General features: G+C 43.6%; 4 protein-coding genes, 1 long non-coding RNA gene and 1 pseudogene across 19 annotated transcripts in view; 4 read left to right on the top strand and 2 right to left on the bottom strand.

Moving 5' to 3' along the window:
- The first annotated feature begins 47,390 nt into the window (after positions 1–47,390).
- Positions 47,391–173,078, top strand: htr2cl1 (5-hydroxytryptamine (serotonin) receptor 2C, G protein-coupled-like 1). 10 transcript variants are annotated; one of them, XM_086197367.1, is made up of 12 exons: positions 54,416–54,533; positions 56,822–56,897; positions 105,915–106,027; positions 106,157–106,581; positions 107,980–108,100; positions 138,281–138,443; positions 144,221–145,252; positions 154,891–155,091; positions 164,517–164,680; positions 164,758–164,911; positions 166,212–166,447; positions 167,609–173,078. In XM_086197367.1, the coding sequence occupies exons 7-12, from the start codon at positions 144,841–144,843 to the stop codon at positions 168,179–168,181; spliced, it is 1,740 nt and encodes a 579-aa protein (XP_086053493.1). In that variant the 5' UTR covers positions 54,416–54,533; positions 56,822–56,897; positions 105,915–106,027; positions 106,157–106,581; positions 107,980–108,100; positions 138,281–138,443; positions 144,221–144,840; the 3' UTR covers positions 168,182–173,078. The 10 variants fall into 10 exon arrangements, with proteins under 10 accessions (XP_086053488.1, XP_086053489.1, XP_086053496.1 ...); XM_086197364.1 differs by lacking the exons at positions 106,157–106,581; positions 107,980–108,100 and adding an exon at positions 90,531–90,681; XM_086197365.1 differs by lacking the exons at positions 106,157–106,581; positions 107,980–108,100 and adding an exon at positions 100,029–100,116.
- Positions 173,079–177,088: 4,010 nt separating this feature from the next.
- Positions 177,089–215,214, top strand: LOC147238817 (actin-binding protein WASF3). Of its 4 annotated transcripts, none has more exons than XM_086197288.1 (11): positions 177,089–177,368; positions 194,438–194,582; positions 197,363–197,497; positions 205,792–205,945; positions 206,179–206,296; positions 208,048–208,116; positions 208,614–208,658; positions 209,643–209,776; positions 209,874–210,176; positions 210,297–210,709; positions 210,796–215,214. In XM_086197288.1, the coding sequence occupies exons 2-11, from the start codon at positions 194,450–194,452 to the stop codon at positions 210,951–210,953; spliced, it is 1,662 nt and encodes a 553-aa protein (XP_086053414.1). In that variant the 5' UTR covers positions 177,089–177,368; positions 194,438–194,449; the 3' UTR covers positions 210,954–215,214. The 4 variants fall into 4 exon arrangements, with proteins under 4 accessions (XP_086053414.1, XP_086053416.1, XP_086053417.1 ...); XM_086197290.1 differs by having other exon boundaries at positions 210,300–210,709; XM_086197289.1 differs by lacking the exon at positions 177,089–177,368 and adding an exon at positions 177,503–177,656.
- Positions 201,209–203,266, top strand: LOC147238818 (E3 ubiquitin/ISG15 ligase TRIM25-like; annotated as a pseudogene).
- A 10,084-nt stretch (positions 215,215–225,298) lies between the features above and the next one.
- On the bottom strand, positions 225,299–228,926 carry gpr185b (G protein-coupled receptor 185 b). 2 transcript variants are annotated; one of them, XM_086197161.1, is made up of 2 exons: positions 228,704–228,926; positions 225,299–227,286 (listed from the first exon to the last, which is right to left on the bottom strand). In XM_086197161.1, exon 2 carries the CDS (start codon positions 227,282–227,284, stop codon positions 226,214–226,216), a length of 1,071 nt encoding a protein of 356 aa, XP_086053287.1. In that variant the 5' UTR covers positions 227,285–227,286; positions 228,704–228,926; the 3' UTR covers positions 225,299–226,213. The 2 variants fall into 2 exon arrangements, with proteins under 2 accessions (XP_086053287.1, XP_086053286.1); XM_086197160.1 differs by lacking the exon at positions 228,704–228,926 and adding an exon at positions 227,945–228,067.
- Positions 228,927–249,757: 20,831 nt separating this feature from the next.
- LOC147238820 (uncharacterized) lies at positions 249,758–252,860 on the bottom strand. Its single transcript, XR_015111724.1, has 4 exons — positions 252,841–252,860; positions 252,651–252,709; positions 251,906–251,955; positions 249,758–249,777 (listed from the first exon to the last, which is right to left on the bottom strand). It is a non-coding gene; the product is annotated as an uncharacterized LOC147238820 (long non-coding RNA).
- The window catches only part of LOC147238821 (diacylglycerol kinase delta), a 67,660-nt gene continuing 42,880 nt past the window's right edge, over positions 250,664–275,443 (top strand). Inside the window, exons 1-3 of one of the 2 annotated variants that reach the window (XM_086196811.1) lie at positions 250,664–251,006; positions 251,646–251,849; positions 253,941–254,045. In XM_086196811.1, coding sequence (XP_086052937.1) covers positions 251,757–251,849; positions 253,941–254,045 — 198 coding nt within the window. In that variant the 5' untranslated portion in view covers positions 250,664–251,006; positions 251,646–251,756. Of the gene's footprint in view, positions 251,007–251,645; positions 251,850–253,940; positions 254,046–266,337; positions 266,359–275,443 lie in introns of those variants that run through there. The other variant, XM_086196813.1, reaches the window with a different exon arrangement.

Consider the following 275,443-nt stretch of genomic DNA (forward strand, 5'->3'; position numbering starts at 1 on the left):
AAATCTCCATCAGCTTGAGCTGTTGCATGCCCCTTGACTTATGTTTGTTGGAAATGGATGATTGTGGGAAGAGCTGTTCTGAGCGGACAGTTACGGCACCAAAAATTCACAGAAGCAGCACTTGGAAATATTTTGGGTTCAGCGTTTGTCAACTTTATTCCAGAAAACGGTTTTTACTTCACTCGTCATCGTGAAGAAGTTTGTGGGGCTCACCTCTGGGTGCAAACTTGATTATTTCCTTTTAAAGTGGCAGCCCTCGTAACGACTAGATGGCGCTGTGATTCTAACTGGATTTTTTTCAGGCCAGGATTCATAAAACGGTTTGCTGCTCACGTGGCCGCCTCGCCACAGAAGCACCATTTAACAAAAACTCCCTGTCTTCCCACTAACCCATCACCAAGACCTCAAGGTGGGTCTGACCACGTTTGATGTGAATCTGGTCGACTATGACGAATCTACCCTGATATTTTATATCTCCTCCTTTGGCATTTAGTGCACCCTCCACAGGGTTTGGTGTCATTTTTGTTTTGTAAACCTGCTGACAGGAAACAGCCACTGAAAAGCCTGACTGCCTTCGTGGAGTTAATAATATAGAAAAGGAAATGTATAACTGGACTTTGAAACTTGTGAGACATCACAAATGAGAGCACGTTGACTCAGGCAGCAATGGTGCAACAAACTGATGGTGCTGTCACCAGAGACGCCTCCCTGGAAATGTAAGCATCTGTAACCGAGGCCACACCACACGCCATCCCGAAACATTTCAGTCCTCTCAACACATTAGAAACTCAGTGAACCTCAAGTTTAGGATAATGAGTACAAAACCTGTCCCTTCTTTTGTCCATGAGACCCTAAATAATAAAGTGTGACACAAAAGATAGCCTTTTTTATTGCAAGAGGAGGAAAGGTTTAAGTGCTGAAAGAGATATTGGACTGCGTTGCTTTTCGATTACATCATTGGCCTCTGTTGTCTCATTTGTTAGTGAGTTGGTTGGTGACAAATAAGGTCAAGGTGAGTGAAGTCTGAGTGCAGCAGAGAATGGAAGCAGCAGTGAGGTAGTGGTGAGGCTTGGTAACTTCATAAAGGCAAATCCTCACAAAGTGCTGGAAAGCTTGCAGCGTTATTAAAGTTGATGTTCAAAACATTGTATCCTTGCCAAAATAGTAACAACAGAGGAAGAGCACGTGGCATAAGGATCTGTAGTCCGGCTTTAAGTGTATTGCGCATTCATTTTTTTTCCGGCGCTCAACACCCACCAAGCTACTTCTGACACCATCGAAAGCTCCTCAGCAGGTGAAAAAAATCTTGTTTCGTCTCCCAACATAAACCAACACAGTTCAGTCGGCACACATTTAAAATATTTATTGCAACCCAGTCAGACCTGCATGTGCTAAAATCATGATATTGTCAGTGGTAACGAGCAGATACCTTATATGCTCTGCTGGAGCTTGCAGGACGACGCTAGGCTGTTGGAAGGGCTGAATAATAAGGGGTGATACAAGACAGCAGAGGTACTGGAAGGCAAAGGGAGGTAGACTGGAATGCTTGGTGTGAACTGACACACTTAGAGGTGTCCACTTGCCACCAGATTATAGAAGACACGTGTTGCAGGGCTATAACGAGCTGTTCAACAAGTCTTACTAAAACCCTCTGGTACCGCACATGTTCAGCATGGTCTTGTTTGGTTTTGGCATGGCAATACTTGGTTATGATTAGGAAAAAGATCATGTTTTAGGTTCAGAAGATCTCTGTTATGAGGAAAATGGAAAGCCAAAACAACTGGTGACACAAAATCAACAGCTAATTTCCTGACAGTATCCAAATATCCAGGGGAACGAGCAGTGGAAGGGCGTCAAACAGCGTCATCATGAGTCTCTTGCACCAAAGCTTTCCCGTCTTTCCATCCACTGCTCCCTCCACCTCCGTATTTGGATTCCCCTCTCCTTTTATTCATTTCATGGCATTTTCTCCTGTCCTTTGGCCTCTGGATGGCTTTTATCATTTACACATGAAATAAGTCACAGGCACCACTAGCGTTACCGTTGTGAATGTTGCTGGATTCGTACATTTTTGTGTTTTTTGTTGTGGCTTTTGGTGAAATTGACCACACTGGACAAACTGAAATGCTTATGGATCAGTCTTAAAACTGAGACTATCTATAGACTTGTGGCTTGTTTTGCGTGGCGCATTGTCTTAAAAGAATGAAAAAAATAACTGTTGTTTTATATTGTGAAAGGATTTCTATATTGGACACGGTTAGCTGTTTCCAGATTGCGAGTATCAAGAGACCTCTAACATGGCAGCCAGAAGATGTTTTACATTGCATGAAACAAAAGAATTGAGTTCAACACTCTCTCGAGTAAGTTGCATGTCTCCCCTGAGGCTTCTTCATCTTTATTTATGATTCTTTGTCCTACATCATATGTTGCCACATGCATATTTCAAATCTCAAAGGGACGTGTGTGGGAAGTAATTCCCAGTGTTTGGAAGACAGAGTTTCGGAATTTCAACAAGAGAAGACTATGACAGAAGAGGAGCGCCGGCTCGTCTATAAAAAAGGATTCCAACATCCTGAGTAGTAGCACACTAGTGCTTCATTCATCCACTCATACACACATGGCTGCATTGTACATGTCACACTCCCAAACACATGCACGGTCGTTACACACATGCTGCCTCTGTGATAGACACACACGGCCAAGCGGAGATAGTAGGCTGAATATGCCTTCTCTAACACACACACACTCTGAGGCAGGAGTGAAAAGAGTGTGTGGGCAGTGACAGGCGTGTTGAAGCACACTGGGACATGGTGAAGGAAAAGGGAAGGGGTGTGTTCCAAAAGCCAATAAGAGCTGACAAGTCCCCCACAGGCTTTCAACAACCCAACCAACCCAACACAGCAGTCTGCTGCTTGAGTATATATTTATACAGCTCTGTGTGCGCGCGCACGCTTGTCTATGAAAGAGATTGTCAGAGAGAAAGGAAGGTGGCAGAAGAAATGAAGTGTAAGAGAACAAGGGAATCAAAAGTTTGTGGCATTTCTTAAGAAAATTGTAAATGTCTATGCTGCAAATAGTGAATAAACTGAAATTTTCCATGTCAGAGTTGGCTACAGAGTACTCTGAGACCAAGTAAGCTATGTGCGTAAGGAATATCAACACACTGCTATCAAAAATATTCGTATGTTTTCACCACAAATTAAGTAAAAATATCTCTTCAACCAATTTAATCAAAATTGGCTGAGAATCTTTTGAAAATAGTCGTCATTATTATGAAAAGGTCCAAATATGATCAAAAATAATTTCTGGAAGTTTTTTCCTTTCAACGATTCCACATGGAATCGATTTCATTGAATATTGTTTGTAGCTGTGTTCTCATAATGAGATTTTGATGCACATTTTTAAATTTTTGGAAAAAGCACAGGGTGAACGAACTACTCTCAAATTCACAACACTTTTGACTTTTTCAAAAACAGAATAAATGCGCAGAAAGGAGATATAAAACACCTCATGGAAAACTATACGAATCTTTGACCAGCGTTTTCCGCTGCCATCGTCTTCTGGAATCGTCCCAAACTTTCCCTTTGCCTCCTGAGAAACAGCAGCATGTCTGATATCAGCTGGTGTCGACGCGCAGTTACAAGTTGTCTGGTTTCAAGACTTCTTCCATTTACCACTGATGGAAGGCTCTTGCCCACAACAATGGGCCGGCCATCACAATGTTGCCTGTACCTCCATCTTCTTGCGGACACTAAATCTGGCTAATTAGCGCCAGACCACTTGATGAACCACCCAAACCCTAAACCGAAACATAAGCATAACAAAATGAAGAAGAGTCGATTAATAAGCCAGTAGGACCGGACGGAATGTGCAAAAACTGTAGCTAATATCTGACATACACTGTGGCAACGTGTGTTGTCGGCTGGATTGAGTTTGCTCCGTTTTTTTCTTACCTGCTCCACTGCCTCTGTTTGCTCTGCCAACCCTGCAGCACCAACGGCTTCGGTTCTATGGAATTTGTCATAATAAGTGCTTGGAAGACCACGCTAGCGTGCCAGGGGAGAGAGAAAGGAAGACCAGCTGCCAAAAAATTATCTATATCACCACATTTCATTGAATTTGGTCATTTGTTTTTTAGATATCCAGCTAACAGACACACGGCGGGCGACCACATTACCTCCCTGACTGAGACAATTTGCGGAGAACCAACGAGTATAAACTGTTAAAGCATCTATGCTTGATTTGATGGAAAACCACACAAATCTTTCAGGGTTGCGTGGCAGAGGTGCCAACCACATCAACTCTGAAAGAAAAGGAAACAAGCAAAATCAGGTAGCTGAAACAAGATCTACATTTGCTGCCATGCCGCACCATGTCAGGTGGATCCTTCCTCACCTGCATCCTAATGCGTTTTATCTCATCACCTGCTGGATCTGATTAATGCTATTTTTTGCTTTAGAAAATGGGTGCTCCTCAAACCAAGTCAAGCGACATGTGTGAAAATCCGCAGGGAGCACAATAAAAACCAGCCATGACATACGATTCTATAAATATACCAGTAGCAACAGATATAATTCAGAAGCTGCATGCTGGATCTGGTCTACATGCTACAGTATGTAATAACAAGAGGAGGCAGCTTGGGTGCCACCAGCAGCGCAGGTCAGTGGAGGAACAAGGATATCATAATATAGAGGCTCGAGGCCGTTTACTGTGTGCAGAACCTCCATGCGCCGGTGGAGAAAATGCAATATTCATAAATTTAACCAGATTATCTAAACAAATTACTGTCAGCGGAAGTTACAGCGAAATTGAACCCAAATACTTACCTGTCTTTAAAGAAAGATGCAAAACAACCCTCCACACTCAAAAGCCAGGGCCAGATCTGTGGAACTGTGTGAAGATAAAAACTAGACAAAGCAGGATAACTTTTACTATTCTCAAAATACCACTAGAACATGTGCAATATCGTCATAACGATTTACAGACACTGCTAATAAATTTATTAAACTAAATGGAGACTTGTATACATCATCTGCTCGAGATGTGGCAGCAAAAACAGGGGATGACCTAGTAGGCTAATGCTAATGTAAATTAGCTACATAGCTCAAAACAGTTTCTTAGATTGTTTTTTTGAGTTATCGGTATTGTATAATACCTCATAGAACCATTTTAGAAGTAATTCCTGCAGTAATCAAACTCAAATCAACAGATTCTGTTTCCTAGATTAGGTTAGCCTTCATGGATGAATGAAATAATCTTATCTGTCTATCCATCTATATATTAGCTATTTAGCTAGTTTCTGTTAATTTGTGAATGGCTTGATTGAGCTAAAAACAAAAAAAAGATTTACCATAACGCAACCCATCCAAAACGGCCATAAATGTGTTCTTTGGAGAAAAGCTAGGAGGGGTTAGACAATTCTTTTAGGGCTGCTTTGTGAATGCAGCTTTTCTTTAATTATATCTCAGGTATATATTATATTACATAGAAAGAGAAAAAGGCTCATGAATCTGGCTCCAGTATTCACATTTCCCAAGAAATTGTTTGATGTATCTTTCAATCTCATGGACCAGAGAATTTGTTTTTCGGCTCATGCGTCAACGGACATAGAATCTGAAAGTATGATTTGACGTGTTCGTTTCTCTGTCTTTCGGTTTGTTTTGTACCAGCATTGTTTTCTGCTTCTCACTCTCCTAATTACCATCCTCTCTGCCATGGAAAGGTGGTCCATTATTTATGAGGATACCCCCCCCCCCCCACCCCACCTCCTCTCTTTCTCGCGGAGACGCATCTGTCTAACCCTCGTTTGCTCCCTCCATCTGCCTGTGGCTCGGCGAAGGGCTAAGATTCACGTACCTATTTATTTATATCCACTTTATCTCAATTAAGACACTGAGCTCTGATGTTTCTTTGTCAGCTATAAGTACTAGCTCAGGTAAGGCTGGAGCCGCCTGGTCTGTTCAATGGTGGTTTTTCTTTTTTTCTTACCTAAAGTAACACCAAAGTACAAAAGGAGATAGTTAAAGGTACTAGCAATGCTATTAGCAAGCTAGTGCTAGCATATCTCACCTAACACTTGCTGTGACTAACTAATGCTACGACTAGGCTAGTTGCTGACATTTAGGTCGACAATCACGTGGACTGCAGGCTGAATTTCACCAGACTCTGTCTTTAGCTGAGGTAGAAACCGTAACATTTTTTTGGGGACTGAACATGAAATAACACAGCAAAGAAGTGCCTTTGTAACTATGGGTCTTGCTTTGTTATCTTGGAACCTTCTGGTTCTACATAAGACACGACTTGCATTAAGGTGTTTACATAAGTTACTGCTAGAATATTCCACTCATAACCACTTAAATGCTAGTGAGCATAACTTGGACTAAAGACTGAAAAAGCCAGCTACATTACATGTACATATGACATTATAATTCCTCTAGAATTTGACCGGAAACCATTACAGTCACGTTGCGAACACAGATTAATTTTGGTTGGGGTTTTTTCATCCTGGCTGAGTTTGTAGCACTTGTTTCTACTGCATTATAAAGCAGTTTGACTGATATATGAGCTGAAAAATACTTGAAAACTCCAGTAGAGGTTCACAGTACAATTTTAAGGCGCCTACATGTCAGCAACATGTGTGAATAATGCGACTAAGATCAGGAATACTCAGACTACCCATGTGAATGTTGTTATTTGGGTGGAAGCAGCTGGCTGCTGGTGACCTGGTGGACAAGAACGAATGAAGCAAAAGGTTTTGGTACATTCTGCTGCATCGGGTGACAGAATATTGAATAATGCAGCTGTAACCACGAGTAGTACTTGTAAAAAATGTATCGTCTTACAGTGTTGGAAGTCAATGGTCCACAGCAACATGTCATCTGAATACACGTTTGACTTAAGTGAATCTTTCCTAAGTCCATGTAGCCTTTGTACATGCAGCAAACATCCTCTGGCTCAAGTAAATGTCAGTCATGCAGCTGACATGATTGGGAGTAACTGTCAATCACACAGTCACGGATCTGAAAACTCTAACCATGTTGCTGCTAAATGGAAACCCTGCTGTGCTCCTGTAACTAATTTACTGTAGGTGATGACGTACATGAGATGTGACACGTGTGCGTACGTGTTCTGGCACTCTGAGTCAGAAAGTTAATTGTCATTTTGGTTCTCAGCCTGAAAGTAATGGTGGCCCCTGTCTGTGCTTTGCTCGGATAAGAGACGGGATTGCTGTTTTGCCAGGTGGGACTATGACACATCTGGTTCTAGAGGACTGGTTTGATTGACGATCGCCTCATTTCTATATTAATTACACTGACTGGTCATGAGATTTTGATTTTAGCAATATTTCCCAGTTTCACATCTCCCTTGGTATGGCTGCAGCTTCCCAGTCCCTGCCTGTCTGCCACATCAATGCCTGCGGTGTATCTTCTTCCTGTCAATCATCCGCACATCGCCAGATTGTTCAGCTTCTCTCTGTGGTTGTGTCACAGGGATGCTCGACTAGTTTTTCAGCTTGAGTTTGTGTGTTTTCCTCTTCTGTGTCCAGGAATCGCCGTCTCCCACGCCATGCCAGGCCCATTTGCCTGTCCTACTCTCCAGCTGCCAACCTCACAAGCTGGACTCACTAAGGCTTGTTAACCTCAAACACTACCATCTCCTGTTTCTGCATTTTTGCTCCTTTAATCAGAGAAATCCTCATATATTTTTTTTTCTATTTTTGACTACATACACAAGTTCCCTGAGTGTTCTCCAAAATCATCTGAAGTACCTGCCTGAAATGTTCCCAGGACTGGAAGTTGCACTGCAGTCGAAATTAACTGTGAAGGTTTAAGGGGGCCAACCCATTCTTCTGCCTCAAGCAATGTATCAGCCTCAGGCACTGAGTGCTCAGCCCATCCGCTGGCCTGCACAGCTGAAATGAAAGCTGTAACAACATTCAGATGTGCTCTTTATTGGGATTTGCAACTATTTGGGGGATTCAGGGGACGTGTTGTGCTAAACCTGCTATACTGCTGTTAGGGAGGCTCCTCATTTTTCCAGCTATGAAGGCCAATTTTTAGCATTGTTGTGTGTTCCATTGACCAAAAGCCCATCTGATATTCTGTTGCACTGAATAGCTGAACACTGCTAAAAATAAAATCTTGAGAATGAATGTTTGAGATTTGAAGTATGCTAAGCTAACGTTATGCTGTGAACGGCCTTGACCACTGACGCTTGACTTCATTGTCAACCCCAACTGAGCTTTGAGCTTCTTCTTTTTTTGGCTTGATGACTCTTCAATGTCAGCAACAACTATTCGGTCCTCTTTAGCCATTTGTTAGCGACCGCCATTTTAAGGACACAGATAAAGCTTCCAGATGTGTACTTTATACTATGGAACAAAACGCTAAGCTTGTGGAAACCACAGATCTTATTTCAGTTATTTAACTAAAACCCACTGACTTTAAGACAAAGGAACTGGACCCTCAACAATGCTGAGTGATACGAATCAAGCTAACAAAACCTAGCTAATAAAACTGCAGATGGTCCTGCAAAGGCCAGAATCTAACCTCCCTTGTTAAGAACAGGAAAAGCGAGCAGATTTGATGGGTATGTTGATTGTTTTGCTGTTTAAACAAAATGTATTAGTCTTGACACATAACTCCCAACTGGTAAAAGCTTGGAGAGCTTTTTCAATGATAGAAGTACCTTGTTCTTTGGGTTGGACATCTCAGATTTAATGCCCGCAGTGCGCCGTAGGGGTTTTAGTTATCGCTTGCTAAACATATTTGAGCCTTCACATATCTAAAAAGAGTGAGATGTTCTTGTCATCGTGTTTTCTTTAAATGGAGGAAAGTCTTGCTAACCTAAAAAGAACTCTCAAGAACATTCATTGGTACATGGGAGAGACTCAATAACTCAGACTGGGCCCCAGCATCAGTTTCACCTAGTTAATTTTGGCCCTCAGACAGACCACGCCTGAATTTCGCCAAATGCAACTGGGCGGACAGTGAACTCGGATCTTCTTATGGACCTTACTTTCTTCATCAGGCTCAACTTATTGGGCGTGAAAAGAAACCCAGTTAAGAAGAAAACCCAAGAGTACAAACCACTGTACAGTTTTGAGCTCATCCACAGATTCATGCTTCCACCCTAACACAATGACATTAAATCGATATCTTTTTGTAGTGCTCACGGGAATGAAAACGAATGTTTAAAATGACCACAGCAACATCTTTTATGTTCTTAACCACCTTGCCCACTGCTCTAAAAACCAGCAGAGTACCGTCAACAATGCTCAATGGGATTACTTTATTGATTTGTTTATTTTTATGTGAGTGTACTCTGTAAGTTAGGTGACTTTCCAGGCTGTGGAAGTGTGTCAGGATAATTGTATCACTGTGTCCTCATTGGTGCTGCAGCTATCAATCAAGCTTGTAGCGTCCAGCTATTGGAAACCAATGCTGCGAAGTGGCTGTTGACACCCCGAAAACAAAAGCTCTCAGAATGTTGTAGCGATTTACTGCAGTTTCAAAAGGTGTTCATCTCCATTAAATCGATCTATTGTGCAACACAGAGAGAGAGACAATAAAGGGAGTATTTGTTCATGCACTTTCAAGTACAAGTGTGTATTAGTACTAGGGTGTGCTTCACGGTATCAGCAGGTGCGCCTCTTGGCACACTTGGTCTTTAATATTCCTGCTGCCAACATAGTTCAAAGCTTCTGCTTCTACAAGGGTGGAAAAAAAAATCATTATTGCTTTAAAAGAGGGGATGAAACAAACAATTAGCTCAAGAATTCATTTGAAAATCAGCGACGGCTCTTTTATTGCCGAAAATTAGTTCAAGCGGTGTCCTTGAAAGAGTGCAGAAAGCAATTAATTGAACCATGGCACAAACTTTCAAGGAGAAAGGAAGATTGCAGATTGTAAATCTATTTAAGAAGAACAGGGACAGTGCATATTGATAATAACATTTACATGTAAATATTCCAGATTAGAGCCAGTGGCTAATTTACATCTTTTAGTCGCTTGGGGCAGAGTAGAGTAATACAATCATATTTGAGGTACAGGAGCCGAGTCAGAGAGATGAACAATAGGCATGAACCCACCCATCCATCCATCCATCCATCCATCCATCCATCCATCCATCCATCCATCCATCCATCCCTTTTCAACCTCTTCTCCTGTTAAGGGTGGTGGGGGTGGAGCCTATCCCAGCAGCCTTCCCCCTGGACAGGTCACCAGTCCATGGCAGGGCCAACACATAGAGACAGACAACCACTGGCTCTCCCAGCCACGCCTACGGTCAGTTTAGAGTCTGGATTAACCTGGTCCCTCTTGATGTCTTTGGACTGTGGAGGAAGCTGGAGTACCAGAGAGAACAGGGAGAACATGGAGACTCCACACAGAAAGACCCTGTGCTGCAGCCGGGGCTCCAACCTTGAACCTCCTTGCTGTGAGGCCACAGTGAGGACCACTGCACCACCGTGCTGCCTAGGCATAAACCCATTTGATAAAACCAGAGTTTGAAAGGCATAAATGGTTTAAATGCCCAGGTGTGTAGGTGTTAAAGTGCTTGAGTGCGTCTTTAGTCCTTAGAGGCAGGTTGATGTAAAATACAGTGAGACAATAACATTTGAGATAAGAATACAATAGTCAGACAGCTAAAAAAACAAAAGGCATTGGCATAAAGCCAAGTACATGTGACGCAACCAGAGTTTGGTAAGTCATGAAGTGCTTGAATGCTAGTGTATACATGTTAAAGTGCTTGAGTGCTAAAGTGCTACGTGCTATGTCAAAAACTTGCTGGTGTTATTGCACCTCTCGACGTATTTCTTGCACACAGATGAGTGAGCTGGTGATTTTTGCACTAGTTAAATGAACACAGAAGTATTTGCGTACGTACTCGTCACAGTATTCACCTACGTGATTTTATGTATGTATACAAGGTCACAAGGACTGGTTTGATGCCAGCAACATCCCCCAAGTTACAGCCCAACAAATACTCCCGTACTCTACAACAAACAGATACACTACATTCAGAGAATCAAGAGATGGGGGGCAGTGGAAAGAAAAAATTCCAAAGTAGAGAGTCGAGACTCCTCCAGCGCCGATCCAAAGACATCTTTTGCGCCCATTTCAAGTTCATCTATTAGTTCAGCTGTTTCATGGGCGGCAATGAAGAAGGCAACCAAAATCACATCATCAGCACAACACTGGGGCCAAGAAATAGTTCAGTCTGAATTTTGTTGCCTTTGGAGCGAGCCTGATTGGCTGTACCCTCCCTGTTAGCACTTTTGGCTCAAACGTCCACTGGAGACTTGAAAGATGACCTGAAAATATTTTAGTAGTCTAAAGTATAAGCTGACTGTTACCTCAAACATGTGTGGTGTAACACAACTATTGTACCCTAATGTTTACTGGTGTGTGTGTGTGTGTGTGTGTGTGTGCGCGCGCGCAAGAAATCCATCCATCGTCATCTTCCGCTTATTCCTACACATTAAGGGTCGCGGGGGGTTGGAGCCTATCCCAGCGTCAACGGGCGAGAGGCGGGGTTCACCCTGGATGGGTCGCCAGTCCATCGCAGGGCCAACACACAGAGACAAACAACCATTCACACTCACATTCATACCTACAGTCAATTTAGGGTATCAATCAGCCTCGGCGCAAGAAATCACACTGGACAAATTATCTTCCGAGTGAAAGTAAAGAATTGAATATTTCATGTGGGGAACCACCAAACAGTCTAATATGAGCTTGATTTAACTTAAGTGTCACACAAAACGTAGACTTAAGAATATCAGAACAAGCCTAGTGTGATGTGTCTGTGGTTGCAGAACATGAATTCATTGCTCCTGCTCTAAAAAGAACCATTAAAACTAACAAAACAGTAACTGCATAAGAGGCCAGTGGCATTTAAAAGCAATAAAAACAACAGTAAAAACAAGAGATGCATTAAAAGCATGATTAAATTGACAATGAAAACAGGCAGTGTTGAATGTGGGCAGACTTGTGCAACTTGTTCCTGACCACCTGAGGGCAAATGGTCTCTGACCTGGTATCTCCTGCTTTCCCAGTGCTTTTCAAGAAGGAAGAACTGGGAATAAATCATGCACTGGACAATTGGAGACTCAGCCCTGAAGCTCATTGAGGCATTTTTTTCTTAACCCGACGCTGACTTTCACTGTCGATAATACATGGAGCTTCTCCGGAATATCAAAACACTGTAGTATCTTCTCTGAGGATGTGGTTCAAAAGGTGAGTAAAAAAAAAAAAAGAACGTCCTAGAACTTATTGTCAGAACAGGCCATTGGTCCATGCTGGTTACGGGATTTGAGAGCCTGCAGGAGCTGATGGGAAGCTGGTATCAAACCACCAGTTTCCAAGCTGGAACCAATCAGCTACCTGGAGCAACCATCACATTCAATCACACGGTTCAGCTAATCAGAGAATCTCACCCATTACACACAGAGGCAACTATACAGTCGTCTGTATTTACTGCGATGGCGGCGCGCCAACGATGCTGCAGTATTGCTTCGGGCAACCCTGGCCTGTAAACAGACGGTAAATGAGATGAATACCAAAAAGATAAACATTTCTAATCTCCTGTTACATTCAAGGGTTTATGATCCAACTGGTGTAGAAGTGTTTTCTTTCTTTAGTTTCTTTGAAACTTGACTGCCTTGATGAGTAAGCACAGATATTTTGAAGGCCAAAGCAGAGTGATGAAGGCAAAAGGCGACGTGAAGGGGCGCTAACTGGACCGGCTATCGTACCTGATAGGATAGACAGCAAAATCTCTTTGGCAACAAGGAAATGTCTTGGAATGGTCAAGTCCAGGTACCCCAGGTTACTTAGTTTCCCCACCAATGAGTTTCCTTAAATAATGGACAATAATGGCCTTCTGGCCATGACTCAGACTCCCTGGTAAGTTCTCCCAAATATACTTTAGAAGTAGTCTCTGCAATAGTAGTATTACCTCTGCTTTTGGGACTAAAGTGGACATTTTAATGTTCACAAAATGGTAGCTTATATCTAAGTATACTTTTAAAGAGTTCCTCACTACATCAAATCCAAGTATTATTTTGTAGAGACTAAATGTGTAATATATGTATGGACGTATTCAACCGGCCTGATGTGATGACACAAAATGGAGGAAGCTTGATGATTTACGCACAAACATTTATATACTGGTGTTACGTCCCTGTGGTCTCCCCTTCTTGCTCCTCTCTTGCTCTCTTGAGCTCTGTCTCTCCTCCTGGCGGCTCTTTCTCTATCTCTCTCATGTTTCTCCTCAGTCTCCCCTGCCGCGCACCTGGAACCCATCTGCCCTCAGGAGGAGAGGAGGAGGAGGAGGGGTATTTGAAGGAGCTGAGAGAGGAGCAATTTTTTTTTGGGCACACACAGACTTGAGGAGCAGGAGGTCCATGCTGCTCCTCCTTTTGTTTGGGTCCTGGATTAGCAGGTGTTTTTCCTTTTGTGTCTTTTTATTTTTCCTCTCCTTTATGTCCTCAGCAGCACTAGGTTGCTGGGTTTTGTTGTTTTAGTTTGGGCTGGAGGTTGTCAGTATTTTCGGCTTTGATTGTTTTTTTTGTTTCAGTTAGTTTTTGTCAGGCAGTTAGGGAGGGGGGAGGGTTGCGACGGCCCTGATGGGTCGGACCTCTCATTCTCTCTCCTCTTTTGTTCATTTTGGCCGACAACCACAGCCCCTTTTGGTTTATTAAGTTTGTTTTTCCATTTGAACTTCCACCTTAAAATATTCTCAATAAAACGATCAAACTTGTCTTTTGTGTGGCATCCTTTTAATATGTTTTGGTCTCCTTTGTGGCCAAATTCGAGCCAATTATTTCAACAACTGTACCTGAATGAATGAATGGTTTATCTGGTCTTTTGGTGTAACAACATTGCAATTTTGAAAAGAATAGAGGAAAAAAGAGTAGAAATAAATAGACGGACCCAAGAGGTGTAGGCTGAACCCTGAGCTTATTGTGCCTACACTTTATAGTGGAAAAGAATACAACAAAAACCTACAAAGTAACACGGCAAGAGAAGAACTAACAAGACAACAAACGGGGGAAAAAAAACAAAGACCAAAGTGCATTTCCATCACACTGATGTTCTACATCTATATTATATCAGATCTATAAATCCTTTTGAATTTATTTACTGAACTGCAGTTTTTTGAATTCTTTATTTAGGCTGTTCCACAATCTAACCCCTATGGCTGATACACATTTATCTTTCATATTTATTCTTGCATTGTTTTTTTGGTACTGGCTCTCTCTGTGCTGGAACAGCTCCTGGATACAGTATGGAAGCAGATGGTTATGCACCCTGTACGTTAAAGTATGAGTGCAGTGTTCAATTCTACTAGATCTTGTATTTTTTAGGGTATTTAGTTCTATGAAAAGGGGATTTGTGGGTGCATAGTAGTCGAATTTACTAACAATATGTAGTTGCTCCCCCATACTTCAGCACAATGGCTGACGTGTGGGAGTACGAGGGAGCAATATAACAAGAGGAGTGACTTTGTGATCTGGACGATTTTCATTTTATACATTACAGCAATAGTTTGGGATATTTTTGTCCTTAAATTGTTTATATGTGGATTCCGGTTCAGTTTATTGTCAATGGTTCTACCTAAGAACTTATTCTCGAACACCTTCGCCGATGGAAGTGGAACGATCAGAAGAAAACAACCGAATTTCCAGAGTACAGGACGAACAAAGCTTATCTTATTGTAATTGTGCAGCTGAACAATGGAGGTCATTCCAGGATGGATTTACTTTAGCTTCAACCACAGTGACATTAATTTCACTCTGTTAAATTCCTTCTTCCTTTGTTCGGGAGCAAAAAAGACCAAAACAAGTGCCAGGTAGAGATGCGGCAGTGGATCGGTGATCAATAGCTGATTGTTGGGATTGATGGGAACTTGAGAGCGGTAAAACAGCACGGGCGAAGAAGAAGCAAACATACACCTGCGGGAGGATTGATTGGTGCACTGCAAGAGGCTCCCAGCATGTAATTGGTCCAGCTGTGCAAAGAGGTTTGGCCTTACCTTGACAATGGTGGATGTGGGTGCGCGAGTGTGTCTCCGTGTGTGGTTGCAAACACTCGCTGTTGTCAGGTCACGTTGTGTGTGCAGCCAAAGCTCGATAAGCACCCGGCAAAGGAGAGAGCTGCGGAGCAATTACTGTGAATGACTCAAAAGTGAGAGAGGTGGGGAGGAGGAACAGAGGGGAGACGGGTGGGTGAGGAAAGGAATGCGTAGAGAGGAGGGGGAGGGAGGTAAGACGGAGGGAAAATGAAGAAAGAACATACATTTCATGAAAAACTGAAATGACAAAATCAAATGGTTGATGAGGGGGAAGGAGGTGGGCGAGCGAGAGTTGAACTGAAAGAATCCACACCAGTGACCTTGACCTTTTTAATTCTGACCTCCAAATTTGTTTTCACCTCATCCTTGAATCCCAGCGGATTGCTGAGCGCCATTCATTTCTGGTTTTTTGGGCCGGTAAAGTCATGCAGCTTAATATTTGCCAGACCAACTGTTTCCATTTTATACATGAGTTGAAAGAGAGGAATGAGATGAACTATCTGCCCATCCCAGTGACATGACCTTTGACCAGCTGACCTCAAGTCCCAGTGGACATTGGAGGTAAATTTGAACCAGTTCCTTCCAAGTGTCTCTGGAGGTGTTTTGCCGATGAGAATGGGAAGGAGCTCATCAAAATTTAAGGAGTCACAGAACTTGACCTTTGACAACCAATATCTTTTTTAGTTCATCCACAAGTCCCAGTGGACATTGGAGCCAAATTTGAAGGAATTCTCTCAAGGTGTTCCAGAGACATGAACGGGATAAATATCGTATGAATGTAAAGTCAAACCAACGTTGACCCGTGTACCACCACAATCTTTCCAGCTCATCCATGAGTCCCAGTGGAATATTCCAGGGACATGGTGTTAATGGAATTATAGGAGACCTGAAGACATAACGTCTTTGGCCCGTGGATAACCGTCATACACCTTTCCCTCAAACTAATGAATTCTTTCTGCTTCACCGTGTTTTCTAGAGCTCTGCTATGCTTTGACCAAATGTGGCGGAGGTGGGCAGATCCAAAATATCAGCAGCAGGCATCAGAGAAACAACTGAGCACACAACGGCCTGGATACTGGGTATCGTTGGGGGGGCCGTCAGCAACTCGGAGAACAAGGAGACATCATAAATTGCGTTCCAGTAAAATGCAATCAAAGGAGAAGTGGGACGGCAACGGTGATGTATTGCAGCAAGCATCATGAGCTGCGTCTCTGGTATCTCATCTTGTCTTTTTCACTTCCTCTCTTTTCCTGATGTCCTGTGCAAACGTCTTCACTCCTCTTTCCAGCACCCTCTCTGTCTCCCTCCTCTCCTCTGTCACGCCCGATGATGGGAAGGTGAATCAGACCGTGAAGACGGCTGCCGCTGCCGCTGCCGCTGCACAAGAGCCCAGATCAAACCTTCGAGAGAAACTTGATGCTTTCTGTAATTTCCCCAAATTGAAACTGCCAGGATTGAAAGCGCTGGAGAATGTTTCATTAAACACATGATGCCTTCTGTCAGTTTCACGTTTGGATGGGAGGACGGCAGGAGTTCCTCCTAAAACTGCATTACCAGATGAAATTATTTTTTGTGTGTACTTAAGTTGTTCCTGTGACTGTGCAGTCCTAAGAAATTATGAACGATACCAAACTTCTCAACATTGCGTGCGAATATTTAAAGAAACCCCTCAAATGTCCACTGGGATGCAAGGATGGGCTGGAAAGTTCTTCTTGGTTGAAAGGTCGAGGTTCCTGTCACCTATAGTTGCTCGACATCTCTCCCGTTCTCTTAAACACGACGTCGCTTGAACACCTTGAGAGAATTTCTTCAAATTTGGCTTCCACTGGGACCGAAGGAAGGCATTTTGGTTGTCATGGGTTCAGTGTCACCTCACACGAGTGCCGTATCTCTGGAACGCCTTGATGAAGTTTGATACACGTTTGAGATGAAAAGGTAAAATAAGTGTGAGTTGGATGTTCGCTGCTGGGAGAAAAATTTGAAAAAATTTGGCTGTAGTTTCTGTTGTAGCTTTTAAGCAATCGCTAAGATCTTCATGTAGATAGAAGGTTTTGAAGAAACTACAAACACAACCACACACAAAACGCTGACCTTTTTAACGACAGACCAGGTGTCATTTTATGCATACCTCAAAAAAACAAAAAAAAAACGTTGCTTTAAGTGTTCCGTTCCCTCTGCTGCAAGTTGCCTTTTGATGAAAAGACCTCATAGGAAAATGTTTGTCAGTTAGCTTAGCACGATGCTATTGTTAGAGAAAACAGCAGTGAGAGGAGTGGGATCAGTGTCGAGGATCAAGATGGAGCGCGGAGCTGTGGGATGAAGTGCTGCAGGTGACGGGCTGCAATTTCAGCTTCTCAGCGAGGAAGCAGACTCCTTCCCGAGGCTTCTGACGGGTCGCTGCACGCGGCCCAAAATCAGGCTGTTCATGAGGTTTGTTTTTAAGGGAAAAGTGATACTTTCTTATGCTGTGCTTCAACAACTCTTCTTTATTTCATTTATTTATTCATAATTATGGCAGCTTCGGTCTTCCATACAGTTGTGGTTCCTATTTATTTATGGAGGAGGTGACGTGTGACTCGTTTTGACTCCCTTCATCAATATTTAGGACGATCTGCTCAGGAACGTGCCACCACCACGTCTACCAGGAATGTCAATGAATGGAGAAGGTTTGATGAGGTTTGCGCCGGTGTCTCTGAGATATAATCTGGACCTTCGACAGGTTCTAATCTGGTTTAAAGCCAAGGCATCGCCCGCAGACAGATTGCCTTGAGGAGACTTCCACATTTCACATCAGACACTGTTTTTTTCTTCTCTCCCCTCTTTGCCTCGCAGCTTCATCTTTGAAATGTGTTTTTTTTTTCAAAAAACTTCATTTACTTTCAGCGCGGACGGTCACATCTCTGCTCTGTTTGCTTTAGTTTAGCAGAATTCCTTCTCCCCGTCTTCATCTCGCTTCGTTTTCCCTTCCGTCTTTGTTGTCTTCCCCGTCTTCTCTCTTTCAAGTAGATGGCTAATCTGAGATTGCTAATCTCTTATTATCAACCAGGAGTTGAAAGCAATCCTGTCATATTCCCTTTGATATTGCCTAATTTAGTCATTTTCCAGGGCGTTTGCCTGCATTTCCTGAAGATTCACTGAAAAAACTTTCCAAACTGGAACTTCAGTTCCCCAAAAACCCCTCTTTGTGCCTCTCCTCCATCTCTGTTTTCAGGAACAACTCTCGCTTGTGCGCGCTCATGAACAATAGATGTGAAGCTCAGCTCGCTGGAACATTTTCTTGATTTTTGTTGTTGTTGTTGTTTTTAAGAAAATAATACATTTCTAAAAACAACTTTTTTATGCTTAGAAATATTGATTCCAGCATCTTGGTGTGTGTGTGTGTGTGTGTGTGTGTGTGTGTGTGTGTGTGTGGGAGGGGAGAAGTCTGCTTTTCTACTCTGAAAAAAAGAGAGATAAAAGCACTGCTCCCTGCTGCGCTCCTTTGGCCCTCAAAGGAATCGATCATGAGAAGGCTGGAGGACGGTGCCACTGCTCAACCACGCCTCAGACCTGTGAAACCAGGTGCTTTTTGTTCATATTTCATCACTTTCTCGAGGCTGGGAGCAGGATCGGTGTAAATTAATGAGACATCAGGGAAGCGCGAGCCAGAATTAATATATAATAATCCTGTCACACTTTAAGGCCGAGAAGCCTTTGATCACTTTGTCAAGTCTCAGAGGAGGGAAAAAAGAAAAAGAAAATGTGGACAAAAGACGGCTCCATCATCAAGCTTTCTCACTCGTGCTGCACGCATTTCGGTGGGTAAGGAGACGGGGATATGAGGCTAAAAGCTGCTTTCATCACTCGAGGTCGTATCAAATAACGAGCTAACAAATCCAGCGGTGTCCTGGAGTTGGAGCCACGGTGCTGCTTCGTCAGCCCCGTCTGTGTTTACGAGATAGCGCCAAGACGCCGTGAGGGAGTTTCAGCACATTCAGTGCAAACAACCACTGGGACGCCAGGATGGACCTCTCTGGTTTAGCAGAGACGTCCACCGGGACTCCAGGATGACCTCAAATGGCTTTGGTGCTCAAAGTGAGCGTCATCTCAAATAAACGGGACGTGTCAGGAAAGCCTCAAGCTAATTTGGGCAATTTTGGCACAGACTTCCACTTGGACAGGAGGATGAACTGAAGGATTTTGGTGGTCAAAGGTCAAGGTCACCTCACTTTACACGATGACCACAAGTCAGGAACACCTCCCGGAACTTTCTTAGAATATAGTGAAATATCCACTGGGACATAAGGATGAACTCAAAACAGTTTGTCCACGAGGAATTTGGTGGTCAGCCCCCCCAACATAAACGCAAAATCTCAGGAATTCCTTGAGGGAATTTCTCCAAATTTGGCACAAACGTCCACCAAATCCAAATCGAGGATGCACTGAGAATATCGTGGTGGTCAAAGATCAAGGTCAGTGTCAGGGAAATCTCAAAGGAATTTTGTTAAATCTGGCACAGACATACGCTGGGACTCGAGGATGAGCTGGAACGATTTTGGTGGTCTAGTTTTGGTGGGATTTCTCGTTTTTTTGTTTTCCCTCAGCTGAATTCTACCCTGCTGTCAGTTTCATCCGTGGCTTTTTATTACGTCAATTAATCAGCTTTTATCTTCAGTCTCTGGTTCGCGTACGGATATAAAACATGTTTTTGGAATAAATGTTCGATGGGATCCAGATTATCTGGATTACCTGCCGCTGTGTAGTCTTGTTGGAGACTAGCATAGTTATTTTACTGCGTCTTTGATTACTAATTGTATGATAATTGTATTTACTGAACCTGCTGCAGTAGTTGTACCTCGAATCGTGGTTCTCTAACGATGACTAGCAAAGCTCAGGAGTTGTTTGCTAGCTTCGTGTTGTAAACAAACATCCTCTCCTTTTATTGACCGTATTTGATGTGTAGTCACAAGGTGAAATCAGTTGAATCAATCCAACTTCGTCTTTGCGCTCTTGGACGGTGAAATGCATTTGGCTCATGAATTTTGATAACATTTCACCGACACGCGATCAATATTTGAACACACTGATGGATTAGAAGCAGCACGTTAGCATTTATGATCCAGGGAGGGAGGCGCTCTCATCCCTGCCCGCTAATCTGAGCGGCAGCAGAGGTCACGCTGAGTCTGAGAGCAGCACGGGATGGACGGAAGCATCCGGAAGAAATTTCAAATCTCACACTACAGGCTTCATGGGAGGTGATTCCCCATGTAATCCCAGTAATCTGTGGGTTGGTGAAGGTTCAGTGCTAACGCTTCCCACCAGCTGGAAGTAGAAACACTCCCTTTTATCAATCGCACCGGATTGATAAAATACTCTGAGCTTAAAGGGACTTTACTTACACTTTACTTTGAACTGATGTATTCCTCAGAAAACTATACTAAACTTTATAAATTACAGAGTATAAAAGTTTACTTTATAAAATAACAAGCTGGCAAGTTGTAAAGTGGCAGCGTCATCATAAGATCGCTGGTAGAATAATTCACAGTAGTTGCAGTACAAAACAAAACTATTTGTGTAATCATAGTTTTCTACTCTGATAGCTAAACAATATTTGTATACTCATAGTATTAGGTATATGTAGCTAGTATATCCTGGAAGGTGAAATATACTTGAATTTGAAGTTTTTGGTAGATAAAATGTACTTGGAACTTTATCTTATTAATAATAATAACAATAATAATAATATAATAAAGTATTTTGGTAGATAAACGTAGAGGTATGTGAACTTGAACATACTTACTAATATAACATTTTAGTAAATATTACATACTTGAACTCAAACATTTAGTAACATAGAAACTGTTGCACACAAATATTCTTCAACTTGAACATAAAGTTTTTTGGTCAGTAAAATATACTTGGACGTACTAACATAAAGGTTTTGGTCAGTAAAATATACTTGAACATACTAACATAAAGGTTTTGGTCAGGAAAATATTCCTCCGCTTTAGCGTACTTGGTGTTGGTGTAGATGTACGTTCATGGACGTGAAGATGCTGGTAGAAACTTTTTGTAGAGTAAAATGTCCTTGAACTTCCTCCAGTAACATTAAGGTGGATGAATATCCTTGAACTTGAAGATACGAATGTAAACATTTCGCTAGGCAAAATATACTTGAACTTGAACTTGGTGATGTACACTTTGGGTTGGTGATGTGTACTTGAACTCACCGCGGTAGCTCAGAATGGTTTATCAGCCTCATTGTTCGACAAACAAGCCTCCCTGATGAGGGAGGCTGTGAACTCTTCACCCTCCGCCGGCGGTTTTGTGGTAAAGCCGAACGACTTGGAAACAACCAAAAAGGACACAAGCGCGGCGGCAGCAGCGGCGGCGTCTGTGTTTGCCGCTCATCTGGAGGAGATTACTCGTGAGGAAACTAGGGCAGTCGCTCCTGGTCAAGGATTGCGTCTGGCGGGCTGACCCGAGCTGCAGGTTCATTCTTGTGTGACACATAAAAAAATACACATGGCGGCCTCGCTTACTTGCCGCCCACTGGATTAGCGGTTGTTACTTCATCGCTTGTGACAGAGGAAAAGATTTGGAGAGGTGGCGAGACATGGGGGAGGGGAGCAGTGTGAGGGTAACGGGACTCCAGGTTTATTTTCAATGTCAGACCGGGTTCTTGTTTAATCCACTCAGCGTTAAGATCAGGTAGACAACACACACAATCTGAGGGAACATAGAACCAGATGAAACACACACCTGGATATCCCACTCTCCCCTGACCTCTGTGTTGGATTAGAACAGGTCCACACACACACACACACACATGTGTAATCATATTTTTTCTTTTCCTGCCACGCGGTCTCGATGCATGGTACCAATTCCATTTGTCTCCTGTCCTTGAGAGAAGTATAGAGATGTGATTTCATTTTCCTGTGGCGCGGCGAGGAGATTCCTCCAGAGAGGATAACGTCTCGCCACTTGGATAATTGAAGTTCCCAATCTGGCGAGGTTCTTTAAGAGTGAGCGGTTTCACTCAAACTGACCCACATTTCAGATATTGATCAGGTCTCTGCTGCGCTGCGGGATAGTCATAATGAACACCGCTTTATTTCTCTCCACTCCGTTTTGAAATCGGAAAAATACATAAAGTATCTGTCAGACATGGATGACAAGAAATCTGCAATTTGAAGGTTGAGCTTTAATTTGCGGCTCCAGGGAAACCCCGTTGGACTTGAATAGAGAGAATAACAAAGCAATGCAGTACTTTTACTGCTAAATAGAAAGTCCAGGATCTGGTCGACCGGGTAGAATCGTCAACACGCTTCTCTCGTCATCACCAAGGATTCAGACACCGTCTGTAATAGAGGAGCTTTTTAAAAGACTCTTATGATATGTTTTTAAGAAATATATTATATATTACATCATTACTTATTATTATATTTTTATTCTATTAATATAAAAGATTATATCCGCTATATTATATATTTATGATCTTATTTTAGTTGTAATTCTATTTTTATTTCCATCTTCTGATATGCATACTATTTTTTGTTCTCTTTAAAAAAGATTTTCATGTTCTCCCTTATTAATATTGATTTTATTATGACACATTAAACCAACGACAGCGTTACAGTCTTGGTCACTGGTTGGTTTGCTGAGTGGTGGAGGTGAGCTGTGATACGCAGCAATGAAAGGCCAACGTGTCATATGATGACGGTGTTGGTACGTGGAGTGATCCCAGCAGTAGTAGTGAGAATATTCACACTACCACCAACAGCAGTGAGAATATTCACTCTACCACCAACAGTAGTAGTGAGAATATTCACACTACCACCAACAGTAGTAGTGAGAATATTCACACTACCACCAACAGTAGTAGTGAGAATATTCACACTACCACCAACAAAAGTAGTGAGAATATTCACACTACCACCAACAGTAGTTTTGAGAATATTCACAACTGTCATAAAGGTAGTAGTGATGAAAGTGATGCCAATAATAACAACAAAATAATAATAATAATAATAATAATAACTACCTGATAACGATGTCAAACAGATGAAAACAGTCTCTCTGTTTCTTTATAATTAAAAGCATTTTCAACACCATCAAATGACACAATAATAATAATAATAATGATAATAATAATAATAATAATAATAATAATCCTCATGATAAAGAGTAATATGAGAATATTTCAATTGTACAGGTGCAATTTTCAAATTAAAATCTGACGTAGCCAATACTACCACTAATACTATTACACTTCCCCGGGCGTCATTAGTGGAGCTCGTCTTGGGCGCGCGGCCAGGAGTCTCGGCAGACGCTGAGGGGAAGTTGTTGAGTCATGTGCTTGTGATCAATGACCCCAGCAGTTCCTGCACATAGATTTCAGGCCCCCTCTGCTGTAGCAGGAGATAAATCCTGCTTAGAACCGCTGTAAAAAATCTGAATTTAGATGGCAGCCCCCTAAGTGAATGATGCAGAGACGTCGGCGCAGCCTTCACCCAACGTTCAGGCTGGAGAGCGGCGATTCACCACTGGATGGATGCTCCACGGCCTACTGCACCGCTTAGGGGATTATATTATGACTGCACTATGTTATATACAAGTGATTTATATTCAGTGTCAGAGTACAAATTGGTGGTCAAAATATTCAGACTGTAAAGTTTCTTTGAAGTCAGTGAAACGTGTAATATGCCTCAACTAATAACCTCATTGGGACGCGTAAACAGTTTTTCCTCATGTGATTTATTTCTCCTACATAGCAGTTTCACTCCAACTAAATCAAAGTACGCATTCACTTTTTGTGGGTGAATATTTAAAAATCCTGATCCGGGATCTGACTGACCACCTCTCTGCCTCCGAGTCTGTCAGAGAAATATGACAACCTTATGAACGTAAGTTGCTGTCTTTCTGAAAAGTTCCAAAGAACTCATTAATACTCACAATTAGGAGAGAAAATACTGCAGTCGAAAAGGGTTGTATTTCCTCCTTCAAATTAGCTTTAAAATGAATTTGGCTTTACTTAATTAAAGGCTTGATAATCCAAAATTAGTTTCCATCTGAAGGTGTCACCAGAAATTATAAAGCCTCACGCCAATTACGTCTAGAAACAGAAATACAACACACCCAACACACAAGACCACAAAATACATAGTTTTTCAAAGGATTAAAGATACAAATCTGAATACGGAGGTGGAGGGAGCAACAGATGGATTGATGGGGAGCTAACTGTTTAAGGTTAGTGGGTTTGTGTTTTGATGGGATATTTAGAACAAGAGTTCTAGGAGTGTGGAGGTTGCTGTCTGACGGTCTGCCTCCTGGCGGGAAGAGTGGAAAGATGTACCTGTTCACCAGTGTTCCTAAACACAGGAGTACCTCAAGGTTCGGTCCTTGGCCCCTTTCCTGTATTCCCTCTGCAAAGCAAAAAATAAATGTTATGTAACATAATCAACGCAATCTTTTAAGTCATTATTTGTAGGATCTATACTACTTGATAAGAATGCTTCTTTTGGTGTTTTGAGCAGGTCAGCTCAAAAAGCAAAACCTGCTGCCCGATTCAAAAACAACGCCCGAGCCAAGTATTTACCAAATGGATGCAAATGTAAATAACTGACTTGCCCCCGACAAACCAGGACACTGTTAATGGTTCCGCCAGCAGAGCTCTGTCAGGAAAGAAGACAAATGGTCAGAAAAAAAACACCATGTTTGTCATGCCTCCATTTAAAATAAAAATAAAAAAACCTCGGAACACTGGACTGTTGTTCTAGAGGCTTTTTTTTAAATTTCCTGTCCCTTCCTGCCTTGAAAAGGTCAATCAAATCAAAAGTCTGGAGGTGACATGACACAATCCACAGAAGGATGTTTACCAGAACACAATAACACTGCGTGTTGTGTGAGTGCAGTCACGGGTGTGTGTGAGACAGTCATATTAATGTGGATTCATGTGAAACTACCTGAAGACAAGGTAAGTCCTTGGGATCCACCTGCTGCTCCTTATCTGTCCTATCCTTGCCCCCCCCCAACCCCACACCCAAAGCTATTCAGACGTATAAAGATTGTCCCCAGTCCTTTCATAGCTGACAGACGCTGTTGGATATTCAAGGCTCTATTTGCCCAGCTAAAGCTTTTGAATATTATTCATATTTCTCATCTGTTCATCCTCAGTCGTGTCCCTCAAAGTTGAGATTAGGTTAACTCGCCGTCGCCAGTGTTTATTTTGCCTGTCATTGCTGGAAGTTGTTTCTTTGACATTCCAAGGTCTCTTTGCTGCCAGTCTCTTCCTGTCTGTCTGTATCCCAACACTTGACTCCCTCTCTATCTCATGCTTTTGGCATTTTTACATCTCACCGCCAAATGTTTTCTCTTCATTTACCCTTAACCTTGTGACAAATTGCAGAAACCATAATAAAGTTCAGACAAAGGGCGAGCACATCCATAATTACACACAGGCGCAGGACACCAAGCTATTGACCAGAGAAACAAACAAAAAACAGCTCTGCGTGCTGCTGATGTCCCAAGAAAATGTTGTTCTTTGTTCTGCGGCAACATTTCGATCTACAAGATCTTCCTCAAGACCAGTGTTCCCACATATCCTCCCTAAAGTCACAACAGAACCACAGATGTTGTCTTCTCCCCTCAATTACTCCTCAGAAATGTTACCTTTGGCATAGTAGATGGAGAAACCCAAGAGTTTCCCTTTATTAGCAGCCATGGCAACACGGGGCTGGTATTGGTTTCTTCTTGGTATGACTTTAGACACTTTTTTGGGCACAAACCAGACTGAGGCCCTGTAATTTGGCATTTGATTTTTGGGTCAGTGGTTGAGGGTTAGGTTTAGGTGAGCAGTGGATGGAGTAAGGAACTAAAGTTTGTGGGAATACCCCAAAAACGCCAAACGGCACGACCTCAAATCTAGCTGAGTTTGAACAGGAGAGCTGTTGTCACAATTGCTTAACCCTCAGGGGTCGAAACCGACATCGGAATGTCGTCTCTGGTGTCTTTTCATAACTTTGAAATTACTGACCAATAAAACGTGCTGATATTATTACCATGAGATTCCTTTGAGGGAAACCTGCTTGTTCATTGCTCATGACCAATCAGTTTCAGCTAGTTTTTCTTCCATGACATCAACAACCCCAGAACCACAGAATACAGTGGTCCCTCGCTAGAACACGGTTCACCTATCGCGGCCTCACTGTTTCGCGGATTTTTTTTAGTGTAACTTTGCATGCTATTTTTTTTTACAGCGTACAGTATGAATGCGCATTGTGTTTGGCATCCTGATTGGCTAAGGGAGAACCGCACATGTGTTCTGCGTCCTGATTAGCTAAGGGAGTACAGAATGTGTTCGGCTTGCCAGATTTACATAAATGTTCAATCGCTAGCAGTGTGACTTTGAAGTGCTGTATGTTTGCAAGTTTTCTACTTAAAACTTAAAAGCTTAAAACTTGGTTTCGGGTAGGAAACTCGCACCAAGGCCTTCAGAGGAAAAAGACGTTACAGCGGAGCAGCGCCAGGACAAAGAGGCACCGTCAGAGGAACTGTGAAATACGTGTGAGTTACTGGTAATAATTTCTTGTGTGTCAAACCTCGTAGATTGATCATTAAAATTAACTTTGTTAAAAGTGTTTGGGCTTGAAAACAGGTTTTGATCTTTGGTTTCATTTACTAATATTGTACTTATTTTTTAAAATCTGCTAAAGTTTGAACTTTGAGAGTGTTTAAATAAGAGAGAACTGTGAGAAAATGTTAATGCCTGTCTGTGAAAAGTGTATAAAAGTGTGTGGTTAGGGCTTTTACGTCCTTAAAACATGTATAATAATTATAAAAAATAAAGCTGATTACTTCGTGGATTTCGTCTATTGCGGGTTATTTTTAGAACGTATCCCCCGCGATAAACGAGGGACCACTGAATACCAGTTTGGTTCACTTTGATCCAAAAGGTATAGATGTACAACTACTGCCACACTGTATTTTCAGGTATGCTGATTAAGTAATATCTCAGCTTATGTTTAATATCTTCAACCTTGACACTTCTTTTTGAAAATAGAATTTTAGGGTCCTGAAATATACCATATACCAAAGTACCATTACAGTTTTTTTTTTTTTTTTTCCATCCAACAGATTTGCAAAGGTATTATCTGCGGTATTGGCTATGTTCAAAATCTCTCATGTGTGTTATTATCATCTTATGCATCTAACTTCAAAATTGTCTCGGCTGAATCACTGCATGCGACCCTATTGTTCCAACATTCTCCACTTCCAGCGTTCCGTATGCCAGTCTTCATCCTCTGTCGGGAAATCTGTCCACAGATGGAAACAAGGAATGTACAGTAAGTCCGTCCCTTCCAGCAGGCAGAGTCGCTCGTCCAAGATTGCGTGAGTTCCACATGGTATGTCAGATCAAATGAAGCATAAGTTTAATGTCTGGACTTTCAAAGAACACAAAGATGGATCCTTTGAATAACTGGAAACGTCAGTTACAATCATCCAAAATCAACATTCCAAAGGAATGAATCTACTCTATATGGGTCTTATAATTGTAATGCTATTTTAGTTTCTGTATCATTGATCATCTGGGTGAAATGATTCGTCTTCTGGGGTTTTTTTCCTTACCAAACTAGCCTGTGTCCTGCTAAAAATATGTATGACACAGAGCGTTGGGGGATGGCCAGATGATGAGGGAGCTCAGAGACTGTGACAGAGGGTGGACAGCTCGGAGGAGTAGAGGACTGCACAGTGACTTGAAAGATTGAGGGTGGCTGCGAAAAACCAGCGGTCACGATTTTAGGGCAGAGATGAAGTTAAGGAACCTGACACATGCGGACACACGCGACTGGGACGTGAAAGGACGAGGCAACCTTTGATTTCTGTTTCAAAAGCAGATCGAGACAAAATAGAGGCATCAGCGCAAAAATGACCAATTGGAGGATTCCTAATCTTGGTCGCAGTTGGGATCCGGGTTGTAGACGTGTGCACAATCACACCATGAAGTCCTCTTACCGACGTTTTGCAGGGTTTTGCAACAGAGAAAATAATCCAGACCATTAATTTAATTCCAAATAAACCAATATTACAATGAACGCATTTGCATGTGGTTTCCTGTTGAATTTTCCATTGAAATTCTTTGGAAGAGCAAAGTCGGACCGATGACACATCCACCTAGCATTGCTACACTCTACGCCGGAGTTTCCGGACTTGGACTCATAACCATTCCTGTCATGTTGCGACCGTTGCGTTTGAGTCTTATTTTGCCAGAAATAAAGCGACTCACACTTGCTAAGTTATAGTTGCGTTGTGAAGCAGTTTTACCACAGTACACCGTGAAAAATGCCTGAAAAAATCTGGTACAACGTCATAGCACAAGCCTTCATGTGATTACTCCAACCATGACCTTACTGTGTTCCCAAAATGTTTTTCTGGCCTCTTTAAGACCAATAATGTACTTTTGAAGAGGCAAATATCTAGGAGCTCCATTCTGAGTGTGCGGGAGTGCCATCCTCATACAGTGGTGGCTTTGCTGCGGTCTGAAATGTGCATGGGAGCTTTTCTGTCATGTAATACTAATGAACCTTTTGATTGGCAGTGTTCCATTAACGCACGGAAACAACACGCATCTTACAGCTAAACAATTTCATTCATATCCACAAATTGATCTTCACAGTGCTGGTAGTTTTATTTCTCGGCAGATTTGCCACTTTGGTCTGAAATCTGACATCAGGTATCAAGGTCAGTCTTTGAGAGATGGAATAATAAATGTTTAACGAGCACTTTGAAAGGCCGAGCACATTTGACTAATGTGCAGGTCATAAAGCAGACTACAGTTACAACCAGCTGTAATAAAGTTTGTCATGAATCCACGGGTATGTATAAGTCACCCTGTGACGCTTAAAAATCATTTGGCGCACATCGGCGCGTGTCACCCATTAACCAGTATCCAAGTCTGTCGTCACTCCAGTTAAATTGCTGTCTGGCTTCATCCAACCTGACTGGCGCTTCCATAAAAGACCATCAAGCCCCTCCCCTGAATGTGTGTGTGTGGATGTCATATCTCTGATCCATGTGTGCTTGCATTTGCATCAGCGTTTGTTTAATTTTGCATGGCTTAGTGTGTGTTTGAGCCTTTAAAGTCAGATGAGATCAAGCAGGGGGGGCGGTCGGGGCCTCTGTAGTGTAAAGGTCCTCATCAGCATACAGAGCTGGAACCCCCTCACATGCCAGTTTGTGTAAGAGAAAGTGAAATACTGCAGGATAATAATGGTTTTCATCATTACCAGCAGACGCTCTCACTGGACTCCACTCCAGGTGCACTGGGAGGCTTCTGCCAAGCTCCACGAATGATTTCCTAAGAAATCAATGAAACTGTTAAGAAACATTTTTATAAAAATTAACCTATAATGACCCTCTGTTTGATTGGCATATCCTTGCTGTGAGTAGCCTGAAGCAAGGCCGTAATCCTCGGGGTGGACCGGTCCCTCCAACGTGAGAGGGAGCTCATTACTCAGAGTCACAGGTGGTGAAACCATGTGTGTCAGTTCACGTGGAAGTTAAAAGGACAGAAATGAAGTGTGAGGTATCAGAGAAGCCCGTTACAAACATGAGAGCCAGCTTCTGTGGCCTGGATCAGCCGCTACACATCATAGGACTTTCCCTTGGTGTTACCGAGTTAGCACTAGCATCCACTTTTCACAGATATAAAGCTGTACAGGTACACATAGCCAGGAGAGTGAAGCCTTTTTAGCCCTCGGTTCGGTCTGACAGACGTCCTTTAACGTTTTAGATCACAAGATAGATGTCTGGAGCAAGGTAACATCAGGCTTTCTCCCTGTCTGTAAGACTAAATGGAGGGTTAAATAAGTCCGTAACAATGTGATGAATGAAATACTTTCCCATGTTCTCGGAAAACCGGATACAAAGAGGAATAAAAATGGATGGAATCAAGGAATCTTACAAACAATTAGCCTCCCTCCTTAAGAAAGGCTATGAAATATTGATTTGAGTACATTTCCACAACAAATTCCTCTCAAGTTAACGAACTGTGGTCACCTGACTTTAACGGTTACACAATGCAGCTGGCTTATATAACTACCGTATGATGCTATGACACTGAGAGCAGATTAAAGTGTATAAAATCCCTGTAAATAGATTCCCACCGTGTAGTGGCGGCTTTTTTTCTCTCTCCCCCTGATGATCTCACATTTTCTCCCACTAACCTCTGCTATTAATAAACACAGCGTCTATTCCAAGTCACACTCACCGGCAGTGGAAGCTGGCAGCGAATTTTACGGGGACACAGTCAGGACCAAGGGGTAAACAAGAGGATCTGCCAAAAAATGACTTCCTTGTGTGAATGCCAATGATCCTTGTAGAGATTAAATGAATAAATCGAGTGGAAAATAAGTGTTAGTAGGTAATGCCTGAGTGAATTAGTGCCGGCGAAGGACTATTGTGTGAATACTTTCCACCGCGTTTATCAGAGAAATAACAAAAGGGGGAAAAGAAAATGAATTCCTCTGTCCTTGTCTGTCACAACTACCTTGCCCTCCTCGGCTGTCCGTGTTTCAGTAAACTGAAACTTCTGAGGGAAGGGTGTGTGTGTGTGTGTGTGTGTGTGTGTGTAAGCAGGTAATGATTATGCTAAGTCCACAGCAAAATACTTCACCTCTGTAAATACCCTGGAAGTGGTAAGAATGTCTGTGCGAGAGCGTTTGGATACCACTGAAGCCCAGAAAGGACACAAAGCCATTAGTAAAACTAGGAAGTTTGTATCAGGAGTTGGAGATGTTGGCAATACGGTAACTCTAAGTAACGGTGTGTGTATGTGTGTTTAGGTGTGGCCTAGGCCGCCTTCAAGGAAACAAATCAATTTATACCACACTGATTATTTTTGGCCAGCAGTTTTGGATGCGGCCAAGTAAAGATTTGCGGACGTATACAGGAAAATACTGTGATTCTTCAGTTACACCCAAAGTGAAAAAAGTAATCATGCCTAACAGTGTGTGTGTGTGTGTGTGTGTGTGCGCGCGCGCGCGCATTTGGTCATGACTTCAGCCACTTCCAAGGACACAAACTGATTCGTAAAACATGGATTTTTGCCCTTTTAGGCGAGTAAAGGTTTGGATACAGGAAATAACAGGGGACATTCTCTAAATACCCCGAAAAGTGGCTAAAGTGAGTGCATGTGTTATTTCAACAAATAAACACTGAGCAGCAGGCACCACACACACACACACACACACACACACACACACACACACACACACACACACACACGCTTGCGTCCATATTTCAAGGCCAACCAGACATTCCATTTTCCTTTTTAGCCCCAGGTGATAATTATCTTACTTTCAAAGCTGTAAAATATTAAGAACAGCTATCAAAGGGGAGGTTTCCAGTCAACTCTCCCTGTTCCAGGAATGAAGGAACGTCCTTGAACCTCTCGCACCGATGACGCGTGGAGGGAGCAGGGTTGCTGCTCCTGTACGGACGGATGGAACGGCAGATACACGCACTGATGGAGAATCATCCATCTCTTTCCATCGAGACATTAATTCAATAACTTCATGTTGGTTTATTGAAAATCTGTGTATAATGAAATTTTGTCTACAGAAATCGATTAAATACTGGAGAATGTGGAGCTGCTTTGACGGGAAGTTTCTTTATTTTTCATAATTACTTCAGACAAGAAGGTGTTATTGGTGCCGTTTGTTTGTCTGAATGTTAACGGGATTACGCAAAGTTATAAAGTAAACTTTATGTAACTTTAAGTAATTAAGTAGCCCATAAAGAAGTGAAACGCATTTAAAAAGAAAGAAACTTCAAGAAGCAGTAAATAGAGGGAGAAAAGCCAAATAAATGAAAGATTCCTTGATTGGGAGTTGAACTTCCAGTAAAACAGACTGGGTTTAATCCTCTTAATTATGATAATCATGAAACAAAAACTGTTTGGTGGCTTTTTATTCAACGGATTTGAGAGATCAATGAAAGCAGCGAAAGGTTGATTGAAAAACACCTCTAAACTGAGACAAGGACAGAGTTTCATTGTTTGTGATGCAAAATTGCAGCGGTTTGAATGAAAATCTTGACAAAAATTGTAATTTTGTGCAGGAAATTTCAGATTTTTGGGGGTCTAAATGTAAATTTGATGGCCTTTTTGTGCATCAGTTTCTTGTTGGGGAACTTGAGATTGGCCACGACTTTTTTTTTTTTTTTTTTTTTTACACCGGCCTGACGATGGCGCCCTGCTGATGCTACATGTTTAAGCCGGCTGCATTCTTACTCAAAATGTCCGTCAACGGCTGCGGAAGAACTGATGTGGATCCGAGGATGTGGCGTCACCTTGACGCAGCTGGTTTTTAAAAAAGAAACGGACACAAACAACACAGAGTAGACGCACTTTTCCTCCAACACGCGCTGACTTTAATGGCTTTAAGGGTTCAAATTGAAGCCGTGAACCACCACGAAACAGAAGTTCTTAGTGAGGATGATGAAAGGGACAAAGACGTCTCATCAATATAAAACAAACAAGTCCAACTCATGGATTAAGTTCGTTAACCAGTAGATCAAACGATCATCAAATCGTCAGTCGCCTGGATGAAGAAACCAGCAGGTGGAAATCTTCAGTTCATCGAGAGGTTTACCTCCTAATGAGGATAAATGCAGCGGCGCAGGTCTTGGCCGCTGAATGGGAGCCGGAGCTATAAAAACATGGTCGAGTGCCTCTTCACTTACACAGCTTTCCAATGTGCTCTCTACAGTTGTGGTCCAGGAATAGAACACGCCTGGAACTCCAGACTAGACGGAGAATCTAAACACAGCTTCCAGTTTCCACTTCTCGTACAAACATCGCTGACACTAACATTGCAGTTATTTCCTTTAACAACGAGAAAAAATATGAACTTACACGGTCTGCTTGGATCACAACGTCGGCCAGTTGCCATGTAGATCACACGTAGCCAGCCTCCACAGTTATTTCCAAAGAATTTGCGCATAAACTAAATATTTTTCACACGCACCCTTGCTGTCCTAATAATAAACCTCAAACTCAACAGATGTGTGCGGAGTGAGTGACTGAAGACAATTTTTGTTTTTGTCGTCTTGAAAAATTGGGGTTTAAAGGTTTAAAAGAAATAATGCAAAAAAAAAATTCATTTAAACAATTTTAGTCATTTTTTTGTGCATATTTTGGCATTCCAGTTCCCACGCTGGTGAAAGGCCGTCCACATACTAAGTCGATGTGCGGACGCTGGGACGTTTGCGCGACACAGGTTACGAATGGAGCAAAAAAAAAAAAAAAAAAAAAGGCAGATCAGGCTATTGTTTTTAATAAAGTTGAGATGTTTCTGACAATTATTATTTATTGTTGAGTTGATTTTATCATTTGCCGTCATCTGCTTGTTTGGCAGCCTCAGTTTGCTCGATAGAAATGTTGGGTTTTCATCAAACTGGATTCCCGGGACTTTGTGTGTGTTTTACTGCATTGCAACTGATGCCATCCCCTTGACATTATTTATTGTATCATCTATGGTGTTGTACCAGCCACTGCTGCAAACCAAACTTCCCCTCTGGGACAATAAAAGACTTTGTAATCTAATCACAAATAATAATTATAAATCAGCGTTGCAGCGTAGTTTTTCTCATTAGAAAAAGCAGCTTCACAGTTGCGGACCAAAGCACAAGGATGTTTAGTGTCAGAAGCCCAAGGTCCAATGAGGTGTTTTCAGCTATGGTTGGTTTATGGAGAGAAAAGATGGAAAGATACTGGATCAACATGGCTGCTCTTCGCCTTCTTTTTCCGGGCGAGAAAGGTGTGCCAATCGATTATTCAAAGGTATTCACCTTATAAATATAAAGACAAATACACAACTAAACCAAACCGACTTCATGTTTCGTCTGAACACAACGTTGCCATAATTCCAGTCGTTAATCTCCAGCAGGTATTTGTTAATGCCCCTAAAAGCACGCTAGTTTAAGACCATTTCTGACAGAATCTGGGTAAAATGTTCGCTCCAAACCGACTGACTCATCCACAGTGAGGTCTCAATGTGGGAGAAACCTGATCCAAATCTTCCATTAGAATCAATTAGGGTAAACACATTTTTTCATAAGCTTTATTTAATCACCCCAGCTGGTTAATTGTATCCACTGGGTGCAAATCAGCGAGCGATTAGTTCAACAGGATGAGAAAGCTGACACTGATCAGAGGAAGGAAATCCTACACGGTAAACCTCTTTATTTCAATACGGCCATTGCTAATCACGCTCAGCTGCCTCCTCTCTATCATCCAGCCTCTGCTTCCTCCACCTCCGTATACGGTTTTTCTTTCCGTGCAACTTTCACGTGGTCATAATTACCCTGACCGCTAGAGGGCATCTGTCACTTATTCATGAGTATAGAGCGCATTCACCTGTATAATGTAGAGGAGTAGAATGAAGTGTCGGTGGTTTTCTTCTCTTATCAAGGTCAGTCACTTCAGACACTTTCTTGACTTCCCCGTGTTGCTTCTGTGCTTCGGCTGAGTCACGCCCTTTCTGCATCTCTTCAATAGACGGAGCTCAGGGGGGGGGTATGAGTGCTGCTGAGACGGTTAATAGGATAGGTTACGCACTGTCTGAGATGACACAGGAGCAGAAACACTTTCCTGACAAAGTTTGATTCCCAAAAAAGAAAGACAATTCTTGCAAATAAAGAGATCTTTGGTCTGAGAGGAAGAGGAGTCTGGATATGTGGCAGCTCGGTACGGCGGTAGGAACGTCCAAATAAGTCTAGAAAATACAGAAAAAAGAAGCTTGCACTTTTTTAATTTACTTAGCAGTCCTTCTTGTTTCGTCAGGCTACTTTTGAATTCGCCTTACAGGAAAAAGATGGCACTGTTTTCAGGTATCCATAACCTTTATATCTTGGATCCTGCCATTATTCCATTCATCTACTGTTGTATGTTCTAGAAACGGGACATCAACTGACATTCGGTTTGTTCTCAAAAAGTACGCAACAATCCCAAAAGTCTCCGACACAATCTCTGCAAATGGCAGGGAGATTTGGTCCAGGCCTTCACGTTCCTCAGAGGAACTACTGACCTTTGTCCTCCTCTTTGATTCTGACTTCGTTCTCTCAGTAACTATTGGGTAGGGCTACAATTAAATTCGGTCCAGTGGGAACTTTGCCCCGGCGACAAATCCTCTTTAATGCAGTGAAACATCTCTACAAGTCAGAGCAGGATGGTGAATTTTAATATCCTTGGTGATACTCTGACTCCTCTGCTCTGGTTTAATCTGTCCAGTACTTTGGTTTATGACCAAATTCCTGCAAGGCTAATGACTTCTCCTATTGGCCTCAGTGGTACGCACGCTAACAATCATTGTATCAGCATGTTAAGGATTGCTAGCGTTAGCATCCGTACATGCTGATGTTGGCTCTGTTGCCGCTATCTCGCACAGCCATAATCTCCTCCCTGTATGGATTGCAGCTTCTTTAGAAAAAAAATGCCTGTATCGTTTTTGGAATACAGTTTAATTCATTTAATAAACTTGTAGAACACACTGAACAAAGATATTGAGCCCCAACAGAATCAATCCATGTTTCAGCGGTTATAGACTCCCTCCTAAGTGTCTCGCTTCTATCTCATAAAAATGAATGATTCGTACCCTTGAGCCACACTGGCTGAAGCAATAGATGGTGCAGTGACAGTTGGATAGGGGTGGGGTTTGTGTGTGTATGTGTGTGTGTGGGGGGGGGGTGATGCTCGTCTCCAGCCCAACCCCCTCCCATGAGAGCCACAGAACAGCTATTGCAATGGTTTCCCTTTACTCATCTTTTCAATTCCTTGGGATGCTCATCCCTCAGACACCTTAACAGACTGCTTCTGCCTGTAAGGCATTCCGATCTGTTAATATCACATTTTAGAACGTGTATAATCTTTTGCTGCATTGCATGAATGCAGTGGTTTTTAAATTCCTTAAGTGGTTTGACAGGAACATGCCCAAATACGGTTTTCATCTGAAAATTTAGGCTGTATATCCGAACGTATGTTCCATATACAGGGACAACTTCATGCCTATTATGACTGTTCATGAGGAAAACAAAGTCCTAAGCAGGATTCTATTGTTTCCACCTTTTTCTTATCTTTTTGTTGCCCATTTATATTTGCAACTTAAATCTTTTGGATAACAGCACCTCTTTAGAGTTCATATTTATGGAAAGGTCCCCCCCATACATGCTGCGAACAGATGGAAGTCAATAGCAGTCGCACGTCTCTGTTTATCTGGTGGGTAAGTTGGTCGGAGGAGAAGGTCAAAGAAACTTGACGATCCCAAGAGCAGGTTGTGTTTGGCTGTTACAAACAAGGGTATCGTGATGTGATGTCCTGTCGGAAGGTCAGACCTGGGATCTGAGGGGGTCGCCATCTCCTCTGACTGGAGAGGCAATGGAATATTGACAAGAAACCCAAGCAACCGATGCAGAACGGAGGTTGCTTATATTTGAGTCTTAAGACTTTGGTGCGTCATCATATTCTCTTTAGCTCAAAGAGTCTTGTACAGGTAGAGGGGGTCAGCCAGGAGGGCAAAGTCATGAAGGGATTTATAGGGATGAGGACTTTTCATTGTCATCGAGGCCCCTGTGGTGCAGATGTTCCAAACACGTTTGGGTTGTCAACCCAGAACCATCATTTCTACTTTACGGTGTGTTTTGGAGGGGATTTGATAGCCTGCCCTCCCCTTCCTGCTTATTGCCTTCCAGGTAATGGGTTGTGTACAAGCTATCTCAGCAAGTCAAGCCCAATCAGCTTGTGCAGCTGCTACAACTAGTGAATGTATTGCAAGTATTTCATAACAGGAGTACTTTGATATACTCTCAGCGTTAATTCTCATCAACCGGATGGAAAAAATAGTAAGAACACCTTTACAGGATGAGCCAGTACAGCTCAACAGCAGTGCAAATGCCTCCAAAAAAAAGTCACAGTGTATTAGTACTATCATGGTGTGCTGAATACACTTCTGTATTTGTACGAATGTTCACTGATGCCTCCTTATCCTTCAGTAACTGTGGCTCCCTGAACTGAACCTGCCGCGTGGCGTCACAGGCGATGATTGATGATCTGAGCTTGTGTTCTGACAAACATCGGCGTTGGGAGTTTCAATTTTTTTTTAGATTAAGTCAGTGATGCATGATGGAGCAGCTTGCAGTGGCACGCTTCTACTGACCTGAGCTACCTCATCTCCTGTGCACCTGAGCCATGCGCCATGTTAGTACCGGGGTTATCCATCTTGTAAGAGGATCCTTCCCTTTTCTCTGGAGCTGCGGCCGCTGTCTTCAACCCACAATGTTTTTTCATCCGCATGTGAAGACAGATAGCCGTCTCAGCTGTAGCAAACCTGACTGTGGCCAAAGTGCTCGGCTGGTCCGACAGCACGGGCCTGCAGGAGTCCGGACTGTGGTCTGATCAAAAAAGGTTGGAGTTTGGCATAAAAGGACATGGAAGTGTGAAATTGTTGGCCTAATTTTCACAATCAGCCACTTTGTTCACGTTGGCCACTTCAACTGAGCTGTAAAAACACATGTTCAGTATCCAGTCTGCAGTTTGATCAAATTTTGTATGCAAATTGTGCAGCCGAAACAGTAGAAACACCTCGACAAAAAATAGTTCAACGGTCTCGATAGACGCGGGACCTTATTATCAGAAAGGCGGAGCTGCTGTGATGGATCACCTCACAGCAGATAAAGCTGCCAGTGAGTTCGTGTTCGATGCAGCCAAACTTTACACGAGTTTGCAGAACTCTTTTTTTTTTTTTGGATGAGAAACAAGTTGGCTCTTGCAGTGTGCAACATTCTTCAAAGGCCTTTTTTCAGAGGCTCAGCGGAGCAGCAGCACTGCAGCGCTCCAAAGAGTCATCGAGGACAATTTGACTCAAATAGGCATTTGCTCTCACCAGTTTTGTGAAGTTAGGACTGTTTTTTTTCCCAGAATGTAAACTTCTGATGGCTTTGTGGATTTCTGGTTGCTCATAATTGAAATACTACAAGTGGTTTCCTTTTACTGCAAATAAATCTGGAAATGGAAATGACCTGCCCAACACTAAGTGGCCGTTTGTGTGAAATTTGATGAAATATCCTCGAGGCGCTCACGTGAGGGGACGGTGACCATCAGAAATCTTGTCATACATTTCCAGTCTTTATGTCCCAGTGAGACTTCGCACCAAATTTGAAGGAATTACTGAATTATTTCATTGATATTGGACAATAAAAAAGACCTCGACCACCAAATTTGTTTCAGTTAACCCTTGAACCCGAGTGTAACCGAAGAACTCCTGAGATAACACGTTAACGAGAACAGGACGGAGGGACGGGTCTACCAAAAACAAAGTGCCTCTGGCCTACAGTTTTTGCAGGTAAGGGGAATAAAAAAAAAAACAAAACTTGTCCACATTTGACAAACCAACATCTGAAATCCTTGTTAGCACTCATAGAGACGTCAAATCATTATTGCCTGAAGTGAATTGCAGTGTCACCAAATGATGTTGCATCAGATATCTTTAAAAGAAGAGCCGTTAACCCCACCCCTCCCACCCCCGCCTCAACAAAAATGAGCCATTTGGGATGATGTTCTCACGCTGTACCGTCACGGGACACGTGGTTCATCTCCTGCTTTAGAAAAGGACATTCTCATACTTTAAAGGAGTATAAAAAAACCATCTGGATACGGGGAACAGGAGGTGAGACTAAACTTATCAGTCAAAAGGAACTCCTTATTAATAGCATGTGTGTGAAGTGGCTGTGGGGGCGATTGAGCAGATATGTCATTCCTCTGTGTACGACAAAAGAAACAGCAAAACAAAGCAAAGCCAATATTCAGTAATGCGCTTATAGATCTCTAGTGCTGCTTTAGTGTGCTGATGCGGGGATATAAATATAATTATGGAGATTTATGGAAGAAAATACATCAAGAGAAAAGCTTCAAGTGATGCTGTAATGGATCTGAGAGAAAACAGTGCCTTAGTGAGTTGTGTAAGACCAAGAAATGAGACAGACTGGATGATGAAGCTTTGGTCAAATCAGGCTCTGAAATGGACCACATGGTGTGATCCCAGTAGATGGTCTAATTTATGAGGAGGCAGGCTTTGTGTTTGGACTCTACGGGCTCTGATATGAGTCACAGCTGGCCAAGTCATACCTCCGTGTCTCCATCAATCTTGTCCCTCTTTCCCATGGCAGATGAGCGCCTAATCGTGGAAGAGTGGGGGTTCTGCTTCCTGCCCACTCTCCTTATGAACCACAGAGGAAATAGCAAATGGGAGACTTAAAACGGACTGACAAACAATCTCTAAAGTTGTTGCACTGCCTGCGATCTGAACTGGATCTGTAATTAAATCAACAGATTAAAGGATGGAAAACTGTACTGCGACAAGTTCGTCCAGAACCTTCAAACCTTCGATCTCCCCGAAAACTTAAAAGCCAGAAATGCTGCATTGTGATTGTGTGCCGCTGCCAAGTGCGCCTGTCAGAGTGAGCTTGACCTTCGACCACTAAAACCATTTCAGTTCATCCTTTCAACCCAGTGGATGTTGGTGCCAAATTTGATAAGCGTTGGTCAAGGTGCTCCAGAGGTATCACTCTCACGTGAGGTGACATGAACCTTGACCTTTAACCACTAAAACCGGATATTTGTGCCAAATTTGAAGCGATACCATCAAGGAATCCCTGACATGTATGTGCCAACCTTCAAGAAATTCCCTAATGACGTTGGAGCCTCCCCGCGACCCTTAACAGGATAAGCGGGAGAAAATGGATGGATGGATGAGGTGATTTTTGACCTTGACCTTTGACAACCCAAATCTTTCAGTGCATCTTTGATGGCAAATTTGAAGAGGTTCCCCAAACATATTTGCTCCCCAAAGCAGTCACATTGCAGATGATGGGGCAGGCGTTGCGTAGGTGTGAGATGATCGTGTCTGTACCATCAAAATCTTTTAATTTCATCCGCGAGTCCCAGAGGACATTTGTGCCAAATCTGAAGAAATCCCATCAAGGCATTCACGAGATATTGCTTTTAGGAAAATGGGGCGCAGCAGGGGTGTGAAACATTATCCGGGTAGCGTCGTTCTAATCTTTGACTGGCTTCATTCAAGTGTGACCTCTTTTCTACTTTAATTTTGATGCAACAAGCCGAGCTGCTCTGTTCCTGCAGGGAAAACCTGCGTCTCTGCTGCTGCTGCTGCTGCTGCTGCTGCTGCTGCTGCTGTGACAATGCAAGGAGCGAAGATGGAAGTCCACTTCGCCAGCAAAACCATTTTGGATGAGCTGGGCAAAGGTAACAATATTTCCAACACACTGAATAATATAAAGAAGTTCTTCTTGGCTTGAAAATCCAATAAGTTATTCTCAGGAGGGCTCTAAACGCGTTATAAAATATGATTTGCGAGGTGACGTTAAGGTTTTCAGAAAGATCGTGCATCAGGTTAAAATAAGTACACCAGGGGTCTTTGTTGCCTCCACCAAGGCGATGGCAGTGTCTCCCCATTAGTTTTGAACAGTCCTCAGGGTCCAGAATCGCCAGTTTGGTGGGCATCATCTCCACAAGCGAACCACTTGTTCCTTGAAATATTACCTTTCTTTCCCCTGAATTTCATCATCATCCTTTGGTCTGTTTTTTTTTTTTTTTTTTAGATATTCTATAGGCTGGTCAAATCCCGCTTACGCTAGGAAAGAGGGAACAGCTCCAAATTATCCAGTTTTGTTGGGTATGATCTAATAAAAGTAACAAAAAAACGCATAACGGAGGTGCATATTCTCAGAATACTTCAGTTTCGTGGCCTTCAAACACAGTCTGAATCCAGTGGGGTACTCTAGGAACGCAAAACTCCCACGTGCCACCTTGGATTATTGGTCGTGACGTCCACGTTGCCACACATAATTTGACAAGAGGAAGTAATAAATTCATGCTACAAAAAAATTCAATGAGCATGGTCATCACATTGTGTCAAATGTATAATAAATAGTGCCAGTAAATATTGATTAGACCTCATTAAAGTGTAATTTTCTTTGCAGTTTTTAAAATATTGTCTGTTGGTTGGCCACCGTCATATAAAACATCTTTAAGATCGTGAGAGCTGTCAATCAGCATTAGCTGTTCGGGTTGGTGGTTCATCTTGCTTTTCGCTAGTATTTCAGAGCTTTACTCCAAAAATAAAACTCTGACTGGTTGTACTGCTGGGTTTTAAGTGTCGCACATTTCCAGGGTTCACAGGGACGTCTAAATTATACAAGGCACGAGGTCACACAGCTGATTTAGATGTACTTAATCAACTGGAGGAAGGTAAGGCACGGGTCACCAAGAAACTGGTTCCCAAGTTCTCGTATATTCATATACTTTGATTATTAGGACAGATTATTGGTGCAGATAGGATGCAGATGTCCAAAATACTTTGACCAAAATATCCTGTCACTTATTTGTATCAAGTACTCTGACTACTTCATTGAGTCTTGTACCCTGGGGACATTGAGATTAATTTTTTGTTTATCTTGGCAATATGCTAACTTTTTGTAGGGTGGAGCTGCTTTTGTGTCAAATGTTTACTTTAATGGGGAAACATGAATATGAAGAGATTTTACGGTTAAACAGTGTTTGCCCGAAGCTCAGTGATAAGGAAAATACAAAGCTAAAGAAAATGCAGTCTCATACTGGGTTGAGAAGTGAAACGTTTTTGTTGAAAGTTGTGATTTTAGCCTTTAGCTATGTAGCTTTCGTTTACAGACATAGCAGGAGCTACCATTGCTGTTACTGGATATTAAATCACAAAATATTTTGGCAGTACTGAAATGTTAAAACATTTTTTAATTGTGTATGATATGCCTCTAGTGGTGTGACAGGCGCCATCTACTGGCTGCAGTCATGATGACCAAATAGAACAAAAATAGCGACCAGTAAGAAAACATATATGCATTTACTTTGCTTACGTGGCTTTTGCTTGTTGAATTCACAGCATCCATATCATGCACCATGTATCAAGCTTCACTCATAATTTTCAAGATACGACTGCATTGCAGGTTCCGGGTGGAGCCCCGGCTGGAGCACGGGGTCTTTCTGGGTGAGTCTCCATGTTCTCCCTGTTCCTGCTGGGTTCTCTCTGGTACTCCAGCTTCCTCCACAGTCCAAAGACATCAAGAGTGGACCAGGTTAATCCAGACTCTAAATTGACCGTAGGTGTGGCTGGGAGAGCCAATGGTTGTCTGTCTCTATGTGTTGGCCCTGTGATGGACTGGTGACCTGTCCAGGGTGAAGGCTGCTGGGATAGGCTCCACCCCCACCACCCTTAGCAGCCACAGCTGATCATGGCTATTCTAAACATGCTTCCACCCCAACGGCCATGATGGAGCTCAGGCGTTTCCCGAGCAGCCGCCCAGCGCTCCACTCCACTGAGAGCAGGCAGCAGGACACGGCTGAGCGGGCAAAACTCAACGTATGGACTCGGTCTAGAGCAGCTACACTGCAAAGTCTTGTGTTTGGACTCATCCACCATCCTAACCTGCCTCATAACCTCTTGCCCTATATAAATAAACATATATGAATACACCTTTGTTCTCACCATTTTCCAACAATTACAAGTTTGCTCAAGCTTTCTTGCTATCGTCACTGTGTGGACATGCGCACACTGTTTCAGAAGCTCCAAAACCTGTCGTCTCTTTGAGCCTCTAAAACAGTGCACTGACATACTTCTTTCTCATTATCTTATTAGCGTTGATATCCTGTAACTAATCATTTTTTTTGTTCAGTTGGTCTTTTCATGGCTTTGTTCACGGTCGTGGTCAACTGTTATAGATGAGAGAGATATCAGAGAACACGGCACAATATGACTCTTACACCGTTGTCCTTGAGCTGGTTTTGATCAGTAACTAAACAACCTTGCTCTGTGTTCCTCTTCAGTCTGGCGTCCAGCTTTGTGAAACCTAGCATACCATGTCTGAAGCCTATTCAGCTCGGCTGAACACCTCCCACCCTCTGCGAATGCCCCGGGCGTTTCTCAGCCTCCGACTCTGATGCTTTCTCCTCATCCGCAACCATGAGCTGATTTACTCGGGCTACCGAGCAAGGTCCTGCGAGGCTTCTCTGCACTGGGCTCCTGTGACACCACGACCACGCTGACTGTATACCGCTGAAGTGGAGAGACAGTGGAGCTGACGGAACCCTGACGTCTCACCCCCACAGGGCATGTAACGGCCCGGCAGCTCTCAGCAGCGACAGCAGCAGGTAGATGCCACTAACTCAACGAGCAGTCAGGACATAAACCACCACTTGGATCAAATTCACGGTGACATAATATTTCATGTCCTTTATATTTAACACATTAATATGCAGTATGCACAGCCACATCCAAAGGCTTTGGCTGAAAAAAAGCGGATAGTAGAGTATGTGACAGGAGACATGGAAGCTTATCTTCGTCCCACATGAAACACGTGACGTGTAACAAATTATACAGCCAGGCTTTGACGTGCCATCGGAAAGAATTCAAGCAACTCTTGTGCCGCCTGAGAGGTTTTCCTTTCCAGTAAGATGTTGACATTTTGCCATTGTGCGTGCATGTGTGTGGTTACGACTAAAGATACGCTGGGAGACACCAACCAGACTTAAGACACGTAATCAAGGACAAACACTAACTTTTTGAGTGGGTACGTAGGGTTGCGGTAAGTCTCCTGCTCGTACCTGCTAACTCCACATTTTCATCCAGATTCATCCAAAATTTTGCACAATATAGGAACGAGGCCTGTGGGAAGTACATGCAGATGTTTAAAAACACCACCTAATTAGCCCGGGAGCTAAAGTTGCCCAAACAGTACAGAGGTAGCCTGTTAGCCAACTCGTAGCTCGCTAGCTTGTTTTTTGCTGTTGCTGCTCCAATGCTATGATGGCAAATTGTAATTCGTTTTCAAAGGAGAGAAGAAATATCGGGCAGAGTTGGCAAACACATCAGTGATTACAAGAGCTTCATCGTTCTGGAAATCCCTGAATTTATGTATTCTGGCAAAAACTGATGAAAAAAAAAAGTTCTTCAGATGGTTTACAGCTTTTACTGGAATCACACATCAGTGGAGCGTCACCCGATCGATGCCAGTGTTGGTGTGCGTCCAATCCTGGTGAGGAGCAATTCACGTCACCGTGTGTGTGTGCGCGTGCGTGTGTGTATGTGTGTGTGTGTGCGTGTGTGTGTGTACTCTGTAAATAGAGGAACTCATTTTTAAATTTGCTTAAGGATAATCATTTTAAGCTATCACTGATGAATTGACGGGAGGATATTCCGGTTCTCCAGTGTTACAGTTCATCCTTCAAGTGTGTGCGCATGCTTGTCGTCTTTTTTGAGGAAACATTAAAATTTACTGTCCATGTTTTTTGATTTCTTCTTTTTGGGATCGCGGACTTTACACCTGATTCTGAGGTTCTGATATGTAGTAAACACTAATTATTTATACACACTTTTTGGAGCAAACCCTGGCGCGACTCCTCTGTCTCCAGAGACGCGGGCCGCTCACCTCTCAGAAGAAGACCTGATATCTCCTGCGCTCGTGATTTGTTTTTAAAGCTGTATTTCCTTGGCTGGTTTTGTTTGTTGTTTTATGAACATTAAATATCTCCTGATCGTAGATTTTTCACTTCAACATAGCGGCAGTTATGTTTCCGCAAGTAAGAACTGTTTTGTATGCTAACACTTCCCATCCACTCCCATTCATTGTGCTAAGCTAACTAGCATGGGTTTATACCCCCCCCCCTTGTCATTTTGAATAGTTAGTCCAAAATGAATGTTGTACGAAACTGTAGTTCTAATAATGCAGGCAAGTACTGTTTTGAGGAAAAGTGTATTTCATGATTTTCTTGAATGAGGTATGCTAACACTTCCCATAGACCACCATTCATTATGCTAAGCTATCTAGCATTGGTCTCGACTGCCTAATAAACCTGCAGAGGAATGTCATTGTTTTAAGTTGTTATTCTAAAAGCAAACTAACAGAACTATAATTCCAATAATGCAGGTAAATAGTTTTTTTAATAATAGCATAGAATTAATGCAGCACAGAAGATCGTCAACATTTTACATAGTTTTTCGATATGAACTGGGCACACAAATGGCATTCTAGTAACAGAGGTGAATACTATTTTGTAGAAAGTGTACTTGATGGCATTTGACTGAGCTATGATAAAACTTTCCACCCACCATGACGGTGCTAAGCTAACAAACACGGGTGTCAACTCCCTAATCCACTCACAGATGCTTGTTATCATTCAAACTGTCATTTCATCAAATGCAGTTCTACAAATGCGAGTGGACCCCGGCCTGATTGCTTGGATCTCCAGTGACCTCACCGACAGGCCACAGTTCGTCAGGCTGAAGGACATCACGTCTGACACTGTGGTCAGCAGCATCAGTGCTCCACAGGGGACTGGACTGTCCCCTATCCTCTTCACCCTGTACACCGCGGACTTCTGTTACAACTCTGAACTGTGTCACATCCAGCAGTTTGCTGATGACACAGCCATCGTGGGGTGTATCAGGGACAATGAAGAGGAGGAGTACAGGTGCCTGGTGAGGAACTTTGTTGCCTGGTGCCACAACAACAGCCTGCAGCTCAACACCTCCAAAACTAAGGAGCTGGTCATTGACTTTGGGAGGGACAGACCCAGACAGTACTTCCTGAGGAGGCTGAGAGCCTTCAACATCTGCAGGAGGCTCCTGTGGATATTCTATCAGTCTGTGGTCTTCAGCGTCCTGTCCTACGCTGTGGTGTGCTTGGGGGGGGGGGGGGGGGGGGAGTGTGACGAAGGCAGACCTCTCCAGGCTGGAGAAGCTGATCAGAGGGCCAGCTCAGTGGTTGGGATGAAGTTGGACCCTCTGGCAACAGTAGCAGAGAGGAGAACTCTGGACAAACTGCTGGACATCCTGGACAATGTCAGCCACCCTCTGCACACTGTCACCACCAGCCAGAGAAGCCTGTTCAGCCAGAGGCTGCTCCTCCCCAAGTGCAGGACCAACAGACTGAAGAACTCTTTCATCCCCCGAGCCATTAAACTGTTAAACTCCTCACTGGAGGGGGGGAGGGCCAACAGACGGACTGTAGGAGAGCGCTGAGCACCAATAACCTGCTCCGATAACAACCGGACACGCATGCAATATAAGAGAATGTATATTATTATTATTATTATTATTATTATTATTATTATTATTGTTGTTGTTGTTGTTGTAAATACTGCTGCTACTATTATTATTATATTATATCATCATCATTATTGTTATTACTGCTATTATTATTACTATTGTTATATTATATTAGTATTATATTATCATTATTATTGTTATAAAAATAATAATTATTATTATTACTGTTGCTATGCACATATACAAAATCACATTCAGGTACACACGCACGTGTGTGTGTATATGCACATATATATATATGTATATATATATATATATATATTCTTTGTTTACTTCTCTTTTCTATTTTTCTAAACAGTTTTATTTATGTCTATTCTTCTTACCTTTATGGTAACAGTGCTGTGAATGTTTAGGAGATTGCAATTTCCCTGGCGGAACGTCCAAAAGGGATTAATAAAGTAATCTGTCTGTCTACTAATAATGCAACCTAGAGAACAGTGTATTTGATGACTTTTGACTAAAATATGCTAACACTTCCCATTAACTCCCATTCATTGCGCTAAGCTAAGTAGCATGGGTGTCGGCTCCCTGGTACACTGCCATCATTTTAAAATGTTACATTTAGCTGTTATAACGCAGGCAGGTACTATTTTAGAGTAAAAAGTGTATTTTATGAGTTTTGACAGGTGTATGCTAACACTTCCCATCCATTACCATTCATTATGCGAAGCTAACTAGCATCAGTCATTAACAGAGGAGGGAAGGATATCTTTCCTCTTGTCTGGTTCGTGAAAGGATGGAAAAGAAGCATATTCCCTCTCAATATTGCAGTGTTCCTTTTAAAAACAAGTCATTTTATAATAATAAATGAAGACCAGAGCCTCGGCGGCAGTTAAAGACGTTCACCGGCAGCGCGGAGGCTCAGAGGCGTCACTGTCCTTTACTCTGCTGGCTGCTGGCATTCCAACGCCACTGCTGCGCCGCATAAATCTGAATTTGCAAGAGCTTGTTTTAATTCCGAGTAGAGGTATCACAATGTGAGGGACCAGGAGTCAACTCGTGTTCGCTGAAGCGAGTCGGAGCCTGCAGTCCCTCTCCCTCCCCCCTCCCTCCCTCTCTCTCTCTGTCTCTCTCTCTCTCCACCATCCTCTCCCTCTCTCCCAGCGCCAGTCAGTAAAAGTCCTCTAGCCGTATCCTGCTCATCCTCTTCGCTCTCATCTAAAACTTTTAGTCAAATAAAGATTTTTGTAAATAAAAGAATAGAAAGAAAGAAAGAAAGAAAGAAGAGATGCGGCCATTTTAATATTCGGTCAAATTTCACACACAAACACACACACCGAGTGTTTGTGTTGCCTGGAACTCTCGTGTTTGGTGCAGGACGCGTCTCGGTGTATCCTGCTTCTTGTCCTCTGCTGCTGGACATTCTACGGGAGCGAACACACACTCACGCACGCACACGCACACGCACACGCACGCACGCACTCATAAAGGACACTCATCTTTCTTTGGTGGCATCAACTTTGAGGGAGAGGAGCTCATTCCTGGCGCCGAGGGGAGGACATGGAGGAATGGTAGCCACCGCTGAGTGACAGAGAGGATGTTGCAATAAAAGAAGAAGAAGAAGGAGAAGAAGAAGAAGCTGCGAGGACGCAGGGGAAACATGGGATGTCTGTAACGGTGAGGGAGTTTTCACGATGTAAAATGGAAGAGAACGCAGGTTATTTTGCGCGCTCTTGTGGTTTTGGAGTTGTCTGTCTGTCTGTCTGTCTTTCTATCTATCTATCTATCTCTGTATATATGTATGTAATTGTGTGAGCAACAACTGCAGCAGCGTTTGGTTCAGTTGAACTTCGAGGAAAGAAACTGCACACCATGATAGTCAGTGGAGTGACGACATGTGGAGTTCTTTTTTTTTAATCAGTTGTCTTTTCTGTGAATGAAATAAGTGATTAATCGCAGAGTTTTGATTCCATCCTGTTAAACTGGCTTCACTAAGTGAGTTTCTTAATTGTTTCTGGACCGGAATCTGACGAGCAAGAGAGTCCGGGATCGAATGGTCCTGCTGTCGAATAACCGCCGGTTAAATATTCGACCAAATGATGTAAGACTCGGTGGAGGCGGTGAGGTCCTCGGAGGGTGTGGCTGCTCCCGTCCTTCTGTGTTCATTCAATGAAGGTCCTGTTAATCCATCTGTCTCTGGGGAGGATTAGAGCGCATAGCGGGACATTTTTGGCCCCCCCCCCCCCTTTCCACCTTTCAACAACATAATCTGTGAGAGAATTCATTCATCGGAGCTCTAAGAGGTCCATGAATGCACCTTGAGGGGGAATATATTTAGTAGCTGCAGGCTGGTTGGTCCATCCGATGGGATTTTGGGAAGTATGTCATGTTGGAGGTGTTGTGGTAGAAAGATTGGTCCTCCAGGGGGGAGTTTAAGACAACTGTTGTGGGACTCAAAGTCAGTGTTCTGAAGCCTCGTTTAGAATTCATGATACGCCTTGTCGTTTATCACACGCCGAGTCTCTCTGCCTTTGTCTGTCTCAGTTAGTCAGTCCGTCTTTCCTCCTCCATCTTCCTCTCTCAGTCCAAATAAATTCAACGGTCTTTTAAGGGTATGAAAATGGAGAAGGGTACCAGATGGATCCAGGTGGACTGGCTTGTGCTCGCATCTCATTTTTTGCATTTTTTTTTTTGGCCTCCTTTTTGTTGGCTCCCGGTTCCTGAAGATGAAACGTTCTTAATTGCCTTCACTGCTACACGTCCAACAACATCCCTCAATAAAAGGGAATCACAATGACTGAAAAAAACCTGCTAATGCTCAGTTCCTGCAAGCAGTCAACACTTATCTCTAAGTCTGAAGGGAGAGGTATGGTATGGCGCTCGATCACGTGGCCTCGCTTCCATCATGCCTGAAGTGTGTGTTGGTTTCACTTTACACGCTTGCGTTGCTTGCACTGTTGCGGGGAAAGACAAATGCAGGCTAAAGGCTTGAAATGTATCATAACGGCTGTTTGTTTTCAGACAAATGGAAAACTCTGTGGCCCGGAGGACTGAGGATGTTGGATGGGACTTCTAACACACGCACACACACACACACACACACACACGCGTGCGCATGCATCACACATACATGGACTCTGTTTGGCCTAAGGATGCCCCTTTGAAAAGTCCGGGTCTATCCATCCCACCTTTCATTTGCTTCACCATCAGACTGCATCAGTACACTCGACATATTTCCGCCAACTGTTTTTCTCTCTACCCGTAAATGAAAGAACGATCTGTAGGGAAGGCTCGCTGTGTTCGGCTGCCCAGAAGAGAATAATAATAACTGCAGCGCATCAGATGGAAGTACTGGGATCCTGCAGGGAAATAGATTTTGAGGGAAGCCCAGTAATTCAGGGGATGAAAGGAGATGTGATTGTGAGGTGGGCCGGTGGGGGAGGTATGGGAGTGCATACATCATTGCAGACATGCTTATAGATTCAACCCAGGGGTGCCCATTTTGTGGGTCTTTTTTTCCGCGCAAAGAATGTTCGTTTCTGTTCTCTTCCTACGTATCAGTCAGAGAGATCGGTGTCAGACTTGGGCCTAGCATCTCATAACCTCCATGTGGCCAGTTGTTGCTGTCCCTCTGGTTCTGTTTTTGGACTACAAATACCGAGCTCGTCCCTCACTGGTGGGATGATTCTGGGTCGGATTCAGAGGCTGCCAGGAATCAAGTCCCGAATCAAACTGTAGGAAATGCTGAGGATCTCAGTCCCTGGACTGTCCTTAAAATTAATAATATAACAAAAAAATACGCATGTAGCTTCAATTCAACATGATAGCTTTTGTTTTACCGCACAAAGTTGAGCCCAAAGGACACCTTGCTGTACCTTGTCTTGTCACGAATTTTATTTCTCATTTGTTTCAAACATAAAAGTCAATATCAAGAAAAAAAAGCGACGACCGGTCGTCCAGGTCCTGGCGTCTCTTGAGTGCTGTTCTGTCTTCAGTTCCAGACTGAAGAAGTTCCTTGGATTAGAGGCGAAACTTGTTGAGGGAAACTGAGAAAGTCCAGTTGGCTACGACACAGCACCTGCAGTTAGCCTTGTTGAAATCAAGTCTTCAGTTATGAGAACCAAGTTGAACTCAAGTATCGGGTTTGCTTCCCGTAACCACTAGATGGCACCCTGACTTAAACTCAAGTGAGTCCATGTCTTCGGGGCAGGACTGTCAAGAAATGTGTGGAAGTTGGAATAAGAGGAATCAAGTTTCAACAGTTTCCCCTTCTGTGGCCAAATAAATATAAAAAAGAACCATGTTGCCACGGTAACGGCATTAAATGAGAACCCGCCTGGTTCTCATGGTGTTTCTGACCAAATTTGAGATGGATATGGTCAAGTTAAAAAACAAGTCATTTCCTTTTGCCACCAGGTGGCGCTACAACCAATCTGCCCCAAAATCAAAAAGGGTTTTCTGTAGATCATTCCACACCCCTCCAACTACTTTGGTGAAGATCACCTGGCTCGTTTTGTTGTCATCCTTCTGACAAACAATGACATTTACATTACAATTCATATCTATGTGTATAGAGCCACTGTATGTAGATGTGGCCATAACAAGTTTAGTGAAAACCAGCCTCACAGTTTTTGCATGCCACAACCTGCGCAACCTTCTTGGTGGATAAAATACTGATGGCAGCAGACCTGCAAAAGAAAAAAAGAACTGGCTGCTTTGATCTCTCATCAAGATCAAAGACAACGTCAAGTCCTTAGTTTTTTCACACTGGTGTGGTTTGTCCCTGCTAATTATCTCGAGAGGTGTTTCTGAAGTCAAAATGATCCGAACCTAAATATAAATGTATTAAAATATCAACTGCAGCAGCTTTGAATAGTTAAAGCCGGCTCAACATGAGAACTGTAGTACCAGAAGTACAGCCCTGCAGGCGGGTTTGACATCATTCATGATTGCATTGCCTGATTCAGTCACTCGGCGGAAGAGAATTTCATTTAGCTGAATTGCCTCACAAGATGGAAGTGACATCCAGTCATGTGAAACAACAACAGCAGCAGCTGCCACCTGTGACCTGTGGCGGGGGACGACGACGACGACGCGCTGATCACGGATCACGGCTTTAACCTCTGGTCCTCAGTTGACAGTAGACAAACCTCATCTATTGCAAATCAATCCCTCCGTAGCGGCGGCTGCTGCAGCTTTGTAGGAGTTCTCACTCCAAACGAGAAACAGAGATAAATACAGAGTCGGATTCTTGTAATGGTTTTTGTGTGCGTGTGTGCGTGCGTGCGTGTGTGTTAAACTGGGATTCCCAGCTGCTGCCAGCGCAATAACTGGAATCCAACAGCGTGAAGTCATTTCAATCCCGTCTCCAGCATTTGAAGTCAGTCCGTCGCGCTCTCCGCGACCTGTCACTGTGTCCTTCAGGTTATTGAAAATCATGACATGATATGATGATATAATATCTTGATGGAGCATCTTGATCACGCAAGTCCTCAAATATTAACGGCTGTGAAAGCACCAAGGAGACCGTGTTTTTCAAAGAGGCATCAACATCCTGAAAAATAAGAATTTTGCATTTTTATGGCATTGAAGACATTCCAGGGCCCTGAGCCATGGGGACAAGTTCTTTGAGCGTCTTTATTTTTAGACTTTTGGGGACGATACAAATGCGCGCAGCGCCGTGGAAGGAAAGCTGTTACTTGTAAAGTGAAGATGAGTTGTCGTGACCGCTAGATGGGCGTTCCTGCCGCGTGAAGCCATCAGACTTCAGGTTGTCGTAGATTTATAGCTTCCAGATGTTAATTTAAAACTCAGAAAGGTTTTTTTTCTGATTTATTGTCCCTCAGGGAGCAACAAGGCAGGACTAAGGAAGGTTGATGTTGGAGTTGAGGCTCTAAAGACCACATTATCCAGTTTGGACATCTTTATTATTTAATGCAGCTGAGTTGCTGTGTACAAAACAGTTTTTTTGTGTACAACGATTTTTTTTTTTTTACAATTTTTTGAGAAATTCTTGAAAAGCAACCCTGATAACAGGGACTGTTTGACCCCAAACGTGGCCCACGTCAGAGCCAGACACGGCCCAGATCTGGCCCAGACTCGCGTCAGTCAAACCACTGAAGTGAATTTGTTGATGCGCATTTCAAGGCTTCCTCCAACCCAAAGGTGCTTTCATGGCGTTGTTCTCTAAAACCTGCTGCTGTTTCAAGTCTTACTGTGTTGGGTTGACGTTGCCGGAGCCCTCAGGGATGTTGTTCTGTTGATGATGGTGAACTTTGACCTTCTTGGAAGGACGGTAGTCCTATAATAGACCTTCACTATTGGGACTGAAAGGATCCTCCTTGTGGTTCTGGAGAACAGATTTCCTAGCTGAAGAAACCCTTTCAAAAAGTCTTTTATAAAGAAATCTTGCCAGGCTGCCAAGATTTCCAAACCGTGTTTCTGTTCAAGGAATTTATTTTCTTGCTTTCTGTTTGTAACTTTGTTTTCCGAGAACTTGGCAGCTTTGTTTCCTCCGATGTTTTGTTTTTTCCACGTTTCTCCTTCCCAAGGTTGCTTTCTTGTTAAGAATTCTGCACAACCTCTTCAGCATCCTTGTTTTCCTACTTTTGTCCTGCAAAGCCCTTTGTACATTTTATACAATTCACGGCTTAAGATGATAAGAAGTTGAACATTTTCCTATCAAAGGAAATCAGAAGATTTTCCACAGGCTTCACGTGGAGAAAAAGAAAATCTTATTTGTCAAAACTTTATCCTCAAGTGAACCAATTTGTAGTTCTATTTCCCCTCTTTGCCTTCATCTTGATTCAGAAGAAGTTCCAAATGAATATTTAGCAAAAGAAAAGGTCCTTACAAAGCTGTGGAAACCTTCAGCTTGGTACCTACGGTACACAGAGGGAATTTTGTCACCGCAGAGACCTTGAGGGTCTTTGTACACCTTTCCGAGACCCAGGCAAACGCACATTTTGATTAAGGGTGTTAAAATCAGGCAGCAGAAAGTGAAAGAGAATTCGAGCGAGATTTAGAAGTGAATGAGACAATAATAAAAGCTGAATGGTTTATGAGTCAATGTGGCAGTACAGATCACAAGGTCAAACTACTATAATCCCTTTTTCCAACCTGGTGTTTTGATGCAAACATGTCAGAGATATGGGCACCTTTCAGCACATGCTCGTGTCATGGTGTCGCACTTTGTCGTACACTCTCAGCGTGTGCGCACAAACACCCTGAGGCGCTTGTGTGTATGAGATGCGGTCAATTTACTCCAAATTTACGGTCCTTGGCGCTGCCAGTGGACTGCATGAATAACATCAACGCAATCGACAAGGGTATGGAGGAATGCGTCTACCTCTACACAACCCAGGTGGGCATTTTTGAGACCCTAACAGGAAAAAAAATAAAATCTGAATTTATATTTATTTTATTTACGTACACGTGAAACTCAGGATAACACTTATACATGTGATTTAGCACGTGTAATTCCAGCAGGTTAAAAGAACACAGCAAATGTTTTGGAAAAGACGCATGCTTGCTGTCCTCCTTAGAGCCAGGCAAGAAGGTAGATACACTCCTCTATGCTACATGATGGAGCTGGTTGCTAATTAGCGCAGCACATTGAAGTGGAGTGGATGGGAAGTGTTAGCATACCTCAGGCAAATAGTTTCAAATCGTGAAACTGATAAAAAAAAATGACAAAGTTAGCCTTGATTCGTCTCAACAGTCGCCCTTCTGGTCATCTTCAGAATCAGTCGGTTAGTCAGGGAAGTCGTTCTGGCTAATTATTTTATTCTAAGGATAAAATATCTAATTTTAACTCATTATGTCACAAGGAACTTTGTACAAAACATGAGTTCTAACAATGAAGACAAAGTGTATTTGATGACTGAAGTATGATGCTCATACTTCCCCACCGCCACTCTTTATTTTGCTAAGCTAACTCGGGGCCGGTGGAAAAAGGTGTCTACCTCCATGAGTGGATTTCCCAAAAACTCAGTGTGTTCATTTAAAATCAAACGTGACGCACGAGGAGCTTTTCACACGTTAAACCTGGATGTTGTTGTTTTTTTGTGACGTCGTGTGAAATGATTCAGGGAGAAATGAGGGGAATAAACGAATAAAAAGTTATTTAGGAACTCTTACTTTTGATAACTCTCCCTCATGAGTCTTTACTTCCTGTCTTTGTTTGATTTTCCCACCTTTTTTCAACCCACCTGTGCCTTGTTGGTCGTTGGCATGTTGAGGCAGCTTGGTGCTGCCACTTGGTGGATGTCTGCCCTCCAAACTTTTACGTTTCAGGTGGAAGAACTCAGCAGTCCAGATGAGATCCAGGCAAGTTCTGACAGTGCAATGTTGAAAATGTTCCCTTTACGACTGCTGTGTTCCAGGGGTTATCCCTGGTCTTTGGAAGCATTTTCTTCTCAGTAGCCTTATCTTAGCCCAGTCCTGACCAAACAAGGTGCAGTAGCACTCCAACAAAGACCAACACAAACCTGTGTGCTGAGGTTCCTGCAGCAGAACTGTTTACTGTCAGGACTGCTTCTTTTTTACTGCGACTACGACCACCATTACAACTACCACTACTACTAGATGCTTGTAGTTTTCACATGACAACTTGACACCTTGGTGTCCTCCATGTTCAACTGCAGCTTTATGTTTTGCAGGAAACTCAAAATTTTTTTTTTTTTGTTGGGGGGGGGTTCTAGTGAGAAGATCAAAACTACCCAGATTAAAAAAAGAAGAAAAAATTCCAAAAAAAACTGTTTTACTTGTCCTGGCTTTTTGTCCCAGACAGCTCAATAAAGATTTGAAGCATTATCTCATACTTCTGAAGTCTGGTCCTAATTTCAGATCTTAAACTTCTAATTTCTCTTTCCATGTGAATGGATTTTTCTTTCTGAAATGATCAGCTTTTGAGATCCAAACCACTGAGTTGCACACCGGCCTGGACAATATCAGTTGACGTGTTTTATCCCTGAGAGGTCTTTGTCTCAGTATTTCTCCTAAACGTTATTTATTCCTGATCCAGATGAGATTAATATGAGTTGTTTCCTTCCTCCTGAAGCAAAACCAGCAGAACGTAATCAGGAATGAGTTCCCAGAACAAAGCGACATTTCAAATGAATCTGGACGTATTTGCAAATGCATAAACACTCATTAAATATATTGAAAATTCGAGTTTGTTAGGAAATGAAATACATTTGCTTTAATATTCTCAAACTAAGTGTTTAACAATCATGAAATCTGCTGAATTTCCATGATTACAACCTTTATTTAAATTGCGATTTGCATTTCTCCTACTTTTCCTCTTCAGGTACGACTCAGCGCTGAATGAACCTTAGATTTATTTGCGGAAATTAAACACTAATTATTTCCTGCCACACTGGCGCGAAAGCACCCCGGCTTCTATTCGGTAAGATCTGACGAGGGCGCTTCGATATCTGTTTGTAATGAGGATTATTTTACAGGTGTCATGTGACTAAGGACGGGATGCTGGCTCCTTCTCCGTACTGTAGCCTTCGTAGCTTCGTTCAGGTCTTTGTATTACAGCGTTTCTGCTCGCATGGCGGATTTTAACTGCATTCAAGCATTTGCCAACAGTGTGAAAGATCAAAACTGCTGCTGAATTTTCTTTCACTTAACAGTTTGCAGTTCTCCAACTAATTAGCAATCACCTCCACATGTCTGGAGATGAGAAACTCTAATTTAGAAAAAAAAAGTTCTAAGCGCAACACTGTTGGATGAATGTGGGCAAAATTTCATTTTCTTTTTGGCACTTTTTCAAAGATTTTGTTTAAACTTGTCAATAAATTCAGCTGGAAGCTGTGGACTTCACGGCTCCACGCACCAGAGAACGTGGCGGTGACGTCACGGGTCCCTGCGACCAAAACCTAACGAATTTTAACACTGAATGGATTTTTTGGGGGGATTATTGTGGAAAAAAAGCTGTCATGGACAAAATTGAATGAGACCTACTGGTTATGTTTCATTGGAAAATCTCATTATTCGCACCTATTTTCCGTTTTTATTTTAAACCTGAATTAAGTCGTGAGAAGGGCAAAGCTAATGTTATGCTACGCTAACTAGCTTAGCACTTTTTGGGGGGGGGGGGCCTACTGACATTTTGTGGCCTCAACAACCTCTGCTGTATTCAGCAACAACACAAAGACTGTGCTATGCTGTTGAAAAACGTTCACTCAGGTATGTAACTGTCTGACTTTGAGTTGAGGGAGAAAAAAAAATGCTAAAAGATGCTGTCTTATTTCAGGCTTTGGGACTCCAAAGTGTTTCAGTCAGATTAGAAAAGCCTGGAAAAGTGTTTGGGGAACCCAAAGTACCACTTTTGTGTTTCAAGGTGTGATAAAAGCCCGAACTCTCAATCCTTCCTCCCAGGATGTTTTCTAGAATGAAATCTGGAATGCTACTCTCCCATCGCCACGCGTTTGCGCTGCTCCCTGATGTATCCTTTTGAAATCAGCGAGAGCCTAAGTGTGAATTACATCCCATGCGGCTCCTTGTAGATCTCCCTCGCTCTGCCTCTGTCTGCTCTCATTCATATGCACCTCCGCCGCTGACAGCAGTCATTTCACAATTTCCGTCCTTTTTTGATCTGCTTTCAGTCCGGCGCTGGGACTGTCCCCCGAGGAGGACGTGGAAGAGAGGGAAGAGGAGACGGGTGGGAGAGAGATAGAAAAGGTGAGGAGTGGACTGGACCACACTGTATGTGCATGCTTAATAGTCTGGTTGGAGGCGAAACTCAGGGACGCCAGTTAATCACATGATGCGTTCCTGTGACTCTGCGTTGGGCTCTTAGGAGCTCTCAGGCTTACGGCGGTGGGTGGTGTTTCGAGGTTACCGCCGTCTGATTTAACAGCATTGTGACCTTTTTCCCGATCATACAGCCACGTCACCTTTGCCACCTTTACTCGCTAAAGTGTGTAGCGCCAAATACATCCAGCAGGTGACGCTGTAGTAAAGATACCCCGGTCGGAAACGTAGGCTTCAGCTGAAAGCAGAAAAGAAGCTGAAGATGTTCTCGCTGTGGAATGGAAGCGACGAACACCAAGACTGAAGCAGGCGCAAGTCCAAGCGTGGAGACTACACTTCAATACAAGCTGGTCGTTCTTATTCTGCCATAACTGGCACAGCTCAGCTTTACTGACGAAGAACTACAGTTGACTGGAGTTGTAGTATTTGTATGATGCAAAAAGCACTTTAAGTAGTTTACTTTTTTTATTGTATGAAATTTAATTGTACGGAAAACTCCTGAAACTGTAACGACCGCTGCACTTTTTCAAGTTATTATCAGAAAGTGTTTTTCAGTCGATGAGCAATGTTTTATGACGTTGAATTGACCTTGAGTTCACGCCAAATCCCTGTAACTTGGCGGTAGTGGCGGAAGAAGCGCGCAGTTCCTTCACTTCAAAGCAGAAATACTCAGATTAAATGGTACTCTTATGAAAATCTCCCTTCAGAAGTAAATAAAAGTAGAGAAGTATTTGATATGGCAAGTACCAAAAGTAAAAGTACACATGTATGTGTATTCTAGTACTCCAGGGCGTTCAAGAATACAGCCACTGACCTCTGAAGGTCCCGTGTATTCTCGTTGGGCCGGTCTGATCGTGTCCTCCTGCAGCTGGCTTAAACTTTTAAAAAATACTACTAAATACTTCTCTTCATGTTAACCCATGTTGGACTGAAAAGTGAGCGGCACGGTGGAGCAGTGGTCCTCACTGTGGCCCCCCACCAAGAAGGTTGTGGGTGGAACCCCCGCTGGAGCACGGGGTCTTTCTGTGTGAGTCTCCATGTTCTCCCTGTTCCTGCTGGGTTCTCTCTGGTACTCCAGCTTCCTCCACAGTCCAAAGACATCAAGAGGGGACCAGGTTAATCCAGACTCTAAATTGACCGTAGGCGTGGCTGGGAGAGCCAATGGTTGTCTGTCTCTATGTGTTGGCCCTGCCATGGACTGGTGACCTGTCCAGGGGGAAGGATGCTGGGATAGGCTCCACCCACCACCACCCTTAACAGGAGAAGTGGTAGAAAATGGATGGATGAATGGGACTAAAACGTACAAGATTATTCTTGAAACTTAGTGGAGTACAAGTACGCAAGTAAATCCCTTAAAATATAAGCACTTAAGTGAAGTACAGTCACCTTGCCGTCGTTCTCAGGTGCTTGTCACAACTACTGAAGCTCAACTTGCTGGAGTAAAACAAATGTTGAGTCAGTAATGCAGGTTTGACAAAAAATACTACGATTCTAAACGTTCTCCTGATCGATGACAAAGAACAGACTCAGTGAGGACGTGCAGTCACAACAGCAGCTCACATCCACAGCCTGGGATGAAAGTCCGACGATGCAGAAAGTTGTGTGACAGCGGGCTAATACACAGACGACCACGATGCCGGCAGCGGCGGCGCCTGCAATACAAAACACTTTCTGCGCTTCTTTGTTTATGCTCTCGAGGTTCGAAAACCTCCAGAGTCAAACATGCACCTGCAGCGCGTTTCATCTGGGAGCGCTGACACACCTGCATGTATGCAGAACAACACGCTCTTCTTGGTGTGACGAGCATCTCGCGAACATGCAGTGCTCTGACACGCATGTTTGCAACAGACCACATGACCCATCCTGTACGTCCTAAGGATTTCTGGGAGGTTTTCAACCACATGGAAAGCTTTGCCTCTCACCTGTCACTGCCTGTGTGTGTGTGTGTGTGTGTGTGTGTGTACACACACTGCGGCCAAGCACACGTCCTCCTATTCCCTGTTGTCATGTGTCAAAGGCTTGGAGGAGCTTGAAATATGGATTAACTAGCGTGCTGCCGTGCCGAGGCCATCACATGGACTCAATTAAGGGCTGGAAAAGTAAATCTTTCAGCTGATTTGCTGCTGTATGCCTTTTCTTCTGTCGGACTCGTCTGTTCTGGTTAGATGGGCCTGTGATTGTGTTCGCTCACCATTAGAAATGTGGAAAGAGTCGTGACCTTTTTTTTTTGGAGAGTTATTGAAAATTGCTCCGCGTACTTTTACTTTCAGCCAAAATAAACCAGTGGTTGTCAGCCCCTTTTTATTTAGGGCCAAAGCCGAGGCAGCCAATTTTGCCACTGAACCATAATCACTGGACTCCACATGGTCTGATCTTTTCCAGACTTCATAGCGAATGGTGTCCACTGTTAACTATCCTATATGTTTGTAGTATTCACTGCACAGTTTTGGAGTGTCTCTTAAATACAGGGGAGTAGTTTTTCCACTCAGGAGCCTGGGGGACAAGTCCCCTGTGCTGAAATTCACCTCTCCATATCGACCCACCGCCCTCCCTCCACCTCTGTATACGGATTCTTCTTGCTTTTTCTTAATGCTATGATTTCCCTGCTTTCATGTGGTCATATTTACTGTGGCCACTAGATGGCATCTGTTACCCAACCATGACTAAAGGTCACTTGTACCTCTTTATTTATGACCACTCTGCTGGTTCTTCTTTCCAGTTGCACCGTAAAGGCACATTTTGTCAAGATTCCTCCAGCCAGGATGTTCTCACCCTATGTAGATATTTTATTTTGCCCTCTTGCAATTCTGCCACCTCCTTTTATCCCTCCACCATAGAGGGTGTTCTCTCTTTATTTATGCTCCTTGCTGTATGCTGTTTTAGCTTTCCTCCTTTTTAATCATCTGCTTGTCCATTCTTATATCCAAATTCACTTTTTCTTGTTCTCTCCTCTGGATTTCCACTCCCTCTTTCCTCCGCCATCTCTTCCCGCCTGCTCAATCTCTTATGCCTCATAAAACCTGACTGAAGTTCACATTTAACACTCCCCTTTCCTCAGCCCACTTATGTTCTTAACTCCTAATGTATTCTAAATATCGCTAATGACGTTCATCTGTTCTCCGAAACTCCTTTTTTGCATCCTTGGCTGATTCCATCTTTATCTCCCAGCTGCTCCCAGCCGTCCTTTCCGTCTCTATTCATTCTTTCATTCATTCTTTCATTCATCCTTTTTGGTCACTTTCTTCCCCCTCTCTCATGCCCTTGTGTTTATGTGTTTGTCTTTTTCTTGTGAAGGAATGCAGTGTGGGAATTTCAAAATCCAAAATTGGCTAAAATGTCCACTGGGACTCATGGATGAACTGAGAAGATCTTGAGGGTCAAAGGTTGAAGGGTCGGCTACGTTGTAGGTCCCAGCTCTCAAGGCGATAATTCAGGAATGCCTTGAGGTTTGTTTTTTTTCTAATTTGTCTCAAATATCCACTGGGACTCATGGATGAGCTGAAAATATGCTGACAGAGACGATATTTCTGGATGGAATGGAATCTCTTCAAAATTTGCCACAAATGTCCACTGGGACTGGAGGACCATTGAGAGCCTCACATTGTTTAGGACACCTGATGGTACTATTTTCCAAATTTACCACAGACATCCACTGGGACTGGAGGATGACCTGTAAAGATTTTGGATGGAGGTCACGGTCACTGTGACATCCATCAGTTCTCTCACCCCCCCCCCTCGTTGGTTGCACCTCCTTTCGATCCTCTTCCTTTCTCATAGGACCTCGGTTGTCACTCTAGAGGGTCCACACTTCCTCTCCCCCCTCAACCCTTAGGAAATCCTCCAGTCTTTACAGTGTTACTGTGTCTGATAGCTTCTGCCACACACACTCACACACACACACACAAACACACGTCTCTGGGTGTTTTTTGTCTCGCAGGTTCTTCGGGGGTTTGTCTGTTCCGCGGCTGTTTGACACTTTGACACACCCACGGACTCTGGTCCTATCACAGGCGCTGCCAAGTGCTGTTTCCAGCTGAAAACTCCTTCGCTTGTCAGTTTTTGAACGTCACAACTCCTTTTAACTTCGTCTTTGCCTCCACACACAAATACCACACCGACACAGGACCTTGGATGCTACCCAGACGATACCTAGCAGTCCCTCCAGAAACATAAAACCATGATATACAAACTCCATTAAGCCCACTTACGTGAGTCCATTAATTGTAGGTACTTAACCTTTGATGATGTCACTCTCACGCTCATTCACAGATTTAATGGCAGAGGCCAGTTTCCTCTCGTTGCACAATACTGTGTCATTAGCCTTTACATAGATTTGCTCATCACAGTGCACAACAAATACGACGGTGACAGAAGAGGAGAGCCATGTTGCTGCTTGGTCCTTTTTTAGGGGTAGAAAGAATTGGTGGTTGGATGTTCTACATCATCGGTTCATGACATGAATTTACTGGTTTGTAGCAGTGGGATAAACCTGTGTGTGTTCTAAAGCTAACAGCTGAGAAATTAGCATGCCACAATGTTAAAAAAAGAGGGGAATACCATGACATCAGTGCGTGTGCTGTGTTTTGGTTGATTTTTGTTTTTCCCCAACAACTTCCAGGATTGACTGAAGGCTTGTTAATAATCCCAAAAGTTGAATCCCCCCCCCCCCCCCACATCTCACACAGAGCCAAGCTAAACCTCCCAGATCGCGTTCTGGATCTTTGGCAGTCCGCGCCGCTCCTTCATGTGTTCTGTTTGTGATGCGTGAAGACAAAAGCCAGCTCCTCTTGGCGCTGCCTGAATGCCTCAGTCTTGTGTTCGGAGTTTAACCTCTAAATGGCAAACAAAAGTTTGACATTCATTTTGCTGTTGAAGCTTTTGTTCCTGATTGATTATTGTTCAATTTCACGCAGACCATGAATGGAGTTAGGAGTGTATTGAGTGTGTGTTTCGTCTGTAAATGAGTCCACATTCAATGTGCACACCTCCATGCACATGTTCTAGTCGCAAGTATTCATGGTCCCATCAGTCAGTAAACACACAAACTATAAAGTATTTCGTGTCTCAAGTATGTTCACGATGGACTGCAAATTTATAAATTTTTTCAGTTAAGAGATTATTTTAATAAAGGGTAAACATCTCATTGTGATAATTAATAGCTTTTTCACCTTTGTTCTGAACCCATTTCCATCTAATTTGGGACAAATTTCTTCAAGGCTGCACAAGCGTGAGAAGAGGAAAACATGACGAGGCACAGAAAGAGGCAATGAAAGAAAATCGAAGAAATGTTTTTCTTTTTCTATTACATGTCATCGACTGTATTTGACTTAAAGAAAGACACGAGGGCAAGCAGTGAAAGAGTCGAGGGCCAACAGATGGTGAGAGAAAGTGGAATGACTAAGAGAATGCCAAGGGCAGTAAATAAAAGAACGGCATCATAAATAATGGAGGGGGGAAAAGGAATAGAGAAGAAACTAAACATCAGGGTCTCTCAAAAGAAACATCTCTCCGTGACAGGGAGTGAATTAAGTAAACCACCATGTCTATACTGCTACTGGACCTCATCACTTCAATTAAACCCAGAAGAATCGTATATAAATTCCTGCTAATGCCCATCTGCCACAAAGTAAACGTATGTCAGCCTGCTAATACAAACAAATCTCTCCTGGAATGCAGAAAGAGCCAGCCACTTACATTTAGCATCAAGCTAAACGCGACAGAATTACTGCCCAGAAACTTCAGTTTGCAAACTCTCGAGTGCAGTGTGTGGTATAATTGATGTATTTGGGCAGTTTGTGCTTTAGAAGCTGTGACTTTCTCAGTTAGCTTCATGCTAAATAACTGTGGCTGGCTCTCTCTGCATCCTAGCATCACAAAGAAATAAAACAGTGGGTACAAACAGAGCTCAAAAGACCTACAGTATTGTTGAATGGGCTGGGTGAAGCATTGCTTTAAGCTACCGAATATCTAGTGGAGTGGATATTGCATGTAGAAATTAGCCATCAGCTGCCATTAGCTTCTAGCAAGATCCATGGTTGGCTCCTTCTGCCAGAGTCCTAAGAAAGGAATTGAGAGAAATTTCGAAATTTGAATGGCAAAATACACTTTTTGGGTGAGGTATTGCTTTAATTCTACGATAGCGGATTTGAATTTGTCAAGGTCAAAGGAGGTCGTTGATTCATTTGGTCCATATTTACAATTTGGTTCAAAGTTTCAAGGGAAATTGTGCTGTGTCACCCAGATTTATATCAAGACTAAGGTGGTTAGTTCGTGCAAGTAAACAATTTAACATTTGCGTCTGTGTTGCCTACACCCAGAGCTCCCCGACAAAAACAAATCCAGAAGATTTCCTGTTGTTCAAACCATTAATTTCACTTCTGTGTGTTAATGCCCACTGCAGTGGACGGCATAACATCGTCAAGGCTTGCAGGGCATAGAGCAAGTCCAGTGTTTATGACGTGTTGCTACTTTCGCACCATCAGAGCGGGAATGCAAGGCAACAAGTCCAACACATTGGGGTTGTTCGTTTTTTTCTTTTTTGAGCGAAAGGAAATACCATAACCTTCTTCCTTTGATCACGTAGCGCAGATTTAAGAGATACTTGCTGTGGCTACTGCAGTTTTATGAAGTTGACTTCGTAACCTCTGCCAAGGAGTTAATCTTTTCACCCACGTTTCTTTGGTATTGACTTCAAGCAGGATGACCAAAAAACAAACAAACTACCTGCTAATTTCCCCTGAGCTTCTCAGAGGGGTTGGACCGTTGACTGTTGAAGAACCTTTTGAATTTCTGGTCAGATGTTGGGATAAACCCAATGTCTTACATCAGCCTTGGCAGCCATATGTGTTCCAGCAAGTGCCCTTGGAGTTTATTTATTCATTTATGTACTGCTAAAGTGTAATTCTGTTACTGGCACTGGAAGGCAGAACTCTCCATACTTCTCTACTTTTTGTTTTTGAACTTTCCCCAGACCTTCACTCAATGAGTTCAGTCAGGTTTTGGCAGTAGAGTGATGTCTTTGGCAGCTTTTCTTTGGGCACTTATGATGGCAGTCAATACTCAGCGACTGCACTTGGGTTTATTCAACCATCATAGCCACTGAAGGAAACTTCCTTGCTAAGCAGAAACAGCCCTGGGTGTTAAGCATGCAGAAAAGGTCAAGCTGTTGTCGGCTCAATTGCGATTATATCATTTGTTGTTCGAGGCCTACAAGAATAAAGATTTATTGATTAGGAATTACCATACACCAGCCTTTACTCGTCTTCTACCTTGTGTCTTTGGGTCATTGATTTTCCTCTCAACATCTCTTATCACCCAACTTCTTCTTTTAGACACTACAGAAGCTACACTTAGTACACTCTGACTATCTGACTCTCATACCTGCACAAACCTCGCCAGTCAATAAACCTCAAACTCGGAGTGTGTGAGAAAATGAGAGACCAGGTGTCTCACTCTTTTCATTCCTGTCACTCTGGGATTGTCTTCTTTAGCTCGCCTGCAGGCACTGGAAACTCGGGGAGAGAGAGAGAGAGAGGGAGAGGGAGACAGGAGGGAGGAGATAAGAAATTGGTTGTTTGTCTTCCTCTAACAAAATAATCTTTGTGATGCTATCAGTCACAATCGCTCAGCCCTTTGTGCTGCTGGTAGAGTCTGGATAAATAGGTCCAGCATCAATTTAATTAAAAAACTGTGGGTCTCTTTTATGAATTGACAGTTTGACGAAATATCAGCTAAAATGAATCAGTAAGGCAGCATTTCAGTTCATTATGAGGGGATCTAGTCAATTTAGCTAACCCTCAGCTGCAAGGCTCTCTCCTGGCGTTAACAGCTAAGGACTTGGGGAATAAAAGGCTGGTGTATGGCCTGCAATTCTACCTACTTTGGGCTTGAATGCACAGAGAAAGTTGGATTGCTTTTAGCCTCCAGGATAGAGAACTTTCATGTCGATTTCAAGAAAAGTTAAAGTGAGAGAACAGACTCTGATTTGTGGGGGCAAAACGAAACGGAGCAAGATGTCCTTCATAAACACAGGTTCAGGATCAATGAAGCAAATTTGCATCTCGCTCAAATATCTCAAATGCCCATTTTTTGTTAAATTCTTTTATCGATGCAAAAAACTAGTAACGTAATCAAGAGCAGGCTTTTCTTGGAGTACGAAGATTGGGAGGGTTGAATTAAGGGAAACGTGACTTGATTCAACAGTCACCAGTTGGTCCCACTTCCGTCATGTAGACACTAAGATGTTGAACAAGTCATTGTTGCCAAGTCAGGGTTGTGCAGCTGAGATGCACGCCAGAAACGTTTTCCCTCACAATTCCGCTATCAGAGGAGGAGAGAATAAATGCATCCGAATGTATTTTACCGTCAATCAGATAACAGATAGCAAATACAAAGAATGCATGACTTCAGGAAATCTTCAAGCTAAGGTAGGAGTTGGAAGAGTTTCAGTTTATTCGGGGGCTTCAGCCCAGTTGAAATATTCTCAAACTTGGGCACAGTGCGTACGGACAATCTGCCCCAGTGCGCCTGCTGGGCACCGCGTTGCTCGCCTTGTGTCCAAGGGCCTGAAGTCTTTTCACTCAAGTCCAAAGTAAGCGCCAGCTGTTTGAAACTTTGCACCTTGAATCCTAAATGAGTCCCCTTGCTAATTTTACAAATGTAATCCTATTCCCAATTGTGTAACAGTAATTGTCACATTTGTCTAAAAGAAAAATTACCATTGCAGTTATTTCAATTTTTGTGGAAAGGCTCAGTTTTGGATCCGCATGCGTACATGGAAAACTAAAGGCAGGGAGAGCAGCGGCAAAGACTTCCTTAGACTGGGGACAGAGCAGAGACAGCAACATAGGGAGGGACATTGATTAAGTCGGATAAGAGCATGTAAAGGAGGCGTTGGGTTGTAAGAAAGCTGCAGACAAAGCACGAAGACTCGGACGACTGAAGCAGATTAAATGAGGCACGTTGAATGACATTTACCATTAGAAGATAAGTGGGGCGGCGGATAGCTTTGACCTCAACCTGGGGCCTAACAAGTTTACATAGAGAATTACCTAAAGCGTCTAGGCAGGGAGAGACATGAAGAATAGCTTTTCAAGAGCAGACCTGAGACCTTCACATTTAATTTCCAAACGGTCCTTTATAGGTATGAAGTTTGGAGCAGCTAACTCGATAGCCTGCGAGTATTCAGGCATCAGCAGGGCCGGTGGGAGCTCTGTCACTGTGTAAATGTCAATGTACTAAGTATTGCCGTCTGGGCCAATGAGTAAGTTTGACTTGAAGTCAAAGACCCTCAGCTGCAGCCACCACCGCCCCCCTGTCTTGCTGTGGATCCAGTTGCCAAGTTCCCACAATGCCCTTGGGCACAGTTTGCTTGGCCTTCACTACAATTTTTTTTTAATGTTTGTGGGTTCTGATGATGATGCATCTGTCTCACAGGCTGTGTTGACACTTTTTGCCTGTGACATTAACTGACATTACCTGTCGAATACGTGTCTAGAATTTAGGTGTCTGCCTATCACGCGCACAGCAGATGCAGCTAATGCCAGAAGACTGGTGTAGATGACCATATGACCGATGCGGCGTAATTGTTTTGGACACCCTCCAGCAATGCCAGACTCTCTCTCTCGCTCTCTCTCTCTCTCACACACACACAGGCTCTAAAACTCAACACATGCAGTTGCACGGAAGGTCTTAGCCTGTCAGATTCACCCTGTCAACCAGGAGCAGGAGGTTCAGCTGGGGTTTCGGTGCGCGAGGCTGTGGTTTATGTCCGTATGAGCCAGATTTTGTGTGTCTCTCACCCAATCTGTGTGTGTGTGTGTGTGTGTGTGTGTGAGAGAGAGAGAGCAGATGCCTACCACCTGCCCTCTAGTAGCATTTTGAAGGTCCCACTGGTACATTCATATTTTGGAATAAAGCAAAAACACACTAGAGACACATTTTTACATGCGGAGAGAGAAAGTTGTCCTGAAGGTATGCATTTATTCGCCAGCATGACAAATATTCTGATCAGTTTGTTTCACTGCTGTTACACAACTGTGTATATGGAAGACTAAACAGAATTCCATTTACGTGAAGAAAAATGGCTACAAAAGAACCATCAAACTGTTTGTAGAACCAAAGTTTGACAGTTTTCTTACTTGTCGATTTACACCTTTCATTCTCTGCAACCAATTATCAATAGTGGTTGGTTCTGTCGGCGCTACCACAAGGGATCTGGGTTCTAGACTGATGGCTGCCTGGGTTCCTTCTGTTTGCATGTTCTTGAGATAGCTGTAGTTATCTTGGGGTACTCTGGCTTTCTTCTACAGACCCAAAACATGCAAGTTAGGTTAACATGAGGCTGTAAATTGCCCATATTTGAATGTAAATGGTTCTGAATATACAGGCTGTTCTCACCCCCCACCCCCATACAAATGAAAAACTCAGACTATTTTGTATTGAAACCATGTAAGTCAGAAGCAAGATATTTAGGATATGAGATTTCTACTGAGACAGAACGTGTCTTGAAGTCCTCCCTGTAGGTGTTCACTCGGACACCCTGATCACTTCCCTTTTTGGACATTTGTAGGATTACGCATGACAAATGCCACATGACCTTTTGTAAGGTAACGGTTTAAGTAAACGTGTGGTGATTGATTGCTGACCTTTACGTGGATGCAAACCGCCTCTCGCCTAACATCAGCTGAGACTGGCCCTGGTTCCCTGTGACCCTGTTAATGATGGATGATGGATGGATCTTCTGAATAAATGTTTAGAGGAGGAAGCAAACCACCAATTTCCCTGCTCCCAGTCTAGTGCACCCCCTTACCACCACCCCTCCAATGGCAGTATTTTAGGTGACAACTGAACCATCTGTACATCACTGCCAACTTGTAAAATCTTCAAGTATCAACTAAGACAGATCCAAATCATCAATCATCTTAGACAATGCACAATGTTCCCTCAAATAATGAGACATTATATTCCTGTAAACACAACATGGGGCTGAACCGGTCACATTTGTGTGTGCTCTTCTGTGTTTTTGTCCGTCCCTCCAGGTGAAACACTCCTTTTGCACATATCCGCCATTGACAAACACAGCCAAATTAACTTCCTCGCTCTTATCTGTGAGATTTAGTAATGTGTTTGCCCTGCGCTCTCTGTCAATAGGACATCAAATGTGCACACAAACATGGCTGCGTACTTGGTCACGGAAGAATGAAGACGTCACTGTGTTGTATGACAGTCCCTCCTGATATAAAACCTGACCTTTGACAAATTTACTGAGGGTGATGACCAACTGAACAAAGTGTGAGGGGCGAAAAAAAATCATGTTTCATGTGTGGAATGTTTGATATTAACACCTGGAACTTACTTTTAATATCACATGAGCAAGCAAAGGAAAGAAAGAAATGGCAGGCCATTTGAGTTTCATGAGCTGTGAGTTCTTATTAATCATGAGAGTTTACGCATGTAGAGGTTAAAAACAGGGGGATGGACATGGTAACAACAATACTCAGGATGGCAGCTAAAGCATTCCACTGATGCTTAATTGGTACTGAGGGTGCCAGGAAAACGTCCCCCAGGTGATAACACCATCAACTGCTTCAGTTGTTGTTGCAAGGAAGAATGGATCCAGGCTTTTCTGTTGTTTATATCCAACTCTGACTGAGGCAATTGAAACCAGGCAATATTTTTTCTGTCTTTCAATGGCGAGCTTCTGTGTCCTTCAAGAGGCATCCTTTAGTCTCCCTCCTCTAGCTCATCTACTTCAAGGTTCGACATGTTCTTTGGTCTTTCTTTCTTTCTGCTCTGACCAGTCTGGTTTATTCTTCTCAAACCTTTTGCCTCTGAAAGGCTTTTGTTTACCAGAGATCGTCTGCTGTTCGACAATACTCTCAACATCTCTGCTTGAAAATCCCAGAAGACCCGTTGGCATGGTAGAGCCATGCCACATTCTAAGGCACTTCTGTTATGCATTCTAGTGCTTGGTTGCAGTACATCCATTGTCTACATTCTTAAGCTTCTCCTAAGGAATTAGTTTATTATTTACTCAAAAATAGAAGTACAGGACAGGAACGGTTCAATCCAAACAGGTTTTGAAGAATGCAGAAGCCAGAATTGCTTTGTCTGCGGAAATGTTACAATATGTCACTTGTCCTTTAAAAAGGGTACCCCCAAGTACCAAGCGTTCGTACCCTTTCAAGTGCAAGCTAGTACCTCTAATTTTTTTGAGTGTATTTGTTTAAATGATTTGGCCTGGCACCTAATGTGGTTCGTGATTGTAAATTCCTCCCCATGCAAGCGCCCTTCGACCGTCTATCTTCATGTGAAAGAGGTCTAGTTCAGCCTGTGTGAAGAAGCTTATAAGCTTGCAAGTTTAAGTTTGTGGAAGAAAGACCCTCCCCCATTGTGTGCGCGTGTGGACTCTTGATGGGCTGTAATGATGTGAAGATGTTTGACCAGCTTTAGTGAGAAGAGCTCTCTTTTTTCAAGTTAACTTAATTCTCTTCTCCGATGATCATATATGGGTTCAACACATTTCACCACAGTAGAGGGAGGCCTTTGATACTCTCAAATTGTTGTCGAAAATTAAGATAAAAGTGGATATTGAGATAATAAAGGACTTTACATTAGGGTTTAAGGCAGGTTAGTTTCACTTTGAAGATGAATGATCCATTTCTTCAAAGAGAAACCTCATCACTGCTCACCACCATGTCTTCAACTGTCAAATTTTGCTACAAAGATGAATTTAATGTGCCTCAGGCAGTAGATGGTCCACATCTCCAGTCCTTCATGTGTCTGAAGGATGTCTTTGATTAATGTAAATTGTTTTTACATCAACATTACCGTGCCATAGCAGATTGAAAACCAGCCGATATTCAAATAAAATGTTTAATCAAACAGTGAGTAGACGATGCTGCCTCCATCCTACTTTTTGTGGATGCTCTGTTGTATTTGTGTGCTTGTGATTCTCCACCACCCACCTTAACACTTAAAGTGAGATCATTTAAATTTTTAATAATCAGACCTGAGCTTTTTCACATCTGCCTTCAACACAAACAAATCTCTTTCCTCTGGATGAGTCAAAGGGAGTTTCAGGACGGCATCCTGTAATCCATGATGGAGAGCTCGGTGTTCTGTTGAAGGGTACTTCAGTAACTCCACAGAGGACAAAATGACTGTTTAAAAAAGGAACTTTACTTTGAAAATGTCCGAAAACTATCATGAACCATTTTAGTTTTCATGCCATGTAGCAGCTTTTTCCATTTGTGAGAGCTATGAAAAAACATTAAAATCTACATTGAATACAATTAACATGAAAAAAATACAATATTGGTCTCTAATAAGCTGAAATCAAACATATCATTTTATCATAACAGTAATTAACACTGTAGAAATGAATTGGGAATTGCCTTGACTGGATGTCCAGAGGTTAGGCGATATAAGGCTGAACAAATTTCAAACTGCAGCCTCAAATACAAAGAAAATTGGAATGGAAACTAAAGTCAATAAAGGGAGTGATAACCTCTGGACGAGAAGATGTCAGAGTGACTGGATCGAGGGGAGGCAGAGAATGAAAATGAAACATTAAAGACTGAAGAAGAAATGTGAGAAGAAACCGGTAAAGATAGGGGAGTGATTGAATGATGCCGAAAAGAGACAGGAAGGAGGCTGGTAGATGAAAAATAATTGTGAAGAAGTCCTTTCCTTGTAGGCTTGCATTCGATGTATCATATTCTTCGATATACAGTATATATACTTTACTGTCAAGAAGATAATAGCATTTATTGTCTTCAGCAAACAAACTGATTTTAAATTCATTTTTGATTGAAAACATAATTACAGCAAGAGCAGAGGAAGAAGAGGCAACGTAAAGCTTATGAGTGAGTAATGGCAGCGAGGCTGAGAAACAACTGATCAGAGGGAAAAGGGTAAATGAGGGATGAGCATAAGAACGGAATTACAATGAAGCGAGGACTCAAAGACGAGTGAATCAATAAAGGAGCCAATGAACGTCTGAAGTGATGAAGGCATGAAGAGAGAGATAAATCGAGCGATGACGAGGTAGACGGAGAGGCTGATGAGGGGGAAGAAACAAGGAGGAGAGTGATGGGAAAGAGTTGAGGGAACAGAAGTGCATTAAATTTCCCAAAACAGAAACTTTTCAAGCCCCCTATGCATCATAATCCCTCCATCCATTTTCTGTTCCGCTTATATGTTAAGGGTCATGGGGGGGTGGAGCCTATCTCAGCTTACATTGGGCGAGAGGCGGGGTTCACCCTGGACGGGTCGCCAGTCCATCGCAGGGCCATCTGGGGGGCAATTAGGGGCTCAGTTTCTTGCTCAAGGATACTTGGACATGGTGACCGGGGGAAGTGGGGATCGAACCAGCGACCCTTTGGTTGCTAGACGGCCACTCTACCTCTGAGTCATGCTGCCTCTGCATCATATTCACTATTGGAATTCATGTTTACCATTTTACTGCGGCTACATTTCTTTAAAGGTTGGTTTTGTACAACCTTTTTAGGGTAGCATTCACCTGATTTGCAGATTCTGTTACATTAATCTTTTGCCATGTTTCACCAACATTAGCTAATGCTCTACCATGAGATATTTTGCTTTAAAAAGCTTTGCAATCATATTATGGTTAGAGTATTGCAGTAATGAGGTAGTGGAACCATCACCTCTTGGTTTGAAGTGCTCTTTATTCCCCCGAGCCTTGTTAAGCTTGATTCATACTTGTGTTTCTGGTGTATACAGACCCTACATGTAGCCTTTGAAGCATTTACAGACACAATTACACCAAATAGTGGTCGGCGATTAAGTTTGCTTGTGTGCTTTCAACAACGGTGGCTAAAATGAAGCAAACCCCATGAGGATTTAGCTGTTAGATGTTGCCCAATCACTTGATTAACCAAACTAACTGAATGAATAGACTCAGAGGGGAAATGGCATGTAACCAAGCACACTGACGATTGCTCTTCGTTGACGTGACATATAGTTACATTTCCTGGTGGGCCTCCCGTTCAACGAAGCCTTGAAGAGGGCGACCCCTCCTTGCAGTCTTCAGTTTTGTTTCTGGGTGCCTATATATTATTTGACCCATAGACAGTCAACCATTTGCATAAAATATCTGTTTTATACAACCCTAGGGTCACTAGATACATTAAAATAATTTGTTCTGAGTCATTGATTAGTTTCTGACTCTTGGAAAGTAGGAAAATATGTAAAAATACTGTGATTATACATATTTTAACCAACCATTTTGCCATATACAGGGGCACATCCTTCAGCATAGGATAGGATTTTTTTTAACCTCTTGCCTCTCCCGGTTCCTGCTGGAGAAGCGCACTTGGCTGAGGGTCACGATTCAAACGCACTGGAAAAACCATGGGAGTAACAGCACCTGAGAAGCCATAAACACTGACTGTCCTTCAAAATCTTCTTGTTATAACAAGGCTTTCCTGCTGAACTACAACTGTGTTGTCACTACTCTGTGTTTCAGACTCTGACCTGTTGTAGTGCCTGTTTGGGCCTATAAGCCATAGAAATGGAGAGCCGTCCATGTACCTGCACAGATGCACGACTTGCACAAGTGTTTCTGAGCACTGAAGCATTGAAAACAACTCACCGGATATGCTTTCATGCACTACACTTCACTTGTCTTGTGGCGATCGATGGCAGACATTGAGATGAGTGACTTGCGCAGCGATGTTGTGAAAGCCTTCCAACTGTGATGCATTAACAACAGGTTACAAGCCACTGTCCCCTGCAGATTGTCAACAGCTGCTGTCAGTCGCTGAGCCTGACATCGTGTTTGACCCTTGACATTTGACGATCATTTCTAATTGGGCCACAAGATCGTCTGAAGGCTTTATTGTACTTGAAGGAATTTGTGGTCTCTCCTCTTCTGTGGAATAAGTCACAATTTTGAGGCACTAAGTGTCCTCAAACTCCAAGTTTTGCGTGCAATTGTACAAACCGCAGCTATTTTCTGCACATATAGAAGAGTTTTGCCATGATACCTTACAGACGTTTTTAATATATTGTTAAATAATTTTGCTGCTGCAAATGAACATGTCTTACCACTAAACAGAGCATGCTTTGTAAAGATCAAATCATTCTGCAGGGAGTTACATCATTGGCGCAGGGAAGGGTTTTCAAGCAGCCACACTGGTTTATTTTGTTCCTTGGTGAGGGTGTAACCTCAGAAATTGAGTGGAATGAATTTTCACGGAGGGGAAAAGTGTCCACGGATTTACAAGCATGTCTAGCAAATGCTTTCAGTGTAGCCGCACCAATTAATTCCAATGATTTATTTTTTTGGTAAAATTTGCCCTGGACTCCAGTTTTGAGTACCGGGGTGAAGACATCTGTGTGCCAATATGGAATCATAACCGTAGCACCACCTACAAACCAAAGGCAATTGTGGTTTTGATATACTCCTCCCAGCAGTTTCACCAGATCCACCTCATATTGTGTCAGAAAAACCTTAAAACCTTGTTACTTTTTGGCCATTCCTTCTAAACCAAAGACCAAATGAGGATCAGTACCGCTTGCAGCCTCAATAACATTCTTTAAATTAGATCAAAGTATTTGACATGAAAAAATTTATAATTTTGCCAATTTCTGAAGAGAATTTTTGATACCTTCAGAGATTTAGATCGAAAGCTTTGGATTTAGTTCTTAGACATGCTTTTCCCTTTGATCTCCCTCGGGTATGGCCTTGAATCTTCAATCAAAATCTTTTAGTTATCCTAAAACAGATACTTCAGCTTCACTACAGCTGACCAACCATGCGAAGAATGAAGATTAATGGAGAAAAGACAGGGTTAGGGGGGAAATAATGAGGAGAAGGAATCAGGAGGCAATGAGGTACAAAATGATGGACAGCGGCAGAGAAGCAAGGCATGAACTGAATGTGTATGAGAGCCAAGATTTTACGGGCGATGACTCGGAGGTGGAGGGAGAGGAGAGAATTAAGTCCTTGGATGGAAATTTCATGGAAGTAAGACAAGAGTTGCGTGCATAGAGTATGTTTATATTAATCTAGCGTACTGAGATAATTTATTTGTAATAAATGATGCTCATATTTACTGCTTCTTCAGAAACCCCAAAATGGCATTAAAAAGGAGGACACAGCAACCTAATACCATAATTTTAGATGTCTAGGTCCTGCAAGCTGCTGAGACCCTAAAGGTATGTCCGACTCTGAATTTGCCTGCATTGCAAAAGTGTTCTATTGCGGAATTTGAAGTTATGTAATTTTTCTGATCTATTTAAATCCTGTTCAGAACTCCGTCCCACAACAGATCAAGTACTATAGAACATTATAAAAAAAAAAAAAATGGAAACCCTCATGAAAGCTTGTGCTGTGTGGAAGGGTGGTACAGACTAACAGATGAGGATTCGCGCAATCAAAAGCAAAAAACACAAGTTGAACTTCTGTCAGCAATAATGGTTTCAGGAACGGGTGGTAGAGCATTGAGAGTGGAACCAACTGTACTTTTTTTTTTTGACCGTGAACTCCAGAGAACCATTTGTTCTGGAATTTAAAAGGTTCCTTCACCTTGTTGTTTTGTGTATTTTGCCCTAAAGACCCGTGACGATTAAATTAGTATGTTCAGGTATGAAAAAGTGATGTTGCAGGTAACTGGAGGTCATCCACACAGCTAGCAAGGCCTCATCATTGGTTCCTTTGGTCAATGGCAAGGAACTGAACCTCTAACTGCTCCTGAGGAGTAGGCACCTCTTACGAAAGTGTCAACCATCACCGTTGCTATGACAAACAAAGTCATGTGACGATGCGGCCTTTGTCAAAAACTAAAAACCTAAAATAGCCAGAGAACTGGACGAGAGAACGAAAATATCTGAAGGCGAGGGAGCATCTTTACATACTGTAGAATAGACAGATAACCAAAAGGTCACTTGAAATCTAAATGGCGTCACACTTCTTTGATATTTAGATATTTCGGACTAATATTTCCTCGCTTCATCACTGTTATCGTTCATGCTGGCAGAGGGACAATGAGCTCCCAGAGAATCAGTGGAGAGGAAAAAGTTGGACCTTTCACCTCAATGTGTCACTGTGGAAATGGCTTCACCCCTCTGGGACTGTCAATCACCATTCCCCTAGATCCTGCTAGTGTGTGTGTGTGTGTGTGTGTGTGTTTAGCAGATAACAGCACTCTCTCTCCAACATATGGATGTCTCCACAATGTCTTTTTGCCTTTCATTCAAAGTCTAATGTGCTGTAGCGGACTAGCGGACCGCACTGGTGGCACGTGATGAAGAGAGAGGAGGTGTGACACTGTTTTTTTCCCCCTCTACTCCTCCTGGTTCCCGCTTTGCTTGAAAAGAGCTCTGCTCTTTATTGAATCCTCATTTTCTCCTTTTTCCTCTCTTACCTGCTGACCAGGGGAGGAATGAAATCAAAGGACTTAAAAGGGAAACTGCAAAACTCATAGCTGCACAATGTACCTTGTGTTTTACATCATTGCATTACTATATTCCACCTTTTCAATTCCTTTTTTTTAGATCTTTTTCTCTCTGGCTTGACTCTTGAACCTAGTAACACCTGGATACCATTTGAATCACTTTCTTTCAGTCAGTGAAATTGAGGAAAACCTACTGTGCCATCCCAATCTTTTGTAGAACATCTGCGTGAGTCATGTCAGTGCTACGTTCAGTTCCACAGGATTAATTAAAACGCAAATTATGATGATGTTCTTGGGTGGATTGCTTTTATGGGCAGCACGATCCTCTGTGGCTGAGGTAGTAAGACCTTCAGACACGCATGAGCAATTACATGCAGACACGTTCACATGGACGTACACAAGCACAGCAGGTCCCCCCCCCAAGCACACACACTCCCAGAGGTATTTTTAGTCATGAAAATCTCCCGTTTGTTTGGCCTGGTTATCACGCAACGTGTGCAGAGATGTTTGCACAAGGGAGTGTGTGACGTACACATTTGCATCCATGCATCAGAAAGAGGGAAGGTAGTTTGTTGGCCTCAGCATGTGGGTCTAACTTGGATGTCATTTGTGTACTTGCAGCAGGGCGCGAGTATAATATCTTACAAAGCATTACACAAATTATTTGTGAAGTGTCCCTACGCAAACCCCCACCGTGAGAACCTCAAGCTACGTCCCAGAGTCTGAGTTGTTTGGTTTGTAGTTGGCGTTCACATGCAAATGTCCTCATGTATTTCTCAGTACTTTGAGTTTTGTGTGCAGATAGTTTGCTGAGAATGTCCTGTTTCTTTCTGTACATTCCGCTTTACAAATCTCTGGACCTTTCGCGAAAGAGAACTCAGTTTACTGGCCCAAACAACGGCTTTCCATGTCAGGACCTCTCGCTCAAAACCCCCAGCTGTTCCATCAGGACAACGGCTGCAGATGTCATGATGTCTTACCCAAAGAAAAAAAACTCAACTCTGTCGCCAGGTTAATGGCTGCAAATGTTCTGACTACTTGATAGTTTTTATGCAAAATTTGTGTCAAACCTGTCTCGTTCATGTGTTATGAGGATGACATCATTATCTCTGAGTTAATGAGCCACATGCTAAGCAAATTATTATAGCTTATTAGCGATGGGTTGGTTCAGGTAATAAGACAAATTGGGAGAGCAGAGTGTGACTGTTGCGATGATGACCAGTTTAATTGCACTTTTACATCTTCTTTTTGAGTACCTATGGCGCATCAGTTGCTGGTCCACAGATCTACCAGCAATAACTTAGTCTAGTGCTGTTTCTGATTTGAATTCAGTTCCGTAGTTTCATTGACGTTTCAAGTTGGTGAAACAGCCTTCATTGATTGTAAACTGTCACTCGGGGAGTAACTGCAACATCACATTGATTAAAACTGTGATGATGAAGTGAAAGTGGGTTTGCAGACGTTTATTGCAGCCACACAAGGCGCAAGAGAGCGAAAGGTAATAAAGCAGCACTGCAAGTGAAATTTGACGCACATTTGGTTCCCACTGAGCCAGCAACTGTCAATAGTGCCCAGTATTTCACCTTTAATAGCCGCACACGCACAGGCTGTAATGGTTATTGGCATTTGGCATCTCTCACTATTGATGTTATTGCTGCTTTTTCCCTCCAAAAGGACACCGCTGCAACTTTGAGACCACGGTTCCTTTTGTGGCTTGAAAACATTTAATCGCCAGATTGATTCATGGGCTCTGCTCTCAGCAGGGTCTCGTGTATAAGGATATCAACCCTGGGAAACAAAAGCCAACCTGCTGAGCTTCAGTTGTTGAACAAGACCATAATTAGCAAGCATTAGACCAAACACATTTTGTAGACTATCGCTGGAACTTAGTTTAGCAACACAACTCTGAATTGTTACTCCTCTACTCACCTTGATGAAAAGAAGCCGTACTCACAAACCATAAAAACATCCAACCGCAGAAACATTACTCGTTTGATTGAGGAAGGAGAAGTACAATGATGAAAAAGCCAGGCACATGTATTTAGCTTGAAGCTAACATAACTGATGGCTAACAACAGCAAAACTGTCTAAAAACATCAATTTACAAACTCTCAATTGCATCATCTGGTACCATTTATATCATGTTTATCCATCCAGATGCTCAATAATCCACAAACACTCAGATCTGAGTTTGCAAACATACTTTTTCCTGCAGTTTTACTGGTGTAAGTAGCCGCCGTGTGTTGGTGGTACCTTGATCTATCAAAAAAGGCATTGACAATATTTTCTACTCTAACACCGTGTGTTATAAACCACAATAAAGTGTGTATATACTCCTAATTGTCCTAGAGCAGCTTCCAGTACCTTGTTATTGCCCTCTCTGACATATTTAACCTGCAGGTAACGAAATTTGTGTTAAAATATAGTTAAGGTGTGCCGTTTTCCAGATTAATCATCAATTAATCAAACATGAATAGAAACGATACTAGCGGCGATGAATTGAGACGGAATGAGTCATCCCAATCATCATAAGTAGCAAGAGGGTGGCCCTAAAGTTCCACTTGGTCCTCAACCTTAAAGTCACGTGTCTGTATTCCCCTGTAGCAGCCCGAGCTATGGTGAATGATGTCACTGTCAATGCTTCACACACGGGTCACATTCCGATCCTTTCATTTCCAACCCCAGCAGGAATCTAGCGTCTCTCTCGCTTCAGAAGTCCTGGTGAGAAGGTGTGAATGCTACTGCACCTCTTAATCAATGAAACTTCACACTTTTTAAAAGCTGTTTTTAGTCACAAAACAGCCAGGCTAACTCGTGACACTGCTACATGTTGTGCCAAAGTACCAATAAAAAAACAAAATGAAGTTATGACACTTGAAAAAAGCATCTGTCACCTTCATATGTGCGTACACTTCATATATTGGTGTCCTTATCTGTACAAATGTGTGAAACATCTGTGCGAGACATAATTTTGCAGGATGACGGGATGTCACACTGTGTTGGTAATATGCCAAGCTCTCAGTGACTGATTATAATAATGCAGAATACACACATGCACATTTATGCATACACTCAAAGGGTTTGTGTGCTTTCACGGCTAGAAACGATACTAGCGGCAATGAATTGAGATGGAATGAGTCATCCCAATCATCATAAGTAGCAAGAGGGTGGGTAATTACTCATTACCTAGAAATGTTCCTCCAAAGTCTAATCTCATGTAAATGACGACGCGCACAGATTTTAACAAATTCAGTTCCCTCACCATTTGGGAATTAGCTCAAGGGAACAGTTGCGAGTTCTGTGACTGATCTGAGAAAGCGGCTCCAGCGAAGAGTTATCTGAAGAACAGGAAGCCTAACAAGCCGTGGGTTTGAGGTTTATTGCGTGCTGTTGCATTAAAGTTAGGCTCCAGCATTTGGACATTTAGGCCATGCTTAGAGTTGGTACGTGTTGGAATCTGGTGAATTTAATTGGTGTTTCTTGAGGGTCTAACTGCTGAATCGAGACGTATGAATGTTGGAAGGAACTTGAATGGAATGTCAAAAACTGGCCGAATCCTGATTGTGTCATAACGGCAGAGTTCCTCCAGGAAAGAAATGAACATTCTCCATGTGACAAGGTGGCAGGTCCTCTATGAACGGTATTTCTGGAGGGAAAATGGAGTTTGAAGAAGGAAACTGTCAAACACACACCGATGTACACTTTTTGCTAACTAACTGGTGTCTTAGCATGTAGTTGTCCATATCCTACATGTCACTAAAAGTTAGAGATTGACAGGGAGATGGCATGCTATTTTTTTAAGCTGAAAATGGTGGATGCATGTGTTAAAAGAAGTTTGTAGTCTTGTTTCCACATGTCCTGGAGTTTGTACATCTGTTGATGCTCTATAACGCCGTCAGTGCACCATGGAGACCTTTTGTGTTTGTGAAGCTCCTCCTCTGTTTTTTTTTCAGTCAGGTACTCGCTTCAAGTACTTAAGGGAAAAAAACTGAACTTGCACCTTTAGATTTTAGATGAATGGAAATGTGCTTGGGGAAAAAACAAGCTAGCAGGCTACAAATGAGCTAACGGGCTATTGCTAACTCTTTTGCGTTCCATTCAGGTATTCTACATGTTTGGGTGTCAAAAAAATAGCCTCTCCCCATCTTGCTGGGAAATACTTTTTATATTATACAAAATTACATGTTGCAGACATACGAATGTGGAAATAAGGTGTTAATATTAATTTACACAGTAGCTACGTTTGTCCACCTTTAGCTACTTTGCTCAGGACTGTATGAAGTATTCAAGTGTTTTTAATGTTACGATTACTCTTGAAACTTTGTTTTATCATGGATAATGACTTTATTCTTGTTTAAATACCACAAACTAAACAGTGTGAGATCTACCAGTGTTGAAAGTGGATGAAGGTCCGTTAGCTTTAGTCAGTGACGAGTAAAATCGTAGTAGCATATTTTATTTTAATCAATCGATGAAACTCCCCTGCAGTCAAAGGCAGCACACGCATGTCTGTCTGGTTCATATATGTTAAATATTCTTCATGCTTAACCAGATGTGTTATTCCATCGTTGGCATGCGCGTGCTGAGGAACACATACAAAATATTCTGCACCGCACTAGAAAAGGGTCCTTTTTTTAAAAACTTTTTCTCCTTTGTGCACAGCAGGGGCATCTGTACAAACACACCGAGAACTCTCCACCTCACAACCTCCTCCCACACACACACTACACCTACACACAGCTCCCATCAGTCAAGGTGTTAAATTTGGCTGTCAGAGAAGCCCATAAGGCATGCAACTTCTTTCAGTGTGCCTCTTCAGTTTTGCACCAAATAATGACATCGGTTTACTGAAACCAACTTTGTCAGACGCAGAGTTTGGGTGTCAAGGAGCTGCCAGAAATTTCTAGACCTTTAGTTGTAAAGTCGGAGTAAATATACTTGAATGTTGTTGGAGGATCCGTGGAGAAGAGGGCAGTCTGCCAAGACTCACCTGACGGATGACTCGGAGGGTTAAAGTGTGGGCGGGGCTAAAGACAGAGCTGCTTCGTGATAGGGTTGGACGATATGTCAAAATGTGCCAAGAGGCCATCATCAGCCCAACATTCGGGGGCTGACATTTCCAGAAAATCAGCCAAAGGAAATGCAAATGTATGCGCATTTCCATCCACCGCTGTTATGTAAATATAACGAGTCGGTCCATGTGGATATCCGCCTCGCCGCCTCAATGAAAGCCAGACTCTGTTCCCCTCCCCTTGTTCATTCAGTTCATATCAAAGCTCATATGGAAGCGTATTAATTGGCAGAGGTTAACAAACTCTTGATGGGTATGAGTTTGTTACTCAAAGACCATCTAAAGCTGCAGCTTTGACGTGTTATTTATGTGAACCAGGTGCAGTCTTGCAGTACCAGCATGCTGTGCCTTCTTATAATTTTAGAACATTAAATATTTGCTACGTCTGAATGGGAAAGGTGTTTTCTCTGAAATTCATTTTGAAATGTTTCCGTCTGACTGCTCTCATGCGATACATTACAATCTGGATTAAAATGTCTTCATGGAAACATGAGAGAAATCAAGCAATACTGTTTTGTGTTAACAAGTCCAGTGACAAACCAACCCTCAGACTAATTTGACTCCATGATGCCGTGGCTCTGTTGAGATGAGGTCGGGGGAACAGACCTCAGGAACACCTTGTTCTGGTCTTGCCTTTGTTCCTTGTTTATCATTTCAGGTCACAAGTGCTGATGATTGTTTGTGTTGTTCTGGACTCAGTTGTCTGTGTGTTTTGTGTAACAGCCAGAATCTGTGATTGGCTCATGTGCATCCATAGGCGGGTCCTCGCGATTGGTCAGTTGAAAATGCTAATCTGACACACAATAAACTTTTACGATACTTTGCACCTTCCTGCATTTGGAAAATTTGAAAAAGGCCACACTGCAATAAATTGAGATTAATCATGCAGCCCTGGTGGTCAGTGCCATTTGTCGGTGGCGAGGGTTACATAAAACGAAGAGGTGGACCGACTTGGTGGAGATGTGCAGAAGGTACTGGGGAAGAACCCATTAAAGTTCTCTTTTTAAAACAGAGGAAAAAAATGCCTTTTTTAACATTGGTTTTGGTGTAGGCCTCAAAGCCCCTGGATGAAATGTGACTGCCTTCACGGATGTATGAGCTCTCCGAGTGCCTGCCAGTTGAGAAACTAGGATCCAACACTTTTCATCTCTGTTCTGGTTCAACTTGAACCTGCCGCGCTTGTTTCCCCAGCAGCATCTTAATAACGTGGGACTTTAACCCCCTCAAATGTGAGGGTTTTGGGTTTCACTTCAGGCGCGCTGTAATCTTGCTTCTCTGAGGGTTTGCTAACAACCTGATTATCTTGTGCGCACAGTGGTAACAATTTCGCCGCATCCCCAGATGTCAGGAACCGTCTTGGATAATTACGTTATCATAACTAATAGAAATAACCGCAAAAATGCCTTGTATAAAAACACCTCATTTCCTTTTACATCTGAGGTTGTATGTTCAGTTTTATGACCTCACGTCCGAAGGGGAAACGTTAGCAGGTTGTAATCGGAGGAGCGCATGAAAGAAGACACGAACTGTGTGCAGTGACGCAGCCTGGCCATTATAATTGCAAATGAGTGTAGAGACAGCGCCCGGGCCCGGCGGTGGAGAATGACTCACTCATGGCTTGCTGGCGTTTTTGCTATTAGCCTTCTGACCCCGACAGACACACACACACTCACCTGCATGTTCACATACTCTTACACCCTTTTTTGTTTTTTTGCAGGTCATTCCGTTGAACTTCTTCCACGCCACATATTGTGACAGCTTGTATAATCACTCAAAACTCCTTGTTTTCCATCATCCTATTGTGTTGCCTGAAGGTCAATACATGTAAAGCTTTTTAAACCTCAAGAGGAAAACTGACAAATGCCTTTATGTTAAAAATAAAAACCACTAGATGAGGCTGAATAATCAATATCTGTACTTGTGTCAGCTTCGGTCCTCGAGGGCGAAGACTTTTGTTCTGATTTCATCAGATAAGTTTAAAGTAATGTTGTATCGCTTCAAATAAGGATTATTTATATGCAGCATGAAGGACACATTTTTTTATGCTGTTGTAGCAGTTGCTGCCGCATAATTAAAGTCTAGCAGTGACAGAAACACCCACGACGCTGCTCCTCCAGCATCGCTGGATTCATCATCCACCTCCACTAAAGGTTAGAGCCGATCTGTATTCAAAGATGCACAGGTCTGACTGATGCAAACCCATATATATTCTCTCAGTGCTCCAGAGAGACTCTGGACGGTCCATTATGGGAGTTTGGGGATTCTGTGCAGTATCTTTCCACAGACAAAACTTTGTGGAAAACTCTTTATTTTATATTTTTGAGTCTGCTAGAGCCACTCTAAAGTTTAGCAGTACTTGTACTTCCACTGGGACAACATCAGATCTAATCAACCTCCACAGGTGAAGCGATCAAATGGGTCTACTTGTTCATAGAGTGTCTCTTTTGATTAAATTGAGTTGAAAGATTGCTAATATTACAAGGAATGAGCAGCAAACCTTTTGAGGGTGTCTGAATCAAACTGCAGATTCTGAGGGCTGGTCAAGGCCCCTTGCAGAAGAAGGCTGATGATCTCTGTAGGGTTGTAAGTTCTAGATTTGCCCAAAAATGTGTCTTGTGGTCTTGGCCCCTGGACTGATGAGACCGTAGGCAACAGGTGTTTGCTTACGTTCACCCCACTCTGTCCAGCCCAGTATTGTCTGACCCGATATCTCTGGAATGCCTTGAATTTCTTCAACTTTGGCTCAAGTGTCCCCTGGGTGACCAAACCGTTTGATGGCTAAAGGTCCACAAACATAACATGAATTTCCTAAAGTATTGTACAGACCTTCCCTCACGGATGACTTGAAACATTTTGGTGAAAGGTCAAGGTCTCTGACAAGCACAGTTTGTAGATGTGGAATTCCTAGTTTTCAAGGTAAAGACAGAATCGGAGAGAGGCTGATGTTTGGGGCCAACACTCACAGAGTGTAAAAATATATGTGTCTGTGTAGAAATACTGCCGGGTTAGCTTTTTAAAAACATGTTCCTTGAAAATATGTGCGTGTGGTGGTGATGCAACTGCGGCCCAGGGAATACGTCATGAGACTTAACGAAAGAAGAAGCAAAAACTTTGTCAAAAAGGTATCCCAATGTTAAATGGGATGTTTTTAAACATGCAGGAATCCTGAGCTTTTCACCGCTTCTGGGCGACTTAGACCAACATCGCTGAAATGAAATGAAGATGTGGAATGAAAGGAGGATGTTTGGGTTTGCATTCATCATCTTGATTGCATTCTGGACAGGTGATCCTATTTTCAGTAGATTGGACTACATCTCTGATAACAGGCTCCCAGAGATGTTACAGTGTTCTGGATCATTGATCCAGGAAACCTATTTTTGGCAATGAAACCGTGTGAGTGGAGATTGATTATCCTGTGTTCATCTTCTGTACCGCTTCTTTGGCTGAGTCACCTTCATTCCTCCATATAATAGCTCCCCATCCTCATTCATCCAGATACGGCCGTCCTCCAGGGACGACTTCCATCACGACCGCTCCGTTGCCTGTCGACCACCAACGTGCCAGGTCCCAGCTGCTCCTCTATCCAGACCTGAGCTCCCCTTTGACACTGGGGGTATTTTAACGTTGTTTATTGAGGGTGAGATCTATTAAAACATGAGGAAAGAAAAAGAGTCGGGAGTGTTGGTGGTGTTTGCAGTTCTGCTCTGAGGCACGTCGGGTATGAAGCCGTGCTGTCTGGACTCTTTTAGTGTTGTTGGTAATCCTGTGTGTTGGCAGTTGTTCTGGAAATCAAGTGAGCATCAAGAGCTTCTAAGAACCACTGGCCCGAGAGAGATTAACAGCTAGAACTCTCCAGCAGGAGAAGGCAGCACAATGCTATGTATAGGATGCACCATGATTATTTAATAGGGTTTTGACGCTGATTCAAACTCCTTCGCCCACACAATCTTTGTGTGGAGCAGAACCTTGGCGCTCGGCTCTGCTGGAAAGTGTCTGGGAGTTTTGAGTCATCGGGTGGAAGGAGACGCTGGGGTGGCAGAGGGCGTCTGAGAGATCAGCGGCGGAGGAAAGAAGAAAATGAGCAAGTTTATGAATGAGAGTGTGAGCGAAACCGATACTATTATTGAAGAGGTGATGGCTTTCTATTTGTAATTTTTTGATAGTTTAAATAGAATCAAAATCCCAGCATTATCCTCCTCAGCCCGCACTGACCTTTCCCTCGTCATTGCTTTTCCTGCACATTTACTCAAACTGACAATCTGACTCAGTTTTAGCCAATCCGGCCTTTCAGTTGCAGATATTGCCTCATGATCGCCTCGCTGGATATCTCCAGTGTCCAAGATCAGACAACATAATGAGGACGTCATTTCCACAGAAGGGGACCAGAAGACGTCCTTTTATCGCTGGGAAATGGCTGTTAGTTGTCCCGTTGAACGGAGATGAACACTTTGAGTGATTATGGCTCATTATCGTGTTTGTTTTTATTATCAAGATAATAACCTGTTACGAGACAATTCTCTTAAAGTTAGCTATTGACAACAAGTCAGTTCGTAGTTATCTCGTGACAATGACATTTGTTTATCTTAACATACCACAACCAAAGAAAGAGATCCCATTATATTGAAAAATGAGTCTTAACTGAATGAATTAGTTTTCCTCGTCTCATGAAAGTCAATATAAGTTAATGATTCACTTTGTCACACCCTTGGTTACCTCTCAAAATAACCAGATAAAATCCTGTCATCACGCAACAATGGCATAAAAAATATACTTGGAGGTAGAACCTCCCAGCAAAAGGGTTGTGGGTTCAAGTCCGCCAGCCAGCCAGGGCCTTTCTGTGCTTTTCTTCTGCTTGGGTACTCCGGGTTCCTCCCAGGTGCCATAAATATGCTTGTTAGGTTGAGTGGATTACCCCTCGGTGCGAATGTGAGTGCCTTGTCTGTCTAAGTGGCCCCGTGCTGGACTGTGACCTGTCTGTGTAAGCGGTTCATGATGGATGTACTCAACCTGTCTTGGCTTCTGCCATTTGGCCGTCTGACCCTGCGTGTGGATCCGGCGTTGTCCTTGTCCGTTTCCTTTTCTGACTGAGCCCATCCGACTGAGCTCCCCATTATCATGACAAATCTGTGAGGTCGCCGACACTGCAAGAGCGTCCGGACATTTCAGCTGCTGTCTCACTGCAAACCTGAACTTAGTACCTCAAGTAGCTGCATGCAAATGTCAGCTGGGCCGGACAGAAAACCGACTTGGCCGTGCAGCTGCGCTTAGACACAAACAAGTAAAGGCTCCCGAAGGTTCGGGAGAACAAAAAGTTGTCAAGCAGTTCACTCCATCCTTTCTCCCTCGCTGAAGGTGTGACATTAATTAGGCTGCTATGTCTCATTACCGAGACAAACACGCTTCCCATCCCCATTAGCTCTGATGTCTGTTGCCCAAGTTGTGGTGCAGTCTGTAAACTCTAATGATTAATCCAGGTGCTGATGATGTCAATAATCCACCAGTTTCATCCAGATAAAGACAGAATACTGAACTGTACGTCTGTGCTTGTTCATCACCTGCCTGTTACTCCCCTGACAAATGCTACTGACGGTTATTGCATCAATCTCTCATCCCTCCATCTCTGCGCATTAACGAGCTACCATGGTTTTCTTGCTGCATCAGTCAGGTCTTGATATCATCCACAAATCGTAAAATGAATTAAATTACCATCTTCAGAAGCATAATTGATTTTTCTGTCCTTATTTAATCTGAACAATGAGCTGGATTCAGAAGCAGGGAAAAGGGTTTCTGATGAACGGTGTTGAAACATTTGTCAGTGAAACAAACAAATTTGGACACGATTCTGTAACAACCACAACAATCTGCGCACCTGAGTACCTGCGTTGGTGTGTGGTTTGACTTTTGGGTGCAAGATACTTGGCATTTTTAAGCCAGGGCGTGTGAATTCACGGATCGCATTCCTAACGTTAGCAATGCTGGTTAGCATGCTAATAACCATGACATTAAAGAAACAAAACAAAACAGAACAAGAAATCAATATTCAGTCCGAAAATGTTTGATCTGCAACCAAAAACCCTCATGCCTCCACGCCTGTGACAGCGGCGGGCCACAGACTTTGATTTCAGGTTGTCTGCCCGCTGTCATGAAAGCAAAACCTCAGGAGCACCGTCAGAGGACATCTCCAGATTTAGCACAAATGTCCACTGAGACTCCAGGACGAAGTGAAAGGCTTTTGCTGGTCAAAGGTCAAGGTTGCTACATATGCACGCAAAGTCTGTCCCATTCTTTGTCATGTGATATTTATGCAGGAATGAAAAATTCCTTCAAATTCCCCGCAGATGGCCACTGGGGTTTTGATCATTAAAGGTCAAAGGTCACTGTAACTTCACATGAGGGCAAAATTTATCTCACTATTGTTTAGGCGACATCTCGAGGGATTTTTTTTTTTTCATTTCTGGCATAAATTCGCTAGGACGCAAGGATGAACTGAGAAGACTTTGGCTACGGTCACCCCTCATGAACGCAGACTCTGTGGAACGCCTTGAGGGAACTTCTTTCTGGAAAGGTGACCTGACAAGGTTTTGGTGGTCAAAGGTCACCATGATAGGCCTTGACTACAACTGCAATGCCATATTTGTAGTTTTTTTTCCATAAAAGTTTTGCCTCCCCTTCCCAAAAAATGAAAAATGTTGAATTACATATGTTATGAATTATGAAATAAGAACTTGCATAGCTAGAAAAATGACTGCAGTAAATCTGCACTGTTGAAGAGCAGTTCTGGACTTGTGTGTCCACACACCTTTTTTTTCCACATTCCTATTTTGTTGTTAGGTATAATTATCAAGATCTCCATCCTGACTGATCCCCCGCTGGAAGAAAATGAGAGGAACCCTTGGAAGTTTAGTTTTAACAAGGATGCCCTGCCCTTGACTGTCACAGCAAAGTGAACGTTCCACTTCTCCTCTCTCCAATTAGTCTGAAAGTGTTCCTCCGCTCAGGACATGGAGGGAGATTTATCTCTCTACCTGTCACAGCGGTGCTTCTGGTTATTGGGGAATGAGCAATCGCAGTAGCCGTGGGAGGATGGTGGTCATTTATATGTTTAATTTGCGTGTGCACGGGAAGGTATGCAGATGAACATGAAAGTGCTGCATCTGTAGATCAAGATGCCATTAGTTGGCAATCTTGTTCCCAAGGGTGCAACATTTCTGAGAGGGTCCTGCTCAAATTTCAGCCGTGAAATGAGTGTAGCCGTACACCCTGGGATGCGCAGCTCATTAAAAGGCCTATGATAAGTTCCTATCAAGGGATCTTGAGCACACGTGTCCCTTTTGTAGGCTCAAACTAGCGGAGGGAAAGCTGATTGGAATAAACAAGCTGATTTAGCTTGGAGGGCATTTGGTTTTACTCCCTTAGTAAAGGAACAAGAAGACGGTTACACTTAAGGAACTACACTAGTTAGCTTAGCATTAACATTAGATATGTCAGCGAAACCATGTAGCTTCCATATCAGCTTGACATTCATCCAAGAAGCAATGAGACCTTGATCGCCGATGTTGTTCCTCTTTTATTTTGCTGATCAGCGGCTCAGTTTAATTTGTCGGCCGGGCTGAAACGGTGTGTTGAGGCCTCCTCATTGTGCATGCTGTGTGTATCATTGTGTGTATCACACAGCGCCTGCAATGTGGAGGCTGAGACACACAAACCTCATCACATGCAGTAAAATATCCTCACATTACTATGCGTGCTTGCAGTGATGATAGGCTTTCGTCATATTTTCTGATTTGCACATTAACTGACTTTCCATCTGAGTCAAGTAGATTTCACTTTGTCTGCAGGTCCTCCCTCTGACCCTCTCCACCTGCAACCTCCAAACAAGTGGGTGGTCTCACGTCTGTTCCTCTGTGGCAACACAGAAAAACGGAAGCTATCTTTGGTGGTGCTTATTATCTACTGCAGCGCTTTTGCGCCGCAGTGACACCCGAGAGCTGGAGCAGCATAATGACCTGTGTAAGATCATTCTTTAGAGCTACACGGTTGACAAGCCATACAAGGCTGTTGTAGTTATTAGGGAGAGAGGAAAAAAAGTCATCTCATGTTGCGGAAAAGCCAAATTATGCTTCCTATTTGGAGTTGGAACCTACCGAGCTGTTAAGGTTGAGAGCTACCAAAGCGCTTGAAGTAATCAATAAAGTACTGATGCCACTTTTAGAGGGACAACTTTCACTTCAGCACAATGTGCCCAATTAGCTCAAAAGCTAATGTCCCTCTCCATCCAGCTGCCATGCATTCTCATTTCGATTTTATTTTTACCTCCCGAGTTCCACTTGCGAAGCCAACTCTGCCCATTCAATCAGTTGCAAGCTAATTAGCTTTGTGTGGAGCTAGCCAATTGTGCAGGGAACACGCCTTAGCTTGTGGCTAATAGGCGCACCAGTGGCACGAGGGAGTGTCGACCTGCAGTCAAGTTTGTGTGTGTTGGGTTGGTTTTGACTTAAGTGTTGAGATTAAAGGTGAAGGAGAGTGACTTTGGGTATGTGCTTGTAGATGGAGACAGCAAATCACATAAAACCTTTCCTAAGTTTGCAACCACTTAAGGCGTCTTTTACGCCTTTCATGAGAGAAGATGCTCAAGCAGTAGATGGAAAGGCTTCAGTTCCCCTAACCAGCTGTTCCCGCATCACTCGCCTTCCTGGATATTCCCACTATAACTTTGCCTGCGTCTCTGCAGAAGGAGAATCGTGTCCACTCCTTGCTGGCACCCGAGAACAATTGCGACTTATCCAACTGAAGGTAATTTGTCAAGACCTTATTTTCCGTTGGCAGACGGCCAGAACAACGGGCCAAGCTTTTGTGTTTCTGGGGTTTCTACCACTGCTCTGTCTGTTACAACTTTACTTCCTTTACCATGATCTTCAGACAGAAATACACACTTTATATCCCGGTTCACTCAACTCAACACCTTGATGGAAACAGCTCTAATTAGCATCTCCTCTTTTGCGGCATTTCTAGAATTGGTAACGTGTTAGAGAACCTGTGCAGGCAGAGATGGCTCATTCTTACAGGAGTGAAAGCGCAGATTGATTTCCATTTCTAACAATAATCCATCACAAATTCTTAACATTGGACCTTTAAGTACAGAGATGGAGGATGAAAGACAGATAAGTAGAGAAGAGGAAACAGATCGGAGCTTCACCTCGGCCATTTTAGATGGGGCAAATCCCAACCTGGCCTTGAGTAGGGAGGTCTCACACACACACACACACATACACACCTCTACTCACTCACTGCCTACAGGCATGCACATAAACATGTATTGAAAAAAATAGCGGCACACACATGCAAACATACATCAGTGCCCAAGACACACACACACACACACACACACACACACACACACACACTCGGAGGCAAATGATTCATTATTCAGTGAAGGTTGACTGGGGTTGTGGAAATTCTCTGGCACCGGTCCACCCCACGCTCCATTTAACACATCTGAATGAGTTATAAGCTGAGTAAATGGACAGAGCAGTCACCTTTCTAAGCAGGCGGTGGACAATATTCAAAAAGGAGGATGCGCTAGATTACGCACAGGTCCCAGGTCAGTAGACTTTATTAAAGCTACAGCCCCAAACAAGTCGCGTGTTGTCTTAGGTCTCCTATTTTTGAAATGTATGTTTCTGACCAATGCAGCAGTTCTCAAATCAGACATTTCAGATCAGAAAACTTGTATATGGCTGATTTAGGCCAAGTTTACAAAAGTCAGACCCACGGGGGGGTGGCCCGGTGGGAAATTATGTCAAGATCCCAGTTGGGTTTTTTTTTATCTGCTGTTTGCAGGGATGGAGTGAGACAATTCAGGGGCTTCACTCAAACCTACACCAGCTCCCGAGGGTTTATTTGTCCTACGGCGGCAGCAGTTGTAGCAAGCTGGCGAAGCATATTGCTAACAACAATCCTGTTGGACAACTGCTGAAAGCTTGTGTAATTGTATATACTTTATATCTTGAGCCCCTTTCCCACCAGCCAAAAAAACCACTCCTACTAGCATCTGGATTTTGTCGACAGCTTTCGTGAAGTAGACACAAGAATTCATCGGCTCCGGCTCCGACCAGCTTTGACAGAACACAAATCCAGGGGGACAATTTCGGTCCGGCTTTCTACCTCGGAACCACACACGACCAGCGGTCCGAGCTCGAGTATCAACGATACGCATGAGGTAAAGGAAGCTGCTGATAACCTTTGTCTCGTCACTGTGCTCCATACGACTGCTTTGAGTACAGCTACCAAAGAACATACGCTCCCTAAAGACGAAGATCCAGAGCTTGTAAAGGGACAATCGCAACCTTTTATGGTGAATAATGTAGAAATAACAAGTAGCCTTTAAGAATAACTTTTACAAAAGGAAAGTATTTCGGAATTACAACGCGACTCCAACTGCAAATGGGATCGATCGGTTTTTGAAAGCGGGTTTAAAGAAACCTGCATGTACACTGTTGTTTGCACCAGGGTATTTTCATGCCATTGTTAGGAAAGAGTAGAAAGGGCATTAATGGAAGAAAGTTTTTATTTTTTATTCAAACTTTTTGAAAAATGGATGTACTGCAGTGGAACCAGGCCAAGAGTTCAGCACCCAGAGAAAAAAAGGGTTCACAAAAATGTGTCGCTGGTCTCAAACATTTGTCTGAAAAATGGCTTTTTTGGCGTGAGAATGTTGGGAATATCTGGCTTATGGACATTGAGGGTGATAATTCTTTCTGTCAGTCAGTTAGTTGTGTCGGGACCAGATCCTAGTCTCCTAAAGGTATGGAACGCTTGTGAAAACATATGAAACATGTACAGGACCCAACTCTCTAGAGAACTCTTTTCTGAACCCTGTACTTGGGGGGAAATGTTCCTGGAGCACCTGGTTGATCCCTTTGGATCTTGTCTTCTTATTTGTCCCTACAGCTTTTGTCTCGGTTGGTTTTCCTTCTGTCTTCTTCTGGTCTCCCTCTCAAAATTTCATAAAATCTGTAATCACAAATGGGACCTGAACAGGGAACGCCTCCCACCTTCCTTTCCCCCCTCTTTCTTTCCTCACCTTCACCTCTTCTCATCTCCCTCCTTTGCCCCTTTCGCCTCTCCAAGGATTCTGATCCACCATTTGGGGAAGGGGGAAAAAAAGGAACACAAACGGAAAATCTGCAGCACCTGCTTTTACAAAATGGCTGCAGAGTGAGGAGTCATTTTTGGAAATGCAGGTGATATTTAACATCAGGATGTAAAATTACCGCACTGGAGGAGGAAGTCATAAGAGTGGAGACATCTGTTTTGACAGTTGAAGCGTGAATAAAAACCTTTTAGCATAAACACCACTCATAAATATTTTCTCTCCTCTTCTTTCTCACTGTCTTCTTTCTCTCTCTTTGCCTGGTTGTGCATCTCATCCCCTTTCCCATCCTTCCTCCCCTCCTCTTCATCTCTCTCCCCTCACTGTGGTAATGAATACTGAATCAGTCAGAGACAGACGGTGCGTGGGGTCTTCCCGGAGGAGGGATAAAAACACACACGCAGCGAACAAACACACACTCTCTCTCTCCCAGACATATGCCCGAGCGAGAAACCCTCTGTTACCATACGAACGCACACATGCACACGAGGACGCCCACTGAGATGATTGTTACGCCGATAAATTCTGACAGTGCAATTTTCCTTATCTGTAATCTGCAGTCACTGAGTCTCGAATAGCTTCTTTATACATGGCTGAAGCCGTGGGGGATGCTCTGAAAATACAGAACACACACACACACACACACGAAGGCTAGGGATGCATTCAGAAAAGAATATGTGATAGTGAAAGATTTTTATAACTCCCGTACTTATGCTTCATAAAAGGTCCAGCCCAAGCGTACCAGGAGTGACTGGAGATGAAATGCACTCATTGTCTGAGGGAAGTGAGGAGTTGTGAGGGTGCTGGGCTACGTGGCGACGTGGGCAGAGTTTGCAGTGTGACGGGAGGGGTTGAAAATTTCAAAAACCTTCACAGTTCTTGCTTCAATCAATCCATCCATTTTCTACCTCTTATCCTGTGAAGGGTGGTGGTGGTGGGGTGGAGCCTATCCCAGCAGCCTTCACCCTGGAGGAGTCACCAGTCCATGGCAGGGCCAACACATATAGACAGACAACCATTGGCTCTCCCAGCCACACCTACGGTCAATTTAGAGTCTGGATTAACCTGGTCCCCTCTTGATGTCTTTGGACTGTGGAGGAAGCTGGAGTACCAGAGAGAACCCACACAGGAACAGGGAGAACATGGAGACTCACACAGAAAGACCCTGTGCTCCAGCCGGGGCTTGAACCTAGAACCACTGACCACTGTGCCGCCCTCAATCAATAGCAAATCAAGCTAAAGCAGTTTTGAACTCTGGGCTGCTGGTTCAGTTCTTGTCTGGTTTGGCATCCGTACTGGTTGCCTCGGAACCTGGCTGAGGGTACGCATCCTGGTTGCTGCATGAGCACCTCCTCCTGGTGGGAATAGCATGATCCTACCAAATGCTAGGCCCCACTGGTTGCACTTCTCCTGGCCAGGTGAGAAATGCGCCCAAAGACTCCGCATGTGACAGAGGAGGCACATTGGCGTCAACTTACTCAGCTTTACAAGTTGTTTGTTGTGACCCCCGGTTTAGGCGGAGTTAGGATTAAGAAAAGAATGATTTGGGTTTGAATGACTGTTTTGATAAAAACACACGTCCCGTCAAAACCGCCTCTTTGCTTGGTAGCCTCGGACATGAGTCTTCCACAGCATCCACTGCTCCCTCCACCTCCGTGTATGGGTTTTCTTACCTTTTACCTTATGCAACTTCCTACTTTCCTGGGGTCATAATTAGTACAGCCACTAGATGGCATCTGTCTTTTATGATTGTCATTTGTGACCTCTGGCGGTTCCTCCCGGTAGGACAGTCTTGAACCGCAGTGCACAACTAGGATAAAGGAAAGTAAACTCGATATAGTATTAAATAACCTATCCATGCCTGATAGAGGTTCATCAGCTCCTTGGCATTGTTGAATGTTCTGTTTGAGGTCACACTACAATAGCAGCAGTGGTGCGTGATTGTTGCGGAGACCGTTTTAAATGAGAGAGGACAGGATGGAAGATCTTTTTGTCAAGCCAATTATCATTTCAATGCAGAATTCTCTTTGAATTTTGTCATAAAATGTAAGCCTTATTGGTTTTTATGGAAATTAGTTCTCAAGCCGCATCATTATCTAACATTATCAAACTAATATTGATGTAATTGTGTCACCCGAGAGGCAAACAGGAAGGATCAGTCAGGTCAAAGGAAATCTGCAAAGACGTTTCTGACAATTTCCACTCATAAAGTCCTTATTAACTCAAACACAATTAGCTCCTCAGTGCAAAGTTTGAACCCGTCTCTTTCTCTGCCATATTTGGCAAGCGGCTGACTTTTGCATTTCTCATACTTCCAAAACTGTTTTGACATGTTTTGATTTGATTGTCAGCCCTTCAGGCAAGATGGAGTTCTGATAGGCATGATATTTGTGAGAGGAGAGAAAGTGGTTTCAGCTTGATCCCACTCAGTCCGCCTGAGTCACGCTACGGCGGAGATGTAGCCACTGGACCCGATCGCGGCTACACTTGACAATTATTTTGATCCCAGCAGAAGCTTCTCTCCCTGCTCTGCTCTTCTAAAAATATGTGTCCAGTCTATTTTTTTTTTTTTTTTTTGACAGAGGCTGCGTCAAAGCTGCACATTGAGTGAGTCAGACATACAAACGGCATCGCCTGTCACACTCTGGATTTTGTAACTCATGACATCACCAGGTGAGCTGGTCCTGGTCCCTCCACTGTGTGGTTGTTCCATAGAGGGGGAGGGAGGCCAAACCTGGTAGTATTTAGATTTTGGATGAAGTAGCAGACTAATGAAGTACTTTGGCGAAAATGGAATTTCCTTCGTCCACTAAGTGGTGCTAGAATACACTCATTTCCAAAAGATTGTTGCTCCATATCGCATCACCACGGTGACATTGCATGATTGTTCCATCAGGGTTACTTCCTGTAACCACTAGGTGGCACTGTGACTCAGCTTTTATATCTCTACATGCCTGGACTGCCATCAGAGACTTGTAGCTTGGTAAAAGAGTGTGACGCTGTTGGCAGAGTGGAGTTGATGTGGGGAAATACGATAAACGCTGTTTCAGGAAAAGTCTTCACGGTGACGCATCATTAGGTTGTTGAGGTGTTTCTGGCCGCATCAGAGATGGATCTGGTCGACCCACTAGGAGGAGAATATCAGAGTAAAAAAAAACATTTAACTTACTGACACCACCAGGTGGCGGTATGACTCATCTGGCCCTTACGATGGTGGGTTCTTCATTGGCTCATGGCACACCCCTCCAGCAAATTTAGTGAAAATAGTCAGATAGTTTGTGATTAAACCTGCTGGCAAACGGCAGCACGTTAAACTGAATTCCAAAATCACCACATCACATAAAACGTTCTGAAGTGACTCTGGTGGTGTTTGAAAGATGGAACAAAACATGTCCCAGCTGTAGCTCGATGAAGACGTTCTACGAAATGTGGAACGCAACTGGGTCGTCTGAACGTTGGGGCAACTTTGGTGTCAATTTTCACTCCAGGTAGCTGTTGGTCGTTCCAGTTCTGTTCTGACTCGATCCTCCCCAGTTCCATGGGAACACATGCAGTATTTCCCTGGTCTGGTCCTCCTCTAAACTTACCCTAAAATTGGTCCTGTAGTTTTGCATAATCCCTACGGACCAAAACCTTCACCTGCTTGGCGGAGGTAAAACTCGCTGTGGAGGTCACATTGAAAGGTAGACTGTGATTGTTGCTGAGGTGATAATAGAAGACGGGATGAATCGGCTCGTAAAGCCCATTTCACACTTTCTTTGACATAAACAATGAATGACTTACGTGGATTATTTGCTGTTATGAATTCTTATCCGGCCCCACGCAGGGACACAGAAGATGCAGAGATAAACAGAAAGGACAAGCAGATGAAGAAACGTCAGGGTAATTTTTAGGGTGAAGTGAAGGAAGATGGAGTGGAAGAGGAAACAAAGCGAGGGCGGACCAGAGGAAGATAGAAAGACGGGGAGATTAATGGCAGTGAAGAGGCAGAAATCAAAAAGGGGGAGGATGACGAGGAAGGAGTGCTGAGATTTAGAGCTGTCAAGTGAAAGCGGCATGCGAATAATAAAATGATTTGCAGATGACGGACCGATAGGTATGAAAGAAGAGGAATGCATGAAAAATGTGAGAGCAAACTATCCGTCCCCAAAAAACCCAGAAGAGGGGTATTTTATTCCACATTTCCTTGAATTAATGTTGCTGTACTGGGACTGGAAAGATAGAGCAGAGATATGATCTAGTTGCCTGGAAACTACCACCTTGATCACTAAACCTGCGTGTTTCTTTCAATTTTTCAAAATTTGTATCTTTATTTCCTGTATGACCTCTCTTTTAAAATCTTTTTCCCTGCGACTTTCATTTGCTGTTGTTCTGTAACCCAGCCCCTCTGTTCCTTTTTATTATGTCCTATTGTGCATTGATGTGTCCATAGTTTCCCCCACAAGTATCTCAAAGTTTTAATTGGACGGCTGCTCTTTTCGCTCCAATACTCCTTCGTCTTTATTTACTGCTAACACATAGAAGTTTCACCCTCCTCATCCTCCTCTTCCTCATCTGAGTTTATACCCACTTTTCTCCCGAAGAGACGAGTTGGAAGCTCACGTCGTGTAAACATTAGCAGAATCATTTTTGAAATTCCATTTTGAAGAACTTGAATGGCACGTTGTCATGCAGGTTATTGTCAAGCGCTAAAGAACAAGACGCGCTGTTCTTGACTCCTTTTTTGCAGCTCAGAACGCCCGACGTTCTCCGAGCAGAGCCGTCCCCTTCAAATGGAACAAGTGCGTGTTTGCTGGGTGGAGAGCTCTGCTGTGCTCCGATTGCTTTTTCTCTGCAACATTGATTGCTTCAAGTCTTCTCTCGGTCGCACACACCTGCGCGCCATTCAAGGGTTCGGATCGGCCCAAAGCAATGTAAGAGTGCCGCAGCACATCCCCACAGCGCAAGTAAAACATCCTGATTCTGACAGCTTGAACAGGAAGGCAGGGTTCCTCTAAGTTGCTCAGGCTGCACATTTTGAAGAGTACATCCAGGTCGGCCATCAAGGTGTAGTGGTTGGCTGCAGACCTGACATCTTTGCCCATCACTCCTTCGCGTGAAGAGCGCAACAAACCCCGAACGCTTGTTCTGTGCCCCATAATTCATAACTCATTCAAACAACTGAATCTGCACTGCTTAGCTCATTGTCATAAATACTGTCCACATTGTGTTGTTTTTCTGACGCCAGAAACACGCCCTCGAAAAAGTGGTATCAACATCTCGCTGAAAAAAAAGGGCCAAGAATGTCCCGACATCTCGCTACAAAAACGGTCTGTTCATGTCACCAGAAACGACAACACGCTAGGTTTTGTCGGCAGGAAACTGGCTGCGGACGCGCCGACATCTTACTAAACACCACTGGGTTTTGTTGCTGAATCCATGGCGACAAATATCCCGATGTCTCTCCTGGTTCACGGTTACGTGGTCATGATTTGACGTTTGTACCGCAACCCCACCTCACCCTTTTACACCACATATTTACCTTCGGGCTGTAGGAAATCAGACGGACGGATTATCATCAAGAATTAACATGCGTGTGTTTGTGTGCCTGCATTTGAGCCATTGAGTCAATACATGAATCTTCATCTATTAGCACTGAGGCCGGCCTGTCGGTTTAACAAATGTCTCTCATTCTGCATTTAAAATCTGTTCGTTTGTACTTCTTCAATCCCTCACTCTTTCATTTTCTCTCTCTCTCAAGCGCACTCTCACTCTGTCACACACACGCACACACACACACACACCCACGGGCACATGCTTGAATGCCCTCTCCGCTGTCATCGACTGACTCATGTGGGCTGTTTGGACTTGGACTCATGCATGTTTATGAATGCAATTTGAGTCACACACACTCACACGCACGCTCTCACTCACACTTAAACACACACACACACACACAGGACCAGGATAATACATTCAGGCGGGTTAAAAAGGTGAGAGAAGAGGCTGTGAGAGAATATTATCATCCATGGTCAAGGCTCAAGTAGGTTGTCACACACAAACACACACACTGTCTCACACACATACACCGTCGCACACAGATGCTGGTTTAAAAGGGTGTAACTGGCAAGTCTGACAGAATATTATCTGCTATGGTCAAGGCCCAGCAGCTTAACATGCACAATCGCGCTCACACTTGCGCGCACACACAGACACACACACACACACACACACACACACACACACACACACACTTGTACATAAGGCGCCTCTGTCCTTAATGCAGTGTTTTTTTCATTAGGAGTCAGTCAGTGGAGGCAATTACACGGGTCATCCTGGATTTTAATGGAGAAATAATGGAAAGCAGAGACAGAGCAGAGGAACTGTAGAGATCGAGGGAGGAGACGATGACAACGAGAACATGGAGGAGGCAATGAGATCGAGAGGAATAATAAACAGAATGTGTCTGTCGCAGTCGAGCACAACAAGGGTGTGTGTGTGTGTGTGTGTGTGTGTGTGTGTGTGTGTGTGTGTGTGTGTGTGAAGTCCTGCAGATTCAAATGTGTGTGTTGTATTGCTTAAATACAGAAGCAAGCGACCTATAATGCACTGATTCGTTGTGTCAAATAAGAAGAGTTCCTCAGTCATTTGACATGGTGGCCAAAACCATTCAATCATCTTGACGTGCTCTACTTTTTCCGGCGGATTTAAATTGTGAATGAAGCGGTGAAATGTTTGATCTTGTGTTTTGTTTTCATCACCACATCCCTCAAGTAATTACTTTGGTTGAAGTATCTTTTCATATATTTGGTCTGAATACTAAAAAAATAAACAGCCACAAGAGTGAGGCATTTAAACGAGAGTTTCACGTTAGCCAAGTGCTAAACCAGAAATTAGCCTGCTCTTGTGCCATACGTGGAGGTCCCGCTTTATGTAGAGCTCCATCGCAGTATTCAGTTCTATATACCATTCTTTTAATTTTATAAAAACTTCAAAATTATTTGTTTTATCATTTGTCTTTTTTTTTTTTGTCTGAATTCAGACATTTGAAAACATTTCAGAAGATTAAGTCATTTAAAGCCCATTCAAGTCAGCCAATGCCTAAGCCTGATGTTAGCCAGGTCTCATGCGCTGTCAGCTTTTCAATAGCAAAGACTTCCACGGGCATAAAACTGTTTTTCAAGGCTGTGTGCAGTTTTTTAAACATTCAATTAGGAAATGAATCAGTCAGAAATCTTGTACTTTGTACGAGTTTGTCTTTTTTCACATTAGATCTTGTTTTGTTAGCCTCACTAGCTGATGCTATGTATCCAACCCGGTAAACACAGTCATGAAACAACTCCACAAAGAAGGTAATTATTTTTTTAGTAAATCTTGTTGGTTATGTACAGCACAAACATGGTATTTGAACCACAAGTGTTGACAAAAATGGCCACATAATACAAATATACATATAGCATTTAGCATACTTAGAACATGTAGCATACTAAGTTGTGTCCACTTTACATATTAGATAGCAGTAGCTAGCTTCACACACCAGTCAAACATGTATGACAAGCAAATCTTAGCCACATAGCACTGTAGCTTAGCATTCTAACCAATTAAAAAAACGTTTCAGATCTTTGCACATTAGCGCTCAGTTTTATTTTATCATTCCTGTAATTTTATTTGTAATGAGATAGCGTCAAGTAATGCTAATTTCCCAACTTACCATGAGAGGAGTCCAACCCACGCAGCCTCCAGCTAACGTTTTGGGATGAACTTGTCATAGGGTTCTGTTAGCACTGAGTATGGAAGCCCAGCTTATCCTACCATTTGAAGTGTATGTTTGTGACATAAGATACTGAGGTTTCAAAGCCGCTCAGCAGTGAGCAGAGTGATGAGGTCACCAGAACCTTTAAACGGCACCAATACATTCCTTTTAGCGGCACGGGAAGTTGCAATGAGGCCAAGCTGGGTCGCTAATGAAACCCTCTGTGTAGATTCGCTCAAGTGATTCATATTTATGTGGCTATAAAACCAAAGGGGTTTTGCTTCGTCACAATTTCTTTGAAGCCACTTCAATCATGACACAGCATTTGTGGCTCAACAATGATTAATTGATGTGCCAAGAATATTTTAATATCTTAGGGAAACTTAAACGAGGAGCAAGTATTGAAGACATCAGGAAGCTCGGGAAAGACTCGTTGAAATGAAAGAAGTTGCAGTTTTCATTTTCGACATTTAAGGTTTTAGGCTAACAGGGATGTAAATACTGATTCCAAATAAGGGTGTTTGTGCGTGTTATCCTTATGCTTGGAAATGGGATCAATTGCATATTCATGTGTATAAGGAGAAGCTCCACCAGCAGACATGGAATGACAGTTGTGTTCAGTTGTGTGTAATTCACTAAAACTACAAAGTTATGTTTTATTTGCTTCCTCCGGTCTACGTAGGGAGTGAGTCCTCCTCCATGGAGCCCCTGATGTTGGTGGTAGTTGCAGAGGAAGCTGGGGTGAAGTGAAGCAACGCTCCCACTTCAAGGTGCTGACGACTCCATTGCATCTTCCGATGTCATTTGGGAGACTTGTAGTTTTGTATTTCCCGGCAGTCTTGCAGTGATGTCTGCCATAATTCCTGCAGAACCCAAAATTACTTTGCACGTCGGTGCATGACGACCTCAGAATTGGAGGAAGTTGGCCACCGCCTCATCCAGCCACCGTCAACTGCTTGTCCTGTGTCAGGGTCACGGTGGGCTGGAGCCGATCCCAGCTGGTAAGATGCAGGGTCACCCTGGACAGGCTGCAGTCCATCGCAGGGCCACATGTAGACACAAACCACTCCCACCTACTTGCAATTAAGGGTCTCTGATTAACCTGACAGGCAGACAGAAACCAGGCAGACACAGCGAGAACATGTGAACTCCACACAAACAAGCCCCAGCCGGCTGGTGGATTCAAACCAACAACCTTCTTGCTGTGAGCCAACAGTGCTGAGATGCCTGCCCAATCCTGTCAGTCCATGGCTCCAGCTTCCCTCACACCAACCAACCTGTGTCAGATTTGACGTAGCAGTGCCTTAATTTACTATTCTCAAAGGATTTTTGGGTTAGAACCTGCATTTTTTGAGTAATTTGTCACTGGTCAACAAGGTGGGGGCTCGTCCAGCACCTTTTGGCAATCAGAATCGTACCCCTAGTCTCGCTATTGACGCGCAAGTGTTAGATCTTTGTCGGCTTAGCATCAGTTTATCGAAGTGTCTTTTAAGAACGGATGATGAGAGATGGGAAAGGGTGACGACGAGGGAGCGTTTGGTTTGTTTGAGCGGGGCATCCCGTCAATCTGTGTTGGGTGTGATAAAGAAGTAACCACAGTAGGTCCATGTATTATAAGTACTGCCGATGTTTTTCAAGATTCGCTGCCAACTTTTTATTAATGTAATGTTGCCACATCTTGCATTTTCAGCCTCGGACATTTGTATTCCATTTGTACACCATTACTGCTGGTCCAGAAATAGACAGATGTGGATGTGCCAATCAAAGATCCTTGTCTCTGGATGCAGAAGTACCTCTTCTCCTCTGAGTTTACCCCCCCCCCCCCCCAATCTCGACAATTGCAGCCTCTGACTCTCTCCTGAAGTCTGTCAGCTCTTGGCTTCTGTCTGTCTTCCTTCCTTCCATGCATTGCTGCAGCAAATCCCCTCAAAATCGATCCTCCTCCTCCCGTATACAATCGTCCTCTCTTCCTCTACAAGTCTTCACTCTGTCGACTTCCATTCCGTCTGTCTTTTTCTTCCCTGTCAGTCACATTAATGCATGTTTGTTTGTGTCTAATGGAATGTCCCAGAAGACCTTAGAGAGAGAGGGTTTAGTCCAAGACGAGGCCTGTGTTTTGACATCCCCTGTACCTGATGGCAGGTCCTGGCTTGTAGACTGGTGTTACTGATATCTGGCAGCTTTTAAGAATCCGCGCTGATAAATGCCGTTACAGCTGGCAGGCTGACAGAGACGCATTTAGTCGTTATCATGTTAAATGAAGCATTTATCGCCTTATCGTCCTTCGTGTTTGCAGGAGGACGCGGGAATCAGACTTAAATGACTTCTTGTTTCACTTTGTTTCAATCCGTCAATGCATGTGAGCGACGCAATTTCAGGACATTCCTTGAACTTCAGCAATCGCATACGTCTCAACTTTTTGGGCAGTTTTTTTGTTCTAGTTCTGTTGACGGTCTCTCCTTTTTTGTTTTGTTTTTGGGATTCATGCCAGAAAGATTTGATTATCAACAGCAACAATTCACTTTTTTTAAAAGAGACAGAAATTCATCGGAACATATTTGTAAGAACATTTTACTTGAGTATAAATGAACTTCTAGTAAACAGGAACTACAAACTAATACAGAATTCCTTATGAAACACAAAAACACCAGTACGCCTCCTAAAAGCCAAGTTCTAACATATTTACATCATTCTGGAGCATTTATTCAACCGCGACTTGAACCCTGCTTGCCATAATTAAACAAAACAATATATTATAAACAGCATTTCTCCCAGAGGTGTGAAACAAATTTAGTTTGATCAGCTGTTACATCACAAGTTTCTTTGTTTTGTTTTGTTTTTTTTTAGAAATTCTCCAACAATTCGGAAGCTTTTGAAAGAGTTGTTGTGTTGCTCGATGGAGTCTTATTGTTTAGTTTCAAGTGAACTTTTTGATGGGTTTGAGGCGTGTTCTATTCCCAGAAGTAAAATCCTTGCTAACTCTGGTGTCAACAGGGGATCTAATTAACTACGTTGGTTCTCCCTGCTCTTTTTATTTCTCATTTATATGTTGAGGAAACAGTTTGTTCTCAGGCGGATTTGCTGCGTGAATGTGAAGTAATTCGTTTCCCTGGACAGATAAAGGTTTAAAAAGTCGATTTGGAAAACTTCTACATTCAGAATATTTCTCTCCAGTCGTCCGCTGCCGTAGTGGTGACCCTTCTCTTATTGTCTGCTTGTGATGGTGGCTTTTTTTGTAATAATGGCACAGGTCCAAGGTGGCCGCCCTGGGGGATCTCAACCCAATTCCATTATTTGGTTTCAGTGTTGCCTGCAACAATTGACTAAGAGAAAAAGCTCGAGGAGGTTGGGGAGGACAGACTGCAGTATGGTTTGTCGGAGCCAGACGGAGAGCTGCTGCCACGTATAGCATCACTTCAAAGTTTGCTTGGATTTGCTTTTGTTTCTTTGGATAATCCATCAGATTATCAGTTCCTCTATTTGACCATGTGTAACCAAAGTGAAAGCGCCTGCTTATCATAGAAATGACACTGGCCGTATGCTAGCAAGCAGATACATAGAGCTCAACAGTGACTGCTCACCTTCAGAACCATTCAAAACCTCTACTTAAGTTTCAGGAAATTCTTTCATTTGGATGGTGACGACACTGTAGCTGCCAGTCACCTCCTCCTTGGAGAATAGGAACGGTGGTCACTGTTGAGCTCTATTTATCGCATAGAGGTTTTGGGTTTTACCGCAAAGTTGAGTCTCACGCCTAAAACCTAAAAGACGCCTGGTGCTTCCAGCCCAGCGCTGCTCCAAATCTCTAGCCAGACTCTTCTCTTCTGTCGTTCCCAAATGGTGGAACGAACTACCCAACTCTGTGCGTTCTGCTGAGTCCCTTTCTACTTTTAAGAGACAATTGAAGACTCAATTGTTCAGAGAGCACCGAAGCACTGAACCTGACTCTTCTCCTCTTTGGGGTAGAAGAAGTCAGAGGGTCCAAGACCCAGCACTTAGTGATTATGTAGCACTAACTGTGTTGTGTGATGTTGTATGTCTGTTATATAAAAAAAAAAAGGTGGGGGGGGCGACACTTCTTCTGCCACTAGATGGCAGTACCTGTGACCAAATCATAACTGAAGCACTTTTGCGCTTCCTATGGACTTTTCCTTAATTAGGTCTAAATTCTTGCTTGTGTTGTACGTCGCTTTGGACAAAAGCGTCTGCTAAATGAAATTGTAGAATTGTAGAATTGTAAAACCACATGAAGCTGCCACAAAGTGTGTCATCAGTGGGGCAGAGCTGGTGGGTTTTTTTTAACGCCCATCTGTTGTGCCTGTTATTGTAAAAGCCTGGAGGGCCACAGCGACACATGAGGAATAAAAACAATGCACCAACCTTGAAAAAAAATAGATGTCTGTCTCACTTTCACACATGGCTACTAATGTGGTCAATGTAGTTGCTCTAATGACTTCAACGATCGCTGCCACGCACCATGGTGTGTTTTCTGCCTTACACTGGACCCATAAGGATTTCTAGAAGCTTCTTCACTCTTCCTAGTTTTGCTGTCTTTTCTGGTTATTGTCGCCTATTACACAGCAAGGGCCCTCATGAGGGTTGTCCCCAATGTGTTTACGCACATTTGTTTCCAAAACAAGCATTTGGCACACTTCTGGTACATTTGTATGTACCATGGGAAAGTGAAATATTCATTTTCTATGATAGTTTGGTGAAATCTAAACCTGAAGCAGGTCAGTCTGGAACAGGTCTGTACTCTGGACGCCTACATAGCCAAGAGCAAAAACCTTTAATGTCTGTGTGGTCAAATTTCCACGAGGAAACCTTTTTTTAGAACAGCTTTTGCCCAACGAAGAGAGTGTTGCCTTTCAAATGAGACTAAAATCATGCATCGACTTCCGGAACAGCCTTAGATTTACCTCTGGTATGTCCTTTGAGGCGTTAACAGTGTGCGGTTTAAGGGCCTAAATTAGAGCGCTAAACAGGTCCCAGTGAATTTCAAAAAGGGTATTTTCTACAGGCACACTCCAGATGTTCAACTCTGTTTATTGACGTCTTAAAAAATTACTGTGATTTGCAAATGAGGTATACATGTGCATAGATATTAACTCTATAGACCTCGTTGAAGTTCCCCCCTGACTGAGAATTCACACGCGACGTGAAGATGAAGATTTTATCACGTTTGTTTGCGGGTTATTTCCTCTCAGACTCTCAAAGTGTCTTTCTTACATGATTGACTGTTAGCAGGGTGTGAAACAATAAGCACGATCATAAAAAGTCATGCGGACTCAGGGATAATGAATAAAACCGGCTCTTGACAAAAACCAAATGAATGTTTCATGTTTGCCGTGATGGATTATCAGCGCGCTGGAGCGGTTCGCCGTACTGTACCAGATTGGTTGCGTGCGTACGGCTTCTTCTGAGGGAAAGGAAATGAGTTGTACATGTTGAGTAGAGGGGAAATGCACCCAGCTGAAGCTCGACCAGTGCATACGGGTCCCACTGGTGTCTGACAGCAGCTGGGAATATTTCTGAGCAGAACCCTGATCAGGAAGGCAAAAGTCAATGCTTAACCCTTTACATTCGCGAAGATTCTTTTTTCTTTTTTCCCTGCCTTCGAGCTTTATGGGTCTTCAGGAATGCAGACGTAAATTATTTTGTCAGATGGAAATAAAATATGTACTGAGTGGTTTAATGAGTTCTTTTTATGGGAATTTAAAAAAGCAGCTTCCAGTGCAAGGATGAAGTGCCGACGGTAAAATGAAAATGTTAAAAAGACCAAGACCTTTACTGGAGGTCTGAATTTGTCCGTTTGTTTGTGAATTAAGTGAAAAAGTTTGGGGGGGGGGGATTTTGAACCGCAGTAAAATCTTTGAAGATTGAAGCTAAATTCACTCACGTTTGTAGTTTCCGTCAAACTGCCTTGCGTAGACAAATTGGTGAAATTGGTCAATCAGAATCAGGTTTTCGTGCTCATCCTCTGTCAGTCGTCTCAAAGGAACAGGTGGGGTCACTTCATTGATGAAATGGTATTTCACATTTAATCCCGACTTAATTTCTAATTCTTCTCGACATTTTGTCTTTATTTATTAAAATTTTCCAACTGAAAAGTAGAATAAAGAGTATCAAGTAAGTACTTTCGCAGACAAGAGATTTTCTGGCGCGTTGTTTTCCTTGTTCTGTGACAGGGAACTTTCTCCACAGTTTTGCCAGAGTGGTAAACGGCTCAGAAAGGGAACCTCCCAGAACCAGATAGAGAACTTCCAGAACCGGACAAAGCTGTGTCTCTAAAAGATCTCCTTCTCGTGTGACTTTGTCGATTCTCCATGAAGAACCCAGTAGCTGACAGTGGCTTCCAAGTAAGCCTCCTGTTGTCAGCGCTTTTGTAATTGCTCTGACCCAAATGTACGTTTAAAGCTGGAACCACGAAGATCTTGGTTGCTCGGGATCTGTCGCAGGCTTGACATCAAGTCCTCAAATGTGCCTCAGACCGACGTGTTACAGGACGACCACGATCACCCAAGACCTTTAGTGGAGGTCTGAATTTGTCCGTTTGTTTGTGTTTCAGACTAAAAAAGCTCAAGTCTCAAGACCGAAGTGGGTCCAACACACATGAATGCAGACTACGGCAGCTGGTCAAGGGTTTTTTCCACATGACGATCAACACGGCGTTTGGCAAAGGTGATGACATCACACGCTCGGTCTTCCACTGAACTCAAAGGTGGTTTTGGTTTTGGTTTTGTTTTTTTTGTAAGTTCTCTAGCGCTCTGGAGAGGTGCTGAGGTCATGTTTGGTTCTCAATTCAAACAGGGAACATCAGCAGTCAGTGTCTCAGGGCACCATCTGTCCCTGAACAGGAAATCTCCCATCTGAGGACACACACACACACACACACACACACACACACACACACACACACACACCCCTACATTAGGACAACTGCAGACACACACATAGATTTCCTAATTATCCCTCTCCGGCAGATGCTTGAATCCCCTCCTGCTGCATCAGGTCTATTTAAAGGGAGTCCCTCTGTAACTCGGTTCCCTCTCGTCTCTCTCATCTCTCTCATCTCTTTTATCTCTCTCTCTCTTTCAACTGACTTGGATGTCGTCACATTCGCCTTTTCATACTCGTCCTCAGAACTGGGAAATGTAGTAACGGACGCCACACGGTCAGATCTTTTCCATAATTCCCACATTTGATGAGAGTCCCGGCCTGAAGGCGTTCACAAGGTGAGGGTGTCATGGTCACAGCGCCACCTAGTGAACACAGGAAAGAATTATATTTTGCACCAAATATGATCAGGCTTGTGACATGCAGAGGTTTGCACTCCCTTTATTAACTCTTCTTTGCATTCAACTGCTTTGACCTGTCGACAACATTATGTAGACCACCTTTTCTAGAGCAAGGGAGTCCAGACTTTCACCCAGCGAGGGCAAGAACCCAAACTAAATGATGGGCCCCAAAAACCAAACAATTGGTGTTACCCCTGTCATATGGTAGGGGGCGCTGCTGTGCAACCTCCAAAATAGTCCAAAAGCAAATGAAAGAGCAGCTCTTGAAGAAGCAGCAGATGGATGTCGTGGTCCTGCAGGGGGCTTGTGCTGCTGTACCAGGCAGACTTAGGAGCACTTGAGTCGGGTAGAGGAGGCAGGCGGATGCCCTGGTCGTACACCAACTACCATTTACTTTTTTACAGTGTAGAATTCCAATATGGGAGTGAAGAAAAAAATAAATGAATGCAAATATTAAATTAATTTTATGCTTGATAATCACTTTTTTCGCCAAAAATGCAGTTTTCTCCGCTGAAACCACCTGCTTGAAGTCTTGATAATGATGACCTTTGTGGAAACCTTTCTTTTTTCAACAGAAGTAGAGGCTTTGCTCTTTTTCTTGGTAGTTTTTTTGATAAACACGGCACAAAATATTCAGAGGGTCTTGAAAGAGTCGTGAAAATGTTATGGCCGCCCCCCCCCCCCCCGAGTCCCACTTTGGCAAGCATGTTACTCTGCATTAATCAGGCCCTGATAATCGTGCAGTGAAATATCTGTGATGCTGGTTCACGGTAAATCAAACCAGATTGAGCTGGTGCACCAGACTGCACTGGAGCTCCTTCAGCCAATCAGGACTGAGGAGTCTCATCTAGACCCGCCCCTCCAGCTCTTTTTGAGTCTTCCTCTTCAGCTGCCATGCGATGATGAGACATGATGGTCTGGGTCCATCTGGCTTTGATGACTACTCTTATATTGATTCAAAACACACTCTCTGACTCACACACACACACACACACATGCATGTTGGCTCTCAGGGAAGAGGAGAGAAAGGTCATGTCTCTCCAGTTAATTAGTCTCTCTCGCCCTCAGGTCTGGAGGAGCTTTTCCTCTCCACTTCCCGCTCTGTGTGTCCCACTATTTCACCCCCCTTCCTCCGTTTTCATCCCTCGTTCTTCCTCTCTCCTTCTCTGCCACCCAAGCGTGAAGGTCAGATAACCTCCGCAAACACCTCTTGCATGTCTAATCACACACTTAAGGCTCACAATATCTCCGATCCTAAAGGCGCCATCAATTTTGTTTTTGTCGTCGTAACTGAAGTTTAATTACTTTTTTCTTTTTCTTCCACTCTAACTGAAGGGGCCGGCTGTGTGTGTTTGTCTGTCGGGCTCAAACGTAGCGAAGTGTGAATCCATCTGATAGAGGAAAGTGTGTGAGGCAGTCAACCAACCCCAAGGGACAAACACACAGAACACCTGGTGTGAGTTTCCAACCGCTTCTCTTCACTCTTTTTGCGATTTATCTCACGTTTATTGTGCAGCTCTGGCAGAGATTGTCGTGAGTTAGTTACTTATTGTACTGAAAGCGCCATCAACTTGGAAAAAGAGGCTATTACACATCTTTTAGAACAAATATTAAAACGACAAGAGGCGCTGAGCCCAAACTTAAAAGTGCCGCGGCGCCGTCTGAATTTGGAAAATCCCAATCAAACAAAAATTTCCCAAAGATTTTGTTGTTGTTTTTTTTCACTCTCCTTACACATCGGGGTTGTCTGTCTCTGTGTGTTGGCCCAGCGATGGACTGGCGACCTGTCCAGGGTGAACCCCGCCTCTCGCCCGTAGCCGCTGGGATAGGCTCCAGCCCCCCCACGACCCATAAGAGGAATAAGCGGAAGAAAATGGATGGATTACACATCAGATTGTTACCACAAAAACATCTGAACTGGGTGGCGTGTAACCGAACCAAAGCTGACAGTCCAGATGGGACCTGGACAGTCTGGGGTCTCTAGATAACCGTAGCTAACTTTGAGTTGTTTACAGGTCAGAAAAGAGTCCAGAACACACCAGAACACCCCCCCCCCCCCCCGGTTTGGTGTTGAATCTGGTGATAACTGAGCTTTTACATGATTATTAAATGTAATATTGCATTCATAATGTTATGATTTATATTATAAATCCAACTTCATTGCAAAAAAATAAACAGTGTGATATAAATGCAGTTTGTTCATGGCTCTCAAGTCTACCCCCCCCCCCCGTGCCTTTCTGTTCTGACATCACAAAGAGGTTTTTTTGTTTTTGCCAAATTTGTGAAAAAAAAAGAAGTGATGTTCCTGCAGTATCTGTGAGGCCATGTGGACCAAACGGAACCGTGAGGCTCCTTCCGTAGTGTCAACTGTGCACTTGTCGTCCTCACGGGGCAAAACTTCTTTATTCTCACCAAATTCTGTTTTTAGAATCCAGGGTCAAAAGGCCTTACTTCCATGACACAAAACCTCATTTCTGAGTAAAATAACAACCCTGATTCAGTTTTCAACAGTCATGCTACATGAAAGCAGGCTGGTCCACTTCCCTCATGGAGCCCTCATTTCTCTCGCTGGAGGTCATTTGTGACAGATGAGGCACGTCTCTCTATTTTCCGTCTTGGTACATCACTCTTGCATTTTCATTGCCTTAATACATCTTTGAAATGAACAGGATGCAATAAAGCCTCCGCAGCATGACTGACATCTGGATGCAGGGAGACAAACATAACCCACCTAGTTTAGAACTCCTTTATAGTCTCCTTTTGTAGAAAATAACGTTTTACATTATTTGAATTGTCATGGTTGCTGTAGCCGACCCTGGCAGTGCTGTCTCAGCTGTGGAAACTGGATCAATGGTGCTGAACACAAAAAACATTTGATCTAATAACATTTGAGAAGTCTGTAATTTAAATTGAGGTTATTTGTCCACATTCAAGCTAGCAGAGCGCTAATGGGATGTAGCCATCGTAGCCGACTCCACGGCTCCACTCCTGTACAACCCTGGATAAATGGCTCTGAGAGTAAAATGTCCCCATGACATTTGATCCATTTGGTCTGATAACATTTTGGAGGTTCAGAAGAGCCACATAATCCCATTATTCATCCGCGTTCACGTTAGGAGAGGGCAAAGTAGCTGTGCTGCTCGTAGCCTAATCTGCTGTTTCCGTTTTAAAATGGGTTGATGAATTGTTCAGACACGTAACACTGCTAAATTGTTTGGCTACTGAGATGTGATCCAGCTGCATTTGGGAAGTCTATAAAACCTGCAAGATTAAATTATTTAGCTGCATTCAAGTTAGCACAGGGCTGAGCAAATGTAGCCATCGCGACCGTAGCCTACTCTGCTGTTTTCAGGGTCAAATTGGTGAACGATCGTTCTGAGCGTCACACAACACCTGCAAAATGGTGCGTTACATGACTGAAGTCTGATCCCAGCCCTCTTAAAGTATTTGGAGAGTTTATAAAATGCGGCATAATTAGATAACTTACCCATTTTCATGTTAGCCGTGTGCTAACTGGAAGTAGCGCGCACCTCCTCCCAGCAGCGTTAGAATGTGGTCACATTCAAGAGCGCCATCTGAGGTGACGTGCACAGATTCTCCAACCTGCACTGACACACTATCTGATCGGGGCTCCGTTTTGGCAGATTCCCAATTGTAAATTTCTCTGGTCGGTTTCGGAACACAGCTAAAGCAACTTTCTTATTGTCAGGGGACATTTTTTTGAGCTTTCTATCTCTCTTTGTGTCTTTATTACCTTTATTTTTAGTCTCACGCTAGCGGAGCAACTCCACCCGACCATCACGAAGCCGATTCAGTCCGTTAGCACAGAAACACTTTACTCCTCTTCACTCCTCTTCATTCACTCAGCTTAATTGTGCTTTCAAGCACTTGAGACTCCATAAAATTGTTTCTTTTTCATCTTATGTAAGGCACCATAATGACCCGGCCATGACTCGCTGCTGTCTGAGGAATACTACACCAGCTATTAGATAGCAAATATCTTCTTCTTCTTTTTTTACGATTGTAGAGCCAGAATGCTCTGCAACGACCTTGGTACGGGCTATAAAGGCATCGTGTTTGCAGGACTTGAGGGCCAAGGCAGTGTGACTCTCGACTGACAGCTTTTTATGTTGTGTAATACTCTAAAAATAAATTAATAAATGAAATACCTCAATGAAAATCGTTATTGGGCCATGATGTGAGATAATGAAATACCTTTTCAGGGTTACTGTGGCATGGTGAAACACTGCATTCAGCGACATCTGAATGAACTGAGTCCTTCAATGCAGTACTTTCATAAGAATGATAATCTCAGAATGGAAGACAGCAACTTTTGTCTACTTTTAAGATTATGTAGGTTTGACTTTTGTGCTGGCTTTGCATCATATGTACTATACACACACACATATATATATATATATATATATATATATATATATATATATATATATATATATATATATATATATATATATGTGTGTGTGTGTGTATGTGTGTGTGTGTATATGTGTGTGTGTGTGTGTGTATGTGTGTGTGTATAGATGTGTGTGTGTGTGTATAGATATGTGTGTGTGTGTGTGTATATATATATATATATATATATATATATATATATATATGTGTGTGTGTATATATACACATATAGTTGGCAGGGAGAAGAAATCAGCAGTAAATTGTGTTTACAGAGCATATCTTGGCAAACCTCCTGGCTCCAAAGTTTTCTTTCCTTTTTTTTTTTTGGACTGTTTGGAAGGGTATCCATGTTTGTGAGATTACAAAACTGGCCTCATATGCTCTGCAGAAGCTTATTAAATTAAACCAGCGAGCCTCTTTTAATCAATTTAAATCTCTCTGGACTGACTTGGAGCTGTGAACTGACGTTGTCGGCCTGTTTTTTTTGGCCTGACTTTATAAAAAGAAACACGCCACTTAGGGATTGTTGGTTTCTGAATTTGGGTTCTTGAGATTGGCCTTTTTTAGCTGATGCCTTATTGATTTTTTTTATTTTTTTGTTATTGTGGAAGTGACCTTATTTGGACACAGCGGTGGAGTTGGGGCTGAACGTCTCCATGGTGATCCAGCTCACCGTGGGAGGAGCTCATTAATTTGACACAAGCCACACCCTGACATGTCCACTACTTGATCTGTTGGACGCTAAATGAAACAGAATGTACAAAATGAACACGGCTCTGTGTGAGCTTGAAACTAGCAACTAAAAGTGCAAAGTTTTCCAATGAACGTTCTTCAAAATCCATTCTGAAATCGATGAGTCCGGCAGTTGTGCTACATGGAGAACAGCCAATATTTGAGCCCTCCTTTCCACTCGTAGTTTTCTGGGTATCGGTTCAATTTAATTATCATTCTGGCAAATTTCCTTGAAATCCCTCCAAAAAAAAATTGGAGTTACATTGAGGTAAAGTTTCAACTTCTGTATTGTCAGAGGAGAGTCATGCTTTGGTGTCCATAAACTTCATTTTGTAAGAGATATTTGGGTCAGCGAAAGGTGGTGTTTTATATCCATGATCGTGTCGGAGGCGATCAGTGATTGACTTCTTGGGTTATGCTGTCAAGATTCTTTTATTTTTTTTGTCATATAAAAGGTATGAACAAATTCCACACTGTCCTGTTTGGGTTGGTACTTGGGTTTTTTCAGTTTATATCTTAAAAATGATCAGTAAAATGCTTTCCAGAGCATTTTCTGTATTTCCAACCCATTTTGTGGCCTTGCCTGATGTCCAAAGAAGCATGAAGTGTCATTTGCATAATTTAAGGAGGACTAAACACCTTTATCTCAAATGTTTAAGGGTCCCCAGATAGCCGTCACATCATCGCCTCATCTGGGTCACTTTTGCCACTTTTGGCTTTGATGCGGGCCAAACATTGTTATCCGGGTCCGCACTCATTGTCCCTCATTTCCGCGAGGAGGACATGACTTTAGCCGACTCCTCTCTGACAGGACTGCGAGCTATCAAAGACAGATGCATTATGCGTCTCATTATGTATTAATTAACAGCACCTATAACCGCGACGGTCTCTCTGCTAGGCTTCCGCTTGTTATCGCCCGAAAAATAAACAGGCAATCAGTGCATAACCCTATGGGGTACTTGACCTTGCGACACATGGTTCTTCATCCAGCAAGAGCATGGTAACGGGCTGTCAACCAAGAATAGCTCTCCTTAAAACACACACACACACACACACACACTCCTGTATTTTTATACAGAGGGCAGACATGTCTCAGCCCATCTTTGACAAAGTTTGGGTTTATATTTTTAACTTTGCTCAGCTTGTTTATGGCTGCTTTCTCTTCAAATCCGATCGTCCAGACTGATCAGGAATTAAAGGTCATACTGTGAGTCCTGTGCTGACTTTTAAACTGGAGAAAAACTCTGTCGCTCTGTGCTGACGATTGCAGTGAAATAGCAAAGGAGCAAAACCCCCAGCCTAGTTAATTAGACGAGAGTTGTATGGATGTGTATGTCAGGGTTTTAGAGGAAATGGTGCTTAAGTGTAGAAAGAACAGAGAGAGCAAAGAAAAAGTACTGAGCACTCATGTTACTTGGGTACACAAATTTATATTTCTGCAACTTAAAACTTAAAAATTGAAATCATCATCCAGGATGAAGCCCATCCCACACACAGACATCTCATCTTGCTTTGAGTTTTGTTTACTCCCTTGTTTTTTTTTGGGGGGGGGGGGGGGGGGGACTAAGACGTCTTCAGCCGGCCTTGGAGTGGTTGTCTTGGTCTGGACCAGTGGTTTTACCACACCAGATTAAAACAAACTACACGTTGGGTCACAAAAGTACCCGTAGTCTGCTTTGCCGAGGTATGCGCTCTCTGATTGCTTTCTAACAAGTATGACCAGATATTGGACAGTCAGAAATGAGGTCATCAGCTTCGGATCCGGTTCTCCTTTCTCCAAATTTCACGAACATCCCTCAACTCGCGTGTGAGTTATCCTGCTAACAGTCAGGCTGACACAGATGAAGACAGAAGCTCTCAGCGGAGGTAAAAAAAACAACCCAGAAGGTGCCTTGATTGATACTCACACCTTCATCTTTAAATTTTGTAAGCACAAAATAATGGCTGTCTGAGTAACGCACACATATACCCACAAACTAATTGCTCCCCTCCAAGCTGTCTGTCAAAGACTGTCTGGCTTTATAATGACATGCTAATAAGGTGCTAACGATGGAGAAAAAGACTAACAAGCTTTGCAATTAAAATAACTGAAAATTCCTCTCCTCCTCTTCAATCCAGCCCTTCTTCCGCTTCTCCCTGGGGGATACCGGGTGTTTTGTCCGCTGAATTTGGTTTAAGTCATTTCTATAATGGAGGCAAGCACGTCAAGAGTGCGCCAGTGAGGAAGTGTGCGTGCACGAGAGCGAAAAGTGTGTCCTTTTTTTCTGTTTAATCTCCAATAATGTTCCTGTTTAAGAGTGGAGGGCTTTGTTGGAATGCTGAGTACAGCTCCCGCGAGGGCTGCCTACACACACACACGCACAGACACACACACACACACACACACACACACACGTAACCACACACAACCACACACGCGTAAACACAAAGATACACACCCGCTCCTCTATCCTCCCACTCTTTCTTCTCTTCATCAAAGTCTTTGTCATAACGCACAAGGACAAGGTCTCGGAAAATTTCAAACCGACAGGAGTGAGAGCTGGAAAGGACAAGAGGGGAGGAGGCAGAGATGGTCCTGCTGAAGGGGGATAAAGTGGTTTCTGGTCATTAGCATAAATTATCGAACTCCATTCCCGTGTTGACTGTCGAATCGATGAAAACGGCAGTTTACGCACTCGATGACCCTCGTTAAATATGAAGATGAATCCCACGTGGTGTGAGCGAGATGTTCGTCTCGGTGGCTTATTAAGACAATCAAGGCCAGTCGACTGCAGCTCAATCACGAAGATACATTTTTTGTGTTCCCTGTTTTGTGCTTATGTGCTGTTTTCCTTATTAACTCTGAGAGCAGTCTGTACAAAGCCTGGTGCACACTCAAGGTCTGCACTCGGAGACCTCAGACACTACAGATTTAAACCGCTTTTTTTCTTTTAACCTCTTGTGCCCCAAGGGTTCTGGAGGTCAGCTTAACCAGAAAAGCTCAACAACGATCAAGTTTACATGCCAAATCTGGGACTCTGTGGTTTGCTAAGACTTCAGAGACCGTTTCGCTCGTGTCACTGACATGGTGAATGAATCCATTCAGTGACTCTGAGTAGAGCTGTACCAAATTTTGTAAAAATACCACAAAAAACATAGATTCCTCAAAGCTGTTTGTGAGACTCCGGGTGGATGCTTCACGTGGTATACTTCAATACCCAGAATGTATTGAGCGTTTAAGTCAATACGGATGGGTGGATCCCTATGGCTTTTAATCATGAGGACAGACACTCCATCAAGACTCAGGACCACTCCTTTGGTCCTGATGAGTGGACGGTCCATGGACTCGAGATTTCACCGAAACTCACACGATCAAACGTGACTTGGAATAAAAAAATGGAGGTGGATCATCATCGCAAAGCAGAAAAAAGAGGGAAAATGAACATGAAAGCACAGATGAGCAAGGCAGAAACTACAGTTCCATTGTTGGTTCTAGCCTGAACTACTGCTACAAGCTAAACCGGGTATTCAATCACAAACGAGTCAGATTCGGAAAACAACAGAGAGCGCACACCAACCTGATGTTGGTCTATCGAATCTTGTGGTGTGAGGACAACCGGTGATGTGGCTCGCTAAGACGTAACCATCAACCGAATGGAAATGGAAATCCTGAAGTTGTTAAGGCACCTTTAACGCTACAAAGTCAAACAAGCTAGTTCCGCAAATGTCTGTCACGATCTGTGCTGCAATGCTGTTAAGTCGGTGGATCCTGGCTGAGTTCCAGAGTTGGAGTTATGACCTCAGTGACTATTCATTTGCATTCTTCCTTGTCGGACGTCATTTTTTCCCCAGTTCTGTGTCCACTTGAATGCAGGGTAAGAGCGCAACATCGGGTTGGTTAGGATCAACTTGCTCCAGCGGGTTTGCTGATGTTGGTGTCTACCCAGTACACCATTGCTGTTCTGTTCCCACTACAACTTCTAGATTGGGGACGTAGATCCAGTTGGGAACGTTACAATTATGCCTCTGAATCGATACAGTTTGTTGATTTGGGAAAACGGGCAGAGCAAACTCAAGACCAGACAAACTCATCTCTTTGTCTGTTGCTGTCATGAGTGTTAATGGATTCACATTTACGAAACATTTCCAAATAGCGTCTGTATCTTTTGTACAAAGCTTTAGAAATAAAACCAAGGTTAAGAAAAAAATGTCTTGCAGAGGACAAATATTTAATCACCAAACCTATAATACTGTGTTCTAATGAGTGATGCAACCTTGAGGAACCGTTCACAGTAAAACATGTTCTTGTGTCCGCCATAATTTATATTCCTTTCATTGACGTGCAAGAAATTCATGTACATTGCAATACTGCTGGGTAATAAAACTCCCTTCAAGTCCCAAAAAGTCAAACAAGCAAATAAATGTCACCAGTTCCAATCGTACGTGATGGATGGGAGACTTTGGTTTCCACGTCTGACACGTGTGAGTGTCCATGTCATCAGGCAACTCCAGGCGGCGCTTGTGTGTTCAACCCCAGAGACCAGAGATTGAGGGCCCTTGGGGGTGTAAGGGTCGGTGAAACTGTTGCATCTGAGTTGATTCTGATCGAAGCTGTTGCTGTGTTTTAAAGCTTAGATGACTGCTTTTGTTCTTGTGGTTGTTGAGATAAATGCGTCCGTGTCGTCAAGTGAATTTTAAGCAAACCTTCATGGAAATGGTGCAAATCGCTATTTTAGAGTGAATAAACAAGGCTATGCAACATGTGTTTTTATCAGACGATAGCAGTGAAAGCAAAGTTCTTCTATGCAAACGTAGTACAGTTTGAAGAGGTCACGGACCTGGGAACTAAATCTGTTTCAGGAAGAAAAGCTGTAATTGTTATTTCATGCCAGCTGATATTGGACATGATGTCTGGAAACTAACACGAAGTGTTGGAATGTCACGGAAGCCGCGTCATGGGAGTTAAGGTTCACGACATGCGTGTTGTCCAAAAAAGGGACTTTCTTCTTTTGTTTTGTTCATTTACTTTTTTACAAATGATGCCTCAAGCCCCCAAACTTTTGTAAACTTCACTGATCTTTCAGTTTTGATCAACCAGTTGTAGTTTAGAAGGTGCGTTAAAGATACGATGCTGGAAATTGTTGACTGATGTGTAGCATCCATTTTCAGAACGGTGAAGCTCCTTGTTCGCGTGTATTTGCGGGTCAGCAACGAAAAAGACTCATGTTGATCACATGTGTGACGGACTCTGTGGGAGATGTTTCCAGGAAGATGACTTTACAGTCACGTGACCCGTGGAGATTCTGACATCACCAGCTTTCTGCTCTCAAGAAGCACGTCCATCTTCTTATGCAGGGACCGTATCAGACAGTAAGGTCACAAATTGTTAATCTTTGCCCCCCCCCCCCCCATCTCTGCCCCGCCTCCTCTCGTCAACGTATCACCGCCACCCCGTTTGATGTCACTCCTGATGGAAACCCGACACAGTAAAACCTCACAAGCCTCTGCAGTCATCAAGTACAACCTACATGACACGCTCAGTCCTCGTGTGTGTGTGTGTGTGTGTGTGTGCGCGCGCGCTAATGACGTGGGTTGAAGGTGAAGGCTCTTGTATTAACCGTCACTACAGTCACACACCTCCGTCTCTGTCTGTCACCATCACTCCTGTAAATCTTTCCTTTTATCCTGTAGTGCCTCTTTGTTCCTCAAGAGGCCACAGTGCTAACCGCTGTGCCGCCGTTAGCAAACCAGCTTGCTGGTATTATTTGGTTTGCTTGGCAAACAACTGATGTGAAGGAGTTACATGGCAATTTGTTGGCATCATCAACTGACCAGCGCAAAGGAGCTGTAACTGTGAAAAAGCCCTCAAACTCTTGGTACTCGTGGTCCCTCCTTGTTTGAAACAGGAACTGAAAGTCCATCTCATGCTCGTGCCTTGCTGCTGCTATCATAGAGCTATAAACCGACTTCCTTCCCTCCTGTTGCGTAGTCGCTACGCCCACTAGCTGCCGCCTGTAACTTTGACGTAATAGAGGTTGCTGTCTGTCATTATTGTGAATGGAAATCATTTCGCTTCCCTTCGCCAGGAAAATAAAATCACTCCAAATTAGCTGTCTTGCCCTTTCTCATTTTTATTTGATGTCCCTGTATCCACGTAATCTGAACGGCAGAGTCAATCATTCTGAAAGTAAGCCAGCGAGATGTAAATACCGACGGCCAGAAGGATGAAGGAGGGCATGCACAGGGCGGCTGTGTGACAGAGAGGAACAACCTCATCAGCCCTAATGGACGCTTCGGAAAACGGCTCCGTAACGAACGCGGTTATTACTCTGTGACTTGTGCGGGTAAACATTATGTCGGTTGTCACCTCGTTCATCTTTGTGCTGTTTCTCATTGGCTCTCCTATTCTGTACAGCAGGGTCACCTCTAGCGTTGTGTGTTTGTGATCATTTGTTATAACTCACGTCGAGTTTGTGTGACACATCCTTGGCTGAAGCAGGCTGTTGTGGATATGGAGGCTGATGGCGGTGTGGTTAATATCTGTGTGTGTGTGTGTGTGTGTGAGAGAGAGAGAGAGAGAGAGAGAGAGAGAGAGAGAGAGAGAGCAAGGCTGAGAGAGTGTGTGTGAAAGAGCGAGACAGCAATTTGTACTGTTTGTGTTTACCAGCCATAAATCGTTTGCATTATACAATATTGATTGCGAGAGTTTATCTATGCAAACGCTCTCATAAATGATCCTGTTTGTGTGCGTGTCGGTGTGTCGGAAGCTCTGACACGGTCAGAAGACTTCTGATTGTAGAGATAGTGCTTTTGTTCTCCTTGGAACTTTATTCACATACGGACAAACAGTTGCACTAAACTCATCCTGTGGTCTCTGGAGGGGTAACTTTCAAACCTGGTGCCACGATCAAAATGCCAGTTTTCTTTTGTCGTGTCACACCATTTAGTGTCTAATGACTAAAACAGATTTGTGTAGATGATGTGGAATCCTTGATGAAATGCTACATTCTTTTTGGTTTTTTTGGTTGCAAAACTGTAATTCCATTTACCGTTTATCAAGAGATACCCGCACATGCCGTAGTGTGGGGTAAGAATGAACCCTAAAACCTGGAAATAAGTTCATGTTTTCAAATGTTCTCTCCAAATGAAGGGCTTTATGGTTAAATAGCTTAAGATATTTTCATGTCTTGTTCAATGCAACATAATGTACCTCAGCAAACGCCATATATTTCAAAGCTGTTTGTGTGTTTTTAAAACGGCCGGCCTAAAAAGTTCCTGACGAGTGGCCAACCAAACCTCAGATAGTGTGCAGATGTGTAACGTCATCACGCCAGAAACGGAGGAATCTTGAGGCGAGTTGTGACGTTGAACTCGCGTGGCAGGGGTGTGGTTTCTTCATTGTGTAATGTTAGCATAATATTAGCTTCATTCCGCTAACAATTGTGTTCTCGCTTCAAAAAATCCTGTAAATGGTGTTCATTTGTGAAATTTAAAAACAAAAAATGTAAATGTCATGAACTTTTGTTTGCCAAAGAGCTTATTTTCAGAACTGAAAAATAATAAGAGGAATAATTAATGCTTCTGGTTGAGGGAACTCAGTGGCCTACGTGTCATTGTCACGACACAACATCTCGGAGGTCTTGAGGGAATTCCTTCAAATTCAGCACAAACATTCAGGGCAACTCAAAGATGGTCTCATAAAGTTTTGGTCGACTTAGTTTAAGGTCACTGTGCATAAAATAGGTTCTTGTTCTGGTGAAGTCAAAAACACAAATGTGTGAAAGCAATTCCTTCCAATTTGGCTCAATAACAATAAACGTTTTCACATCGCATTTAACCGTATCCACTAAGTCATTTTAGCAATTTAGTCATACTTGGGATGAAAACAAGACAGGGAAAAACCCAAGAAAACAAGGAGTCCCTACTGTGCTGCTTATGGGGAATTGTACAAAGAGCACTGACGCCGTGATCCATCAGAGTGAACTGCTAACCTCAGGGGGACACACACTCACACACACCTACAATAATTGATTTATCCACATCATTTAATCATTATTCCTCTATGTTAATACCTCCAACTCTCCCTAATTGTTGCTTTAATAAATACCTTTAGTCTCTGTACTGTTATAACCCAGTTTTAAACCAGCCAGCTGCAACAAAAAGGAAAAAAAGAAACTCTTGATATTTGTATAACAAGAATTGTACAAATGGAACCCTTTGGTCTGAAAAGCCCCCAATTATCCAAAACATCGTCTTCATCTGAAATTGTATTTTTTGCCCTTTCTTTTTCCCGTACGGTGCTCGGCTTTGATTCTTTGTGTGCGTAATCGATAGTTGAAATTCTCGGCATCCTGTGGACTCCCATGTCCTTCCCGGCTCCCTTCACCCCATCTCGTCACCTCTCCAACCTCCTGGATCACATCCTCAACACAGTGAAAGAGGGATCTTCATAGATCAATACCATTTTTTTAAGGCTTTTTTTATTGACTTTGAACTGCGACCCTTTAAGTGCGTAAATGCCTGAATAGAGGAAGGTGGATTAATATTATGCAGAAGGCTTTGTGTGTTTGTTCCTCGTTCACATCCCAATAAAAGATCCAGGCACAGGGGTTTTAAACTTTGAAGACAGCCTATTTGGTAAAACAAGCTGTTAAGCTGCTAAGGAGAAGAGATCTGTCTCTGCCTGGTGAGTTCGCAAAAAGGCCTCTCTGAACCAAAGCTTTAAACTTTCTCTGAAATTAACCTTCAGTTCTTTAATGCCAAGATCCACTCAGAAATTAACCGAAGTACTGACACATCATCAATAATTTGATACCTCGATGTGGGCAACAGAGATTTTTCCCATTCATCCCAATTTCCCCAATGCAACATGCATGGAAGACTGAGGGAATTCGGATTTGGCACCAACATCCACTGGGACTCGAGGAGCTGAAGGGATTTCGATAGTCAAAGGTCAAGGCTACTGCCACTTCATGCGTGATACTGGTCCCATTCTCGTCAAAGCAGTATCCGCGCAACACCTTGAGGGGATTTATTCACGTTTGTCACTGGGACTTGTGGGTGAACTGGAAATATTTTCTGGTCCAAAGTTACGGTCACCTCATACGTGCACGACATCAGTCTTGTGCTTCTTCACGTGATTTCTCTGGAATGCTTTGAAGAAATGTCTTGAAATTTGCAACAAACGTCCACCGGGACTCATGGATGAACTGAATCTGAAGGTCAGAGTTAAAAGTCGCTGTGCCAGGCACCTTTTGAATCAGCAATGCAGTATTTGTAGTTCTTTTGTTTGTTTTTTTTTTAAGGGTCTTCAAAGAAACTGACTCTGGTCTGGTTCCTGGTTGCTGAAGTGTTTGTCCAGACAGTTTAAGAGCTTCATTGGGGTGCGTCTACACCAGTAGCATTACATGAATGGAGGCAAAGTAGTAACAGGCAAAAAGACCCACTCAGCCAGGGGTTGGCAACCTGTGGCTCCAGAGCCGCGCGAAGCTCATTCATCCCTCTGCTGCGGCTCCCGGTGGCTTTGGAAAGAAAACAGAGTATCTGATTGAAATGTATTTTATTTTAATCTGTCGTTCTTTTGTGTGTAATTCTAAATTTGAAGGTGATGGTGATCTTGTAGCAGCAAAATAAAGCGCACTCACTTTCTTGTCGCACAAAATTCTTCTTACAGTCGCGGATGTGCGACGCCAGCCGGCAGGCAGTTTATTGAGCTTCTCAATCCTCGGTAGCCGAACCATGGATGAATCCAAGAAAAGAGAAGTTTCTGAAGAAATGCTTTTGTTACATGAAAAAATAAAATTCCATTTTTCTGGGTAGCAGTTCATTGATTTCATAGCAGTGAAATCGATGCAGTGTTATCTTCATTTTAGATGTCAAAGGTTTTCTTTTCTTTTCTATGGCAATCAGGTCCAAATGGCTCTGGGTGTTTAAGGTTGCTGCTCCCTGCACAAAGCTCACGTGACAATAATGACCTTCCCCATGAAGTCATTATGACATAGCTTACGCCAGTGGTGCAGTTATGATACGTCAGTAGCCAACCTGTGTAGAGCGCTACAGCCAAACTAAGTGTTTTATGATGCTTCTTGGTTGAGTCCTAGCATCACTACAGTTGATCAAGTATGGGGAATTTGTCACAAATGGTATTACCAGATCATCTATACCGCAAAAACAGGCAATCACTGCACAGAGGAGGAATGGTGGAGCCACCGACCTCCCAGTCTACAAACCAGTGAAGCATTAAAATGATCCTGAAGGTGTAATTTTGAGCTGCAGTGGTTGAAGAGGGCAAATTTTCGACCACAGCAAACCTAGATGTGAAGTAAATGCACACACACACACACGCACAAGGAAAAGAAAGAGAAACACTGATTTTCCACCAGTCAACATACGAAAGTCATCATGAAACTGGAGCAACGGTGCTCTGATTGAAAGCCCTTCACCAAAACCCTTGCTGCATATTTCATTTCATGGTGCATTACCCTCCACCAGCGTGTGTTCATTATTGTGGATGTCTGCTTGTGCGAACACAGAGGTAAAAAAACTCAGCCTTGTCTTTCCCTGATTGCACGGCTCCCTTCTGGATAAAATTAAAAGACAAATACATCAACAGATTGTCCTCAGATTTGATGTAGACGAGACCCACTCAGCTCTTTGTTGGCCCGTCACATTTTGTGTTTGATGTCAGCGAAAGAAACGCGATATGTGAGAATAAAGCTGACAAAGTGGGAAGAGGAGGGGGAGGAGGAGCTCATGTTTCGTGGCATTTCTTTAACTTTCAGTGAGATTACACGGCAATTATGAAGTCGAATTTCACTGAACTTTGAATAAGGATGTAAAATGTGAAAAAGAAGATTGGGGGGGGGCAGATAGGTTGAAACACACTAAAATTGACTTCTTCTTTTTTTCTTTGCATTGGGTTTGGTTGAGGTCAAATATGATATTAAAACGTTAGCATTAAACGTTAGCATCTTGCTTTCAACTATCAGTCCAAATCCTGGAAGACCTCATCTACACTTCATCATCTAAATTATCCGTCAGTTCAGCTATTTTGATGTTGATTTTTCCAGATGCACAGAAATAGTCAAAACACCCTTCAAAGGCAAAAAGTTATTTTGAATCTCCTTCATCTTTTTCAAGCGCCGTCTAAACAAGGCTGCCTCCGTCACCCCGCTGTCTTTCTTCCTCTCTGTAGCATCTCTTTTCTCCTCCCTGATTTTTCCATCACTGCTGATTACTGTCTGCAACCTGTTTTCCACCACCTGTACGTGCATGTCGGCTTTTTATTTAATTATGTTTGTTCATCTGAGCAAATAAGGAGCGTGAAGATGCATTGAGATACGCTGAGATTTTAGCAGAATGTGTCTGTAAAATGTTCGAAATGGATCCAGTGTCTAGTGTGTTGGAAATTTGACGCACACATGTTCCTTTTTTGGTCTCAATCAGCTGCTGCTGTTTGTCCTGTCTCCTGTCTCTGAGTGACATGACGCCCGACGCCCCATCACTCGAACAAAACAAGCGCTCCCACCCTCTCATGTCTCTCCTCCTCGTTTCCGCAAATGTTAACAGACGAAAAGAAACTGTTGATGAATGATGGGAAACATTGCTGGACAACAAATTATGCAAAACATGCTTAACAGTCGTGAAAAAGGTGACATTCAGAGACGCCATGATGTCATAAAAACGACTTTATGATCTCTCTCCCGGCTTTTTCATCGACATTTCTTGTTACATTCCCATCACTTTTAAAATCCTTTAATTCATGTTCTCAACTTTAATGAATCTCCCTTTCCCTCTCTTAAAATCAAATCTATTAAAGTCACGTGCAGGAGAATAATTTATCTAATATGTAATAAAGAGGTTTTGCTGAAAAGTAGGTAGAAAGTACCAGTTTTAAAAAAAGAGCATTCGCCACTAGCTTTGGCAAATTAATGCTCGCCTCCAGCTCGTCCAAATAGCCAGCTAGCAGATTAGGGTTAGCGTGCTAGCTTTATGATCAAACCCTGAATGTACATCAGTGATTGATTCAAAATGACTGATTCCTTGCTTGGTTGTTAAAGAAATTATATGTAGCATTTGATTATGTATTGCTGCAGAAAGAATAAAAAGATTGGTTTTGTGTGTGTGTATATGTAATGTGTATATATATATATATTTTTTTTTTTGTATATATATCCACTTCTATTTTATTAAAAAACTATGTGTCACCCAGATAATTATTGTTCAGCCCAAATGTGGCACACATCAGAGCCAGAAGTGCCAAACGTGGCCCAGATTTGGCTCAAATGTGATGGATATCTGGGAAGCTAGCAGAGTGCACGTGTCTAAGACAGACCCAAACTTTAAAATTCTGGAACCCACCACCAACTTCATCTTCAACAAAAAATGGGAAAAATTGAATCACCAGCAACCCAACACACATCCTATCATCCCTCTGCAAGAAAAAAAAACCTCTGTAGAATCAGTGTCAAAATGTTGACTTCATGTTTCAAATGTGGTTCCTACTACCTACTAGTTGTGTAGCCCACTAGCCCATCTCTCACAGGTCTCACAGGTGTGTGTGTGTGTGTGTGTGTGTGTTCCATTACTGATCTTTTATTTAACCACCAGTACTGACGCTCACTGGCAAGGCCCTTAAGTAGCACCCTCATGTCTTGCTGAGTGATTAATAAAAGTAGCATAAGGATTTTGGGTCAGACGGGGTCAAGGACAATTAGAGAGGTCTGGACGATGAAAGACCTCCAGCAGACCAAATATAAAGAGGGATGGGGGGGGGATTCGAGATGGGGGAGAAAGAAAGCTGGCAGGGTACACAGGCATTCAGTCCAAAGAAATCCATGGATGAATGGTTCAAAACTTTCAAGGCTTTATTTTAATTTAAAAAATAATAAAAAGACTTGTTGCGCCTGATGTGCTCTCATCTTGTCCTCTAGAGGGCAAAGGATGAAAGTGAGGAAGGTTGCGGGGGGAAAAGCAAGACAGGGGGTTGAGGATATAAATATCTAGAGCAGGTGGAAGAGCAAGATGTGTCACCCCCCGAGTGTCTGCTTCTCGGCCTTTCTCCTGCACTTAAAATTTACTGGAAGGCACGGGAAGAGATGGAGTGACTGAGAGAGAGAGAAAGCATAAAGATGGAGGAGTGTGTCGCTGCCCACTCAAGGGCAAAGAGCACCTTGACAGCCTCTCTTGGAGGGAGATGTCAGCCTCGTTTGATTTCTGCCTCTCTATTCTTCTTCTAGTTTACTGTTTCGTTTCCTGTCAGTGTAGCTCTTCCCTCTCCCCTGGCGGCTGACCTCGCTCCCCCTTGGCAAATCCAAGAATCCAACCGGCAGGGAGGGCTTTTTTTTTTTTTAACGGCAGCTTCTTTTATGTTCCTGCTAAACGGAAGGTAAAACCGTAAATTCCACGGCAGGACAACAAAATCATATTAGTTCTTTAAATTCTTAAGGACAAAGGAGTAAAAGCTAAAATCCCATGAAGATCATTCAACGTCAAGATTTCCAGAACACCTTGACTGAACCTTGACAAAATTGTGACTTCAATATTGATTTCAGTTTTATAGTTTAAATCAGGGAGGCCCAACTGTTGGGCTTGGAGAAGCCAAACCTTGAACTGGTCAACAGGCCAAAACTGTACTTTGTTGTTAAAATACCTTTTGTCTGTTTCCACCTCTTTATTTCTTTCCTTCTTACACCAAAGTAACGTCTGACTGATCAAATTAAGATAAACAACCAGTTACTGGGGATTTCTCATTTTAAAAGGGCACTCATACCTCGGCATAAACAGTCAAAAAGACAAAAAAAACAATACACTGAACAAAAAAACTGTTGTGAAATCAAGGCATCGACGTGGCAGAATCTGTTTCAGGTCAAATTCTAGAGGAATCCATGTAAGGTGGGCATCTGTACTCAGTCAGTAGTCTGATTTTGTGTCATATCAAATGAATGTACAAAGTAATGTCAAATCTGCTGTCAAAAATAATGAAAAGAAGGTGAATAGGTAATTTCTTGCTCTGTGTAAACAAATAGAATGAATTTGCTGAATTCCAATATGCAGACGATACTGTGGTTTAGGTTGCCGTTCATATGCTTTGAAATCAATGATATAAGGACTCTGAAGTAACAGTCCAATACTTCTGAGTTGAAATACTACAAATTTCTAATGATTTGATTTCTGTTTAGGTTAAAAAATCCCCCCCCCCCCCCCCCCCCATCAAACCAACAAGAATTTCCGAGTACAAGAGCAGATTGGCAACACAAGGAGAAAAGTTACGACGGAGCACCCGGACGAGTGAATGGGGTTACATGTACATTGACAGGGAACAAAGAACTGGAAGACTTAAAGAGAAGAAATGTAGGAAAGAAGGAGGGAAACAAATGGAGGAGCGAGCAGAACGTGCAGAATAAAGAATGATTGGAGATTAAAAAAAAACAAGAATTAAAAAAGCGAGCCAAGCACAGTGACGACATTGTGTAGGGACTAAAGAAGCAGATGAATGGAGGCGAGAGATGAAAACAACGGACAGAACAGAGTGAAAGAAAACATTAGAATTCTCATTCACAACACACATAAGTAATACTGGAATACTCTGACACACACACACACACACACACACACTGTTGTAATCCATTTTAATACCTCAGGGTGTGAGCAGAGGGACAGAGGGGGATAACCGATCATCTTAAAGCTCGACATAATCACACAAACTGGGGATGATACATAGTGAGAGTGTGGGTGTGTGTGTTGTGTTTTCCTTTGTTTTTTTTAACCACTATATTACACACACCATCACCTGCAGGACTGTGAGTGAGTGTGAGTGTGTGTGTGTGTGTGTGTGTGTGTGTGTGTGTGTGTGTGTGTGTGTGTGTGTGTGTAGTTGTGTATAGTTATATCTGCGTCCCACATCACCCGGCTTTGCAAGAGAAAACATTAATACATATACAAATGTTTGAGTCATTAACATCTCACACACCAACACAAACACACCTCATCAATCCTCAAACACATGGCAGGTGTAGAATAACCCAACGTTACACACACACCAAACACACACGCACCATCTCAGTGTGCATACACACATCTTACACTCAAAGGAGTTTTAACCTTGCAGCTTGGTTGAAAGAAAAAAAATGTGTTGGAAGAAACTGTGAAAAGACTCTCTCTCCTCACACACACACACACACACACACACACACACACACACACACACACACAATGGGTCATATTTGCTTTAAATCACTGTTGGCTCTGTTCTTGTTGAATAAAGACCAAGGACTTCTTGCTTCAAACTGTGCTGAATCAAAGGTTGTATAATCCAAAGATTTGCGTCATTTGTAGATTACGTAGAAAAGTGGGATTTGGTCCGTTTTTGTGCCACTTTCTGCTTTTCTTTGCATGATCTGCGTCCTGGATTTCTTTTGATTTATTGGTGTTGCAGCTCGGCCATTATTTGTCCCTATCAATGAAAATGAATGTTTGACCCTGTGACGCATTTACGCCCCTATGCTGTTTTTTTACCGTCTTTGTAAGCTTGCTGAACAGAAGGAAGAGAACCACACAAAGCAATCGGCAAGTCGGCAGGATGTTGTTATGAATGGGGTTTTTCCCTCTTTATTCAGCCTAATATTGACTGACATGATTCAGATCAGTTCAGGTGCAATATGAGCTAATTCTCACAGTGGCTAGGCTAGCACAGCTAACGTTCCTGCTAGCTCTGTCAGACACGGTCCTGGAAGCCCTGGAGCCAGATGGTTTTGACAGTTGGGACTAACTCACTTATTTTCTGCCTGATCCACAGGATTGGAGTCACCCATTTACTCGTATTTGAATGATTTAGTCAGCATTTAAGGTGCTGAAGGGTCTTCCCAGTGGAAGTAGACATCCTGGGGGTGCATCCCCAAAGACCTGCTTACGTCTGATTGGCAGGCACTCAGTTAAGGGTTGGTTTTCTCCAGGCGGAGGGAACACAACACTTGTGTAACTGTGTTAACGCCACTATGGAAAGTATACACGACATCATGAGTCACTGCATGGCAGCTGTCTCCCACCAAGTGTTTTGAAGTGTTTTACAAAGCAGAAAATGTTTTCTCAAGCATTTTGAGGCACGTCAATCGGCCTTGACACCTCATCACTGACGTGGCTCTGATTTTTGGCGCATCAAAGGAGGACGAGGATGAGTGAGTCCATGGATGGGCTCTCCAAACCTATCAGCAGATAATCATCTGACTGAAATCAAGTCGACGTTGACAGTTAAATCTTCTTGAATTGTGGCCTCGCCGGCAAACATGGCCACTGGGAACGATACCCAACTTGTGGTGAACCACAGATTTCATCGAACACATTTCACTGAACAGGACACGTGGCCGTACATCAATATGTGTGTACATCCATGTATTCGATTACCATCTGTGTTATGTCCCTAAAGTGCTTACAGAATGTTTATTCCCATTAAAAACTTTTGACCTCCGGCAGATGAATGCATAACAGTTTATCTGTGGCACGCAGGCGGATAAAGAGATGGAAAGACAAGTGAATGATGGATGTGTGGATGGATGCTCCAGTCCATTTGAGCTGTCGCTTTTTGTCCTTTTGGCTTTACACAATTTGAATTTTTTTCCATTTTACAGTCTGTTGTCCAAACTCATCCACTGTGTAATTTAATTCAGTGGTTTGCTTTCAAGCAGAAATGTTCAATATTTCATTTGGCTTCCAGAGCCTCATTCTGTGTGATTACGATTTCAACTGCCTGCGAGGTTTAATCACAAGCTCATGTTTATGCGATTGGATCAAGCGCTGGATGTGTGCGAGTCTTTAAATATGTTCTTGGCAGTCAAGTCACAAGATCTGAGATTACAAAAACGTATTAACACCATCTCTTATCTGGAGTTCCGACGCCATCAAATATGCACAACGAGGCGTTACTGACACAATGAAAAAGTTCAGAGTTGTTTCGCTTCTTTGTCTCACTCCTTCGTCTGGTTGCCATTCATCACATCGTCCCATTTGCATTTTGCCGCCTCCCTGAAAATCTGGCCAACTGATACCAAGAAAGGTTATTTTTTTAGCCACCGGTCCACTGATATAGTAGCTAGACACACCTGGTGTTCCAGTGATACTTCACCCAGAGAGCATCATCAGTTTTTACAGTTACGCAGTTAATCAGCCAAAGTCCGCACATTTATGTGGGGGCCGCATTTTTTTCAAAGGCACTTTGGCCGCATAAATCGCAGATTTCCACTTGCAGCTTGCGTGATTTCGTAATCCCCACATTTTCATTGCAAAAAAAGTCACTCGTCTTCGTAGAAAGTTGAAAAACGTCGCATCTGCTTCACACAAGAGCAGCCATTTATTTTGCCTGGGGAACGCTGTGAAGTGACATCATCGGAAAGCTGTAAACCTCGCTCTTCGAGGTTTTGTGAGTCTGAGCCCAGGTTTATTGAGGCCTGAAATAAAACAAGATGAGAACTTCATTATTCCCAGCACTTCCTGTGACATACAGTCGTACGCCTGCTTATTACAGGAAGTCATTAAAAATGACTCTTCACATTAACGTCGTAGCCAAGTGAGAACAGACTGTTGGGGGAAATCTTTTTTTCTTATTCATCAAACCGCAATTTTTGCAAATTCACGCAATTTCATCGCATAAAATCGCATTTAATATCCGGCATATTCCATCGCATTTTGTAAGAAAACCTGCCGCATAATCAAGAATTTCTGCCCGCAACATTCACAAAAAAAAAAAACCTGCATTTTTCTGGAAGGACTGAAGAAGTCTTGAATTCATGAGGGAACCCAAAATTCAAAAAAGTGCTAGCCAAGTATATATTGCTGGAGGCTAATGGAGACAAAAGATTTATATATATATATATATATATATATATATATATATATATATATATATATATATATATATATATATATATATATATAAAATCAGTTTTCAAACTCTTGAACACATTTCCAAGTACACCTGGATGCCTTGTTCTTGCTCTGCCCTGAAAACTCCATCAACACTTAAATTTGAGCTAAAAATGTCCAACATTAAACAGTTTGGCTTGCGATTTTGTGGTACTTATGCGATATTTACGTGGTATCTCGCGAGTGCCTTGAGGGAATTTCTCCAGCCTTGACAGAATCCTCCACTGGGACTTCAGGACAAGCTTGATAGTTCAAGGTCAAATGTGATGAAGTATTTGTAGTTTTCATCTGCCTTACAGAAATTATATTTAGATTTACGGCATTCGAATATCAAGTCATCAGCTGCAGCAGGCATTAGCAGCGTATGTGTGTCACTAAATAAACTGCCCTCCCCCAACAGATACACACACACGCATGCACACACACACACAAGTATGCACATATAAAGAATAAACCCAAACCCCAACTGGACACCATCTGGTGTGCTGTACATCGTCCAGTAGCAAGAGCGGCGTATTTACATTCCAGGATGGAAAGCCAGGCTTTATGGGTGTTAGAAGCAAAGCTGAAACACGTCTTTGACCAAAGGCATTGCTTAGACTCGCTGTCTAATTTAGCACTTTAGAGCTGGCAACCTGAGAGGAATGTTTGCTTTCCCCGATGTGTTTAATTCCAATTGTCACTCACCAGAAGGATATGACAACTGACAAGAATGCTACCAAAAGTGTGTGTCACTACTTCCAGCGCGGTAATGTATTCGTGTTATCCGCTGGTGTCGGCAAATACCTTCAGTCTCACACCTCCACTGTGTTCTAGCTCTTCTCTCTTTCTCTCTCTCGCTCGCTCGCTCACGTTCCCTGCAGTGTGTGAAATCACTTCATCCAAGAGTCTATCATTTTCCTCAGAGTTTCTCACAATATAGCTCCCGCAGCGACCGCAGTGGTTATTACTTTCCAAATTGGCGAGCGGAAAATGGCTGGGGTTCATGCTCTGATGAATCTGCGTTAATGAATGCATGGTTTGTGTTTCTTATCTCCAATGATTTATCAAAAACATCTGGAGTAAAAGTGCCATTGGCATAATTAATTTAGTTTGGCTTTTCATTTTTTCAGATGAAGCACGAGGCCTAGGTACACTGAAGCAGATTAAATGATGTCGTTTGAGCCGCGTTTTTGGGAGAGTGAGTTTAAAAAGATGTCCGATGACCATCGCGAACAATGTTGAGTGAAAGCAGGGGTAGAATTGAGGAATTGCTGAGAATGAATTAAAGCGAGATTGTTTCATTGGCGTGGCGCTATGGCCTCGGACCAAGCAAAGGGGCGCGTAATCCTCCGCCAACATTGAATTTTACTTGTTTTTTTTTAAAGATTTGTGCTGCAACAAGTGACATAAAGCATAAAACGTTGGATAAATTATGGGTTGTACCCCACATTAAAGCCTTAACTATAGCTGTTACGACACGGAATCACTGAGATGACGATGCAACATTTTTAAGCCAAAAGTTCCAATCCCATTACTTTTAGAACATAATAAATAGGGGATCCAAGGACTGAATCTGAAATTCAGACATTTTACAAAAGAACAGGTGATTCGAGTAAGGCTGGACCAGTGACACCAATGCACTTAAGTTAAAGGTTTGGCTCTATTCTTCCATCAGGCCTCTGGAACTTTGGCTGAGTAAAACATAAATCAAGTCAGAACCCCTCTTTCTAAAAACCTCTTTGCAGTGGGTTAAATTCCTCTCTGATTGTCCATATTTCATAGAGCAGAGCACCCAGAGCGGCAATTGTTGTTGTGCTTATTGTGCTGCTGTTGACACATCAACTCTGCTTTAATGGAATTTCTGACAGCAGCACAGAGGGGAATACGGACACGCATTCTCACAGTGCAACACACATACAAAAGAGTTGACGTGGAACCAAAAATGCACACGTATACACACAGAGGAGCTGTTTTAGAGACCCACCCCCCTTCAGCACTGGAGTGTCATGACTTTTAATCAACTTAAAAATAAAAATATCAGGCTTTTTTTTTTTTAATTGGGAGGCAGAGGGCGAGACAAGCGGATGATACACCGAGACAATGACAGCCCGATTCAGTAAAGGTCGGGGTATGCAAAGTAGAATTAACTGATGAACTTAGACCAACACGTGGGCTTTGTAACACAGACACACACACACATACATGCATGAACACACACATCCACTCCAGATAATCAAAAAGTAGATAATTAAAACATGTCTCCGTGGAGAGGCCCATCCTCCAATCCCTACCAACTGCAATGCTGACAGCAGTCAAATGTATCAACACTCGTCTCACATAGCCAGGCAACGCACCAATCTGTTAGCATTTGCTATAGCATTAAAAAAAAAAACTTAGCTTTTTTGTATTTTTGTAAACCAATCTCAAGTGTTGTGGGCGGAGCTAGTCCCAGGATGCAGCACAACTTTGGTTTATGTATTTGTTGTCTCTATCCTTACAGCTCCTGTTTTAAGTTCCTATAATCTTGCCATTTTCAACGTGTCTCCTGCTAGAAGCTAGCTAGTTTGGAGGTTCTTTCACGAAAATGGGAGCAGACAAAGTGAGCGGGGCAGGGAATGCCAACTGAAATGATCGCTGAAGGGTAAACCTACACCCGCAGTGTTGTTCCTTAAACTGTACTAACTCTTTCAGTTAAATCCAACTAAGGAACATCTGAAATAACCTCAGCGAATGTACAGAGCACAGGTGACAGCATAGGTGCACATCTTACAGCAGAGTAGCAGCAGCAATCACCTTGTTGTGGATTTCAATCCCCGATCTCACTCCACAACAAGGTGAAACCTGTACTCAGCCATTAAGTTTACCCGACAGGCCTGTGCAAATTCACACTCAAGTTCATCTGCTCTTTACCGGGAGTGTCGCTAATCCACTGAGTCATTCTTGCTCCATCCCTTGCGCTTGGAGAACCAGTTATTTCAAAACTTAAAACCAGCTGGGACTTGAAGAAGTTGGATTGGCCTTTCCTCTGTAGAAGAATGAGCCACTAGGTCATAAATGCAAGCAGTCAAAACAACCTATACTCATGTATAAGTGACAGTAATTATAGTAAATATTACCACAGGAAAGAAGGAAGTCATGTAACACCAGTAAAAAGGGAGGGAAATCTGTATACGGAGGTGGAGGGAGCGGTGCAGGGACTCATATTCGCTACGTATAGGAGAAAGCCGTTTTTCTGTTGCACCTGTATTGAGTTTTTCATGGCATATGTGGGTAAGGGAGTGGACTGTCCTCATTTGAACCCAAACCATCATCCTTTCCAAGGCCTAGCAATGCATTTTTGTGCCCAAACTTCACCACACTGTGCTAAAAATGTCGTATCAGATGGTCAAAATAAACAACTTATATAGCTGTATGGGTTGGCGGTCTGTAGCGGTCCACAGGGTACTCATAAAGTACATCATCCTGCACATTACGCCACGGTGGAGCAGTTTGTTAGTTTGTCGTAAACCTGTAGAAGTAAACCTGCCACAGAGGATCAAGCTACAATGAAAAAAAAAAAATCAGCAATAACCTCCTCCATGGGCCACTGTAAACTCCTTGGGCCCCAGTGTGCCATGGACTCCTATATCAGTGTGTCATGCCCTCATCAGTATTTCAGGAGAGAAGGCCATTGAGAGGGTTTGGCCATTGAAACCCAAACATTTCTCACCGCAAATTAAAAGTCTGGCACCTTTCTGGGTCTATCGGGCCTTTGGCAGCAGCCTGATATCTTCGAGAAATGTCGACTACTTGGACTCTGGACAGGGAAGGTGGCAGTTCTCCTTCACCAGTCCCCGGAAACCAACTTATCCCCATTACTTTAATGCTGTTTTGTAAATTGATGCTGACGTGCTGAGCATGAAACCCCCCCCCCCCCCCCCCCCCTCAAAAAGGCAATGTAAGGTAACATTGAGAAGAACCCCGGCACATGTTGACAACATTCCTCAGTTGTTTCTCATCCGTCAGAAGAAGCCGGTGTGGCTGGACAATTCAAAGTTCTAGTTTGAGAAGCTCTTCGCTCTAAACGCCACGATAATAAATCAAATCATTATCAGAACCACTTTGTCCAGTTTCCATGGAAATGACATCATGGAAACACAAAGATGTTCGGTAATGACCAGCATAGCGTGGAAACAGAGTAATTTGTTTTATCCAACTTGGGTGGTACCTCCTGTTTAACTAGGAAACTGGTTGAACTCTGGAACTGATGTAACCCAGTTCAAATGAGATGGCCTTGGAGGCTCACACTTGGAGAATATTCATCTTCTAGCTTTCCTTTCCACCACATTTCAAGCTTCCTCTGGGCTTCCATCTGCATCACAACATTTCAACCCTTTGGGCAAAATTCAGCCCCCAAATCGGCCACAAAACGGAATCTGTTTTCACTTGAAACTACGTGGGGTTTTGTCAATGAATAAATCAGTTCTGGGGTAGATGATAATAAAATAAAATGCCACCAAGCAGTTAATGTTAGCGACAGATGGAGCCAATTGGGGGAAAAAAAACACATTGAATACCCTCTGAATGGTCGACCATGACTGCCAGTATCATCCCAGCAGTGTATGCATAGCCGATATTAGCATGAATGCAAACCAGTGCATGAGCTGACATCAAAGCGGTAATTATGACAGAAACAAACCTTTTCTCTCAGGTTTCAAAACTACCTCACTGATTCCTCACTCACGTCGTCCTAATTTGCATTTCCTTTCTTGACACTTGGAAAGTTCAGCTCTGTCGGTCCTCAGTCTGTGTCTATTTGTGGCTTAATTCATCTCTCCAAGGAGGAGGGTGCCTCGAAAATTATACCTCGTCCCTTTGTGTGACTCGCCATTCCGTACCGCCTCTCCTTCAGTTGAATGATACCAGCTGATAAACATACGAGGGCGGGTTTGTTTCTGATTAATAGCCAAGATGCTGTTCAGGAAACACAATGACTTTCTCCTGCTGAGCTGTGTGTGTGTGTGTGTGTGTGTGTGTGTGTGTGTGTGTGTGTGTGTGTGTGTGTGTGTGTGTTTAATGGTTGAGTGGTAATGCATTTCTCTTTGAAATTCTGTATCTCGGCAGACCACAGAATTTTTTTTCCTCCACTTTTAGTACGAGCGGGGCTGACAGGAATGCTCTCCGTCGTCACTACCATGCTTATTGTCTCCGAGCGACGTCTTCCTACTCCTGCGTTCACCCCCCACCCCCCCACCACGTTTCTCTCTGTGGTGTGAATACTACACATTGTACTGAATAAATCTGAAGTTGCTGATGAGATGTCAGCATGTACAATATTGGTGGTTTTAACTTGGACACCTTAGCTCAGGGAACATGCGTGCATTTCTAAACTTCAGTCCTGATGTTTTTTTCTTGAATTTCTAAACTGAAGCACTTACTAATCTTCAAAAAACAGAAGGAGTAAATCAAACTTTGTCCGCCTTTTTTGAAAAGTCCCTTTCTTTCTTCCGTGACGTTTTTCCTTATTCCTTATTTTCCTTATTATTCTTATATTTAATAAGAATGTGAGTGTTATCAGCATAGGCTGGTATATTTTAAATAGGTCCTCTGAACTGCCAGTCCGGGACGGAATCCTCTCCATCTCCAGGAGCTTGATATCCTACCAATGAAAATACACCATCTTGGCACATTTCATCGAAATACGCCCAAATCTTTCGATACACTCCATATTTCTTTACGCTCTATTCTGCCAGTGGCCTAGAAAAGGGTTCGGATCACCTCCAAACGCTCATCACTTGTTCCTTGGTAGCTCCCATTTCATTAAACCCTTCCCGTTGGTTTCTAGTTGCTTACAGACGTGTTGGCGATCACATAATAAAGATGACAACCAGTCCAGTGGCGGGCAGCATGGAGGGAAAAAATTCAGAAATTAACTTGGAGGCGGCCGAAGTACAGGAGCCAAACATGAAAGACTGGGAATGAGACGTAAGAAAAAGTAGAAACGCTGCGGCGACTGCATGTGACATTGACCTTTGACCCCCAAAATCTTTGGGTTCAAGTGGATGTTTGTACCAAATTTGAAGACATTCCTTCCAATAGATAGATAGAGAGAGAGAGAGATGGAAAGATAGATACCTACCCTGTTTTGACTTGTCTGTTTGTTACATTTTAGCCAAATTTTCCTGAATTTTTGCCAAAAATACATCATGGAACTTTGAGTTTTGCTATCTTTACCCCTCTTACTTCCTTCCTCATTATACTCCCCCCCCCCCACACACACACACCTTTTTTTTTCTAATTAAAATTTCACTAAAACTCCGTCACACTGATCCATTACTATTCTTCTTCTGACTTTCTCTGCCGGTGCAATCAGTCCCTCTCACTCATTCATCTCCCTCTCTGTCTCCCCGGTTTTGTCATCATCCATCATTTGTATCGTTTGAATCTTTGAGTCTCCCGCTTTCTCTCTCTCTCTCTCCGAGGCACCCGAAGGCTCATCTCTCTTCTCCTTCTTCTTCTGTGCCTTTTGAATGCGCTCGAGTGTGTTCCGTGGGTAATCTTGAGTCTCTCAACTGATTTGATGAACGCTCTGTTCTGTTCCCCCATTGTGTCTCAGAGCCAACACACTGCAATTCTATATCTGTCTGCCCAATTTCATGCCTTGCATTGTAATTCCTCGGACACAAACACACACTCGCACAGAGCTGCATCTTTGTTACTGTGCTGCAGATAGTTTTTATCTTCCTTCGGTCCTTCCTTCACCTCTGACAATCCCCCACTGTTGACACAGTCCCTTTGAGTATTACTCTCTCTCTCTCTCTCTCTCTCTCTGTCACACACACAAACACACACACACACACACACACACACACACACATACACAGATGGAGGGATTATGTTGTGTCACATTAACAAAGCAGCTCTGTGTTAATGGCCGTTCCATCAACCTGCGGAGATTCAACTTTGACTCTTTAAGCACATTAAACCCATCTGGCTTCCTACGTTCACGGTTCAAATGTTGTACACATATATTTGTATATGTGTGTGTGTGTGTATACACACATTCACACACACACACACACATATATATATATATATATATATATATATGAAGGCACTTGCGTTGGCGGGGTCGTATTCAGGAATCCCTTAAATACCTTGTGCATTTTAGTATTAATCACATTTATGTGAATGTATTACAGAAGAAATCAGAGCGTTATATAAGAAGCAGTCACATCTCCAGCCACGGCACATTTCATGCGAAAGGGAGAGACATACAAGAAATAATAGAAACAATTAAAGCAGGCAAATCAAATGAAACGACTCGAACAGGCAATGAATTAATTAAAATCGACGTTGAGAGGCTGTACTCTTAATAGCTTTTTTTTTTTCAATACCATTACCTCGTTATTACAAGTTATTATCCCGAGATGATTAACACCTCGAAACCTTATTTTTTCTGTTGCAAAATGATAAGTTATTGCTTCCTTAGCTCAAAATGATGACTCATCTTAAGACATATTGACCTGCTTTCCTGACTTCAATGAAAAAACAAGATTAAATAACCAGTTTATGATGAGATAAGAAGGTAGTTATTCAAACAATTCAAACATTTAAAAAAGAATAATGAGCAATAACGCCCACTCATCGTTGGCAAATCATCTAGAAATTCACCAACAGCTCAAATGTTGTGGATGAAAAGGAAATTCGCCAGTTTGTTAGAGGGGCAAAAAACAAATTGAGCCAACGCTCCCCGCTAGCAGGGACTGCTAGCATCAGCGTGCCTGGCTGCTAGCGATCTGACGCTGCCCTGTGTTTCCTGGTTGCCAATCACATCTTTTCATTCAACAGCAGTTCCAATGTTGAGACTTACAATGGGGAGAACAAGAAGGTTTGTCTTTTATTGACTCTAAGCATTTTTAAAATTGCCAAATGACAACCGACGCCAAAAAAGTTTTCATTCAGGACGCGTCCCAACGGTTAGGCAGCGTCCTCTTTCATTTTTAATTTAAAAGCACAATGCGATTGTCACCACCGTCCAGCCTCTTTCCCAACACACACACACACTCACACTCGTTTCTGTAATGTTCCTCCATCTGTCGGTCCATTAGGTGGCCTTGTGGCTTATGAAAACGAACAAGTCAAAGTCTGAGCTGCATCAAATGGTGTCACAATGACACACTGGGACACGTTCTGCCTTCGGTCCTGGAGGCGCTGGCATGGAAACCGGCGTTTCATTTGATTCATAGAAGTTCTTACACAATGATGTTACCTAATGACATAAAAGCATGAATTCACCCGAGTCAGGCCATCGCCGGATTTGTTTTATAACACTGGCTCCAAATTGAAACTGGAGATTTTTGCATTATTTCCATGTTGTTTTCATTTAATGCCACTTGTATTTTCTTAAAGTATCAATTCCAAATGCACGGCAGCAGTATGACTAAGAAGCGTGTTTATTCGAGGTCTGGATATGGGAGCTGAGGATGGATGGCCCATTCATTTTTGTTGTTGTTGTTGGTGTGTGTGGGAGTCTTTCAGTCACTTTTTCTCTGAGTTTTGATCTAAAATGGACCATAAAAGAGTCAGAAAAAGTCAGTGTTTTGTTGCGTCTCCCTCCCTCTGCTCTCTGCAGGCAGATGGATGATGCTGACCCTTTGCTCCGGAGGTGTGGAGTGACAGATGACGGAGGCATTTATACAGCGAGGGCGAGAGAGAAAGAAAGAGGTGACATGGGAAAGGGTCACTGCTACTGGTAACGGCGCACATCAGCAAAGAGCAGGCGCATCGATCGCAAGGTGAGAAGTAAGTGAGCAGATGAACGGATACAATTCCCCTCCCTCCCTCTCTCTCTCTTTATGCTTTCTCTCACTGCCTCTCTTTACTCTCTTTTTGGCCTTCTATTTCTGCACCTTCACCACTTGGTAAATGAGCACATTTTATAGAAACGGCTGCAGCGTTGACAGTCTCTGACAAAACCTTCCAGTGGCTCACGGTGGGTGCGGCATGTCTCCCAGTATCGCCTCCCCAGCTTTGAAACTAAAGAAGTGATTAAGAGGGTTTATTGTGCTCCAGCATGAACAGCAGTGACTCGAAGAGGAAAGTGATTCATTTGACCTTTTCAGGAAATCAAAAAACTGTAAAGTTTGAATTTTTTTTTAAAAGCGTAATCAGAAGTTGTTTAGGTCATTATGAAGTGTCGCGTTAAGAAAAGCTGTTGGGAGCTGCACGGCAGGAAAGCGCTGCATCACGGTTGTTTTCCTCCATGATTTGTGACACAGTGACCTTAACCTCTCACCTTCCACCACCAAAACCAGTTTAGTTTACTGAGACATTCACAAACACCGATCAGGACGCACAACCCCAAAAACACAATGCCCCCTACGGGGGCCCCCAGGGCCTCAGCAAAGAGTGAAGCTCATTTTTAGTGATTTTGCCCTTTTTTTCCCCCAAAAAAACAAATTTCTAATAAGTGAATGTTTAACCATCCGGCCTGCCGTTTCCATTGCGGCGTCTTCACGGAGACTTCCAAACTTTTGTCTCTCCATACAGCAGCAACATGGCCGATACCAGCAGGTACTAAAGGACGATCACAACTTGCCCATTGCGTCGTCTGGCGATGAGGGGATGTCCCGTCTCTTTTTAATGTGACTTTTCCAAAGGTTGCTTCAGGTTAATGAATGACATTGTTGTGTTTTTCAAAGCAACAGCAAAATTTAGGGAACCACATTCTAAAAAGGGGTAGGAGGAAACCTAGGAATTTTCTCCCACTTTCTCACGTAATTTCACCTTTGCAGAGATCTTTTCAAACCGTAACCATAGAAACACAAATGTACTTACAACTCAGATAAAAGTACATCGCCAATGTATATTATCAAATAATTGTATTTATGCATTACCCACATATCATTATTGTCCTGGGAGATATGATTACTGATCAGAAGTAAAAAAAGATAAAAGATAAAAATAAAGTAAGATAAGTAAAGGTTTGGGTCAATATGGATCGTTTATTTTATCTTCCACTCCTTTATTTCTGATTAAGTTGTATCCTGTAAGTTCTCTGTGACGTTCTGTGAGTAAAATTGAATGTTTGTGTTGCTGTCAAGCTTGAACCTGCACTCATTAAGTTGGAAAATACCTTTTTTATAAGAAAATAAAAGTCAAGATTGATTAAATCAAAAGATGGCTAACGCTAGTAGCTATCGTGCTGCCATCGGTCCAGCAACTGGACATGTATCCAGTTGACCAAGAAGCAAAGAACCCCTTGGATGAGAAGAAATCTCATCAATTATCTAGAACCAGTCCCACTCGGCCTTGAGTTAACCACCGCGAGCCCTGGCAAACATCGGCAGCTATGATAACTGAATTAAGGAGTCGTTTGCTGTGTTAGGTGTTTTCACGCTTCCTGTGAGGCATCAGTGGAAACTATCGGTTGCTACGAGCAGTGATAGGGTACAGTTGGCTGGGTTGGGTTCAACTGAATTAACATCCACATAAATTAAAGAGAAAGTGAGACTCCTAAATTCACCTTTACACAGCAGTAATGAGTAGCAGCTGGAGAAATACATTGAAACGGCACCATAAAATATCCTTCCCCTTCTGAAATTGTTGTTTCAGAAGCTGGAATTTAATTATTTAATGTTTCTAGCCAGGGGTGTTTATTGATATGAAATAGAAACCTTGTTTAATAAGCTGCAAATCACGCACGCACACGCGCACACGCACACAAAAGCATTTAGTGCTGTTTGTCTTTGTTGAGAAGTTTAATGAGACTAAAATCCCTCATCCCATTTTCCCGCTGCCCTCCGCTGTTTTATCTCACAGAGCAGAAACGGCTTTAACCAACAAAAGTGCAGAGTAAATAGTTCCTGTCGTGCGGAGTTGCAGTCGAGAGCAAACAGCGACATCTGTGCTTTAACGGGGCCCCGGCAGCCTGATGTGAATCTCTCTCTCTCTCAACGGGGTGAAGCCACAACTCCAATTATAATCCACAGATGGTGCGACTTGTTAACTCACTCGGAGGGTTCCGTCTAATCTTTGGTTCAAAACTAATGAACTCTGTGTTTTCATGATAGCCTGAAAGCTAAATATAGATGATGAGAAGGATTAAGCTATTGTTTGACTAACAACTTCATGTCCTGTGGTGTAGAGGGACTGCGTGAATTTTCTTCTCCGTCTCTTTGTGCTCTGCTATTTCGTCTCGGATCGGTTGCTGTTTAGTCAGACTGGTTAATCGCCTCGCCGGCAGTGCTGTTTAGTTCTCCCTGAGCGATGCCGATTCTCTGCCTGAGAGGTGGACGTGGCAAGCAACCTGTCCAAAGACGCGCTCAGCTGCTCCTGCAGGGTGGGCCGATGTCAGCCAAACTGGCAGCATTTCTGTCAAGAAATGTCTTAGATAGATGGTGGCTTTGTTCTTAGGAGGGGGAGGATGGTGGTTTATTTGTCCCATAACAAGAGAGATGACTCACCGCTGTGGTCACCGCCACAACCTCTGGCTGTCTCACCCAGCCAGAAAACTCTCTGTCCAAGGGGCTTGCATCCCTTCCAGGCCAACACCCAACAAACTTCCCCCTGCGGGGTTTTAAACGGGTCTTTGTTTAACACGTTTTGTGACGTGGCAAGAGTTAGCCCGTTAGCTGTACTGAGGAGGCTAAAAGTGTTAGCAGCAAGCTAGCAGCGGCCTGCAGGAAAGAAAGCTGCTGACGTAACCGATGGTCTTGGGTTCGCGCAGCGGAACAGGTTCCATTCACTGTCAGCCCGTGATCCCGTTAACCTCTGAGGGGACGCAATTCCTCAAACACAGAAAGCTTTAAATCACAATGGCTGACAGCTCAGTGGCAGTGAAAAAAAAATGGAGTCAGATTGTATAAATATATATATATATAAAACAAATGAGAAAAAAAATATAACAGGCGTTATGACTAAAGTATTAAAAAAAAAAATCCTAATGAGTTTATGGTCCCACCCGCTAATTTAAAGTCGATACATCCTGATGTTCATGTCATATTTAGTGGCAATAAAACATGATTTTCTTCAGGGTGTGGCTATCTTGTGGATACTAATCAGGATTTAAGCACTCGGCTTCTTAATGATAACTGTTTAGGGAGGGTGGGTTGAGGAAATGAGAAACACAAGACCTAAAATGGTGGTTTCTTGATCAAGTAGAAGTACTGTGACGCTGGAGTATACAGTACATCTTGAATGCAGGTGGTCGTAGTTGTCAAAAGTACCAGGTGAGACGATGCTCCTTTGTGTCGCTGAAGAAGAAACTGACAAAAGACGTAAATGGAATGAGGACCGCAAATTTAACAGAAGCACAGGGTGCACAGTCCCACGCATACAAATAACCTGAATGAATGATTATGTTTGCACACAATCACATGCACCTAGAAAATTAATGTATGCAAACACAGCAATTTGCACAAACAAAAAGAAAAGAATATTAACAATAAGTACGCTGATGTTATCATGCCCACACCGACTGAATCAATTCACAGCGTTGCGTCATTATTTCATTTCTTACAAATGGAAAAATGGAGACACAAAGGAAGCCTATTCTGTTTTATTTTACTCACCACCCACTAAGCTATCTCAGCTGGAGGCCTGCGTCTGTCTGGAGATGTGCTGACACACACACACACACACACACACACACACACACAAAAACACACATTATAAAAAATGCATCAGTGGTTTTCAGTCTGTAAGACTGACGACTCTGTAATACTTAGAGGCAAATACAAACACGGCTATCAAATAACGTAACTCCCAGTGATACTACACACACCTCCCAGGGATGGAGCTGCATCAACACTAACTCACCTAGAGAGGTAGCTATAGTCGGGCTCAACCTACGGAAAAATCCATGGAAACAGACATGGAGAACTTTGGGGAACAGAGTTATGTTACTGGTCTTTTTTGGGTCGTCCAGAACAAGAGGCTTCAGGCGAGTGCAGTAATATACTCACAAGTCCCTGACTGGGTGCTGAGAGAGTTTCCCTGTGGCTATTTGTCGCTACGAGGAACGATCTGAAAGGCATTTGTGCATAACGTCTGAATGGCAGATCAGAGAACCGGGCCCTCTGGGGTCTCTAGGTTCCTGTGACTGGCACAACCTTGGAAAACCTGACTTGAAAGAGGCAAGACTGTAATAAAAAATACAGTCCTTTTACCACTTAGCCTAGTTCTGCCGGGGACCTTCAGTGCTCGCATAGGCCGGTTCGTTGACAAGAAGGACCTGATTTGAACCAGAGTGTGTGTTTTGTTGTTGAGGCTCTTGTCATGGATCGGCCCAGCCTGGTACCAGAAGATATTCCATCAAAGATAATAGAGATACTAAGGGTTTCCTTAATAATGGTTGGTTAGCTTTTAACTGGTGTCTATGTTGACTTAACACATTGCAGCAAAGACGGATGGAAAAACTTGGGGGGGGTTAGAGGGGTGAGGCTGTTCTCTTGGGTGTTCCCCAAAAAAGGTTACATGTTACAATACACATTACAATAAGGGCGTGTTTCCACTGGCTCACTTCGGCTCGGGTTGCGTGGGGTTTGGGTCGGTTTAGCCCCGTTTGCACTGGCCCCAACACGGTACTAACCATTACCATTTTGGTCCCGGCTCCGCCGAGGTTCCAATCAAGTTGAGCAGGGACTAAAATGTGACATACACTCATAGCGAGGCACTGATTGGGTAACTTACGCTTACGTTGCCACTTCATATCATCTTGGCCTCGGCGGAATACTGGTCGATCGCTTGGTGAAGTCTTTTATTCTTTTCTTGGCTGTTCTGTTTCGCCGCTTGAAGCCTTGCCTGTCTGTCCTCCCTCACTTTTAGTTCAAGCAAAAAACACTGACAAGCAACAGGCATCATGTCGTCATTGTTGTTGTTGTCGCACACAAATAACGCTGGGGAACTCTCGGCCGGAGATTCTACCTGCACTGACGTGGTACCCAGTGCTAGAGGAAACACACCCGTACTGAGCTGTACTAACCCAGCCTGAGCCAAAGCGAGCCAGTGGAAATGCACCCTAAGAGTAATGAAGAGCATTAATACATGATTCAACATGCATAAATGATTACTTTTTTTACTATGTACCTGTACTGGAAGGCCATAGATCCATTTCTTGGGAACTCTGGAGCCAAAGTGAGGCTTAATGTCAGCACCTAAGGCACAAATACACCAGGTCCTTTTGCTAACGTGACCGTAGAATGCATGCTGACCTGGGTCATGTCGTGGAACTCTTTGGAAGCAGGTCTGTTTTTCTTTTCTCATCACACTGCGATGCAATCGTCCAGGCATTTACAGACCAAAGCAAAACAGACTAAGACCAAAACTCATTAGAACCCAGTGTGGCAGCTTTAAAACTCCACTCCTTCCAGCTAATATGTGGATAATATGCTACAATAAAAGCAATGATGAGCCAAAGAGGTAAGGACGTGAAGAAGGGAAAGGAAGGACAGGGTTAGATTAATGAAACATTGGAGGGCAGTAAGGATGAGTACATGTTTGTAATAGACAGGCTTTAAGGAACAAATAACACAACTGCAAATAACCTTTTGTCTCTCATTTCCTCCTACAGATCATCCTGATCATCAGCTCTGTTGTAAAGGAGATTGAAGCTCCCTCCAACACCCCGGAAACATCGTTTGCGGCAGGAGAATTTCTAGCTGGACCTGCAAGTTGCTTGATATGAATCAGCCAACTAAGTAGATCTGGAGGAGGGGAACAGAGAGCGAGCAGACGCCATGGATATGAGTAATCTGGTTTTCAGCTCTATATTAAGGACTCTTAAACACTCAGTTCCTGCCAGAGGTGGATGTGACTAAACATCAAGAGGCGACACAGGACATTTTGGCTCAGCATGTGTGAACTTCTCGCCAATTGCTTATCAGCAGGATATGGAGTACTTGAACCTCAGGGAACAAAATGAAGCTGATCCGAGCTTTGCAAGCTTTCTTGGAATAAAATAAAAAAACTTGTAGCTAGTACCCCACTATCCACTCTTCCCTGTCATTCCCCATCCCCAAGTGGCTCTCTTCCCATTCTTGTCCCTTCCCCATGTCCTGTTTTTTTAGTCTTAATGGATTCCTAAAGGTTAAATTAACAGGAATTACCTACAAAATCGGCACGCAAGTCTCCCTCGATGCGGAGTAAGCCCTCCCTTCCTCGGCCTCCAACAGGATAAGGGTTTCCATTAGGATGGGCGGCCCAGCAAGATCTCTTCTTGGTAGATTCAGCACCACCACCACTTCCTCCCTGGAAGTTGGGGGCTGGATGTCCTGGACAAGCAACACCTCCCTGGAGCTCAACCAGACGAGGGGGATAGGTCTCGGGATTGTGAGTGGAGGTGAGGCAGCCATGAGTGGAGGCGTGGACAATTTTACCCAGGAGACAGTAACCAGTACTGTGATAAAGGAGAAGAACTGGCCGGCACTGCTTATCCTCGTTATCATTGCACTGACGATCGGAGGCAATATCCTTGTTATCCTAGCAGTGTCCTTGGAGAAGAAGCTCCAAAATGCCACCAATTTCTTCCTGAGGTCTCTGGCCGTGGCGGATATGCTCGTAGGGATCCTGGTAATGCCAATCTCCCTCATCAACATCCTATATGGTGAGTTCTGATGAATAAAGCCTCATATATGCTCCCAAAATATGTGCTTTCAGTTCAAGTGATGACGCACTTCCTTGCATCATTGGCATAGATGTTACATTAGTCCTCCTCTTGAGGGCAGTTCAGAGTTCCCGTTTGCACCTCTGCTTTTCTTATGCTGCCATCCAAGTCACATGTAGTACCAGTTCAAGCTGTCTCTTTGCAGGTAAAATACCATTCTCGTTGTGTACAAGCTCGTACAACCTCTCAACCTTAAAGTTTTGCAAAATTGTCCAGTATTTTCTTCATATCTCCCTCCTGGACGCTGCCCCTTGGATGTACGGTGGTATAGCTCTCTTTGGCCAATACCCATAACTTTTACAAAGAAATGAACTACTACAAATTAAATGACTAAAAATGTGGCTCTGTAAATGTCCAGCGTTGGTTGCTTACTCAAATATAGAGGAACCAGTGAGTACCTAAAAGAGTATAAATGCTTGTCACGTGGATCGTACTCCTTTTTTGAAGACTCTATGTTGTTGGCCAGTAAGCCTTTCTTTCGAGATACTCAAAAAAAGCATTGATTTCTTGACTTGAAAACACAGATTTACATCAATATAACACTGATTATAAAATAAACCTTGCCTCCAAGACATCAATCTCCTCAGCACATCAACAAGCAGTACAACTGCTTTGATAATACTTGTGTATTCGCTACTAAATAACCCTTTTACATTTCTTGCTGATGTAGTTTCTGAAGCAATAAAAGCAACTCTTTAACTGGAGCCAAGGTTCTGAAATATCTGCTGCAGAGATTTAGGCCTTCACCTCCACATAATGGAGGGGAATGAGATTTCACTGCCAATACGATTACATTACATACATACAACTGGAGATTGCTTTTACTGCAGCTGTACCGCTGTTTCTGTGGATAATCCATGAACCTTTGCTTTAGATTGAGTTTTCTGCTGGGCCAATAGAAAATATCTACATTGCACTAAGGCTAAATTTGAAAACATGTTTTTCTTTTGTGTGTTGCTCACACAGTTAGTATCTAAACTACAGTAATGTCCCTCGTCATTTTGTATCCAGGGAGTCAAAGAGCAATGTGGCTACATTCAGTGTCATTCATAAGAGCAAGATACCAAAGGCAGAAAGGCAGCATGTTTTGATGTGCAAGCTTAATGGAAGGAGCAAAATATGTAGTAGCTCCCTCGGTTTTGCAAATAACACTTATACTTACTTATATTTAGAGGAAGATAGTTTTGCCCATTTTTAGAAACAACTGAATAAAGAGGCCATACAGTTTTGGATAACGCTCTTTAACTTACTTGGCTGAGCAGCTGTTTCCGCAACCGTTGCCTTTACGCCCATCCCTATACCTTGTCTTTGTCTACAGACAGCAGCAAAATAACTATTACGAAAGACAGAATAAGTCTCTTGTTTTAGTTTCACATTGACAGCTCCTCTTCTACCCTGTTTCTTACAGCCACAGCCATGCATAGAAATGTGGAATGGAGGGGGTGGGTGTCTGAGATCAGTGGTAGAAATCTCCATGTAAAATTGTTAAAATATTAGGTGAGATTTTCAGGCATGTGACATTATTAGAAAAGAAGAAAATCGAACCTTACAGGGACCCAAACCCTGATAGCAGGTTGGACCACCTGGTTTCCATCCATCCATTTTCTACCTCTTATCCTGTTAAGGGTGGTGGGGGGTGGAGCCTATCCCAGCAGCCCTCAGGTGAGAGGCAGGCTTCACCCTGGACAGGTCACCAGTCCATGGCAGGGCCAACACATAGAGACAGACAACCATTGGCTCTCCCAGCCACGCCTACGGTCAATTTAGAGTCTGGATTAACCTGGTCCCTCTTGATGTCTTTGGACTGTGGAGGAAGCTGGAGTACCAGAGAGAACCCAGCAGGAACAGGGAGAACATGGAGACTCACCCAGAAAGACCCCGTGGTCCAGCCGGGAACCTTCTTGCTGTGAGTCAACAGTGCTGACCACTGCACGATTGTGGCGCCCCCACCTGGTTTCATAAGCTGTATTTTTTGTCAACATATTTCTAGGTATCAAATTAGAAAAGGTCAACTTTTTTGATGGCATATTTACATTTCCATTGAACTTTACAACAACATGACAACAAAATTTGTGACAAACTTTTCTCTGAAAACACAGAGGTGTCAAAAGTCCCTACGGGCAAGACTTATGTTTTTAAAAATCCATCATCATAAATAACTAAGTAAAATTTGTGAGAATTTAAAGAGTGTTGTTTTAAAAAGCCCTAATTAAGTGCATTTCCATCAACTAGTTTGTATCAGACGAAGCAGGTGACACAGTTTGTATTTTCGTCAGTAGGTGGCAGTATAGGCTACGTTTTGCAGGGGTGTAAGTAGAGGAAGAGTGTCCTGGAAGCCTTGAGGAAATACAGTAAAGTTTTAATTGATCTTCAGTGCTAGTGTTGTAGTCAAGACCACTTAATCCGAGGCCAAGTCAACACCAAGACCAGAGAGCACCAGGACCAAGACAAGACCAAGACAGGGTGAGACCGACAAGACCACAGGGTCTGGTTGCAGTACTTCCTATTGAGTGCTTTTTCAGGACCGGTGAGTAATCACACATGTTGCTGCTTTCCGGAACATCCAGGAGATGCCGTAAGCGGAAGTACCGGGTCAGTAGGGTCAAGGGGGTTTCTTTATAACTGTTTTCTGCATTGACTGATTTTTTAAAAATACCAGAAGATTTCTAATGAAAATAGAGCATCTTGTGACACCAGGTGGTCCAAACCCTCTGTTGGGGCTTTGGTTCTTGTGATGTTTTTATAATGAAAACCACAGGCGTGCCTGCAAATCTCACCCAATATTTCAACAATATTTCATGCAGATTTCTACCCCTGATCTCAGACACCCACCCACTCACCAGCTGTTGCCAGCACGCTGACATCCACCCTGTCATTACTTCAGAAACATTTTTTGGTGCAATTACTGGCGTGATTATTACCTATCTGAGACGCAGCACGCTCTTATTTTGCGAGAGGCTGCCAACTTGATAACTGTGATACTGTATCAGCTCATATCAGCCGCTGTTCCTGCTTACAATATCCTCGCCAAGATTCTGAGAGAACGCCCACATGAGCCTAATAGGATGGCTGGTTGTTAATATGGTGGGATGTGGATTGAATTTAGTTCCAATATTGAGTCAAAACATTAATCTTCCTTTAACATTTGTAGACGTTCCCACCATAAAGGAGGGGCGCGCTTCTGTTTTGTATCAATAAACGTCACAGTCATCCCTGATCTGTGCTGCAGGTTGGCCTTTGTAGATGTCCTTGACGGTAATCCCTGCAGACGTTCCACCTGACTCACTCAAAAGAACCCTGAGCCTTTTATCTTGAATTTATCTCTGGGTTGATGCCACATTCACAAGCGTTTGAGTCATAATCTGCACCAAGGGGCTTATTGCTCTGGTGGCGTTTGCCTCTCGGCAAGATATCAAAAAAATAATGAGACGTTTTACCACCAAACTTGGTGGAGGGGTGCGGGATAGGCCAAGGACCGACCCATGAGACCTTGGGTCATTGTGCCACCTGGTGGTGCCAGGACGTCATGTTTGGTTTTTCTACACTTTAATGTTCCCCTTCTAGTGGGTCAACCAGATTGTCTCAAATTTGGTCAGAAACACCTTAAGGGCTAGCATTAGCTTGCACAGCCTAGAATGTGCCAACACAACTTTGCCTACCATTAGCCTGTATAGCCTAGCTTAGCATCAGCCCGGCCTTGGTTCCAGGATGTAGGAGGACACATCCCTCTGCAGTCCATCGAGTCCTTACTCTCCTCCTCAGAGTTGGTCAGACACACCACAAGAGCTCTGTGGATGATATTTACACTGAAAAAAAACAGGCATAAAATCATTGTGAGTGGTGAAAACAAAGCCCAAAATCTGGGCTGATATAAAAATATTCGCCATGAGACGGAATTCTTTAAAAAAAAAAAATCATTGCAGGGAAAAGCGGAGGTTCTGTGGCAAAACGTGGCCCGAAATTTTTAGTCGAGCTGCCCTGAAACTCGGTGCCAAACTTGCTGCCGACTGTTGCAGGAAGAAGCGTGGAAGCTGTGGCTCCTGACACAACGCAGCCAAACTCCCGTAGATGTCTGGTAGCTGTCTGGCTTTCATCAGAGCTCCACAATCGGACGGCGAAGGCTGATTATGGCGAGACAACGGGCGAACTTGCTCACCCGCAGGGTGTGTGTGTGTGTGTGTGTGTGTGTGAGTGTTGACGTTGTTGATTGTTCACTGTTGCGATCAATGTAAATACACACACGTAACAAAAAAACACTTTCACAAACACATACAGCAAGACAGATGGGTTGTGTACCTTTGCCACTTAACACACTAGCAGTCCCTGCCCACACACACACACACACACACACATACACACACACACACACACACACTTGAATACAGCTTAGATCTATACTTCTATCAGACTGCTGCTGAAGTTCATCGATCCACACTACTGGCTGAGTTGGAGTGCTCAGACAAACACACACACACACACACACACACACACACACACACACTGATTTCGATGATGACAACAATCATGACAATAGATTGTGTTGAAGGTGACAAGTTTTCATCTTGAGACACACACACACACACACACACACAGATGTGGATGAATTTCTTGATTCCATCATGAATCTTCCAGCGATGTCATGATTGCAGTAGTCAGCCTCTCGTGGGTTGATGAGCAGTGGCGTGTCGTCCAGCGGTGGACACACATGACCTCATTTACATGGCCTCATTGTGTCTCTTGTTGTATGTAAATGCTGGGATGATGGTACGTGTGTGTGTGTGTCTGTGTGTCCTGTATGGCAGAGGAAGAAACATGGACGACCGGAGTCCACAGCTGCTAGAAAACACACACTGTGGTTCTTGAACATGAGACATGTGTCCTCAGCTGTAGTTTTACTACGTTGTTGTACTTCGATCTTTTCCCTCTCAGAAGTTGACAGGAAACGTCTCTCTCATGTTACTGTTGTGGTGTATTTTCAGCGTTTGAAGTTGAAAACCCTCACTGGAAGTTTGCCTCCGATGTTTTATGATTTTTTTTTTTGGTTCAAAGTTGTATTTATACTAGCGGTACGGTGGTGGATGTATTTATTCAATATTTCACTGCATTGCTTCCATGTCATGTGACCCGAGGACACTAAACAGGCCACACCTCTTTTTAATTGCTTTTTTTTTCTTATTTATTTTATTTATATGCCACGTGAAGATTTTAGTACAAAATTTGTTACTTCGGTTTTTCTTTGTTGTTTTTTTTTTTACGTACCATGAGGCTTTTTTATTTTTGCGCCTTTCAAAGCTAAATAAGTATGAAACAATTTTAATACTTGCTGCACCTGACCCGCGCTGTCGAAGCTAAAGTCCTCATTCGTTTATCTGTGAAAAATTAGAGATCCTTAGTGATGTCAGGATGGGGGGGGGGGGGATGAGTGACATCAGAATGGGGCGGGAACAAAGTGTGGCACAAATAAGAAATCTTCCATGGACTCGATCGTCTCATTTTGAAGACGACAGCTGAGACTCCTTCCCCTTCTCCTTCGTCTCCTGGTCCAATATTTTATATCAGTGGTTGTGTAGAGCAGTATGGGGCAGCGTGGCTCAGAGGTAGAGTGGTCGTCTAGCAACCGAAGGGTCGCTGGTTCAATCCTCACTCCCCCCGCTGACCATGTCCAAGTGTCCTTGAGCAAGACACTGAACCCCCAATTGCTCCTGATGACCCTGTGATGGACTGGTGACCCTCAACTGATGAGCGGTATAGATAATGGAAGAATGGATGGACTTAATGTGTGTGTGTGTCTGTCTGTCTGTCCACACTGGTAACCTGACAAGATGATGAAATGTGCGTGCCGCCAGGCATCTGGTGGACAAAAGTGTCAGGTCTCTTCATAGATGAATGTGCCGCCGGGGGTCTGTGGACACAACCAGGAGGACTGCGTCCACACATGGCGTTTTACTGGAGACCGACCTGCGTGTGGTTATAACTGCCGAACTCGGCAGTGGATTTGGCTGCATTTATCTAATGGGCACACCAGCAAGAGTAACACCTTACATTATGGCGTGCGTGTGGGCGTGCGTGTGTGTGTGTGTGTGTGTGTGTCTGGCAGTGCCCCCAATAAGTGTTTGACCTCTAAAAAGTTATGCAAGCTGCCTCCCACTCAGCACACTGACAAACAGGCGCGTGATTCACTCCACATGCATCACATGCTACAAATCAGAGGTGAAATTAAGACGTGTTTCGGTGTGTGTGTGTGTGTGTGTGTGTGTGTGTGTGTGTGTGTGTGTGTGTGTGTGTGTGTGTGTGTTTCAATGTGTTTGAGAGAGTGTTTGACTGCAGGTCTTGTCCTCTGTGAAGAAAGGACTGTTCACATAAATGGCTTTGAGCACATGAAGACACAGAGAGGGAGAGTTTTCCGCGGACTGAGCGGCGTCTTCAGGAGGCTGACACAGCTGGAAATATCAGTTCACCTTGAATTCTTTGGCTGCTTATTACATTTTCTTATTATTTTAGACAGGAAAACAACCTTGAGGGCAAAAAACAGCTCCCCAAACAAACGGTCTTCAAAATAATTGCAAGGTACAGCTGAAGACAGCAGCCTTTCAGAAAATCATGGACACAGGTTGTCATAGCAACAGCGTTAACAACTTCACTCAACATGTATACTATCATGAAGTATATTTTTATGTACATAAATAGTAGATTGTAGACAGACTTTTGTGTTTCACCACTGCCCCAAGGAAAAAATGAACAGTCCTACAGTAAATCTGTCCTTCACGAGAACAATGAAGTCACGTTTTTACTGAGGTGTTGATATACAGTAGTAGTCATTTATATACCACTAGCTTGTGCTGCTATTATCGCTACAATCATATATGTTATACCTACAGTAGCATTAGCCTTCATGCCCTCGCCCAGTTGGGCGAGGGCATGTGTTACCCAACATGGCCAACACAGTTTTATCCGACAAGGCCTAGCCTAGCATCAGCCTTCATGGCTAAGCTTAGTATTAACCTACATGGCCTAGCCTGGTGTTAGCCTATATAGCTTAGCCTAGTCAACCCCTTCACAACTTTTTTTTCGAAAAATGTAGTTGTTAGTTGTTAAACGAGCGATCCCCAGTTTTTCAGACATAAATCAAAATCTACCAAAGCCAGTCAAGTTAGCATGAACTCCCAGTCTTAGCATAATCCGTTAGCATTGTGAGAGGCATCGACAGCCAGAGCTTTATTGACTTTATTAGATAGACCAAGTATGTGGAGCACATTTCAGTATAATCCAACACCGCTATCTCAAAAAAGTAAAGAAAATTCTGACTGCTTTTGTCGGTCAGCTCTTTCAAAAACAGACATGGAGACAAAACGTAAAGGAGGAGACTGTAAGATTTTCTCCAATTTGTATCCCTGGCTCACGGCTAAAGACAGGCTTGATGTCATTTATCATGCTAAGCTGTTTAAGCTAATTATTTAACGCCCAGTTTAAGCAGAGATGAAGCGGCTGACTTGGTTTGCTCATGTCTGCCAAAACGCACCCTGCTGTATTTCTGTTGCTTTACCATCCCAGACAGCCCAGTGCTGAGAGAACCTAGGCCACCCAGGCTTCTTATTCCCCAAGACACGGAATCCTTGCCAGCTGCACGCTGTCTCTGCAAGTGACCTTTGACCTTCTTGTGTAAAGGAGGGAAGGAACAAGGATTTTTCCATCAGGGATCAGCATAACTGAACACATTCTTAGCCTCATACGCCACGTCGTCTCTTGCTGGGAGTTAAATCACCATTATACGCTCATTAGATTCCATTCGAGAGATTATGTTTTAGTTCACACCTGGAAGCTCAAGCTTTTTGTTGGCCATTGAGCAGCTTCTCTGCAGTTTACAGGGATTAAGAACCTCCAGCAACTCAGTAGAGAGTAGCTCCTTTTCTAATCCCACACTCCTCCTGTGAATAGCTGTCAAATTAGCCTAAAATACCCATCCAAGTTTCCTTTTTGCTGAAATGGAGATTCGAGATCTGGTTTCACTTGACGGCCTGTTTACCTGAACACATTAAGATGAGGATTACTGAGAAAAGAGATGTGGTCAGATGAATCCAGAAGGGCCAAAAGGGCTTAAGCTAGCTTGTCTTTGCATTCTTGCTAAGTCATTGTTTTCATTCTGAGAGTGAAAGCTAGATGGACATAAATAAAACCTGGGTATCCAAAAAAACATGTTGTTGAACATTTCCATAAACAGAGGGATGGCTTTTGACCCGTTTAAAGGATTAATTCACTGATCTTGAATGACAACCCTCACAGCCTCTGAGGTTGCCAAGGAGCTCATGGTTTTTGGCAGTGTTTACTTGTCTGTCAGCAGGATTACAACAGAAAACTATGAGGCTAATTTTCTCCAAATTTAATGTGTGTGTGTGTATAGGCTGAGGAAGAGCCCATAGGTGTATCAGTTGCAGCACCACCTGGTGGCAACATTGATGACCTCCTCTGAGTGGGAGATCCATCTCGTATTTGGAGAGAAAAAAAACCAACCCCTAGCTTGGTGGCCTTGTACTAGCCTATATGGCCTACCATTAGCCTAAATAACCTAGCCTAGCATTAGAATACTTAGCCTACCCTTGGCTTCAGGATGCAATGCTACCCAAAATACCTTGGTGATAGGTTACCATGAAGGCTGTGATTTTTTGGTGAATGGAGCTTACCAAAAAAAAGCCCAAGTTTTTGGCATAGAACTGTTGGATGGAGCTGGACCTTCAGTGGTCGGATCTTTTCAGCACACATCACACGTTTGACTGGTTAGTCCCTCTTCTGCCATTACTTCCAGAAAAAAAAGTATGAATACAGGAAGTACAACAGAAATTTGAAGTAGCTGCAGAGTAAATATAGAAAGTTTCAGGTCAAGAGTAAAATCCAAGTCTTAGCAGGTTTTACCACCCTCTCACTCTGACATGTACCGGTGGGTGTTGCACTGGGTTTGGCTCTTCATTCCTTCCATTTTGTCAAACCTTTGAGGTTTGTTTTTTTTCCTTTGGTATATTTCTCTCAGTACCAGCTGGATGAATAAAACTCTGAGTCTTGCTGAAGTGTTTAAGTATCCAAACCTCTACTGCTAGAATTTTCCATGTAAACATCTTTATCTGCTTAATTATAATAATCAGAGTAATACTTGTAAATGCTGTAATCAAAGTAACCTGATTTCTCCCGGGAGCTGGGATATTTAGTGCTGGTGGAGCGTGCGGCGCCGTGTGCTTTGATGTACTCTAATTAATTAAAGTTGGGTCCACCTCTCCACGCTGCATCGTGTGCAGCTTCATACACGGAAGACCCTGATTCTATTCACTCAGCCAGATTAGAACAGATTGCGAATGTTTACATCACTGCTTTTACAGTCTGCTGTGTATTACAAAGAAACAACTGCAGCAAATTGTCGTTTGTCTGTTACGTGAAAGCAAATTACATCAATAAATGTTCAACCTTCCTCCCACAGACCAGAAACAGCACAGATGTGAAATTCAATCCCTGTCCTTTGCGTGGGTTATAAATCAATCCTTATCTGTTGAATAAAAACGTACCGCTATGTCTTTCATCTTTTTCCCCTCCAGACTACGCCTGGCCCCTCCCCAACGCCTTGTGTCCCATCTGGATCTACCTAGACGTCTTGTTCTCCACCGCCTCCATCATGCACCTGTGCGCCATCTCTCTGGACCGATACGTCGCCATCCGTAACCCCATAGAGCACAGCCGCTTCAACTCAAGAACCAAAGCCATGATGAAGATCGCCGCTGTCTGGACCATCTCAATAGGTCAGAATCTACCCGCACCAGCACAGTCGAAATAGGCGGAATCAATAATAGTGATCAGGTTTGCGTTAACGTGGCGAGCTAACCAATGAAGCCCGAAGATTAAGAGGACTTCAAACACGATGGAGAGAGTCAAGAGTAGAACTGCTTTACTTTATAATATCACAGTTTATAAAGATGTTTTCGCTCCAGACAGACACTGAGACAAGAGGCTACATTCATTACAGTTCATTACCTTATGCTACCTTGAGTTATGCTATGTTACGTTAGCTTATGTCACGTTCCCATATGTTATTATGTTATGTTGGGTTACGTTATGTTTTGCTATTTCATGTTATGCTATCTCTGCATAACCCTACTTCACGCTATGTTACCTCACACTGTCTTAAATAGCATTATGTTACATGACCTTACATCAGCATATGTTACGTTACCTTTCCTCATCTTCCCACTCGTAAGGTTACGTTGCCTTACCTTGGGTTATGCTGGGTTATGTAGTGTGCAATAATTTCATAACCTTGCGTTACCTCATGTTACACTACCTATCGTAACCTTGCGTTATTTTATCTTGTGTTTTTCAATGCTACGTTACATTACCTTATGTTATGCTACCTTGTTATTTGTCTATGCGTAACCCTACCTCACACTATTTTACTTCATGTTGTTTAACGTAACATTATGTTACCTTACATCATTATGTACCTTAAGTAATCCTATATCATGTCACCTTATGTTACGTTACCTTGCATTTTGTTCCTGCATAACTTAGGGTTGTGTTAACCTGTTAGCTCATGTTGCATGACACTACCTCACATTATTTTACCTTCCATTATCTTACGTACATCATGTTATGCTATCTTACCTTACCGTATGTCAACTTACGTTAAATTGCGCTCTAACGCTACCTTCTGTTACCCTACCTCGCCTTACCTTGCCTTACTTTAACTTAAAATGACTTACTCTTGTGATAGGACACATCATGGAGTCAGAGCTCATTTTCACTTTGAGATATTTCACTTGAGTCACACACACATGCTAATGCATTTTTGCTACCTTTCAACGTTTGCTAGCCTTACGTCTCATGTCAAACAAACTGAAAACCAATTGATGACGCGATTGGGTCAGGAGACAAATGTCTTGTGGAGGACAAATGTCTCCGATCTCAAAATGCTGATTGATGTTATATTTGCTGTCTCCCACGTTAACGCCATCATCACCTCTCATCAGCCACTCGCCGCCTCTCTCACTGCATATTTCATAATATTTTCCAAAATGATACATTGAGGAAAAGCTGAGATCTGGAGGTGCATTACAATGAATGTTTTGCTGGTGTTTACTTTATCCATTAACAACTCTGTAATTATCACTGGAAGTTAAATAAGTAATTTAGGGTCATTTCTGAGGCCACTTTTGTGTTGAATTAATTGTATTATGAGGACTTCCTGCATTTCTCCCACCGAGAGTTGCCATATTCATTAGCATCCACTGATACTTTCTCCATAGGCCCTCTGATACACAGGAAATATTGTGGGTTTGTTGATGCTCAGAGCGTCCGGCAGCATATTGTTACAGTGGGAACTGATATGCATCACATACTCCTCTCACCCCCAAAGGTAGAAACTTTCTCCAGTCATATTTAACATTGGGAAAGACAATGAAATGCAAATTAATGAATTATGTCGTCTGAAAATTCATGGCAACTGTAGCCAGAGGCGATTATCTCTGGGAAGAAGTTGCATCACAAAAACAATTAATGGTTTATTTTTCTATTTTTTTTTAATCCTATGAATCAGAGAGGAAGCCCAGATTCTCATTCTAGTCAGCATTTTATTTGACCCATTATTTATATATATATATATATATATATATATATATATATATATATATATATATATATATATATATTTATTTATTTATATGTGTGTGTGTGTGAGTAATAACCCGTGGTGTGTGTGGTGGTTTTGTGTGTGTGTGTGTGTGCGCACGGGTGCTGGGTGGAAGCCACAGGGAAGTTCAGGGATACTGTGACTTTTACAACTTTCTTTTGTCCTCTTGACCTCCAGCCTGTAGGAAACCTTTGTTTTTTCTACTTATAAACACACACCGTGACACATGAATGAGCATTAACTTACTCTGATGTACACACATTGTATCCTTAGCCGACGGCATGCGGCTCTGTGCTGTGTAATTGCTTCGGTGCTTCCTGTAAACTCCCTTGGGAAAGTTCCTCATGTAAAGCTGTGATATAAATGTTTCTCCAGAAGCTTCCTGTTCTATTTAATCAGCTTACCCGCTATCACGTCGAGCAGTTAGGTGTGCACCAGCGCTGGATCGTCATCGCAGTAACTGATGATTCATCAGGGTTCTTGACTCGGGCATGAGAACACAAAGTACCAACTGCGGGGTCTCTGGCTGGAAGAGCCGAGGTCTGAGGAGGCGAATAACAGTGCAAACACTGGCACAGTTTTCCCACAGCCACACGAGCCATCGGTGCGCCTGCTGTTACGCTTGAATGTCCGCTTTTGCCAGCGGATGTACAGCCGCATCTTGCTGCCATCTCACTTGAAACGCCCGTGTTTTTTATTTTGCAAGAAAGATGGCTGCAAATATCCAAATATGTCACCAAAATCGCCCAGTTTTGTTAACACAGAAACTGCTGGAAATGTCTTGATTGCTTGCAGGAAGCAACCAATTCTGTCACCAGAAAGATGAAAAAAGGTCTCCGATTTTGTCACTGTAGAAACGGCTGACAACATCCCAACATCCCACAAAAAAAACACTGTTTTGTCTCCAGAAAAAATTGCCGATCCTGTTAAAAGTGTCCAGTTATTTATTGCGTGAAAAATGGCTGAAAATGTCACAAAGTCATGCTTGAAGCATTTCATTGAACACGACAAAATATGGCTCACATTGTCCAGACATCTCGCTGGAAACACCCTGTTCAGTTGCCCGAAGTACTGCTGCGAGCATCTTAAGGTCTTGCTCAAAACATCTTCTCTTGTCATGAGGAAGAACTCTGAAAATCTCACTTTAGAAATATGGCTGAAAACGTTGAGATCTCTTCCTAAAAACACGCAGTTTTGCCTCTGGAAAGACTGCTTGCTCCAATGACCCGAGTCAAGCATGAAGCGTCGCCAGAAACATGGCTGACAATGTCTGGACCTCCGGCTTGAAACAGCCGGTTTTGTAGCAAGAGTGATGGCTGAAAAATCCCGAGTTGTTTTACTAACATCACTCAGTTTTATCACCAGAAAGGCCGCTCGCTACGAACGACCTGAAGTCTGGCTGGTTTTAGCGCCAAAAAGATGGTGCAGACGCTTGGGCGGCACGGTGGTGCAGCCGTTAGCACTGTCGCCTCACAGGTTGGAGCCCCGGCTGGAGGAGTGTGCATGTTCTCCCTGAACGGTGGTTGTAAAAGACGCGGCGTCTCGCTCCTTGCTCACTATCACATGGGTTATGGATGCTTTAAAGTGTGTGTGTGTGTGTGTGTGTGTGTGTGTGTGTGTGTGTGTGTGTGTGTGTGTGTGTGTACGTAGAGTGAGTAAGAACAGCCTGGAGGCGTAGAGACAGTGGTTTTGGATAGAATTTTGTAGAAGAGCTGCTTCAGGGTTGATCTGGGAACATATTGAGGCTTCCTTCTATCGTATATTTTATTAGTGTGAGAATTTTTCATTCAGGTGAAATTGGATCATTGATGGTTTAAATGAAACCACCCACTCAAGCACGATTATGAGCTCCTTGCAGAGAAAACTGGACACAACGTTGAGGTCTTTTCCTCTGAAGTGCACTTTTTCCTTCCCGGGATGACTGACACTTCCTGCTACACTTCCTGCTATCTCGCTCTACCACGACTGGCTGCTTTGAATCAAAATAAATCCCCGTTAGCACTTCCTTGACCCCTCAAGAGCCTCTGCAGCGCTACGGCTACGTGCTGCTATGATTGAGGTCTGAGAGGGCTGTCAGCGATCAATGCTGAAGCTGTAGTGAGAAAACATCAACAACAACAAATAGTATTAATACACCAAGAATGTAGTAGTGAAAGAGTAAGATGCTCACATCTGTAGCACCTTGCCTTGATCCACCCTGATTAGCAACGTCTGAATTACTTTTTAGTTTTTAGCACGGCAGAGACAATTCGGTTCCAACAGACTGCTCAGCTTTGTTTCATAGTTTTTTCTGAATTTTATTTCGGTACTGGACCTCATCCACACCCATGTTCCATAGTAATGTGTGCTCAGATTGTATTGTCATATTTAGTCAGTACTCACTTGCTATAGGGTGGCGGAAGTGGGCGTGGCTCAACACATCCGTGGTTCCCTCCCTCCATGATATTCCGCTCGCTTCCTCATACAAACATTCAAGGTTCTGTGATTGGAGGAACAGGACACTCCTCTTTACTGCATGGTGTGAAGAGTTGGCATCAGCGTTTGAGCTTGATTTGTACAAAGGAACTTTTGTGGTTTGAGTATTTTTCAGATCAATAAACGTCAAATTTATGAATGACACTTCTTGTCACGCAGGAACATTGGAGGTCATGATTCAGGTGGCGTAACAGTTAGCACGCTGGGCGCCAACCCTCACTGCCATTGCACTTTCTTAAGAGGCGTTTCAACATACGGCCAAAAGCAAAAGGGAACAACGCAAAAAACTGATAAAGTAAAACCGACATGAAAAAGGAAAGCAGTGCGTGAGGAGTTGAACCTGCCCAAACTAAAAGAAAAAAGGAAACATTTCAAGAACAAAAACCACCCCAAAAGCAGCTCCTTCAGCCGTAGGTCTGAAGGACGCAGTTGACACCCGAGGCTCCTTCCCTTCCTTCTTTCTCCTCAGCCTTTCACAAAGTGCCGCTGCTTTGGAATTGCAAACAAATGAAAACGGTCTCTTCCTGTTTGGCGTTTCATTGACCCGCGCTGGAGGTTGTGCTGCGCTCCGACTACACGCCGCTGTGATTGAGGTCTGAGAGGGCTTACAGCGATCAATTGTGAAGGATTAGCAACATGGCGCCTGCATCCGCTCCCTCTGGTCTATTAATACACTGTGTTTCAATCCATTCTGTCTCGTTAGAACCAGCTTACGTCACCAGTGATAAGAACCATTCCCACCCTGCTCACTGGGGCACCCTGATACTTGCCTCAGTGCAGGAGTTTAGTATAAAGTACAAGTGTTCGTAAGGGTTTGGAACAAAATTGGTCGTTGAAAATATCCAGACAGGGAAGAAATAATGAGTGACTGAAATATGCAAAAGGAAGAGAACACAAGTCATGCATAGATAAATAAAATAAAGCCAATAAGGGATTTGCTCAGTTCTCACTTTTTTCTTCGTATCAATGTTTATGTGTATGTAAATGAAAATGGCTGGGAATGTTCAAGAAAGTCGTTTAGAGACGGATGAAGCGCTAAGCCGCCTCTTCAAAGTAAAAGTACAAAACGAGTTCGAAGTTGTGCACATGGAGGAACTGATTGCTTGTACCGATGCAACGAAACAGAACGCTGGCACACTTCTGCACTGTGAGGACATTCCGGAATTGTGAGGACGTTTCAACATTGTGAGGACATGTTATTATTTTGTGGACCTTGCAGCATTGTGAGGATGTTTCAGAACAGAAGAAAATGTAACATTGGGAGAACGTTCCTGAATTGTTAGAGCGTGTTGACATTATCAGGACATTCCAGGACAGAGACAACATTTTAACCCTGGGAGGACATTTTAGAAACCTGAAAGCAGCTACCATAGCGAGAGTTTCGTGCACCGTCGGCTCCAATTACGTAGGGCAGAAATGGACATACAGAGCGACACAAGCGGCTCCGTTCTCCTTGTTCACAAGCCTGCGCACCATCAGAATCATGTTGGAGCTGCTCATTTAAACTTAAATGCTGCACACCAGGTATTCGGATGGCCGCTCAATGAAATAAACAGCATTAATGCCTTCTGTGTTGGAGGAATCAGCAGAAATCTCGACTCCCCTGTATGTCCTGTTGTAATCTCGTCCTCCCTCCGTGTCTTTTATACTCCGGACTTGCAGTGACTCCTCATGCTGATGCCTGTCTGCCTCCAGCGGCTGCCGACTCTTCGCTTCAAAGGGATGTGTGGTGCACCGGAGGAAAACATTTTTCTCTCGCGATTGTGGTCTGATGAGTTTGCAGGTCCTCCCTTCTGTCGGTACAATAATCTTCCTCTAGAAGCGGAACCACACTGCGACCTGCCAACGCGCGACCTCATCGCTTCGTCTGCTGGGGCTGGAGCAGATAACTATGATCACTCGAGGGACTCCAATCTGCTACATTTTAAGAATGACTTTAAGAGTCTCCATGTTAGCTGGAAACCTGTGATTGTGAAAGGTCACAGGCATTGTAAAACATGTCACATAGAAGCGAGAAGTCGCCCATCAGGCACCGCTCTGGCTTAAATGACAAGAAAACGTTTTTCTCAATTACCTCCAGCCCTGTTTGGGTATGCTGGGAAATTAATTAGCTGACATTTTGAGATATCTGCGTTTCTGAGGCCAATTTAATATGTTGGCTGCCATTTGAACGACTTTCTACCTCAGAGATAGTCTCTATTAAAACGGCTGACCCTGAAGGTCTGTTATCATCCAGAATGATGGGATTCTGCTACATTGTTTTTTACCTCTGCGGAGGAGGTTATGTTAGCAGGATATTTGAAAACGAATGGACAGATTTTAATGACATTTGGTGGAAAGACACGACAAGAAACAAAATTCGGATGCAATCTGGATCAAATTGAGGATCAGATCCTGCATCCTGAAGACTGATTGAGGCCACTGGTCAGGTTCAGTAATTGCCAAGAGAAGAATGTTTTGGCTTTTGCGAATCATCTTTTTTGTCTTTATATTCAGGGTCTGTGTTCCAGAAGACCTGATTTTGATGGAGTTGTCGACACCCCATAATCAAAGATGCCTGTCACTCATAGAAACTGTTTGGAAAGGGACAAAAACAGCTTCAATAAATTCTTGGCAGGTGATTGAACGAAAAATTGACTTATCGACTCCTATTACAGGCACACTTCAACCGTTGTGATCAATAATCTGACGTAGAGACCGGAACCAGTTGGTAGAAGAACAAAAACACCGTTTCCATGGAGCAAAGTGGCGTTCTTGGCCCTTTTTGCCAAGACAACATCATCTTCAGCTGCGATATCGCCATGCATTAGCAGCGTCTGGGCTAACCTCGTCAGGATTCCCCACTTTTGTGGTTCCTCTCATGATTGCACGATCTTTTGAGTAATGCTCCCTTACAAGGACCTCTGGAAGATGGTTGTGGATCGGCCATACAGAGACCCTATTTTTTAGGCATTGAAAGGAAAATGTATGAACAGTACTTGATGCCACTGTGTTTGTATTCTGTTTTGGCGGATTTGGTGCAGTCTAGTTATTTTATTCAGGGGCGGCATATCGCAGCCGTGTAGTAAACCAAGATCATGTCGATTCTCGTCACCCCCAAAGACCGTGTCAAAGTGTCTTTGGCAGAGATACTGAACCTTCTATTGCCTCTGATGAGTTGGTTGTCACCTTGCATGCAAGCCTCTACTATCTGTGTGTGTGTTTGTGTGTGTGTGTGTGTGTGTGTGTGTGTGTGTGTGAGAGAGAGAGAGAGAGAGAGAGAGAGAATGAGAAAGAGAGAAAGATGCTAATTATCGTCTGTTTGGCATCGCAGCACAAACACAGGCTAACATTCAGAGCCCACAGGCGGCTGCAACATGAATATCCATACCATAAAAGGTTCATTTGTCAACCATTTAAAGGCCCTTTCATTGACACACATGAATGAATCATAACATGACCCCCTGAATGTGTAGGATGAAAAAAAACAACAAAACAGCCCTCTGGGTGATATTCTGTTAGTTGCAATGATTACATTAGAGGTGCAGCCATTGCTCCAAATTACTGCCCTCGTCACCAGCTGTACGAGAACAAATGATGTACCTTGTACTTAAATGAATTATACAAGCTCACACCGTGGGCGCGGATGGGCTCAGAGAGGAATAAGATGTCCTGACTGGTCTGTGAAAGACGTCTGACGCCAGGAGCTTAAGAGCTCTACAAAAAGAAGAAGAAAAAAAACCTTTCTAGTCTTTGTGTAAGTCGTTGTGAAACAGAACCTGGGTCAACAGAGACAAACTCAGAAGCAGCACAGTAGTGAGTGGAACTGTCACGAGTCCTCGAAAGGCTTGCTCTCAGCTCGCTTTTCACATAGGCAATGATCTCTATGAATAACCACGTCTCACGAGAAAAAAGGTAGGAAAAACGGACTTAATTCAATCTGATTATTATTAAATAATAACAATGGTCTGAATAATAAATTGGGTCTCTCAACGCAAAGTAGAATATTGAACCATTTTGCATTTTCCAGCCTTGACTGGTGATATTTCACTGGTTATCTCTCCTCTGCGTCCAACTTAATTATCTGGTATTTAGTGGTTAATTCGAAGCTGATCAAGCGTGAAATTGAGCAGAAGCTGGTGTTTTTTGGCTCTGATTGACCATAAACATTTTACTAGAAGAAAATGCTCCAAAACACCTTTCGTTTGACATTGGGACGACACAAGAACTTTGAAGTTATAACCCTAGCTTTTACAAACTTCCAACACGCGGCATTTCTCTCCTGAAACACTGGGCATTGTTAATTTGATCAGGTACGGGTTATCTGAAGGGTATTACTACTTACTACTCCAAAAACTGAACATTTGTCCAGTCCCTGTGTGAGGAAAGATTTTTACACTAATGATTAATGTAGTTTTAACTGAAATGAAAGAAGTCAGTGAGCTGTTTCTTAAGACCTTTTGGAGAGGGTGCATTGTCTTCACATGTACAGAGGCAGTAGGACGGCTGAGAGTCTGAACATGGTCCCAGATCTGATCCAAAGCTAGTAAGGGCACATACATCCATGGTCTAATTTGCCATTCAGAACATGTGAACCGTAAAGAAAACCATGAATTGGGGTTAATGAGTCTCATACTGAAGCTCTCAGACTCCCTTAGAAAATCCTGGATCAGGATCCCTTTTGACCCGGCTGATCCGTCAGTCAGCTCCCACCAGAACTTTACTGTCCCCTCTCTTTACTTTCCTGGCGGTTTTCTCAATTTCAATATGGAATATAGCTGCAAGAGGCGATAACGGGGTCCGAGGACCCCAAGTGACCGAACTTTAAGTGATTCCAAGGATTTTGAGACTATCTGCAGTGTGACACACCGCAGGGGACTGCATTTAAGAAACTCATTTATGAAACTCATCTACCAGGAGTCCCTCAAGTTTGACCACACGATACTCTGTAAATGTTGTTGATGAACATCATGACAAGTTGTCTGTGTTCCAATGAGTGTATCAAGCCCATTACCATCGAGTTACAACCAAGACGGAAAAATGGAATATGTTTTTTCATCTCCTTTGCTTCCGCGTGTGTCTCCACAGGTGTGTCCACGCCCATCCCAGTGATCGGCCTCCACAACGAGGACAAGGTTTTTGTGAACGGCAGCTGCGTCCTCAACGAGAGGGGTTTCATACTGATTGGCTCCTTCGTGGCCTTCTTCATCCCACTGGTCATCATGGTGGTGACATACTGCCTCACCATACAGGTACGTGGATGTTTTTGCCGGGAAAACATCCCTTTGCTTCCTGTTGGTACTGTTAAATTCCACGTTCTCCTCTCCAGGTGCTCCAGAGGCAGGCGACTGTCTTCCTGTATGAGGCAAAGACGTCCTCCCAGCAGCCTTTGCAACCACCAGTGATCACAAACACACTGCAACCTCCACCCACCGCCTTCCACCTTCCTCAGATCAACACACTCTCCCCTCCAGAGTCACAAGGTACACAACCACTCGAATCTTAGCAGTTGAACTTTGGTTTTATTTATACTGTAAAGATATGAATTTATATCCTATCTATTACTGTTTTGGTGTTGATACAGAAGAAGAAGTGCAGAACATGGGGATGGATTCCCTTTCTGAAAATCACATGTGCACCATGTAAATGACAGTCAAAATGTGTAGTTTTACACATGATTTTGCCTCCACCTGCACATGTTGCAGTGTTATCAGCAGGTAAAACCAGCTGAAGTCCCTCAAGGCTAGAGGTGTTTGTCCATGAATCCATAATCCCAGTCAGAAATTCCAGAAGATAATTTCCACATTTTCTGAGACAATTTTTCACCCAGGAAAAATTAGAAAAAATAAAGACAATAAGAATAAGTGTTCCTTGATTTTGAATCTTGATCTTGGCCTTTTGAACTCAAGAAGCACTTGTTCATGGTAGCGCTGAGTGTGAACAACCGGCGCATTCACTTGAACAAGCTTGCTAAGAGCTAGCTACATGTTGTGACTCAAATCAAAGAGTTAGTTGTCTTAGGAGATCAGTTGTTGGTGTGGATGAAGCAGACTTGGATTATACGGGACAAAGTGCTTGAGATTTTGAACAGTTTTGCCGTTGTTAGCCGTCAATCTCTATTAGCTTCAAGCTAACTATATACAGCTGGCTCTGCAACTTGAAAGCAGCTGCTAACATTGACGTCACGAGCTGCATTTATCTCCTTTTTCATCAAATGTCATTCTGCTACTTCATAAACTCCACAGTCAGTACGAACTGTTTAATCATGGAAGGCTTGAGATGTGCAGGAATATCAACCAAGCAAACACACTTGGAAAGTCACAGGGAAAAAGCAAACTATTTGTCAGGTAATTGACCAACAGCATGCAGTGCAGACGGTGGCTATTTGTCCGATAAGTAACCCACAGGCGGCTGCTTCCTGATTCAGTAGCTTGTCACATACAGATAGAATTCTTTGATGTGGCCCCCAATCATTTTCTACCTGATGCTCTGCTCTCCTTGTGAAAGGCGTGCATGAGGCATCCTCATCTGGCTTTTTGTCCGACTCTCCTGACAGAATGTGAGCTGCCTTGTTAACGCACATGCCTGCGCTGTTGTCAAGGCACAGGCTTTTTCTTGGTAACAAGTTGGATGGAGTCTTGGGAATGACAAGTTCGGCCACTTAAAACTTTAAAAGTGGTTGCAAACTTCTACATTCAAACAGTAGGGGTTGGAAAATTTCTTCTTTGATTGCTGACTTTCGGTACAAGTAATGGAACTTTACTCCTGTTTCCTCTCCTACAGAGTTAAAGCCACCACCCGTCCAGAGTAGAGAAAACACCCTGAGCTGCCTGAAAGGTGCGGAACCCAGCATGTTGCTCAGCGCCTCCACATCAGAAAGCATAAGCATTATTCCTGCCTCCGAGGCTCCATCGCAGCTTAGCTCACCGGCCACAGGGCCCGGACGAAGTGACACATCAGGGTGCCATGGGCGACGGGGGATGATGCAGGCCATAAAGAACGAGAGACGGGCCTCCAAGGTGAGACAAAAGTGGAGCTTCGCCAGTTGGCCTATGATTAAAGGCGCATTCGTCTCAAGGCCCCCAGATAGGATAAATCTGAGAAATGAAAGGTTAGGCAGAGTATTGAACCCTGATTACTTCGGCTGTACTACCATCCTAAGAGCAGCTGCAATTCTTTCTTGCTGCAGCGATGTAGAGGAGTAAGAACACAGACTGCTTTACTTTTGTGGGTATTCGTGTACCTTTTCTGAAACTTACAGATACGGACAGCGATGGCTGTACCAATGAAAATTAGGGGGCACTGTTGGTCGGCAAGACCATGAAAATGGGAAAAAGGCAAAGGTAGTGCTGTGCCTTAGTGTGTGGTCGGAGGAGGGAAGGAGTCCTGGTCTCTGCAATAGCGCCTCCTCTGGTTGGTCAAGGCTGGGGGGAATACTTAACCCATGTTACAGCCTCTTGAAACTCCTCACTATCAGGTTAAAAGCACTCGGCCTACAACCACACGAGATACAGGATGCAATAATGCAAAAATTAATTGCAGATTTGGCCTTTCTTAGTTTTCGTATGCTGGGAAATCAAGAAATGTCAACATTTTTGACAAGTTTGCTTTTTTTTTAATCTACGAGTGTGATATCTGTTACAAGATGAAGGCTACCAAACCCAAGAGGGCAATACTTTGTAATATCACCTATGGATGAAGGTGCTTCTGGCCATGAAGTGTAAATTTGCGGACATAATCTTGTGTCTTTTTATTCCTTTCTGTCTATTGTGGTGTGATTCCTTTCCTTCCCTTTCTTCCTTTCCCTGAAGCCCTCCACCAATACGTCTTGTTTCCGTGCAGCAACTTGATCAGTAAACACATTTCATTTGTGTTTACTTAACAACCAAGAAAGACGTGCATAACTCCCAGATGATCCCTCACAAATGTCTTCCTCTGAAACGATGAGCTAATTTTATCAAACCCAAGCAGACCCATGAAACACTGTCAGAAAGCTTGAAGCATTGCCTGCATCAGGGTGCTTCAAGTGTTGGATGAAGACCAGAGTACCTCAAGTACCTGTATAAAATATTAAATCTTAGTAGAAGTGGTGCACTGACAAGGATATTAGCAAACGTCTGTCTGCTGTGCGTAGGATGCACACTTGCATCTCAAAATTTGCCTCCCTTCTCCCCCGCCAGGTCTTGGGAATCGTCTTCTTCCTCTTCCTAATCATGTGGTGTCCCTTCTTCATAACTAACGTCACCTTCGTTCTCTGCCACGGCTCCTGTAACGAGTTGCTCATCCAAGACCTTCTCAACGTCTTCGTGTGGGTGGGCTACATCTCCTCCGGGGTCAACCCTCTGGTCTACACCCTCTTCAATAAGACCTACAGGAGAGCGTTCTCCAGCTACATCAGGTGCCAGTACAAAGCTGGGGCAAATGCCGCCGGACAGAGTTGTAAAACCCTGCTGGTCCCCCCTCCGTGCCCCACGCACGCCGTAACCCCTATACTGATTGACAGTCACAGGAAAGCAGGCATGGATCGCAATAGTAACTGTCGCAATGGCGGCAGGGGGGATAACGGCAGGCTGACAGTAGACCCTGAAGACACGACAGACGATGAAACCCAAATTGGGGGAGTGTCTCAGATCCTTTCGGAATGCCACAACGCCGGCATGTTGTCAGAAACAGAGCTGGAAACAGAGCTGGAGCAGGAGCTGTCACTCATCAGCTACAGCCCCACCTCCACAGAACATACAAGCAGTGTGTGATTCTTGCTAATGGTGAGCTTTTCTTTAACAGAGGTTTGGACGAGCTGGTGATTTACACTGGCCGTGACTGTAAACCTGCAGTGGGTCCTCTTAGTGTGAGGGGGCCTCTCCCAGATCCGCCTGTGATGTCATGAATACATTTTGGAATGAAAACCAACAAGTTATTGGTACCTAAATGCTGGTTTTCATACCATGAATTCATAGTAAAGGCATTTGTTTGGCCTGAATCCTGCCAAAATGTTGTGTACCTCACGGGCTGAGAGATAGTGACGAACTCTATGTTAACCTCGTATGACGTAAGGCGGCCCTCCAAAGAGTCCCACTGATGCAGGTTACAGAGTCCAGCACCAACCGCTGAGGTCAATCGGCATCAGATGACGACGTCGAGCCTTCACACAGAGTCTAAATGCAGTCTGAGCTCTGGTTCAGGTGGAATCCCTCCACACCAGACAAACCAAACCAAAACCCGTTTTCTTGTGTTTGAGTCACAGAATCTTTCTGAATGAACCTTTCCAGCTTTCGGGCTGACAGAAGAGGAATTTTCTCAGAATTTTCTGGAGGTTGATGTTAGAAAATGAAGGAATGTACACAACACCCCAGTGGTGGACTCACAGTGCCATCTGGTGGTCACTCAGCGCAAAGAAGCCCTTGAATGGAACAAGGGGTCTACCAGAGCTAAACCTGTGGCCCAGGCCCGTTTGTTAGCTATCAGACTCTTGCTTCCCTTGACCCCAAATTATGTGGAGGTTTTGACATCAGCCATCATCTTTACTTGTGTCTGTCATAAAACAATATGAGTTAATAGAAGTCTTCCTCACTTATGATCAAATCACACAAATTGGAATCGGGGGAATATTTACTGCAGAGAGGGACAAAATCTGAAATGTAGATATTTTACTCCTTATTTGACCTGCAGCTGACACTTACAGATGTCAATATCTGTACAACAAAACAGCTTTGTATGATATTGACATTTTGTACGTGCTGATAACACACATTGTGATTTTAGAAAGTAATGCTCTTCTATACTGACTCAAAAACAGGGGTGTGTATCTGAAAGGATACAAATACTTGTCTTTTGTGCCAAAGCAATTGTGTACCCTTCAGCTGGCATCGCACTCCGTCTGTGGTGTACTTCTGGCCTCTCACAGCCAAGATCCAACGTTTGAGGGTATGAAGTGAAGTGAGGGGTACACAGTTCTCTTTGGCAAAGCTACGACCCAGACAACAAGCATTTGTCGTCTTCTAGAAACTCATTTTTACTTCTATTTTTGAGTATGTACCTCCAAAACATTTGGACAAGCCTATAAATCACACATTTATCACTTCCTCATCATTGACACTGTGCAAAAAGAAGAGATTTGAACAAAACTGGGCCAAAATTTTAAAAAAAAAAGATCAATATCGGCCTATACTAATGATATATCACTTTTACCGCGCATCCCTAATTTGTACTGTAACCACTTTAGGCCTTTGTGAAATAAGACGGTTTCTCAGAGAGTGTGCTTATTTGTCCCTCATGCTAAAATGTAATTCCCCTCTCAATCAGGACTTTACAGCAGATCAATCAGTTGCAACAGTCAGGAATTAAGTATTCAAAAGATTCGGTCTGGTGCAGCCACTCTGTACTGCGAAGGCCACGTTCTTGATTTAATCAAGAGTGGGACTCAAATACTTTTAGATTTCACCTCAGATAGACAGGAAGTCGATCGACTAAGAGACGGATTCTGTCAGGACCCTTGACTCACCGCACAACTCCTCTCGCCCTCCTTCCTGTCACTTATCGACATGTGACAGGCGGCGTTATTCCTCCACGCTGCGTCTCCATCAGCCGCAATTTACTGCCTTAGAAGAAATTCATTTCCTCCTAGAAGATAAAAAGTGACTCAAATCAGGTTGATCGATATTTCATTTGGTTGATAACCCTATTGGGTGGAATTGAAAGCATCTGAATGTACAACCACCCGTTGGAGGTCAGAGCGTGAAGGTCTGGAGTGAACCAACGGAGCCTGTGGTCTCCAGCCACCCTCTGCATACACAATTAGAATGAAACCGAAGAACTGGCAGTCAGTTCATTCTAATTCTATGCATCTCTGTATAATTTATCCTCTGTTCATATGCTACAGACTTACAAAGTGGTCACTGGTGCCACCTTTCTCTCCGCGAGGAGAGGTTTATGAGCTAACGTTGGCGAGAGAGGTTTAGCCGACAACATTTGTGCATGTTTGAAGTGATGGTCACTCGGTTCCTAGCCTCAGTTTTCTTTTTCGTTTTCTTTGTCTTGATATCAAAAGGGATGATTTGGTGAAGGAGGGGAAGAAAGAACAAACGAGAAATGAACAAAATCTACATCGCAAACAGCATGCAGCTCCTGCAGTTATTTCACTGTCATCCAAACGCAAACTAGAAACAGTAGAGTGGTGCAGGAATGAGCCCTAAAACACGGAAAGACTGTCAGTTAGCATTGACGAGCGTCTGGTTCCCTCATCTCCAGGTTTTTTCATTGAGTTTTGAGTTCTGAAATCAGGTCTGTGATTCACACCAGCTCCAGATGTTTGAATGTTTTACGGCAAACAGTTTGCCAATAATCCATACTTGACATGTTTGTGTGTCTCAGGTGGCCTTCATACCTCCAGTGAAGTGGAGTCTGGTGGAAACATGGCGGCACATTTGCGTATTCGTTTGTTTTCACACGCTCTCTTTCTCACGCAGCGCCGAACCTCCTCCCCCTCTCTCTCCCTCCTTCCTGCCTCGCATCGGCGCCACCCATGTGCGTGAGCCAACTAGACTGAAGATTCCCAGTTCACTTCCTCTATGCGGTCCGTATCCCTTGACACCTTAAATGAATAGTCCGATTACTTGGTTCGGACCGTTGTACGAAGGGAGCGCTCACACCTGTACATTTTGCTTCAGATGGAAATGAGAAGTCCGGACCAAAGGGGGCAGGTGGTAGGACCCTTTCGTGCTCGAGGTCTTTGGGCCACTTTAAATGAACCTTAGTTTTTTTGTATGGAATCATGCAATTACGCTTTCACACTAGTCAAAATGTACCGAACACTGATACGGACCAAAGGTGTGTGTGGTGGGGGGGTGCGCCAGGACCAAAAAGAGGACGTGAACTAAAAAAACGTATTTCATTGACTTACACACATGGGTGAAGCAACTTCTATAAGGGAAATCTGGGCACCCTGCCAGTCGTGAACAGCCTTGAAACCCAACGATTGGACAAGAGGCTGGACGTGACTGCAGAGGCCGTCGTTAAACATCGAGTTGTGGCGTAGCTCCCAACGATCTAATTCACACTAAACATAGAGAAATCGTAAAAGTTGTGTTCATTCGTTCGTGAAGAAGATCCAGCTGGATAAAGTCCCGATCTTCTTTCAGCAATAATCCAGTGCAACAATCCCAGTGGTTTTTGGTGGAGGGAACCGCATGACGATGCTAACTTGCTGTTGGACTACAAAAACACCTCATCCCTGCACCCCTCTCTCAAAAAGAACCGTAGAAGAGTCAGCGCGTCCAGGTGTGAACCAGCACAGAGCTCCAGTTAGCCGGGCCAGCCTACATCACGACGTAATAACTCCGTCCCCGTGTACCTGTGGGTGCACCAGGCCTGGGTCAAATCAGTACCCGAGATTGATTCACTAACTTTTCTGAGTTTATCGATTCTGTCTGGGCGAAGTGGATTGAATCTCTGGTTCTCTACGTCAAACAGATGAAAGCAATCGCTCTGGGAAATTATCTGGAAGAATTTCTACAAATACTTCAATCCCTGGTCTGGGGTGTATAGAAATAGCCAGAGCCGTTTATTGGCAGAGTTGCATTGGTTTGAGGAGGGGCTGGTTTGAGCTTCTTTCCTGTTCGAGGACTTTTGCTTGTTGCCAAGCAACAAAACATACAAGAACTCTTTCAGAAGATTTAGCCTGTATTTGAAAATGGGGCTAACTCAGGTTCCGGGGGGGTCACCAGGTGATTGTCAGAAATCAAAAATGGTGGAGACATTGTTTCTAAGGATAAAACTAGTACTAAATCTGCTCTGAAGCTGAAATTTGAATCAGTTTAGCTGTCGCTGTGTTGGAGCAAGCCTTTAGATGCATGTCCCTGCTGGATTTGTTTGCTTCAACCACTTCCAGGAATGACAGGGGTCTTAGGCACCTTTGCCTTTAGGGGTCCAGGATTGAGAGGAAGTCTGGGAACTTGTCTAACTTCAGCAGTGAGAGGGCGAGAAATCCATCCAAATATAGTCTTAAGCACAATGAAGACGAACCAACTAACCACATCACCAGCTATACTTCGTGTTTCTTGATATATTTTTTACGCTTAAAATGTTAAAATAAAAGTTGTCTGATTGTACAACCAATTAGTCGAGAAAACCTTCAAGGCTTCACCACAAAATTACTGTGTTCTGAATACGGGCATTCAAGGGGTTGATTCTTCCGTGAAATCTAAACATTACCTCAAAAATGCTGATTTTTCTAAGGCGTGACTTCTTTTTTTGTTTCACACAAACCCCCCCAGGAAAAAAACCTCTGTCTCTAAACGGCTCTGAAATCACCAGAGCTGCAGGTTCTCCAAGAGTTCGGCAAACTTTTCCAGTTCCTTCAAATCTCGGATTTTGGCAACTTTTTGACTGCTTGGATTTGGAAGCTGGTTTGTGGCGCTCTTGTACGACCCGGCGCTCCTGAGCTAGCTCTCTTTTTACGTGTTCAAACTTACAGTGGCTGTTTTGGGTTTTTGTTTTTTTTTAATTACCATTTTTATTGTGAACGTTTGTCTACAACACATCTTTTTTTGTGTTTATACAATAATTATGCCATCATCCACACAATGTATACTTTTTTTCTGTGTGATGCTGCTATTTATTTATTAAAATATTAATATCTGATGTGTGGTCAGTTGTCTCTACCTCACTGTGTTGTTGGGGGAATTTGATCATAACAGTAGAACTCACCTCTGAAGTTCTGCCAGTCAGAAGCTTTGATCCTTCCCAACATCACGAACATGGTCAAGACTGAGGCGTTACAAGCTTTGGAAGATAATACACACTCGCTGGCGGATAATACACACTCGCTGGCGGATAATACACACTCGCTGGCGGATAATACACACTCGCTGGCGGATAATACACACTCGCTGGCGGATAATACACACTCGCTGGCGGATAATACACACTCGCTGGCGGATAATACACTGTTGATGGCAGAAAATACACCCACGTTGGCAGGTAGTACACCCTCACTGGCAATTAATAAACCCTCACTCCCAGATAATAAACCCTCCCTGGCCAATAATACACCATCGATGGCAGAAAATACATCCATGATGGCAGGTAGTACATGCTCATGGGCAGTAAAATCCACCCTTGCTAGCGGATAACACAGCCTGGCTAGCAGATAATACATCCTCAGTGGCACATGCACCCTCAGTGGCACATGCACCCTCGCTGCCAGATAATACACCCTCAGTGGCACATGCACCCTCACTGCCAGATAATACACCCTCAGTGGCACATACACCCTCGCTGCCAGATAATACATCCTCGGTGGCACATACATCCTCGCTGCCAGATAATACATCCTCAGTGGCACATGCACCCTCGCTGCCAGATAATACACCCTCAGTGGCACATGCACCCTCACTGCCAGGTAATACACCCTCAGTGGCACATGCACCCTCGCTGCCAGATAATACACCCTCAGTGGCACATGCACCCTCGCTGCCAGATAATACACCCTCGGTGGCACATGCACCCTCGCTGCCAGATAATACACCCTCGGTGGCACATGCACCCTCGCTGCCAGATAATACACCCTCGGTGGCACATGCACCCTCGCTGCCAGATAATACACCCTCGGTGGCACATGCACCCTCGCTGCCAGATAATACATCCTCGGTGGCACATGCACCCTCGCTGCCAGATAATACACCCTCGGTGGCACATGCACCCTCGCTGCCAGATAATACACCCTCGGTGGCACATGCACCCTCGCTGCCAGATAATACACCCTCGGTGGCACATGCACCCTCGCTGCCAGGTAATACACCCTTGCTGGCACATGCACCCTCGCTGCCAGGTAATACACCCTCAGTGGCACATGCACCCTCGCTGCCAGGTAATACATCCTCAGTGGCACATGCACCCTCGCTGCCAGATAATACACCCTCAGTGGCACATGCACCCTCGCTGCCAGGTAATACACCCTTGCTGGCACATGCACCCTCGCTGCCAGGTAATACACCCTCAGTGGCACATGCACCCTCGCTGCCAGGTAATACACCCTCAGTGGCACATGCACCCTCGCTGCCAGATAATACACCCTCGGTGGCACATGCACCCTCGCTGCCAGATAATACACCCTCGGTGGCACATGCACCCTCGCTGCCAGGTAATACACCCTCAGTGGCACATGCACCCTCGCTGCCAGGTAATACACCCTCAGTGGCACATGCACCCTCGCTGCCAGGTAATACACCCTTGCTGGCACATGCACCCTCGCTGCCAGGTAATACACCCTCAGTGGCACATGCACCCTCGCTGCCAGATAATACATCCTCAGTGGCACATGCACCCTCGCTGCCAGATAATACACCCTCAGTGGCACATGCACCCTCGCTGCCAGGTAATACATCCTCAGTGGCACATGCACCCTCGCTGCCAGATAATACATCCTCGGTGGCACATGCACCCTCGCTGCCAGATAATACACCCTCGGTGGCACATGCACCCTCGCTGCCAGATAATACACCCTCGGTGGCACATGCACCCTCGCTGCCAGGTAATACACCCTCGGTGGCACATGCACCCTCGCTGCCAGATAATACACCCTCGGTGGCACATGCACCCTCGCTGCCAGGTAATACACCCTCAGTGGCACATGCACCCTCGCTGCCAGGTAATACACCCTTGCTGGCACATGCACCCTCGCTGCCAGGTAATACACCCTCAGTGGCACATGCACCCTCGCTGCCAGGTAATACACCCTCAGTGGCACAGTAAGAACTGGACTGAGATTCTAATGCCCCACCTTCACGCTGTGACTCATCTGCCCCAAAGTTGAATGGATTTGTCCTTGAGCCAGACTCCTCCCCTCCGTCAAGTTCGGTAGTATTTTTCATCTGAAAATACTTCACATGTTTTTCAAAGTGTGTAGAAGGTGTGATCATAGCCTCCATTTACTGCTAGCAAACCTCCAAGTACTCAGTGTCATTTTCACTCTTCACTGCGTTTGGTTTGTTCAGTCGCGCCCGTTAGTTCTCTTCTGTCAGTTCTCTTTGTTTTCATCGGCTGCTCAAACGTAGACGCTGGTAGTTGTACGCATCCTCATGCTAACGCAGCACAAGTGGCTGAAAGGTAAATCTTCACTGAGAAGTCTGAAGGTTCTGCACCTCCCAGGTCCTGCGAGGAAGACCAACGTCCAGCTACAGTCCAAGACCCCTGACCCCCTTAGAGGACCTGATGTCGTTGAGGCAAAGCTGGAAAAAGAAGGAGGTGCAACACGAGGGCAACGGAGGTAAAGCCATCAGCACCTTTAAGCACCTGAGCAGGATCGACTACCACAGGGAGCCTCAAGGCGGCGCCGCAGAGTCACTTTGACAAAAATTGACCACAAAGATGAAGTCAAATAGATGTCAGACAACACCTCCATGCAGGACTGAAATCATGCTGTAGCCATGTTGCCTTTCTGGTCAAAAATTGACAGAAATGTGTTTACAGAGCCCCTCTATAAACATCTATCTTCTTATCTACATCGTTTTATTTATATCCATATATTCACAACATGCCAGGTACACGTGATTTGATTTATCATTTATCATTGTTGCACTTTACTTTTTGAATCAAATTCAGCACCGAGGCCAGAGACACGAGCCATCATGGCTTCATATCACTCAGCACCACGGACAGAGGCAGACCTCAGCCCTCTGACTCTGGTTCTGTTGCTTTTGTCTGTTCGTTTTTTAATCAATGGCGCCACGTAGTGGTTGAAATAGAAAGAACAAGAAGGGGAGAAGCACAGTTCACGTTTCCTCCAAAATCTACAAGTTGTTGATCCGTCTCAAGTCTGGAACGGTCCAGCTGTGGTATAAAAATGTCAATGTTCTGGTTCTAAGTCGATTTTCTCTCCTGGAAGGGAGAAGAACCCCTCTATTGCTGAAGGTGGAACCAAGCATCTTTAGCTAAAATTTAAACAAAAATAAATCTATTTCTTTGCCTTCAGTCATAAAAATACACCGAACGTTTTGTCGTGTTTTTTTTTGGCGCCTCCTCGGCACGTTATGGGTGGTGGTCTCGGCTCTCACCGGTAATTTCCGGAGCGCCTCGTGTACGCATGCGCCTTTGGAACGGTTTGCTGCATCTCCCTGGTTTGTTTGAGACGACAGCTTCGTCAAGAGAGAGACTCGTAGGACTAGAGACAACGGACGTTGAGGTAATGACCCTTCAAAATAAAGTCCCGAAGACGTGGGGGTGGGGGCGGGTTCAACTCAGGTGTGTGTCAGCAAATTTTAACCAATAAACAATTAATGTATCAATGAAGACCGTAAGCTAGCGGTTAGCTGGCGTGGGTCAGTTATGAGACTGTGGACTCACATGTACGGTATTACTTTGATTCTAGATGGCCAACATGTTTATTTGTCTATTAATGTTGAGCTCTTTAGTGGTTTTGTTGAGTTTACTTAAAGTTTCAGGGGGGGGGGGTTCCGATTTTTGTCTTGTTGTTGCTTGAAATAAATGAGATCAGTTTAAAATTGGCGGAGTATTAAGAAGCTAGCTATATTTGTACCATTAAAAATTGTATGTGGTATAAATAGATCGCATTAAGAATCTCTACTCCCCAATTTGAGGTCTTTTGGTGGATTTATTTTGAAAGTACCACCGGAAACGCTTTAAATAACCGAGTTTGACGCTCGTCAGGGCGACGGACGCTGCCTTGGAAACGACATAAATCCAGTCCACGCAGCTGGGTAGCGAGCCCGGACCCAGATTTCCTCACATCAAAGGCTCTTCCTCCTCCTCATCCTCCTCCATCTCTCTCTCTCTCTCCATCCATCCATCCATCCATTCATCCTTCGCGAGCTGCTGCTGAAACATGGACGGTCTAGAATGAGCCTCGGAGCTGGAGGGGAGTAAGGAACCATTTCAGTTCAGACCGAGAGAAGGAGACGAAGACGGGAGAGGGATCGCGGCCAGGTAAATCTGACGGTTTTTTAATCCGCTTTTGCACGTGACACACACCTCATCTGCTCCTCCGGGGGGGGGGGGGGGGGGGGGGGGCGTTTGGTTTTTTTGCTCATCGTCCACTAACACAATGCAGCTGGTGGAGGAAGAGGAGCTGCATGGTTATTAATTAGACCCTCTTCCTCCCGCTTTACGCAGCCTCCATGTTTGTTTGTTTTTTGTGTTTTTTTTCCTGGTCAGGTGTCCCTCCTTTCCAAAATGTCACCGGCGGTTGGTTGCGTGTGTCACGGGATTTGGCAGGTAACATGCTTGCGGCTCTGCACCTGCCGTGTGCCTGGTGCCGGAGGCTCGTTCTGTGGGGGGGGGGGTTCAGGGTCCGAACACGCCTCGGCGCCTGTAGTACGGATCTATCGAGCAACAGTGGCCTCGCGCCTCCGCAGGGATTGACGTATTCGAATCGACTTGTATATATGGACGATATTCGATAGATTCGATTTTTGACAACGAATTTAGCCCCTCGTGCTGGTGTGTACCATTTTACAGAAACACGTAAGTATCCTGAATTTGAACATTTTAAAAAATTGTTTCTGATTAAGAAATATTTATTCAAAAGGCTCTTTTGACTCTGGGATAGTTTCCTTGTTGTTAGCAAACAAAAACTACAACAAATTTATCACCAAAAAAAAGCCTGATACCCGCGCCGATGTTAATGCACGTCGGCAAGTTTGTACATCGAGAACGCCTTCAGAAAGTTGGGTTTCTATGAATTAATACTGTCGTAATCTCATGTTCCTTGTTGTTTTTTTTAATTTTTTTGTTTTATTTTGGCTCTTCCTGATGCTGCAGTTGCTTGGTTACGGCGCTTATTTCCCTCCGCGGCTGCTGAATCGTCTGCATGTAACGAGTTGGCGTTAAACCTCCGGCACGTCAACATAAGAGGCCAAATGAAAAGTCTCATTGCCGAGACGACTCGTTCGGTTAAGAATGAACTGAATGTTGGTCGGAGGCACGTGACTGACCGGATATTGAAGTACTAGCAGTTGCTGTCGAGATGCAAGTTCACACGTGGATTTTTCTTAACCTACAAAAAGTTGAGCGCAACTTTATGTTAGAATCAGAACCTAAACTAAGCTAAAGTTGTAGTTTTTGTCATCCTAAAGGTCGGTTTCCCCGTGAATGTTTCTAAAACTGTAAAAACAGAGAGGATCAGCCAAGTGAGTGACTGTCAAATTTATATTTTTTTAATTGTCTCTCTATGGTGTAAACTAATAATCTGATTACTTACAATCTTTTTATTGGACTCTTCGTATTTTGACATGAAAAGTGTGGCAAGAAAAGTTTCTAGCTGAAGGTAATACTTCCCTGTGCATCTCACTCGTAAAAACGGCAAAACCAGCAACTATTCTGAGTGTGGCGGTGAGTTGTAGACTTCAGGCTGGCTGAGCTGAGATTAGGTAATAGTTTCCCTTTTGTGTGTCTGTGTGAAGCTGCTACACACTCCAGAGTTGTATTCATCAGAGACCGCGCGCAGACGAGCTCCAGATGATTCCTTACATAAGCAGGTTATCGAGGAAGGAGGGCGAAGACGTCTGAGCGCTAAACAAGCGTCAGAGCTCAAGTAGGGACACCGAACAACACGTGGATGAATAACGCAGTAGTTTTACTGCAGGGAGTACAGCAGAGAGAGTGGGGTTGTCGGCTGCTTGTGAAAAAGTCACAAAAGAAGGCTTTTTTTTTTTTTAAGGTGTAATTCCTCATCTTTTCCAATGGAATTTCCCACCAAAAATAACCTCATGCGCTGGTGGTCATTGGTACATTTTAATTTGAAAATGTGTCGCTTTTAAATTTCTACCTGCAGTACAACACGCTGGAGACAATGAATTGATTCATATGTGTGTATGTGTATATATATATATATATATATATATATATATATATATATATATATATATATATATATATAATATTCTCGATACTTCCTCTTGCAATACAAAAACGAGACGTAAATATCGATGTTCCCCCGTTGCCACGGTAGCAAGAGAAGCTAATGTGTCGAAGCTGTGATTAGAAGTCTGTTAATGTTACCCAGATACCAGGATGTATTATCTTGCAGTATATTGATTGTCACAGAATCGCTGTATCGTGGTATTGTGATAGTACCATGAGTTACGCTGATTTAAAAAAAAAAAAAAAAAAGAAAGAAAGAAACGTCGCACTGTCCCAGGGTAGTTATCTCGCTCTGCTTCTTCTATCTGTATGCTAAGCTAGGTTAATCTGATGCTAGCACCACAGGTAGCATTAAAAAAAGGGTGGAATCAATCTTTTCACTTATGGCAAGAAAGTGAATAAATCTGCTTTATTTCCCAAAATGTTCCTTTTAAATCATTACATGTTTACCTAAAAACATTGATAATGATGACATTTTTGTTAGCGGTGGCGAGGGAGACATCTTACGCTACCAAGAACACGACAAATACGGGAAATTAAGTGGGTTCTTGGAATTTCATTAACCATGACAATAGTTACACCAACCTGTCCTTGTGTCAGGGTGGGTGGTCTTTGTCCATCTAACACGGACCAGTGCCTTCAACTCCACCCAGCCAGAGACCAGTCAGACACACACACACACACACACACACACACACACACACAGACAGCCTGACTGAGGCCTGGGGCCGCCACTATACAAACATTGGCATCGCTTCCTCATGTCATAGAAAGGCATTTGCTCAGGGCCTCGTCTGTTTACGGGTACCGTGAACTCGGCACAAATGCTTCTCCCTCGTCCGTCACTCCAGACAAATAATAATACGTAGGAAATGATGTCACCTAATTTTAGAACTATTTTAGCTGGGCCTTACTCTACGCTTACATGCAGATTTTTCGTAAAACCCAACGATGGCGCAGTTGGTTTTCCCGTTACGGAAAGCGGGTTTGAGACTGTAAAAGAGAAGGAACTCGCCTGAAACTTTTCCCACAGTTTGATCGGAAAATCCGTGATTTAGCAACTAAGCTAGTTAGCATTAGCAAACTCAACTGAATAGACTTTCAAAATGATGTCTTTGCGCGGAACCTCAAAAGCACTCAATCTGCCCCTGGATATGGTTTTATTTTTTTCTTGATAGATGGGAAGAAATTGTAATAAATTGAGTATCAGTTAATGATGTGAAGGGGCGACTGTTTCTGAATATTTGAAAGGCGATAACTGGCTCTGGCTATTAGATCCATTGGATGATGTTGCTTTTACTGAATAAACAGTGAGGTCGAGCGTCAGTGAGGATGTTACCTTACTTCAAGTTTCTCCTTTTTAACTGAATTTCTGTCCTGCTACGAATCCGGCCAGGTTTGTGTTTGAAGTCGCTGTCAGTTTTGGCCTCTTGTAAACCAGACTCAGAGCTTTTACGCAGCAGGAAGTCGGAGGACAGCTCACGGTTATTCTACCCTCTCCAGCGTAGGATGTCCACTACATGAGTGAAGAGACAGGCGGAGGCCCACCTGATACACCCCCTCAGATGTCCTGGAGCCTTGCTTGAAGCTTTAACTCTTGTTTTACTGCGGAAATGTGATTAGGAGTACAGAGACGAGTAACACACCATCGTAGGTTCCTCAGGCTTGTGTTCTTTTGTCCATACACATTTACGTCTCCCTGAGGACCACGTTCTCTTCCTTCCTAAGCATTTCCAGGTGAGAGAAAGTGAGATTTGTCCCTGGTTTTCCACATGTTCCGTGCACTCCGTTGCTTGATTTAACTCTAGAGAGACAGCCAGGCTCTTCAGGGTGCACTTAGTCTGAGTGATGTGGCCACTTAGGGATCTGCTTCCAGGCTGTTCACAGTTTGAATAGCCATCTGACACATTCAATTGTCTGTCACGAGTCCTTCTGGAAGATGGTATAGTTACAAAAAATGGTCACAGCGAAGGCTGCTAAGTATAGCATTTGAAAAGTGTGCTAAAAGTGGGCATTTTTCTTATATAATACACGAGAATACAGTAAAAGTTATAGCCATGAGAGGAAAATACCAGGGCATTCTGGTAATTTGTCAGTCAGTTAGGGTCGCAAAAAGAATATTCAGAGTTGGAAACGTTCCACGCGAACAGGAAGACCACAGTTTGAAAATGATCTGTTTGTGACTAGGACATTGATTAGCATGCTTATTTGATAAGCTAGTCAGGAAAAAGCAGAAGAAACTATATGAATACATTATATGTTCACTTGTTGACTTTTATGCCAGTATTAAATCCAGTAATTCTTAGATTTACCTGACTGGATGTCATCCTGGGGGGTCAAATGCAGTCATGTAGCCTCGTTAGCTCAGTAGTAGCATTCAAGATGCTAATGTGTGCAAATAATGTGTACGGCGGAAGAGAGTAAATTACCTCTAAATGTCTAGTTAATTTCCATGATGAGTTGAAGACTCTTTAGCCAAAGATGAGGTAGAAATTCTGGAGATTTACCAGCAACATTCAGTCCTTTTGTAACCCACATCCAGGTGCGTAGAGCCACCAGACCTCTGCCAAACCCAACGTTAAAAAAAACCCCGCAAAGTTTCGCTATGAGAAACAAATCTGACACAACATTTTATGTGTTCCTTCTTGGCTCATGCTTCACCTCTCCACGAAGTTTGGTAAAATTTGCCTCCTAATTCTAGATTTTCCTTCATTTTATTTCACCGGTGAAGAGCGTCTCTAGTGATGTCACAGCGTACTGACCAACCCTCGGCTCACTTTAAATGTGTCGGCTTTGGTGCTTTATTCTCAGTGGGATGATGCAAAGTGCGGCAAGGCCAGTCTGTTGGCGGAGCAACGGCGTGGGTGTTGCACTGACAGTGATCGTGTGTGTGTGTGTGTGTGTGAATGCCTTCAGATATCTCCTAGTCAAAGCTGCTCTGTGAGATTAATCTGAAGACATTCAATCCCTCTCCATATCCGTGATATTGTCCTCGTCGCTTATTTCCGCTGTCAAACCTTCCCCACCCTCACCTGATGTCAACAGCCTTACTCAGCATTGACAAGTGGGATCGTTATGACTACAGTTGCTAGGGGCAATGTCTGGTTGTTTACACACAGTTGATGCTGGTGGTTTCATCAATGAAGCTATTGATCCGGCGTTGATGTGAAGCGTTTACTCTCTGGCTGCAGGCTTCAGTGGGTGTTCTTGTTTGCCACGTAGTCAGGACCAGAATATCTTAGGGGGGTTAAATTTTCATTGTCTGTGCCAATGATCGCTGTAGGTGACCTGACATCGTAGGAACGCCTCAGATTTGTCGTATTCAAATGAAACAGAAATGCCCACCTGGACGAATAGGTGTCTTGAAAAGATTTCAGAGGTCAAAGGTCAAGGTTAGGCTGACCTCATAAGTATGCAACAACTGTCCCTTTCTTGTGATATATAAGGAAAAAGTATTCAGATTTGATGGTCAAAGGTCAAGGTACCTTGTTCATGAAGTGTACAGTTATTTGTCAAGGCAGTAACTCGGGAACACCTTAAGAAAATGTCTTCAAATTTGGCACAAACATGCACTGAACTGAAAAGAGTGTCCAGGTGAAAGGTCGGCGTGACTGCAGCTGAAAACCAGTATTTCCCGTTAGGTTATCGACTGCGGTTTGATGAAAACAGACTATTTCAAGGCCTTGATTTGATCTCCTTAATTTCTTAACGTCATTTGAAGACACCCAAAGGGAAAATGCAGTGCATTCATTCATGAAACTGATAAAATCCCGAAACAGGGATACATGGAAGGGACAAAAATGTATGGTGAATGCGACCTGGTTTGAACCTGCGGTTGAGTAGCGCGAGGTGACCTCCACACAGTCAGCAGGGGTGATAGTACGAGGGCCAGGAGAGCGGAGGGAGAAGCGTCTCTCGCTGCTGCTAATCCAACAACTCCGATATCAGAGCAGTGTGTCCACTGCAGCAGAATTCAATTTGTGTGTGTGTGTGTGGGGGGGGGGACCAGTTTTTTTTTAGTTTCAGTTAAAGATTTTAATAATGCAGATGCGGAATTCCTAAACTAACCTCCAGTTAAATGCAAATGTTATAAATGCAAATATCCAAGCAGCAAAATAAAATGAAAATAAATATGGGGGTGATCTGTAACAGCATAAACAAAAGAAAAGGCCGCTGCCACTCAACTGACAGCTTAAACTTCCAAAAATGTGTACAAATTTTTAAAAAAAAACAACAACTTTAAAATGGAGGTACAGGACAAGAAGAGCCACTCTGTACTGAACTGTGGAAAATGTTCCCTGGAATGTGCATCATTGCTCTTTGGGACACAAGAAGTTCTCCATTGGACCGACTGGTGATTGAAAGTGAACGTGAGGGTATAGAATTGTATTTCCAAAGGTATTCACTGGTGTACTACTTTTGAAGTCATGTCACAGGGCATTTAACCATTTGAGAAATAGTCTGGAGGGCTGTGCTCGTACACACGGTTCTATGCCAGATTTTGCTTCATTATTGTACCACAGTACCGCCCGTTCTAAAAAAACCAAGTCTTCCTCTTGGTTTTCCATCAGTCGCGTGCCCTGTGGTTTGTTAGCGTCAAGATTATTTGTTGCCGCGTCTTCAGCAGCCATCAAGCTTCTGGAGCTTTTGACCTGATCCAGTTTCTGACCTGTTTGTCAGACTGTCGCGTTCCAACGTTCCAGTTCAGACCTGGAAGAAGGAAACTGGGACACGGTGGCACAACACATCACTGCGATAATCTGACTTGTCTCCCCTTGCCTTCATCCCAGTGCCCCTCACCAGTAGACCCAGTTTGCTGTTTTGTGTGTGTGTGTGTGTGTGTGTGAGAGAGAGAGAGCGCGAGCGAGCGAGAGAGAAAGTGTTAGGTCACATGGTTCTGCCGGATGACTTGTTGCAATCATGCTGAGGCCAACACATTTAATTGTGAAGGACGGGGTCGCAAAGGGGCACGAGGAGAGTTCTCACACACACACACACACACACGAATTGCATTCTTTCTGCAGCTGACCTGTTTACTGAGCAGAGAATACTGAAATTACTGGTTGCTGCTGTTTTGCGCAGCCGTCCAGTATCTTTACATGTATTTGAATGGCTTAAATAATTCAAACTAATAGCGGCTTGTTTATCCCCATTTGTAGTCAGACATGCCGAAGTATTTAAGCAGAACAGACACAAGGATTTCGCTGAGACAGCTAATCCTCCCCTCTTAATAAGTATTAGTGAGGACCACAGTCAAACCCCCCCAAAACGACAGGTCCTCCATCCTAAAGGCCCGAGCTAAGCGAGCAGCTCATGTCCTTGATTGGGTGAATATTGACATAGCGGACGCTCTAAGCTACGAGCAGCATTTTCTTTTAAATGCTTGAGGAATGCTGATTGACCTCAAGTCAATATATAACAAGGTACTAATACTACAGGTAAAATTGTATAATTCTAAACTAAAATGTACTTGGACCTGGTGGTAGAAATGCATTTTAATTTACTAGACCTTTTTTTTCCTTTTTAAGCTCACCGAATTAGCCTCTGAGCTAACTAGCATGGTTAAACTTAGTTCTCAAAGGAGGCCTGCACAGGGACTGTTGGGCACTCTTAGAATATCTCTATCTGCAGGGTAAGTTAGTGAATGATGTTGGGCCACTGAAGGGAACACGCGATGAACCAGGCCGGGCCTGTTCCTCAGCATGTTCCTGACAAACCAAAGCACCCAGGATGTTTGCTGCACCCGTGGTTATATAAATCCCTATGGGCTTTACAATACACCACCTTCAGCGCACTCGTGGGCGCATATATGTGCCTCAACAAAGGAAACCAGCTGATCATCAATTAGGCCCAGTACATGTGTGCGTCTACACTACCGAAAGGAATGTGACCCAGACCTGGTCTGAATGTGGTTTCAGTGATTTCAGGATGCATGGGGTGTGTTCACGTCTGGTACGATCGGCTCTCTCAAGGCGTATCCTGATGGCCGGCGTGCACGGGGCCATAGTCTTGAGTACTCGTCGAGTATTCTGGACACACAGGAGAGAAGTGACTGAGAACCCTCAGAGAACATCATCTCCCAGTGTGAACACCCTCCCTGTCCTGCTCACATCACTTCATTATCCAGCCAGAAAATACTTCCACAGAAACCCTGACAACGCCATACAGCCTGCTGCTGCTTTGCTAAAAAAAGAGAGAGACATGGAGGGGAGTGAGAGCGAGGCAAACATAAAATCTCCTCTCTGCCCTATTTTGCATAATTTGTTTTTAGGGAGGTTTAAGGGGGGGAAGTGGCATCATAATTGTGATCATTTTGTACAAAGGCTCCAAACCCAAGAGTATCAGCAAATACAGACATCAAAGAGGAGCAAGGGAGGAGGGGTGAGGGAGATGGGATGGAGGAGAAAGGAGGCTCGAAGATGGCGAGTGTGTGTGTGTGTGGTGGGAGGGGGGGGGGCCACCGGGGTTAAAAAAAACTGGAATTCAAATGACTCCCCTTCAGTCTAAGCAACAAACAAAAGCTCCAGTTCTGATGACATCAAACGTTACGTGGCTGTTTTTTTAAGTGACGGCCGAGAGCTCGTCTTTCTGTTGTTCACTCTCTGGTCTCTTCTGCGGTCGCTGATGCTTTCGGTAGCTGACATTTGGCGTACGACCAGCCGGAGCTTCTCAGGGCCGCGGAGCTAAACCAGACTAATCCTGCCTCCCAACTGAACATTAGCTCGGTTTCACTGTGCTGGCTCTGTTTTTCTGCTCTCGCTGTCAGTCCGGCCCGGATTCATAATCCAACCTTCAGACATTTCAGTCTGGAAGTGGTAGGCTGACTGGAGCTGCGCCGCCAGCGTGGATAACAATGAATTAGCGTCAATCCAGAAACATTTTCAATAGCAGAAATTGGTTTGAGGCACCAGGTAGGAACGCGACAATATGCTCATTTTGGGCATTCACATCGCACCTTTTTTGAGAAATTGAAATTGAAAGTGCTTTACAAATGATTGCCAGAAGAAATTCAAATAAGCAAAACGTATTTTTTATAGGCTTAGAGGCTACTGCACACCAAACAATACACGAATCAAAGACAACAATTTCAATAAAAGATGAAAATATAGAAATGACAGCGTGAAAATAAAACAAGTCATTTTTCATTTTTGACTGTCATTTAAATAAATAATTTATTATAAAGCTTTTTAAATTGGTCGTGAGAAAAATGATTGAGTGTTTATAATAAAACCATAAATTAAGTTTTATTATATAAATAATAAAACTATGATGCTGAGTCGCTAGCTTACAAAGATCACTTCCCGTGGAGTTAGTTTCCTCCATTATTATTATTATTGTTGTTGTTTTTATTATTATTGTTGTCGCTTTCTGTACGGAAAGCAAGTTTGTAGCTTTGTTTGTAGCTAAGCTAATGCCACTTTTCTATGTAAATCACACAAACCTAAAAGTTACATTTGTAACTATAAAACCAACTAAATTTCTGCACTTTTTTTTTCTTAATTGTAACAAGTGAGCTAATCAAGCTAATTACAATGAAAACAACACTGTTATTGGTCAGCTTTTATGCAAACTAATACCTCTAATCTAAATCTACATGTACATCTTGCTCTTTTAGCAGCTGACCTACTAACCCTGCTAATTACACCTTCTTCTTCTGGCATTATTGTTTTGTTTTTTTTCACACGAGCTGCACTGCTTGTGCTAATTAGCATCATTGTGTTAGGTTGCAAATGAGAGATGCGGTGAGGTATCCTCAAAAAATTTACAAACACTTGTCACATATGTCATCTTTTCCTGTAAATGAATTATCACATTGATTCAAGTGCTAGAAATTGTGTGTTTGGTGCAGAAGTGTAGGCCTGTATGAGCTCGTTTGCAAAGCTAGTCCATGTCCCGTGGAGGCTCTATCCGCCCTGTTGATGTGCGAAGGCTGATGAAAAGGAAGTGCTCTCTCTTAACCCTTATTGTGGTGATTGGATCGGGCGAAAAGATACCAAACTCGTTGTAAGTTGATAGACACTGCATTACCTCTTCTTCTTTCTTTTTTTTTTGGCTCTGTCATTGTGGTACAGACTACATTTTTCAATACTTGACCAGTACCTCCTGTTGTGAGTAAGAATATTTGTTAGGTTTATGTTCAGCCGGCACGGTTCCTCTGAGGCTGTGTCATATGAACGTGGCCTCAAATCAAGTTTGTATTCGTAAAGTAAGTTTGAGGTTTTCACTTAGAAGCATCGGTGCAGACTCGTTGTTTCAGGGGCTAAGCTAGCTCTGGCCTCAGCTGCCATCCTGAATAGCTCCCGTCTTATGCTCTGGAACCTGTAACTTCCTCCTGGAGCTGAAGGATTATATAATATATGATTGCATAGAGTTTGTCACATTAAAGTCCTGCTCATTTATGATGAAAAACGTATCGCACTAGCTCGCTGTCACAGTTGATGCAGCGGAACATCCCTCGATCTCTCATGCGGTAAATAGTGTCTAATTACATCATCATTAGGATCGTCACTCCCATCAGTTACTGAAATTACATGTGATTATTCAGGTTCTTCCCACATAACTGGGAGGAAGGGGGCGGGGTCGCTAACCTTTTCCATAACAGACTGACTTAGCTTGTTGCAGCGCCATAGGAGGGGTGTGTGTGTGTGTGTGTGTGTGTGTGTGTGTGTGTGTGTAAGGCGCTGGGCGAGCAGACGGAGCAGTAATGGCATTAGCTGATGTTTCCCTGACCGCCAGCAGGGATGCTGAGTTTGGTTAAGACAGTAATTAATACCCCTTTTTTAATCCCTCGCTCTCTCTCTCTCTCTCGCTCTCTCTCCCCCCCACACACACACACTTCAAGACAATTGTGAGAAGTCAGGAATAAGTCACCCCCTGCTTGTGTATATACAGAGTTAATGGAGTATACTCGTGGCCCCCTGGAGAGTTTGTTTAGGTGCAACTAGACTGGGAGGAATGGTTGGACCAACACTTGGCACCTCCTGTGGGATGAAGTTTTATACTCTCAGGAAGAGGGCTGAGTGCCAAACTCAGTACTTTTAAGGGTGCCGAACGAAGTAGCACTTTGCGGAAAATGAGACGGTATCAAATTACGCATCAGTGATTTCCAGAGAATGAGGAGAAAGAGTGAAACTTTCTGATTTGTATCGCAACACAGCGCGAGAGCGCGGTTACAACGTGCTTTTTCAATCGTATGCCGACACTTTTCAAAAACTGATGGAGACAAATGCTGTTGTAATATTTGTGCTGCAACCTTGCAAGGCGATATATCCGACTTGGGGAAGCACCTGGTTAGACAAAAGGTGTAGCCAACGCCTGCGTGACTTCCCTAAAAGCTAGCCTCAAAGCTAACGTCTCCTGCAGCTTTGGTTAGGTGTTGAAAAGCAGAAATTGGTTTTGTGTACAAAGTAGAGAGGTGACAGTTTGGCAGCTACCAACTTTTGGCACCAAATGTACCAAAGAGTCAATTTTTTTATTCATATTTCACCTTTGAAACAAATAGAAATTGAATGTGCTTCACACGCATTTGAACAAATGACAAGTAAAATAATAGACGAGTGGTCAGAGAAGTGTAGGTAGGACATGAACCCAGCAAAGCAAACCTTTGACTTTGAATGGCAAGAAAAATAAAACATGCAGTTAATGTGGTTGAATATAGCATCAATTCATAAATGATTATGTATGTTTAGCATGACCGTAAAGAATAAGGATAGAAATAATTATCTCCTTTAATGTAAGCATCATAAAATCATTAAAATTATGGGTTTTTTTTTTAATGTGAATAAGAACCTCCCTAAAATAGGCAAGTAATCAGGAACCTTCTCTTCATCTGTCTTCTCAGACATGTGCGTACAAAAATTCCTCCCAGTAATGTTAGCTAGCAGTGCTAGTAGCTTGGAGCTAGCGTCACGAAGGGTTCCTATTGGTCCAAATGTGAGTAGTAAACTCACCCTGTGGTGGTGCGAAAGCCTCTGAACTACTTTTCTTTGTTTTGCTGTTTAAAAAAAAAAAATTCCCCCTAAGGTTGGCAGCACAGTTGTTCCATCCCGAGCGGCCCCATGAAGAACTTCTGGTATTGTTGATTTATACTGTTTGGAAAAATATAGATATGGCTGTCTTCATCAGTGTGTGACGAAGACGCAGCAAGAACGGCGCTGTGACCTGGGGCGGGTGTCTGATGTGGTCGTTCACACGGCTGCACTCTTCCTAGATCCCTTTGAATCTTTGATCTGGAAGCGTTTATTATCCCTAAACACGCGCCCTGAACTGCAGGTGTCAGATCCTCTTCCTCTACTTTAAAGTTATCCCTCCTTCCTCTCCGTCCCTCTCTTTCTTACTATTTTCGGAGTTGTACTGAGTGCCGCTTTTGAGCAGTGGAGCCGATTCCTCAGCACGTTGCCATGACAACTTTCCCACAGCTCCATGACATACTTTACTTTTTCTTTTTTTTATTGCTCCTCTCCTCCCCCTTCTCTTCTTGTTAATGCCTCCCTTCCCTTGGTGTCCTCTGGCCCTCCAAAAAGTCCTAGGTTTTGTCATTTGACGTGTGAAAATGACACGCAAAGGTACTTAAGAGCAAACCATATACCTGCCAGCAGGGGTCTCTCAGTCCAAACAATAGCAAAAGATGTACTTTAAATGTTCAGAGGTAGTGTGGGATTGTGGGAGCTGTAGTCCTAATAGGAAATTGTGTTCTTGGACAAGGTAGTTTTGTAGTTTTAGGGACTTCATCGGCAACTGCTTGCTGTGTTTCCAGGGTCAGCTAATGTAGCATACAGTGTGAGCTGTAACGCGCACTGTGACCGAAGGATGAAGAGTTTTTGGTGGTCAGAGGTCACAGTGGCTGGCGCGTGTATTCAACATCTGTCCCATTCAGTCAGTGCCATATCTCAGGACGTCCCTGTGGAAAAGTCTTCAGATTTGGCACGGAGGGCCTCTGGGATTCAAGGATACATTTTGGTAGGGGTTAAGGAGACTGTGACCTCTTATATACATGAAATGGGAACTCCTTGAGGAAGTGAAGGCTACCTCAGGAATGCTGGGATTACATTCCTTCAAATTGGGCTCAAATCTCCACTGGGAATCGAGGATGAACTGTAACGGTTTTGGTCAGAGTTACTCTGACAAGCACACACCACAGAACCACGGTACCTCCAGTTCTGATGTTCCCAGACGTTCCCCCTGGAACCACTACCTATACCAGAGTGAAGCTTTGTGTTGGTTTCTGCTGGGCTTTTTTGGTTGTTTGTTTATTCATCACAGCTCTCAGGATCCACTCAGGATTTCTGGATTCAAAAGACTTGAAATTATTATTTTAATAATCTGTTAACTCCAAGAATGCAGCATGAAACGTTTGCCCTTTTCAGTCTGTAGGAATCAGGAGTGTAGCACACCAGGCTGACGATGACCTGAATGCACTTGGGTGAGGACAACGAGTGGCTTTAGGGCACATAGGGTGTGTGTGTGTGTGTGTGTGTGTGTGTGTGTAATACACAGGGAGGATCCACATCATTCCATGCATGCAAACCTACATCCCAAAACCAGACGAAATGGCCTTGACATGTAGTCCACACCAGCATCCACACTGATATCTGAGTCTCTCTCACTCACACTCTCTCTCACACACACACACACACACACACACACGGGAATACCAACTCACTGTTGCACACCAGGGACTTGTTGGAAAAGATATTTCCCCCTTAACTACTTTATTAATGAGAGGAAAGAGTGTAAACACAAGCAGAAAAGGTGAACGAAAGGTAAGGAGGGTTGCGATGGATGAGACAAATACGAGATGAAGAGCAGCGATTGATGACTGATGAAGACGAGTGTGTGAGGATGGATTATTAAAGAGTTGCGGTGTTCGATTATTTACAGCAGCTGGAGGAGGGGAAGGTCAATATTAGCTCACACACATTGAGGGAAGCTCGATCACACACTCAGAACGAGACCTGAGCTGCTTCCTTAATTGAATGTCAGAAGCTATTAACGAGAGGGGGACGGGGGGGACGGGGGGGGGGCGTAAAGAGGGCAAACTTGTCTCACTTTATTCAAGCTGGCACGTGTGGATCAGTCCATATGAACCAAATGAAGGACGTACCAACACGCCTTGCCGGTGTTCATGGAAAATGGCTTTTTTTAACCCCCTTGTAGCTCAGATCCTGCTCATGTGGTTCACCTCCTCAACAAAATACACCCCCAAAAAATGAAGACACACTATTTAAATAAAATTATACCAGTTTTTTTCTTAATGTAAGACTAAAAATGATGCATGTTTATGGAAGCGTTCGCTAACCAATATTGTCCTGATGTCCACCCGTCAGTCTAGCGGCACGTGAACGCCAGCGCTGCAACAGTTAATCCAGTCGTCGCTCGGAAGACACGGTCGCCGATAATCCATTAATTATTTGTTGCCATTTGCGTCAGTTGTTTGCTGTTTTTGTTTCATGAATGTATGACAGAAGGTTTATGGCAGTTGAGCCCTTTTGTTTAACTTTCTCGACTTGCAGACTTAACAAATCATCAGTTAATCCATAAAGCAATTGGCACAACAATTAATGATGAGAGTTAACCCCTTGGCATACGCGCTGAGCTATGTATGTTAGCTAGCTAGAAAAAAAAATAGTAGAACAATTGGCGGTGTTTGCTTGCGTTGTTTTGTGTTTCCAAAAATACCGTTGTTACAGGTCCGCCGGCTCCGTGTCTCCGATGTTACGTCCATCAGATACGTCCCAGTGTTATGCCTGTTGTGTCACGTTTCACTCTGAAATACAGCTCGATGCAGCAGGTGGACACGTTCAAAAAGCCGTTTCAGTCGGACTTGTTTTGGTAGAGTACGTAGTTGTGTTGGGACCCTTTTGTGTCTTTTTTTTTTGCAATCAAGTCCCAGGCACATGGTGGTTTTTTTTGTTTTTTTTTCCTAAGGAATTGACTGGAATCAGTGTGCCATTTGTTGGGGGACTTCCTGTCGAGCTCGGTCGGCTCCATGCAGATTGACGAGTTATGAATCAAAAATGGACTCCGGCAGAGACGCCTCTGGGATGCACCAGAATCTCACGGTTGTAACGCAACGCAGCTGTGTCTGGTGGAATGTAAGGGTCAGGGCTGGCGTAGCGGGGACCAGCTTGCCTTTTATTTTGTACCTGCTGCCGTTGGTCCTTTTTGATTGGTGTGATGATTAAAACCAGACAAATTTCCCCTCGTAGAGGAGATGTGTCTTTGCCCAAAGAACTCCTTTCATTCTTGGGGGTGGATCTCTTTACAGCACTTGTTTGCCATGGACCCTGGACCACTGGCTCCAGTTACACTTGTAACTGAGATTCTTTCTCCAACACAAATTTTGGTAGTGAAACATGTCTTTCTTTGCCTCCACTGTCAGTACTTTATTCCTACTGTGCCGTACGTATTGCCACTGACCAAACCTGTGAGAAAGGCATGTTTCCAGGGCTCTGACCTGGGATCACACTCTCATACACTCACACCTCTTTCAGGTGCACCATTCCGCACACACACCAGCACACTTTGATTTCGAAGCGCACACCAACATGAGTGGCGTACACAATCTCGTTGGCATAAACGCACGCCTTCTCACACACACACTGGTGCAAACTCACGGCCCAGAAAAAACAAGCGCGCCCCACATAGAGAGTGCAGAGCTGAGCGGTGTCCTCTCACGTGGATCTGTTGTTGCCTCGCGCTTCTGTCCAGCTTGTCTCATTTCTGTTGTGGGTAAAATCAAATTACAATGTACAACAACAACAAATTGTACCGTTAAAAAAATGGAAAACTCCCCAAATTTCTAACTTAAACTCATTTTTCTGCCTTGAAGTTGCTGTCTTCCATCAAACTTTTTCCAAGTTGCTCATTTATTTCAGTTGTTACGAATAACCTCTTTTTTTTTCAAAACCTACTTAATTCACCCTTGGTTTGTTATCAGGGTTTTCTTATTCAGTCTGTGTACGAAAGCCTAGAAAAAAGTAATGCAGTCTGATTTTATATGACCTAGTAATCATTAGCCAGCAAGGCCCTTTTTAGCCTCTGTGCTAAATCTGACACAAGTCTGTCACAAGGTGGCAGTGTTTTTTTGTTTTCAATCGACACCAAGACAGAGAGTCTGATCTGGATGAAACTTTGCAGGTTCAGGGCCCTCATCATTGAAAGTATTTTGATGGTACAAAAACTGCATGTTATTAAGGCTCTATGTGGGCCTGCAGGTCCCAGTTCCATCGGGCGCTGGGTTCAACAAGGCTTGGACCTTCTCACATACCTGTTTGGAGGTCTACATATTTATTTGTACATGTACCCAAAGCATGGTCATTGTTTTTTGTGGCTAATCACAGCGTTATTACAAATAAAATATTGCATTTTCCACTGAGAGGTGAAGGAAGGTTCCACCTGAGGTTCACGTTTTAGAGGTGTGCCCATCATTTCTGTTGCTGGACATTTGTAGGAAAAACTGTACAGCTTTTCGTTGGATAGATGAAGGTTTCAGAGAATATTTTGTACTCACTTTCTAACTTTGTCACTGGGTGGATGATACACAGTAAAGTATCTGAGAAGGAGATATCCTTCACTTTCTTCTGGCCTGGCTCGCCTTGCTGGTCCAGATCTTCCCCTGTGGCGCGTCTACTTTCACACTGACAGTCTTTCCTCCCACTTTGTTCTCTCCTGCTGTCTTTCATTGACTGTGACCTCATTTACCCTCTTTTTCTTCTACTCTTTCATCCTTGTCTTTTGCCCCTTTTCTTTCTCCCTACCCTCCGCCTCTCTTTTCCTCCCCTGTGGTTTCTGGCAACATTTGCAGCTCATTAACACCATTTAGAAAATTCTTTCTGCCTCATTTGGCTCTTGGCTCATCGCAGCCACGCTGACATTAAGCAGAGCGATGAGCGACTGCACCCCACAGCGGACATGACGCCTCCCGACTCCATCAGGCCTTACAGCTGTGCACCAACTTGCACCAACTGCAATGCTATTAATGTACTTACTTTCTTTTAACTTCAGGGGATTTAAATCAACAGCATGTTTGCTAATGTCTGATTGACGGAGTTAGCGATGGTTTCTCACAAGAAACCAACATTTTCAAGAAGGATGTTCCGTTATGTAATGCCCCGTCCCCATTGTGTCCTCAGGTATAAACCAGAATGCCTTTGGTGAAGAGGAACATCGAGCCCAGGCACTTGTGCCGTGGGGCGCTGCCAGATGGGGTGACCAGTGAGCTGGAGTGCGTCACCAACAGCACGCTGGCAGCCATCATCAAACAGCTGGGCGGCCTCAGTGAGTACAGCTCAACGACGGATGGCGTTCATGCCTTAGAAACTTATTTTATGTTGCATTTGATGAATCTGCAGACGTTGTGGTTCAACATGGTGGATTTTAGCTCTTAAACTTTGCAAAGAGTTTCTCCTCATCTGTCTGGAAATGTGTGGCTTTCACGCTAGCACCCGCCATCCTCCACACTTCTGATTTTTTTTACTCGGATCTGATTTTTTTTTTTTTTTTGGGTGCCCTTTCACGTTTATTTTACAAAAGCGACCTATGTCTGACTGCAGTGTGAGCCGCTCATGGTCCTGAAGAGAGACGCGTGCATAGAAGATCAACATGGCGTCACACGAAGCGCTGAGTGTATGGAAGTAAACAGGGACCTGGAGCCAACAGATGTGAACTGTCACAATTCCATTTTTAAGTATAGTGAAAGTGTTGCGCCCTGTGACAATTTGCGGTTAGGTCTTTGAAGCATGTATCAGGTTGGCCCCCCGTGTGAGGGACCTTGGAGATGGGTGAAGCACTTGTGTGGGATTGGAAAAGGATGCGCGAGGGACGCTTCTCAAGGTGGGGCGTGGTGTGACGGAGCACCATCAACACGGTTGAATATGCGTTCTTAAGTGAGCAAGTTTGGTCCCCCGTAGACCAGCACGACACTGCACTGCATTCTAACATTCTTTAAATGTAAGTATACTACAAGAATACATGAAAAGATTCTGTATTTGGCATCAGCTGCACAACAATGAAGCATTTCTGCAACATCGCTCCAATTTGCCACTATCACATCCTGATGAGTTCATATTTTGAGTGCAGTTACTCCAAAAGCTATGAAAGCACTCAGCGACGTCTACTTGTGAAGTTATTGCCAGACGTGTGAACAGGACCGCGTCTCCGATGTCTCTGATCAGATGGATTGTGTTTGCTGAGAGGAAACGGCAAGTGCAGCTGTCACGGCGTGTACAGCAAGAAAGTAAGACGCAGTACTGCACAAAAAACATGATCCGATAAGTCAATTCGCAGCACTTCTGCTTCTTAATGTGTCATATCATGTCGACATGAAGTGTTTCTTTGAGACTCCGGTTTGAGATGATGCGGTGGAAAAGTGAGGGCTTTTAAAAAGTGATCACCGGTCAGGAGCTAAATTAAATTCACTGTCAGCTCAGTGTGAAAGCTCTGCCTCTGCTCCATCTGTCAGGTTGTGGGCTGAGAGGCAGCAGGAGATGGAGAGATGCTTTATAGAGGCCGTTAGCGTAGCGCTACTTCTCTCTCGCCATCTGACTCACAAAAACAAATCTTTTTGCAGACTGTAGGGTTCTCTGTGGTGGAGGGGGTCCAGTTTGGTGGCGGGAGGATGTCGTCTCTGCTTTTTGTGGATAACGTGGTCCTCTTAGCTGCATCAAGCCACGACTTCCAGCTCTTGCTGGGACAGTTCGCAGCCGAATGTGAAGCGGCAGGGATGAGAATCAGCACCCCCCCAAGTCTGAGGCCACAGTCCTCAGCCAGAAAAGGGTGGCCCGCCCACCCCAGGTCAGGGGGGAGGTCCTACCTCAGGTGGAGGACTTTAAGTATCTTGGGGTCTTGTTCACAAGTGAGGGTAGGAGCAGGAGACTGACGGGCGGATTGGGGCGGCATCCGCAGTGATGGGGGTGCTAAACCAGTCCGTTGTGGTGAAGAGGGAGCTTAGCCAAAAGGCAAGGCTCTCGATTTACCTGTCAATCTACGTTCCAACCCTCACCTGTGGTCATGAGCTCTGGGTAATGACCGAAAGAACAAGGTCGCGAATACAAGCAGCCAAAATGTGTTCCTCCTCAGGGAGGCTGGGCTCTCCCTTAGAGACAGGGTCAGTCATTCAGGAGGGACTCAGAGTAGAGCTGCTGCTCCTCCATGTAGAGGAGTCACTTGAGGTGGTTCAGGCATCTGGTGAGGAAGTCTCCTGGACGCCTCCCTCGGGAGGTCTTCCAGACGTGTCCGACTGGGAGGAGGCTGACCCGGGACATGCTGGAGGGATTATATCTCTCGGCCGGCCTGGGAACGCCTTGGGATTCCCCCAGAAGAGCTGGTGGAAGTGGCTGGGGTGAGGACAGTCTGGGCTTTCTTGCTGAGGCTGCTGCCCCCATGACCCGGACCAACCAGATAAAGCGGTACACGACGACAACGATGACAGCGACAATTTGGCTAAGAACTGAATGCGAGTTAGCTTATCAGATTGAATGGTAGTGGATGGGAACTGTTGGCATACCTCTGCCACATCACATAATTTCAGTCATTTCATAGACCAGGTACTGGATGTTGGTGAAGAGGTTTGGGTTTGTTAGTGGAAGTTTTGTGTTGCTGAATCAAATCACTGCACCCAGTGAAGAAAGTAGTTCTGACTCTGTAATTTTAAATTCGGATACAATGTCCCATAAATTTGAATTGTTTCTTAGTGAACATGAACATTAACCCTTCTTATATCAATGCAGACAAATACCGTTTGGGAGAAAAGGGTATTTGCGGACTTTCTGCAGAGGTATGCTAACACTTCCTATTCACTACCATTCACTGGGCAAAGCTGACTAGCCTGGGTATCAACTCCCTATTATAGCACAGAGGAGAGATGGGGCTTCTTGTTTGACTCCCAAAAACTTGGTGTGTCCCTTCAAACCCATCTAACGAGGTGCCATGCGCATGTGGTTAAACGTTGATTTTTGTGTCAGTGGATGAAGTCAAAGTTCGCGTAGGTGTCCAGGAAACGCGTGTAAATCTGTGTAAATACCCAACAGGTCAACTTGAATGTGTGCGTTCCTGTCCAGGTCGTCATGCGGAAGACATTTTTGGAGAATTGTTCAACGAAGCCAACAGCTTCTACCTGAGGATGAGCAGCCTGCAAGAGAGAGTTGACCAGCTGGCGGTGAAAGTTACCCAGCTCGACTCCACGGTGGAGGAAGGTGTGTCTGTTGTATTTCATTGTCTCCAGTACTTGAGAATAAAATGCATTTTTTTTCATATGTGCAATATCCATGCTATGAGTCAGAGGGACTCCAGATCAGCACCAGAAGTGAGGACTAGAACAAAAGTATGGGACACACCTTAATTTGGTCGGTCTTTCATTGCCTCCTACAGTTGTGCTTAGGTGTGAGTCTGTGTGTTTTCCTCTTTTTGTGTGTGTTTGTCTCTGGATCATGGCGTATTGTTGGGATTTGAGAGAGGGAATGCATGTTTTTTTGTGCATATATGCATTTTTTCCATGTTTGGCTTGTGGCATTGTGTGTGTGTGTGTGTGTGTGTGTGTGTGTTGAATTCTGCCTGTGTGTCTCAGTGCTCTCCCCTCAAACTAGCCTGCAGCATTTTAATGGCGATGCTGATGATTTATTGATAGGACAGCTCTGCGGCTGTTGTATTACTGTGTGTTTGTGTTTGTGTGTGTGGGTGTGTGTATGGCCGTGTGAGCGCATACTTTCAGAACCTGTTTTTATTTGTCGGATGTTTGTCGTCTTTGTGCTGACGTAGGTCCTCATCCTCACAGGCATGTGTGTCAACTTATGAAGGCTCGCTGACCATCTGAGAGAAAACACACTTGTTCTAAACACACTTGTTCTAAACACACTTGTTCTAAACACACTCGTTCTAAACACACTCGTTCTAAACACACTCGTTCTAAACACACTCGTTCTAAACACACTAATTTCTGAAAGGCTGTCCCACTCTGCGTATGGTTGTGAGTCAGAATCACTCCATCTCTAACTCTGAATCAACTCCTGTCAATACTCTTAATGCAGTAATAGAAAGCCCTTCACATCAGCACATCATCTTTCTTTCTTTCTTTCCTTCTTTCTTTTTCTTCCATTTCTATAAATTAGCATTGTTAAAGCACCTGAAGCTCTAATTTCAGCCATTTGACTGAAAAACCCACTGACTAGAAGGGAAAGAGAAAACCGGAGATTCAACATTTTGTTCTGTTGCAAAAAAAATACGTCAGTAAGTACCACTCTTGTGAATTTCAAAGCTCTTTATGTGTCTTGAGAAGTTCAGTTGCTCACAAGTGTCAAAAACATCATTGAATCAGAAGCACAAATGAAGTTGTGACATTGAAGTATGTAGCATAACGTTAGCTTAGCAAACAAGTGGATATCCTCTTCAAAAATCATGACAGTGGTGTTGATTAGTGGAGATTATCTTGTGAAACAAAATCTGCCAACAGTTGGCCACAGAGTTTATTTTCATGATTCAAAATCCAAAATAACATTCAGGTTAGCAACAAAAGCTAATGCTTTCATTATTACCACTTCTCTATTTGACAAAAACCCTCACGCTCATCTGGCTTCTGTCCTCAGTTTAGTGTTCCTCATATTTGTAGTCTATGAGCTGCACACACAGCGCTGCAAAGATATGCTAACGATGCATGCTAAGTAGCTGCTAGCCGCCTTGGGGGTCTTTGAGACTGAGCTCAGCCCTAAAATAAGTGTATTTTTTTAAACACAGGTACATACAAAAGCAGCTCACACAGAACCTGCGACACTGAGAGGGTACAAAGAGATGATGTAATACACATAAAGACAAACTAAAACAGGAAATTAGTGAGTACCTACATATGTATGCTAAATGTTTGTAGAGAGTGGTATATTGTACTTCTAATTTTCTCCCTCCTCGTTTCTTTTGCCCGGCCTCTTTTGTCTTTCCATTGTTTCTCCCTTCTTCCCCTCATATTTCTTTTTTTCTCTCATTTCCTCGTCTTTCCCGCCACTGTTTTACGCCCTCCTTTCTGATATTGCCGAGTCATTCTGCAGCAAAACTCGGAGCTTCAGAAGGAGCAGCAGGGATGAAAAGGAAAAGCTCAGCAGTCCTCTGTCTTATCCCTCTCCACCACCTCATCTCTCCCTCCACTTTCATCTTCACTCCACTCTCTCCTCTCTCGACGCCTACATCATCGCGCTCTTTCTCTCATTTCCCACCAAACATCCTATCTGTTACCTCAATCGTTCCTCTATCCTCATACAGTTGTTTGTCTCCTCACTTTTTTTTTTTATTAACCTTCGTCCATCATTTTTGGTCATGAAATAAAAACCAGAAGGACTAGCATGAATGTTTCATGACATACAGAAAAAAGTATTTAATGGAAAACATCTATGAACAAGCAGGAGTTAGTTGAAGGAATTTAAATTAAAAAAAAAATCTATACATAACCTCAACAATCAAACACTTGTATAAAGCACAAACGTAATGCTATATTTTTTAAAAGGAGTTAGACACGTATTTATTGCTACTCCTTTTTCAAATACTCATCATGAGCTCATATAAACCAAGTTATAGACAGTATTTTATACACTATGCAACTGTAATAAACTGTTTGCACTTGCAGTCTTTGTAGCTACATACATTTTCAGGGGGAAGATAAACATTTTGAGACATGAGACAATAGTGAAAGTATAACATGAACCATTTAAATTACAAAAAGACGCAAGATACCAGCGGGCCAAGCGGTGTTAGCATGCTAACACTAACTTTGAGGACTGAGGACTTTCCCTTTTCATATGCGTCTTTTCTTTTTGGTTCTTATGCATAAGAACCCGCCGGTACCAGTCAGCTGCTTCTGGAGGCCCAAAGACCAGCCATGCCCTGTAGGCCTCCTTCTTCAGCCTGACTGATCCCCTCACCTCTGGTGTCCACCAATGGGTTCACCCACCGCGACCGGCCCTAGCAGCTTTGCGGCCGCAGCTCTCAACAATGGCAGAGTGGAACAGGGTCCACTCAGACTCAGCGTCCCCCACTACCCCCTGATCGGGTCAAAGCTCTGCCAGAGATGGAAGTTGAAGATCATCCTGAAAGGTTCTTCCGCCAGGCGTTCCCAGCAAACCCTCACATAGACCTACGACCTAGGATGTCCTGATATCAAGTGTACCGATGGACATCCTTATGTTCGAACATGGTGTTGGTTATGGACAACTGAACACCACTCAGGTTCAGGTTGGGCCTGCCGTTTTTCCCAATCAAGCTCCTCCAGGTCACGCTGTCATTGCCCACCTGAGCATTGAAGTCCCCCGGAAGGATAATGGAGTCCCTTCCAGCACCCTTCCCAAGGACTCCAAAAAGGCTGGGTACTCTGAACTGCTGTAAAGCACATAAGCGCAGACAACAGTCAGGACCTGTTTCCCGCCCTGAAGGCACAGGGAAGCAACCCTTTCGTCCACCGGGGTGAACCACAACATACAGGCAGAGAGTCTGGGGGCTATCAGATCACCCACCCCTGCCCTCCGCCTCTCACCTGGAGTAACTCCAGCAAAGGAGAGAGTCCAACCTCTTTCAAGGACTTGGGTTCTGGAACCAGAGCTATGTGTCGAGGTGAGGCCTACTATATCCAGCAGGTAATGCTCAACCTCTTCCACCAGCTCCGGCTCCTTCCCCACCACAGAGATGACATTCCATGTCTCAAAAGCCAGCTCCCATAGCTGGGGACTAGACCAACAAGGCCCCCGCCTTGGTCTCCTGCCCAATCCACAAAGCTATGGACACTTACGGTTCCTCCTGCAGGTGGTGGGTCCACAGGAAGATGAGCCCATATAACCATTCCGGGGGACCCAGCCAGGCCCCATGGGCGAAGGCCTGGCCACCATGTTTATGCTAATGCTAACACTCAGGGAGCATCTCAGTCAGCTCAGAGCCAATGTGACTGTGACACAGACCCAATAGGACTTGAACAGGAGCTCTTCTTATCTAAGCTGTAACTCCTATTAGCTCTATTTGGAACCACCAGCTTGCTGAGATCCTCCTGAACATGAGGATGATTGGATTTTATAGGGAGATGTTTATATTTTGGGGTTTTCTCAAAGCTGCAGGAGTAGTTGGGCTCTGAGTAAACCACGCAGAACAATAACAACATGTGCAGCAACGCTTCGCCTCACAGGTCCATAATAACGAGAAGAACTTGAAAGACAGGAAACGATGCTGATAGAAGAGGCAGCCCTTCTGCCCAGCCTCAAATACCAGAGGCTGAAAATAACAAGTCAACATCAAACTGATAAGTTTTAGGGACTTGTTCCACCTCCCTCAGTTCAATTGTTTCAGGATGGGTGGGGACAATATGTGGTGATCAAACTGGTTTCACTTCAGTGAAAAGGAACCTGGGACAGTCGCAGCCGCCGAGAGCAGAAATGGCTCAGAGAGCAGAAACCTTGTCCTGTTCCATGAGTCTGGATCTACTGGAGGATCCGGTCATGATTCCCTGTGGACACAGCTACTGCATGAGCTGTATTAAAGCCTACTGGGATGGAGGACAGGGTGGAAGACCTTCATACCGAGGCCTGGCCTGGAGAAAAACACCATGTTAGCAGCTTTAGTGGAGGAGCTGAAGAAGACTGGACTCCAGGCTGCTGCTCCTGCTGGTCCCTGCTCCGCTGGACCTGAAGACCTGGCCTGTGATTTCTGCACTGGGAGGAAACTGAAAGCCTTCAAGTCCTGTCTGGTTTGTCTGGTCTCTTTCTGCCAGGAACACCTGCAGCCTCATCTGGAATCCCCCCTTTTCAAAGACACAAGCTGGTGGAACCCTCCAAGAGGCTGCAGGAGAACCTCTGCTCCTGTCATGAGGAGGTGATGAAGATGTTCCGTCGTACCGATCAACAGTGCATCTGTTCTCTCTGCTCAGTGGATGAACATCGAGGCCACGACGTCGTCTCAGCTGCTGCAGAAAGAACTGAGAGACAGAAAGATCTGGAGGAGAGTGGACGAAGGATCCAGCAGAGAATCCTGGACAAAGAGAAGGACGTGGAGGTTCTTCAGCAGGAGGAGAAGAACATCAACGTCTCTGCTGTTAAAGCAGTGGAGCACAGTGAGAAGGTCTTCTCTGAGATGATCCGTCTGATGGAGAACAGAAGCTGTGATGTGAAGCAGCAGATCAGATCGAAGCAAGAAACTGAAACAAAAAAATAACAATCGCGATCACATCTTCATGCTTAAACATGCTAATGCTAATGTTCAGGGTGCAACTATGGTTAGCTTGGAGCCATTGTCTGTCGTGATGACATCACCCACTCTAGTGATGGCTTGTACCACTGTATCAATGACATCACCCTCTGTAATGATGACCACAGCCACATGGATGATGACATCATACAGGACATCACCCAGTTTTGCTGCTGTAATGAACTTTTTCTTTTTTTTTACCACAATCTCTCCCAAAGTCTTCTAAAACTTAAAAATCTTAAACAAAAACTTGAAAAGGTAGTAGATATTGAAATAAAATGAAGAACTATGGAAAGATCTTGGTTGCCATGGCTACAGCAATCACCACCATAAGCCATAGCTCCCTTGTCTTGATGGAGATACATTGTTTTGGTGTTTCTATTGTTGGGTTCTATCAAAGCTGCAGGAGGGGTTACATGCTGAATAAACAAGGCAGTATTTCATCTTGTTGACAAATATACATTTTCTCTGTCTCCGTCTCTCTCTCTGTCTCTCTCTCTCTTTCTCTCTCGCTCTCTCTCACGCACACATCTCAGGACACCACTGATTAAGAACAACATGCCAAATTTAATTGGTTCCCCTTTCTTATTACAAACTAAAGAAGTAGACTATTGCAGACATCAGGCCAGAGCAAACCTTCCTGATTACACTGGTTATTACATGAATCTGGTTATTAGCTCTAATCATATATTTACACATGTGGAGAAGAGGACGTGTGTGTGTGTGTGTGTGTGTGTGTGTGTGTGTGTGTGTGTGAGAGAGGGAGAGGGAGAGCTGGAGGTCTCTTTGAAGATGCGTCTGAATGAAAGTTGCATTAGCTGCTAGTTTTTTGGATTATTCATTTGGCCGCAGGGACGGGAGCTTAGGAAGGAACGATCAAACACGAGGACACACACACACACACACACACACTGATCAACTACCTGGTCGTTCTACAGTTTTTGGAGGAATAAGCCTTCATAGTCTGAGGTTAAGCAGACATTCTTGTGACATTGTTAATCATGTTGATAATGATAGCGTGCACACACACATCAGTGCAGTGTTTAATGGGGTTAAACCATGTTGACATATGTTCCTGTCGGTGATTTTCTGCTGTGTTTTTGCATCAGGCATTCCTCTTGTTGCGGGGACATGAAACTGCACTGTGGGGATTTGCCCCAGCTTGCGGGGACAGAAAAGCAGGTCCCCGCATTGTAGTATTAACAAAATGCTGGGGTGAAGGACAGCCTCCAGGTTAAGATAGGGGTCAGAGCATCAGGGGTGGGGTTATGATGAGGCATATGGTTCATGGAAGATTACAAGAAATGTCAATGTGATGTCTTCTGGAGTGCTGGAAACATGAACGTGTGTGTGTGTGTGTGTGTGTGTGTGTGTGGCCATCTGGTCTATCCTGGATAGCATTGCAGTAGTGTCAAATCTCTTGTGGATTTAAAGGATTGACACACACGCTTTTTTTCTCTCTCTGTCTGACGCTCACTTCCCCTTTCATACACACACACACACACACACAAACACATTCGCTTTGAGCACACAAAGCATTTTGAGTCTTTATGATAAACTACACTATCTTCGTATTTCTCATAAATTCAATATATGAACAGTACATATGAGTGTGTGTGTGTTTCAGTGCTTATGGTCTATAAAGCAAAGTGTCAATAATACAGTCAGTATGTTGACAAAATGCAGGATTGTATGAGGGACTTCGTTATTGTTGCTTTCTTTCACTTTGCCTGAATTCAACACTTTTCAATTTTAGTATTTTTGATAGAAATTTTGATATTAAGAGAACAATAAACCACTTCCCACATATATTGAGAATTGAAATTGCAAATTTTCATAAAGAATCAGCCGCATATGCATTCAAATTTGAATGTCCTCCTCATTTCTGACTCTACTGTAAGTGATATTCCCAGAATGCCTTTCAACAAAATCCATAAACCCGTAAATCGCAGGGTCAAAGCGGCATAAACAAGCGTGACATTGAGACTTTGGAACGCCTCTAAATTGCAGGGGCATCTGCTAAATAGATGCCACGTCAGCAGCAAACATCCCAAACAGGTTCTGTAGTGGAGGAGTGATGGGAGACGGATAATTTACGCCCCTGACTGATGAAATAATAACAATTTGGCACTGAAATGCAATCTTGTTAAAATGATACTTTATTAATCCCAGGAACGAAATTCAGTTTGCCTTTGAATCGTTAGAATCGGCCCTGGACCGGAGAAAATCCCTCAGGCCTGGAAATACTGGACATTTAGCCACCAGGAACATTGTCATTTCTTGAATTTTAGCGTATAAATCCCAAGCTAATGAGCCGACAACTTCTTCGTACAAGTATTAACATGTATTACTGTAATAACAGTTGTGTTTATTTGAACAGAACAAGTCTGGGTACCTGTTTCCATGCTTAAAATCTTCTACTTCCATTTGTTTTTGTAATATAAATTTAAAACTAGAAATGTGGAAGGGCAGATGTGTGCCTCCTCAAAATCTGACGCAGTGACTTTGACCTTTTAGCCCCCAAAACTTCCTAGTTCTTCCTCCAGTCCTGGTGGATGTTTGTACTAATTTTTTAAGTTAATTCCCTCAAGTTAGGGCTGCTCGGTGGTGCAGTGGTTAGCACTGTGGCCTCACAGCAAGAAGGTTCCGGGTTCAAGTCCCGGCTTGGGCACGGGATCTTTCTGTGTGGAAATTGCATGTTCTCCCCGTGTCTGCGTGGGTTCTCTCTGGTACTCTGGCTTCCTCCACAGTCCAAAGACATCAAGAGGGGACGAGGCTGATTGATTCTCTAAATTGACCGTAGGTGTGAGTGTGAATGGTTGGTCGTCTCTCTATGTTGGCCCTGCGATGGACTGGCGACCTGTCCAGGGTGAACCCCGCCTCTCTCCCGTTGACGCTGGGATAGGCTCCAGCCCCCCCCCCCCCCGCAACCCTTAATGTGTAGGAATAAGCGGAAGATGACGATGGATGGATTCCCTCAAGTTGTTCCTGAGCTACAATTTCAAGCGGAACGGGACAGATATGACAAACAAGACCAAAACACAGATCTTGTCCTTTGACCACCCAAATCTTTTCCAGTTCATCCTCGAGGCCCAAATGTACCAAATTTAATTCCCCTGAGGTGTTCCAGTTTGACAAAAATTGGAGAGGTGTTATACACATATAAGGACACAGTGACCTTGACCTTCAACACCAAAAACAATGCTGTGACATGAAAAGTGTAACGTCCTTCTCTCATTGATTCGCTGGGATTTGGCTCGTCTGACATCTTGCTGTCCTTGTCCAGTCTCCCTGCAAGACATCAACATGAGGAAAGCCTTTAAAAGCAGCACCATCCAGGATCAGCAGGTGGTGTCGAGGACCTCCGTGCCCAACCCGGTGGTGGAGATGTACCACCGCTGTGACAAACCTCCACCTCTCAACATTCTCAGCCCCTATAGGTCAGTACTTCAGCATAACTGGTTCATACTTGAAAGGTGTCTCCACGCTTGCTCTTATTCGTCATGCTTAAGGGGACAAGAAAAGTTTTCTTGAACTTTTGTTTGACGGAGGTTATTTTTGGTAATAATCCAATTCTCCCACCAGCCTTTGTTGGAAGGAACCCACAGTGATGCTAACTTCCGGGTTGGGCTTACCAGAATATGTCACCCCTACTCTTTCTCCTCTTTTACAGGGACGACAAGAAGGACGCACTCAAGTTCTACACTGACCCCTCCTACTTCTTCAACCTGTGGAAGGAGAAGATGCTGCAGGCCACTGAGGACAAACGCAAAGAAAAGAGGCGGCAGAAGGTATGGCTGTATGTGCTGGTGCTATTTGTGAGATCTTTTGTATGAATGCGTGTCAGTGTGCTGCTGTAACCTAGCATGTCTGCGAGAGTGTAAAAGAATATTAAAAGAATCATCTCCTGCTTTGATTTGCTAATTGTTTTTTTGTTTATTTTTCAGCAGAGTTGTGTCCTTTTTTATGCTGTTATCAGTTTTATTTCCGGCCTGTTTATCTGACCACCATTTAGCTTTGCATTGCTGGGTAATTGGTTATTGATACAGCAGGGGTTGGGCAGGCACCAGAGACACAGTATTGGCTATCGGGGAGTACAACTTTGAAGTCGTCTTATTGACATCAATGAAAAGATCCTTGAAGAAATAGTAAACGATGAGCTTTTGGTTTTCGTGTTCATTTTCTACCCTACAACACTTGTGTGTCCAAAAAGCCAATGCAGCTTCTTCCATCACTTCCCAAACATGGAGGTACTTTGATTTATACAAATCCTGTATAATCACTTGCCCTGCCTTTCTGCCGGTTGCACCAGTAGAGACTGACCTCTGGTGGTTAATACTGAGTACTACAACTCTTGTGTTAAAAATCAAACCTTTGGGTTTTTTAAGTCCTACCTCTCTAAGTACCCCATGTTTAAATCAACATTGATCCATTTTAAGAATGGATTTTATTTTTTTTTTATTTATTTATTTTTTGCTAATGAACTTGGATTGATAGAACTGGAATTGGAAGTCAGTTCCTGAAACGTCAGCTAATGAAGGATTTGATCCCAAAGCGCATAAAGGAACATCTGTCAAGATCTATCTGACAAGAGGTTCTTAGAGGGTTCCGAACAATGAAAACCTGAACATGAGAATCTCATTATTTTGTGCTCTTTAAACAACTCTACCCCTAAAATAATTACAACAAAACCAGGGCATTTTTTTAAACTACCCCCCTAAAATCTGAGGGTTTTCTTGATAGAATTGTCTAAAACATTTTGTGGTCGTAGCCTCTGTAGCAGAACAAATCAAGACAGAAAAAAAGAAATTTTAGACTTTTTGGCTTCTGTGTCAGAGATCTTCCTTTACAAAAAAAAAAAAGAGGCAATAACGACTAAAATGACGTAGACATCGTACTGGGTCTGCGAGGCAGATGGAAGCAAACATTGCCTCAGGTTCTAGAGGTAGAACAACCCGTGTTAGAGCTCTCAGATGGAACATATCCCTCTACTTCTTGGTGAATACAAATGAAGACAAAGAGTGTAAATTTCTCGTGTTCACCCACTTTAAAAATGGGGTGAAGTTCTGTTTCGAGGACAGCTGATTAATGACAGTACCGACAAGTATGCAGTAGACCCTTCAGCCAAAACTAGCCCTTCATTTTCAGTAAGACCCACTCAGATCAACACAATGTTCAGAATTTAAAAGTTGAATTTTTTTTGTGGGTACTCCCAAACAATTTCTCAACCCTGAACAACTTCTGCTGTATGTTTGCGCTTCGCCAGTATTTTTGTATTTTAATGTTGCTCACATTTTTTTCTGTTCCCTCCCTTCAATCTCAACAATGTCCCTCTCAAAACAAACCAAACAGCAGGTTGAGTCCCCGAGGAAGCTCATCAGCTGGAGGGTCCTTTGCTACCCTTCCCTCCTCTTTTGTCTGCATCTTCCTCATTCCTTTTTCGGAATCTATCCATGGAGTTTTTCCAGGACTCCCTTCCAACCCTTCCTCCCCCTCTGCTCAGTCTAACACACCAGCTTGTCTTTCTCCCGTGTTTCCATAGGGCTGTCCGGCCCACCCTGACAGGCCCCACTCCAGACAGGCCCCACCCAGGAGCCCCCTGTCCATCTCTGTAAGACAACCCTGACCCCTGCCCTTTCCTGCCCCCCGCTCACTGCACCTCACCCTCACAAACACACACCTTACACTCTCAAATCACAGAGGATGTATGAACACAGGTGAGAAGATGCACAAATAACATTAAAAACACGCAGATACACACTCACACTCTCAATCACTAACACACACTCATCTGGCTTGTGTGTGTTTGCTTGCCACCTTCGCCCCCTTGCTAACCGTCTGTGTTTGGTGCGCTTCCTGTGTTCCCAGAAGTTTTGGCTCTCTTGTTCATCGTTTGCTAGTGTGTTATCGTATGCTTCATAATAACTGATTGTTGGGTAATTTGTGTGTGTGTGTGTGTGTGTGTGCGTGTAGTTTGGTCAGTGTGAGCTAACCCCATGATGAAAGAGCTGGGTCCTGTTCTTTTCCTCTCGGGCCAAAAACATGAATCACTACTAACTACGTTTCTCTCCATCTTCTCTATCTGTGCCTCTGTTCTTTCTGGTCCAGGAGCAGCAGAGGCAGGTCGAGGACCCCGGCAGAGAGGTCAAGAAGGTCAGTCGCGCATACAGACTCATTATTGCGTGATTTTTTTTTTTGCTCTAGAAACATGGAGTTTTTTGTTTTTTTTTCAGTGAAGACATACAAATTTCTCAAATTCTTCGAACTAGAAAGTTCTCATAGGCTGAGCTAGTCTCCAGCCTGGTTCAGTGCCTAAAGTCTAACCAGTTTTTTCTGTTTTGACAACAAACAATGTTATGGTGGGTGCAGGTTTATCGTGACAACCAGTATTTGGTGATCACCGTATTTGCCGTGACATCATTCAGCATCTTATTTCCCAACATTCATTACGAACTAGAATGAAAACTACTTCCTTTGTGCCCCGTTTGGTTGTCAGTGTCTCCTTCCAAAATGCTTATGTGCGTAAGAAATTCAACCATCAAAACAGGCCAAAGGAGGACCAACTCCACAAGACTTTGCTCAAATAGAGCCCAGCTGTCACACAGTGCTGGTTTGGACAACAGACGTGTTCAGCTGTCCATGCCCTCACTCGCCTCAAGTCTAGTTAGTTAGGAATTGGTGTGAGGTTGCATTTCTTGGAGATTTCAGAGAGAGAGCGTTTTCTTTGATTCAACTCATGGAAACTAAAGCCAATGGTTCATAAAGGAGTTCTTCCAGGCCCTGTGGCCCCCCATGTAGGTCCAAGACAAGTTGCAGGGGTCAGGTGTTTTCCTCTGCCAAAAAGGTTACGTGAATACAGAACAGGAACCTTGAATCATCAGCATTTGTCAATAAATTCTCTTCCCCATTGCTGGAAATATTCAGGTTCAGGGAATGTTCCTTACTGAATGGAGCTGAATATTTGGCCTCAAAGAATTTCATCAAAATATAATCTATATCTACATTTTTTGAGATACCAACCATTTAATAGAAAATAGGTCCTGGAGTTGAAGAGGAACCATCCTCTGACTGAACTGAAATGACTGAGAAGGGTACATCAGTATTACTGACTGCTCTCTTTATTGTGCCACCGCGAAGGTGCGTAAGGCTCGCAACCGCCGTCAAGAGTGGAACGTGCTGGCCTATGACAAGGAGTTCAGACCAGACGCAAGACTCACCCCCTCCCCTTATCACGGCATGTCCTCAGAGGGATCCCTGTCACCTGACAGCAGGTGCGCACCCGTGCTAATGCCTCTAAAAGACAGAAATTAAATGAAAGAAACTTGCCCCTACATGCAACTGACCACCCACTCATGTTCCATCCATCAGGTCAATGGCATCAGACTCCTACCCAGCCAGCCCCAACCACCCCTCAACCCAGGCTCCCAGTGCAGCCCATCCCACTGACCACCACACTAGGGACCACCTCAGTGCAGCAGCGCAGACTCAGTCACTGGACCGGGGCCTCAGGCCAGCCAACCAGCCCCCAGGACCTGCAGGGTCCGCAGCTGCAGGGCGACATGTGGCTTCCCTTGGCAGAACCCCATCAGGACATGGAGTCCAGGCTGGTGGTGATCCGACAGTTAACGGGCCAAGGCAGCAGTCAGTTAAGGATTACCGGGCCGGGCACGGGTATGTTTGGAGAGAGTCCACCGTGATCCTGCTGACTGAAACAAAAACGTTTGTCTCTTCATTCAGGTAACGGTGTGCTTCATAATTGTGTTTCTGTTTCGTTCTGTTCTTCTGCACCAGCAGCCAACCCTCCACCATTCCAGAGTACTACATCCCACCTGCCCCTCCCCCTCCTCCCCCAACTATCCCCTCTGCCCAGACAGCCTTTGACTCCACCACAGCCCCGCCCTCTGCCGCTGCCTCAGCTGTCCCCCCCACATCCTCCGCCCTCTCCCGCCCCTACTCCCCCTCCCCTCCTCCTCCCCCCGCCAACTACGTGCCCTCTCCCTCCCACCCACCTTCTGGTGCACCCCCTGCTGCTCCTCCTCCTCCTCCACCTGGAGGCCCTGTGGGTCATCAAGCCCACCCATCCCCTCCTCACGCTGCGATCAGCCAAGGTGTGGAGGCCGCACCCCAGACGAGGAAGACCACCATGATGGGGATGATTCCGATGAGCGATGCCCGCTCCGACCTGCTGGCCGCCATTCGTAGAGGTAACTGTGTGAAACATTACCTCACTTCCTGTCACCAGGAAGTGGTCATGGCTCCGCCCACTCTCTTCTACCTTTCTCTGCAACAGGTATCCAGCTGAGGAAGGTGCAGGAGCAGAGGGAGCAGGAGGCGAAGCGGGAGCCTGTTGGCAACGATGTGGCTACTATCCTGTCACGCCGTATTGCCGTGGAGTACAGCGAGTCCGACGACGACTCCGAGCTTGACGAGAACGAGTGGTCTGACTAAAAAGGAAAAAATAAGATTAAGACAGGGACTTGGTGGGTGGTGATGACTGGGAATGTGGAGGAGGTCGAAACAAAGGGTTTTGGTTGGTTTTAATATTCGTCATGAACATTTAAATATGGAAACTCGTACATCGACACGTATTCACTCACACGGTGCAGCTCCTTTGAACATCGAGCATATCTACTGCAACAGGTCAGTAATTCCAGCTTTAGCTTAACGACGCCTATTCTTCACCTGAAACCCTTGAGATTAAACACCCGCAGTGTTTGTCGCACATTCACAACATTTCAACAACCTCCCGCCCACGTCGGCTCACCAAGCGTCACAAAACAAACGCGCCAGCTCCTCCCTCGTTTCATCTGAGTGATAACTGCTAGCAATATTACAGGTTCTCAAACTGTAGGTGGGCCCCTGGTGAGTAAGGGGGTAATGTGTTTACAAAACACATGGCATAGCACAAGAATAACTAAATATAGTGCAATCTATAACTTATCTGCCAAATGTTGAGAGAGAATTTATGAGAAAATCAGGGAAAACAATAGCTCCTTAGAGGACATTGCTGAGTCATGCTTGTTTACACAATGTGCACCTTTCCTTGAAGAACTACACTTCTGGGTGTTTAGCTCACTTTAACCAATATGGGATGACAGAATCAGCAACAAAATATCCTATGAACTGCCTGGTGTAGAAGCTAGCATAAAATATAGCATGTTGGCTAACTGTTGCTAATTAGATTAGCCTAATTTTAGTGTGAGATTTCTTTGATTTTCTTCCGAATGGCCATGTAATCGCACTTTAGTGTAGCTAGCTGATGGTACAGAAGCTAAGCTAAGTAAGCTAGACACCTGAGTGGTTTTTTTTTTTACAGCACCTGCGACAACAACTACGTTTGGGCTAGCTTACGCTTGAATTTGCTAGCTAGCTGAAAGAGTAGTGGTCTCATTCATAAGTTAGCACATTTTATGAGGTAAGGCTACATGTGCCAGTGCTTTTTCATGAATATTAAATGACACATTGTCAGTTAGCTGTAGTTGCGTAATGACATCAACTCCCACAAGTTTCAAGGGCCACATTTGTACTTTTTGACCACCTCTATGAAGTGTACATATCTGCTTCTAAAATTAGCAGTACTCAAACAACAGGTGTGTTTAGTTGCTAATGCGAATTATCAGATATTTGTTTTTCAGTCGAGTGTTTTAATTGGACATGAAAGTGCTTTTTTTATATAAAACAACTTCAGATATTATTATATTAATACTGCTCTTGCTTTTGCATGGGCACCAGATAGACGCAACAGGTGAGTTAAAATAGAGAAATGTAATTTTGTTTTCTTTTATATTAACAATTACAAGTTAAGATTGATATGCACATACTTTTTTTTTTTTTTGGAGTAAGACTCATGAGAAAAGTGTTTTTTGTAAGTTTATCTTTATTCATATCAATTTCAAGTGCATATTTCATATAATAATAATAATAATAATAATAATAATTCGTGAATGCTGGTTCTGTTGTAACAAGCTGGCTAAAGTGACCAGCAGTCAGTGTAGTACTTAAACCTTTAACTGTCAGATTAAGAATTAATACTCAGCCCAGATCTCTTGATACAGCTGAAACTGTGAACACCCCCCCCCCACACACACACACACACACACACACACACACAGGTGCCGCCAGCCTTGTCGGAGTTTGCTAACCAGCTTCCATATTCCAGCAGGTTTTTCTTCTTTCTTTTTTTAGGCTAAAACAAAGCAAAAAGCCGTCATTATTTTAGTCTGTTTTTACTTTTCTAGTCATTCATAACTTAAAGCCTAACATTTCAGCCGTGCCGTGGTATTGGTCTTATATAAACGCTTGCACACTTCATCACACAACGGAGCTGTACTCACCAAGCTGAGCCGGGGTCAAAGGTCACGTCCACTCTTTCGTACGAGCTCCCGCTCATTGACCCTGGACTATAAATACATGTGTAGGAGAAGTTGCTACAGTGATATCAGTGTGTCGTCTGTAGGTTTGGCTAATCTTCACTATGAGCTGACTGGACCGTCGTGTTTTTATAACGTGGTTTTCTTTTTAAAATGTGCTGCGCTGAGTTGTTCACTTTGCTTTTCTTGGAGATTTTCGACATTCAAGGCCGGAGCTGTGGTGGGGTACCAGCTACAAGAGAAGGAACCAGTCAGATCAAACCGGTTCTGCTGGTTTTTAATCTAATTTCACGCACAGGCACCAATTAAAGCTCATAAAATACCAACAGCATCTTAATGCCTGTTTTTCAAATGGAATGCCAGTTTTTTTTGTTTCGTTTTGTTTTATTGGGGTTTTTTTGGTGCAATTTTTAAAATTTTAATTTCCTGTGAGTGTGTGTTTGTGTTTGTGCGTGTGAGCGCGCGCGTGTGTGTTCACATGATAAAAACAGCATTTTATCTCCGTGCAATGATGATGATGATGATGATGATGATGATCTAGGGTAAAATGTGCACTAGCCAAGTTTTTCTGATACTGTGAGACATTTCAATGTGTAGATGCACCGCGCTTCAACTGAAAATGTAGATATTTAAAAAAATTTAAAAAAAAAAAAAAGCTGGTGAAACATGACCTTCGACCTTTTAATCACCAAATCACTACTTAATACGTAATTAATCTGGTAGATTGAGAAAACTGAACTAAGAGTAAAGCCCCCGTCAGAGGGGAGCTTCTGCATAGATTCATAAGACGTGTATTTTGGAGAGGATCTGAATCTCTGTATATAAACACCACACTAAGGTTCAATAGTTACACACTGCTGAAGGCAGCAAACGACCCCTGGATGACGGACAGGACGAGACGAGACGGGTTGGTTCCTGGTCATCCTCCCTGGTGGTGGCTACTGTGAATTTCAAGGACTGTGACCAGGCAGGCATTTATGGAAGCAAAAAGTAAACAAAAAAAAGCACATTGAACAGCTAGAATGTGGGTTTGTTCAAGACCTGGGTCGAACCGTTCTCCCAGTCTGACGCATTAAGTACGGAACCTCAGTGCGGCCATGTTTGTAACTACTTTGTAATAACAATGTCGGTATCTCAGATAACGAGCTAATAAGCTCACGATTTCAGGATAACCAGGCTGCTTTTCTTTTGATGAAAAGGGAATTCATCCTGATGTCTGAGGAAAACAGAAGCCATTTTCTTGAAGATAACGGGACTGACAACTTTAACGGAGATGTTTTTTTTTTTTTATGATATCTCGCGGGGTTTTTTTTCTTCCTGATAACATGAACTGATTCTGTTAATCCCGAGAAAACGGCTCGTTATTGTAAAGTAAATGTAAAGTTGTGACCATAATGTAATCAACATGAACTACAACTGAGATGACGCTTGTTTTCCCGTTATCTTGTTTTATCGTCGTGTCTCCTTTTCTTTTCACAACAGGTTGATTGACGTTTTCGTCTCGTGGAAAAATAGCTTTTCTTGAGATCGTGAGATAATTAACTCGTTAACTTAAAAAATGTCGTTTGGTTTTACAATTATATCTCGTTTTCTTTTGATAACCGGGAAATTGATCTTGTTATCTACAGAAAATGTTTTTTTTCCCCTTGAAGATGAGATGATAAAGATGCTCACTGTTATTGAGGCAGTTTTTTTATCCTGTTATCTCGTTCTCTTGAGATAATGCAAATTCTTTCTTTTTTTATATCTTGAAATGTGACTCTAATTTTGTTAGCTATTGTTGAGATGATGACCATTTTCTGGGATATGAAATAATTCGCTTGATTAAATCGAGGTAACTTGACATCAACCTGCAAAACTAAAAACAAGCGTGGCGGCTCTGAGCTTCCGTAGTTGAATCTGCTGCATCGTTAATCAGAGACAGAAACTGGAGGCCCAGGTCGGATTGTTTAGCTTGTGGTTTTGATGTTCCACAGGAGCCATAGATACACTCACACACACGTGATCAGAGTCCAGGACTGTAAAGTTGTGACCATAAATCGTGACTAAGAGCTGTGCGATCAATCATTCACAATCAATACTCTCGGGAGACGGAATCTGGGCTCCAAAGGCAGAGACTCAACCGTAACTCGTGTATCTATGGCAACTGGCGGCTTGTGTGAATACTTCATTACGTGTTGACATGTGAGAAATGTTGTATAGACCTTTGGCAAGGCAGCCTGTAAATAACATTTGGGGAAATATAACTTAGACCATGAAAAGAAAACTGTGTAATGCACACTAAAATCCAACTGTAAGCAAGTATGCATGTAACTATAGACAATAAATGGCGAACTAAACGGAATCCTGCGCTTTTTCTTCTTGCTTGTAACTTTTTTTCAGCTTGAGTGTGAATTTGGCGCAGATTTACTTCAATAAACACAACGACCTTAATTTTTTGTTGTAAGCCATAGTGGAAGAAACGGAAGTAAAAAAAAAAAAAAAAAACGGTATTCAGAAATGGAACTGCGTTCAACTTTCCTATAAACTTAAACTTCTGCTATATTGAAGACAACTTAACGCCTCATTCTCATGCTCCACCAATAGGGGGCGGGATATAACCAGGAAGTTTGGGTGTCCACCCTATTATAAGACACAAGGAAGTGCTAACTAGCACTAGCATGAGGATGAAGGGCCTTGGCGGTGCCTCCACACTTGTTTGAGTTCGCTAGGGTGGATAAACGGCACAATCACGGCGCCACTACACGATGTAGTCACATTTTCACACTGATGTTTCTTTGATTCTGTCCTACTTCAGGAAGTTAACCATGTTTGCTAACTGCTAGCTCGCTCTGTGGTTTGGCTGCCACTGGAATTCTACGCTCTTTTACTTTAGCTTAGCTGATCAAAGATACTGCAGTTTTTGGAGAAATGGGACACACTTGCATGCTTATGCTAACCAGTCAAGACCCCCCAGCCACAATCCGAAGCGGGGACATTGATGCGGTGAAGAAGGACCCCAGGGGACCTGTGGAGAGGTGAGATAAGAAAGCAACGGGCCTCAATCCGGAAGTGTCCTACTGGACTTTTTAAACCCTCAGTTTAGGCTTCCAGGTAGGAAGCAGAGCCTGAAGGCTTTGTGTTCCTCCTGACGTCAGTTGCGGGAGACGAAAGTGTGTAAGAACAAACTTGTGCAGAAGAACATTTCCTGAATGAGGCCTTCAGGACTGAGTTGTCCCGCCCCTTCTGTTTTTACTCGAATGAAACATGGATTTCATCCAAGTTGTGTGGGACGTTGTTGTTTTGTTTTCATTTTACTCTCGCGATGGCACCAAAGGTCTTTGCAGACGTTGGTTGATTTAAAATTTCTTCTTGCATCAAACGCAACAACCTCACGTCCATCAAATACAACCGAGAGGGAAAAGGATTTTTTTCTAAGTTAACAAATACAAAAAACAGTTTTTGACGGTAAAATGATGATGTGTGACATCTTAAAATACTTCATCAGTATTATCAGCCACCCCCCCGCTGGTGTCAACATGGTCCGCTCCAGCCCCGTGCTGTTCTGTGGTCTTGGCAGGTTCCAGGACGAGCCAACGGGTGCTGTTTTTGTCTTTTTTTTTCTGGGTAAAGGTGGTGGTGGGGGGGGGGGGGTCATTTTGGGACACAGATGGTGACACAGCAGAGAGGGAAGGAGAGGTCAGTGGAAAATACAACACGCGTGTAATCTGGAGACGATGTCTGCCTCAGCCGCTGCGTTCGAGTGTTAAAATCAAGAGCGTTGGGTTTAAAAGGCTTCATCCTTCTCACGCCGGCCTAAATTTAGTCGGGATCTAATTTAGGATGAAAGGGCCTGGTGCTGGAAGGGGAAACAGACTCTAACGTGAACGGTGACTCATGCGTACTTTGTTCAAGTCCGATTATTTTCCTCTACAAAAAAAATTATTAATTTAAAAATGCAAACGATCCCAAACCCACCATAAAAATCCAGGCTCATTTCTACGAGGAGAACCTGATGAGGGGTCACACCCGTAAAGGTCAAAGGTCAACTTCCGTCACGTCTTAAAAACACATTTTTCTTGCTTTTCTTCAGCACCACGACTCAGAAACCCCCCTTCTTCCTTCGACACTGGTCGTGCACCTCACCGGGTGAGGAGGGGAGACGGACTGCGACTGTGCCTCATCGCTTCCTCCTCGTCTTCTCCTTGTAGTGCTCAGAAGTGTCCGCACGGGGGAGCTGTTCTTCTATCTGTGCAGAGGCCACATGGAGGTGGAGTCACACACACACATGCTGTCTCCCGCATTCCTCCACACACACACACACACACACACACACACACACACACACACACACACACACTTGTTCACCTGCGTCATAGATTCAACGAGTGAAATCTCCCGCTGCATTGTCAATTATTTATTTTTTTAAACAAAAATGCTGTCCTCGTACCACACCCTCACTCACACACACACACACACACACACACACACACACACCTCACTCACACACACACACACACACACTGCAGCACCTTCCCATCACAGCAGTGTTGATACATGTGCAGGCAAACAGCCATTTTCTGCACCTTTCTTCTCTCCCCCTGGGTTTCTTCATGTTCCATATGGGTGTGTGTGTGTGTGTGTGTGTGTGTGTATGTGTGTGTGTGTGTGTGTGTGTGTGTGTGTGTATGGGTGTGTATGTGAGTGTTTGAGTGAATTCTCCCTATTTTAACTCGCTACACAAGCATAGAGGAGGTTAATAATTCAATAGCTTTTTTTTTTTTACACTTTAACCCCACAATAACCTGCTATAGACTCTCTCTCTCACACACTCACACACTCACACTCACACACTCACGATGCCACACAAACACTGACGTCACTCCAGCAACTTTTTGTTGTTGTTGTTCTCAGTTTATTTGGCAAATTATTCTCCACTTTTTGATTTAACTTTTTATTGTTTTCTCCTTTCGCTTTATGTACAATAGTAAAAATAAATCTTTCTCTTGGAGGTTTTACATTCGAACATTTACAAGTGCAATGTGTAACATGTCCAGCTTATAAAGTGCATTTGTACTTTTTCATCACGACACGAATGCAGGAGGAAAACAAATACAAAACACGGTAGAAATTATTCAAAAATAAAATGATTTAAGGATATTAGGTCTCTGACATCACAGTATCATCGCCCAATCGCAGCCCCCGAACCCCCAACCCCACCCCCGACTCGAGGGCTGACACCGGTGTGCACTCATGCCGCTTCCTCACCCACAGACCGAAAATATCGATGCATAAAAGAAGGTGTTGGTATGAAGGCCATACTCGGTCCAGGTTTTAGCTCTGTAATGGTTCTTGATTGACAATCTCTGGTATCCTGAAGTGTTGCCGGCCCGGCTGACGGACGGTCGGTCGAGGGGTGGGTTGCACTCCCCCTGAACCCTGCGGTTAAAATCCCTCGTGTAAATGCTTGTGCTCGGAAGGAGAGAAGAAGGAAGGAAGAAAAACGGACGAGGAGAGGTATAAAAATAGACGTGGATGAGTGCACGCTCATGCAAAGAGACGAGGAGGTAAAGGAGAGAAGAAGAAGACACGTGTCGGCCCGGAGAAGCACTCAGCGACAGGGGGTGGGGGGGTCCTGCTGCTCTACGGAGGCCTGGAGACGCCACAGACAGAGAAACACAAACTCAGGACGCCACGCATCTTCTGTTCCCTCAAAAGCGGGTTCTTACGAGGCCGGGAGCTCTCACGCGTTCCCTCAGTTTAATGAGTTTGAGAGCTGAAGCTCGTCTCCTCGATCAAGTTTATTTGAGGCCGACGAGATCGTGAGATGGTGGGGTTTTTTTCGTCCCGCAAGGTTCGATTAATTTGTGGGGACGAGTATTTCATGGCCACGAAAAAAATAGCAACAAAACAAATCACGTATCGTGGCCAGAAATGTGGTGGACTGAGGAAGATGTTGTTTCCTGTTCACTAAACCGAGGGAATAAAAGCATCTTATGTCCTGTAAATCATTTTAAAAAAGGGAACAAATTTTAACTTGTGTCCTCAAATGAACTAAGTTGAGGGAACAAGTTATATCACGTAGCTCCACAATGACTGCATCCAGGGAACACGGCAAACCTTTTTGGCTTCAAAATAATACAATTTAGGTTTTATCTTAAGTTAAATCTTGTCTCCAAAATTAGATTAACTGAGGGAACAAGTTCCATTTATCAGGTTTCTTCTTCTCTCCATGGCCTCTCCAGGCCTCCGTAGCTCCACCGTCTTTTTCTTCGTACTTTACTCCACTGCTTCTTTCAGGGTAACTATTTTTAGACTGACCGGCTAGCGTCCTGCAGGACGAGGACAGAAACATGTTAGACAAGAGAAAGAGAGATGGAGGATGAAGAGAGAGGAGGTAAAAAAAAAAAAGGAAGGCGGGGGGTCGAAAAAAGCAACAAAAGGAGGTGATGAGTAGAGGACTGGAGAGAAGAGCAAGAGGAAAGCGGTGGAATCAGTAAGAATGGAGAGAGTGAATGGGAGAGGAGGATGTCTGAAAGAGAGGAGGCGGTGAAGAGCTGAGACAGAGAAGATGAGGAGGAGGACGGAGAGAGGGGGTGTTTTTGGGAGAAAGAAAGACGACGAGAGGGGGATGTCTTTGAAACGACCTGCTGTCTTAGACACGACTCAGACAAAATGACGTCACTGGAAACCTGATTCAGTGACGTACGAGGCAGCACACGAAATCTCTCCCTCCCTCCCCCCCCCCTCTCTTTCGATGTCTTTCCTACCACAAGTCAAGTATCTCTCGTTGTTGCCTGAAACATGAGTAATGAATGATTTTGCTCAGTGTGGCGATGGAGAACCTTTAACTGCTGTTCTGTTTGGGTTTTTTTGTTGTTGTTGTTGTTGTTGTGTTTGGACCGCATTTTGCTGTACGCTGACGACTCCACGATGTGAATCACCGTTTTGTTTTGTTTTTTTGTGATTTTTTTTTTTTGATAAACGTGTATGTGCACAAATGAAAAATAAGACACTAGAAATTCGAAAAATATGGCACTTTTTTTTCAGCATTATCGGACACTTCTACCCTCCCCCGCCGCTAAAAGAACACGTTAGTAGGAAGAACACAGAAAGAAGAGGAAGAAACAAAACATTCACAAATTCACAGCAGCAACCATGTCCTGTAACTCATGCCCTGATGAACATTACAAAAATATACATTTCTGTACAGCGTTGCATAAGAAAAAAGAACACACTCACTTTTTGTTGTTTCCTTTTTTTTTGAACGGAACAGAGTCCTGTATAGCGGCTGACGAAACCATTCTGCATGTGTTTACAGTGAGAGTTGGTTAAGTTATGGTTCATTACAATTGGCTATGATTCCCCGCGGGGAGAACACACACACACACACACACACACACACACACACGAGCATTAACGCACACAGTGAGTGGTCGCTCCACTCCTGCCCCAGGAATGGTTGATATTCACAGATGAAGTGTTGTAATTCTTAAAACAACCACAACCACTAGGGGGACATGCCAGATGGGAAAACCACATGTCAGCTGTTGAGATCCGGCCCAGTCACGGCACCGCTGATTATCACGCTCGGATCAAATAAACGTAACTTGTAAATGTGTTTTTAATGTCGTTACCTCACAATTACAAGTTACTGCATCAGCCATGTTAAAACTAAGCTTATAAAAACAAAAGAGTTCAAAAATGAGAGAATTTAAGTGATATTCTGGACCCCCTCCCCCCCAAAAAGGTCAATTAGAACACTTCTGGCCATGAACAAGCAATTCATTGATAGACCTCATGTGGTTGAAGTTACGTACTGCATATTTAAGATATAAAAGTACTGTGTAAATCCAAAGCTAACCGTTAGCAAGCTTGTTAGCTTGATCACTAAATGGACAGTTAAAAGTTATATTTGTGTCATAGACTTTTGTCTCCTACTTTCTGCCACCATGGCTCTGTTATGGAGCAGTTTATACTCCACAACACCAACAGAGTGCCACAGGAATTTTTTTTTTTTTTTTTTTGTTAACTAACACAGAAGTTTGCACGTTAGCAAACTAGCATTAGCCATGCTTTCGCTCGACCAAAAGCCAATGGGATTTTTATGTTGGATTTTGGATCATGACAGGAAATTATCATTTCGGCAAAGGCTTCCCTTTTCTTTTTTGTTAGTTTTAGGCATGATGACATTTAACCTCCTCGACTGCCTCTGTAGCCTTGCTAAGTCACTCGTTAGCGACCACCGTATATTAAGACTCACAAAAAGCTTTAAAATTCACAAGTGTGGTATTAAATGATGTATTTCATGCAGTAGAATTCAACCACAGATTGTTTTTCAGACATTTAACCAAAAATCTCATTGACTTTAAGAGGAGAGAAGCGGGTGTCCAACAATGCTAATGTTTTTTTTTACAGATTGTAGTACTCATTGCTTCATGTCAGTAGTGTTTGCTGATGGCTCAGTTTCAACTATTTTTGTGAGATTCACCTTGACTAGCTATAGCAACACTACTAGCCCATCAAGGCTAAAACAAACACTATTTTGCTTTAAATCCGAGTATGGTTCATTCTGATCAGTTTTTGTTTGGAAGATGAAACAGAGAGCTAGCTTAAAGGTTAGATCCAGGTAATTAGCGGTAGCCATGCTAGCGCAGCTCTTCCTTGTGCCAATCTGTGAGTGTTTTTGAAACCTTTAGGGGGCAGTGTTCATCTCTGTGTGTCCCATCTAACATCTCCAAGCACGGGTGACTAAGCAAGTCTCACATGACACTGGGCACACCAATAGAACCTTATGTGAAATGGGTTCAATTAGCTCTCTGGATCGATTAGTTCTGCCTGACAAAGCTGGTGATTGACCTCGCCAAGCTTGTCAACTGAACAGCTTCATTCCATCTGTTTTTTTTTAATGGATATTAACTGAAACTATTCCACCAAATAACTGATGCAAGTCATTAGCCAGTTCTATTAATGCGGTGATTGAGCAAAAAGAGAGAGTGCGAGAGGGAGGCAGGCCAACCACAAGATTTAAAAAGCTGTGGCTTTTGGACAGTTTTATCCCAAAATTTTGCAACCTCATCATTCAAATGACGGGAAAATAAAATGAGACATATTTTCACGGGAAAAAAAATGGTTTAGTTTAGCAAAAGCGCTACCTGCTTAATGAAAATGGAGCATCTGCTTCATTTTTAGATTGTCCCACTTTTATGGCTGCTGAACAAAGCGCGGCAAGGATGGCTACTTTTAGGCCACCTGGATGTTAGCATGGGTTCCCTCAACATAAAATCATATTGGATTTTCACAGTGGATTTTGGAATACAGCCGAAAATAATTTCTGTGGCAAACAAGTTCATGAGATGTGTAATATCTGAACCACATTTATTTTTTTTTAAGCATAAGCGTTAGCAGTACAAGGCTAACGTTATGCTAAGAATGAACTGCACCACGGGTGAATGACTTCACTGTGGCTAGCTTAGCGCTTCTTCTGCTGTCAGTCTGATGGCGTCTGTAGTGTCTCGTACACTTCTTAAGACACGTTAATGCCTCAGAATTGAACGACGTATTTTATTTCATGGAATAAAACGATAATGATAGCTTGCAAGAACCACAGACTTTATTTCATGCATTTGACCACTGACTGTGAGACGAAGGAACCAGATTATCAACAATGCTAACTTTCGTCGACGTTTTAGGACACAATCCTGCGCTTCTCCGTTGGATTTCAGAAAGCTTTGTCTACTCAGACCGTCTTTCAAATACAGTACAATGATGCTTTGAAGGATTTTAGCTGGAGTCTCTCTCTCTTGCTCTCTCTCTCTTTCTCTCAATTGTGGCTTTTTCTACACAGCAGTAAATACATTAGGACATTATTGCAAAGGAGTATTTGTTCCAATAAGGCCAAAATAAATGAAAAACAAAACAAGACATGAGAGATTCCGCCTCTTTAAAGAAAATGACAAGAGTAGTAGTGTAGCTGTTCTTCTGCTAACAACTGCTGATTGTTTTCTGCTGCCAAGAAAAATAGAAAACACTCCTATTCTTAATTTACAGTATAGAAAAACAAAATAGGATCATCATACCTGCTTCTCCTGTGCGCCATTTTTAAAAGCTGTCATCTATTGTTGTGATTTATTTGGTAGAAAGCCTTAAATTTGGGGTCCTTACAGAAACAACCTGTATTTTTTTTTTTTTTTTTTTTTATAGTTTCATACCATGAGCTATTTTCCCAAAGGCAGCACTCCACCCACGCACCAGCAGCAGCACGCCAACAGCTTAGTCATGCTACTTCTCTGAGGTTGTGCACTACTGAGAACTATCTCGGCGGATCATTAAAATGCAGATGGAGACTGGCAATAAATCCCCTCTCAAGTTCATCCTTGCAGCGTTCCTCCTGTACATTAGGCCAATCCCAGGCGCCGTTATTACAGAGAAGCTATTAACATCAGCTGTATTTAACTAACATGATGCCCTTTCATTGGGAAATTACTTGATTGGGTGTGTGGCGGACTTGACCCAAAGGTTGTGTTAGAGCGCGTCTCGCCTGGCGTTTCTATTTCACGCTACGTCACCTCGCCTCGCTCGCTTCTCATTAACACTCCTTCAGAGGAGCCATGAGGCTTCTTCAAGGCAGAGCGTCAGTGTGTATGTGCAGCAAATATACAGCTGAAGGGGAAATGGATGGCGCACACGCCAGAAGAGTGAAGACCATATGGTGCTTGTGTTTGCCTTTTCGCAGCCGTGGTATCCCTCGCTTTAAATCATTCTGTAAAAAATCCAATCTCAAACAACTGACTGAAAAATGGCCAGTTCAATTCAAGTCCACATGGGTTATGTTCATCTGCACCTTAATGGATAATCAATCAGGGCTTTAGAGTTAGAACTCTGTCTCTAAATTTAGCAGTGCATGACCTTAACGCCGTAATGCATGCAGATAATCACCGAGGTCCCATTTGCCTGAAAAACATCTGCCTCGTTGACCTTGCCCCTGTAGGAAGGCGTGTTGTACCCGCGCTCACGGGGCAATGCAATGTTCGTCCTCATGCATAATTTCTACCGCTGCAATACGAGAGAGAGAGAGAGAGAGAGAGAGAGAGAGAGAGAGAGAGAGAGAGAGAGAGAGAGAGAGAGAGAGAGAGCGAGCAAGGGAGGCGAGAAGCCAGCGGAAGGTAGAAACGGCTGGGTCATAGTCGCACGAGAGGACCAAGGAAGCACGATTGGAGTTTAGCTGCTTTTCCTTTTCCACAGTGGATTTCAGAGTTTCGTCTACGCTTTTACATCAATCCAATGAACAAAAACGGCAAAGAACATGTGTTAAGTAAAGTTAAGCATGTTTTTGTGATATGTATGTAACGACTTCTTGACTGAGTTGCAGCAAGAACTTTCTGTATTCACACCGACTGGCTTGACCCCCCCCCCCCCCCCCCCCCCCCAAAATCTCAGTTTGGTTAAATGGCAAATGGTTGTACCTGGCCTCTAACCCAATATCAGCTGGGTCTGCCTGAGGCTTGTGACCATGCACAGAAAGGTTAGAAGCGACACCGTACACCGAGACTGGAACAAGAAGCTTTTCAAAACTTAAAGCAACAGCCCACAATATTTGCCTCCATCTTCAGGCCATGACGGATGTTGCTAAGAAACCCCCCCCCCCCCCCCCCCACAAAATGACTTGTTTCGCTATCACAGTTTGTTCAAATCATTTTGATAAGATTTGGACAGTCTGAGAGCTGCACATTTAAAATTTTCGAGCCACGTTCAAGCTAGGCTAACCAGAAGTAGCATCTGCCATCAGCTAGCTCGCCGCGGTAGTGATTTGTGGGTGTAAAATGATGACTTGATAGTTTTGAGTCATGAGAAATGACTTATTTCACTACCAGAATTTGATCTATTTTGACTGACAACAGTTGGAAAGCGTAGAAGAGCTGCACGTTTTAATTACTTAGCCACATTCAAGTAAGCGGATGGATGACCAAGCGTAGCGAGCTCCGCCGAGGTAATTCTCTGGTGCCTCAGTGAGCATGCTCAGCTAGCCTCCCCCAGCAGTTTGTGAATGTGACGTTTGGCCAGGACTTGAAAGTAAGGGCCGTTCAATGTTACGGCTTTAAGGCTGCGCTGGGGTTTCCGTTGGTAAGACCTTTAAAATGAAATTTAGAATGAAACATTGCCCCCCCCCCCCCCCCCAAAAAATCCTATTCCATGCTTTCTCAGTACGGAACGAGGTCAACGTCAATGTCAAATGAACGTTTCACACCACAAACTATGTTTTCAAACTGCGACCTAAATTGTCAGTTCATGCTGAAAGGTTTGAAAATGAGCAAACAAACTCCAATCAAGCTGGAATAATCCTTTCAAGCTCGCCACACATTCCCTATCAAGATGGTGAGGAGAACAGCCTAGCCTACTTTCCAGTACCACCCCCCCCCCCCCCCCCCCCACAACAGAGTGTGTTCCCACAGTAGCGGCGCTCTGCAGTGGCGCTGTCCTTGGTGCTGAATTCAGCTCTCTCTCTCTCTCTCTCTCTCTCTCTCTCTCTCTCGCTCTCTGCTTCTCGGCAGTCATGGCGCAGCAGCTGGATGAGAAACACATTGAATTTCATCACGCCGAGATGCGGAACTCTCTCTCGTTTGCAAACAAGAGGGGTTCTAGAAGCCCGACACATTTGAATGTTTGAGGATGGGGGTTCTCTTTGAGTCTTGGTAGCATGATATGCATTAGAATTAGCATCTGCCTTTGGGAAAATGCAGATTGTGCTGTTGGAAAAAGTCATAATGTGCTTGGTAGACTACATCTTCATGAATATCATCAAATTTCTCAGCACATTATTGTCTATACACTCAGTAACTACCGCCATAGTCACATCAAAGAACACGGTTATTAGAATATGCTTCACAAGGGGGACCTGTTTTTTCCTGCCAGGAGAAGACAAATAGCTCATTGAGAATCCTCAAGGTCATATATTTAGCTCACTGTATTTTTATCCGCTTCATTTCAAACAGTATTTTAAGACTGTTTCACTCCTAATTGCATAACCATGCAGTGCTTCCCAAGGTCAGGTCCTCAGCAGATTTAGGACGTTTCTCTCTAACCTTCCACGCTCCTCCTGAGACCTTCCTTCCTAAAGGAGGTCACCGCAACAACGTCAACCATCGGGTTTTTGCAGTTGGATTCATCCCCACCAATCCTCGCCGCATCATCTTTATTCACTCTTTTGATAATCATGCACTGTGCTCTGTGGCCAGCTGAGCCTCCGCCGTCAGCCCTGATATGAGGAAGTTAGTTCCTCTACCACCAACCTCTCTTGCTCCCCGTGTCATCCTCGCCATCCTGCGACCCTGACAGAGCATCATGCCAAACAGACACTTGTTACACATCGCTGGAGGTCCTGGGTCTGAGGGAGAGGTTGGACGGGACACACCCACAACAGGCCATCCACAGCGACTTCTGGATATCTGGATTTCTGAACGCATAGATGATGGGGTTGATGACAGAGCAGCAGGTGGCGGGGAGGACCGTGGCGTAGGTGTATATTACGGGGTAGCTAGAGTCAGCAACAATGGAGTACATGGCGAACGGCAGCCAACATGCACCAAAGGCACACAGGATGGCCGACAACGTGGAGACACCTTTGGTGGTGGAGATGGCCACAAACTGGTGCTGCACGGCGATCTGCTGCGCATGGCGGAAGGCTATCTTACAGATCTGCAGGTAGAGCTGCATCATGAGGGCAAAGACCAGTAGGAAGGTGACAGCGAGGGCCACTGCGTTGTTTTTGGTGACGGGCCAACAAATGCTGCATGTGGACTCGTCCTTGAGGCAGTTCCAACCGAGCGCCGGCAGCATACCGAGTGTGAGGCACGCCAACCAGATGAGAACCACCATCACGTAAGTGAAGGTGACTGTTCGCTCGGTGTGGTAGGTCAGAGCGTTGTACAACGATAGGTAACGGTCCACTGTGATGGCGAGGATGTTGAGGACAGATGCCGAGAAGGCGGAGATGAGTATTCCGACCGACAACAGCGTCACAAACTCCACCGAGCTGTCAACCAGATAGGTGAAGACAAAGTTCAATATGAGGCCCAGGCCAGCCAGGAGATCCGCCACTGCCAGGGATCCGATCAAGATGAACATCGGTGCACGTAGCGTCGGCGTGTAGAACAGCACGGCGATCACCAGGGCATTCTCGCAGGAGATGAGTGTCCCAGTCACACAGAGCGCAATATCCCAGGGACTGACTTCCTGGATAGCTACGGCAGTGGTGGCCGGCTGGAGGTCGGGAGTCAGAGTTCGCACGACAGGTTCAGAGGAGGAGTTGGAGGGTTCCTCCGGTAGACTCCAGGAAGTGGAGGAGTCAAAGGGGTCGAGGGGGGAGGAGGAGTTGAGGCTGCTTCCGCTGCCGCTACTCATGACTGCTGCTGCAGCCAGGGAGAGAATCATAGCTGGAGAAGGAGAGAGGGAGAGAGAGAAGGAGGGAAGGGTGGAGAAAAGTAAGAGGAAAGGGAGTCGTTAGCACAGAGATGAAAGTATAGGAGGCAAGGATGAGGTACGGCAGGGAGGAAGGTGGTGTGGAAGAGGAGGAAACAAGGAAGAACGGGGATGAGCAAGCAGGTTTAGAGTGATGTGAGGAGAGCAATAAAATAAAAGCAGTCGGGAAAGAGGGATGAGAGAGGAGAGGGGTGAGTCAAAAGTTACAAAAAGGGCAGAGATGAGTTCAAAAAAAGATGACAAGATGCCAAAAACGTAAATGGGTGAGAGAACAAATGGAGGAAGGAAGTAGCGGGAGAAGTTAGAAGAAGGGGGGGAGAAATGAGGGGTAGTTGGGGTAGGAAGGTGGTAACAGGTTCTGATGGGGGGGGGTGACAGAAACATTTGAATCAATTCCCTTGTCCCCCTTCATTCATTCAAGAAAACAACCACGCACTTGACCTGCACACGCAGCTCCCACGCAACACGCTGGTGAGCACAAACACAACCCTTAAAGTATTCAGTTCCTGCCATTTTGGCTTTAAAAACAGCGTGACCTACACACACACACACACACACACACACACACACACACACACACACACACACACACACAAGTCTGGCGCATCTTACCTAAAAAATGTCCGTCACAGACGAATTTCTTCGCAGCCAAAATCATCATCAAAGTCTATTTTTAGCGCATCTCTAAAAATGGTGCATGACGTCCTGGGGCACGGCGCGGTGGAAGCTGCTGCTATTCACCGGTGGCGTGTATAGGCGCGCGTGCCCAGACACGCGTGCGCGCGTGCGTGCGGTTAGAACCTTGGGATTCTGGTCCAGATCTGCCGCTGCCGCACGCACGCGCGCAGACACCAGAATCTGGCACGGGTCTAATTTTAGCTCCGTCAAGCTGCCAACGCGCGCGCGCGTGCCAAAAGAGCTCCATTCACAAAAAAAAAAAAAAAAAAAAAATCATCCCCTCACACCTCCCACCTCAACACACACGCACCCTTCCTTCACCCCCGCCCTCTTTATTTTCCCCCTCCCTCCTCCTCCTCCGTCCCTTTCATGCTCCGACAATGACTGCTGGCGGCCGGGGAAGGTCAACGGCAGCCCCGCCAGGAGCCCCGCAGCTGTCGGCTCGCCTCCTCCCTCGCGGTAACACGGAGCTCCCGGACACACACTTTTTCACGAGCTGCCACGGGCTCGTGGAGCGCCGGTGCGCTCGCTGTCCGGGCGGCAGTAAATAAAAACCTCCATCACTTTCATTCAGCTGCGGCAGTGCGGTCCCTGAGCCAGCGCGCGCGAGGGAGGCAGGCAGGGAGGGAGGGAGGGAGGGAGGGAGGAGATGAAAGGGAGACCACGCCACAGACAGAGGAAAGAGAAAATTACCAGCTCCGCGTCTTCTTCTCCTTCTCCTTCTTCTTCTTCTTCCCTCCTGCAGTAACACACCTGTCTCGTCTTCCACTCTCGGGGTCTCTAACTCTTCTTTCTCCCCTATTTTCTCCCCAGTCAGCGGCGCGCGCTACAGTCCTCCTCGGTTGGCATGGTTATTAGCCTTCTGTCGGCAGCTCCGTCCTCGCGCTGCACATCCTCGGCCCCTCATTGGACTCGCTTGTCATTCTCCTCCTCTGACGTCAGAAAGTCTCCGCTCCTCCAGCCACCGTCATCGTGGTCGGTGTGTGAATCACGGAGAGGGAGAATGAATTAATAAATTCACCTTCATCAGAAGGACTGAACCGGACCCCCTTTGATTGGCTTCCAGAGTTTCATCACCCTACATTAGATTCATCACACACGCTTCTATTTTTCATTAAGGTTGTACTTTTACCACATTTTTTTATATATATCTACACAATATTGTGTAGTAATAATAATAATGGTGTGTGTGTGTGTGTGTGTGTGTGTGTGTGTGTGTGTGTGTGTGTGTGTGTGTGTGTTCTGGTCCGCAGCCATGGTCCAGCCAGCTATATGGAGGGATCGTGCGTGGTTATGCAATCTCACACTGCATTGCTTACACAAAAATATGTGTGTGTGTGTGTGTGTGTGTGTGTGTGTGTGTGTGTGTGTGTGTGTGTGTGTGTCAGCAGGGCCCATATGTGTCGTCATGTGGCACAAACCATTTCCTGCACTCACTGCATTGCCATACAGCCTTCTTTTATTCAAGGTGTGTATTGGTAGTACAGATACAGCAGCCAGCACGGGCCTGAACTGGTCCGCACGCATGAGTAGCGCTGCCGGGACTTGAGCTGACCTCCATTACTGGGCCTACTTTTGGTAGGCGCATCAATACATCGGCCCTTCAGTGAGGCCAGTTCCAAGTCAAGACCGCGATGAAAAACCCGAATGTCTTTCACCTTGAAAAAAGGGATTCTTTGGAGGTTCTCGGGTGGGTTCCCTTCCACCACGAGGGCGTCAGGTTTGGTCCCCCGTTGCCTTCGGCTCGGTTGGGGGTTATGCCTCTTCGCGGTAGAACTGGGCTGACCAGAACCATGATGTTTCTAGGATATCCGTCGCATTCTCGTGAATGCGATTTGTAGGGAACGCCTTCAGATTTGGCAGACTGGAACTCGGTGGCTGAACTGAGAAGGTTTTGGTTCAAGGAGTACTGGTCCTACTCAGCGAGGCCTCAGGTATTTTTTTCTAATTTGGCACTAATGAGACTCGATTAATTTTGTCCATATTTCTGCTCATTCCATGAAACCTTACAGACCAAACTGAGCAGTGCCTCCAGAAATCGTGGGTTAGGAAGTGATGGCAGAACTTTTTGAGGCTGTGGGAAACTTAAGATGTTGCCTCACCTGGGCAAAAACGACAACAACAAAAACCCAAACAAGATGGGAGGAGATTGGATGGGAGTTGGTGGGCAGCGAAGGAAATGCAAAGGTCTATGGAAGAAGTCTGAATTGGTCTTTCAAAGATGTAGCGCGTAACACCCATGTCAAGACAACTGATGCGTGGAAGTACGAGGGCACTGGCAGTTCCCTCATTTGAAATTATTCCCACGTGCGAAGGGAGTGGGAACGTCAATGACCCCTTCTGTATGTGCGTTTGGCGTCTGTAGTTTTGTGTAATGTGTGGACTGCAGCCCCAGTAAGGCTGATTAGCATGTAGCAAGAGGCAACCTGGCTGCTTTTGCTAACTTCTTCATGTCATTCTCAGAGTTAGAAAGCTCATTTTCTGCACGTTAGCTTGTTCCTGTCTTGGTTTAGCAAACACACTGTTTGATATTCTCAACAAAAGAAGAGCTCTGCAAATAAAAGGAACTTGGTAAGACTTCTCAGGTAAAACCGCTGCCCCTTCCCTTTACACCACCCCCCCCCCCCCCCCCCCCAAGAAATGTCACCGGAGCAGTGGTTGGTGTTGCCGATGTGAGTCTCCTCCTCCCTTATGTGAAGTCACACTCGTGTTACTCCCCCGACTCCCTCCTCAGCTCCAGCTCAATGACATCACCACACCTTTAGGTCAGGAAACTCCCGAGCCGGCTCACGCTCTCGCCGTGTCTCATCTATCTCTGTTCAACCCACCAGCCAAAGAATAAATGGATGAATAGAACAGCGAGGCAGCTTTTGGTTTGTCGTGAAGAAAAACACACACACACACACACACACACACACACACACAGAGTCCTACTCTTGTCGTCTTTCTCTTGCGGATGGCCGTATGTATGAATCATCCCACATGATTAGAATACAGATGAAATGTGTGCACGCGCGTTTTCATTGACGACTTCATTCATCTTTCCAGCAAAGCACCATGGGTAATTGAGAACTGTTACATCAGCTTGCTGTTTTGGTATGCTTTGTAGCAGAAGGCTGGCCTCCCTCCCTCCTTCTCCTTCATCTCACTCAATTTCTACTACTACTACTCTCTCTCTCTCTCTCTCACTCACACACACACACACACACACACACACTTTGGTTTCTTATGTATAGTGATGACAAAGCATGCTAAAGTGTGTTACATCACGGACGTATTTCCAACACATGGTTGTGTTCCTTTCCTCCTCCAGCTCTTGTCTCCTCCAGCGTGAAAGTCAAAGGAGGATGAACAAGCAGGAGTTGCATAACTCAGACTATATAGGGCAGTGGCGCATGCCGATCCATGCTAGCATGCAGCCAGGACGTGAAAACACACCCCTCGCTCAGGAAAAAAGTGTTCGGAAGAAGAAAACTTTATGGGATTGCTGTTTTGAAAAAAAAACTGCTGGAGTATACGGTGTAAAATACACACACACACACACACACACATCAGCTAACGTCTCAGTAGGGAAAGTGGATGACTAATGCTACTCCCACCCCTCCTCTCTCTACACACACACACACACACCTACACAACCGCAATGATCAACCACTGGGTTTCCCTTGAGTGCGATTCTTAAAGGATCCACCTCGTGATGACACGGCTCCATCTCCTGCTAAGTATTCGCTTTGATCGATCTATCAAAGTACTTAGTAAAAGTAATGCGCTGTACGAAACACGTGATCATGTGACAGGAACAAGATGTTGGGGCAACTGCAGCCGTTTTCCTTGTGGAATAAACAAGTGGGTTTTTTTTTTTTTGTGAAACATAAAGACGTTGGCAGCCATTTTTTGTTATTTTTCTCACCACAAAACCAAGTGTTTAGATATCAGACATCAGAACGTTAGCAGGCGTTTTTCTCGTGTAAAATACTGGTGTTTTTGGTGAGGCGTTGGCACGTTAACGGTTGTTTTTCAGGCGTTAAAACCAAGTTGCTGTGAGAAACGCTTTAACAGGTTTGTTTGACCCGACATTCGCGATGGTTTTTTTGCACTATGTGTTTTTTCGGGGCGTCAAAAGTGTTTTTTTTTAAGCGTGGTGTTGCGCTGTTTGGAGCCATTTTCTGGTGGCTTTTTTTGTGCGATGTTTGTGACACATTCTGTTGTTTTGTTTTGTTGGGACAAAAGAGTTTTTAGAAAGATGCCAGGACATTTTCAAAACATTTTTCTGTCTGTTTAGTGAAACTTGCAGGCCTTTTTACTGGGGGGGGGGAAAACGGGTGATTCAGCAAGACGCCAGTACATTGGAAGTATTTTTTGCTGGCAACAAATCTGAACCATCATGACAGGACATTGCTACAAATGTGGCCCTTTTTCTGGTGACAAATCCAAGTGTTTTTCGTTGGACTTGGGGGCGTTCGAAGGCATTTGTATTCATTCTTCTCCAGAACACTCACCAAGTGTTTTTTGGGCCAAAAATCTAACCAGGCCTGAACCTCAGCATCAGCAATGGTCAAGACTATCTGGAAATAGCCTCATCTACATGAGATCATGTGGCGGCCTGATCTCAGATCTGCCTGTACAGAAATATTGTCCATTGTTTGAGAAACATTGTGTAGATGTTTGGACTATTTTGCCAAAACTCAAAATATCTAAATATCACCAGAGTCTTGAACAAAATAGGTGGTTTACAACTTTGTAGTGTATAACGAAGTAAAAGTGCTGCATCACTTAATTAGTTGTACTCCGATATGAAACCGTGACACACTTTGACGCAGGCTATGACTTGCCCTCCACATTTTCTCTTGTTTCACCAGAATGACTGATTTTAAGTGCTGTGCTTGAGCTTGAATCACGCACTGAATCACCGCCAGCGCTGGAGTCTCTCTCCCAATCAGACGACCGCATTCATTATTCAGCACTGCTGTGGGATTAAGAGGAGGACTCCGACTTCTCTGGCCCACTGGTTCTCGCCAGCACTGTCAGGATGTGTGATTCGGTAGTTAGCGATGACTCTGGGGAGCCATAACTCTGCTTTGAGTAAAGGTCTGAGGGAAAGGTCAAGAGGGAGAGGGAGGCAGAACAAACTGATGGGCAAAAGAGAGCCTTTGATTGATGGAAATGTGTGATGTCTCTCCTCACCGTCAAAGCCAAGTTGGAGTCGTTAGCGTGCAGCACGACACTCAGACGATTGTCTTGTCGTGATATATCCAAGCGTTCCATCTGGGCTGGAATATCTAAATGAAGACGGCTTGATTGCGAGTGCAGACCTCTGTCGCACTTGTTGCATCAGAGGGCCTTGAACATGGTGATGATGTTGCCTTCAACGCAATGAGATGACCAGGAATGATTCAGGGAGGAACTGACTTGGAGAGAAAAAGGACCAAGTTCAGTGTGACAGTTGTGGTGTCTGTCCATCCATCCCTTCCCTACACACAGTATTTGGACACTACATCTCAGTTATTATCCTCCACTTTGAGTCCGCGGTAGCCTGGATGAAGGCCAGGGGCCACAAGTCCAGATGTTCTCCAAGTGTCGTAGCTCTTGTCTGGGCAGCTCTGTCACCAGATGGCCTCTCAACTTTGGACTGGTCAGGATTTTCCTCATCATTGTCAGAGTGCAGTGGGGAACCTCATCGGTCTACCCTCATCCAGTTCTCTTCATTTACACAAGACAAGTTCTCAAGACGTTTTGTCCTCCAATGATTGTACCACCATGTGCTCGCATATTTACCTGATTAATTAATCAGTCAGCAGAATTTTTGCGTTTCCTGTAAATGTTGTCTTGTCCAACATTTCCAAACCAAGACAGGGTTTTCTTTCTTTTTTTTTAAATTCTTTGCAAACCCAGAGAGGCCTTGGAGAGAAAAAAAACAAATTTTTGGTTAAAACTGGAAAGTACTTTTGCAAGTTCCCATTATTGTTTTGTACGATCTTACAAAAGATTCCATGAATGGCGTTTGTGAGAGCTTCCAAAGCTTTTCATGGAGTGTGTAGCAGGAAAAACAAAACAACAAAAAAAGAAAGTGATTGATCTTAGAGAGCTGCACGGTGGTGCAGTGGTCAGCACTGTCGCCTCACAGCAAGAAGGTTCCGGGTTCGAGTCCCAGCTTGGGCACGGGATCTTTCTGGGTGAGTCTGCATGTTCTCCCTGTGCCTGCTGGGTTCTCTCTGGTACTCCAGCTTCCTCCACAGTCCAAAGACATCAAGAGGGACCAGGTTAATCCAGAATCTAAATTGACCGTAGGCGTGGCTGGGAGAGCCAATGGTTGTCTGTCTCTATGTGTTGGCCCTGCCATGGACTGGTGACCCGTCCAGGGGGAACCCCGCCTCTCACCCGTAGCCTCTGGGATAGGCTCCACCCCCCCCCCGCGACCCTTAATAGGAATAAGCGGAAGACAATGGATGGATGGATTTTCGCGAGATTTTGCAAAATCTCACAAATAATATGTGGGATCTTGCAAGAGATTGGCAGGATTCCATAAGGCGTTCCGTAGATCTTCCAAATCTTTTCATGAAATAAGTGGCAGGAAAAAAAATACAGACATGTAAAATACTGTATTTTTATGGGATTTCACAAGTTTTTCAAGAAAAAGGCTTGTAGGATCTCGCAAATGTTTTGCAGGACCTCATAAAAGAACTTTTTTTTTTTTCAACCTTCAATTTTTCTTGCCCACTTCTTTCCCTGTGTGATAACCTAACTTGATGTTGTGAATCGCATACGTGTCACAGACGAGGGCAAGAACAAAGACGAGATCGCTCTTGACATTAAGTGATATTTGTTTAATTAAAGAGAACGTCAACGAGGAAATAGGTGTGAACAAACCTGGTGCCGTGTTTCATTGCACCACCCTCCTTTTGCAGAGGGAATTAAGGGTGTGAAGTCAGGAAAAGGTCAGTGAGCTGAAACTAAAGGCACTCGCGGCAAAAGCCCAGTGACATACTCTATGCATATCTCTCACACACACACACACACACACACACACACGCATGTCTTCTTTCCTTGAGGTATTGCTGTTCCAGTTAACTTCTGTTGAGACTTGTACCGAGACGTGTGTGTTTAAGGGCATGTGTGAGTGTGTGTGCCCCCATTGCAAGCAAAGTGTCCAAAGGAATGAGCTGCAGTGGTGTTTTGTCACCAGCGAGGAACCCTACTGTGTGTGTGTGTGTGTGTGTGTGTGTGTGTGTGTGTGTGTCTTTCCCCTCCCTGCACAAAAAGAGAGACAGAGGTATAGGTATAAGGCTGCCTTACTGAAAGCTGCTATAAGGACGGAAACAGACTAGAAGACAAATAAAGAAAGGATGAGGTGTGCATCATACAGTAATACCTCTCTGGATAGACAATAATACCAACAAATAAAAGGGAGAACCCTTCAGCGCCCGCAGGGAGATCTGTGTCATGAATGAAACTGCCAGGGAAAACAATAAGTAGAGGAGGCAAACACACAAAGTGAACAGGATGTAGTTTTTTCAGGTTTTCCCAGCTCCCATCGGCTCCTAACTTTAATAATAACTTGGATTGTGTAGCACCTTTCAAGAAACCCAAAGGCACTTTACTGGGCAAGAACATAGACTGGTGCATGGACTGCAGGTCATAGGTCTTAGAACATTAAATCCTACCTTAAGTCAATTTTGAGTTGCCTAAAATTACACTATATCACAGTTACTATCTGTTTGGCTATAAGAGGCGTTTAACAAGCCGTAAATGCAGCGTAACGATAATAAGAAGAACATCTTCAGGAGTTTTCTGGTCGAAAGAATGATGGACTACCCGTTTTACATTTCAGCTCCTAAAACAAGACGAAACTTGACAGTAAAAAAAATGACTTCAATCTGAGTCATTCTAAAATGAATTTCAGTCAAAGTTGTACGACAATTAAAGCCAGCTGCCTGCATAAAGACATGTTAAAGCTCACCACATAGATGTTATGGTCTATTTCTTCAATGTAAAATACACAGGAATAGTCACGGCTTTCTTTGGCTAAGACTAAAATGCCGGGACTTCTAGTTAACTGAACTACATATAATAAATATAACTGGGAAAATCTGAGCATATGGATGAAGCAAGCTAAAGACAAACTTAAACTACCATTATCATATAAGTGCTGTACTTCATTTATCTCAAATCAAAGTGTTAAAGGATTACTGAGCATAACGCTGAATAAAGAAGACGTAGATGACACTGGACGATGAGCTTGAGAGTTTATTAATTGATATTTTTGGTGTCTATGGGCATTGTTAGCTTTGAGCTAACATTCCAAGCCAGCATTTTCTGCATTCAGGATATAAAAAGAAGCAATGCTCGAGGGGTGAAGGTTTTCAGAGTATTTGAAAAACAAAATACACTTTATTGTTGATGTATCGTTTTAAGCAGACATGAGGTAATACTAGAAGTAATTTGACTCCTTTCCATAAAACAGCACAACAAACCATGTAGAAAGACATTATAGCAGTGTGGGAACTGTAGGTGTGTATATACCAACTATATATATTTAGCTAAAAATGAACTACTACCATTATTGTATCTGTTGTACTTCGTTTATCTCAAATCAAAGTGTTTGAGGATTACTGAGCATATAGCTGAGTAAAGAGGATGTGGATTATGCCAGACAATGAGCTTGAGAGTTAGTGAAACTACATTTTTGGTGTCTACGGGCACTGTTAGCTTCGAGCTAACGGTCAAACCTAGCATTTTCTACATTCAGGAGTCAAAAAGACATGATGCTGAAGGGGAAAATGCTTTCGGAACACTTGAAATTCAGAATACACTTTTTGGGTGATATATGGCTTTAAGCAGACATGAGGTAACACTAACAGTAATTTGACTTCTTTCCGCAAAAAAAACCCCCAAAAACACAGCACACTACATTAAAGGACAGTACGAGCGGGACTGTGTAGTAAATTCTGTGTTTGTCACTACGAGCGGCAACGTTCACATTGTCCTGATGTATTCGACCCGTTATAAATACGATGATTTTCGCAGCTTTAATTGTTGATGTTTTTAACTATGGATTTGAATTCCAAAGATGGAAGAAAACAGCGATGGGAAGTGTATGTGAGTGTAAGCGGGAAAAGTGATGAAAGCCGACAGGCCATTGTCACTGTGAGCAGCTGTGGGTGAAGACCCCACTGTGTCACATCACCGCTGTGTGAGACAAACATGCGCATACACCTGTCAGTCCACATTACTGTTAACATGGACGACTGGAAAGCCACGTCGGGTTGTCAGATAAAAATAGCAGTCTCTTCTTATTCATAGAATGAACAGCTTTGATGCTGATCGAAGTGGGCAGCTTTCTACTTGTCGAGTGGATGCACGTGTGTGTGTTTTAATTCTTGAAAATCAAATTCAGCTGGCATAAATGCATAAATGTGTGTCACTTGGAAATGTGTAACCTGACTAAGACCTGTTCTGACTGGCATGCGATGGGTCACACAATCACAAACCTGCAGGCAACACACGCGATCAGGATGTCGATCGCATATTAATACGCCCGACACACTTGAATTCCGTTGTATTTTTTTTTTTAATCCCATGTTGGTAGAACATTGACAGAAATACTCACTTCATAATCTCGTTCATTCTCTTTGAACCACTTTATAGAAACAGCCATAATTCACATTTCCTCCTCTGGAGGAGAGCGTCATCGTGTAAAAACCAAGTTAATTTTCTGTTGCCACCAGGTGACGCTATGACCAATCTGCCCTGACTCTCACACGTTCTTACTGGCTCCATCACTCCACCGTAATTGCTGAAAAATCAGCCCGTATTTTTCTTTCAAAAGACAACAAAATGTACGTTTGTTAAAAAAAACACCAGTTCAAGTAAATGACATGCTTTTAAAACCACACGCTACTGGGCTCTTAACTCTTCACCTCCAGCCTCTATCAGTATTGACCACAGCTATTTCCTTTCAATCAATTGATTTTTCTCCTCATTGTCAATCAATTCACCCAGCATGTGAACACACGGCAGCTGCAATTTATAGTCATTGATCGTTAAAGGTCATTGAGTTGTTTCCATACGCGTCTGTGGAGGAAACCCAGCAAAAGGACTGACAACTGCTCGCGATGAGGAACGAACCGTCACGGCAACAGCATGGGAGTCATGCGTACCTGTTGAACTTGTAACTTCTCCAGTCGTACAATTCTATCTTTAGCATTCTGAACTTGTTTAAGTGCACAATAACTAAATAAGAGTCACTTTAAAATTGGCCGTTTAGTGGAGTCAATATAGGTTTGTCAGCTGCGGTGATTGATCTCGGTGTGTCCCACATGGTCTGAAATCTATACATAAGTGGATGAGCATATCTACTGGAAATCGTTTACCCCCTATTAAAGTCCACTTCTGTCCATTTTAATATCTCTCAGTCCATCGCCTCGTCATCTTGCTATCAATGTATTTGTGGGAAAAAAAATCATATTAATTTCACAATGAATTTCTACAGTGAATAAAAGATACTAGAAAATGACCACTGATGTTCAAATGTATTCATTCAAAGGACAACTAATGTATTTTGTGTGTATAATGTGTTTTCATACTTGTAGTAACTGTCTCTTTTGAGGTAGACTGCACCTGCTAACATTCCTGCTAATGATGCTCAGCTGGACACAAAGAGAACATGTCAAACAAAAAAGCTTCAGCCAGAACCAGCACTAAATGCAAACCTGAAGCAAAGAAGCTGACAAAACAAGCTAACGGAATAAGCTAACGTACACTCCCAGCAACGAGGAGCTTCTTGATTTGATATCTTTCTGAGAGGAATATACACTCTTTTTAAGCATTAAAGTAATTTAACAGGCCAAAGCTACTGTTATGTGACATGAACTACACCCATCTTCTCACGACTAGCTTTGCAATCCTTCTGTGTTCAGCATGACGATGTCACATGATTTCACAACAACCTCTGTAGTCATGTCTTAGCATCGGCCAAGTTTAAGACACAAAAAGCTAAGAAATTCAATTAGGATTTACTGACGGGTGGCACGGTGGTGCTGCGGTCCTCACTGTCGCCTCACACCAAGAAGGTTCTGGGTTCGAGCCTCGGCTGCAGCACAGGGTCTTTCTGGGTGAGTCTCCATGTTCTCCCTGTCCTGCGTGGGTTCTCTCTCGTACTCCAGCTTCCTCCACAGTCCAAAGACATCAAGAGGGGACCAGGTTAATCCAGACTCTAAATTGACCGTAGGCGTGGCTGGGAGAGCCAATGGTTGTCTGTCTATATGTGTTGGCCCTGCCATGGACTGGTGACCCGTCCAGGGTGAACCCCGCTGGGATAGGCTCCACCCCCCTGTGACCCTTAACAGGATAAGAGGTAGAAAATGGATGGATGGATTTACTGACACTTAGAACACTAATGAAAGCATTAAAATGTATCAAGCTAGTCATGAGCACAGATGTTCATTCAGGCATGTAATTGAAAAAACATGCAAACCATTGAATATGGGAAATGTTACTAAATGCACACTTCTCTCCAGGTTCTAGGACTCATTCCTGTGCTGCTAGCAGCGTGTGAGAAATGATGCTATGTCAAAAAACAGTACACCAAAGAGTAAAATGTTGAAGTGCTGTTACTGTGTACTGCTGAGTTCACCTCAGGCACCGCTCCGTATGTGTGTTTGTGCTAGTGTGTGTTAGCATCTTTGTGGGAGGGTGTGATCTCACATAGGTTTGCTGGTCTCTGTCACATAAGCCTTAGTGCACCTACACACAGACCCACACCGTTATGTTTGTGAGGATATTTATTGATCCAGCTAATCCACCTCTGACCACAACCCCCAAACCAGTTCTTAACCCTCCAACTCCTCAAAGGTGCCTCAGAAACAAAGACCTGTCCCCTACATTGACTCGAATCAGTCCTCACAAAGGTAGATACACGTGTAAAAACCCTGCACCACTTCCAATATGAAACAGTTGTTGCTTGCGTAACACGCCAGCTGTTCCTGCAGTGCAAGCTGTAAATGAGCTATCGGTGTTTTAATTATCAACTTTCTTGCTCTACTAATTGGTGTTTCAAATGTGGACGTACAAGCATGCAAACACCTACATGAGCCGGTTACATAACACAGATGCATCAGTCATAGAGTACACCTACTGCTGTACTGTTTGCTCTCAAAACTGTACAATATTTTTTCATATTATTTATTTGCCTCTGAATCATATTATGTTTATTCAAAGTGAGAAATGCCTCCAAGGGAACCTGATATCTGCCATCTGTCACAAATCAACATGTGGAGAGGTCATACTTGTGATGTTCAGTCCCAGTGATTCAGTCTGTCGATGAAATCAAGCCGTCTTTTCTCATTGTTGTGATTTTCGACCTCCGCAATTGAGTAGCGTATCATAAATAAATGCTGCATTCGTGGCCATCATGCTTTTCCAAAAGCATTTGGACATCATTACGCCCCTCACTGGCATTCATATGCGGCCATCGCAGCCCACGCGCTTCTCTACAATATTTTGGCACCTGGCTGAAAGGACTGGCTCCCAATCATTCACAACAGCATTATTAACATGCAGTTTTGATAATGGTTGAGCAGACCCGGCGCTGTCAGTGTCTGTAGCCCCTTTTCAACCTCTAGAACTTTGTCCAGTTATTAGGAACCTTTAGAAGACCAACTTTTTTATATACTAGTCTTAATTAAGTGTTAGGAATGTAATTTTACACCCCACCAAGTCCCACTGTGTGAGGGAGTGCTTTCTGAGGTCTCAGGAGCAGCTCTGGGGGCGTGGGTCATTCCTGGCTCTGTAGGCTACTTGCCATGTTTTTATTTCTACTGACATTATTTCCTGAGACTTCATGTATGTCATAGAGCAGAAAAGATTCCTTAGGCCCATTGTTGTCTGCAGTTGAACCACTGTCTAAAGACACCCTGCCACCAATCCATCGGTTGTATAGTTCTTGTTACGTATCATAGAATAACAGTAAACTCCAATGTGGTGAGTACTGAATGAGTAAGAAAAGCTTTACAGAATAAGACTCACCCCCACAGTTCTTGGCGCTTCAGAAAGCACTTCTTCCAAAGGTGGGATTTTCTAAGGGTACAATAATGCTCCTGGAAGTATATTTAGACCCCAGTTCCTGCCGAGTACATGAAGTTGATTCCTAAAGAGGCTTCCAACTCCCAGAGAAGTCCACAAACTGATTGTGTTCATAGTTTGCAGGGATACATTAAGGAGCAGAACAAGAAGAAAGCTTACGCGCAATGGACCAATGGCATGGCACAGGCCCTACGGTACAAATGATGTGTGGTTGGAATTAGAAACAGCCGCCATCAACAGGGAAGTGTCGTGCCTTTTCAGATGTCACCAGAGTAATTTTGATAAATGCTTGCAGGTCTTTAGACCACGGTAGAATCTAGGCAACAGTAGGCCACAGGAACCTTTTTAGTTGCGGGACAAATAGTTTTGTTGTCTAGGTTTAGGGGATGTGAGAATCCATTCTTAACTATGACACACAGTGGAAAAGACTGACAGAAGTTTCCTTGCGCAAGTACTTCAACCGCCTCAGAGATGAGATTATACCCTCATTCGTTGACTGTATTCCCTAAAGTCAGGCAAGACTTTCCATTTACTCAAAGTGTATCGCACGTCAATGGTAAAGTAGATCTCGCTTCTGTTTATACCTGTAAGCCGTGAAGCAATACTGGCAAGTTACTGAATTTTTGATTTTTTTGCCTCAATTTTCATTTTTAATGTTACAATTTGTGAATTACTTAAAATTACTATCAAATGTGCAATAAGCAATAAGTAAAATGCCTCAGTATGACTTTCCCTGCAGTGCGGTAGTCTGTGCTGTAATCGTCCAGAAGCTGGTTGGCTCAACACTGACTCATCTGATTAATTTGCTGTTTAGATAAATGTCAGTCTGGGGTTAGCAGCCAAAAAACAAAAAACAAAACCCTGTCACATTTTCACAAAACAGGAAGGAGGCACGGTATGTACAGTAAAACTGAGATCAAACAGAGAGATGTATTATTTATTGGGTCCTCTGTTTTCATTCAGATCATTTGACACTGCGCTGTTGTGAAGCGGTGATGTTCTTTTGTAGGATGAATTGTTAAAGAGGAGAGCTGGCAAATGTTGATGCATGCATGAGTTAACAGTACCCATGAGAGACGGGAGAGGCCCAAATTGCTGTGAACCCAAAGGTTTTGAGCGAGTGAAGTGGTCATTTTCTGCAAACACAATGGAGCCATCTGGAAAAATAGGCTGTTAAATAGCACTTAAACTCACTGCATGAGTGAGCTACATGCTGCTAGCGCTACTCTGCTCTGTGTGTAAAAAGACTGCGAGTGAACACATGAGATTAAAAATAAAAGAAATTTATTACTGAGACTGAGTAAATCCAAAGCACAAATGTTGAGGCACAGTAAAAAGCCAGGTTAAAAAGTTATGTCTTTCGGTGATATTTCATCCATAAATTACCGTTAACTTATCAAGTACTTGCCATGAGAGGTCTTACTAGTAAAAGTACACAAAATGGCCATTTAAAATATGAGATAATCCAGCACAGTCCAAGTCTTCATGATCCAGTCGTACGCTGAATGCTCAACAATGCACTTTGATTGAACTCAGAATGGTTCTGGTTCTATGGTTCTACGTGACTGAGCGTTAGCTAGACTGCTGCTGCATGCTGTGCAACGTGACCTACGGGTACACAAACAAGAGTTTTGCAGGAGCAAAGCCTAGAAACAATGCAACAAACTTTCTGTTTCAGGCTGACAGAACTGCTCTGAGCTTAGCAATTTCCCTCCGGCGCTAAAATGACACTTGACATTTCTAATCTGAGCTTAGAATCAAGATCAGGATCTGTGATAAACTCAAGGACCGGGTCTACGGCATGAAGGGCGAATCACAGAAGGTGCACCGGCAATTCATATGATCTGTCTAGTCTTGATTCAACTTGATGTTGGAAGTCTTAGCACCATATGGAGCTTAAGTCATCTTACTTGCTTACTTTCCAACTAAGCTTGACCCTCGCTTGTTAGGCCATTGACAAGAACCTCCAGACTTTCATCATTTTCTTTCCTCAGACTAATTTTCAGGTTCTGGTGACCTTTTTTTTGTACCTGCAGGTAATTTTATTGAACCCTTGACTGTGTTTCTGTTGCTGTTAGGGTTTTTAAATGGCAGGGTCCTAATTTTAGACCAAACTTTCTCATTCCGTCTTAGGAACTGGCCATGGCAAAGTTCTAAAATCGCCTGAAGATCCAGAAATGTATAGTTGGGTGTCATCTGCATATAAACCGCACTGCCAGTATTTGTTGTTCTTGCTCAAATACATTCTAGAGATATTACAGATTTATGGAAAAATTGGGGCTTCTGAGGTGCCAACAGGTCCTTGGTCACAAGATGTCTCCAACGTTCTCCACGATGACGTTCAAAATCCATGAAATCAAATAACGAGGAGCGAACAGAATTTCAGGAAGTAAGGACAGAAAAAATTATGTAGAAGTAGGTTTTGTTTTTTGTCTTTCATAAATTCATCGTGTGTTCTTTTAAACCGACTTATGGACCTTTTTTTCTTTCTTTCTGTCCTCACAAACATCGGTCAAATCGTGAGCCTTTAACTGAAATTCTACCGACTAGCTAGTGTAACCGCATCGAGCAGCGCCGCGGTGCGATGCAGCGTCGCCGCTCCACGACTGCATGAGTCGATTTCTCAGTTGCAGTGACGGACAGGTAGTGATGGCGGGGGCGTGGTTTGGCTTTTTTGGTGAAGTCCCATCGCCTCATTAGCCCTCTGTGTTTGCTCTCTGTGCATTCAGCCTGCTTGTAAAAGCTGACAGGATGTGTTGCTGTGCTCTTTCAGGTTACCACCTGTTCACTCATTCAGTCTTGTGTTCTCATGGAAACCAATATGGTGAAGAGCCGGGCCAATCAACAAACAATGTCCTCTTTGTTTTTCCCCACTTGTGTGTATGTGTGCGTGTTTGTCTCTGCCGGTGGATGAACACTCTCGCTTCCCTCCTCTTCTTTTTTGATGCCGTTGATGTTATTGACATCACTTCTCTGTCGCACACCTGATTCTTTTTCTTCTCTTTCCTCTTCACCTTAAGTATTCAGTGGGAGCTGTTGATGTGCCGACTGTGGTGCAGCGTGGTTCTTCAAAGCAGGCTGCTGCATTAAGCGAGACTTCAAATGGCAGATGACTCAAATGTTCCCGTTCTATGTATTCCACCATAGTATTTTTAGCATCAATAGATCGTGTGGGGGGGCGGCGGCACTCACTTTTTCTCATTCTTTGTCTCTCTATACCCCTCTGTCTCTTTTGCCCCCCCCCCCCTCGTGCCTTAAAGTATATTTCAACCCCCCCCCCTTTTTTTTTCTAATAGTTTGGACAAGTTATAATGAAATTTCCAATGATTTAGATTTTCACATCCATACACCAGGACGTCACAGCAGGACACTTTTAAAAAAAATTTTTATTTTTTATTTTTTGCACTGTTCTGGGGGGGAGAAGACTTTTCAGTTCTAAGTAAAAATGGAAATTCAAATATTTATACTATAATGACAAGCAAGATGAGCTGAGGAAGTGACGCAATCTAAAGTTCCAAAAATAGCCTCAAGAGTGCCTTCCCAAGTCAAGTGCGACTTGACTAAATACCCTTTTTAGTAATACATAAATTATAGGTAAATACTACAAAATGTCCCTTTTTTTGGGTTAAAAAAAAAAAGGCCCCCGACTTTTTTACAAGTTATATAAAAATTAGAATTTTTTTGCCTCTTTCTGAAATCTGTGCCAGTAAAATATGAGATTCTAACGCACAAAACAGAGAAATGCCCTGCTGCGACTCCAGAGCAGCGTTTGTAATCAGTCTTGCCTCCTTCAGGAAAAGTTGTTGTCCATCAACCAGAAACTGCAGTAATATTATTACTACATTACACTGAGTGGGTGGTGTAATGCCATTCAAAAGAGATGCAGAATATCGGAAAATATATGACGATTCCATCAAACCGTATCTTGAAACTCCTTTTTTGAAAGTTGTATCTTTAATTTTAGCTGAATTTGGCAGTAACAGATATGAGGATAAATAACATTCTATCACTAGAATTTTCCTCTTCATCAAGAGAAAGAAAAACAAAGAAACTAAAACAACAATCTATCGTGCGGTCGGTCATGGAAAAATAACCTGGAAAAGTTATGGAAAGATCATGGAAGTTTGCTTTCCAAATTCTTGAATTTTCATGAAAATATTTGGTTGAGTTCATTCTCAAAGTCAGAATCAGAAATACTGCATTGACGTCTTGTGTTGAATGTACTCCAAATCAAGTACACCAAGGTGCAGTCGTGTAGAACAAAGACGAAGAGTAAAATAGAAATGTGTAAAGTAGACATTCCATACATTCAACTACAAATGCACCACAGACACAGAAATGTGGAGGTTTCCTACAGGAAACACGTTGCATGAAAGCATGTAGCTTGTGGTTGTTTTGAGTTGAGTGGAAGCTTTAACTGCCTCATGTGTGAACTGACATGTCAGGGAATGTTGTGAAAATATATGTTTGTTTACAAAAGCTCCGATAAGTAAACGGCACCAGAGGTTAAGATTCCAACAAGTGAACTGCGGTCCAGCTGTTTCTCAGCCTGACAAACGTCAGGACACAGTGATGAAAAATGTCACGGTGGAAACTCGCTCTCTAACCTCCCCCCCTTCCTGTCTTTGTCCCTCTTTCCACCCTCCGTCTCTCCTCTTAAACTCCCTCCCTCCCTCCCTCCTCTCATCCACGCCTCATTAGCGTTAACTCTGATTGCCCCGTCTCACTCATCAAAGGGGGAAATCTCCCACTACACTTAATAATTGATGCTCTTAAACAGATTTATCCTTTTTAAAAAGCCCACTGACTCGGCCGTCCCCTGCGCCCCCCCCCCCCCCTCGGCCCCCCGCCCCGTCACTGTCTCCCTCACCCCCCCCCCCAACTGTTTCTTCAACACCCCACTAGAACCACTGGAACACATTAGACTCATTTTCATCTTTAATTGTGGGGTAAATCACTAGGTGGCAGCATAGTAACACAGGGCGCATACGTTGACAGGGCAGCAGGCTGAACATATGCTGGAGGTCTGTGTAGTGGGCTGCTGTTATCTTCACAGCCCAGATCAGAGGAGAGCAACCGTCCATCTCTCCACGCGTCTCTCCGCTTCCTCTGATTAGCCGATCAATGAGGCCGAGTCGATACCAGATCAATGGAAGTAATGTTCCCTGTGACCCATTTATGACCTTTTAAAAGCATCTGTTAACCACTGGTGTCTCGGCGGCGAGTGAGGAAGTCGTTTCCAGTACAAGAGCAAGCGGCGCGCACCGGGGGGGGGGGGGGGGGGGGCGACACACACAAGGCTTTGAAGTGTTGATGCACGTTTGACTCCAAAAATAACGCTTGATCACTTGTATAAAGAAATCCTACAGATTCAGAAAACAAGGGGTTTTAGTCATTTCAAGGTGGAAAAAATATTTTCAATTGTTTGATCATGAAAAGTATAATACAGACAAGCTTTCTGTTAAAATATAAGTAAGACAAATAATGAACAAATTTGATATCAAAATGAAGCAGGCGACATTATACTTTAGTGATGCAAACAGCCAGCATTGATGTTCAGATGGCAGATGCCATCTAGTGGCCATGGTAATTATGACAACAGGTAATAAGATGGCGTAGGAGACGCCGTGTGGAGTGGCGAAGGTCTCCTCACCTCAAAGTCGACAAAACCCACAACTTTTGTTGGCTTTTTGTTCGCCACAGAGTTTATTACCGGAAACAATCCAACACAGAAATGCCTCCAGCTTTTGTGCGATGGAAGTCATCGCGATGCTAACTTCTGGGTTAGCCTACAAAATTATGTCATCGCTCATTTAATATTTCAGACTTAATAAAACAGGGTGCCCGTTCTACCAGTTTTCATAGGTTGACTCATACTTACAAATCAGTGGAGTTTCCCTTTGATATACCATTTAAAGCAGGAATTATATCACAAATGATTAGGAAGTGAACAGATTAAGTGAATTATTTTCAAAGGAATATTTTCTGATTCTCATTTTCAGCATTTGCATGTCGTCTTATGCTAAGATGTTGGTGGTAGGCTGGGAGCTGGGATTGGTTGCTGGTGGTTAGAACATGAATGACTGTGGGATTACGGCGGGGATTACAGCATTTCCCATCAGAGGCGTGTTTTTCTGAATGAGTCTCACACAAGGCTCGCCTGATGATGTCATTCATGACAACCGTCCTCCAAAGAAAAACAAACAAATGTTGTAAACATTGGCAGTGGCCTATCCTGAAGTTTAAGTGGCAGATATGCCATCTTGTGGCTGAGCTTGATATGACGAGAAGAAGTTAAACAGTCTGGTGAAGCCAATGAAGGGATGTAGGAATGACTCCTAATCCACAAATACAAGCTAGCATTGTTGAACGTTCATCTAAAAGTAAGCGGGTTCTCAATTAGGTGCCTCAAATAAGCTTGAGATATTTTGTTATAACATAAGATACACGAGTGAATACAACACTTTGGAATTTTGAAGCATTTCTTCAAAAAACATCTGTCTAAGAAGTGGCTAACAAAGTACAGCGGTCATCACAGACATTAAAATTTAGCAAGCTAGCCAAAACAGAAGAAACGCAAAGCTTTTTGTGTTGACACTGATGTTAGAAGCGTAGTTTGTGGGGCTTATCAAACACCCCAGCCTGCCTTTTTTTTTATTGTTCTTCAGTCCCTCAGGGATGACACATTTTCATAACCCCAAAACTAGCATCTCCACGGATACCCCTGACTAATATCTAATAGGATTTTTCACAATGGATTGTGTTTTTATTGTTGAAAGTAATCTCTGTCGCGAAGCTTGGTTTTACACAATAATCTTCTCCATTGAACACCACGTTAGATTTCTTAAGTGCAGATGCAACCGTTAGCAGTACGAAGCTAACGTTATGCTATGAACGAATGATGCCACTTAACAAGTGACTTCGACATGGCCACCAATACACCAAAAAATGTTGCTTTGTTTTTTTCATCTTGATTTAGTGTCCACATCAACCTCTCTATTTTTTTTTTATCGATGTATTTTATGTCCTTGGACAAAATATTTTAAAAAAGCTTATGCTAGTGCTAATCACAGACCTCATTTGAGATATTTTGTACTGATGATGCTAACTTTTTCCCTGTGCCAGCCACTATTGAAAGTTTATATAAACCTCCTAATCCTGTGACCGTACTGGACCCATTGGGGAAAAATTAGCTCACTAAAATTGCTTTAAAGGAATATCTAAGCAGTAAAAGAGTGCAGAATGTGTGTGTGTGTGTGTGTGTGTGGGGGGGGGGGGGGCAGCACCAGTAGAAATCCCTGCCATACGTTAGCTGCACATGATTAGCCAGATAAATATGAGGCGACTAGGGAAACTGCTGGTGAAAGATTAGCGCCGGTTGTGTGGTGGAATGTTCATATTTGCATGGTGATAATGGCGATGCGGTAATTCGCCTTTCAGTTTGATGCGTAACACGGAGCCGTTAATTATCTCCCTGTGTTACCCCGTCTTCTTCCTCCTCAGCTCTGATTGCTGCTCCCGCTGTGAGCCGACGGGGAAGAGAGAAAATTTGACAACCTGTAAGCAGCTCAGCAGGGGGGAGGCTTGTGTGTGAGTGTGTGTGTGTGTGTGAGAGAGAGAGAGAGAGAGAGAGCTGTTTTTCTTCTTTCTCTACACTCTGCCGAATCCTTTGCTGCAAAATATAAGGAATTTTGGGTTGTTTTTTTTGTTGGTGGGGGGGGGGGTGAATGAGGATGAATAAATGAATCTCTCTTTCCAATCTGTCACACAATGAATAAACCACACGCAGAAAAATGGGATTAAAATTTGACTCTGGTTAATAAAAATTCTCCCGAAACCACGGAAATCTTTCACCTTGTGCACAATTTGTCAGCGCTTCATCTCCTCCCTCCCTCGGCTACATCCCTTCGCCCCTCCTGTTCACCGTTGTCAAGGGCAACTGGAGGATAGCGCAGAATACAGTAACACTGTCACCTGACTGGCAGGTGAATCTGGCAGGTGTGTGTGTGTGTGTGTGTGTGTGTGTGTTGTGTGTGCGCGCGGGGCTGTTGTTATGGTGCACGTGTTTGTTCCTACACGTTAAAGTCTTACAAAAAAAAGGTGGAGTGAGGCTGAGGAACACACACACACAAATACACACACACACAACACATATACACAAACATACACACACGCACTTATACACAATGTAAATGAATTGTGTGTTGGCAGGCTCACAGCTAATTCGGCATGAATATTTAATTATCTGTATACACATTACTATTACACTGAGCTGTGTGTGTGTGTGCGTGTTGCATTACTACATACGTGTGTGTGTGTGTGACCTTGTTAGCATGGATGTGACGCTTTCTCTGACTGACTTTACCAGCTACTTTGATTGAGATTATTTTCAGGTTAGTTTGTTTGCAGGTTTGTTTGTTTGTGAGTTTGTAGGATCATGAAAGTCTAATCAACAGTTGTTTTGTTGTTTTTTTCATGACATCCCGGATCCTGAACCCGGGTCTAGGCCTCATGAGCAACATATCCTTGTCATCAGCGGATTCCTTGAGTCGGCGTGGCTGAAAGAACGGTTCTGGAGTTCCTCTCGGTCCCGTTCTGGGTCCAGTTTGAAGTTACTTGAAGGCTCTGGATCCGCATCGCCTCCTCGAGTGCTTTGATTGTCTCAACTAAAGTTCCTTTTCTTTCCTCTGGGAAAAAAAACAGCGTCAGTTTTACCAACATTTGTCGACTAACTTTGGTCGTTGAAAACAAAAGTGACATTTATTTGAAATAGAAAAGAACAGTGTGTCTCCTTTGGTTTTCTCGCATTTCGACAATTCTTCAATTAACACAAACTTGAGGAGGAGCGGCTCTCTGGTGGAGGAGGAGGAGAGGCCCTCTGGAGGAGGAGGAGGAGGAGGAGGAGAGGCCCTCTGGTGGAGGAGGAGGAGGAGGAGGAGAGGCCCTCTGGAGGAGGAGGAGGAGGAGGAGGAGCACTTGGGAGGAGGAGGAGGAATGGCCCTCTGGTGGAGGAGGAGGAGAGGCCCTCTGGTGGAGGAGGAGGAGGGGCAGCCCTCTGGCGGAGGAGGAGGAGCGGCCTTCTAGAGGAGGAGGAGGAGCAGCCCTTGGGAGGAGGAGGAGGAATGGCCCTCTGGTGGAGGAGGAGGAGGTGGAGGAGGAGGAGCAGCCCTCTGGAGGAGGAGGAGGAGGAGCCGCCCTCTGGAGGGCGAGGGGGAGGAGGAGCAGCCTCTAAGAGAGCCTTCCACAAGAGAACTTGTTCAGGAGCAACTCGCATCTCTGGAATTGACTCAGCCTGTCGTAACTCCAGGGTTAAATTTATCTTGTGGCCACGAGTTAATGAAAATGTCTATCTCATGGCCTCAAAATAAATAAATCCCGGGTGGGGGGGGGGGCAAACTTTCATAAAAACACTGCCTCCCTGAAACTCTCCGGAGTGTTAGAAGTGTGTGAGTGTGAGGCAAGTGTCTCTGCCGAGCGCGCATGCGTGCGTGCACGCGTGATTTGCTCTCCGTTTAACCTCACAACCACAGCGATTCAACACGGCCGCGCTCTCTCTCTCTCTCTCTCTCTCTCTCTCTCTCACTCACTCCTCGGCCCCTGCTCCCTCCTTCCTTCCTCCTCCTCCTCCTCCCCTCCCTCCTCCTCTTCCTACCTGATTCAGATCCGTTCCGACGCTATGCGTATGACCGCGTCTCTCTCTGCAGGGCGAGCATCACCGGAGAGTCCCGCACGCCGCCGCCGCCGCCGCCGCTGACCGCCCGCCCGCCCGCCAGCGAGCACTCACAGCCGGCTGACGAGCAATCCAGGCCGGGGCACCCGGAGCGAGCGGACGGGGAGACACCACCACCTCCACCACCACCTCCTCCAGCACCGGCCGCCGCTGCTGGGTTACCAGAAGCAGGAAGACATCACCGAGGTAAATAAGATCCGCGTTTGATCGACACATGAGAGCGAGGCGGCGGCGGCGGTGGCGTCGGCAACCGTGCAGCTCGCCGTTTGTGACCGATGACGAGGAGTTCCATCGAATCTTCGTGCTGCTGGGTTCGGTTAATCGGACGGGGATGATTAATCGAGCTGGGTTTATTATTCATGACCCTTACGGCTTAAGAAAAAAAAATCCACATTCAAGTTTACTGTCATCACTGATGCTCTCTCTCTCTCTCTCTCTCTCTCTCTCTCTCTCTCTCTCTCTCTCACTCACACACACACACACACACACACACACAAACACACACTTTTTAGGCTGCTGCAGAAATGTGAAATCATGGTTTTGCAAGCCTGCAGTGTTGCCTTATCTTGATCACCCTCACCGTTGTTGACATCATCATCATCATCATCATCAGCCTCATTAACTGAGCTGAAAAGGACCCAGGAAGGAGTAAAAAAAAAAAAAAAAGAGGAAGTGAGAAGCAGAGGTGAGAGGTGGAGGAGTAGAAGAGAGAGAAATTTTGAGAATCTCAGCTTCCACTGAGGAAGCTCCGAAAATAAAGATCCAGTCCCCTCTGACATGAGCCTTTCTCTCCTGATCAATAATTAATCCCTCCGTCTTTTCCAGAGTTGGCGCCCGGACCTGCTGCTGTTCCATTTTCCATCTTCTTCCCCTTCATCATCTCCTCTGGAAACTTTTTATTTTTATTTTTTCACCCTCCCCCCTGGCCCTTCCATCATGGCATCCAAACTGAACCCCAACGTCCTGTACGTGGCCGAGCCCGGGGAGCCGCTGGGGTCACCCCAAGCTGACTCTGACAGGACTCCCATTGTAAGTACTGTCCATATACTCAGCTGCTTTCAGAGTAAAAAATACTGCTAACTTACAAAGGGTGTACGTGGTTTGTCCAAATCTGCTTTCAGTAGTACTTTTTGCCCTGCAAAGATAAAGTTACACCTTCACTTACACAGCCACGTTTGCTAAAACGTACGTTGGGTAACGTTATGATAGCCAACTCTAGCTAACGTTATTCTTGGTGTCTCTAAGCCTCTGAGGTTAACAAGCTGGTCACTTCAGTGAAAAGATAAGGCCACCGGTAACATTGACATTCTAATCAGTAAAAATGACACAGAAAGCCATCAAATATTAATCAGCTACCATGCAACGCAAGTCCCAGGGCACCGGTAATTCAGAAAAAAAAAATCATCCATCACAATACATCAGAACCTGTGAACGCGACGCGAAGCCTTCAGAAAAATTGGGCGCATGAGGGCGGCGTAAACTCACGACAGCACTGACGAGAACGCAGAAATGTGTAGTCAAGAGAGTTAGTAGTTGTTTACTAAAATGAAATAATCTGAAAAGAGTAAGAAAAAGAGGAGGGGGGAAAAAAAAAACACATTTAGGTGAGGAGAGTGTGGACCCTGCAGAGGGGGTCTCACGTACTGGAGCCAAGGCTAGGATATGTAGGCTCAAGCTCAGCTCGGCTTGGATATGTAGGCTAATGTTAGGCTAGGCTCAGCTATGTAGGCTGAAGTTAGGCTAGGCTCGGCTATGTGGGCTAACAGTCAGCTAGGCTCGGCTATGTAGGCTACCACAAAGATAAGGTGCTAAGGGAATCTAATGTCCTACCTCTACTGGCTGCTCCGTTGGCTGTTGACGGTACCCCGCTGGGCAGTAACGAGTGAACACTACTAGAAAAACAAAAACGAGCGATGACACCTACCAACTTTCCTTTACGCCAATATAAATTAACCACCATATATGATGTAAATGACTCAAAATGTTCTCTGCGCGTATAGAACGTGATGAATTAACCCACGTGTGTCCAGGAAGGTCACCTGGGGGGACTAGATTAGCATCTGTGCATCCCGATGCCTCGTTTTCAGCCTGTCAGACGTTCACAGTTGTGTACATGGTGAGTTAGACAGGAAGTGTCAAGAGTGGAGTTCCTGAGCTGTAATGGCTCAAACACACGGACGTGTCACTACACGCTTCTGCTGTAGTCAAAACAGCAGCGCTAATTACCTGTGAAGGCCCTCGCTGCAGGTCTGGTCTCGCCTCTCTGCAGCTACACAACCTTCCAGGCTGAAACCAGGTGGAAAGATTCAATTTGGTGTACAAAAGACAATGAACTTTAAAACGGGTACCACTAACCTGTGCAGACTTTGTATACAATCACACAGTGAGGCAGATAACAGGAAAGTACCTGCGGTGTAAAAAGCAGCAGCATCGCATCATGCAAAAAGAGGTGTGCCTTGTTTTTCCTCACCTTGAAATCATACCTGACTTTTTGACTTGGAGTTGCTAGGTCACGTAGCAATGGAGGCCACTGAAAACAAAAACATGATCATTTCATGACAATATCACTGGGAAAATGGGGAGGGGCGGGGCTTGGATGAAAAGAGGTGTGGCTTATTATTGTTAGTTGTTATATATATCATTTTTCCAACCTTGTACAATATTATTTGGAATCACGAGGTCACATGACGTGGAAGCTATTGAAAAATCAATGAATTTTGTATAATGATTTAAAGTTTCACATATCGGCTTATATCTTCTTTATTTTCTATCCAATAAATGTTTTTAATTTGACAACTGTTCTGTACACTGTAGTAGTAAACAGAAACTACAACAGAGAATAACAGGGATTATAATGATTCAGCCCTTGAATTGTCCAAAAAAATGGATGCGCTAAATGATGAAAATGATCAAAGATTAATTGAAAAATGATAAAAAATGATGTATTGAAAAATTTTACTTAATTTTTACTACTTTCTGTCTCGGCTTTAATGTCACTTGACCTTGGAAAATTGTCCTTGACGCATCTAGCAGACTCCCGTGGTGTGAATGGTACCTTATGCTCCGGGTGTGAATCCACCCATAATAATCTGACCTGCTGTTGATTCTTTTTGTCCCAAGGCTGGAGAAGCGGGAGAAGAGTCCTCAGACAGCGACGGGGAACAAGAAGACACGTCGCACAAGTTGATACGCAAGGTGTCGACGTCGGGACAGATCCGGACCAAGGTAGGAGAGAGAGAGAGTTTTGGTAGGGATCCAGCAGGTTCCCGGTACCACCAGACTTGATGGAATGTCTTTTAACAGAAGAAAAAAAACAGGAAATGACTAGATAGGACATGTGAAGTACCTCTGTCGGTGGAACTTTACACCACTTGTGTACTGCGTCTCACTTTGCCTTCAAGTTTTTGAGCTCTCGCACGCTGTGGTCGGCTGACTTCCTGTTCAGGTCTTGCTCAGTTCTTGTCGTACCACCAAATTTTCTGAGAGCCGCCACTCTTGTTGCTTGAGGTGATTGTTGACCTGCGGAGTGTGTTTTATTCTAATGGTTTGATATGACCTTCTTACTGGCAAACACACACACACAAAATTCTGTCTCATCTGTTATTGATGAACTTATGTCCACAATAAGGAAGCAAAATATTGTGTGTGTGTGTGTGTGTGTGTGTGTGTGCGCGCGCGCTGAAATCATTATTCATTACCTGCATTGACCATCAACCATAATTCACGCGCCGATCGATCGGAGGCACAAAATACCAGACTGCCCCCGTTGTCATGGGGATAGCATCCCATAATGTCAGCCCTGGTCCTGGAGCTGATGTTGCTACCTGATATCACGCTGATATCGATCGGCTAATCTCCTGGAAAGCTGGCGTGCATTGAGGGTGTTTGATGCGTCTGTGTGACGACCCTGGGGAGACCCTAACTTTTAATGGCAGCTGACCTTGTAAAAGGTTAAAAAAAAAATTACAAAAGGGGTGATGATGTCACTGGAAAGCTCTCTTCATATTGGTTAAAAACAAAAATAATTAAAAAAAAAAAAAAAAACGCTGCTGCTTATAGCGGTATTGGTGCTAGCAAGTGTCAATCATTCCTTACTGTGAGACTGAATTCCATCAAACCTGCCAGAGGGGCAGAGCCTGTGACGAGGAACCTGTTGAAAGTCGGACGAGTCGTAGCGTCGACCAGATTCTCTCCAAATGGCACCTTCAGAACTCGGTGGTTGGTTACTGGGAAGAAGTTTGGTTGAATAGCGTTACCGTAGTGAGGAGCCAGCCATATTTGACATAGAACGGGAAACTGTTGTAACTGGACTCCGTGTGTCTTTTCTCTTTTTCAATCCGGTCCTCAGGGAGTAACGCATTCACCGTAACACCACTTTCTGATCTTTCATGCTTTGATCTGAGGACTCGCAAAGATGTGAGTCCTCAGATCAAAGTCCTCACTGTAACGCTACTCCCTGATCTTTCATGCTTTGATTTGAGGACTCGCAAAGATGTGAGTCCTCAGATCAAAGCCCTCACTGTAACGCTACTCCCTGATCTTTCATGCTTTGATCTGAGGACTCGCAAAGATGTGAGTCCTCAGATCAAAGCCCTCACTGTAACGCTACTCTCTGATCTTTAATGCTTTGATCTGAGGACTCGCATCTTTGCGAGGTCAACCAAGCAACCAGTAACAGAAGCAAGACTCTTGAATTAAAACAAATATTGTTCAATTCAACCTTTTAATCCTTCCTGTTTTCCAGGCTTCCATTTGTGTGGGGGCTGATTAGATTGTGTTAGCCTGCGGGGGTTGTGTGATTTAGATTAAACTAGTCATGGACTCCCAGATTACGCTTAACTGACAACAATGGCTTGAGCGGATTAACGTGTCCCTTTTTGTTAGTTCGTGTGGGTGAGTTCATCTTTGCACACTTACTCAGAAGGGTGCGCCGCCGCCTCCTGCCCCCGCACTCCTCTGCTGCTCTTGTTAGCAAGGTGCTAATTCTTTTCAGCGGTGACGTGACATCCTGACACTTTTAGATTAATTCTTTGCCCACAAAGTCCCTAAACAATTAAGCAGATGCTGCGATAGCCCTCGATGATGAGGCGTTTTCATTTCCGCGTCCTCTCTTGACACGTTCCCAAAGATAATTAAATATCTTTGGGTTTAGAGACAAGATTTTTCACGCCGGGGCATGACTCAAGTACATTTTTATCTCTGTAGAAGTCGCAGACTCTCTTTGGGATGTGAGGATGATAACTGTATTTTTAGAGTGTATTTCTTTTAGGCTTTTGGATGCGGTGCGTAGGGTAACACCATTGAAACCGCCGCCGTTTCCCTTCAGCACACTTTCACACACGCCAGCTCTGAAAATGGTCGCTGCCGCTGTTTTATGGTGTAATCAAAGTGAATGTGACCTTGGAGCTTTTGCTAATTGACTGAGCCGGTAAAACTCAGCCCGCAGGCTCCACGTTAGATGTTTAAAGTTGATGGAGATTAAATGCGGCCGCTGCTTGCTGAAGGTGTGTGTTCTTGTATTCCGCGTATATATTCAGGAGAGCCTGTTTGAGCTGTGACCTTCAGTGTAAAAGCAAGAGATTTAGAGTTTCGCCTGCAGAGAAAATGAGCCGTCCCGCTGGAAAAAATACAGGAGATGGAGCTTCTTGAATTAAAACTCATAACCCTGCTTTTTTTTTCCTCTCTATTTAATGCTAATAAAATAACCTAGAAAATAATTTCCTCCTCAGGCTACGATCAGGATGCTGCTCATTATTAGCCTGCTAAAACTAACCTTGGAAGATGGAGAGATTTCTGGTGATTTGTTGCTGTTGTTGTTGTTGTTGTTTTTTTTTTATGGCGACATCATAAATCCCAAACACTGCAGCAGCTCTGATCAATACCGTGCATTAAATCTATATGAAGTATCTGACACTTTATTGTTATGGGAAATGATATAAGTCACATTCCAGTGCAGACGATTTATATGACGGTGCTCCAGAGGGCAAACACATCCATGGTTTTAGCCTTTTTTCAGGCAATTAAAACTTTTTTTAATAAGAAAACATGTTTTTATGGTATAGGACAGAAAAACATGTTTTTATTGTGTAGGATAAAACTGGAATTTATTGTTCCCTATATTTTCTGACCAGTATTAGTTAACCTCAAGATATCTTCATTCAGACAGTCTGGGGGCTCCTGCTAAGCTAGCAGATGCTACTTAAAGTGATACACCACCCGAAAACTGACCCCTGGTTTATCAGTTACGCGCCACTGGATGTCTTTCATTCATGAAGAGTTTTTCCTCCCCTGTATGACATTTTTGGAAACTTTTAAGAAATTGCTGGCTAAATACTTTCCTTTGCTGGACGCTAATGGAGAGCAAGGATTAGCGACAGCAAAACTACACCATACAACGTCTTGAAGGGGTTGTTTGGTTTCATCCAAGTTTTCTTTATCCAGCTGTACTGTCAACCCTCGGCAAAAACTTAAGTTTGAGCTATAAACAACTACATAAAAAGAGTTCTGGTTCTCTTCGATGGTGCCAGCGTGACTGTGTGTTGGAAGTTCCTAGCCTGTGCGGTGTGCTGCGTAACATCGAAGAGCTGAGGCGTTTTTGTCTATACTGTATGATGATGATGAATGTAATTAAATCAATTATTCAACTGTCAAGGCCCCGTGTGTGATTTCTGACACGATAGCAAATGTCCTTGAAATGCAGACAAGAAGAAAAGCGCAAGCTAGCTAGCGAAACCGCAGTGCACCGTTTGTAGAAACACTTGGATTTTCTTTCTTTCGCCTCCTCTTGGAAAAGTTTTGAGAGACGATCATGTGACACAAGCGCCAATCATTCTAAAAGACAGAGCGTCACCTGTGTCACTTGCTCTCACACAGTCTGTGGTTCTATTTGTAAATATGCCTCCACCTCCATTCTGATTCTGTTTTTCTTCCCTTCTTTTTGTCTCTTTCTACCTCCAGGCTCAGTTACATAAGGTTTCACACTCTTTCTTCTTCCCCTCCTCCTCCTCCTCCTCCTCCTCCTGTTTTCCTTGCTCTCATTTACTGTGTGGAAAATAAAGGAGACACAGGATGAGAATGAGGCCAACTAGCGTGTGTTAAGTGTGTGTGTGTGCGTGTGTGTGTGCGCGTGTGTGTGGGGCACCATGGTTGAGGCTCTGAGTGGGCCGATCACGCAAGCTGTAATGGACAAGTGCATAAAACTACACACACTCTCACTCTCACTCTCACTCTCACTCTCTCTCACACACACACACACACACAGAAAAGGGCAATCCCTTCATTATGTTTATTTCCATGTGAGGCACCAAACAACCCGTTTCCTTTGTCTTTTCTCTGTCGCCTTCAGGACCCTTAACTTTAGTCACTCATCAGCTTCCTCACCCTCTTTTCTTTCCCTTCTCTTCTAAAAGGGAGACTTTATGTGACAACGCGAACAAGTTACCTCAGTAGCCTCCCGAGATAAAAACCAAGCCGTTGCAGCTCGACAGTCTTTGAGCAGTAAACAGGGTTCTAAGCAGTTAACGGCTCAACTGCAGTTGAACCCTCCAACCTGAACCGGATCCGCTGATAAGACCGCTTCTCTGACGCCCGTGCTTGTTCCTACACACTCCGTCGACGTTCCTTCCGATCAAACTTCTATCTGAATTGATGGAACGTGTGGTTTCATCATTCTGTTAGTTTCGTAGCTCAGTTTAAATAGATTAAGCAGTGGGTGGAAGGAAGTTAATGCTCATAAATAAATAACGAAAATCACCCAAATGAAATGGGATATTCAGAGCAGAATAAAATCAGAGGAGACCATTGCTTTGTTCACCGCATCCCAATGTGTGCAGGTCAGATGGAACGTTCCTGAAAGAACTTATTGAATTGACCATTTAAACAAAAAAAGACATATATAGCATTCTTTTCTGCATTTGACGTACTGTAATTGTAATATTGGCACATATCTGAAAACACGTACGCCTGTGCGATGTCCGTGTGATAGTTCAATGTATTGGCCCTTAAAAGGACATAATACTCACGCCTCCGACTGCCCAGTAATCCTGAGTCCAAGCGAGCATCAGTGCCAGATCTAGAGAAATTCCCTCGAGCCGTTCTTCTTGGCCGGAGCAACCAGGAATGCCATTCAAGGACAAAAACATGACTTGTGAGGTCACAGGTACTTTGTCATCGCCATCATATCCCAGAAACGTTTGCGTGGAATTTGCCCAAATTCCCTCTGACGTGTTCATGAGAATGGGACAGGTGGACCGACTGAAAATAAAGGCTCTCTTGGTTGAGTTCCCAGGAAATGTTAGATGGTGGTGGTGCGCGTTCTTCTTCTCCTTTGTCCTTTGTCTGTGCTATTTGACTTTCTTCTTGTTGTTTTTTTTAAACAAGAAGAATCAATGAATGCTAAATTCACTCTGCTTCCTAATCAAAGACCTCTCCCTCTAAAATAGCAGCACCACTTCAGATCATTATATAACCAGTTATATTTCCGGCATTTTGAGTGGTAACCAACAGGTAACACCCCCCCCATCCCCCGTCCCCCATCCCTGTAGGTTTCCTTCAGGGCGCTTTGGAATCGAACTCGCTATATTTGTTCGGTTTTATCTGCATCTCACTCCTGGTGTATGAATCTGTGTGGGTGTTGACTGTGATGAAGATGAGGACAAGTTATACGTGTGTGCGCGCGCGAGTGTGTGCGTGTGTGGGACGGTAAACATAAATGGGTTGAGGAGAGTGCCTGAGTGTGTGGGATGGCCGGTGTTGTGTATGTATGCGTTGATTTATGCCCTTGGCTAGATGTGATACAGCTGCAGTAGTATGTGTGGGCCAGTACTGAGAGAGAGAGAGACAAAAGGGAGAGAATTAGTAAGCGGAAGAGGGGAAGGGAGATGGAGTGGAAAGTCTCAGCGAGAGAAAGAGCTTTAATACCTCTATTTACCTTCACAACAAGCTGCCGGAGCTCTAGAGGACGAGTTTTTAAGACGTGATGCTGTAGACGCCGCTGCAGAGGTGCATAAAACCCATTGCTCACTTACCCTCTACGTCAGTAAAGGCGCGCAAATGACAGTGTTTTGTGAACTCCATTTTCTTTATTTTTTGCTCTTCTGTCACTTCTTTTTATGGATCCCCCCCCCCCCCCCCACACACACACACACATCTTTAACAGCACTTCAAGGGGAAAAGACTTGTTACCTATAACCAGAGTTCTAACTTTACTTACCAAGATATTTTTGCTCGCTGCAGCACTTTGTATCTGGTTTTCCTGGAACTCCGCAAGTGTCCCTGAACACATGACCAGGTCCCCTACAAAAGCATATCACAACTTACAGCTGAATTAAATGACAATTTTACAGGTCGTATATTCATTATTCTTCATTTTGTCCTTGTAACACAAGAGTTTTCATGAGCAAGAGGGGCAAGGATGTGATGCTATGCTATCAAGCTGACGTTTTACAGGGGGACAATAAAATGAAACAAGGGTGAGTTTGTCTGAAAGGAAACTGAAACATTGTGACAAGGCCGCAACATTAAGGATAGAAACGTAAACGGGGTTAGCACAAGTTCATTTATTTTGAACATGAAGCTCCAGTTGTTTGTGCTCAACTTTGTGTACTTTTACCATCTACAAAAGCAGCAACGTGTTAACCAGGGATTAATTTTACCAATCGTTAGCTGATGCTGTCATTCTTAAGCTCATGCTACCGCCTGCATTTAATAGCCGCGATGTCGCCTTACAAACTCACCAAACGCACAACTTATAGCCAACAACTTTGCGATGATTCACAAGCGAACGGATGTGTTAAAAGCCACGAGGGATCTTTTGGAAGTGCTGGTCTTGACTGTGTTGCTCCAGTGTTAGCATTAGCTCGCTTTGCTGGGCTGCTAACGCTCATCACCATGATAGAGTGAGAAATGTGGGGGGAAGTTTTAACGACTTTCTTCCATGAAAACTCACTGAAGTTTGACCAGCAGTAGTGTCATGGACGGAAGGGCAGCACTAGCTTACAGTGTTAGCCTTCTTATTCTTTTAGCCTCCCCAGGGTTGTGTCAGTTAAACAGAATTTGACAGCCGAGATGAAACTGTAAACAGTGATTGTCAAATTCAAAGTTTTGCAGTCAGAGCAGATCTATGTCCAGATACACAGGTAGCACACACAGATCTCCAGGTCAATGCCAATCCTATGCTAACGGTTGCTAACGTTTTGGCCTACTGGCTTTCATCACAGCACGTTAGCAGATGTGTGTGTGTGTTTGTGTGTGTTTGTGTGTGTGTACTAGTGAGTACTTAATAACTGGAAGTTGAGCAAGTGTGTTCCTGTCATCCAAACCTGCTCGCCTCATTTGTACGGCTCCAGCATCACTGCCGGCATTTTATGGGTAATCTATTATAAATCGGCTAACTTGACATGATCCACAACGGATGCAGTGGCTTCTATTGATTTGGTGTAATGAAATTACTCGAATATTCGGGTTGTTTATCATTCCTGCATGAGTGTACACGCACACACGTGTCTAAATGCAGGGTCAGTGTGTATCTGGTGTTTGTTAACTTGAACCTTTTAACTTCCTTTTCATTGATTCGACCGTTGGCCGACAGGTAAAGCAGGAAGTTTTAAGAGTTCACAAACGCAAAGTTGACAGTTTATTTACGACCTCCGAAATTCTTTCAAAACAGACGACATATTACAACAGAAATGGCTGTTTTTTTTTTTCTTTTCAGGTGATGACAAATTTGACGTAAAACAACGGAGAAACTTTTATTTTTTTCTGTTACAAAAGTGCTTTTATATCCTGGCATGTTGTCACTGCACACCTCACCTCTCTCTTTTCCGCCCTTTTGTGTCTCTTTACATTTTTATTTCATTTCCCTTCTTTCATTGTGGCCACCTGGTTGCCTTTTATTCCTTCTGCCTTGATCTCTACAGGCCTCCCACCTTCGTCTCCTCTCTGACCTCCTTCGTTCATCATCCCGTCCTTCCTTCCTTTCCTTTCATCCTCTCCCCCTTCATCTCTCTACTCTTATTTGCTCGACGTTGCTTTTTTCTTCTTGTCTTTATGTTTGGAAATCCTTTTTTTCTTTTTATCCTTTGCCGTTTCTCTGGACTCACTTACATCCTTAATTACAGGTAAATTAATTTCCATTAGATCTGGGTGGAAGAATGAATAAAAAGGCTTGTCTTGGCTTATTTTGAACAGTTATTTTTTTCTGTCAGTGTCTTAATGGGTGCGTTGTGATCGTGATGTCATGTGTTCCCATTCTCAGATTAAATTGTACAAAATCAAAGTAAGGGAACGAGTTTTGTCATGGTTACAAATTAATCAGTATCTGGGAACAAGAAGTTACATCTTGTGGAAAGAAATGAATCAGAAATGTGGGAGCAACTTAAATCTTCACCAGAAATGAATTTAAATTTGGGAACAAGTTATATACTGTGGCAACTAATTGATAAAAACAGGACGAAAGTCATATCTTGTGGCCACAAATCAATCTGTGTGGGAACAAATTCCATCTCTTGGCCAGAAATGAATCAAAATGTGGGACGGAGTTATATCTTGTGGCCAGAAATTGTTACAAATTTGCAAACAAGTTAAATGTTGTTATCAGAAAATGAACCAAATTGTGGGAACGAGTTATATCTTGTGGCCAGAAATTGTTACAAATTTGCAAACAAGTGAAATGTTGTTATCAGAAAATGAATCAAATTGTGGGAACGAGTTATATCTTGTAACCAGAAATGTATAAAAAAAAAATTGGGAACAAATAACAAGTTGTTACCAGAAATTAATCAAATTGTGGGAACGATTTATATCTCATGGACAGAAATGGAAAAAACTCAGGAACAAGTTACATCTCATGGCCATATATTAAAGTGTGGGAACAGTTATATCCTTTGGCCATTAATTGATCAAAGCGTGGGAACAACTTACATCTTGTGACCACAAATTTATCAAAGCTGGGGAACAAGTAACAAGGCCATAAATTAAAGCGTGGAGCCAAGTTATAGTCTGGCCAAAAATGTGTAAAAGTTTGGGAACAACTTACATTTTGTGGTTATAGATAAATCAAACTGAGGGAACAACTGACATCTCATGGCCACAAATTAATCCAAATGTGGGAACAGCTTGTATACCGTAGCATCTGTGTGGCCACTCTGGGGCTCCGTAAGTCAGATCTTGTTTCATCTTCACAGTTTTATGTCAGCAGATGTAGTTTTCTGGGTTGCTAGGACTTGTCAGCCTGTCAGCCAACGATGGCGAGACGTTCTGATGCTGCTCTGAATAACAAGAACATTTGGAACATCTGCAGTTCTGTTACAACTCCTGCTCTGTAGCTCTTCTCTCAGTCTCGCTCCTGTCTGTTCCATCTCCATCCTGCCCATCATTCCTCCTCCCTTCCTCCACCATAAGGCTCTGGTCTACAACAGGCTGTTATCCAGTGTGTGTGTATGTGTATGTGTGTGTGCGTGTGTGTGTGTGTGGGGGGGGAGTTAATGAGTTATCTTCAGCGACTGTGTCAAACATAGTGACACTCACTTTGGAAATGTGCTAATGACAAGGACACCACAATATCTCTTGGATGAGTGTGTGTGTGTGTGTGTGTGTGTGTGTGTGTGTGTGTGTGTGTGTGTTGTTACTAAAGAGCTAATGTGTGCTTTCAGTCAGTGGCAGCCCCATGTTTGAGTTATCACTAATGAGCAAACACATTGACAGGTGTGCATTTGTCTGTTTGGATGTGTGTGACTACGCGCTAATGTGTGTTATCAATCAGTGGAGTGTGTGTGTGTGTGTGTGTGTGTGTGTGTGTGAGTGTGTGTGTGTGTGTGTGTGTCAACAGCCAACTCAACATTTTGACAAGTGGAGAATGACAACTTGAATTTTGATTTTCAGTATTTTTTTTCTAGTCATCAGAACCAGATGCTCGTATCCAAAGCAGCCTTGAATTTCTACCGTGTCAGTTATGCCCGTAAGATCTGTGACTTTCAATCACAGCATAAAGGAAATCCATTCTTCTTCAGTGCTCAAAAGCAGTAGCTTAAGCCTACACTGGAAAGTGAGCCGTGCTGCTTCTGGCAACTCCTCCGTTTGAATGGTGAGAAGAATTTATTTGCGGTTTGTAATGTTAAGTTGAGTTTAGACTTTTCCCAAAAGTTCTGCAGGGATGTTGCCATAAATTTTCCCAGGACTAATTTAGACAAATGACGAGACCTTTTGCAACCAGAATGGATGGGATGCACCCAAGGCGCTTGTGGTGTATCTTTGTATCAGAACAACTCTAACTAGCCGCCAATCAGCTGCAAATCCAACCGAATTTTCAGAGGCGTAGTTTAGTTTTCAAATCACAGAAAGGTGCCATTGTAGTCGAAGGCCAATTCTGTGTCAAAACCATCCTGCTGACACATGGACTTAAGAAAAACACCTTTGTTTGATACAGAACCACACAAAAACCACAACGTGATCATTTTGATGAGTTTTTCAATGGATAATGAGTATAATGATGCAGAAAAATTAGCATTCCCATCGCTTACACCGCAAATCATAAGGGCCAATTAGTCAAAATCATCAGATAACAGTTCTTTGCTGTGCAGCCTTACTTGCTAACTGCATTGGCAAAAGCTAGCAGATCTTCAAACAATTTCCCCTTTTAATTCTTTGTGAAACACTTCTATTTTCAAAATGCTGAGTTGTGTGTTACTCCTATTAGATCTTAAAACTTGGGAAAATCTATGGAACCTTCTTTTAAATAAGATCTTCAGGATTTTGAAAATGGTGACGGAATCATTGACGAAAACCTGTATTCCTCCACCGTATGAGCAGATTGAAATATGAAATAAAAAACAGCAATAAAAAGGTCAGACCTCTGACTTCTGTTCATAATCACTTATCTGTGCGCCTCTGTTCAATAGATATTTTAAAAAAAAAATCAATATATAACAGCTATAAGTGATGTCGAGGGAAAATGGGATGACAACGTACTTGTTTATGGAGCTAACAGAAAAACAGCTAACAAATTCTGCTGCTTTAGCCACACAAACCCAATCACAAGTTTTTTTTTTTCCTTCATTGGCGCCTGACTGAGGACAGAATGGTGTGAACGTGAAGCTGTTTAGTCATCACAGCGTTTGTCTCTCAATGACAAAGAAACCACAGCGTTTCCTCTGATGCTATTTTTCTGTCACTGCTAACGTTTGTCCGGTTGGCGTGTTGTTGAAAACCACAGCGAACGTAGAGACTCAAATTTACTGTTCTGCTTTTCTGTACCGTACTTCTACTCTTTTATTTGCTTCTCTTCCTTTTTCCCTTGTTTTTACTTCTCTCTTCCCTGGCTCTCATCTTTTTTTTTTTAACCCATGCTATCGCTTCATCTTCTCTCAGTGGCTAAAAATAGTATCACTCTGGGTTTTGCTGTTTGCCTTCCCCTCTTGAAACCTCTTTAACAGGAAGTAAGAGACAGTTGCCATTCACGCACGCAAGCAATACTGCTGTCCTGTCCTAAGAAAGCGTGCAAAGTTTATGACCCGTTTTAAATTGCAAAATCAGCATTTGTTTTTTGAGTGTGTGATGCATGCATGTTTGTGCGTTTGTGTGAGTGCATGTCGGTCTTAAACAGAGGAAGAAGTACCGCAGTAAGAAACTGACTCAGAGGCATGAAAACACACACATCTGTTTATGACACTAAGACAGCATGTTAGTGAGAGAGGGAGAGAGAGAGACTGCGTGTGTCTGTGTCAGCTATTTCTCATGTTCTATAATGTAAATCAAAAATCCCCCAGTTTTCGCGTGAAGGCCGCCCCAGAAATGTGTTTTTCCTGTTCTGTTGGCTGTTTGAGCGTGTGCAGAAGGATTTATCATGCGGGCTTTGACACCAGAAACCTGTTTTCATATCTGTGGGAGGTGAAAATGATGAGAGGTGAATGATGAAGTTAGTTTGGGGGGCCAGGAAACAATTTATATAGGGATGCACCGATTGCCCAGCCAAGGTCCGGAATCGCCAGGCCGCAGTGTCACATATTTCCACTGGTCACCTGCCGGCGCACCCCTTGGCCAGGAATAGCGGCGAGTCTTTTTTTGACAGACAGCGCATCAATCTGCATATAGACCAGTTAACGCCGAACAGGAAATCTCAATGAGTGGCACAGTATATCCGTCACGCTTACCAACACAATCGGAATCTGCCAAGGCACCTCTGAACTCTTCATTATAAATTCAGAATTGTTCAGTCAGAGAGCTTCACTGAGAGTTGTTGGACAGTTTTACCGTTGCCAACTGTTAGCTTCTCTGTTAGCCTCAAGGTAAATGTAGGTGGATGGCTCTTTCTGTGCTCTGGAGTCACAAAGAAAGACACAGGAAGGAAAAAGATCTTCTGGAACTCAAGACTTCAATTTGTGAGTAAGTCAAAAGACACTTGCGGTCAAGTTTCGCTTTAAGTTGCAGCAACCCTCCAAATTATTTCAGGGATAATCCGAATTTGCACTGAATTGATTGGTTTTTCACTCTCTCCTCATCATTTACTAGACTTTCCAGCAGTTGGTGTCATCACTGTCATACGGTAGGGGGCGCTATTGCCCACCTTGTGAAAGAATTTTGCATGTCCGGGTCCAATAAGAAGCGAATAAGAACCTCTGGAGGTCGCAGCAGATGGACAGACAAATGTTGTGGGTCTCTAGGGAGCTTGTGGTGCTGCGCCAGGCCAGCTTGGGAGCACTTTATTCGTGTAGATGAAGCAGATGGATACCCTGGTTGCCCAGGCCAATGACCATTGTTTATTTTTATAGTATACAATCAAAGCAACTGTATCAGAGTATGATCAAGCTCCAAAAAAGGATAAATACATCTGTCAAATAAATTTTATCCGTACGAATCACTTCTTTTCTCAACTTTTTGCATGCAAATTTCGTGTAACCAACCTTAATTCAAGGAAACAAGGAAGAAAGAGGAAAGCTTTTTGTTTCGAAATGAAAGCGTAGGCTTTTATCTTACTGTTAGTAAGTTCAGTTGCACTGACTGTCAAATCAAGCTTTGAATGTCACCTGAAAGAAGGTGTTAAACCTGTGTTTCAGCTCTTTTCCGGTTTAGATGCTCATCTTTGTGTTAAGGAATCCAGCTTTTTGAAACACTTTCTCGTTTGTCAGGAAATTTTGTGTTGATCGCACATTCTTTTCTCTTGATTATATCTCGCAATCTTGATTTCAGCCTCGCTGCAGGCTTCAGTAGGTCAGCTAAACTCACCTGGAAACATTAGCAAGAACATAATTTAAGCATTTAAGTGAGGATGATTCCAGGTTGTGTTTGTCCAGCGCCACTTTTTGACTCAAGTAGGTGATGGTGGCAGCTTTGAGCTCACCAATCTTGCTTAGTCCAGCTTTTAAATGCTGCATTTTGTTGATACGCCCCGTCACATTTACTGTATCTGTTTTTTTTCTTTCTCTTCATCCAAGTGTCCTTTCAACCTGAGCCAGCAGCACGCTGGGCACTTAGCTTAGTTGCTCTGCGGAGGCTTTCCAGGCCGGGAAATATTAAGTCCAAGGACACCATTGGCACAAAAACAGGAGGACAAGAGGATTTATAATTATATTAAGGCGCATTCGCCCAGTCTGAAGTCGCACTAATGCCAGCTTCTCTCCATTTCCATCTCTATCTTGCTCCCTGACTCGGCCTTTTGTCTCTCACTGCCTCTGCGTCTGCCACTTTATTTCCTTAGTCATCAAGCTTAAGGCCGAGCCAGACACTGAATCATATTAGAATTACAGGCGTTGGCAACTTATCAGAAAGACAACAAATCCCCCCTATTTCTTCCCCCCCAACTTAGCAATTTGGATAATGCATTCACACATAAAATTGGCCTCTGGAATATGTGCGCACACTCAATATATCCTTTTAGGAAATTTTGATATCGACAAGACAAGAAGATAGAGACCATTCCCTCTTCCGTGCTACGTCAGGAAGCTGAGACCCAGGCTAGTTAGCTTAGCACAGTGAATAGTTGTTAATGGGAAGTGTTAGCATAGCTTTTGTCAAATCACCAAATACGCTTTTCTCCATGAATAGAACTGCAGTTGTGTGTGACATTCACTATGAAATACCAGTCTTAGGTTGTGGGAGGTTGTATCGTGTTTATCAGACTGTGGGAGCGACTTTACTGACTGGGCGTGGTGATTTGACGTAGTCCATCTGTAACTTTGGTCAAGAAAACATTTTTTGATCAATCGTGGCTGACTTTTTAGGAGAGGATTAGGAGGCTTACCTCTGGTCAAGCCAACATCCTGGATCTGATTGAGTTTGATTGCCGTTATTGCCATATGCTAACATTTCCCACTTGCTACCATTCATTGTGCTAAGCTAACTAGCATCTTTGCACCAAAGTTGATGACACCACCTGATATTTTAACAAGAATGAGACAGTTGGATGTCAAGATATCTTGACAAAGCTATACACATTAACACTGCCCACTCACCAATCTCAACCTTCTTGTCCAGTCCAAGTGAGGAGGGAAAATGAGTGTTTCTCAAAACCTGTAAGTGAACAAAGTGCTTTAAACACATATTAAATGAGTTTTACCTGGAAAGATGATTGCAAAGTATGCAGAGCAGGAACTAAATCTACTCTAAACAAAGAGGCGATCGAATGTCACTTTAAACAATGATGGAGGGAGTGGGCAGAGAGGAAGAGAAGGAGGGTGGATGAGGTGAGGATGGGGTGATGTGTTGAAAGTAGGTCTGTGTGTGCACATGTGTACAGGAGAAGAGAAGGATTGTCTCAAGGTATTTTCATTTTTAACACCGCTAGAACACAAGTGTCCTACTTAAGGTAAGTGTGTATGAAAGGAAGGGCACGGGTACCAGACACACATGCGCGCGCACACACACACACACACACACACACACACACACACACACACACCTTTCAGGAAGAGCATTGAGGTAAATCTGCTCTTGTAGACTGAAGATTGCATCTCTGTAATCCGACCCGTACGTGTTCACCGCAGGAGTGTGTGTGTGTGTGTGTGTGTGTGTGTGTGTGTGTGTGTGTACAACATGTACATGCAAATAATTGTGTGTCTGTGGACTGTACAAGCAGCAGCAGCAGCACAACGTATACCAAGAGTTTACATTCATTCTGCTGCATCGCAGCTTTCACAAGGCATGCAGTGTAATAACTCATCACCATGTAATAACTCATCACGTAATAACGGCTCACCGTGTAATAACTCACCATGTAATAACAGCTCACCATGTAATAACTCACCATGTAATAACAGCTCACCATGTAATAATTCACCGTGTAATAACTCACCGTGTAATAATGGTTCATCATGTAATAACTCACCATGTAATAACTCACCGTGTAATAACGGCTCACCATGTAATAACGGCTCACCGTGTAATAACTCACCGTGTAATAACTCACCATGTAATAAATCACCATGTAATAACTCACCATGTAATAACTCACCATGTAATAACGGCTCACCATGTAATAACTCACCGTGTAATAATTCACCGTGTAATAACTCACCGTGTAATAGCTCACCGTGTAATAACTCACCATGTAATAACGGCTCACCATGTAATAACTCACCATGTAATAACGGCTCATCATATAATAATTCACCGTGTAATAACTCACCATGTAATAACGGCTCATCATGTAATAACTCACCGTGTAATAACTCACCGTGTAATAATGGCTCACCATGTAATAACTCACCGTGTAATAACGGCTCACCATGTAATAACGGCTCACCATGTAATAACTCACCGTGTAATAACTCATTGTGTAATAACTCACCGTGTAATTACGGCTCACCGTGTAATAACTCACCTTGTAATAACTCACCGTGCAATAACTCACCGTGTAATAACTCATCATCTAATAACCCACCATGTAATAACTCATCATCTAATAACTCACCATGTAATAACTCATCATCTAATAACTCACCATGTAATAACTCATCATGTAATAATGGCGAAACGTGGTGGAGCATCAAGTCCATAACGACCACACCTGCACACGGATGACTTAGACTTCATTGACAGGCAGAGGCTTGTGTTTGACTATGATTTGTACATACGTGGCGCTACAGTAACAGGGTGGATTAGGGAACAGGAGAGGGACTGGAGTGTAGTTTAAGAGCACAGCAAGAAGGTTGTGGGTGGAGCCCCGGCTGGAGCACGGGATCTTTCTGTGTGAGTCTGCATGTTCTCCCTGTTCCTGCTGGGTTCTCTCTGGTACTCCAGCTTCCTCCACAGTCCAAAGACATCAAGAGGGGACCAGGTTAATCCAGACTCTAAATTGACCGTAGGCGTGGCTGGGAGAGCCAGTGGTTGTCTGTCTCTATGTGTTGGCCCTGCCGTGGACTGGTGACCTGTCCAGGGGGAAGGCTGCTGGGATAGGCTCCACCCCCACCACCCTGAACAGGAGATGAGGGAGAACATGGAGGGATCGAAAATGCTTTTCAACTACTCTATTCATGAAACTGTTCATGACTCTGTCACCACAACCAAGAACTTCTTTATGCTGTTGAACAAAACATGAACATCTTATCCCTGACACAGAAATTAGGGGACAAGATATTCACCAAGGCTAACTCGTGTCTGTGTTCCAGGATTCCCTGCTACACCGCTCTATTGAGATAAAAAGAAAAAGTTGTGTAAATAGATACATAAAATGTGGGTACAAACAGGACCGCTGTAGAAACATTGTTGGCTTTAGCTTTTGTTCGCTAACTTTTATGATTTTTGAATGTTAGAGATGTAGCGCTAATGCTATGCTATGCTACACATCATGGACACATGACTTCACTCAGACTTTATTCTTCTGTTTTCAGCGTGATGACATTTCATCGACGTTTGGAGTCTTGATGAGCCACTCGGTAGCATTAGCAAGTGCTGCTTTTAAGACGCTAAAAAGCTGTAAAATTCAAAAACATGTATGGATTAATTTCATGCTGTTGAGCCAACCGTGAGCTAATGCTAGTCACAGTCCTTAAATCAGGCACTTCACCGACTCAACGGCGCTGAATTATACATTTTAAAAAAATGTTTAATTTCAGCGGAGCGTCCTGTGTGTTTTAACATCGTGCGGGTGCATGTGTGTGATAAGCACCTGCAGGTGAATGAACAAATGTGTGTTCATGATAAGATCAGTACGAAATCCCCCATGTTCGTGTGTGTGTGTGTGTGTGTGTGTGTGTGTGTGTGTGTGTGTGTGTGTTGCTGAAGCACAGGATTCCCTTCAGTCTGACAAACCGACTGAGAAACGAAAGGAGGAGACTCACAGACGGAGTGTTGTGAGGCTTCTGCGAAAACACACTCGCACGGACACACACACACACACACACTCGCATGCGTGCGCACACACACACACACACATGCACACCAGCTTGTCATGCTTTGTGCAGCAGCAGTAAGCGTCTATTTTTGGCGTCCCATGTCTATGTTTGAGAAACCAAGCTTATTCTAGAAATAGGCTGTTACTGTATATGGTAAATCCCACAGCCCTCCTCCTCCGCTGTTTACACACGACACCCTTTCTACTTCTCCTCTTTTTTTACCCTTTTTTCTGTCTTTGAAATTCTTTCTCTCGCTTCATCTTTTTCTTACTTTGACACGTCCTCTCGCTGTTGCTATTTTTTTCTTTCCTGTCCTTCTGATGTCACTTCTCTCTCTCTCTCTCTCTTTTTGTACTTCTGCTTTCTTTTCTGTTTTTCTATTCTCCCGGGGTTCATACGGTCAAGGAAATAATGGAATTTGGAACTAGAAATTTCCAGGCCTGGGGAAGTTTCGGAATAATAAATACATGCATAAAGTTTTGGAAAAGTTGTGGAAGTTCTGGTTACAAATACTTTATTTATTTAAGATTGACTAAGAAATGTCTATTTTTATTCTTCCTAATTTATTTTAAAAGCGTATTTTTCTGTTTCAAAAACCTGTTAAGTTTAGGCACAGATGTTTATTCTTATTTTTTATGTGTACACAGAGAGAATATGTGGTCATGAAAGTCCCCTCCAAGTTGGTTGTCCAGGTTTTCTTTGTCTTTTTCTTTTCACGTCTTTCGGCCACAAATACGCAGGTATTTATAGCTTTACTCGAACAGATTGTTGTTCCTACATAGTTGAATTACTGCACGTCTTCATCCGCCACCTGTCTTCCTCTCTTCACACTCAAACCCTAAATTTCACTCCTTTTTCAGGGCTCATTTCCTCATTAAACTATTCATTTTGTTGACATTTGGGGAAAATATTTCTAGATTTTACACTTTTAAACACAAATTTAAACTGAGCACAGCAGAGTTGAGACTTCACATTAAGTTATTTGTAATAAGCTTTAATTAGTAGGTAATAAGGCCCTTATTAAGTGCCAATACAATAGCATTAAAACATGATGATTTGAAAACAAGACTAATTTAGATTGTCATTTAAACTTGAGTAAATAAATGTTACATTAAGATGAATACATTTTATTAGGTATTTATGAACAGTTAACAATGCATTATTAACAGTTAACTATGTATTTATTAAAGGCTAGGTAAGCAGTTGCTGTGTCCAAAGTGAGAATAATGCCTTAGGTTAATATATGGTTTATTTTGCATTTGCTAACCGTTAACGAAGCTATTAAGTTTAAACTGAATGATGTCAAAGTTGATTAAATGAATAAAGATTGTATATAAATTCAAAATGTCATCAGTAATGCACAAAACCTCTTTAAATCTAGTCTTTTGATTTGTTTTTAACATTAACATCAGTTTCACGTAGATGCCAATAAAAGGCCAAACTCTGAAAACATGGTGTGCATATTTTCTGTGAAAACAGTGCAGTTTTAACATATGAAGTGAAATTGGTTTGAAATCAACAACAAATTCTGTATAAGCTTAATTAACCATTAATGCATCTTTACTCAATTGCTAATAAATGCACAAGAAGACATGAGTTAAACTTGATAAACTGACCAAAAGCTTGGTCGTGGTTTCACATATTTAAGTTGGTCTCATGTCTTGTCACCCAAGAATGAACGAGTCAGTGATGCTGTTATTGTGTTCTGAAGGTGATGCAACGCTAATGAGTTGGGATTATTACCGGTTTATTAATGCTCGTTACAAACAGAATCATAACAATTTAATCATTCCACGTAGGGAAGGGATGAAAAAATGAGTCAAGTTAGATGGATGGATAGATAGATAGATAGATAGATACATGGATGGATAGATGTATGGATAGATAGATGGATAGAGAGATGGATGATAGATGGATAGATGATAGATGGATAGATAGATGGATAGATAGATAGATGGATAGATAGATAGAGAGATAGATAGATAGAGAGATGGATGATAGATGGATAGATGATAGATGGATAGATAGATGGATAGATAGATAGATGGATAGATAGATGGATGGATAGATGGATGGATAGATAGATGGATAGATAGATAGATGGATAGATAGAGAGATGGATGGATAGATGGATAGATAGATAGATAGATAGATGATAGATGGATAGATAGAGAGATGGATGGATGGATAGATAGATAGATGGATGATAGATAGATAGATAGATAGAGAGATGGATGGATAGATGGATAGATAGATAGATAGATAGATAGATAGATGATAGATAGAGAGATAGATGGATAGATAGAGATGGATGGATGGATAGATAGATAGATAGATGGATGATAGATAGATAGATAGATGGATAGATGATAGATGGATAGATAGATGGATAGATAGATGGATGGATAGATAGATAGATAGATGGATGGATAGATAGATAGATGGATAGATAGATGGATAGAGAGATGGATGATAGATGGATAGATGATAGATGGATAGATAGATGGATAGATAGATAGATGGATAGATAGATGGATAGATAGATAGATAGATGGATAGATAGATAGATAGAGAGATGGATGGATAGATGGATAGATAGATAGATAGAGAGATAGATGGATAGATAGAGAGATGGATGGATGGATAGATAGATAGATGGATGATAGATAGATAGATAGATAGATAGATAGATAGATGGATAGATAGATAGATGGATAGATAGATAGATAGAGAGATGGATGGATAGATGGATAGATAGATAGATAGATAGATGGATAGATAGAGAGATGGATGGATGGATAGATAGAGAGATGGATAGATAAATAGATACTTTATTGATCCCGGAGGGAAACTCTGTAAGTAAAGTACGTAAACATGAAAGCAGTTTAATGGAGTTAAACAGTATTTTTCAGACACATGAAGCACAAACGAAGGTCAAATGACCAGGCTTCATTTTAGATGTTCGAACACACTTCATCAATTGTACTCCATCTACTCCAGGCAGCTCTACCAGCGTCACTTCCTTTTGTGGTTACGCAACATGTTTCTGATTTACATGGTATGATCATGAAAAGCCAATAAGAAACTGAAACCATTTGCAGCTGCCACTCATCCTCGGCTTCATGAAGCTCCGAGCTGTAGACGCATCTGGAGGTGAACGAGTCCGAGGAAACGAACCCGGTTCCGTGGCGTTGAAGTAGTTTAAGAAGGGGAAGTCAGGAATGAAATGTCAAACAAAGGTGCACCAAAAGTTGACCGCAGTCACTGTTGTTGATTTCATCCTCTATAAAAACCCTGAGCCGGAGGACTTTCCATCGTAGCCACAAGAATTCCGACTCATGCCGCGCAGTCGTGCACACGCACAATCAAAACATTCACGTGTGTGCACACACACACTCACACAGACGCACACTGACTTGTCTCCATTTTTAGAGTCTCCTCTGGGATATGAAGTCTAAATTTAGAAGGTCATTTTGTTAAACAAATACAGCATCAGTGCAGTTGGAGGGATGTCAAAAAACATGAGCCGAGTGTTTCGGTAAGTGTGTGTTTGTGTGGATTTATCTCGGTGCGGACAGGACACCAGCGTGCAGGGGAAGGTTGTTTTAACCCTCTGACTTTATATAAACACTCGAGGAGTAGTGGAGGGAGGGCTGATGGAGGAGCGACCAAGAAGAAAGGTGGAGTTGACATGGAGGATTTCAGCAACATCAGATAAGAGAGGGCGGCTTTGTAAAAACCACCCAGCTGGCAACACGCGCTTAATAAAAAGAAGTCACTTTCACGGGGATATGAAAGTCACTTTTACTTCGATGTGAAGCAACTGAGGCGACTCGTCTTGTGCAAGTCCCTCCAGCACAACGCGTCCCCACAGTTGAGTTTCAACACTCGGCGGTCTTTCCAGCATTGGGCACCAGCGCGGTGGGAGTTCATTGTTTCATCATTGATCTTTTTGGTTGGTGTGTACAAAGACCTCAACAAGGGTGAGCCGCCCCCCCCCCCCCCTCTCTGGTTTTGATCTTGGTCCTACAAAGTCCTAGTCAGGTCAGACAATGTGGTAATAAAAGAAAAAAATGTCACATAAGTGAAGAGACCCTCTTTTGGATCAGAAATGCTAAGATATTGCTGGTTGAAAATCGCCGTTAACTGTAAGAGTCATGGTTCTAACAAACTCTCAAAGTACTTCCACTAAAATATTTTCAGATTCACTTTTCAAGCACAGATTCACTGATTTTAAACCTGTTTGTTTTCTATATAATAAAATAAATTTGATTAAAATATTGCGCAAATGTACATCAA

This window comes from Aulostomus chinensis, chromosome 24 (assembly GCF_037954235.1).
Source record: "Aulostomus chinensis isolate RoL2024-O1b breed Wild chromosome 24, RoL_Achi_v1.0, whole genome shotgun sequence".
Classification (NCBI taxonomy): domain Eukaryota; kingdom Metazoa; phylum Chordata; class Actinopteri; order Syngnathiformes; family Aulostomidae; genus Aulostomus; species Aulostomus chinensis.

Bases quoted from the DNA above. Each gene is read 5' to 3' on its own strand.
- htr2cl1 (XM_086197362.1), top strand. From the start codon at position 144,841: ATGGGCGGCCCAGCAAGATCTCTTCTTGGTAGATTCAGCACCACCACC. The intron at 164,681-164,757 runs GTACGTGGATGT...TCTCCTCTCCAG, and splicing joins CATACTGCCTCACCATACAG to GTGCTCCAGAGGCAGGCGAC. The intron at 164,912-166,211 runs GTACACAACCAC...CCTCTCCTACAG, and splicing joins CTCCCCTCCAGAGTCACAAG to AGTTAAAGCCACCACCCGTC.
- LOC147238817 (XM_086197288.1), top strand. From the start codon at position 194,450: ATGCCTTTGGTGAAGAGGAACATCGAGCCCAGGCACTTGTGCCGTGGG. The intron at 205,946-206,178 runs GTCAGTACTTCA...CCTCTTTTACAG, and splicing joins AACATTCTCAGCCCCTATAG to GGACGACAAGAAGGACGCAC. The intron at 206,297-208,047 runs GTATGGCTGTAT...GTGTTTCCATAG, and splicing joins AAGAAAAGAGGCGGCAGAAG to GGCTGTCCGGCCCACCCTGA.
- gpr185b (XM_086197160.1), bottom strand. From the start codon at position 227,993: ATGATGATTTTGGCTGCGAAGAAATTCGTCTGTGACGGACATTTTTTA. The intron at 227,287-227,944 runs GTAAGATGCGCC...CTCCTTCTCCAG, and splicing joins CTGTGACGGACATTTTTTAG to CTATGATTCTCTCCCTGGCT.